At 55.1% G+C, this 242,011-nt stretch overlaps 8 protein-coding genes and 1 long non-coding RNA gene across 16 annotated transcripts; 7 read left to right on the top strand and 2 right to left on the bottom strand.

The window, feature by feature from the left end:
• The first annotated feature begins 2,655 nt into the window (after positions 1-2,655).
• On the top strand, positions 2,656-7,558 carry RPL38 (ribosomal protein L38). 3 transcript variants are annotated; one of them, XM_061144957.1, is made up of 6 exons: positions 2,656-2,673; positions 3,364-3,455; positions 3,670-3,703; positions 3,859-3,919; positions 6,718-6,840; positions 7,484-7,558. In XM_061144957.1, the coding sequence occupies exons 1-6, from the start codon at positions 2,671-2,673 to the stop codon at positions 7,507-7,509; spliced, it is 339 nt and encodes a 112-aa protein (XP_061000940.1). In that variant the 5' UTR covers positions 2,656-2,670; the 3' UTR covers positions 7,510-7,558. The 3 variants fall into 3 exon arrangements, with proteins under 3 accessions (XP_061000940.1, XP_061000939.1, XP_061000941.1); XM_061144956.1 differs by having other exon boundaries at positions 2,672-2,785; XM_061144958.1 differs by lacking the exon at positions 2,656-2,673 and having other exon boundaries at positions 3,443-3,547.
• Positions 7,559-12,834: 5,276 nt separating this feature from the next.
• On the top strand, positions 12,835-47,993 carry TTYH2 (tweety family member 2). Its single transcript, XM_061144955.1, has 14 exons — positions 12,835-13,004; positions 21,315-21,487; positions 25,145-25,256; positions 30,390-30,610; positions 34,523-34,618; positions 35,141-35,213; positions 38,565-38,634; positions 39,229-39,284; positions 39,753-39,845; positions 40,043-40,135; positions 41,647-41,789; positions 42,448-42,630; positions 43,063-43,141; positions 46,208-47,993. Exons 1-14 carry the CDS (start codon positions 12,876-12,878, stop codon positions 46,286-46,288), a joined length of 1,602 nt encoding a protein of 533 aa, XP_061000938.1. The 5' UTR covers positions 12,835-12,875; the 3' UTR covers positions 46,289-47,993.
• Positions 47,994-56,518: 8,525 nt separating this feature from the next.
• Positions 56,519-81,980, top strand: DNAI2 (dynein axonemal intermediate chain 2). Its single transcript, XM_061141278.1, has 12 exons — positions 56,519-56,701; positions 58,930-59,091; positions 60,403-60,524; positions 65,040-65,182; positions 66,154-66,267; positions 70,656-70,795; positions 72,074-72,196; positions 75,963-76,186; positions 77,688-77,823; positions 78,395-78,541; positions 79,600-79,827; positions 81,645-81,980. Exons 1-12 carry the CDS (start codon positions 56,519-56,521, stop codon positions 81,771-81,773), a joined length of 1,851 nt encoding a protein of 616 aa, XP_060997261.1. The 3' UTR covers positions 81,774-81,980.
• A 5,325-nt stretch (positions 81,981-87,305) lies between these two features.
• Positions 87,306-116,464, top strand: KIF19 (kinesin family member 19). Of its 2 annotated transcripts, none has more exons than XM_061144953.1 (20): positions 87,306-87,434; positions 89,080-89,160; positions 101,548-101,658; positions 102,303-102,390; positions 102,676-102,812; positions 104,048-104,173; positions 104,536-104,730; positions 106,500-106,646; positions 108,249-108,371; positions 110,071-110,236; positions 110,873-111,047; positions 111,178-111,376; positions 112,488-112,758; positions 112,842-112,963; positions 113,422-113,558; positions 113,806-113,911; positions 114,081-114,168; positions 114,813-115,207; positions 115,361-115,568; positions 115,843-116,464. In XM_061144953.1, the coding sequence occupies exons 1-20, from the start codon at positions 87,396-87,398 to the stop codon at positions 115,974-115,976; spliced, it is 3,048 nt and encodes a 1,015-aa protein (XP_061000936.1). In that variant the 5' UTR covers positions 87,306-87,395; the 3' UTR covers positions 115,977-116,464. The 2 variants fall into 2 exon arrangements, with proteins under 2 accessions (XP_061000936.1, XP_061000935.1); XM_061144952.1 differs by having other exon boundaries at positions 110,870-111,047.
• A 1,213-nt stretch (positions 116,465-117,677) lies between these two features.
• Positions 117,678-122,749, bottom strand: BTBD17 (BTB domain containing 17). The gene is made up of 3 exons (XM_061144954.1): positions 122,635-122,749; positions 120,241-120,517; positions 117,678-118,792 (listed from the first exon to the last, which is right to left on the bottom strand). Exons 1-3 carry the CDS (start codon positions 122,717-122,719, stop codon positions 117,718-117,720), a joined length of 1,437 nt encoding a protein of 478 aa, XP_061000937.1. The 5' UTR covers positions 122,720-122,749; the 3' UTR covers positions 117,678-117,717.
• Positions 122,750-125,996: 3,247 nt separating this feature from the next.
• GPR142 (G protein-coupled receptor 142) lies at positions 125,997-130,525 on the top strand. The gene is made up of 5 exons (XM_061140793.1): positions 125,997-126,042; positions 126,387-126,592; positions 127,826-127,961; positions 128,717-128,875; positions 129,654-130,525. Exons 1-5 carry the CDS (start codon positions 125,997-125,999, stop codon positions 130,523-130,525), a joined length of 1,419 nt encoding a protein of 472 aa, XP_060996776.1.
• A 46,087-nt stretch (positions 130,526-176,612) lies between these two features.
• Positions 176,613-193,191, top strand: GPRC5C (G protein-coupled receptor class C group 5 member C). Of its 3 annotated transcripts, none has more exons than XM_061144950.1 (5): positions 176,613-176,776; positions 184,009-185,094; positions 187,905-187,999; positions 190,110-190,259; positions 191,880-193,191. In XM_061144950.1, exons 2-5 carry the CDS (start codon positions 184,041-184,043, stop codon positions 191,910-191,912), a joined length of 1,332 nt encoding a protein of 443 aa, XP_061000933.1. In that variant the 5' UTR covers positions 176,613-176,776; positions 184,009-184,040; the 3' UTR covers positions 191,913-193,191. The 3 variants fall into 3 exon arrangements, with proteins under 3 accessions (XP_061000933.1, XP_061000931.1, XP_061000932.1); XM_061144948.1 differs by lacking the exon at positions 176,613-176,776 and adding an exon at positions 177,096-177,857; XM_061144949.1 differs by lacking the exon at positions 176,613-176,776 and adding an exon at positions 178,073-178,242.
• An 18,330-nt stretch (positions 193,192-211,521) lies between these two features.
• CD300A (CD300a molecule) lies at positions 211,522-233,570 on the top strand. Of its 3 annotated transcripts, none has more exons than XM_061144946.1 (7): positions 211,522-211,824; positions 217,235-217,564; positions 218,302-218,467; positions 221,976-222,070; positions 226,267-226,304; positions 226,739-226,846; positions 230,172-233,570. In XM_061144946.1, exons 1-7 carry the CDS (start codon positions 211,764-211,766, stop codon positions 230,289-230,291), a joined length of 918 nt encoding a protein of 305 aa, XP_061000929.1. In that variant the 5' UTR covers positions 211,522-211,763; the 3' UTR covers positions 230,292-233,570. The 3 variants fall into 3 exon arrangements, with proteins under 3 accessions (XP_061000929.1, XP_061000928.1, XP_061000930.1); XM_061144945.1 differs by having other exon boundaries at positions 221,901-222,070; XM_061144947.1 differs by having other exon boundaries at positions 217,222-217,564; positions 221,901-222,070.
• Positions 233,571-238,493: 4,923 nt separating this feature from the next.
• Positions 238,494-241,658, bottom strand: LOC133056177 (uncharacterized). The gene is made up of 3 exons (XR_009692749.1): positions 241,555-241,658; positions 238,939-239,096; positions 238,494-238,747 (listed from the first exon to the last, which is right to left on the bottom strand). It is a non-coding gene; the product is annotated as an uncharacterized LOC133056177 (long non-coding RNA).
• Between the last annotated feature and the right edge of the window lie 353 nt (positions 241,659-242,011).

Here is a 242,011-nt window from a genome sequence, read left to right as displayed (position 1 = left end):
TGGTCCAGTGGTTAGGAATCCGCCTGCCAGTGCAGGGGACATGGGTCCGGGCAGATCCCACATGCCGCGGGGCAACTCAGTCCGAGGGCCTCAACCACTGAGCCCACCCACGCTCTAGACCTTGTGCTCCACAGCAGAGAAGCTGCCCGGTGAGAAGCCTGAGCATCGCAGCTAGAGAAAAGCCCTGGCAGCAAGGAACACCCAGTGTGGCCAAAAATAGAATTAATTAGTTATTTAAATTTAACTTTAAAAAGACCATGGGTGCAAGTCCCAATCTGAATTGCACAGTTTCACTGGGATTTTTTTAAGTGTGAGGGTGGGGTGGGGGGTTCAGCTTCTCTCCCTGCCCCCGTGCCTGTCCTGCAGGTCCTGTGAAGGAGAGAAGCACCAGGCATTCACTCAACAAATATTCTGTGGACCTACTATGTGCTGGGCTTTTCTTTGTCCACATTGATCCTCCCTTCCATCCTCCCTTTTCCCCTTCCCTTGCTCTCCATCCCTTTCTGCCTCCCTCCATCCCTCCCTCTCTCCATCCCTTCGTTCATTCATCCAACCACCCCTCCATCAATCCATCCACCCTTCACATAGTGAGTGATCTAGATGGATGCTGCATCAGTCTGAAGGATCCTCCATGGCAGCTCTGAGAGACTGTGGAGCTTTATGAGCACTGCATTTGGAGAGTTATCAGCAGAATGCAGAACCTCATTCTTGCCTCTATTAAAAAATTTTGAAAATTGGTGCAGATGTATGAAAAGTTTAGCGCTGCCGCACAGTCTATGGAGAGGCGTGTGGGAGTAACTACCGCATGAGTGACGGGTGACAGGAGGCAGAGATGCAGGGTCCTCCCGGGAGGAGAGGGGAGAGCTGAGCACTGAGGATGAGCAGGCAGACGCCTGGTCTCAGGAATTGCGCGTGGGAAACCCGCTGGCTGGGCTGAAAAGGCCGGTGCTTCTGCCCGAGCAGTAGGAGAGAAAAGGCCAGAAGGGCAGCAGTGTGAGACAGAGGGGCCGTCAGGTCAGCCTGGTGGGTCTGACCGTGTCTTCCTCGGGTCCCTGGTGGCTCAGATGGTAAAGAATCTGCCTGATCCCTGGGTCAGGAAGATCCCCTGGAGGAGGAAATGGCAACCCACTCCAGTATTCCTGCCTGGAGACTCCCATGGACAGAGGAGCCTGGCGGGCTACAGTCTGTGGTGTTGAAAAGAGGCAGACACGACACTGAGCAACTAACAGTTTCACCTTCTCAGTGCAGAGCTGAGGCATCCTGACCTTCAGATTATCTCAAATTAAGCCCCTACCAATTAGCCTTTCTCATGGTTAACACCCAGATGCATCTGTAGTCACAGAAATACAGTCTGACTTCTTTTAAAAGGCTCTCCAGCACAATTAGAGGATCTCACGATCTCCCAGGGGCAATGACTGCAGGTTTATCTTTCCCTCTATCTCCAGCATCTCTAGGAAGATGCTCAACCTGGGGCTCGTCTAATGGGAGGAAAGCGAGGAGGGAGGGAGGTGAGTTCAAAGTGAGGTTCATGGTAAAGGACTCCTTCTCTTTCAGGTGGGCTGCTCTGTAATAAGGCCCACAGGGCAATTACATTCTGATGTGTGGTTATTAAATGGGAGGGGAGAAACAAATATAATAAAATGTAGACATTTGTAAGGAGGTTAAAAATAAAATGAAAGTGGAGGATAAAAATAAAATCAATAACCTCAGGCTTCCCGGAGCCTGCCAGTTCTCTAAGAGCTGAGGGTAAATTTGTGCCGAGAAAATAAAATGCCAAGGATGGGATGGAGGCTTCGAGGGAGCAAAGGGGCAAAGAGAATGCTGCCTTCCCAGAGCTGCCAGCGTGTTGCAAGTCCACACACAGCCTCAGGAGGAAGTGGTCAGGAGTCTGGGAGCGTGTGTTCGAGTCCTGATGTCACCTCTCCCAGCATCTGACAAGCCTTCATTCTCCCCTGGGTGAGACTGGGGTAAATGACCAGGCCACCCCTCACCAGCACACCTGAGGATCACAGAGGCCCTGTGGGTGACATGCTTAATGGAGGGGCTGCCCAATGAGTATGCCACAGAGGTCAGCTATTCCAGGCTTTAACTTGCTTTTGTGGCACCAGTTATTTATTTATTGCTGCACTACCAGCAAATGGAATCTGAGTTCCTTGACCAGGGGGTCTCACCCACATCCCCTGCAGTGGAAATGCAGTCTTAACCACTAGACCACCAGGGAGCTCCCAATGGTACCAGTTCTTAAATGGACTTCCCAGGTGGCTCAGTGGTAAAGAACCGGCCTGCCAATGCAGGAGCTGGAGCTGCAAGTTTAATCCCTAGGCAGGGAAGATCCCCTGGAGAAGGATCCACTCCAGTGGATCCTACTGAAGGATCCACCCCAGTATTCTTGCCTGGGAAATCCCATAGACAGAAGGAGCCTGACAGGCTACAGTCCATGGGGTCACAAACAGTCAGACACGACTGAGCGACTTCACTTTCACTTTCCTAGAAAGAGGTTCTAAAATATACACAGGGGAGTCCCTTCAACCTGAATATTCATTGGAAGGTGATGCTGAAGATGAAGCTCCAATACTTTGGCCACCTGATGTGAAGAGCTGAGTCACTGGAAATGACCCTGATGCTGGGAAAGATTGAAGGCAAAAGGAGAAGGTGGCAGCAGAGGATGAGATGGTTGGATAGCATCATGGACTTAATAGACATAAAATTGCACAAACTCTGGAGAAGGCAATGGCACCCCACTCCAGTACTCTTGCCTGGAAAATCCCATGGACAGAGGAGCCTGGTAAGCTGCAGTCCATGGGGTCGCTAAGAGTGGGACACGACTGAGCAACTTCACTTTCACTTTTCACTTTCGTGCATTGGAGAAGGAAATGGCAACCCACTCCAGTGTTCTTGCCTGGAGAATCCCAGGCACGGGGGAGCCCGGTGGGCTGCCATCTATGGGGTCGCACAGAGTCAGACACGGCTGAAGTGACTTAGCAGCAGCAGCAGCAGCTGGGAGATAGTGGAGGACAGAGGAGCCTGGTGTGCATGTTCATGGGGTTGCAAAGAGTCGGACATGACTTAGGAGAACAACAACCCTTCATTTAAATGAAAAAAATCTCTGCCTAGGTGCCCAACACAGAGGTCTAATGAAAGTAGTTGATAATAAGTCCTAACACAGGTCTTCAAACTGGGTCTGAAACAAAACCTAGCAAAGGCAAGGTGGGATTTGTGCGAAGGAATAGAGGCGGTCAAGAGTGGGGGCAGGGAGGCGGCCCGCTGCGTTCAGGGAGCTGCACTGTTAATCTAGGCCAGAAGAGGGCAGAGAGGCAGCCATGGGAAGGGCAAACGCCTGTGTGGTTTCTTGACCCTCTGCAGACACCGTACCCAGCTTCCTCTGGGGCAGGGTTTAATTGCCCGGAAGCGGAAGTCTCTTCCTTTTCCGCTCTCTTCGCTTCTCGCCCCTTGACGTGAGTCTTTGGTGCCGTACGTGGGGAATGGGCTAGTAATCCGTGGTCATCCGCGCCGGGTGCTATCTGAGGACCCCAGTCCTGGGTTGAAGGTGTTGCGGGGGGAGGGTGGGGTGCGATGGGGCCCGCATTCCGGGGGCACGGGGCGGGGAGGCAGGGCCGCCGCCAGAGCCCGCGCCCCCGTTGACGCCGCCAACGCTTGTCTTCCCTGCAGGTTCCGGCCGCGCGCCCCGCGCCTCGTCGCTATGGTGAGTACGACCCCCTACCTGGGACTCCCCTCGGGACGGGGGGCGAAGGCAGGGCGGCCTCTGCGAGGGTCTTCGGGGGCCCGAAAGGGGCTGCCGGGGCTGGAATCCCCAGCACATGCGTCTCATCGGCTGATTGCCTTCGCTCTGTGTTGCAGCCTCGCAAAATTGAGGAAATCAAGGACTTCTTGCTCACGGCCCGGCGCAAGGACGCAAAGTGTAAGTGGGCGCCCTGGACGGGAGGCGGCGATCGCGGGCGCCGGGATGCCCCCCGGAACGGCGGGCCGGCGCCGGGCGGCCACTTATGCCCTCGTCTGCTGTCGGGGTTCGGGGGTCTCAGTCTGTTTCCCCTAAGACAAGACGCTTGGTCCGGGGTGTGTTCTCTTCCTTAAGGAGGGTCCCCAGGGGTGTTTTTGTTTGGTGTGTGGCGGGTGCTGTGAACGGATGTGAAGAGCTGACTCGTTGGAAAAGATCCCGATGCTGGGAAAGACTGAAGGCAAAAAGCGAAGGAGGTTGCAGAGGATGAAATGGTTAGATAACATCCCCGACTCGATAGACATAAAACTCAAGTTCCCGCAAACTCCGGGAGATAGTGGAGGTTCCTGCTGGGGGAACGTCTGGAAACGCAAGTTTCACAAACTCGGAGTCAGTGCTGCGTGTTGGGTTCTGGGCCGGAGACAGAGGACAGGTTCTGTTAACAACGAACTACGTCATTTTTCTTCTCCGTGTTTTGGTGTCCTGGGCTGTAAACGAAGCGGGAGGGTCACTGATAGGAGACACATAAAGCAGCAAGTCTTTGATGGACATGTGCCAGCCCCAGCTGCCTTTGTGTGTGCGCGCTCTCTTTTCCCTGAATGTGAGAGGGAGTCCTCTCGTCTCTTTGTTGAAGGAGGTTTGGGGAGCCCGTGTTCTGCCCTGGGTTTGGACTCAGACGTTGTGTAGCTTTAACACCTTTTTGGGGCTGCTACTTGCAGTTTCCCTCCCCTCCCAGATAACGTCCTAAAGGGAAAGTTGGGTAACTTGTGAAAGTAGGGTACTCTTGGCCAGACGGGTTAAGGTGGGCTAAGGTACTGAGGTCTCTGACGCCCAGTCTTAGTGGTGAGGTGAAGCGGTGGCTCGGGGGAGAGCCTTTTGCGGATTTGGGGGGGCGGGGAGAATCGTAGTTGTATCCCTGTTACCTGAAACAGTCTGGTGCCTTCGAGCCTCTGGTACTGTGGGAACCGCAGGTGACCACGTGCTCATATTTTTTTATTTGCAGTTACACATGAAGAGAAGCTTTATCAGTCAGGTTTAGTCCAGGCCAGGGAATTTGCTGTCACTTCCTGGGCTCAAAGGCCAGCTCTACCAGTGGGTAACCATGGGGTCCATGACCCCACCATTGCCTCTGTAGCAAAAGGGGGTGATCATACCTGCCTCTCTGGATTGGTGCCAGGATCAGACCAGATGACCCAGTAGAGAATTTTAGCACAGTGAAGCGATGACACCAGATCCATCAGACTGCTTTGCATTGCTGTTCTGTTTGGGAGCTTGATGTTAAAGTGTGACCTGTGAAAGCAGGGGTCATGTTCCCCTGGATATGATAGGGTACCCAGGAAGTCTTTTTTTAGATAAAATTGTCTTCATAGTTGTAAGTGCAAAATAAATAACGTAAAACTCACCGTTTTTAGGTGAGCAGTGTGCGCTGTGTTTGCATATGTTCACATTGTGGTGTGGCCACGCTTTCTGAGAAATTGTCATCTTGTAAAACTAACCCATTAACCAAGAGTCCCCAGCCGTTTTACACCAGGGACCAGTTTTTCCACGGGCTTGGGGAGATGGCTTGGGTTTCACGCATCGCCCACCTCCTCCCGGGCAGCCTGGTTCCTAACAGGTCTTGGGCCAGTACTGGTCTCTGACTCTCCCTCCAGCCCCTGGCGACCACCATTCTTCTGTCTGTGGTACCCTGACCACTGTCAGGACCTCATGTAAGTGGAATCATGCCGTATCTGTCCTTTCATGACCGACTTCGTTCATTTAGCATAACGTGGACATTTGGGTGGTTTCTGCCTTTGGCTCTTGTGAGTGATGTTGCTGTGAGTTTTGATGTAAAATATCTCTTGTCCCTCCTTTCAGTTCTCTTGAGTATATTCCTTCTGTCCCTGGGATTCTCCAGGCAAGAATACTGGAGTGGGTTGCCATTTCCTTCTCCACATACGTTGTTGAGTAAACATTTTTTCAGAGACGCTCACATCTGACCTTGTGAGAGTTCCGTTTACAGGTGTACGGCAGCTGCTGGGAACAACCCAGTATATTTAGCTTTGAGAGGGATGTTAAGATAGCAGAATAGATTGGTTTGAATAAATATCCACGGACCTGATGTATTAGAATGTGAGTGAGCCAAGGCAGCCGGTGTCTTGGGCAGGTTCGGCCACAGTTTCTGCTTCCTGTGACATGTCCTGCCCCTTCAGCAGTTACTGGCAGAGATGGAGTTGGTGTCGTGTGGCCAGGTCAGCCTGCGCTATGGGAGTCAGAACGAGCAATTTGAAGGGTTCCAGACAAGAGTAACCTGGAAGAGGCTGTTTTCCTGCTTCCAGAATAGCTGCTGGCCTCATAGTAAATGCATTGACGGTTGTACATAATCAGATTGTTCGCTAAATTTCAAACCGCACACTGTTGAGTTTGGGGCACACTTGGGGCTCTTTACTGTCCAAGCTGTGGTCCTGATACAGAATTTTAAAGCCATATAAATATAAGATGGATACTGGGTGGTTTGGAGTGTATTCACTGTACCAGATCCCACTTGTGTTACAAATACAGACCTTAACTCAGGTTCTAGAGTATTGATCCAAGGGAAGTGTAGATTTCTGACACTGAGGTCAGAGGGGGATGGGGGGTCTTATTTTCTGTTTCATCAGAGGAACAGCGAGGGAGGTGAGCACAGTGGTCCCGGGTGCTTGTGCAGAAGACTCAAGCAGCAGGTGGACTGTGTGACGTCTCTCCTGTGACAGTCTTATTACTAACTCTGGTCTCTCTGGTAGCCGTCAAGATCAAGAAAAACAAGGATAATGTGAAGTTTAAAGTTCGGTGCAGCAGATACCTCTACACCTTGGTCATCACAGACAAAGAGAAGGCAGAGAAGCTGAAGCAGTCCCTGCCTCCAGGTGAGTAGCCCCAGGCCGTGGTGGGGGTGCGGACAGCCTGCGACGTGGGAGGGGCCTGTGTCACCAGCTCGTTCTCCCGAATTAGGAGAGCCCGTTGTGGTTTGTCTAAGTATCTGCTCCTGCTGTTGGTGTCACGTGGGCAGTTCTCAGAGGTTAGATCCAGAGGGAACCATGCCTTTCTAATCCAGCATCTTACCCGCTGGCGCTGACTCCCTGGGTCACTCATTTCATCCTCACCATGGCCCTGCAGGGTAGGGAGGTGCTGGTATCGGTGGCCCCCATTTTCACTGGTTGAGAACCTTACTGAACACAGCAGGCGATGCGGGTGGAATAAGCAGAGGGGCCATCCTGGTGGCGGAAGGCTCAGCAGAGCAGCTGGGAGCTCGGAGCCCAGCCAGGGTTCCCCAGGCCACGTCTTCACAGCACAAGTCAGCCAGCACTGCTTCCTGTGTGAACATTGACTGGACCACCTTGAGAAGGGCCAGCGGGAGCGTGTTTATTATCAAGCACTAACTTAGCATTTGAAGCAGACCTCCCTGGTGGGCTTAATTTCTGAGCTTTGTGAGCCCTCTTTAGCCTGAGTGCCAAATCCAGATGAGTCAAGTCTTCTGATTGGCTCACATTTGTGTGTCTTTGCCTCTAGGTTTGGCCGTGAAGGAACTGAAATGAACCACGTACGCTGCTTTGAACTGTATTAAAATTTTTAAAATTCTCAAAATGGCCTTTGTCTCTGAGAACGGGGGTGGGTGGGTGCCAACTTGGTGATGGCTTCTGGCGGGAATAGCGCGGGGTCCTGGCTGCTGCCTTGTTTCCCCCCTAATCTTGGGCTGTGGTCCCAATGGACAGATAAGCCGTCTCTTTTTTAAGTCTAATTTTGAAAGTAAATAGAAATAGGCAGCTAAAGGAATCAGATACTGATGGAAATAAAGCCAGTCTCCACCCCTGAGATTTTAAAAGTCACTTAGGTAAAATGAGCTCCCTGGTAATGAAAATGATAGTTGGAAGGAGGAGTTGATCAGTGTTCTCAGAAGTGGCAGTAAATGAAGCCGGCTTTTCCTCAATCCTCAGGATGGGTGGCTTTTGTTGGCTGCCAGTAGGCCCTTCCGTTAAACTGATGGGAGCTGAGGCGGGTGCTGGGAAGGCAGGCTGGCACCGCCAGTCAGCAGCCTGAGACGGGGTCTGTGGCGGGGTACCTCTGCCAAGGGCTGAGGCGTCCACAGGACCCATGCGGGCACCTGCGCAATCGTATTGGGCTCAGCATTTTCTCTGCTTAAAACGTGCCTGAAGCACGTGGCCCTCCTCCTCTGGGGAAAGGATGGGGGTCCTCTCACTGAGGTAGGAGGGGATGTGGAGGCAAAGTGCCCTGCCAGCTGGCAGACACCCACCAACCACATGCACAGGTGGGGGTGTGGATTTTTTTTTTTTTTCCAGATCTAGGTTCTCAGGCACAGAAAAGAAAATACTCCTGTGTGTTTACTAAGTAGAGCTCAGGAGTGGTACCAGCTGTTCACCAGATGAACACAGCTGGAAGGACAGTTTAGATGAGAGTTTCCAAGAAGGAGCTAAGAGTGGAGGTGGGTGGGTGTCAGCCCAGCGACAGAAGCCCTGGGAGCCAAAAGACTGATGTGAAATCCAGATGATTTTAAGGGGAGGAGCCAGAAGTCTGACCCCGAACCCAGGCAGTGGAGTGGTGGCTGTGAGGGTGGAACGTGCCTGCTGGCTCAGGCGTGGGCAGGTCCAAATAAAGGGGTGTGACCGCTGAGGTCCCAGCAGGCCTGGCTCCTGGGGGCTCAGTGGTGCTTCCACTCCCCGCTGGCTTGCTGGTCTTGATCTCTCATGTGCCTTTCCCATGTGTGGTAAGTTGCTTCAGTTGTGTCCAACTCTGCAACCATATGGACTGTAGCCTGCTGATGGTCGTCCCGTCCTTGTCAAACTTTGATTATCTATGCGAAGGTTTCTTTCTGAATTCTGTCACTGCCCCACCTCACCTGCACAGTTGCCAGTCCCTGGGAGGGCTCCATACCTGTTTGCTGCATCTGGTGTCAGGGTTGCCAGGGCAACAGTCAAGCACCAATGGGACACGGAGGCAAGATTGCCTTCACCAGGGGCTGTGGATCCCCTGTGGTTGGTGGGTGTCTACCAGTCGGCACGGCAGTTCGCCTCCACACCCCCTCCTGCCTCAGTGAGAGGACCCCCATCCTTTCCCCACAGAGGAGGAGGGCCACGTGCTTCAGGCACCATAGGATTGCACAGGTGCCCGCACGGGTCCTGTGGATGCCTCAGCCATTGGCAAGGAGGTATTCCCGCCACAGGCCCCGTCTCGGGCTGCTGAGTGGTGGTTGCCACCCTGCTTTTCCCAGCACTCTGCCTCAGTTCCCATAAGTTTATGGCAAGTACTTGCCCATTCTCCAGTGGTTTTAGAGTCCTGAGCTAAGAATAAAACTGAGGGGCCTTCTTGGCGCGTCGTTCCGGGCGGGCCACAAGGTGGCGCCAGAGTCCGGCAAGTGAGGGCAGGAGCCCCGCGAAGGTCTGGACCTGGTTTACATTGATAACATCTAAGGAGCCGAGTGCTCCAGATGTCTGGCGGTTTCTCTCCCAGGAATTCTACAGCATGTGAGGTAGTGAAGCGCGTGTTTTGTTTTCTTCTGGGAGAAGTGCCCTCGGGGGCTCTGGCTGTGACCAGACCCAGATAGGGCGCCTTCAGCAGCTCCCGGTCTTGCCCGCCCTTTCACCATCCCAGCTTCCCAGGAAGAGGGCGGGTTTACCGCTTGGGCTCCCTTTGTCCCGGCGCATTGTGCAGAGACCAGCCCCAGCTCCTAGGATACGAGCCCTGCCGACTTTGTCTAGAGAAGGCATCCTTTCACGCTGTGGGTCTCAGCCCTGGCCTCTGCCTCCCAGCCACTTGGGGTCCTCTGTAAAAATTCACACCGTGGTGTCCAGGGCTGAATCCAGAGATTCCGTGTTAAGTTGGCCTGAGGCATCGCTGTGTGGTGGAGCCCTCAGGCGCCCAGGGCCCACCACTGCCTTGCTGAGGTCAGCCCACAGCTTGGGTGAGCTGGTTCTGGCCGTGCCAGGTAAACGGGGAACGGTGCGTGCAGGAGGGCTGGTCAACCCAGGAACGCATCCCCGGGAGGGCTCGCAGTTCGGTTCTGCTGCACTGCTTCTCTGGAGACCTCTGGGGAAGTGGCTAGAATGGTCGCTGCCTAGCTGGGTGCAGACTGGCCCAGCAGGTTTGCAGTCAGGGTGCACCCCGAGGCCGTGGGGATGGCCCGAGGGTCAGCTTCTGCTGTCAGCATCAAGTGTGGGGTGCAGGCCCCCCTTCCCCCGCCTGCCCCCGCTCGGGACAGGGGGGCTCACTCCCTGCCACTCAGGGAGGCAGACCCCTCCCCCTCTCCTCTCCCCTGCGGCACTTGCAGTTCACAGTTGTGACTCTAATCTTCTAGAGGAACGGCAAATCCTCCTAACTTCCGGGTCAGGGAGGCCAGGATCAGCAGCTGCAGCCCCGGGGGCGGGATGGGAGGGGGGACCGTGTCTGTGGCACCAGGCAGAGCCTACCCCAGAGGTCCCGGGCAGTGAGGTCACACTGGTGAGTGCCACCGAGGGCCCTCCAAAATCGCTTCAGGTGTCCGCCTTGCTCAGCGACCAGCACGGCTGGTTTAAGACCAAATCCCTTGCCAGGGTCCATGGCAAGGACCATTCCATGGCCCACCTTGCCAACTTCTTTCTCTATTTTTAAAAAAACTATACAGCAAGGCTAGTTGAGAGGCAGCCTACAGTGAAATTCACCCTCCCTGGTATCCAGTTCTCTGTATTTTGTGCCGCTGTGGAACCGCCACTGCAGTCCAGAGAGAAGAGTCTCGTCCCCCCACCCCCAGTTCCCTCCTGCACCCCAGCCCTTGGCAGCAGCCACGGGAGTTTTCCAGCGCCTCCTTGTCACTCCCCTGGCTGAGTTTGGACTCACTGGTTCCCCTCTGTGCCCTGTGGGCCTTGGGCCTTGATCTCACTGTGCTCTGTCTCCCTGCTCAGAATCCAGCCTTCTTCCCAGGATGCCCTGAGTTAAGTTCTTTGCATCCTTCAGCTCTCACCCCATGTCATTTTTCAGGAAATGTCCCCGCACCCCAGACTCAGTCCCATTTCACAACCCAGTGGAAGGTCCTTGGGGGTGGGGTGGGGTCTGTGACCAATGACCGCGTGGGATGAAGGCCGCCCCCCGCTCGCCTTTACACAGCAGGCCCCTGCCGGCAGGGATGTGTGTTTTGCTCAACAGTGGGTCCCCTAGAGCAGAGAAGGTGCTCCCAGTTCGTTGGATTAATGAAAGGAAATCCCAATGACAGGAACGGTGCTCCCCAGCGACGAAGATGGATGGCTGTGGTTCTGGGAACCTTGACCCGGACTGTGACCTCCTGGAGGAGAGAGAAGTCTCAACTACTAAACAGGGCTCCATCTGCCAGTCCTGGATCTCTAATAAGGGAACGGGTGTTTGTACACTGTACTCCCCTAGTAGTCAACGCGTTTCACCCATGGAGTTTCACCTTCATCCACCAGGTTCCCCCAGCCAGAAACCTAGAAGTCTCCCTACCTCACACACCTCACCCCCACCCTGCACTACCACTGATCAGACTGCCCGCGACTCAGGCCTGAGCTTCTCAGGACCCCTTCACCCCCCTACTCCTCCGTCACCGACCTCAGACGGCCCTTTACCCAGCCTTGGACCCTGTCCCAAGACTTACCCTCTCCTGGCCCCTTGCCTCCCACAATCACCAAACGCTGTTGGGTTGTGGGGCCACACCCCTTTTCTGCCTGCGAGGCTCTGTTGGACCTGGGACTGCACCCCCCAAGCCCCACCCCGGCATACTGCTCTGCCTTCCTCCAGAGCATAGCTAGCACCTGTCTTCATGAGTACCCCTACCACCTGCCGCTAAACCACAATCCCTGCCCAGCCAGACTTTCTGTCAGCTTTTGTCCAGGGACAGAACGTCTGGCACCTAGTAGGCCCTCGATTAATTTGTGTTCCCGAAGGCTCCGACTCCCTGGGAGGTCTAGCCCTCCCAGGCTCCAGGGTCTCTCCCCCGGGAGGTGGGGACCTTCCAACCAGCTGCTTCTTTCCAGGTGGGACCCATTAGTTGTTTGGGCAGATGCCCTGGGCGCTCCCAGGGCAGGACCGTGTTTACAGAGTGGATGCTCAATCCCAGATGAGAGTGAATTTAGAACTAGTGACCCAGGGACTGGGTCCCTTTGGTCTGCAATCTGTCAGTTCATGCTAAGTCACTTCAGTCGTGTCCGACTCTTTGGGACCCCATGGACTGTAGCCCGCCAGGCTCCTCTGTCCATGTGATTTTCCAGGCAAGAATACTGGAGTGGGTAGCCATTTTCTTCTCCAGGGGATCTTCCCAACCCAGGGATCAAACCCACTTCTCCTGTGTCTCCTGCATTGGCAGACGGGTTCTTTACCACTAGTGCCACCTCTACCCTCTAAAACCGCTAGGCACGGCAACCTCGCCTTTCTCATGCCATGATTGCTGTGAGTCTTCTCCAACACCACAGTTCAAAAATATCAATTCTTTGGCGCTCAGCTTTCTTTATAGTCCAACTCTCACATCCATACATGACTCCTGGAAAAACTGTAGCTTTGACTAGGCCGACCTTTGTTGGCAATGTCTCTGCTTTTTAATATGTTGTCTAGGTTGGTCATAGCTTTTCTTCCAAGGAGCAAGCGGGGACCCAGAGACTGTTGTTAAAACGAGACAGATTCGGGAGGCTTCTGGGGACTGTTTTCCCTTCTTCCACCTCTTTTGCCTGGACTTGGGCCAGGACAGATTCCTGATCAAAGAAAAGCTTCAGGTTCTAGGGCGTGACCTCCGGTGGCCCGAGGGTGAGCCCGGGCGAGTGGCCGCCCTGGAAGGGGCGGGGCGGGCCCGCGCTCGGGGGGGCGGGGCCTGGTCCCCGGCTGGGCGGGGCCGGGGCGGGGCCGGGCGGGCGGGCGCGCGTCCCGGGCCGAGCGCCGGGCTGGCGGGCGGGCGCACTCGGGCTGAGCCATGCCGGCGGCGCGCGTGGAGTACATTGCGCCCTGGTGGGTGGTGTGGCTGCACAGCGTCCCACACCTCGGCCTGCGCTTGCAGCCGGTGGACAGCACCTTCAGGCCCCGCGATGAGAGTTACCAGGAGGTGAGTCCGCGACCCGGCGCCCCGAGTCCCCGCACCGCCCCTTCCCGCCTCCCAGCCCGCTGCGCTCCGCGCGCCTCCAGACCCCACACCCCACCCACCCCACACTCTCCCCGCAGCCTCTTCCCGCTTCGCCCTTTCCCCGCGAGTCCTTGGCCCACGTCCCTCCCGTCTGGGAACCTCACGGGCCTGGAAAACTGGAAAGATGGGAGTTAAGCCGGCCAACGGCACGGGGGGAAGGGCGCTTCCTGCGGGGCGGGGGTGGGGGCTGAGCGCCCTGGGAGAGGGCAGTGCCGCTCAGGGGTCGGAGCTGGGGGGGCATTGGTGCCTGAACCCGGTGATTCCCGCGCGCCAGCTACGGGGACCGGGGGCGCGGGACGGCGAGGCGCTCCCCGGGGTTTCCCTCCTCTGCGGGGAACCAGACGCGCTCTCGCTTTCCGGGTCTGTGCGGCCTGGGAGAAGTTTGGGCAGAAACGGACTGGAGTCTCCGGGTTTGTCTCCGCGGCACCCCTCGTCCCCAGCCCCTCCTCCTGGGCCCCTACTGGACGACGACAGAGCCAGAGGAGAGGGGTGTGGACCCGCAGCCTCATGTGGATATGTGGGGGAAAGAAAGTGCCCCCCCCCAACACCCCCAACCCCTCCTCTGTACAGACACACCTTCTGAGCCCCGGATTTCTGGGTCTGGGCGGCTTGGCCAGCCTCTTCCCCCATCCCCGCAGTTCTGCCCTCGTCCTGCTCCGCTGGCCCTTCCCTCCCCGGTTTCTGCACCCCTATGGGGAAGGGGTGCTCCCCTAGGCTTCCCCGCCCAGACCGAGTGCAGAGTCTCCCGCCTGGTCAGGTCTGGCCCAGGCCAGTTCAGCCCCCGAGGCCAGCTGAGTCAGTTTTCTGTCCGGTTAAAGATTCCGCGGTTGGGAAACCCAAGATGGGGCCCATTTGTTTAGACCTGTGCGCCAATCTGGGGACTTTGACCCCCAGCGGGCAGGTTCTCCAGATCTCTGCGTGTGGGGCGGGCCTGGGCGGAGCCGGGCCGAGGAGGTCAAGCTGGCAGTCAGCTGTTCGCCTCTCCCCAGCCAAAAGACTTTCTCCTGCAGGGTCCCGGGGATCCTGATGCAGTGGGCTGTGCAGGGCGCTGCTGACGGGGGAGTCTAACCCCCAGTGTCCTTGTCACCCGCGGGCCCCAGGCAGATGGTGCCTGCCCTTCCAGAAGCGGGAGAGGACCGGGCCCTTTCCTGCTGCTGGGCAGGGAGCAGTCAGCCAGTTTGGCTTCCGCAGCTCGCGCCCTTCCCGGTCTGCACGCCCCCTCCCACCCCCTCCCTGAGCCCTGCCTGGGGAAGGCCGCTGGCTCCCTGAGAACTCGGCCACCTGGGGAGAACTCCAGGGAATCTTCCTCTCCCAGTGAATGCAAGAAAAGAGGCGGATGTGATTTCAGAGACAGCTGTGTTGCTTGCAGATTGTGTGTGTGTGTGTGTGTGTGTCTGACCCCACATCTGCTTGTCCCAAACCCTGCTCCCCAGATCCTGTCCTTCGGTCTCCCACCGTAGCTTTCTCCTTTCCCCTGGAGGAAAAGTAAGCTCCCTACTGGCTGGAGACGACCTTCGGGTGTGGGGAGGGGGCTGGACGGGACAGACAGCTGCTGTCTGGCAGTCCTGGTGGGCCTGAGCCTGCCCCACCCTGCTTGGTCCCCTGGAGAGGTGACAGCCAAGCCAGAGGGACCGACTCACAGTCCCTGTCCCTCTCCGCCCCGTGTCAGACCCTGGCACTCCAAGGGGCATCCCCTCTCCCCGGCCTCACCCCCACCCTGCTCGCCCTCTCAGGCAGCCCAAGGGCCCTGCCTGGGATCCGAGTGCGGTAGGGCTGGACAGGACTGGACGGGAAGTCTGGCTCTGGGTGTTTATTTCAGGCGGCTCCCGTTCTGGTGAGTTCCCCTGGTGTCTGACCACAGGTCTCTTCTGGAAGTCCCCTTCCCCCTGAGCAGCAATCGCCCATGTCAGTTAACACCATCGACCAGGCACTTTCTGCTGTCATCTCAGCGCTCGGCAGACTTCTGACTGGGGGGAAGCCCTGTGCCAGACGTGGGGTCACGTGCTGACTGTGCCGCCACGGCCTTCGGGGCTCAGCTGCTGAGTGGCTGGGAGGAGGCTGTGCGTTGGAATCCACAGTTTTGTCACTTAACCGTGTGACCATGGCAGGTGTCTGTACCTCCGAGCCTCCCTTCCCTCCCCTGCAAGTAGTGAATGAGCTGTCCCTTGAAACGTGCTTAGTACCTCGAGGGCCCCCTCGCACGTGGTGGGCCCAGTGATGCAAATCATTACGCAGACCGGCCTTGATGTTCAACAGCGTGTCCAAGTGCTGTGACGCATGGAGGATGCAGACGAAGGATCCGCCACAGTCATGGTCGGGAAGGACTGAGAGACACGTGCCGAGGGGGCTGCAGCTCATGCCCCTGGGGGCCAAGTGAACTGTGCCGGCTTGTGGTGCGGCGTGTGTGTGTGTGTGTGTGTGTGTGTGTGTGTGCAAGCGGACCCACATGCGTGTGTACACCCCAGAGATCAAGTGGAGCTGGGAACAGGCAGTCAAGCTGAAGGACAGCTCAGGGAGGGGGCGGGCTGTGCCGGGGATCCGGAAGGTACAAGGAAGCCTGAGGGACGAGCAGGTGGCCTGGTGACGACCCAGACGTCCTGTGCAAAGTCAGCCCCAGAACCCCCTTGAGGAAGCAGGCACCCCCACCCCACTCACTTTCTGGGGTCTTGGGAGCCGCCGTGGAAGCCCACTGGTGGGTCAGTCTTTCCAGCCCTCCCTGCCAGTGAACTGGACCCTGAGTCCTTGCCCAGATCACCTAGGCCCGGTCCACCAGGCTCCTGGGGAGGTGGCAAGCCCCAGGCCCAAGGGGCGCCCCCGCCCAGCTGGGCCCCCAGCTCCAGGTGGGGAAGCTGCGGAGACCCTCCCCACTTGTGAGATGGGGTGGGGATGGAGCAGATCCTGGCGTCAAAGAGCTAGTGAAGGGACCCCATCGTCATTTAGTGGGTATAAAGCATGTGGCCAGCGCTGGGCACTTCATAAGTTGCCACAAGCCCCACTCGGCACGGAGGAGGCCCCCACCGGCCAGGTGTCGCCTGGGCAGAGTTGGGAAAAGGGCCCTGACACTGCCCCCAGCTGTGTCTCCCCAAACCAGCCACCCCGGTTCCCCCTTCAGCGGCCCCGTCACCATCCATCCCAGAGAGCTGGGAGAGCAGAGCAGACACTGAGGACGCAGTGCCTTTGCGGCTGGGGGCTCCAGACGCTGCTGCGCGGAGGTTCACTGCCTCTGCCGCCCTGCCTGCTCCCTCTCCCGCTTCCGCTGCCTGGCCGTTGTCTTGGGACGTGCGTGAGGAAGCAGAGGAAACATTCTTCACTTTTTACACGTATCTCCACGTGCTAACTCTGGGTAATCCTGTTTGTAGGCTCCACAGAGTCTCACACACTCCCAGGGGAGGGTTGGATCCAGAGCTATGGGGCTCCCCCAACTTGGGGGCGTTTATCAGGAGGAAAGACCACGCGGGGATCCCTCCCTGCCCCCCACCCCCCGCAGGATTTGAGAAGAGCCAAAGGATGAGGAAGCCCCATTCATCCAGTGTGAACCTTGAGTCATGGTCAGCAGACACTCACGCTGCCCCCCACCCCCGCCCCCTTCGCCAGGAGGTGGGGGAGCTTAACCCTTTCCAATCAGGGCCTCCCCCTGCAGCTCCTTGCCCTCTGGCCTCACCCCTGGGCCGGCACAGTCTTCATCTCCTGGGGTCTCGGGGTGAGGGGTGCTCAGGATGTTGCCCCCTCCCTCCCCCGCCCAAGTGCAGAAGCCCCTGTGGGCTCAGCTGCCACCTCGGCATTCCCAGAAGACCTGTCAGTCACTGCTGCCCCCAGCTGGGGTCCTGGGTTCGTACTGTTTCTCGTTACAAAGTGAGAAGCCAGAATGAGTGGAAGTTGCTTGGGTGAGGGGCGAGGCCTGAGCCCTGCTGCAGGGGCCGTGGGCTGGCTGTTGGGTGGCCCAGGGAGGTGGTGGTGGCCACACGGGCTGGGAACCTGTCCTTTCTTGGCTCCGTCAGCGCAGGAGGGCGTGAGTCGACTTCCTGGCTTCCTGCAGACAGGACATCCTCCTTGTAACACCCGGAGGTGTGTAACGGAGACCTGCAGAGTCCGTTAGGAGCAGGAGCACTGTTGCCTGTCAGAGGGTGGCAGGGTGACGCGGGGAGAAGGTTCTGCAGGCTTCTCGCCCCTCCCTCCTTCAGCCCCTCCTGCCTCCAACCTTAACCCTAACCCTGGGCTTCCCAAGTGTCTCAGCAGCAAAGAACCTGCCTGCCAATGCAGAAGACTCGGGTTTGATCCCCGGGACAGGGAAATCCCCTGGAGAAGGAAATGGCAGCCCACTCCAGTATTCTTGCCTGGGAAACCCCATGGACAGAAGAGCCTGGCGGGCCACTAGTCCATGGGGTCGCAGAGTCGGACATGACTTAGTCACTAAACAACCCAAACCCTGATCTTAGCTCCTCTTCCCCTGCCCTCATGCTCCCAGTGCCAGGAGGAAGTTCTGGAAGAGAACTGCTAACAAAAGGGCCTTCGAGTTTGGATTTCGCAGGCATGGCCTCCCCAGGCCAGGCCAAAGCAGGAATAAAGGAATTGAGGCCAGGCGCCCAGCTTGGAAGAGGCCCCTCGGCCTGAGAATCCCAGGGCCCTGCCCGCAGTGCTGGGCTTGCAAGAGGTCAGGGGGCCCGAGTGTGTCGTGAGGGGTTCCAGGGTGGGGACGGGCTGTGGTTTGGAGAGACTCAGGTGGCACCACCCCAAGTCGTGATCACTTCCCGGAGGTCCTGCCGTGCCGGATGGGGGCCCGTGGTAGAGTCCGTGGGTTTTCCTGTTTGGGGGGAGATCGAGGGTGAGATTTTCTAGGGAAGCTGGGAGGAGGTCTGACTGTAAGCCCGTCTCTGATCTATGCAAAAGGTTTATCCGGGTTTTGTTTTGTTTTGTTTTCATTAGGACTAACTTATAGGGAAGTGCGCTTTCTTAAGTGTATACCTCAGTACGTGTGTGTGTGTGTGTGTGAGTGTGTGTATGAGACACCACCCCAGGCAACGTATATCCCTGACCACCCAGCAGGCTCCGTCTCACCTGACTCCCCGCCGGGGGCGGCTGCATCTCTGGCCCCTGTCACCGCAGATGAGTCCCCGACTGTGCATCTCACATCAGTTAAACCACACAGCCCCTGCTGTTTCGTCTCCCTTGTTTCTTCCCACGTTGCGTCTGTAACACTCACCCAGATCACTGGCTGTCGCTGCCGCTGACTTTTCACGGCCACACAATGTTCCATTCTGTGGCTCTAGCACCTGTTACACGTCAGAGCTCTTGTTGGTGAACTTGGGGTGCTTCCGGCGCTTGGCTCTCACTGCAGTGTTAGGCTGTGGTGAACAGTTGTGGGTGGTGGCGGGGACACAAGCCGTCCTTTCTGCCAGGGGAAGGAGGGGGTTGCCGGCTCAAGGGGTTTGCACGCTGCACGGTGGTCTGCAACTTGTGAAGGGGATCCTGGGCTCTAGCAGAGGGGTCTTGGGCCCTCTAGCGAGGGCATGGCCAGGACAAAGCCTGGCATTTACATCCACCCCTCAGTCAGGGGGCGCTCTGTATAAGTCAGGGGGTGCTCTGCTAAGCGAGTCTGAAGGAAAGGCTCCGCTGCTGCAAATAGTTTGAGAAAGTCTGTGGACACTACTTGGTGCTTCCTAGACTTGAATGGGACACAGCCCTGCCGGTCGTCTCCTGGCACACTTCTGATTCACTGGGTCCGGGGTGGAGCTGGAGATGGTGCATTCTGCATCTCAGAAGAGGTCAGTGCTGCAGTGTTGGTGAATTCCACTTTGAACAGCAAGGCTCTGAACCCATGTATTTTCTTGGGCTCCAAAATCACTGCAGATGGTGACTGCAACCATGAAATTAAAAGACGCTTGCTCCTTGGAAGAAAAGCTATGACCGACCTAGACAGCATATTAAAAAGCAGAGACATTACTTTGCCAACAAAGGTCCATCTAGTCAAAGCTATGGTTTTTCCAGGGGTCATGTATGGATGTGAAAAATGGACTATAAAGAAAGCCGAGCACCGAAGAATTGATGCTTTTAAACTGTGGTGTTGGAGAAGACTCCTGAGAGTCCCTTGAACAGCAAGGAGATCCAACCAGTCCATCCTAAAGGAGTTCAGTCCTGAATATTCATTGGAAGGACTGATGCTGAAGCTGAAACTCCAATCCTTTGGCCACCTGATGTGAAGAGCTGACTCATTGGAAAAGACCCTGATGCTGGGAAAGATTGAAGACGGGAGGAGAAGAGGATAACAGAGGATGAGATGGTTGAATGGCATCACCGACTCAATGGACACGAGTTTGAATAAACTCCAGGAGTTGGTGATGGACAGGGAGGCCTGGCGTGCTGCAGTCCATGGGTCACAAAGAGTCAGACACGACTGAGCGACTGAACTGACCTGAAACCCCTATCTGTCCTTGACCTTCTTCCCCATGGCCGGGGGCTGCAGGGCCTCCAGGGAGCAAGCAGCTTGCCCTGGGGGCTTGTGCTGGGGGCCGGCAGTGTTAGTTGCCAGTCACGTGATCCAGTTCTTTTGCTACTTCGTGGACTGTAGCCCACCAGGCTCCTCTGTCCATGGGATTCTCCAGGCAAGAGTACTGGAGTGTGTAGCCATTTCCTCCTCCGGGGGCTATTCCCGACCCTGAGATCGAGCCCCCGTCTCCTGCATTGCAGGCGGGTTCTTTATGGTTTGAGCCACCAGGGGGCCGACAGGGACGGCTCCTTCCCACGGTCTCCCCAGGCCAGCCTCCTGGCTCCGTCCATGGGACAAGCCTAGTGGTCCAGGCTCAGGGGCCCCCGCCCCTGCCACCCCAAGAGGACTTCCACAGGGGGGGGTGTGTGTTCATGTCCACTGGGCCTTCCCAACCGCCTGGAGGAGGGGGGCTTGCGCTCCACGCCGCTGAGTCGGGAGGGTGGCAGGGCAGGTTCCTGGCAGCGTCTGTGATGCACTTATGCCAGGTGGAGGCGAGAGCCACGCTTCGTCACAGCCGCCTATCCCACACCCAGTGGGCCGTCTCCCCTGTCCACTTCCGGGCTGTCCCCATCACTCTGGCCATTTGTCCGTGAGGCTCGGAAGCCTGTCTGTCCATGTAACCAGCAGAGCAGCTGCCCCCTCCCCCTGTGAGGCCCCGCCCCTTCCTGCCAAGAAGACCTCAGGTCTCGAGACTGCAGGCCTCAGCCTCCAGGTGTGCGCACGCTCCGGCCTGAGACTTGTGTCCTCCTTAGACCGGAAGGATCCCGGTGTCCCCCCTAGTCTGCCCGTCTCCCCGCTGCGACGGCCCAGGCTGGAGGGCTGGAGGTTCCCAGCTGGGAACGACTCGGGGGCACGTGTGCAGCAGGGCGAGGCGGTTGGCTCAGGAGCCTGACTTAGAGCCAGGTCCAGCCCCGGGGCCATCTGGTGGCCATCTGGCTGAGTCAGGAGACTGGAGGGCAAGGAGTGGGGGGCTCCGGCCCTCCCGGCCGACAGCAGCCCCCTTTGTAGGACCCTGCGGTGCTCGGCGGGCCTGAGTGGGCATCTCCTCCCTTTCAGAATTCTGGGCTTGACTGCCACCCTTCCCCTTTCAGAATTCTGGGCTTGACTGCCACCCTTGGCATCTCAGGGCGGCCGTCCCTTTCAGGGTGTGGTGGAAGGAACCTCCGCAGGTGCATCTCCTGACATCCCCCACTCCCCCCGCACGGAGTTGGTCTCTGGTTGGGAAGGGACCCCAACTCCTAAAGCGAGGCTCAGAGGAGGCCGATACACCAGGACGTCTGCCCCAGGCCCCCGCTCAGCTTCTGAGACATTCCGCCCAAGCCCTGCCTCCTCAGGGAGGCCTCGGATGCTCTGATCATGGGGCCGTCCCTCTCCTTGTCTCCCTCGGTCACACCAAGCATCGCCCACAGACCTCACGGTCCAAGGACAGTTCCTGCTTGTCTCTTGAGTGACTCGGAGCATCCATTAGGCAGGGTGTGGTCCTCACCTTCATCCCGGTGTGTTCGCCCCAGATGGGGAACCAGCCTTGAGCCATGCCCCCTGCCTCCTCTCGTCTCGGGTCCTCTGCCCCCTCCCACACCTGAGCTCCATCTCCCCCCACTGCTGGTGCCCAAGGGCAGGGCACTTTATACAGAGCAGGAGCGTCAGTCCTGGGAGGAGGGCATCGGATGTAGCAGCCCCACTGAGCTCGGGGCCCTTCCCCGCACCCCCCGGGACCCAGCGCTGACCCCGGTCCTCTCCCTCCTCAGTCGCTGCTGCTCCTGGGGCTGGTGGCCGCCGTCGGCCTGGGCCTGAACCTCGTCCTCCTCGCGGCCTACCTGGTCTGTGCGTGCTGCTGCCGGCAGGACGACGAGGTGCAGACCAAGCGCCCCCGCTCCTGCTGCGTCACCTGGACGGCCGTGGTGGCCGCGCTCATCTGCTGGTGAGTGTCCGTCTGCGCTGGGCCCAGTGGGGGCGGGGAGGTCGCAGCGCAGAGGTGTGAGAAGGACACAGCGGACGAAAAGCGGTCCTGACCATCTGGGTCTCGCCCGTGGTCAGCCCCTTGACCAGGACACCCCTTCCTCACCTTCCACCTCCAGCCCCACCCCATCAATAACCCACCCCAGGTGGCTCATCAGTTGTCTACCCACGTGGTCGTGCCTGAGCTCCAGAAACCTGGGTGGGAGAGCCTGTCTCAGGGGTGCACGTGGTCCCCTTTCTCGCCAGGCGGTGGGAATCAGATGTCCCGGGCGGTTATGGGAAGCTCCCTAGCATCCTGGGCCGCCACCCCTGGTGTGAGCCTCTCCAGCCCGGCAGGGAGCTCCCTGGGCAGTTGATGGGTGACAACTCTGCCCTCTGTGTCCCATCCCCTCCCAGCTGCCGCCCTGGGTCTGCGATCAGAGTCTGACTCCAGCCCAGATCAATTCCATCTTCTACAAGATCAATAGCTCTTAGCGCCCTCAGCCAGCTCTTCTTTGCTCCAATAGTGAGAATCTCTAACTTCGTGTCAGAGCCGAGCTACTGCTCAAGAAGTGTCCACACACACGGGCCTTGTTTTCTCAAGAGCTGTATTTTTCTTGTTTTCTTTCTTTCTTTCTTTTTTACATATTCACTTATTTATTTGGCTGCACGAGGTTTTAGTTGAGGCATGCGGGGTCTCATTCCCTGACCAGGGATTGAACCTGGGCCTCCTGCATTGGGAGCACGGAGTCTTAGCTACCGGACCACCAGGGAAGTCACTGGAGTTGTTTTTCCGTGTTTTTGTATCTACAAAGGTTTTCCCAAAAGCCTCAGGCCAGCCTGAAACACTCTAGGAGATGCTCCTGCTGGATTTGACCCACTGTCTCCGGATGGGACAGGCAGACAGGGTCCAGTGAGCCTGGGCCCTGAGGACGCCCGGGGGCTCGTCCCCTGCGGCCCACAGCGCCACCCCAAGGCCTTCTTTTCTCCATTAGATCATGTTCACCATCTGTCCTGCCTGCCATGTGGGGCTGCAGGGTGGAGGGATCTGGGGTGAGTGCAATGGAGGTCAGCAGTTACGGTCGCTGGAGTCGAGCTCAGATCAGAGCTGAGTTGAGGGAGGGAGGCAGGGACGGGAGTCAACGAAAGCAGGAGGAGGAGAGATCCAGAGTGAGGCTGGGGGGATGAGGAGGGAGTGGTCTCGTGGAGCTCTGACACCGGGCTGGTGCCGTTAAGGGGGTTCAAAGCTGGGTGACTAGTTCTGGGTGAATGCAAAGGGTATTGATTTACGTGTTGGTTCACCAAAATGTAGCTGAAGCGCGCGCGTGCACGCGTGCGTCAGACCCACGAAGCAGATGGGAACCTTGTTTCAAAATGCACGTTTCAGACCACCCTGATAACAATGGGTGCAGCGTGGGCCGCCCCCTGTACCTGCACTTGTAATGGGTCTTCCAGGTGATGTGTCCTGCGGTCCATGGACCATTTCCCGAGACACAATGAATGAGGGGTCAAGGGCGCCCTGGAAGGAGGATTCTGTAACAGCCTCCCAGGGGATTCCATAGCAGGTCCTGTCCCTCTCAAAGAAAAAAGATAAGTGTAAACACATGTAGCTTCACCCCCACCCCCAAAACCAGTGTTTGGGACGAAAACTCAAGGAGGCTGTTCGATGACTCTTCGGAGGACCCCCAGTGGTGTGAGTCAGATAAAATACGATCAATGACAGAAGCAAGATTCGAGATGATTTGCTCGGGCTGGAATGTTGGACCAAAACCAACCAGATGAAATTTCACGGAGATGGATTTAGAGTTCTGCTTTTGGTTAAAACAAAACAAAAGTCAGCACAGCACTAGAGGAAGGAGGAGCACCTGGGCTTCGCGGCGGTCCTTGGAGCGAAACCAGGGGTGTTTGTGGACCACAGGGTCAGTGGGGGGGAGGGAGGACCCCAGGGCATTAGCCCCAAGCTCGGAGCTGGAGGGACCGCCTGGGCTTGGGAGCGTCACTCAGAGCACTGACCGACCCCAGAGAGTGGAACCAGATGTAGACCAGGGTCTGGAGGACACGCTTGACTGGAAGCGTGATAAGGAGGGTGATACGGAGCCCCCTTCAGATGTCCAGCAGGTCATCTTGCAGAATTGGAGGCTTGTTCCAGGCTGGCCCTGAGGACAGCCAGAAACCAGTGGGTATGTGGTTTAAGGAGGTAGGCTTCAGCTCAACATAAGAAGTGACTTTATGGACTTCCCTGGTATTCCAATGGTGAAGAATCCGCCCGCCGATGCCGGGGACATGGGTTTGATCCCTGGTCCAGGGAGATCCCACCTGCTGCAGGGAAGCTAAGCCTGTGTGCCACGGGAAAGACAGGCCCACACGTCACAATAGAGAGAAGGACTTTCTGGAAGCCAGAACTTTTCAGTAGGATGGGCAGCGTGGCGGGGTGGGGGAAGGATAGAGAACAGAGGGAAGTCCCCAACACTACGAGGATTTCACGAGACTTCAGTGGTCCCCAAGCCCACATGTGTCAAGTGTCCCCTGGGGAGCCCGAAAGATACGGGTTCCTGGGCCCCTCCCTGACTTACTGCCAGCATCAGAATCCCTGGCGCCCAGCCAGCAAAATCTTCCACCCTTCGAAGCCCCGGGACTAGAGAACAGGAATGTTTTCCTGTGGGCTAAACAAAATGTGCTGTAGAACTAGTTGGTCAGGCCAGGGCCTGCTGGCCCAGAGCCATCCCCTCATTGCCTGGCCAACACACTCGCGAGAACTTTAGACCACCCCCTCTCCCCTACCGCCAGGAAAGAGTCCCTCAGCTGAAGTCAAACACCAGCTCTAATGGATGCTTAGAGCCTCTTGCATCATAACTGCTAAGATTTAGTGATGCTGGGAAAGACTGAGATCCGGAGGAGAAGAGGGTGGCAGAGGATGAGATGGGTGGATGGCATCAATGGACATGAATCTGAGCAAAACGTGGGAGATAGTGAAGGACGGGGAAGCCTGGCGTGCTGCAGTCCAAGGGGTCGCAAAGAGTCAAACATGACTTGGCGACTGAGCAACAAAAATAGTAGAAGCAACCAAGATGCCCTTCGGGAGGTGAACGGCTAAATTGTTTTTATTCAAACAATGGGATATTATTCAGCTCTCAAAGAAAAATGAGCTATCAAGCCACGAAAGGATATGGAGGAGTCTTAAATGCACATGAAAAGGCTACGTACTGTATGATTCCAACCATATGACGTTTGGAAAAGGCAAAACTATGGAAACAGTGAACACATGAATGGTTGCCAGGGTTTGCGGAGCGGGGAGGGGTGGCAAGGTAGAGCACAAAGGATCTTAAGGGCCGTGGAGGTGCGTGTGATACTACAATGGCAGACACATGTCCTTATACTTCAAGAGTGACCCTACCGTAAACAGTGGACTTCGGGTGATAATGGTATGTCCTCATAGGTTCATCAGTTGTAACAATCGTTCCACTCTGGTGGGGGCTGTGGATGGTGGGAGAGTCTGTGTGAGTGAGGGGCTAGACCACGGGGACTTCCATATACTTTCCATTCAAGTTCATCGTGCAGTTAAAACGGCACTCAAAAATAGCATGCTGAAAAAAACCGTCTCCTCCGGGTGTCACCTCTAACTTTGGGGTCTTGCCCACAGCGCTGCGGTGGGCGCGGGTTTCTATGGAAACAGCGAGGCCAACGACGGGGTGTACCAGCTGCTCTACGCCCTGGACAACGCCAACCACACCTTCTCCGGGATTGATGTGCTGGTAAGGTCCCAGACAGCCAGGCGCAGGCTGCGAGGTCAACCTGGTCCCCACAGACGCCCCGGTCAGATCCTGGCCCGCTCGGCTCCAAGGGGGTTGGTCCCGCAAGGAGCAGACAGGCGGGACGGGAGGGCGGGACGGCCGTGCGATCGAATCCTACCCACCTTTAGGAGCACTGTGCCCAAGAGGTTCTTGAATGTGGAAGATCAGGCCCCACCCCCCGGACACACACAGGTTTTTTATTGGTTTATTTGTTTTTGGCTGCACTGGGTCTTTGTTGCTGCAAGGCTTTCTTCCAGCTGCAGTGAGTGGGGTTGCTCTCTTGCGCTGTCTTCTCTTGTTGCAGAGCACAGACTCCAGGGCCCACGGGCTTCCATAGCTACAGCTCCCGGGCCCTGGAGGGCCAGCGCAGTAGTTGTGACACTCCGGCTCAGTTGCTCTGCAGCACGTGGGATCTTCCCGACCCAGGGATCAAACCCGCATCCCCTGCGTCGGCAGGCGGCTCCTTTTCCACTGAGCCACCAGGGAAGCCCCTCCCAGTGTTTTCTGCGTTCACTCTCAGCGCTGAGTACAGAGCGGCGTGGGTCGGGTCTAGGAGATGTCAAGGGGAAAACTTCAGAATCAAGTGGAGAGCCCCGAAGCCAGCATGGTGTGCTTCGGGCCCTGGTTTCCAGGCGCCGTGGCTCCAGCTGGGGGCTCAGGGTGAAGGACGTGCGGAGGAGAGGTGGGATTTTTAGCCCACGGCAGTGGTCCACTTGCTGAGCCTCGAGGGCGGGGAGGCAGGGTCTTCGAAAACACAGTCCTTGCCCCCACCTGCTCCTCACGTTCACGCACCAGGTCTTTCCAGCTGATTTCCCAGCAGCCCCAGGGCAGCCCCAGTGTCCCGGGAGCCAGGCTCCAGGGCAGTTTTCAGAAACGCCAGCTGCTGGGCGTCCACCCTGGGCCAGGTCCCCAGCAGAGGGGTGACCTCAGCCAACGGCCAATTGTGTCCGGCGGCCTCAGCCACACAATCCGGCCCCGACCGGAGCGTGTGGACTTCATCCCGGTGCTGCTGGAAGAGGATTCTGGAGGAGGACTCGACCCCATCGCACCCCCCCTCCCTTAAGCTCCTCTAAGGCCTTAATCCCCCAGCTCTCCGGGGACCAGCTCCCTTAAAGAGACAGCTGTGCTGGTCTTCGGGTGGGGTGGCCGGGTGCTGGCCGCCCTGGCTCTGGCCTCAGATAAAGTCCTTCTGGGAAGCCAAGGGTCACAGGCCAGACGAGGGGCCCCGCTCTCCTGCTGAGTTCATCCGTCCACCCTTTGTGCCTGCTGGGGCCCATCCCTGGGGACCAGGAGCTAGCTGTCCGGACCCTGGCTGGGCAGCTGTGACGGGGCAGGTGTGCGGCGGCGGGTGGAGAAGCTGGGGGACCAGCACAGGGGGTCCTGGGCACGCCCTGGCCTGGGGCGGGGCTCACTCCCTGGGGACCCCTACCCTCACTTCTGCCCTGATGTGGAAGGGGCCCCACCTTCCAGCCCCAGAGCCCCTGGGGGAAGAACTCACTCTCCAAAGGAGAATCTCTGGGGAAGCCCGGGAGCCATGCCCTTCACTGGCTGACCTGTGACCATTGTCAGAATGACCTGTGGCTCCCCCAGGGACCGAGGAAGAAAGTCCGCCAGCCATCCTGATGGGAAAACAAATGCTTCATGTCTTTATCGCCCAGAGATGAGCTGGGACTGGGACCCCCAGGCTGGGCCCCTCGCCCCATGCTGAGAGTGCCCAGGGCCAGGGGCACTGCCTGGAGAAGCAGGCCCTGTGCTGGGCCTCCAGGGCTGGTTTTGACCTTGGGGTGGGCTCCCAGGACCCCTAGTCACAAGGACTCCCAGGAGGCAGCAGATCTTAGAGGGCCCCCAGATCTGCGGGGTGAAGGCCAAATATCAGATGAGTGATGGCCGATGAGATGGTGCCTGTGAAAGTGCCTGGTAATCTACAAAGAACTCTCCAAATGGTGGGGGAGCTCTGCTAATGGTGCCATTATTATAATTACTATAGTAGTACATATTACTGTTATTACCACGGAAGAGTGGAAGCTTTGATTGGGGGCGGGGGCGGGGAACTCAGGAGACAGGTCAGGCAACTCAGACCTGGGCCAGAGCAAGGTGGGCCCTCCCAGGCTCCCCTCCTGGACCAGGAGGCCCAGGTGTGCGCCCTCCCGGCCTGCGGGAGCCCTGAGCCACGGTTGGCAGCAGGGTGCTGAGGCAGCTGATTCGGGGGGTCAGAAAGGGTCACTTGGGAGTGCCGTGGGTGGATCCTCTCCCTGGATCCAGTGACCCCACCTGGACCTCACTCAGGGCGCCTCTAACCCATTGGTGCTCAGTCGCTTCAGCCATGCCCGACTCTGTGACCCCCCGGACTGCAGCCCGCCAGGCTCCTCTGTCCATGGGATTCTCCAGGCAAGAACCCTGGAGTGGGTTGCCATGCCCTCCTCCGGGGGCTCTTCCTGACCCAGGGATCGAACCCTCATCTCCCGTGTATCCTGCATAGCACTTCTTTACCACTGAGACTGAGCCATCAGGGAAGCCCGTTGGAGTCTCGGCTTGAAACCACGGTCTGGGACTCTACACCTCTGGGAGCTCGGCTGGCTCGGGTGTGAGCTGGCAGCCAGCCTGTGGGCATGCCTTTGGGTGAAGGAACTGGTGTGGCTGCCCCAAGGTGGGGAGTTGGTACCTTTCAGAACTCAGTACTAGAACCCAGGGGTCTGGTCTCAGCCCTTCCCCTCCAGGCTCTGAGATGCGGGGCCTGTCCCCAGCCTGCCTAGGCTCCACCCCTTCACCTCCTGCCTGTCTAGAAAACCCCATTCCCTCCCTCTCTGAGAAGGAGCTTCCTCCCGGTCAGAGATTTTCAAACTTGAGTTTGCATCAGAATCCCCTGGAGGGCTTGACAGACACAGATGGCGGCCCCTCCCCCGTCCCTAGACTCTCCGCTGAGAATCTGCTTTGAGAATTTGTTCCCAGCTGATGATGGGAGGCCGCTGGTCCAGGGGCCGCAGCTGGAGAACGCCTGCTCCATCCTCCGGGGTAACAGCTTCCTCCACCTGCTAGCTTGCCCCTGACTTCGCCCCAACTTGGGGAGCTGAGCCAGCCCTCTTGATCCGAAGAGTTTCTCTTCCCCACGGGAGAGCCTGTTCCATCTCTGAGTGTCCCCCCCCCCCCCATCTCCCTTCGGGGAGCTCTGTGCGGAGCCTCTAAGGGCTGGGGGCCAAATGGGGAAGGGGCAGGTATAAGTGGGTCAGCGCTGTAATTTTAATTTTTTTCTGTTTTGTTTGGTTTCCTATGGGAAGACATCAGGAGGAAAAGAAGGCCTGGCAGATGTTTGCTGGCTTGTGTGTGTGTATGCGCTGCTTTTTTAAATTTTCTTCCAAGGAGGAATTTAAGAAATAGAGAAGTGAAACATTTTAGAGCTACGGAAGGGGAAAGAAGTGATCTTATAGGAGAAGTTTGCAGAGCATTTTTAACATCCTTGTGGTCTAGAGTGAGTTAGGCTTCATATAGGAATACAGAAACATCACACAGAGCGGGTTCTGCTGCCAGCGTTGACATTTATGAACACTGCCTTTGGATCAGTGGCTGCAAAGCACTTGTCCGGTGACCTTACTAAATTGAAGAGTAGCGTTTGTCCGGGTGAGGGTTAGTTGTTGAATTTACCAGCGTGTGTGCCCCGCGTCTCTGCACTTTGGTATCTCTTCGTCGTTAACCAGCTTGTAAGAACCAGGAACAAGCCAGAAAAGGGAACAAGCCGCTGACACTGGAAAAAATAAAATGCAACAAAGGGGGCCATTCTCTTTTGTGGAGCCAGGACCTCACAGCACAGCACAGATGTGAAAGGCTGTGGAGTTGCTATCAAGCCCCTCTAACTCGCAGAAATAGCATTTGCTGCCAGGAGTGGGGTCTAATCATCTCTCTGTGGAGCTCTCACCCTGGGAAGTTTCTAAACATTCTTCTGGGTCTTTGTGTTTGGTTTTTGTTTTTGTTTTGTTTGTTTGCTTTTGGCCACACCGCAAAGCTTGCAGGATCTTAGTTCCCCAACCAGGGATTAAGCCCATGCCCTCGGCAGTGAAAGTGGAGAGCGCCGACCACGGGACCTCCAGGGAATTCCCGCTCTGGGTCATTTTTCTCTTCCCTGCAGACCTGGGGAGCTGAAGCCTGCCTGAACGATTAGCACACGCTCCCCGATTCCAGCCAGTTGTGTCTGTTGGTGAAACGTGACCGTTTCAGAGCAACCAAGCCCTTCCTCCCCTCTTGCTGGCACCCAGGCTCAGAGCAGGACTGGGGGGACGGTGCTTGGAATTCTTGGGCTGGGTCTCAGGGCCCTGCCAGGACCCTACATCTGGGCTGTTGAGAAGCATCTTTCCAATCCTTATGGTCCTTGTTTGCAAGCCCAGGACAGTCACCGCCGTTGACCTCCTCTCTACTTGTGAGCAGAGAGATGCTTCCTTCAAGGTCTGTCAACTCCACGCAGGGCAGACGTGGGGGCCCAGGAGGGTGGTGAGCACAGAGAAGGCACCAGTTTCCTCCTCCCGTCACGTGCGTGTCCGGGCAGCATCGGATCTGCCTGTATCATTTCAAAGTCCCATTGTTCTGGACTCGGGTTCAGGACGCTGTGAGCTGTCGCTCGCTCCGCAACAAAGCCTTTCTCTTGTGAGATGCTGAGAAAGCCTATTGTGGGAACCAAAGGTCAGGTAGCAGCGGAGGGATTCTTTGGTTTAAACATTTTATTCCTCACCCTCAACAAGAACTCACCGTCCAAAGTGTTTAAACTTGGGAGAGAATCTTCAAGGAAAGAAGAAAAATGGCTTCTCTTGTTTGTTTCCCCATCTGGCTCTGTCTTCCTAGGAAGGCACTGGGTCTTGGAGGCCGGGTCCTGGTTAGGACTAGATGGGGCCTGTCCCCCGGATGGAGGGACCCTCAGGCTGGGTAGGTAGGGGGAGGCTCTGCCATCCATTCTCCACCCAGACCACAGCCTCGTGACTTCAGGGCTGGAGGCGCCCGTGGAGCACTCCCTCAAGGCCAAGTTCTTGCCCTCCAGTTTGAATCAGATGGTGTACCCCCTCCGGCTTCCTCCCCTGCCAAGGTCAGACTCACAAGCCCCCCCCTCCGCAGGTGTCAGGAACCACCCAGAAGATGCAGGTGGACCTGGAACAGCACCTCGCCCGGCTGGGTGAGATCTTCGCCGCCCGGGGCGATTACCTCCAGACACTGAAGTTCTTGCATCAGACAGCGGGCAGCATCATTGTCCAGATGGCAGGGGTGCCCGTGTGGACAGAGGTCACTGAGGAGCTGACCGAACTGGCCAACCAGACCAGCTACGTGGAGTACTACAGGTGAGGGCTCCCGGGAGAGCCAAGTTCTTGGTCAGGGGGAGGGGGCCACCCTAGCTTCCTTCAGCAGAGCCAGCATCTTGGGCTCCAGCAGGGAAGTGCCACCAGAAGATCTCACTAAGCCATTGTCTGAAATCAGAGGGCACGAGAGCTCGTGGGGGCCAACTGGAGGCAGCGAGTGCAAGCAGCTTGTACACGCAGGCACTGAGCCCCCCGGAGGGGCAGTGACGAGCCAAGATCTCAGGCTGCACCTGGCCGCCCACCCGGCACACAGCAAGGGGCTCTTCTGAGACCAGCATCCTCAGGGCTGAGTGAAGTGCAGGCGGTTTACGCGTTCCTCTCCTTCTCGGATTGAGGGGCCAGGGCTCCTTGCACCTGCAGACCCAGCCCCAGAGGAGCAAGGGGTTGGGGAGATGGCAGCCCCTTTGGCAGCACAGAGCTTCCCCTGGTGGCAACTGCTTAGCAAGCTCAGAGATGCCTCCCAGCCTCAGAGATGCCCAAAACCGGAGTGATGAGGGCCGCAAGGCACCACCCCACCTTTGCCATAATCAGGTATGCAGACTCACTCCTGCGTCCTTGGACCTCTGGGGTTTCATTTATGTCTCCCCTGCCTCCCCATCACCCAAACCCCATCCTAGGTGACGGCGGTGGGCACAGGCCAGCTGACCGGGGATCGGCTGCCCTCAGTTCACGTGGAGGGTCTGGTGAGGGTCAGGTGAAGGTCACTCCGGGAACAACCAAGAAAGGAGGCGGCGGTCCAGATTTGGGGGGGCTCCCAGCAGAAGGGTGACATGCACTCACGGCTTACACGTCCCAGTACACTCAGGGCAGAGCGCCTGGCTCAGAGGGGGCGCGGGGGATGCAGGAGCCCTGGGAGCAAGCATCTATCCTCTGGAGGCCCCTTGCCCTCCCGAGTTTCTTGCCTCTGCTTCAAGCCACCGGCAAAGGTCACAGTCTCCACCACAACGTTGCACAATTTACTCTGGATTCATTTCCGCTTTATGAGAAAGCCCCACTCCAGGCTGAGCTAATACTGACCTCGAGAAGATGCTCCTGATGGCCTCTGGACCTCCCCATCCAGGCCTCTCCGTTCCCTGGGGTAAGAGATGGACAGGCCCCGAGGACAGCAGAGGAAGCTCAGGAGGCCCCCAGTTCTGGACAGTGCTCTGCGTTCCTCCCCTGCCTGCCCATCCAGCCCCTGCCCTCCCAGACACGTCACCCAGATTTTTCTTGTTTTTTTTTTTTTTTTTTTTGCCCACATGTCCCAAGTAACCAAAAGGAAACTGCCAACTCTAGGGACTAGCTGTGACCTGTGACCCAAAACTGGCATCTGATTAGTCCCGTGACATGAGGGACAGTCACTGTCTCAGCCTCTGAAACCTTTTTTGTCACGGGAAGCAGTGTCCACGTCGACCCTGCCGCTCTCCGAGTGGCCCTTGCCTGGGACCGTGTCTGAGCACTACATTGCGTGTGTGCCGTCGTGTCCGGCTCGTCGCCACCCCATGGCCTGTAGCCCGCCAGGCTCCCCGCTCCATGGAATTTTTCTCAGGCAAGAATCCTGGAATGGGGTGCCATTTCCTTCTCCAGGGAACCTTCCCGGCCCAGAGATCGAAGCCGGGTCTCCCGCTTGGCAGGCAGATTCTTTACCACTGAGCCACCAGAACCCTGAAAGGAACCAGGCTCCCTTGGGAAAGTGTCTGATTCCAGGTTTGGGTAGGGACTATACCCGATGAATCTGCTCAGAAAGACAAGCAAGTCATCCAGAAGGGGCTCACGTAGGCTCTTGCATCTCCTGCATTGGTAGGTAGATTCTTCATCACTGAGGCACCTGGGAAGCCATGTATACCGAAGGGCTTAATGTGGGCATTTTGAGAATGACCTTGGTGAAATAAATCAGAATGTAAACATCAAAGGGGCTTATTTTTTAAGATGATTTTATAAAAACTGGGGGTAAGGGTGGCGACAACTGCACGCATCTATTTCAGTGAGGGTGATGGAGAGGGTCTCCTGGAACCCCATCCCCAAATTCCTCCCCTTGTCCAAGTCTGCTTCAAGGTGGACACCTGTGGCTCCGGAACGCTGCTGACGTTCTGCCCCTTCCCCTCATCTGCCGTTTGTTCCCTGCTCTCGAATGAGCCGCCCTGGCACAAAAGCCTCATTTTATTCTTCATGAGCTCACCAGCCCCAGGGGCCGGGTCTCCTTGGGACCAGCCTCCCCACCTTTGCTTTCCGGATGGTGCTGGAGCCCAGCCACCCAGCTGAGAAAGTTCTTCTTAGTACTTTTACACAAGGCCCAGCTAGGTATTAGAGGCAATTAAAAGCCCAGAGACTGCTCTCCAGAGGCTTCCGAAGGGCATTAAGGGAGCCAGCACGTCCACGCCGGATGTGGGAGGAGCCGGGGCCGCGGGGGCGTGGCTCCTGGGAGAGCCGAGTTCTCGGTTAGATATTCATCCCCAGGTCATCAGCCAGCTCCTTTGGGGAAGTGCATCCGCCTCTCAGAGCTGTTTCCAGGAAACTTTTATAAGGCGAGGAGGCGGGGATGCAGAGAGAGCAGGCTGAAACATAATCTTAGAGCTGCATGATCGTGGAGCTTCAACTCGGTCCTACCTCGATTTCCTGCCAATGTGCCGAGTAGGGGAGAGAAGGGTAACAAGAAACCTTTGGGTGTGAAATGGGAAACCAGGATTTTGAGGGACTCCAGGCAGCTGGCCCTGTCTGTTGCAGGAAGGCTCGGAGCGTCTGGAATTCCTGGTCCAGCCTGTTTTCCCCCTGGCCTTGGTTTTCCAATCTGTAGAATGGGATTCCAGCACTCGATGGTCCCAAGGTTCTTTTTATCTATTTAATTTTTGGCTGCACTGGGTCTTCCTTGCTGGGCTTGGACTTTCTCCCGTTGTGAAGAACGGGAGCTGCTCTTCGTTGGAATGCGCCATCGTTAAAGATGCAGGCCTCTGAGGAGCTTTCTTGGGTCCGTGGCTGTGATCCATCATAGCTATGATCCATGGCATAGATCCGTCAGACCTCGCCTGGTCTGACACTGTGTGTGCCTTCTAGAAGCATCGGGAACCAGAGTCCAAAAACATGCCTCCCAGGAGGCTGACAAGAGATGGTTTAGACCTGCTCTGTCCATGGCGTGGCCACTGGTCACGTGTGGCTGTTGGAACAAAGGCTATGAGGGACTTCCCTGGCGGTCCAGTGGTTCGGACTCTGCACTTTTGTTGCAGGGGGTATGGGGTCAATCCCTGGTTGAGGAAGATCCCGCAGGGCCCACAGCCAAAAAAAAACAGTAACTGAAAGGGTGGGCTGTACACCAGAGACTATCACATTATTAGAAATCAGCTATACTCCAATATAAAGTAAAAATTAAATTTAAAAACGAAACAAGATAAGAGATATATATTATACAACATGAGGAGTATAGCCAATATTTTATAGTAACTATAAATGGAGTATAACCTTTAAAAATTGTGAGTCATTTATTACACACCTGTAACTTACATAATATTGTATAGTAACTACAGTTCTAAAGAGAGAAAGTAAAAGAAAGGAGAAGTTCATTTCCTCGGTTGTATCAGCCACATTTCACGTTCTCAGCCACACGTAGGTAGCGGCAGGGAGTGGTCAGTGCGTAGGTGGTCCGTGTCCGTCGCTGCAGAAAGTTCTAGGAGACAGTCCTGGTTCAGACACTCAGCCGGGGGAGGGAGGGTGACTCCTTTGTCCAGGCACAGGCCGGGGTGCAGCCCCCGGAACCCCAAGGGCTGTCCGCCGAGCACACTGGTTCTTGCTCTCCGGGGCAGGGCTGGCCCTGGTCTCATCAGCTTAGCTGCCGGCTGTGGGCAGTTTGTCCCACGAACAGTCCAGCGGGCCTGGGGCCCCGGGTGGCAGTTCTTCCCTGACCGCCCCTACCCCTCCGCCCAGGTGGCTGTCCTACCTCCTCCTCTTCATCCTGGACCTGGTCCTCTGCCTCCTCGCCTGCCTGGGTCTGGCCAAGCGCTCCAGGTGCCTCCTGGCCTCGTGAGTAGCCTGCCTCTGGGTCTGGGGGAAGAGCCGGCCAAGCGTGGGGAGTGACGGTGCCGCCGTCCAGAGGGATGGGGGCCCGGGGGGCCGGGGCAGGTGGGCGGCAGGGGCAGCCTGACGCTGCCTCCCTTCCCCTCCTCAGCACCTGGCCAGGGGGGCGGGGGGCAGGGCAGCCACCGTCCTGCCGTCGGGGACACCAAGCCAGGGGCGGGCTTTCCCCCCTCCCCGCCCCTGCCTCCTGGGCCTGACTGTCCAGCAGCTGAGCCGTTAGAGCTGTTCGCCTCACGCCTTTGCTGCCGTCTCTTCCCTCGGGGACCTGTGCCCCGGGCATCGGTCCATATCCCTCTGCCAGCAGTCCAGGGCTCAGGCTGGGGCTGCCCTCGGGGCCACCGAGGGAGTCTGGAGGACCAGGGGGGACAAGGTCGTAGCCGAGAGGAAGGGCCCCGAAGGCTGGGGGGCGGGCAGCCACCACGGGGCCCCCAGCTGCCGGGACCCCACCGACGGCTGCCTCTCCTCTAGGATGCTCTGCTGCGGGGTGCTGGCCCTGCTCCTCAGCTGGACGTCCCTGGCTGCTGACGCTGCCGTGGCCATGGTGAGTTGGGGGCCATGGGGGTGCCGGGTGGTCCGCTCAGGTGGTCTTCGGTCTGGTGGTGCGTCAACGTGTGCCGCCCAGCGTCCCCAGGGCAGGGCCAGCTTCTGGTCTCAGTCCCTAACCAAGAATCCGAGAGTCTGGGAACTAAAGGGGCTTGGCCCATCCCTTTTGATGGGGACACAGGCCCCGGGAAAGGAAGAGGCTTGCCCCGGGGTCACGAGGCATTTGGGGGCAGAGCCAAGATAAGAGGCCTGAAGCCTGATCCTTTTCCCACCTGCCATGGCCTGTGCGGCCAGGCGCGGGGGACCAGGGGCCTTCTCTGGGTGTGAAGAGCTGAGCCCAGGTGGTGGGGCTGGGCAGGGCTGGAAGCGCCCTCGGGCTTCAGCGCGCACTCCCAGGACTTCCTCCCCAGCATCAGGAAAGTGGAAGGTGGCCTTTCGATTGCCTCCCGCCCGTTGCCCTTGGACTCACACTATCAGAATCACAGTGGTGTGTGCTTCCAGTTGTGGTACCTGGAAATATTAAAAAGCAACAACAACAGAGACACACACAGTGTCAGGAGTGTGGGGGGGACGCTCCCTGGGCAGGCAACGCTTGCTCTTCAGACCAAACGCTCCAGGGGAGTTGTGTGCGTGGCGTTCATTCATTCATTCATTCCACGTTAGGCTGCATGGCTCTCGGGGGCGTGGGTGCCTGGAGCTGCAGGAACCCAAAGAGAGGGACGTTTGCTCTTACGTTTCAGCTCCCAAACGTGGGCAGGTCATCACAGCCCCAGGTGAATCGACACAGTGGTGGTACACGCTGCGTGTCTGTGTGTGTGAGTGTTTGTGTCAGAGGGGCAGATTTACGGGGATTTCAGAGAACCCCTTAGCTGACTTAAGGGCCACAGAGCAAACCTGTGACCTGCATCCATTCTGCCCTTTTCCGGGAGAAAAAAAAGGCGGGGTCTCACACAGGAACCCCCTACCCAAACGCACGCCTGGCCCAGTGATGGGGCCGGCTGGTGACCCTGGCCTTGGCCGGTGGGCCTCCACGACGCCCCCAGAATGCCTGGACCCTGGTGCTTGTCTGAGTCGCTCTGGGCAGAGCTTGTCCGGAGGGGGAGGAGGTGGGCCTCTGCTGCTTTGCCCCACCTCCCCACATCACACAGTGTCCACTTGGGACCACGGGGGGAGCCCCGGGCAGGCAGGAGCCCACGTCCCCAGGGCTGGGCCCCCCCAGATACAGGGAAGAGCAGAGTAGGAGGGCCCGAGTGAAAGTCGCTCAGTCGTGTCGACTTTTTGCAGCCCCGTGGACGGTAGCCCGCCAGGCTCCTCTGTCCATGGGATTCTCCAGGCCAGAATACTGGAGTTGGTTGCCATTCCCTTCTCCAGGGGCTCTTCCCAACCAGGGGTCGAATCCAGGTCTCCCGCGTGGTGGGCGGATTCTTTACTGTCTGAGCCACCGGGAGAGCCCAGGTCACGGTCAAACGCATCCTGACGTCATCTGGAGCGAGGCGGGCTGAACAGCGTCCAGGGAGGGTGGCTGCTGGCCGAGGCCACACGCACAGCTGCCTGGCAGAGAGCCGCTTCTCTGGGGACAGGAGTGGGCACAGGGAAGCTTGCGCACGGCGGGCCCTCCCCCGGGCGCCTCCAGCTGGCCACCGCGGGCGCCCCTTCAGGAGACGGCTCCTTCCCAGCAGGGTCTCCTCCCTCTCACCAGGCTTCTGTGTTCACGGCGACCAGAGGCAACTCCAGCTCCCAGCCGAGGGCCCCCGGGCGGCCAGGGAGCTGCAGAGAAAGGCCATCTCCCTAATTCGATTAATCAGGCCCTTGTGTGAGAGAGGGCGAGGGTGAGGCAGTGAATGGGCCTTTGATGGGGCTGCAGCTCCTGCTGCATTTTAATAGGAAGTGGGGCAGAAGGAGCCAGGCCCGCCGAGGCTGTTGTGGGGAGCTTTTGTGCGGCCACTGCCCCTGCCCGCCCAGCCTGTTTTTCTGGGGCTGCTCTTGTTTTTGTGCTTGAGAGCTGTGGGGCAGAGCGCCAACACTGTGGCCTCACCCCCTCCCTCCCCTGTCCCCCCAGAAAGGGTCTCCAGGAAGGAGCACTGCCCCCCAAGAACGTGCCAGAGGACTTCCCTGGTGGTCCAGTGGCTTAGACTCCGAGCTCCCAGCGCAGGGGACCTGGGTTCGATCCCTGGTCAGGGAACTAGAACCCACACACCGCAACTTAGAGTTCCCGAGCCCCAACTAAAGATGCCGCAAGCCGCACCTGAGACCCTGCTCAGTCAAATGAATATTTTTTTAAAAAGAACATGATGAGAAGGCAGATGGGAGCCGGGGAACTGAGCCCTGCCTGCCTGACCACCCCGCTGCACAGTCCGGAGTGGGAGGCAGGGGTAAGGGGCAGAGAGGAGAGACAGCGCCCAAGGAGAAGGAGCAGGGAGATGTGGCCTCTGGGAGAGGATGGAGGAGAGGGTCACCCGGCTGCTCTGCTCCCCAGTGGGGGACCCCGGGAACGTTCCTGAAGTTCCCCAGGCCTCATTTCCTCCTGTGTAGGATGGGCAAAAGAGCGGCACTTCCCTCGAAGGCTTGTTGATGGGGGCGAGATGGGTGGGTGGACCCCAGGAGGCGTGTGGTCAGTGTCTATCGGTTTGTTGTTCAGTCGCTCAGTCGTGTCCAACTCTTTGTGGCCCCATGGACTGCCTGCAGCATGCCAGGCCTCCCTGTCCCTCACCATCTCCCAGAGTTTGCCCAAGTTCACGTCCATTGAGTCAGTGATGCCAGCCAACCGTCCCACCCTCTGTCGCCCTCTTCTTCTTTTGCCTTCAGCCTTTCCCACTGGCCCATTGGCTTCCTGCACATTTATTCCCTTTCTAGGAGGGTCACTGGGGCAGGCTTCATAGATGGACACCCCTCCCCCAGAGTCGGGGGCGGACTTGGTAACAGCAAGACAAGGAATAAAATAGAGACAGGAGAACAAGGCCGTGGTGCAGATAACTCTCCAAAATGCTTCCTGTAGCATCCCCTTGCCTCACCCGGGTCCCTCCCAGGAGAGGCATTCAGAAATCAAAGGTAGCAGCACAGAGTACCTGCTATCTGTCTGCCTGTCACTCTTCTGAGTATGCTGCGTGGATTGATTCATTAGGAGAAGAGCATCTCTCTCTCCTGTGTGATTGATGAAGACGCTGAGACCCAGGCTAAGCCCTTGTCTCTAAAGTTAAGAGAGTCAGGCAGGGGCAAAGCCAGGACCCAGCCCAGGGAAGCTGGCCGCTGACGGTTCTTGCCCAGCCAGCTCTGAGCCGCGGGGTCCCCGTGCCTGAGCTCCTGGGAGTGTGTGACTTTCCTCCACCCCGCCCATTTCTCCCCGGCTCAGGGCACCAGCGACTTCTGCGTGGCTCCGGACGCCTTCATCCTGAACGTCACAGAGGGCCAAGTCCACCCCGGTAAGGATCTCGGCTGCTGTTGTCAGGGCCATCTGGGATGCTCGGTCCAGGCCCGCGGTCAGCCAGACTGCGCCCCCAAGAAAAACTGAAAGCGTCAGTCTCTCAGTCATGTCCGACTCCTTGGGACCCCGCGGCCTGTAGCCCTCCAGACTCCGCTGTCCATGGGATTCTCCAGGCAGGAATACTGGAGTGGGTAGCCCTTCCCTTCTCTGGGGCATCTTCCCGACCGACGGGTTTCCCACATTGCAGGCAGATTCTCTGCCGTCTGAGCCACCAGGGAGACCCCAGACTGTGCCCTGCTTACCTTTCAGCCCCGTAATTGCCCAGAGCCGCCCCATCACCCAGAGTCCTTCAGGTCCAGCTGAACCCACGGGCCGGGTCTTAGAAGCTGCCTCCTTCGGGAGCTCAAGGACGGGCCTGGCCACAGAGCATGGATGAGCGCCGGGTCGCGTGTGCTGTGAGCACCGCGTGATGAGCGCCGGGTCGCGTGTGCTGTGAGCACCGCGTGATGAGCGCCGGGCCGCGTGTGCTGTGAGCGCCGTGTGATGAGCGCCGCGTCACTCCTGCCTGACCCCAGTATCTTTGCCTCTGCAGAGGTGACCCGATACTACCTGTACTGCAGTCAGAGCGCTAGCAGCCCCTTCCAGCAGGTATGCCCCGCCCAGTCCAGCCCTCACCTCGCCCCCAGCGCCCCCCAGTGGTCAGCCGCAGCACTGACCCGTAAGGTGGAGGTGCCTGGCTGTTCTTTGCCTCTTTGGGGTCCCCTGCAGGGGGGCTCTTGGTCAGCTTGCATGGCCATCCATCACCCTGGATGCTGGTGTCCATGCAGAGGTTGTGCTTAAGTCTGGGGCGGGCCCCAGATTCTACATTTCTCACAAGCTCCCGGACAAGGCTGTCCCAGCAGGACACTTGGAGTAGCAGGAAGCAGGTGGACGGAGCGGCCCGGCCCTCAGGAGGGCTGAGGGCTGAGGGGAAGACCTCCTGCCAGCAGGAAGGGCCGTCCCCGATCAGGGATGTAACTGCAGCTGCAGGCGATCAGGGGGCCCCGAAGGGGACGCAGGCAGGTGGGGGCTCCTGGGAGTAAACCTCACACGGGGCTGCTGTCTCTCCCGGCGCAGGCCCTGACCATCTTCCAGCGCTCGCTGACCGCCATGCAGATCCAGGTAGCGGGACTGCTGCAGTTCGCCGCGCCCCGCTTCCCCACAGCAGAGGTGAGGCGGCCGGCCCTGCCCTCGGGCCCCGGCTGGGGAAGGAGAGCGTGTCCCCTCCCTGTGCAGTCTAGCCCCTTCCTGTGGCCTTAAAGGCCTCTCTGCCGAAGCTGCCGTCTGCGGTTTTATCCACAAGCCCTCCCCGCCTCGTTCACTCTGCCTTCTTGGTCTGTCCGCATGTCCGCCTCTTCCTGCTTCAGAAAGATCTGCTTGGAATCCAGCTCCTGCTGAACTCATCTGAGTCCAGCCTCCACCAGCTGACCGCCTTGTTGGACTGCCGGGGGCTGCACAAGGTGCGGGGTGGCCCTGGGGAGCAGGCGGGGGGGAGGGGGCACCCCAGCAGGCCACATCGTCCCAGGGAGAAGCCAGCAGAGGCTGGGAGAGTGATTGCCTGACTCGGGGAACAGGGTGGAAGAGTGCCTGGCTTCTAGATTCTCTCCAGTAGCTGAGACGGGGAGATGCAGAGAAAGGTCCCAGGGGGTTGGGGTACGGAGAGCTGGATCTGTTTCGGGGCACCCTGAGCTATATGAGGAAGGCTGTTCCTAGTGCCCAGACCCCCACAGCCATCTGGTCAACCCATCCAGTTCCTGAGTTGCAAGTGGACACCCGGCTCTCATTGCCAGGGTCATCTCTAGGAATCTGCAATGTTAGACATCCATGCAGGGAACACGCTGGGTGCATATGAGCCCCTCCTCTCCTCCAAAGCAGGAAGCTGGTGTATGTTGACAAGCTTTCACACCCCACGTGGGTTTCAAGCGAATAGTCCTGATAATGATCACGGCTGCGATTCACTGAGCCCCTGTGTTCCTCCTTGTTCTGTGCGCTGTGTATCCGATATATCGTTTAGTCCTCACTGTTAAACAGTGAGATACATATTTCACGAAAAATGTTATAGATAGCAATCTGTCTGTGACTATAGATGGATGGATAGATAGACAGATATATATATCTTTTTATCTATAAAGCAGCTTAACGAAGATTCCAGAGCTATCGAGTCAAGGCCTTGGGTTTCCAACCCCAGCAGCCTGACTTGAGAGCTGAGAACGGGGTGGCCCTGGTACCCTTCCTTCCTCCCCAGCCTCCACACGCCATCCCTCAGCGAGTGCTCGCCGCTGTACCCTCGGATCTACCCTGCCCCATCCTCTTCTGTCCCCCCCCCACGGCCCCCACTTTGGTCCAGGCACCACCCTGCTCCCCGGCGTGACAGCTGTGACCCCCTAACTAGTCCCCACTTTCTCCCACCCGCTTACCTTTCATCCACGGCAGCCAGAGCAGCCTTCTAAAAACCGAATTGGATCACAGCCTTCCATCCCCAAACCCGCCCGTGTCTTCCCATCACCTTGCATTACATTCAGGCTCCTCCTCGCCTGCCCCACGGGGTCCAGCATGAACTGGCGCCGTCTCGCGTGTCCTCAGCTGACCTCCCTCCCTCCTGAACACGCCAAGCCTGGCCCCTTTGCCTCAGAGGCTGCAGGCTCGCCCTGCTTCCCTGCTGTCCTGGCCTCAGATTAAATGCCCTCTGCCCTCTGGCTCCCCCACCCTCAAGCTCGGCATCTGTCCTGTTCCGAGTCCAGCACACACACAGTCGGTATTTTCAGTAAATGCGTGGAGAGAGAATCCAAAGAAGTGCCCCGTCGTGTCGGGGTCGCGAACGTGGACCCTTCGTGGGTGAACACTGTGCCTGGGATGGGGCAGGGGAGGCGATCCCGGGTCCAGGCTGGGGAGAGGGGCTTCCAGAGACCCGCTAGGACCCCCGGCAGTGTCCCTCTCCCCCTGCAGCTATGTGTCCCTCTTCCTCCTCCAGGACTACCTGGATGCCCTCGCCGGCATCTGCTACGACGGCCTCGAGGGCCTGCTGTACCTCGGCCTCTTCTCCCTCCTGGCCGCGCTGGCCTTTTCCATCATGACCTGCCTGGGGCCGGGGGCATGGCAGCACTGTGCCAGGAGGTGGGCTTCCTGGGGGAGGAGGCGGGAGGCTCTGCTCTCTGGCGGAGCTGAGAACTGATAACCTGGGGTGGAGAGGGGCAGTCGGGGGCCGGCATTCAGCCCCAACAGGCTGGCTGGATTTCTGCTGCAGCGTCCCTGAAAGTCCAGACAGGACCCCAGAAGGAGGTTGGAGGGGGCCAGAGCAGGGCCAAGGATGACGAGGGCATCGTGCCACAGCCTGGCCTCCTTAGCTTGTCCCCGCTTCCTCTGCAGGACTTTGTGGGGTGATGCTGCTGCAGGGAGGGGTGCCCCCAGAATACCGGAAGGAACAGATTGTAGCACTGTTACCAGGGCACCTGTAGTCTCATGGAGGAGGCAGAGACAAGATAGCATTTCAGTATCTCGAGAGTAATCAGAAAAGGAAGCAGGGGAGGGAGGGTCGATGTGCAGGTGGTCAGCAGGGTGGCCTGCCTGGAGGAGGTGGGTGTGCAGTTGGGAACGGAGCAGAGTAATATGTATCAGGCGGGGCTGAAGACCACGTTTTCAGAGAACCTCAAGGAGACACCTGCAGCCAGGGTGGGGGCCGACCTGGGAGGAAAGATTGGAAAGTGGGCCAGGACCCCACTGCCTGGTGTCACCCCCCTCACCCCTCACGGCCGCATCCTGCGTGTCATCCTAGGGACAGGGACTATGACGACATCGACGACGACGACCCCTTCAACCCCCAGGCCCGGCGCATCGCCGCCCACAACCCGCCTCGGGGGCAGCTTCGCAGCTTCTGTAGCTACAGCAGTGGCCTGGGCAGCCAGGGCAGCCTGCACCCCACCCAGACCATCTCCAACGCCCCCGTCTCAGAGTACATGTATGGCGGGGCATCCCCCAACATGCCGGGCTGGGGCGGTGTTGCTTGTCCTGGCCTTCGGGGAGCTGGATCTGCGGGCGGGGGCATACTTGGGTCCAGGGGGCCAGGGCGGGGGAGGAAGGCGTCCGAGGCCAGCTGGGCCCCTGGCTGCAGTCGGGATGCCTGAATGTGGGCCCCCCCCCCCAGAGCATCTCCTGCTGGAGGAAGAGCCGCTGCAGGTGTCAGGCCCTTTGCCTCCAGCCTGCAGGGCAGGTCGAAGGCCCGAGAAGCCGCGTTTCCCCTGGCCCATCACCCACTCCCTGCTCCTCCCTCCCCTCTGTCTGTGGTCCGTTTCCATGTCCCGTATGCACACCCCCGGGACCCTCCTGCAGAAGTCCGGGCACACACCTGTGTCCCCGCCCTGAGCGCTCCTCACCCCTCTCGACCCCGCAGGAACCAAGCCGCGCTGTTCGGCGGGAACCCACGCTATGAGAACGTGCCGCTCATCGGAAGAGGGTCCCCTCCGCCCACGGTAAGCTGGGCTCCCCAGGCAAACGCACAAACCCTGCTGGGGTGGGGGGTGCATTTAAAGAGAAAACCTCTTGGGGACCCAGTGAATCCCTCCCACTGAAATAGAAAAGAATGAAACAGTTTTGTTATTGGATAAGCATTAAACCAGACGGTCAGGACGTCCCTGGAGGTCCGGGGGTTAAGACTCCGAGCTCCCATTGCAGAGGGTGCAGGTTCGATCCCTGGTGAGGGAACTAAGATCCTGATGCCGCGTGGTGCAGCCGAAAAAGAAAGAGAAAGCAAACAAAAATCAGCCTGGCATTTATAAGAAAGAAGGGGGTCTGAGATGAGGTTGGACGTCTGCATCCTTGAGCCAGGTGTCTGTCGGAGAAGGCGCCGTCGCCTTCACTGGGCTGGGTGAGGCGTTTCACCCGCCCCATCCCGGTAGTTTGGAAGAAGCCATTCAGATGGTGAACCTGGAGCCCTGGCGCCCCAAGGACACGAGACCCAGGACATAGACTTGGCTTTGAGAACCAGCTCAGGGCGTCCAATGAGTGTTCCTAGTGAAAAGCACAGCGCTGGACCCGGGAAAGAGAGCCGGGGACCCAGCCCGTCTTCAGGAAACGGGGTAATCCACAGGGGGGTGACTCAGAAAGCTGCTGTAATAAGTACCGTATGGTGCGATGGGCCCTGGCGGGGGGGGACTGTTCTTCGGGGTCTGAGAAGGTGACCTTTCCACCTTACCGTGGAGCACTGGGTCTCCCCCAGGGACACTCGAGTTTGTCTCAAGGCATCTTTGGGCTTCCCCCATGCCTCAGGTGGCAAAGATCCCTCCTGCCAAGGCAGGAGACATCAGAGACCCAGGTTCAATCCCTGGGTGGGGAAGATCCCCTGGAGAAAGAAATGGCAACCCACTCCAGTATTCTTGCCTGGATAACCCCACGGACAGAGGAGCCTGGTTGGCTACAGTCTATGGGGTCCCAAAGATTCGGACACGACTGAGCAGCTGACCTTTTCACTTTACACTTAAAGGCATCTTTGGTCGTCATGCCTGGCAGGGGGTGCTGGCTGCTCCCAGCCTCTAGCGGGTGGAGGCCGGGGCGCTGCTGGGCACAGGCCAGCCCCCCACACGCAGGACGATCGACCCCAGGTGTCCGCAGCGTCCTGCTTGAGCCGACCATCCGGCTCTCCTTGCCCAGCCCCGCCTTGCTTCTGTTTTGCCCAGAGCGCCTCCCTGCTGCCCTTTACAGACCACCCTCGACCCAGGCCTTGCTCTCGCTCCTGGGGGCCACAGGCAGCGGCAGCGGCCCGTCCAGGCCTACTTCCAGAGTTGGCACCTTTGAAATCCCAAGCTGGCTTCTCTGTAAACCAGAAGAAGCCTCTTGGGTTCCTGCTTCCTCCCGCCAGCTGCTGTGGCCCCAGGAATGCAGGTTGATTTTCATATTAATCTCAGTACAACATAATTAGGAGAAATCCGATGCTGTGACACATGAATTACTCAAGGCCCTGGAATGCCAACAGTAAATGAATTTCGGATTGCCTTCTGTTTTGAAAGATCCAGGCCACTCTCCCTGCCTTCAGCAGAGATAATCAGAAAACTGACCTTATTTGCAAGGCTCAAGGGCAGAATAAACCTTCCCCCAGGAAAGACTGAAGGCAAAAGAAGAAGAGGCAGAGGATGAGATGATTAGATAGCATCACCAGCTCAGTGGACATGAATTTGAGCAAAGTCCAGGAGATGGTGAAGACTAGGGAACCTGGCGTGCTGCAATCCATGGGGTCAAAACGAGTGGGACACGACTTAACAACGGAAGAACAACTATAAGTGCCTCTAGGTGTCCCTGGAAGGGCAAAATTGAGACCCAGTTAATTTTAAGGGGTTAAGGAGTCTCAGGCCCCCACCCCTCGCCCAGCTGGAAGCCTTTGTCCGGCTCTGGTGTGAGTGGTTCAGACCTGAACCCCTGGGGCCAGAGGACAGTCAGGGTCCTGTGGATCATTGCTCCTTAGTCAGAAGACCAACAGCACCTGGAGCTTGTGGGACGTGCAGACTCTGAGGTCGTATATTTGACAGGAGATGCGATAATGTAAGAAGCCACATCCTTAACTTCTGAGCAATAGCTGGCTAACATCTGCTGCAGACACTCAAACTTTGTGTTTCTCTGACTTGGCTGCACTGAGAAGAACTTATTATAAAAATATTAGAGGCGGCGCTTTGAAACAGCTTATTTATTTATTTATTTATTCATTTATGGCCACGCTGGGTCTGCAGTGCTGCCTGCAGACTCCTCTTCGTTGCGGTATGTGGGCCTCTCATTGCAGGGGCTTCTCTTACTGTGGAGCACCGTCCCTAGGGCGCACAGGCTTAGTTGCTCCGTGGCATGTGGGATCTTCCCAGACCAGGGATCAAACCCCTATTCCCTGCATTGGCTGGTGGATTCTTAACCACTGGACCCCCAGGGAAGTCCCAAAAGGCTTAATTTTATGTGTGTTTTATCTCATAAAAAAAATACTGGTGGGTACGGCCTGGGTATCAGGATGTTTTCAGAACCCTCCCCAGCCCCACCCTGCAGTGTCTCTAATGCACAGCTAGGTTTGAGAAGCCCTGGGTTAGGGACCTTTCTGCTTTATATTAGTCCATCCTTTCAACATAAGAGCTGAGTCCTCTTAGGTCCATTGTGCAGATGGGGAGACTGAGGCTGGAGCAATTGGAGAACCTCCTCCAAGGTCATAGGATGAGTAAGGTGCATGGCTGGGATTTGAACCTGGCTCTCAGAGTCAGTGGGCTTGTGCCGTCAGCCTGCTTGCTCGGCGGGCTCCTTAGCACCCGGGTGCATTAGGGAGGCTGGTCGGGTGTGCAGCTTGAGTTTGGGAAGCAGATGTCCTGATGGCCCCAGGGTTGGAAGCATCAGCAGACACGAAGCCTGCCCAGGCCACCCCCACTGTCCTCCAACAACCCCCACGAGGCCTTGACATTGAGACTCGTTGCCCAGCTGCCGTGGTGGGCCCAGCACCCCCAGAAGCACTGGCGTCCGGTGTGATGGGCGACGTGTGAGCCCGTCCTGACCGCCCCCTCCCCTCTCTCCCACAGTACTCGCCCAGCATGCGGGCCACCTACCTGTCCGTGGCGGACGAACATCTGCGGCACTACGGGAACGAGTTTCCAGCCTAACACGCTTTCTGGAGTTCCTGCCTCCTTGCTCCGTTTTGGTTTTTAACTAAGGCAAATGCAAGTGTGTTTCTTTAACAGAAACCAAAGGCATATAGAGACTGCAGGATCGGAAGGCTCCGGCTGGTGCCAGGGAGCGACTGAAGATTCAGGGAGAGTCAGCCTGGGGTTGGCTGACATTCCCGGGCAGACAGAAGCCCCGTGAGCTGGCCCATCCCTCTCCCTCCGCTGACTCCCTGTCCACACCAGAAATGCCCCCAGGTGCTTGGCCGTCCCTAAGCTAGGAGCCTGGTTCAGTTCGCCCCTGACTCCCTGCCTCGCCAGGTGGGGAAGGGCAGTGACGACAGGCTGGGTCGGGCTGCAGGGTCCCCTTGCCAGGACTCTGCCTCCTGCAGGCACAGCCGGAAACCCAGGTAACCATTCTCGGGGTCACCTCTCCTCCTGGCTGCTCAGATGGGTACCATCTACCCACAGGTAAAGGCAGACGGGCTGATCAGGAGATGCTTTTTAAGGTGACATCCCTGATGAGACCAGACACTGTCCAACTCAGCCTCCCGGGGCCAGGTAGACTCTCCCTAGGCCACGGAGGGAAGGTCTTGGCAGGTTCTGCCTATGAGGCCAGGAGCTCCAGGGCCTTGAGCCTGGTGGCCTTCCAGGTGGCCGTGATGGACCTCTCTTCTCTGCAACCTTCGGTCACCTCACCTCCATTCCAGAATCTCTGCTGTGAGTTTGCTCATGGCAGTAGGGGTGGTCTCAGGTATTCACAGACACTTTGAAAAAGTGACTCTTTCTTGCCAGTGTTCTAAAGGTTCTTGATTGTCCAAAGAATTGAAACTCACCCCACAAGCCAGTTTTTACAGCAGATGTGGGGCTGATCCTTCCCACCTAATTTGTCAACCAAAACAGAGGTCAGTGAGACACCCTGTCCCCAGATGCTGGTTGATGGGGATGTGTGTTCATCCCACCTGGACGGACGCATCTTGAGAGAATAAAGTCTCTAGGAGGGAAGTCTGAACGTGAACAGAGTCTGGTCCCGGAGACCAGCTACACGGCCACATAAACTCTCCCTGCTTCTGTCTCCCAAGTTGGTCCTAAAGCTTTTAGCAAAATGATGTCCTGATGTACAGATGGGCATCTTCCCTACCTCTCTCTCCACCCCTGTCCCCGCCCCTGACCGGTACCTGCTGGGTGAGGAGGAGCCTGGGGACCAGGAGGAAGTAATGACCCACCACCCTCTCCGCTGAGGAGCCAGCGTTAGCGTCTTTGGTGCTTCCAACCTCCTGCCCGGCCAGAGTGCATGGCCCGGGAGGCCCACAGCCTCCCACACCGAACCAGGGGCGTGGGGTAGCGTGGCTATGAACCGGGGCACCGCTTCTGGCCAGAACTGAACAGCAGAGTGGTTCTCAGGCTCCAGCCAAGCCTCCCCAACCACAGGACCACCGGGCCGCCGGGACTCTCTCCCCCGTTCCCCTGTACATATGTGTACCATGACCGCACCCTCATGAGGCTGTGTCGCGTGCAGACAGGACTCTGCAACGTCGAGGTGGTGCTTCTTAACGTTCCTCGTTGGCCACTAGCGTTGTTTTTAATGCATGTAAACTAAACTAGAATCCCCTGGGTGGCTCCTGGAGGAGCCAGGTGGGCACACCTCTGCTTAATACAGGTGCGCCCTCACCTGGGGAAGAAATAAACCACTGGTACTAAAATGCACGCTGTGTCCAACTTCCTCCGCTTCGGGAATGATGAAGGTAGCTGATAGCACCTACTGGCTGGGTTATACTCGAGGAGGGGTTCAGAGTGGGTTTCAGTGTTGAGGATTTAAAGACAGGGCTGTTGAAAAACAACAGAAAAATAGAGACAGGGCCTCACCTTGCTGCTCTTCAGGATCAAAATCAGGCCTCCTTTCTGCCCGAGTCTCCAAAGCTCCCCTTGGAGGTGATTGCTTCTAGGGTTGCTGATCACAAGTGGCATTTATTGAGTAACCTCCAAAGTGCCAGGAACTGTCCCAAGTCATTTTTTAAATGAAAAATGCCAGAGGTGTAAAGAGAAAGGACTTAGTTGGGGCACGTGTCAGAGTCAGGAGCGTAACCCACGACCCAGGTGGGCACCTCTGGGCAATGATAAGGGCTTGGGCCAGGGTCACAGGGCGGACCATCTCTCCCAGCTTGGCGGCAGGTCCTTGCTGCCTCCTCTTCCGAAACTCTCCACCCCCACGGGTTTCCTGCCTGCACCCGGGCTCCCGCGACACACGGAGCCCTTCAGTCCTTGCAGCATCTCGTGTGTCCGAGCCAGCCTGGGAGGGCTTGGCAGGCCGACTCCAGCTCCCCACCTGAGGCTGTCGTTCACACTGATTCTTCTGGAGTAGCTGACAGAGTGAACCCTAGCATGCCGTTGTGGGGATGAGAGATGGTACGGCTGCTTCAGATGGAGTTTCTTCAAAAAAATTAAAAATAAATTCTATTAAGTAAATAGAATTGCCGTATGATCCAGCAATTCCACTTCCCAAAAGAATTGAAAGAATGGTCTCAATATTTGTACCCCCATGTTTATAGCACCATTAGTTACAATAGGAAAAAGTGGAAGCAACCGTAGTGTCCATTAATAGATGAACGGGTAAGTAAAATGTGCTTTGTCCACAATGGAATATTACGCAGTCTTAAAAAGGGAGGAGGGCCTGACACCTGCAACATGAATGAACCTAGAAAACATTCTGCCAAATGAAATAAGTCAGTTACCAACAAAAAAAACTGATTCCACTTCTGCTGCTGCTCATCACTTCAGTCTCATCTTTCTCTCTGTGACCTCATGGGCTGCAGCCCATCAGGCTCCTCTGTCCATGGGATCCTCCAGGCAAGACTACTGGAGTGGGTTATCATGCCCTCCTCCAGGGGATCTTCCCAACCCAGGGATTGAACCAGCATCTCTTACGTCTCCTGCATTGGCAGGTGGGTTCTTTACCACTAGCACTGCCTGGGAAGCCCCATGATTCCACTTCTACAAGGTACTTAAAGTAGTCGGAATCATAGAGACAGAAAGTAGAATTGTGCTTGTTAGGAATCTGGGGAGCGGGGAGTGGGGCCTTACTGTTTAACAGGAATAGAGTTTCAGATTTGCAAAATGAAAAGAGCTCTGGAGATAGATGGTGGTGATGGTTGTCTAACAGTATGAAGGTTCTCAGCACCACTGAACTGAGCAGTTAAAAATGGTTAAGGTAGTAGGTTTTATGTGTACTTTATCACGATGAAAATGGATAAAGAGGCTGGCGGGACAACATTGCAATGGACTGTTCACTGGCCTTGGGGATGTCCAGGGCTAGGGGCTGCTCTCAGCAGAGAGCTTCAGTTGCTGGGGTTTCACTGGTGGTCCAGTGGTTAGGAGTCCGAGCTCCCAATGCAGGGGGCCCATGTTCGATCCCAGGTCAGGGAACTAGATCCCACATGCTGCAACTGAAGATCCCACCTGCCACAATAAGGACGCAGCACACCCAAATAAAGAAACTGGATGGTGTTTAAAGTCACTGGGTCATTTAACAACAAAAATTAAAAGCTGCCAGGTCTGCTGTGAGTGGAGATCTGGAAGACGCTGCAGTTTTTAAAAATTGGACCCTTGTACTTACTTCTAATTACATGCTCTATTGCTGGCTTCCCAGGGTGACTGAGACGGGCCCGCCCATGGGTGCTGCCTGTTTTTCCAGTGAGCGGAGCTGCCCGCTGGCGATTGGCAGCAAGCAGGCTTTCTGAGTGAGGGTGGGTGAGAAGCCTGTGATAAGTCATTGCAATGATACAGGAAGGAAGGCTGCAGTTTTCCTCTTGACTTTTCTACTTCTCTCCACCCACTCCCCCTCACCTCCCTGCGTGCAGGGAGCCTCAGCGTCCCAGAGCTGGGGGAAGGGTGAGGAGGGCATCTGGGATCGCAGCCCCAGCCAGCCAGCGCCCCAGGGTGGAGCCGGTCCACTTCTTCCAGATGCTTTGTGTCTGAGTTGCCCCTGACCACACAAAGCCGGGTCAGTGGGGGCTTTCATACGCTCCTGCACCCAGCCCCCATCACTTTGAGGGATTCCTCGGCTCAGAGAAACTGGCAGCGGGAGTCCAGGGGCCAGCCAATGGCAACGGTCACTATGGGCTTGCCATTGGTTGGTGCCGTTGGGCAAAGCGCCATCTCAAGGGGAATTCTGTTGCACCGGCCAGGTAGTGATGAAACATTTATGGAGAAGTCAGGGAGCCTGAGGGAGGATGTTTGCTTTTCCTTATCCTTTCACAGAATCCCCAGAAGCTGGCCAGGAGCCTGCATTGCCTCTCAGATCCCCAGATGACTTCTGTAAACTCCTCTCTCACCGGCCCCCAGCAGGGACCCCCCCAAAATGCCTTTCTTCCGTGACAACTGCCTCTCCCTGGCTCACATTACTGCCCTCCCCTTCGATCTGGAATCATCTCCCCTCTCCTTCCCCCCGCTGCAGCTCATAACCATTTGTCAAGGCTCCATTCCAACCCCGAATCCCACTTCTTGGATGACACGTGGTCCGCCCAGGTCCAGATCTCCAACAGCCATCTCTGAACTCAGGTTAGATCCCCGGCCGTGGGAGGCACAGAGCCGGCCTCCAGTGCAGGTTCTGTGGTCAGCTCCAGCCTGGGCACACCGCCACGTCAGCTCAGCTGGTCCTCCCAGTTATCCTGAGTAATGGCACTGCCCCCTCCCTTGGCCAATGAGGATTGTTGAGTCTGGTGGCTCAGACAGTAAAGAATCTACCGGCAATGCAGGAGACCCTGGGTCAGGAAGATCCTGGGTCGGGAAGATCCCCTGGAGAAAGGAATGGCTACCCACTCCACTATTGTTGCCTGGAGAATCCCAAGGACAGAGGAGCCTGGTGGGCTAGCGTACATGGGGTCGCAGAGCCAGAGATGACTAAGCAACTAAGCAGGGCTTCTCTGGTGACATCGGTAAAGAATAGGCCTGCAATGCAGACGACTTGGGTTCCATCCCTGGGTCAGGAAGATCCCCCGGTCCTCCGAGGCATGGCATGTCCTCCTAGGCATGGCAACCCACCCCAATATTCTTGCCTGGAGAATTCCACGGACAGAGGAGACTGGCGGGCTACAGTCCATGGGATCACAAAGAGTCGGACAAGACCAAGCGACTAACACACACACACAAGTGATTAAGCGCGAGTCAGGAAAGGCAAACAACTTGCCCAACGTCACTCAGTTGGTAAACAGTCCAGTGAGTGAGTGAAAGCCGCTCAGCCGTGTCCGACTCTTTGCGACACCATGGACTCCCCACCAGACTCCTGTCCGTGGGATTTTCCAGGCAAGAATACTGGAGTGGTTTGCCATTCCCTTCTCCAGGGGATCTTCCTGTCTCGGGGATCGAACCCAAGTCTCCTTCACTGTAGGCAGATTACCATCTGAGCCACCTGGCTGGGATTCAAACCCATGTTTTCTAGCCCCACATCCGGTTCTTTTAGTTTACATTATCTCACCTTATTGTCTTAACTAATGAGAAATTTCATTTTATTCATTCATTCACCAGCAACCAAGAGCTAGGCAGCGGAAACACCCAGCCCCTGCCTTATAGGAGTTAATTCCAGGTGGAGTGGTTCAGACTTAAGCTTGCTATTCAATGTGCAGGGGCTTTGGTAACAGAGAGGAAGCTGGGGGTTATAGTTCCCATTTAGCAGACAAGGAAACTAAAGGAAGGGGTGGAATTGACCTTCTGGATCATGAACAAATCAATAACAGAGCCTCACCCAGGGCTCAGGACTCCGAGGCTCACTGAGTACATTTTGCATTTTCTGAGAATCTTGCCAAATGCATACTTGTGGACTTGGATAAGCGCCTTGGCAACGATCCTACATACGTTTACCGTTACCGGTGCTTGACTAATTTAGGAGGGACCAGAGACGCTTCCAACGTGGCTTAACGGGTCACGTGCTCCAGGTTTCCTTCCTTCCGCGCGGCCCCGCGTCCTGGGCCCCGGGCCAGGGTTGCTAGGCAACGAGTAAACTCCGGAGCCGTTTGAGAAGCGCTGAAGCCAGCGCTGCGACTCGGGGGCTTCCCCAGCGGCAGCAGGAACCGACCGAGGTTAAGGGGCGGACGCGGGGAGGATGTCCGCGGCTGAAGAGAAGACTGGAGAGTGAACGGGAGCCCCAGAGGGTGAGAAACACCGCTAGCGCAAGAAACTCCTCGTGGGGCGTCCTTCCGGGCTAGCTCCGCCGGATGATGGACCCCGGGGACCAGCGCTCCTAGGGTCCCCCGCCCATCAGGCCTCACTGCCCTCGATGTTCCCGGAGTCCCGGGACCCAGCAAGTTCCAGACACCCTGCTTCCTGCACCCCTTGCGGCCAGTCGGGTCCTGATGACGGACCGCATCAGACGGTCCATCTCCTGGTGGGGGGATGGGAGACCTTCTAAAGGGTTTACAGCCCCCCTGATAGAAAATACAGCCTGGGGCTGGGGTGGTGGGCGGCCCAGCCGAAAGAAGAGGAGAGCCTTCTGCTTAGAATGGAGGGAAGGGCGTTAGAGTTACTGAGCCCGTCTGCCGGGGCGGGTCCTCTAAAACATTTCACCTATTCCTCATCCCCAGGTGGGTATCTGGATGCCCTTAGGGTATCGCAGTTCCTTCTTCCTGCAACAAGTTCACAGTTTATCACAGTCTCTTGAACCACACGAGTGCATTCTTCTCCCAGCTTTCAGACCCAGTGTCTTCCTCCTACATCGTTAGCTTGCTGGACTTTTTCTCATCAGAAGAGGAGGAGTAGGGAAGAGACCTCTAGGGGAGCATCCTGGCGGATTGGGGTCACATCGCACGTTTAGCATGTGACAAAGGGAGGAGGGGGGCCCCCTGTGCCAGGCACTGGGGACGGGAGTGAATAGAAGACCACAGCCTTCTAATTAGGAATCATTACTCTCAGGGACTGTCATTATTAACGAAGATTCATTGTTGGTGTTGTTTAGTCACTAAATTGTGTCTGACTCTTCTGTGACCTCATAGACTGTAGCCCGCCAGACTCCTCTGTCCATGAGATTTTCCAGGCAAGAATACCATAGTTGCCATTTCTTTCTCCAGGGAATCTTCTCACCCAGGGATCAAACCCACATCCCTTGCATTGGCAGGTGGATTTTTTTACCACTGAGTCTCTAGGAAGCCCAATGACTATTAGTACCACATTAAAAAAAAAAGAAAAGACCATAGTCTTGGCTCAAGGGGACAGTGTTGTAGTGGGCAGAGCAGGGAAACACAGGCCCACATCACCCTCCAGGTCTGGGGACCTCCTCCCGCCTCTGGCTGTCTTCATCCTCCACCTCTTGGAGCTCATCCCAGGTTGACCCCAGTGTGCAGCAGAGGAAGGAATTCCCAGGGAGATCAGCCACTTTTGAAGGCGCGTGAGTCCCTTATGACCGCAAGTTCCAGAAGGTGCGTAGACAGAAGAAAGAGGGCAGGAAGTCCCTCCCCCTACAGTCATTTGTCCAGCCAGACGAAGCACAAAGACTGGAGACTGCCCCAGGGACAAGAAGGAGAGAACTTGTCACCTTTGTAACTCCAGGGAGTCCAGTGGCGGGGGAAGGTGGCCGCCCTCCACTTGTCTGCCCGTGAAGCTCCTACACTGAACTTCTCAGCCACCCCCACCAGTCTCTCATCTCTTCGTTTCTCTGAAGCCAAAGGAGGTTCTTTCCAGGAATCACTTCGCTCGTTATCATTGCACAAGCAGAGTCTTGTTTTTCTGTTTAGTGATGGTTCTGATCTGACTGCCCCAGGATGTCAGAGGCGGTTGCATATTTGGCATTCAGAGCAGCCTGTCTCTAATTCCACGTGGTCTTGTGTTTGAGATGCTTGTGGGGCTGAGGTTCCCACGGGTGGCATCTCCTCCCCCCAAAGTCCCAGAGGGCAGCGAGGCGGCTCCTGCCTCCCCTGGAAGCCCCCTTTGCAGACAGCCTTACTCAGGCGCTGCTTGGAGCAGCCCAGCCTTTGAGACTTGTCTCACCAGGGCGGGGAGAGACCTCCTGAGACCACCCCCCCACCAGCTCTGACCTCACCATTCATCTTCATCCTCCACCAGCTTGTGAGAAAGAGCCCACTTTGGGTCCTTGAATGAGCTGTCTTCCCATCACCCAGCCAGCCTTTAAATGTCCCCTCTGTCTGCCTCCAGATAGAAAACAATGCCTCTGTTCTCACTCCTGGCTTGGTCTTGGGAAGCACCAAGAAGGAAAGCAAAGCTGTTAAAAATATGATCTGGGCTAAAGAGGCTATTTTTGTCTTCCTAGGCTTTCCTCATGCTCTTAAGACCCCTTGTGTCCCCTAGGAGCTGGCTGTCTCCTGGCAGTTGTCTCTTTTTAACAGAGGGAGAGATGAGCAGCCTGTAGTTACAGAGTCTGGCAGTCCTTGGGGGACGAGGGTTGGGACGTGGAGGGGTGGGGGGCACAGGTGCAGCCCTGTTGTAGTTCAGCGATGTGCTGGCGGCCAGGGAGATGCTCACTGGGTGTGCATCCTTTTCCACGAGGCTCTGTCTTGTCCATGAAAAATAAACCATTAGGGCAACCTGCTGTCCTTTGTGCTTCTGTCCCCATCCTCTGTTCTCCAAGCCATTGCTCCTACCCTTCCTGGGTAGAAAAGTTTCCAAACCACAAGAAAGAGCGGAAAATACTGCTCCCCACGAGTCTGATGCAGAATGAGCTGTTCTGGGGCTGAGAAGTAGGCGGTTGGGAGGGTAGTACTGTCTTCAACAAACAACGCCTGTGGATGCAAAGTGACCTAGTAGTTAACCCTCATCGCCCTCACCCCCTGTCCCCGCTGTTCCAGGGCCTGAGGCCACCCAGGCACATGCTTCTAGGCTGCCGCAGAGCTCTTGGCCCTGTATCTCAGGGGACAGCAGCCTGGGCCCACCCGTCTGGTTCCTTGCAGCCCTGGAGTTTGGGAAGGAAGGACAGACACGTATCTGGTCCTAACAGTCATCTGGGGTGACTGTACAAACGTCTAAGCCTCATCTCAGACATGTAGATCAGTGTTCACAGGAAGGGGGCTGGGAATTTCTGTGTTTTGAAGGGGCATTCCAGATTTGAGAAACGTTGGTTCTGAGATTAAGAGCCCTCACTTTAAATCAGTGGTTCTCATCCTCAGCTGCATGCTGAGAGATTATGATTTAGTTACTCTGCAGTTCAACCTGAGCGTCGTGTTTTTTTCCAGAGCCCTCCAGGTGTTCCTAAGTGTGTAGCCAAGGTTGAGAATCACTACTGTATTTTTGTTTGTTTGTTTTGGCTATGGGATCTCAGATCAGAGATTGAACCTGCATCCTCCGCCGTGATCCATTTTGAGTCATCTTTTCGTATGGCGTGAGGTAGGAACCTGGTTCTTTTGCCTGTGAAGGTACAGCATCACCAACATCATTTGTTTAAAAGACCATCCTCTCCCCACTGCGTTGTCTTAGCACCTTCATTGAAAATCAATTGACCATAGATATAAAGGTTTATTTCTGAGCGCTCAATTCCATTCCATTGATCTAAGTGTCTGTCCTTATGCCAGCATATCACTCTGTCTTGACTATTCAGTTGTTGTTTTTTTAAATGTGGACCATTTTTAAAGTCTTTATTGAATGTGTCACACCATTGCTTGTTTTATGTTTTGGGTTGTTGGCCTGTGGGATATTACTTCCCGACCAGGGATCAAACCCACACCCCCTGCACTGGAAGGCGAAGTCATAACCACTGGTCCACCAAGGAAGTTCCTATTCATGGTTTTAACAAATGTTTTCTGACAAAGTAAGTGAAATCATTGTCAGGTCCAGCAAGTGGCAGGGAATTTAGTTCAACATAATCACCATCAATATTTCTTCCTTGCCTCTGGATAATCATATCAGCTCAGCAAAAACTGTATCAATTGTTGAGTTAGACCTTTGGAGTCGGGTAGACCAGCAGCACCCCTTGTTGGCTGTGTGGTCCTGGGCAAGGCATTCTGGGTCCCTGTGAATATCAGGTTCCTCCAAAGTGGATTGGTGATCTTATTGTCCATTTTAGAGGGCAACTGTAAGAACCAAACAAGATCACGCTTAGCCTGTAGTCATCACTCCAGAAATTATTTTTTCAAATGCAGCTCAGCTTCTGGACGAATCCCTTAGGAGCCTTCCCGCCACACCCAGAGAGGAAACACGGAGGCGCCCGCAGTGCTGGGGCTCCTGGAAACCAGGAGGTAGCCAGCTGGGGGTCCTCACCACACACCCTCCCCCGTCCCTGCCGCAGCCGGTACCATGGAGATTGTGTACGTGTACGTGAAGAAGCGCAGCGAGTTTGGGAAGCAATGCAACTTCTCCGACCGCCAGGCAGAGCTGAACATCGACATCCCGCCCAACCCCGAGCTGGCTGAGCAGTTTGTAGAGCGGAACCCGGTGGACACGGGCATCCAGTGTTCCACCAGCATGTCAGAACATGAGGTGGGTCGCTGAGCCAAGGGCCGGGCCAGTGGAGGTGTGGTCTGGCAGGGTGGCAGGTCGGGGCTGGTAAGTGGGACCGCGTGACTCCATCCCCCTGGGAAGCCAGTTAGAGTGGACCAGTGCGGATGCTGGATGTGTGAGGGCAGAATCGCCCCCAGTCCCAGCTTGGTGCCCAGGGTCAGGACAAGCCCCAGCACCAACCATCCCCTGGGCCAGGCAAATGCAAATCAAGATGCTCTCTCTCTGGCCTCCCCTCTAAGACTCTTGCTAGAGTTGTTTTAGGTGCAATTTTTGAACTGTGGTGCTGGAAAAGACTCCTGAAAGTGTCTTGGATGGCAAGGGGATCAAACCAGTCAATCTTAAGGGAGATCAAACCTGAATATTCACCGGAGGGACTGTTGCTGAAGCTGAAGCGCCAGTATTTTGGTCAACTGATATGAACAGACAACTCACTGGAAAAGTCCCTGATGCTGGGAAAGACTGAGGGCAGGAGAACAGGGCATCAGAGGATGAAACGGCTGGACGGCATCACCGATGCAGTGAATATGGCCCTGGGCAAACTCTGGGAGATGGTGAGGGACGGGGAGGCCTGGCGTGCTGCGGTCCACGGGGTTTCACAGCGTCAGACACAACTGAGTGACTGCACAGTAACAGCTGGGAGAGGTATCGGAGGGGCCCAGGGGTTCACACCTGCAGGACCTGCCCAGCTTGTGAGAGAGAAACGGCCCCATAGAAAGTTCTGGTCAGAGGGGCCTCTAAGATAAGAGAACTGAAGGTCGTGTTGCTGTTCAAAATCCCAGATTTCTCCCGGTCTGTCTGAAGCAGGTGGTCAGCTCCCGATTATGTCAACAACTGCCGGGAGAAGATTAGATGGAGGGGATAACCCTGTTGTCGCGTTCCTAAATCAGCGGCGTGAAAACCACACTGATTTGGCCAAAACACATTATGAGTGTTTCCAGTAACTTCCAGTTCAAACACATTGACTCTCTTGCTTCCCAGGGTGAGTTGATGTCCCTGGGACCAGAGCATTCCTGTGCATGGCAGCCCCCAAACACGAGGGCAGCCACGAAGGCCGAGCCACACTGGCATCTCCAACGCCAGCGGCTCCGCCCTGTTGAGACTTCTAGCTTCTGTGAGGAATGGCTCATAAAGGAAGTGAGATTGAGAGCTCAGCGAGTGTGGAGGCCCCATTTGGGGAGATGAGAAAGTTCCGGAACTAGACAGGGCTCATGATTGCCCGACATCGTGAATGTTCCTAATGCCACTAAGTTGAGCATTTTTTTTAATGGTCAGAATGGTAGATTTTATTTTTAAAAATGTTTGTGTGTTAACTTGGCTGCACCGGGTCTTTGTTGTGGCATGCAGGATCTTGTTCTCTGACCAGGGATTGAACCCAGGCCCCCTGCCTGCACTGGGGCTGCGGAGTCTTAGCCACTGGGAAAGCCCCAAAATGGTACACGTGATGTTACGTGTATTTTGTGAAAGTGTTAGTCGCTCAGTTGTGTCCGGCTCTGCAACCCCATGGACTGTAGCCCTCCAGGCTCCTCTGTCCATGGAATTCTCCAGGCAAGAATACTGGAGTGGGTAACCATTCCCTTCTCCAGGGGATCTTCCTGACCCAGGAATCGAACCTGGGTCTCCTGCGTTGGTAGGCGGACTCTTTACCGTCTGAGCCACTAGGGAAGCACATGTGTGTTTTATCACAATTGAAGAGATGCAGGGTGAGGGGACTGAAAATGAGGCAGAGAGGTAAGTTTAAAGAGGGTAAAACTGCATCTCTAACATCCTCGCTGCAACAGAGATTGAACAAAGCGAATCCAAACTCTTAGGTGTTTTTATGTTTCGATTCCCGTCTCACTGTAAATGGTAGGATTCGTCACTTTGTCCTTTGGGGTCTCACAGAGCAGATGGGTGGGTGGGCTCCTCTGGGTTTTTAGGGTTGTGGTCAGATCAGAACTGGATTTCTCCCGGCCACCGGCATCAACTGCAAAGTGGCTGTTACTAACTCCACAGGCTGGCACGTTCATGACTGCCTGTGACCCTCTGAGGACCAGAAAGTTCCTTGCTGGTACCTGAAGACGTTGTGGCTCCGGTCAAGGGTACCTCATGAGTCCCTCCCTGAGTGCTCAGAGCCCAGGGACCCGAGAGCCCCAGGACTCTGGTTTGCAGAAGTGGCCACATGCTTCCACCAGGGCCGGGCGTCTTCTCACCTATGACTGTCTGTTTAGGCCAACACAGAGCGCTTTGAGATGGAGACCCGGGGGGTTAACCACATCGAGGGCGGCTGGCCCAAGGATGTGAACCCCCTGGAGCTGGAGCAGACGATCCGATTCCGGAAGAAGGTGGAGAAGGACGAGAACTACATCAATGCCATCATGCAACTGGGCTCGGTAAGGCTTCCTTCGGCTCGGTCAGGGCCTCAGCCATCACTGCTTCCCCAACTGCATGTCAGGCTCAGCAGTTATAGCTCCTTGAGGCCGGACACTGGGTACCATATGGAACCTTCGGTCTGGGAGCAGGTAGGCAGGTCCACACAGCAGACCCAAGGGTAAGGCAGGGAGGTCCAGTGACTGAACAGGCTTTAGGAGGAATCAGGAAAGTGGGAAACCCTCTGGGCAAAGAGACCCCCAAGGGACCCCAGCCAGTGGCTACCTGCCAATAGGGGTCATTCATTCATTCAGCACATTTGGATGGAGCTTCTAGCTTTTGCCAGGTGCAGTAGAGATTGCAAAAATGAAATTCACATATATCCCACCCTGAAGAGTTTGTGAGCCACCGGAGGCCAGAGACAAAAACAGAGATATCACAGTATTAACAGGGGTTTCCCAGACAGCTCAGCAGGTAAAGAATCTACCTCCAGTGCAGGAGACACAGGAGATGTGGGTTCAATCCCTGGGACAGAAAGATCCCCTGGAGAAAGGAATGGCAACCGCCTCCAGTATTCTTGCCTGAAAAGATCCCATGGGCAGAGGAGCCTGGTGGGCTACAGTCCATGGGGTCTCAAAGAGTGGGGCACAACTGAGCATGCATGTACCACACAATCTAACATTGAAAGGAAGGCTGTAAGAGCAGAAATGCTTTGCTATTTGCCCCATAAGGAGGGAGAGTTGATTTCCTGCTGAAGGTATCAGGGGAGCCTTCCTGGAGGAGGAGGCCCTTGAGCTTGGGTTTTTCCTTGTTGGACATTTGGGATAATGGGGGAGGGCCTTCCGGATGGAGGAAACAGGAGATGGATGCCATATACAGGGTGGCTCCTAATTCTGTTTGGCTGGAACTGTGTTTCTTCACCTTTTTTTCTCATTGCTGTCTCTCAACAAGCCTTTTTAGACATTCCCCCACCCCAGTGAAAATGTAATACCAAAGGTGTACTATATATTTATGTACTATATGTGTATCTGGGAGGCCTGGCGTGATGCAGAGAGTCAGACACGACTTAGCAACTGAACAACCACCACAAAATGTATGTCTGTGCTTTGTACAAAAAAAAAAAAAAAAGGTGATATTATTTTACCCCCATGAAGCAATTTGAAAACAATTGGAACCAATTTCCACCCTTGTGCGGGGTAGAGGTTGCCCCCATTGGAAATTCGTGGCCTGGAAGGATGGGAAAAGACTGCGGGATGTTTCTCGTCTCTCCCAGACTCCATCTCAGCTGAAAGACCTCCCTTTACCACTAAGGACTCCCGCTGTGTCCCCTGCAGATCATGGAGCACTGTATCAAGCAGAATAACGCCATCGACATCTACCAGGAGTATTTTGACGACGAGGATGCGGTGGAGGTGACGGACGAGGCCCCCTCAGCTAAAACCATCAATGTTTTCAGGTACCTCTACAGCCAGGCAGGTGCCTGGCCGACCTCTGTCACCCCTGTGGATGGGTGCTTCCAAAGGGGACCCCTTACCCATCACTCCACGCCATGGGGATAATGCCCTCTGTGCTCTGAGCTAAAGAAGGGGCAGAGTGATAAAATGCCCAGTAGATAAGTGGTCCCTACCCTGGAGGCAGGCCTGGTGGGTGGACAGGGAGGAGAGAGTCAGTCTCAGGAAAGACTAAAGCAAATTTGCAAAGCTGAGTACACGTGTGGTCGATTCATACTGTGTGGAGAAGGTCCAAAGCACCAGACCTCTGTGATCTGGCTGCACTGTGAGCAAAAAAGACCCTTGTCCCAAGCACTCGGGAGTCTGCCTGGAATAACCTCCAAGGACAGCAGTGTGACAGAAGCTAAGCCCGTAGACATGTGTGTGAGATCACTGGATGTTCGCTGCAGCAGGGTGTGCACTGGCCAGAGATTGGGAGCACAATAAACCCATCAGCAGGGTCTGGTTCCAGCAATTCTGCTATGCCCGCACGCTGACTACCGCTCAGCCGTCTGAACGAATGAGGCAGCTCCTTAGGCGGGAGTTTCCGAGATTGCCGTGCGAAGCCAAACCAAATCAAGACATCGAACAGAGTGTAGAAGGCACTACCTTTTGTTTAAAATACACCTGGGTAAAACAAGCTAAATGTCCAATGACAGATGAATGGACAAAGACGATGCGGTACATATATACAATGGCTACTACTTAAACGCTAAAAAGAGCGAAGTAGGGTCATTGTGTAGAGACGTGGGTGGGCCTAGAGTCTGTCATACAGAGTGAAGTAAATCAGAAAGAGAAAAACAAATTTCGTATGTGGAATCTAGAAAAATGGCACAGATGAACCTCTTTGCAGGGCAGGGGCAGAGCTGCAGATGCCGAGAGCGGACCTGTGAACACAGTGGGGGAGGGCAGGGTGGGTGAATCGGGAGACTAGGACTGACGTGTGTCCACTCTCGTGTGTGAGGCACGGGAAGCTCAGCTCGGTGCTCTGTGATGGCCTCGAGGGGTGGGAGGGAAGTCCAAAAGGGAGCGGATGTCTGTATTCATGCAGCTGATCGGTTCATTATACAGTGGAAACCAACACAACAGTGGAAAGGCAATTATGCACCAAAAAAGAAAATCAAATATACCTACGTATATGTGCATGTGTGCATGTATATATCTGTATATGTATACATATGTTTATACGTGCAAGTGTGTGTTCTCGAACATGCAGAGAAAACCTGTGATTTCGGAAGCCACTAGCATCAAAGGCCAACTCTAGGGGATTCATTCTGCCACCTGGAAAGTGTTTGACCCAGTCCGAGCATGAGCAGCCAGGACTCTTCTGATCCAGGGCTGAGTCATGGCGGGCACTGCAGACTTCTAGCAATGGGCATGCAAGAGAGGGGCCAGGGGGGCGTGGGGGCCGTCTGCTCTGCTGCCCCAGCCCTGCTGGAGTCTGACCTTACGTATGGATACCCGAGAGGGCTGATGCATCAGGAATCATCACATCCAACCTCCACGTTTGACAGATGAGGAAACCGGCCCCAGGGAGGAGACGTGCTCAGGGCTCTCAGTGGGTGGGTGACCCAACCGAGGATGGGACTCAACCTTCTGCTTTAGCGGTGCCCCCAGGGAGGAGTGAAGTGGATGAGTCACATGACCAGAAGCTTACTTCATTTCCCCCTTGTGTTCATTTCTTCCGATGGCTTCCATGACAAAGTGTCAGCTTGGGACCGTGAAGTCTTTCTTTTTTTAACTTAATTTTTAAACATTGGAGTATAATTGCGTTACCATGTTGTGTTAGTTTGCTGTGCAATGAAGTGACTCGGCCATGTGTATGCATAGATTCCCTCCTGCTTGGAGCTCTCTGTGCCCCCAGCAGCCCCTCCCCTCTAGGTCATCACCGAGCCCCAAGCTGAGCTCCCACTGGCTGTCTCTTTTACACACGGGAGTCAAGGCGTGTGTACGTCAGTGCTGTTCACTCAGTTCTCCCCACCTTCCCCCTCTGTGTCCACATGGGGGGCCGTTACCTCTTTAATCCTTTTTTCACTGTTACACATCGTCTCTCCCCTTTCATTTTTTGAAAGTGAAAGTGAAGTTGCTCAGTCGTGTCCGACTCTTTGAGACCCCATGGACTGTAACCCACCAGGCTCCTCTGTCCATGGGATTTTTCCAGGCAAGAGTACTGGAGTGGGTTGCCATTCCCTTCTCCAGGAGATCTTCCTGACCCAGGGATCGAACCCAGGTCTCCCACATTGTAGGCAGACGCTTTACCATCTGAGCCACCAAATTGAGCTAATTTTTTTTGAGCAGTTGTTTTTTTTTTTCCCCAAAGAAAGAAAGAATGATTACTTGCAATAAGTAAGGAGAATACCTTGGATCTTTCCCAAAGCAGTCTCTCAAGCAGTTTTAGTTCCCAGCAAAACTGATCAGAAAGTACAGAGAATTCCCACACGCCCATCCCCCCCACCCCCACCCACACGGCCTCTCCCGCCGTCAGCATCTCCTGCCGACCCCGCCCCATAGATGGGACATTTGTCACAGTCAGAGAGCCACGCTGACATCGTTCTACCTTGTCCTGAGTCTGCTCAGGCTGCCGTCTCAAAATACCATCACTTGGGTGGCTTACAAACAACTGAAATGCATTCCTCACCTCTCCGGAGGATGAAAGTCTGAGCCCAGGGTGCCAGCAAGGTCAGATTCTGTGTCTGGTGAGGACTCTTTCTTTTTGTTTTGACTGCTTCTTGAAACTTGTGGGATCTTAGTTCCCTGATCTGGGATTGAACCCAGGCCCCCAGCAGAGAGAACACCAAGTCCTAACCACTGGATGTTTCAAAATTGTCACTGCACGGTTTTTATTAATAATTCAGAGACAGCCACCTTCTTGCTGAGAACTGACAAAGCAGAAGGTGTGAGGGGTCTCCCTGGACCCCCTTTTGTAAGGGCACTAATCCCATTCATAAGGGCTCCACCCTCACCACCTAATCACCTCCCAAAGGCCGCACTTCTGGATTCCAGCACACTGGAGATTAGGCTTCAACATGTGAGGTTTGGGGGGATGCACTCGGCCTACAGCACACCCGGAGTCTATAGTTCACATTAGGATTCCCTCTGGGTGTCACAGATCCCACCATACAGAACAGTTTCATGGCCCTGAAAGTCCGCTGTGTTGACGTAGAAAACAAACGGTTAACAAAAGGGAAAAGGGGAAGGATAAATCAGAAGTTTGGGATTAAAAGATCTATACTACTATATGTAAAATAAATAAATAGCAAGGACATTCAGTACAGCACAGGGAATTATATTCAGTATCTTGTGTGCTAAGCCGTGTCCAACTCTCTGTGACCCCGTGGACTGTAGCCCACCAGGCTCCTCCATCCATGGGATTTCCCAGGCAGGAATACTGGAGTGGGTTGCCATTTCCTCCTCCGGGGAATCTTCCTGACCCAGGACTGAACCCATGTCTCCTTCGTCCCCTGCATTAGCAGGTAGATCCTTTATCACCGAGCCACCTGGGAAGCCCCTTAATATCTTGTAACAACCTAAATGGGAATGAATCTGAAAAAAATATGTGTATATATATATATATATATATTTCCTTTGCTGCACGTCTGAAACTCACACAACACTGTAAATCAACATGTTTCATTTGGAAAAGAATCCTCTGTGGTCCGGTGGCTAAGACTCCAAACTCCCAGTGCAGGGGGCCCAGGTTCAGTCCCCGGTCAGGGAACTAGATCCCTTGTACCACGACTTAGACCCAGTGCAGCCAAATGAATAAAAATACACTTTTGAAGTCCCCTGTATTTTACCTATTTATCCCTCTCTGCCCCCAAACCCTTGGCAACAACTGATCTTTTTCCTGGCTCCGTGGTTGTGCCTTTTCCAGAATGTCATTTAGTTGGAACCATACAGCATGTAGCCTTTTCAGATGGGTTTCTTTCTCCTAACAGAGTGCATTGAGTTTCCAGCATGTCTTTTCATGGCTTGATAGCTCATTGCTTTTTAATGCTGAGTAACAACAATGTTTGGATGTACCACAGTTTATCCACTTAGCTACTGAAGGGCATCTCAGTTGGTTCCAAGTTTTGGCAGTTGCAAGCACCACTGCTGTAAACCTCTGCATGCAGCCTTTTGTGTGTGCAGAAGTTTTCGATTCAGTTGGGCAGATACCAAGGAGCCGGATTCTTCATCTTCCTTCATCGTTTAATATTGATGAGAGATCAAGCCTCAGGCTCAGAACTTTCAGCAAATGAAGACATCAGACCAAAACTTAAAATTTTATTTCCATTCTCTCTTTATTAGTTTCTCTTTGTGGTTGTGAGATCAGTTTTCCAATTAAGGGAGCCCTGGAGGCTTTGTTTTTAAAAGTAAATTTCTCCTAGTGAATATTTAAAGACATTTGAATTCTTTTAAGAAAAAAAATGAGCAAATATGAATAGGAAGTCTGGGGAGCCTGGCTCTCTGGTCTTCTGCCCTCTTGCCTTCCTCTAAAGGGACCCCCAGGAAATTAAGCGGCCAGCCACACATGTCTCCTGGCATCCCGATGGCAACAGGAAGTTGGCAGTGGCGTATTCTTGCTTGAACTTTCAACGGGCACCCGAAGGCATGAGCAGCGAATCGTACATCTGGGACCTGGGTGAGTCGCAGAGGGGACAGGTGACCCGGGAAGGAGAGGGAGCCAGGCAGAGGCCAGCGAACGCACGGGGGGAGGTGGAAGCGGCTGATCCCACGCTGGGATCCCAGGCCCTGGAGGAAGGCAGCAGCTCATCCTTTCCCTGCCCGGGTTCAGGTGCAGTCAAGCGAAGCCACAGCAGAAGCAGGAACTCCCTTCATTTCCGGATCCTGAATCAGGGCATTCAAGACCAGACCCCTGGAGTCCCAGCTCTGGGTCTCTGAAGAGCCTATCGGAGAGTCCCCAGCAGACTAAGGGACCCAGGGGGAGGGAAGGGGAGCCCCCTGTCCCGCCTGTCTGGGCACTTGTCCCTAATTCCTGGCCGGTAAGGTAGTGTGTCCACCCGGGAGCAGGGACCACAGCTGACAGAGGGGCTCACTGCGCAGCAGAGCCGGGCAGGTGGCAGGTGATGGGGGCGCCAATGGCATCGCCCATCACTGTCACTGTGAAAATGAGCGTTAGCTCTTAGGAGCAGGTGCGGGCGCCCAGCACGGAGCTGAGCACTTCCCACTCTCGAGCCGCTCAGCCAACTCTTACTGCCGCCCCGTGGGCTGACGCTATTGTCCCTCCATCGTCCTCCGTCTACAGACAGGGCGACGGGTTCACACAAATCAGGGGAGAGCTAGCTTTTTGTAAAAGCCTTAGGGTCCAAACCTCACTTTATACCAACCTGGGAGATGGATTAGAATGAGTCTCTCACACGCGCACGCGCACACACACACACACACACACACACACACGATTCCCAAAAAATAACATCTGTAGAAGAGCCTCTAGGGCTAGAGGCTGGTCACTGAGGACCAGGGTTGCAGCCTGGAGAAGGGCTTCCTAGCGTTGCCCCACCGCCCCCGCCCTGGACAAGCGGTTGAATTGTTTGACTGTGTCCTTTTCTTTCCAGGTCTGGTAGTATACATGTTTTTTGTTCCGCCTTATAGAAAACCCCAACAGGCCAGAGATCACCCTCAAGCCGTCTTCTCCTCTTGTCACCTTGGAGTATAACCCCAAAGATTCCCACGTGCTCCTGGCAGGCTGCTACAACGGGCAGATCGGTAAGGAAGGGCTTCCCCCACCACCAGCCGGGTGCTTAACGAGGTGCCAGCCCAACCGCCCCCCGGGCTCTGAAGCAGCCAGGCTCCACTGCGGTCCAGCCAGGGTCCACCTGCCAGGCCAGGCTTGCCGTGGAGGACAAAGTCAGGGGGTACTTCCTGCAGCTTTCAGGCGTCAGGGTGAGACAAGTTTTGCTGCTGCCTCATCAGTGTCTTCAGGTGTAAAAGTTCAAGTGAGTCTGAAGTTAGTTCAAAATTAAAAGTTAAGAAAAATATAGGTCAAGTAAAGTCAAGGAATGCTTACTGTGTACCCACCCTGAAGCAGGGCTTCCCTGGTGGCCCAGACGGTAAAGAATCCACCTGCAACCGAGAAATGTGGGTTCGCTCCCTGGGTTGGGAAGATCCCCTGGAGGAGGATGTGGAAACCCACTCCAGTACTCTTGCCTGAAGAAGTCCACGGACAGAGGAAGCTGGCGGGCTGCGGTCCATGGGGCAGCAAAGAGTCAGACACGACTGAGCAGCCGAGCACACAGCATGCTCTGAGCCAGGCTGAGGTGACTAGAGGCAAAGCGGTGGTGAGATCACTGGGGAGCTCCATCTCCGGAGAGGCGGTCAGGAGGCGCATGACGAGGTGCGTGATGCGTGCTAAGTCGCTCAGTCCTGTCCGAATCTGCGACCTCGTGGCCTACAGCTCTATAGGCTCCTCTGTCCATGGGATTCTCCAGGCAAGAATACTGGAGCGGATTGCCATTTCCTTCTCCAGGGGATCTTCCCAGCCCAGGGTTAGAACTCACATCTCTTATGTCTCCTGCATTGGCAGGCGGGTTCTTTACCACTAACACACCTGGGAAGCCCTTATATATGGTAATGGGTGTGAGTAACACCAGCCAGAGTGAGTGGAGAAGTGGTTCTTCCTCTTCTTTTTTTTGGAAAGCCTTTGTGAAGAATTTATATTCATTGTTCCTTAAATATTTGGTAGAATTCACCAGATGGTTGGTCCGAGGATTTTCCTTATTGGTGGTTTTAAAATAGAAAATTCAACCTCTTTATGTGTTACAGGTCTTCTCATGTTTTCTATTTCTTCTTGGATCAGTTTTGATAGCTTGTGTTTTTCTAGAATTTTTGTGTTTCGTTCATGTAATCTTATTTGTTGACCTATAATTGTTCATTCTCTTCTAGTCATTTCATTTCTGTAAGGTTGACAGTAGTGTCTCCTACTTCTTTCCTGATCTTAGTAATTTGAGCATTCTTTCTTTTTCACTTGGTCAGTCTAGATAGGGGTTGGTCAAGTTTGTTTCCTTTTCAAAGAACCAACTTTATATTTTATCTTATTAATGTTTCTAAGTTGGTTTTTATTCTCCATTTCATTTATTTCCACCCTAATCTTTATTATTTCCTTCCTTCTGCTTACTTTGGGTTTAGCTTGTTCTTCTTTTTCTAAATTTCTTAAAGTAGAAGGTTAGATTATTGATTTGTATTTTTAAAAATACAAATGTTTAAAGTTATAATTTCCCTCTAAGCACTGTTTTAGCTACACTAAGTTTTCGTATGTTGGGCTTCCATATTCATGCATTTTGTATTTTCTAATTTCCCTTTGATCACTCCTTTGACCCATGGGTTATTTAGGAGTATGTTGTTTGCTTTTTATATATTTGTAAGCTTTCTACTTTTCCTTCAGTTCCTGGTGTTTCTAGTTGTATTCTATTATGGTAAGAAAAGATACCTTTCGTGATTTCAGTCTTTAAAAATCTATTGAGACTTGTTTTATGGGATCTATCCTGGAGAATATTCCATGTGCACTTGAGATGAATGTTTCCTGCTTGTTGCCATCTACAGCCAAAAAATTCCGCAGACTTTCCTGGAGGCCTCTGTGCACGTTTGAGCATACTTTCAGCACAGAGCCAGACAGTTGTCAGCTCTGCCTTAGCCGCTGCCCCAAGCCTACAGGTCAGCCAGAGGTGAGAGCTGAGGGCCTTCTCAGTTCTTTCCAGTACTTGGGCCACCTGGTGTGAACACCCGACTCCTCGGCGAAGACCCTGATGCTGGGAAAGATTGAGGGCAGGAGGAGAAGGGGTCGACAGAGGATGAGATGGTTGGATGGCATGGTGATGCCAATGCCAAACTCAATGGACATGAGTTTAAGCAAACTCTGGGAAATAGTGAAGGACAGCGAAGCCTGGTGTGCTGCAATTCACGGGGTCGCAAAGAGTCAGACATGACTGAACAACAGCAACGCAAAAGTGTGCACACAGCCCTGGGACCTTCTAGTTTCCCGGGGATGCATCAGAGCTTTTCAAGACCCCCATGAGCATCTCACTCTCCAGCTTTTCCTTTGAAGCTTTTTGGTTAGCGTATTGTTTGCCCCACCTGTTATCCACCACTTCCGGACACCTCAAAGTTAATCAGTTGCCTGCAATTTTAATTATTTTCAAGATAGACTTGTTAAAAAGACCCTTTTCCCTGGGGAAGCTCTGAGTCAAGCTGAATACAGACAACTTTGCAAACAGGGAGGGGGTCTTCCAGGGAACCACTAGACAGGTCGAACAGTGACAACTCTTTGAATAGGAGACTTTCAAAGAGCTCCAGCTCCCTTCTGCTCCATCCTGTGACTGCCAAGATACTGGGTTTTTAACAGGAAGGCAGAGTGTTATTTTTCAAGGCTATCATAGAACTGGAGATTATAGCGTCTTAACTGGGGCAAGCCAAAATGCAACAAAACTTACTATTCTTATCAAGATTCAGCTATTTTTCTTGAATAAGCACTCTGATTTGCTGCCAGCCTTTGACTAATTTCCAGAGTTCTGGAAAAGTTGACTCTGACCATTGATTTTGCCAACATTCTCATGGACTTTATGGAACAGAGAATTCTCAGAGGTCCCTGCTCTGCCATTTTTGCTGATGGGACACCCAGAAAACTGATGTTTAGATCCCATGTGAGCTCAGAAGAAACCTGTCCCTGTGGCCCTGAAGTTTCCCGCCTACCAGCCCCCCCTGGCCTTGAAGTAGCCAAACACTTAATCCTGGCCTCCTGAGACCTCTGACCTCCCTCTTAGACCTGCTGCCCCCCCTCCAGGGAGCCCCTCTGTGATGAAATGGAAGTGGACTCCCATCGAGTGAAAGTGTTAGTTGCTCAGGAGTGTCCGACTCTTTGTGACTCCCTAGACTGTGGCCCGCCAGGCTCCTCTGTCCATGGGATTCTCCAGGCAAGAATACTGGAGTGGGTTGCCATGCCCTCCTCCAGGGGATCTTCCCGACCCAGGAATCGAACCCGAATCTCTTACTTGTCCTGCACTGGCGGGCTGATTCTTTACCACTAGCGCCACCAGGGAAGCCCATAAATCTCCCTGCAGGTTTATCTGGGTGCTAGCCCTCTGAAAGACTGAAGCAGAGTCACTTGGCCATGGTTTATTCAGGAGCCCTGCCTCGCTCATCACTCATAACCCCTTTCAGTGGTTTTCCCTGCCAGCCCAGACCAGCCCAGGCTCTGGGGCTCTGCTGTCTATGAGAAAGACACAGTGGGACCTGCCCTCGAGCACTGCTTTGCCGGAGCAGAGCAAGCTGAGCTAAGAAAACCCATTTCTGGGCCAGACTGGTGCAGGGCCAAATACCTTAGACTTGGATTCCATAAATCAAGATTTATGGATCATGGACGTCTGTTGTTGTATTACAAAACCTGCTTTCCTTAGAAACAGCTCTGAGTAACAGGGTGGGTCCTCACCATATATTTGTGGGAAAATGCAGAATCCATCACGATAAAAAATATATATATATAGATAAGCTTTGAGTCTTTCTTGGTAAAGCAGAAGAGATGAAGTCCTAATAATGAATCCAAAGAAAGGATAAATCTCCCTCTTGAGTTTCTTTTCCGATCATCAGCAGCAGAGGTACAGAGGCAAAAAGGGAATGAATGGATGCAACAGGAGAGATTTGGCCAAGTGTTCTTACTTTCTCCAGGATGGAGGTGCTCCTTTCTCTTTCCCTGCCTCACTCCATCCTGAAGCACCTCCTCAATCTTAGTTCTTCCTCACTTCATCCAGGAAGCCTTCCCTGACTGCCTCCCTGTGTCTCCCCCTGGAGCAATCACAGCACGGGCTGTAACTTGGCAGATTTCCCTTCCGGTCTCCTAAAGACTGTGCCTGTCTAAGTCCCAGTGGCTTCCCCAGGGCCCAGCGTGATGCTCACTCACCACATGTTAAGGGCCCCGATGGAATGAATGAAGTGAGCCTCAGGGGCTGGTAGGAAACTCAGGCTAATTTGAACTTAGCTCTGATTCTTAAGAAAACCGCGTACCTGTCAAACCAACTCAAGCAGCACCCCCGACCCCGTGCTCCCGCGCTGAGACAGGAAGCCTGCGCCCCCAGCACCCACCCCCTCATCTCCTTCCCCGCCAGCCTGCTGGGACACACGGAAGGGCAGCCTCGTGGCAGAGCTGTCCACCATCGAGTTCAGCCACCGAGACCCCGTGTACGGCACCATCTGGCTGCAGTCGAAGACGGGCACGGAGTGTTTCTCGGCATCCACGGACGGGCAGGTATGAGCAGCCAGGCGCTGGAGGCCAGGGAGTGGGGAGCAGCAGCGGTCACACGTCCCCCATGGGGATCACCTAAGAGCGTTGCCTTTTGCATTTCATTGTAAAATCGAGCAATAGGTAATAGATGCCTGTGGAACACGAGCCTAAAGGTACAGGAGGGCAGGAAGTGAAGCCGTCCCCCCACCTCTGCCCTCAGCCTCCCAGGCCCCCTCCCTGTGGCGCCCACTTACACCAGCCTCTCCGTCTGCCTCCAGGCTCAGCATCCGCATGCAGAGCAGACGTGTACGTCTTTGCACTCTTCCTGTGCACCTTGCACGTTGATTTGCACTTGATGTTTTTCATTCAGCATGTCTCAAAGATGATTTTACATTTCATAAAGTGCTGCCTGCCCCCATGCCTGTTAAGGACTTAATAAATTATGGATATGCTGTAATTTATTTAAGTGGATTTTAATAGTTTGTAGTTACCAAAAATGTAGCAAAGAGTGTGCTGGAGAGGTTGAATTTTTTTGTTGGAGTATTATTGCTTTACAATGCTATGTTAGCTTCTGCTGAACAACAGAGTGAGTCCATGTGGATACATATTCCCCCTCCCTCCTGAGCCTCCCTCCGGCTCACCCAGCTAAGTCATCACAGCACCAAGCTGAGCTTCCTGTGCTATCTGGCAGGTTCCCACTAGCTACCTAGTTTACACATGGCAGTGTATTTATGTCAATCCTACTATCCCAATTTGTCCCATCCTCCCCTTCCCTGCCAGTGCCCACACGTTGCTTCTCTATGCCTGCATCTCTATTCCTGCCCTTCAAATAGGCTCATCTGTACCATTTTTTTCTAGATTCCATATATATGCATTAATATATGATACTTGTTTTTCTGCACAGAGTGTATTTGCATATAGATTACTGCATACGCATGAAGCGTACACATACACACAGCATACACATATGTTCCTGGCAGTGGAATTTCTGGGTCAAAGCATATGTGCATTTTGAATGTTGCTATATATTGCCTTACTGTGAGAGGTCTTTAAGGATACAGACTCCAGGGCCCACACCTGGCAGTTTTCACTCAGTAGGTCTGTGGTGAGGCCGCCTGCTTCCGGATTTTAGGGAGCTTGCCCAGGACTCTGATGATCAGCCAGGACTACGGACCAGAGGAGCGATTCTCAAAGCACGCCTGTTCCCTTGGTTGCTGGGTGTTCGACACCCCCAGGAAGGTGGGGGGGGGGCGGGTAAGAACTGCAGGACTCCAGCCCTCAAAGTGGCCCCTCTCCCACCAGGTCATGTGGTGGGACATCCGGAAGTTGAGCGAGCCCACCGAGGTCGTCGTCATGGACATCACCAAAAAGGAACAGCTGGAACACGCCTTGGGGGCCATCTCCCTGGAGTTCGAGTCCACTCTGGTGGGTGTCCCCTGCTCCCCCTTCCCCACCTTCCGTGGCCTGGGCAGCCAGAGCCGAGGGAAGGCCCGTGGCTGCCGTATCAGGGGCTCTTGGGCCCCAGGTTACTTCTCACCTCGAGCTCTGGACCGTCCTCTGTGGTCCCCCCAGACCTGTGTGGTCTTTGCAACGTCTTTCCAGCAGGGGGCAGCAGAGTAGAGGCAGAAAGCCCCTTTAATTCACTGAGTTACCATTTGGCCAGTGTCCGGGCTGATCAGAAGGCGAGCTTTCTAACTGCACCGGATTCGGTGCACCACAGACGCCCCATTCTATAGAAAGAGCCCTGTCTAGGATTAGCAGGCGTCTAGTTCAGACGCCAGGCTCTGCCTCCGTCCCTGCCTCATGTCCTCATGTGGGACCCTGGGCTGGCAGCTCACCCCCCGAGGGGAAAGAAGAGGTGTTGAAGAGGAAAATGCGATCAGAGCAAACCCGATCTGGGGTTTGCTCTGGGCAAACCCGATCACAGACCTGTGATGGCATTTAGTAACTGAGAAGGAGCAGTAAAGAGACTGCAAAGCGCAGGGCTTCCCTGGTGATCCACTGGTTAAGAATCCCCCTTCCAATGCAGGAGACGCAGGTTTGATCTCTGGTCCATGAACTAAGATCCAATATGCCACAAGGCAACTAAGCCCACAAACCATAGCTACTGAGCCGAAGGGCTGCACCTAAGATCCAATACAGCCAAATGAATAATCTAAAAAAAGAGAAGAAAGATAAATAAGAAATAGTGGCTTCCCTGGTGGCTCAGTGGTAAAGAATCCGCCTGCCAATTCAGGAGACTCAGTTTCAATCCCTGATCTGGGAAGATCCCACGTGCCGCAGAGCAGCTAAGCCCGGGGGCCACGATTATTGGGCCTGTGCTCCAGAGCCCGGGAGCTGCTACCGCTGAGCCCAGCTGCTGCAACTGCTGAAGCCTGCGTGCCCTGGAGCCCGTGAGCCACCACAAGAGACGCCGCTGCAGTGAGATGCCCACGCACCACAATGAAGACTATGCCGCGATCGCCACAACCAGAGAAAAACCCGAGTCACAGTGAAGACTCAGCACAGCCAAAAATAAAAAATAAATTTTTTTTTTAGAAGAAGAAATAACAAAGCAGTCATGTGGATGTGTCCAAGGAGGGAGGCTTCTAGAAGCTCAAATGAAGAGTCCCTCCAAAGCAATAAAATGACCTTCCCAGATGGCTCCTGGCCTGACCCCCTCCTGGGATCGTCACTGGTTTGCCTCCAGGCCGACATCATTCCCAGGCCCTTAGGAGGTGGACAGCTCTGGCCCCACCCTTGCCCTGGGAGTACCTCCCCCACCCCAAGCTGGGGGATGAATGTGGTGGGGGAGGTGGACGACAACTTTACTGAACGCCCCTCACCCCCCAAGCCCCAGGCACTGTGGGGAGGATGCAGAAAAAGGTTCTGTGCTGGAGTCAGAGATTTCTAGGCCAAGCGCTAGATGCAGTGACCACACCATCGCTGGTCCGCACTTGCCCCTAGCCTTGTCGCTGAGTGGACACCGTGTGCTAGCCCCTTGTAACTAACTGCCTGATGCGATGAGCTTGTGTAATCACCCATGACTGTCTTGTAAGCTAATGGGATTATCATTATCCCAACTTTGCAGATAAACAAAATGAGTCTTAGTAGGGAGGTGAGTCACGTGCTCCAGAGCAGGGCGCAGCCGGGGCTCAAACCCAGGGCTCTGACTCCAGGGCGGGGCTTTCCACTCTCACCCCACCGAGGGGTCTGAGGCATGACGGCTCATCTCCCTTCCTACTTGCGGAGGCCCTGGAGCTGCCTTTATTCCTTACTTTTCTGGGCCTCTCAAGCTCTCTCTCTTCACTTTCCTTTAATGCCCCCCCACCCCATTTATAGGACTTCCCCAGTGGCTCAGCAGATAAAGAATCCTCCAGCAATGCAGGGGACACAGTAGATGTGGGTTTGATCCCTGGGTGGGGAAGATCCCCTGGAGGAGGAGATGACAACCCACTCTAGTGTTCTTGCCTGGAGAATCGCAAGGCCTGAGGAGTCTATCAAGTACAGTCCATGGGGTCGCAAAGAGTCCGACACGACTGAGCAACTAAGCAAGCAAGCCCTCCATTTGTAGCCTAGCCGTTCTTTTTAATTGTGGTTAAAAAAAAGAAATTTAAAAGCACATCATGTAAAATGTACCACCTTAACCATTCTTTTTTTTTTTTTTTAAGAGAGGGTGAGAATGAGGGGAACCATTCTTTTTTAAAGAAATGTTTATTTGTTTGGCTGTGTCAGCCCTTAGTTGTGGCACGCAGGACCTCCGTTGCTTCGAGTGGGATCTTTCATTGCAGCGCATCGACTCTTTAGTTGTGGTTCATGAGCTTAATTGCTCCACGGCATGTGGGATCCTAGTTCCCCGACCAGGGATTGAACCCCTGTCCCCTGCACTCCAGGTGAATTCTTAACCCCTGGACCACCAGGGACGTCTCCACCTTAACCATTCTTAAGTGGGCAATTCAGTAGTGTGAAGTATATTTACCCTATGGCCTCTCCAGAACTAGGACTTTTTCATCTTGCAAAACAAGCTCTGTATCTTTTAATCAACAAACTCCCCACTTTCCCCTTCCCTCAGTCCCTTCGACTTTCTATCTCTATGAAATTGGTTCCTCCGGGTACCTCATGCATTTTAGTGAATTCTTACTGTGTTTGTCTTTCTGTGACGAGCTTTTTTCACTTAGCACAACACTCTCAAGGTTTATCCACAGTGTGGCACATGGAAGAATTTTCTTTTTTTTTTTATTTTTGAGGCCAAATAATATCTCATTGTATGAATAGACTAGGGTTCCCTGGTGGCTCAGATGGTAAAGACTCTGCCTACAGTGCAGCAGACCTGGGTTCGATCCCTGAGTCAGGAAAAACCCCTGGATAAGGGAATGGCAACCCACACCAGTCTTCTTGCCTGGAGAATTCCACGGACAGAGGAGCCTGGCTGGTACAGTCCGTGGGATCACAAGAGTCGGACACGCGACTGACACACACACGTGAACAGACCACATTTTGTTTTTCCATTCATGCGGACACTGGGTGGCTCTTACCTCTTAGCTCCTGTGAGTCAAGATGCTGTGAAGGGGCCTCCCTGGGGGTGCAGTGACTAAGACTGTGAACTCCCAATGCAGAGGCTCAGGCTCAATCCATGATCAGGGAACTAGATGCCGCATGCCACAGCTAAGACCCAGCGCAGCCAAATACATTTTAAAAAACAAAGCAAAAAGCAAAGAACCAAAAAACTCCAGCAACAATCATGGGACATGGGTATGCAATGAAGCCAAGTTTGCAGTGAGTAGTAGCTGGGGGCTGGAGGGGGCTCTTCTAGACTCATGGGTCACATGATTCATCCAGTCATTTACTTTGTGTGTAGACGGACATTCAGGATCTTTTTTTGGCAAAATGCTTAGTGCACACATGATGCTGCATGAAGGGCTGGTGATGCAGCTCTAGGGAACAGATGGCTTGGGGGCTTCATCACTCGTGGGGCCCTTGAGCAGGTGCTGAAGAAGGGTGAGATCTGCTCAAGCTGATGAAGAGTGGGGGCAGCCCCCCAAAGGGAGTGGGGCACATCTCAAGCAGAGGTTTAAACCGAAGGCAGTTTCAGCACCTTTGGGCCCCCACCCCGCTGGTCCCACCCCTCTGGCCCCGGAAAGCCATTCTCCTTTCCAGCTTAACCCTGAGCTGAGGTTTCATGGAGCCTTCCACTCATGCACCCCCTCCACAGCCGACCAAGTTCATGGTGGGCACCGAGCAAGGCGTCGTCATCTCCTGCAACCGCAAGGGCAAGACGCCGGCCGAGAAGATCGTGTGTACTTTCTCAGGCCACCACGGCCCCATCTACGCCCTGCAGAGAAACCCATTCTACCCAAAGAACTTCCTGACCGTCGGCGACTGGACTGCCCGCATCTGGTCAGAGGACAGCCGGGAGTCGTCCATCATGTGGACCAAGTGAGGGGAAGATTGGGGCGGGAGAGGGGAGCCGGGGCCGGGTGGGACCAGGGGGCCCAGCCCAAGGGGGCTCTGAGCCTCTGTGCGTCCACCCATAAAAACGGAGAAAACGTTCCTCTCCAAACATCTGAGCTTACGCTAGGAAATAGCTTGATTCAGCGACTTCAGAAAGGAATCCGCTTCACACTGCCCATTCATATATTGATGGACACTGGGGTTGTTTCTGTATCCTGACAATTGTGAACAATGCTGCAATGAACATGGAAGGGGGGTAGGTGTCTTTTAAAGATCCTGACTTCAATTCCTTTGGATAGAGACCCAGAAACGGGGGGCTTCCCTGGCAGTCCAGGGGTTAAGACTCCGGGGTTTCAGTGCAGAGGATGTGGGTTTGATCCCTGGTCAGGGAACTAAGATCCCACATGCTTCGCAGCCAAAAACAAAAAAAGTCCCAGAAACAAGACTGAGGACCTTCCACACTGTTTTCCACGGTGGTTGCACCAGTTTGCATTCCCACCAACAGTGCACAAGGGTTCTTGTTTCTCCACATCCTCACCCACACTCATCTTTGGGTTTTCTAATAATTTATCCATCCTCACAGGTGTGAGGTGATATCTCATTGTGGTTTTGGTTACCTTCCTCTGATGATTAGTGATGTCGAGCATCTTTTCACGTACCTGTTAGCCATTTGTTTGTCATCTTTGAAGAAATGTCTGTCCATGTCCTTTGCCCGCTTTTTTAATTGGGTTATTTGTTTTTCTTTTGTTTTGTTGTGCCATTGAGTTGTATGAGTTCCTTATATATTTGGGGTGTTAAACCTTTATCAGATATCTGTTTTGCAAATATTTTCCCCCATTCCTTAGGTTGCCTTTTCGTTCTGTTGACTATTTCCTTTGCTCTGATCCTTTTTAAGTAGATACAATCCCACGTACTTATTTTTGCTTTTGTTGCTTATGCTTATGCTTTTGGTGCCAAATCCAAAAATTCATTGCCAAGGCCACTGTCAAGGAATTTTTCCTCTGTGTTTTCTTCTGGAACCTTTATGGTTTCAGATGATATGTTTAAGTCTTTAGTTCATTGAGAGTTCAGTTTTGTCTATAACATAAGGGTCCAGTTTCATTTTTTGCTGTAGAAATCTTTGAAAATCAAGGTTAAATCAAGTAGGCAGAATAGCCCTCTCTTCATCTGAATAGTGTGAATGTTTCTGGGCAGATTTTCCTTCCTCCGACTCCTTTTCAAGTGAGTCTCATGGCCGGGGGACCACGCCCAGGCCTGTGCCCTTGAGTTAGATATAGAGAAACACCAGAGTCCTTTACAGTGCAAACTGTGAACCGTGGGAGGTGAGGCTGGCACGGCTAGAAGTCAGACACCAGGAAGAACTTCCTGGCCAGGCTGAGATGCAGGAGCTGGGGAGGGGCTGGATGAGCAGGACCTCAGCTCAGCAGGCTCTCCCCGCGTCCCAATCCCCCCGTGGTCCCTGACCGGAGGGCCTGGCCCGCTACAGGTACCACATGGCTTATCTCACGGATGGCGCCTGGAGCCCCGTGAGGCCGGCGGTGTTCTTCACCACCAAGATGGACGGGACCTTGGACATCTGGGACTTTGTGTTCAAGCAGTGCGACCCCGCCCTCAGCCTGAAGGTCATGTGCATCCCCTCCCGGTGCATCCAAGCCCTCAGAGGCCTGGCCTCTCCTGTCGCCAGGCTTGTTCCTTCCAAAGCCTGGGAGGGAGCTCCGGGTAGCTGAGCCTCCCAGCTGAGCCAGCCTTATCTTATCAGCAGAGGTGGGGCCGTGGGAAAGAGCAGGGCTGGGGGAACTGCAGCATGAAAGGGGCGCTGGAGGGACTTCCCTGGCAGTCCAGTGGTTAAGGCTCTGCCCTCCAATGCAGGGGGGGCATGGGTTCGATCCCTGGTCGGGGAACTAGGATCCACATGCCTATCTGTGTGGCCATTAAAAAAAAAAAGGAAAGAAAGTGAGGCTGGACTGAATGAGTGGGTGTGGTGGGCGGGGTACAGTGGGAGATGAGGCTGGAGGGAAGGGTCTTGCAGCCGACCTTAGGGTGTGGACGCCCTCCTGTGGGTTGAGGCTGGGGTCCCCCTCGGTCGGGGAAGTCCCCAGTGGTGTTTGAATGGGGCTGCCGGCCTAAGCCTCCCCAAGAACCAGATGACCAGATGAGCGGAGGGTGACGTGGCTCTGCCTGGCCCTCCAACAGGTCTGTGACGAAGCCCTCTTCTGCCTCCGGGTGCAAGACAATGGGTGCTTCATCGCCTGCGGCTCCCAGCTGGGGACGACCACGCTGCTGGAGGTCTCGAACGGGCTGTGCACCCTCCAGAGAAATGAGAAGAACACGGCCTCTGCGGTAGGTGCGGGCCCCCGGCGAGGCGGGCACACTGGCTCCGGTCCTGGCCTGGCCCCCTGGCCAAGCGGGTTGGTCAGAGAAGGGCAGACGCACTCCCACTGCCTCCTGGGAAGCGGGTGGACATTCGGGAGGGGGTTGGTCAGGGAACGGGCCTGAGAAATGGGTGTTGGTTGTGTCTGAACCTGCCCAGGCTTCACTGCTTGTAGCTGAGCGACCCTGGGCAAGTCTCTTGACTTCTCCAGGCTCTGATTTTCTTTAGCTGCAGGTCCAAGCAGTATGACTCAGTCGTTTTGTCTAGTTGTAAACAGTCTATGTTTGGGGCAGCCAAGCCTCTCTGAGGAAGGCTTGAAAGAAAGTGAAAGTGAAGTTGCTCAGTCATGTCTGACTCTTTGCGATACCATGGACTGTAGCCTATCAGGCTTCTCCATCCATGGGATTCTCCAAGCAAGAGTACTGGAGTGGGTTGCCATTTCCTTTTGCAGTGGATCTTCCTGACCCAGGGATCAAACCCAGGTCTCCTGCATTGCAGGCAGACACTTTACCCTCTGAGCCACCAGCGAAGCCCCTAAAGAAGGCTTAGCTGATGCCAATAGAGAAGCAGCTGGAAGGGACTGCTCGGGGGAAGGGGGTGCTGGGGGGCTGAGATCCGTCACCCCGGCCGGGAGCCCTGGAAACACCTCCCTAGAGCCATGGGGCACCCAGAAGGGTTGAAACGCCCTGGTGCTGAGACCCTGGCAGGCCCTCCTGGCTCCGCCTGAGCGTGCAGTCCCCCCACTGAGCTGGGCCTCTGGGGGTCCCAGGGACACCACCTAGAACACCCCCAGAGGGCATGCTTCACACCGGCATCAGGGTCTTGGAACTCCTTGGAACTGCGTGACTTGGCATCCCTGCTCCCCCCTGCGAGCCCCAGTATTTAGCCCCTGCTTTCTTGCCATCGGCCTGGAGCAGGGCTCTGGGGGGCTGCCTTGAACAGAGTGAGGGGAGCCCGCCGGCCCCTGCACTGGGAGCCAGGGCTGCCCGCCCGCCCCTACCGCGGCCTCCCTGTCTCTGTGCCCCAGATATTCGAGCGCGAGACGCGGCGGGAAAAGATCCTGGAGGCCAGGCATCGGGAGATGCGCCTGAAGGAGAAGGGCAAGGCCGAGGGCCGGGACGATGAGCTGAGGGAAGAGCTGCCCATCTTGAACCTGGAGGAGCTGGTCACCAAGGCCGAGGAGGAGTTCTTCGACATCATCTTCACGGAGCTGAAGAGAAAGGAGGTGGAAGCCATGAAGAAGAAGCCCAAACCTGTAGGAGCCTCGCGCGGGGGCTCGGGGTGGGGTGGGCGGGAGGGAGCCATGGGGCCCCGGCCACCTGCCTGCTGACCTCCTGGGCGGCCCCAGCAAGTGGCCCCACCAGGCGGACCTTCCTTTGTCCATCTGGCAAATGGGGAGAGTGACTCCTTTCCTCCTGGGGAATTCTAAGTCTCCTAACAGGCTTCCGGCTCCCTGAGCTTCTCGGAATCCTCTGCCCACACCCCAGAGAGCACCTTGAACTCCATGTGCATGACCAACTGGATGAGGACCCAGGGCTACCTGAGCCGTGAGAGGAGAGGGGGCCTGGAGGCTTGGGGGGCAGAGAGGGGGCTGTGAGGTCTGCGGTGACCCCGCCTGGCGTGAGGGGCTGACACTGGTCCTGAGCTCGGCCATCCATGCCAAAGAGTCGGTCCAACTCGGAGCCGACTAGACAGCAGCATCCAGCCATGGCCCTATGCCAGAGCACTTCCTAGCCGTGTTGCTTGGGCTGGTCACTCCACTTGTTAATTCCTTCATTTCTATCTGGAATAGGAGGAGGCTGAGTGATGAAGGTGGTGTCTGGTCACCTTCCAGATCCTCCTGGGTACCAGGGGACAGAGGAAGGAAAAGATGTGGTCTGCCTGGACCATTACTTTTAGGGGCCCAGGGATAAGATGCTAAGATGCGAAAGAGTAAAAGCCCAGCGTGCCAGGGAGAAGAAGTGAGCGTGGAACAGCGTCTGCCCTTGTCGGCAAGACTTAGGGGAGGAAGGAAAACGCACAGAGCAGTTCAAGGGACTTGCCCGGCGGTCCAGTGGTTAAGACTGCATGCTTCCACCGCAGGGGGTGTGGGTTCTGTCCCTGGTCAGGGTACTAAGATCCGGCATGCCACTCAGCCAAAAAAAAAAAAAAAAAGGATTGAGAAGTTCGAGACAGTGATAACAGAGTGCTGAAGCAGGGGTGAGACCATCACCGGCCCACGAAGCCAGCCCGCAGCGGCAAGAGGGGCTGGGTGGCCGGTCCTCAGGCAGCAAGAGAGTGGCCTGGTCGGAAGGTGGGTGAGCACGCGGAGGAGCTGACCGGTTCCATCTCGTGACTGCTCCCCGCGTCGTCTCCCTGTCCCTGGGTCTCGAGACAGGCAGTGACTTCTGTGGGCGCGTTTTGCACCTGGACGCAGTCGGATCTGAGTGGCCTTACTCTCTCACCATCCGGCAGTCGGGGGTGGGGGCGCCAAGGCGAGGCTGGAGTCCCGGCTTTCTGACCCCATGGCCCGGGCCCCCCCTCAACCGTCCACGCTGGGCCCTCCAGAAGGTCTGCAGGCAAAGTGCAGTGCGGCCACTGACTCCGTGCCTGCCGCACCCTGAATGTTCTCCCCGCGGCGGCTGGAGCACTCTGGATGGAGACAGTGACTCTCAGAAGGGGTTAGGCTTCACAGAGCCTGGCCCCCTCCCTCTGCCGCCCGCCGCAGGCTTCCTGCGCATCTCTGCGTCCCTGCACTTGGCCAGACGTGCTGGAGTCAGAACAGACAATCCTCTGCTGCGTCCTCCCCTGAATTATTTCGAATCCCAGCCACTGCCCTGAAGGAATCACGCCGGGCGTTAGGGCAGGGGACCTAGGGGGATTCTCAGGGGAGCTAGCTCGTGGCCGCCCAGGCAGCAAGCGGCAGGTGCCCGCCGTCCACGCCTGCCGGAGCTGAGTACCCTCTCAGCCCCTGAGGCCGTGGTGCTGGCTGCATGGTCTTCTGGGCGCCCGGCATTCCCTGGATCAGGGGTTAATGTCCCGGTGCCAGGAAGGCCTGCCCCCTACCAACGAGTCTCTGCTGTCTTTCCGTAGCTGAAACAGCCGAGCCAGGAGACAGATGAGGAGGTGCAGGGAGAGGAAGAAGCGGAGGAGGAGAGAGGCGACGGTGAAGGGGAGGAAGGAGGCAGTGAAGAGAGTCCAGCGCTGCGAGGTCAGCCCTGACCGGAGCCCAGCCCTCACGCGCCTGTATCCCCTCTCTGGGCACCGCCCTGGTGTTACAAGTGGGAGCTGACCGCCTTCCTTAAAGGGGACGGGAGGTGCAAAGGGACTCTGACCCAGCCCTCCTCGCCCTACAGATCCCCAGTCCCCACCGACTCCCCGAGACCCCTCGGAGGGAGCGAAGGGGCACAGGTCCATCCCCGAGCTGGTCCCCAGCCAAGCTCAGACTGCTTCCCTAACCCCATTGTCCCCGTGGATTCAGCTTCCCGAGGGCTGTCCTGATGAGCATCTCCCTTCACAAGCCTGCAGAGCCTCCTCCGGGCTTGCCATGGCCACCGTCGGGCCTCGGGAAGGCCTGTGGGTGGGGAAGGGGGGGTCCTCTCATTCTCCTTTACTGAACGTCCCCACCCACATTCGGCTGGGGAACACAAAGCCTGTCCACTTCTAAGATGTCTGTCCAAGCAACTTCCCTGGGAGATGTTTACCTCCAAAAGGGTGAGAGATGACGGATGAAACAAGCCTGGTGAACACAGCGAGCTTTCTGCCATCTTCGTGCTCGTAAAGTTAAATTATTAATAATAATAATGACAGCACTAAAGGTCAGTGCTTACTATGCCTCCTGTACTCAGAGCTTTTCAAGTTATCTCTGTCGTTCTTTTGATAAAGTCGCCGGAAGGTTTCTGCTCTGACTGTTCCTCCTCAGCAGAGGGAGAAACGGGTTCTGGGAGACAGGTGGGCACGTGCCGGTGACGGGGCTCACGGGGGTCGGTGCGGGGACGGGAGCCCAGGCAGCTCCCCGGAGCCTGCGCGGCAGGTGACCACAGGCTGGGTGCTAGGCAAGGTCCTCTGTGGCTGCAGCGTGGGCGGCGGGCTGCCCTGAAACCACCGCAAAGCAGAGCGTCCAGCGACCAGAAACTGTAGGACCAGAGAGCAACCCAGAAGCCGGCATGCGCCAGGAGAAGCCCCGGACCACCGTTTGGTCTGCGGGTGATCGCTGGTCCCCAGGGTGACCGGAAGTGCCCTTTCAAAGACCACCTATGTTAAGAATCTCACTGGGGAAGGACCCAGGGTCAGCCGCCCCTTGTGCCCAAAGAGGAAAAAAATCCAGTTGCCATGATAAAACAGTCAGCAAGGGGCACATGGATTGAGCATTTGATCTTTGCGATAGCCCCAGAAGGGGTGATATTCCCACCTTCAATCCCTGAGTCTACGTGCCTGCCAAGCAAGACCCCGAGGGACGGGTCTGCCCGAGTCTCGTGGGAGCAAGTGGCATAGCGGGGACCCCAGAGCTTATGCCCTTACGCACCCCATTCCTCGGTCTCCCAGGAGGAGGAAGGGGCCGGCCCGCCTGCATCCAGGGAGGGCCGCTGGCGCATCCCACATCCTGCTTTGTGGGATCCTGTCTCCTGTGATGGGCCCCTCACTGCGGGAGGACGCAGGGAGCCCCAGAACTGCCCGACGAAGGTCAGCAGTTTCAATGGAGGGGCAAGGGGGTGATTTTGCCTTCAGTGAGATGCTTGGCCATGTCTGGGGACATTTTGATGTTTTTAATTAATTGATTAATTAATTTTTGGCCGCTCTGGGTCTTCGTGGCTGCGCACAGGCTTTCTCCAGTTGCCGAGGGCAGGGGCTACTCTCTAGCGGCAGTGCTGAGGCTTCTCATTGCAGCGGGGTCTCTCGTCGAGGAGCACGGCCTCTGGGCCCTTGGGCTCAGTGGTCAGGGGCGCACGGGCTCAGTTGCCCGGCAGCATGCGAAATCTTCCCGGGACAGGGGTCAGACCTCTGCACCGGCAGACGGATTCGTAACCCCGGGACCACCAGGGAAGTCCTGGGGACATTTCAGATTGACATAACCGGTCGGAGGGCGCTACTGGCGTCCCGTGGATAGAAGCCACAGATGCTGCTAAATATCCAAGGGTGCATAAGACAGTCGACACCACAGTGAATCATCCCACCCAAGATGTCAACAGCGCGGAGGTCAAGAAACCCTGACTCAAGGAAGACAGCCTATCCAAATGAAATCTCCTGGAGAAAGTCAGAGCTCCCTGCATTGGCCCTGCACACTGACTGACCGCTGAGTGAGACGTTCGGCCTGTGAACTCCCAGAGAGAATATTCTCTTGCTGTACCAGAATCTGGGCCTTTGGCTGGTGCTGGCCAGGGTGGGCCACCTCTGGAGTCTCAAGCCCTTCACTGTGGTGCGGACGTGCCGTGGTGCTGGATGGCATTTGAGGAACGGGTGTGGGAGCGGAGAGGAGGTCCCCGCGGACACCGCAGGGCAAAGGCTGTCATGAGCTCTGAGCATGCGACACCCATCACTGCCCATCCTCACCGATGACCGCCTGCCTTCTCATTCATCAGCCTCCTCTGGAGCCTGTTGCCTGGTCTTCCCCAACGGGGAGCAAGACAAAACCATGATGCATCACAGGGGACCCAGACACCGCTGGAAAGACCTGGCACGTGGGCATGGAATGTGGATGACAGGGCCTGGGTGTGGGGACCCATCCAAGCAGGACGGGAGAGTGGCAGAAGCAGTGGCTGGACTGGTGTGTCCATGGCAGTTAAGGGCCCCACACCCCGGGGTCCATGCACACCCGGGAGAGAGTCTGCTCCTTCCCGGACCCGTGTTCCTCTCTGCCGACCTGATCGATTACGATGCCGCTGACCAATGACACGCAGCTGCCACCGTGGCAGCCCTGGGTGCTACGGGGGAGTCATGGCCCCACATACCCTTCTCCGGGGCAACTGGGTTCTGTGGGCCCCAGGGCAGGACTCTGAAGAAGGATTTCCTTGCCCTTTGTTAGAAACCAAGTGCTCCCCCAGGGTCCAGAGGCCCCTGAGACGGCATTGGCCCCAGGGGAGGCCAAGGGGGGCTGCTAGGAACCCACGTGGGCCTGTTCTCTGTCAGCTTTGCAAAGTGGGGGAGAGAGCAGGCAGGGGGCCCAGGAGGCCGTGATGCCGTCCAGGTGAGAAGAGGTAAAAGCTGGAGCCCAGGCCATGTGGCCAGGAGATGGCGAGGAGGAGATGCACTTGCTGAAGCAGAACCGCCAGGATCAGAGTACAGTTTGGGTTAGGCTTTGGTGCTTCCACTGCCAAGGGCCCAGGCTTGATTCCTGGTCAGGGGACTAAGATCCCACATGCCACATGGTGTAGTTGAAAGAGAAGAGGACTTCCCTGGTTGTACAGTGGATAAGAATCTGCCTGCCAATGCAGGGGACACGGGTTCTATCCCTGGTCCGGGAAGATCCCACATGCTGTGGAGCAACTAAGCCCAGGCATCACAGCTACTGAGCCGGTGTCTAGAGCCCGCAAACCGCGACCACCGAGCCCATGGGCCGCAACGACTGGAGCCTCTGTGCCTGGCGTCTGTGCCCCTCGACAAGAGAAGAAAGCTGAGCGCTGCAATGAAGGATGTCCCCCGCTTGAAGCAACTAAAGAGACAGCCCACGCAAAGCAATGAAGACCAAGCACAGCCAAAAATAAATGCATTTTAAAATACATATTTACGTAAAGAAAGAAAACAAATGGAGAGGATGAGAGGAAAGGGGAAATCAAAGACGACTCAGAGGTGCAGGGCTCTCGGGGACAGCAGTGTCGCTGACAGAAACACCAGAGTCAAGCCGGGAATGTCTGGGAATAGAGAGGACTTTGTGATGAGTCAGGATGCAAGTAAGATGGGCTGGGACTGCCTGCTTAGAAGCTCCTCTTATTTTGACCAGCATGGGCCATCCTGGGTGGGATTTATGCATGAGGAGGAACAGAAAAGAGAGAAAAATTGCTATAGTGTAATTAATTAGAGGCCTCTTGTACTGATCCACACAGATACGACTTAGGAGTCTGAAATGCAAGCCTAGAGCATTGTTTTTTTTTTTTTTTTTTTCTTTCAACACATTTTGGATCTTCCATTTGATTTTTTTACCCTCGCCACACTCTTTGTTCCCCAACCGGGGATTGAACCTGGCCCTCAGCAAGGAACAGAGTCTGCTATGGACCACCAGGGAATTCCCTGGAAAGTGTTTTTGATCCAGATGATCCACCTTCAAACGTACCTGCTTTTCAGTGCCGCTCGCCCACTTGCAAACCGGCCAACTTCTGTGCGCAGTCCCGGGAGCAGCCTGGGCCAGAGAACGGGACGAAACCCTGGGAGCCCCTTCAGGAGTGTTTGGTTTCCACCAGGCTATCCTTGGTTTATCTATTTATCAACTCCAAGGCCACAGGTAGGCTCCTGACACTGTCTATTAATAACTGCACCTAACACAAGCTCCTCGGGGGCAGCCAGGGAAGCCAGTCCCAGAGCACAGGCTGGCATAATGCTCTGGGTGTGTGCCAGGCCGTCTGAGACAGTCCCGGGGGATGAGCGGCTCTTCCTTACCCAGCTCCTTAAAGGGGGAATGAACCTCGCTGGACGCCCCTCGCCCAGTTTCTGTGGTGGGGGGTGGGGGGTGGCTGCCAGGCTCAACTCCAGGAGACGAGAGGAAAGAGGGGGGCTTCTTCCATCAGACGTGGGTGGAGCTCCACCCTCACCCAGGAAACTAAGGCCCAGAGGGGACAGGAACCCTTGGCTCCAGGTGGTTCAGCAGGTTGGATGCGAGGTGGGACCAGAATCCTGTTTTCCCGGGGCCTCCTGAAGCCAGGAATCTTTCCACTGTGCTCCCTGCAGCTGTAATCGCCGTTGTTCCCACCGAGGATGGGGACGACAGCGTCTGACCTGCACTTTCTTGCGCAGAATGGTGTCTCGGGCTTCCCTGGTGGCTCAGCAGTAAAGAATCCGCCTGCAATGCAGGAGATGCCAGTAGACACAGGTTCGATCCCTGGGCCGGGAAGATCTCCTGGAGAAGGGACTTGCAACCCACTCCAGTACTTTTGCTTGAAAAATTTCAGGGACAGAGGAGCCTGGCGGGCTACAGTCCATGGGGTCGCAAAAGAGTCCGACAGGACTTAGCGACTCATCAACAACACTGTGGGTCTTAGAGCAGGCAGGGAGCCAGAAGGCACACAGACCCACCACCTATCTTGGCCTAGACGCTGGGTTTACCCATCAGGGCCTGTTAACTGGACACAACGCAAGTGATACAGGCACGTCCCCCTGCACGTGCGCAGGTGGGCAGCCCAGGCATTCTCCTCACTCGCTGTCACTGGACATTCGGTGGGGACACCGCGCCAGTGACACGAGCCTCAGCCACGGTGCCCGCAGCGCCCATGGAAACATGATGCTGCCCGCTGCCGCCCGGGAGACGCTGAGAGTCGGACGGACAGACAGGCAGGCGGACGGGGCAGCGGATGCGCGTGGCCCGAGCGGGCGGAAGGCAGGGAGCGCGGGCGCCCACGGGGCGGACGCAGAGCCGCGCCGAGGGCCCGGGGGTCGCCCAGGGCGACGCTCGCCTGGAAAGCGGCGCAGGCTCGGCGGCCCCCCGGGCGGAGGCGGCCACCTCCCGTTCGCAGCGCGAGGGGGGCGGGTCGCCGTCCGGGCCCGCCCCGGCCCCGCCCGCCCCGGTCCGCGCCCTCGGCCGCGCGCGCCTTGTTGGTTTCGGGTTGTCAGGCAGCGGCCGCGCGGGCCCGGCGGCGGTGGGCGTGCGGCTCGGCCATGCCCGCGATCTCGGCCTGAGCTCCTCCGCCCGTCGCAGGCATGAAGGACAGCGGGGACTCCAAGGACCAGCAACTCATGGTGAGACCTAGTCAGCCTCCTCCTCCTCCTCGACCCATCCCCGGCCCCCAGAACCCAGACCCTGCCGGCGGCCCCCAGACCGTATTGGGTGTTTCCACTAAGAGGACACTTAAGACCAGGGACTGCGACTGTCCAGAGCAACTTTGCCAAGTCGTGGATATCAAGAAGGAAGGCATCCTGGCCACCCTGCTAAGACCTGAGAAGTTGGCCAGGCTTCAGTCCCACCCCACTTTACACCTTCCCACCAGGGGACACCCTGCCGCCAGACTGCTCTCTGATCCAGAAGAGACAGGGGCAGGGGGCGCCTGACCCATCTTCCTGGAGAAGGAAAGTGGAGGTTTCCCAGTGAACCAGGGTACCCAGGACTGGTGGGGTCAAGAGGTTAGAGGGTTTGGGGGACCATAGGTGGGCAAGAGTCCCCACGTGTCAGAGGAGCGGGCACAGGATTGAGGGGGGTGGTTATTGAGTGGCTGTCCATGTCAGGACTCTAAATATTCCAGAGAAGTGCTGGAAGCCACCAAGACGGCCTCCCAGGCCCTGGGGACTGGGGCAGAGGAGGGGGTGTGAATGGGGGTCCAAGAAGCAGCTAAGAGACAAAGACAGATTTGATTATCAACAGGGCCAGGTCAGAGTGATGGGGGTGGGGGTGGGGGAGACTCAGTGACCCCAAGGCAGATGTGCCCTCCCAGCCCTAACTTCTGAGATCTGGGGAAGCCCCTCCACCACCAGCAGGTGGGTGGTGAGGTAACCAGAGGATAAGGCAACCCCAGAGACCTACCTAGATAGGGCGGGCTCGCTGCTTCGAATACGTACCTCCGCCTCAGGCCCCCCAGCAAGCCCAGGGCTCTGGAACATCCTGTCTGGCAGTTTAGAATTGCCTCTTTGCAAATGGCTTGCCTTGGCAGGTGTGGACGCAAGGGCCGCCCCTCCCATCCGTGGAGTTTGACTGAGGAGGCAGGAGGGCACTCTGACCCTGCAGTGCCTCCGAGAGTGAAGGGTTCTTACCGGGCCTGAGGGTGGCTAGTTATACCCACCTGCCCAACAGGTGTTTCCCCTTTATCAGAAGAAGAAACAGCTCCCCCTTCTTTTGGGGGGACCCACGCCCAGGCTGGGGACCCACCATCTCTCTCTGGCCGGAGGACCGAGCGAGGAGGGAGCCCTTGATGGTGCCGTCCTCGGGTAGGGATGGAGTCAGTACGAGGAGGGGAGGTTCCCTGGGCCTCCATCCCACCACCCGGCCGCCACGTGCGACACGTCACTCACAGACACACAGACAGGCTGCCCTGGTGCCAAGGGCTCCAAGTTCAAAGCCCAGGGGAGCTGCAGGTGCTTAATTCGGACGTGTGACTGATGCAGCCGGGAGGAACAGAGAGCTGTTTCCTCTGGGCTCTCCTCTGGGGCACAGGCTCCTGGGAAATTCGTAGACACAGACACAGCCCGCGTGCTGTGGACCTGGGGCCCTCATCCTGGATGGTCGCCTTGAACTACCGAGTTTTCCTTAAGATGAACCGGGCTTGGCTGGCTGATCAAAGAGGAACCCGCAGGGCTTGTCCGAGGAAAGGATCCTGGGGTCCTCTCATCCTTCTCTCGGGGGTCAGGCACAGTCCTCTGCATCTAATCCCGGGGGTCCGACCTTCCTTCCCAGGTGGCGCTCCGGGTCCGGCCCATCAGCGTGGCGGAGCTGGAAGAAGGAGCCACCCTCATCGCCCACAAAGTGGATGAGCAGGTACGTGGGGGCTGTGGCCGGGAGCTGCAGAGTGGGGCAGGGGTCTGCTCTCACCCACTGAGGGCAGGCACCTACTCAGCTGGTGGAGGCAGGAAGGACCCCTCCTCTACCCTCCCAACTCCTGGCTGTACTATTGATTGCATCATCAAGGAAACCACCATCCTTCTTCCAGGAAGCCTCCCTAGATTGATCTAGGGAGCTAAAGCTAAAGCTAAAGAGAGCTAAAAGCTTCCCTGGTCCAGGGGGAAGTGAGCTGAGCCCTCCATTCCAGCCCTGAAAAAATTCACACACCTTCCATGTACTCATGACTTAACTTCCCCACCTTAATGGATCTGCTACCCATAGAGCGTGTGTTCCTAGGGTCACCAGACTGTTCATGGCTTGCAGAGTCTTCGGATGTCTGTTTGCTCTCTTGGTCTTCCTGTCATTATTATGAGCTGGGCAGGGCAAGCTCCACCTCCATTTACACAAGAGACAATAAATATTTATCAAGTACCCACAACACACCGGGGTAGTGCTAGCAGCCAGGAAACCACGGTGAGCAGAAAAGACCCTGCCCTCCTTTCATGGCTTTCTTGTAATGAAACACATGAGTTTGTGGCCAGCAAGGGCTGCAAAGAAATTCGTGGTGCTGTGGGAGTAAGAGGGAACTTGAGCTTGTCCCGGAGTCAGGGAGGACTTCCCTGAGAAAGGATGCTTGAGCTGAAACATGAGGGATGAAGGGGAGTTCTTTACGAGTGTGCTGAAGGGGGAAACTTCAACCAGAGGGACTTGTGTGTGCAAAGGCCCTGTGGTGAGAGGGGGTGGTGATGCGCCTGGGTAGAAAAGGCCAGCGTGGCTCAGGCTGGAGACAGAAGGGGCGAGAGGAGGGGAGGAGGCTGGAGGTGCGGGCAGGAGCCGCGCTGTCCCCTGTAGCCAGGGTGGTTTCTGTTTGTTTGTTTGTTTGTTTAAAGGAAGGTTTTATTTTTGACATTTCAATCCTTAATCAGTTTTTAAAAAAAAAAATTTTTTTATTTTTGGCTGCATCGGGTCTTAGTTGTGTGTGGGATCGTCACTGTAGAGCGCGGGCTTCTCTCTGGGCGTGGCCCCAGGGCTCAGCAGATGTACTGTGCGGGCTGAGTTGTTGTAAAGCCCGTGGGATCTTAGTTCCCCAGTCAGGGATCAAACCTGCGTCCCCTGCATTGCAAGGCAGACTTTTAACCACTGGACCAGCAAGGAAGTTCCAGCCAGGATGCTTTTGGGGTAGGCAGTTGAGGATCCAAGCATGGGCTGGGGGTGGGCACCGTGGTGAGGGCAGCAAGGGCAGTCTTGGTGCCTGGGTAGAAGCATCATGCTGCTCTAGCCTATGGGGACCCTGAAAGCGGCCACTTGCCTCCGCTCTGTGGCTGCTGCTACTGGCCTCTCCTGAGCGCCAGGGCTCATCAAGGCAGCAGAGCGTGCTGGGGGAACGGTCAGAGGAGGCGGGGAGGCCCCGCGTGGTGCAGAGAGAGACACAAAGTGAGCACTTGCTGCCCTTGATTCTGGAAGCCTCACTCAGGAAGCCTGATGGCCATGATAAGACCACAGGCGGGCAACACAGCATGAGCTGCCGGCCTGCCTCTGGGGTTCCTGGAGGCAGGTGCCCGCCGCAGCCGCTTCCTTCAGCCCTGACGAGCTGTGGGCGTGGCAGAACTGGGTGGCTCCGGCCTCCTGATTTCTCTTTCTCTGTTCCCCCTTGGAAAAGGGTAGCCTTCCTCAAAGACCTCAGGGAAAGCAGGGGGAGGCTGGGAAGACCCCACCTAAAAGCCCAGCGGGGGCAGGATGTGCGCACACAACAGTCAAGCAGGGTAGGTTCTGCCACTTACCAGCTGTGTGGCCTTGGCCAGGATGCTTCCAGAAGCCTCAGTTGCCTCCTCTGTAACTGGGGACAGTAACCACAATGCTTCTCTAAAGAGTCTTTGGGAGCTTCCCCAGGTCCTGGTACTCAGTGGGCATTTAATAGCTGTAAATTATCATCTACTGGGCTTCCCTGATGGCTCAGATGATAAAGGATCTGCCTGCAATGCAGGAGAGACCCGGGGTTCGATCCCTGAGTTGGGAAGATCCCCTGGAGAAGGGAATGGCTACCCACTCCAGTATTCTTGCCTGGAGCATTCCATGGAGAGAGGAGCCTGGTGAGCTACTAGTCCATGGGATTGCAAAGAGTTGGACACGACTGAGCAACTAACACACACGTCATCTACTATAAGTTCCCTCCCTACTAAGGAGTTCCATCTGAGAGCACGTTCGTAAGTCCACTTTGTGCGTAAGTCCGACAAAGTTAGCCTCAGTTCAGTTCAGTTCAGTCGCTCACTCGTGTCCGACTCTTTGCGACCCCATGAATCGCAGCACGCCAGGCCTCCTGTCCATCACCAACTCCCGGAGTTTACTCAAACTCATGCACATCGAGTCGGTGATGCCATCTAGCCATCTCATCCTCTGTCGTCCCCTTCTCCTCCTGCCCCCAATCCCTCCCAGCATCAGGGTCTTTTCCAGTGAGTCAACTCTTCCCATGAGGTGGCCAAAGTATTGGAGTTTCAGCTTCAGCATCAGTCCTTCCAATGAACACCCAGGACTGATTTCCTTCAGGATGGACTGGTTGGATCTCCTTGCAGTCCAAGGGACTCTCCAGAGTCTTCTCCAATACCACAGTTCAAAAGCATCAATTTTTAGGCACTCAGCTATCTTCACAGTCCAACTCTCACATCCATACATGACCACTGGAAAAACTATAGCCTAGACGGACCTTTGTTGGCAAAGTAATGTCTCTGCTTTTTAATATGCTATCTAGGTTGGTCATAACTTTCCTTCCAAGGAGTAAGCCTCTTTTAATTTCATGGCTGCAATCACCATCTGCAGTGATTTTGGAGCCCCCCAAAATAAAGTCTGACACTGTTTCCACTGTCTCCCCATCTATTTCCCATGAGGTGATGGGACCAGATGCCATGATCTTAGTTTTCTGAATGTTGAGTTTGAAGCCAACTTTTTCACTCTCCTCTTTCACTTTCATCAAGAGGCGTTTTAGTTCTTCTTCACTTTCTGCCAGAAAGGTGGTATCATCTGCATATCTGAGGTTATTGATATTTCTCTCGGCAATCTTGATTCCAGCTTGTGCTTCTTCCAGCCCAGCGTTTCTCATGATGTACTCTGCATATAAGTTAAATAAGCAGGGTGACAATATACAGCCTTGACATACTCCTTTTCCTATTTGGAACCAGTCTGTTCTATGTCCAGTTCTAACTGTTGCTTCCTGACTTGCATATAGGTTTCTCAAGAGGCAGGTCAAGCGGTCTGGTATGCCCATCTCTCAGAATTTTCCACAGTTTATTGTGATCCACACAGTCAAAGGCTTTGGCATAGTCAGTAAAGCAGAAATAGATGTTTTTCTGGAACTCTCTTGCTTTTTTGATGATCCAGCGGTTGTTGGCAATTTGATCTCTGGTTCCTCTACCTTTTCTAAAACCAGCTTGAACATCTGGAAGTTCACGGTTAGGTACCCAGTTAACATCATTGGCTAGGTAGTACTGCACTGTAATAGGTTTATAATGCTTTTCACCCAAATAATATATTTAAAAACAAACACAAAAAATAAAGAAAGCATTTTTAATCTTACTCAGTACAGAACCTTGAAGAGGACAGTAGTGCAGGACAGCCATTGGCACAGGGGCTGGCGAGGCGTGAGCAAGCAAGAGGAGTTACTGGCCGGAGGGGGCGAGGAGGCGGGAGACGCTGGAGCTGAGGGGTCATCAGAACAAGGAGGCGGAGGGCAGGCTGCGGCATCTCGCACGCCTGACGCTGATGGCACAGGCTCCAGTTCCTTGCTGGAACCAGGTGTGCCTTGGCATCTTTGAATGTTCTCACCTTGAAGGTTCAGTGTAGGGGACTTACTGCATCAGTCAGAGAAAGTGCCCAGGGTTGCTGGACTGGCTGATGAGAGGGGCCATCCATGAAGGGCCAGGGAACTCCAGAAGAGACCCCTCCTTCCTGGCAAGGCCACTCCCTGTTTGTCCCGCTTGTCCCCCGGGCTGTCCAGGACAAAGATGCTGTCTCTCTGCGCTGCTCCTGGCTCCCAGCCGGAGTGGGGGCTGAGAGATATTAACCGATGCTGATGGAAACGCTCTGGTCCAGGGCACAGCCCATTGTGTGCCCACACACGGCAAACACTGGCTCCTTTCTGTCCCTGCCAGTGGAGAGGGAGGCTGGGCTGCGCCTCTGAGAAGGTCCGGGGCTGGGCAGCACCGACGGGCCCACTCCTTTGTTGGCTTAGACATACAGAGGGTGGTCTGAGCGGCGTGGGCCCAGGGCTCTCAACACTGACTCCGGGCCCTGCAGGAGGAGAATGCTAGGCTTCTGCCCCCAGCATCTTCTCTCCCCTCTGGGTTCAGAGGTGCACTGCCTGCAACTTCCCTGATGGGCCGGTGGTTAAGACACCACACTTCCGCGGCGTGGGAGTTTGATCTCTGGTCAGGGAACTGAGATAAAACAAGGATGCACTTGCCTGGCCTGCAGTTTGGGAGAAACCACAGCACATGGCAGGCTGGCACCTCTCAAACACCAGCCACCACTCAAGTGCTCTGTTCCTCTGACCAGTAAGACCCTGGCCGGCAGGAGGTGAAGACACACGAGTCCAAGAAGCAAAATGGGGGACTTCTCTGGCGGTCCAGGGGTTAAGACTTTACCTTCCAATGCAAGGGGCGTGAGTTCAGTCCCTGGTTGGGAAAGTAAGACCCCACATGCCTCGAGGCCAAAATTTAAGAAAAGGGCAACCTCCCAGTCTGGCCAGGCGCTGCACCCTGGACTCCGTCGCTCTCTGCTGACCCCCAGGGCTCGTCTATGGCCCTGGCCCCCCAGGCCTGCATGACTGACCCCGAGAGGGCTCCACACTGCAGGCTCGACCAGCCTCACCAATGGGCCAGCTGCTCAGCTCCTCCTTCCTGAGGTCTGGAGCCCGGTGACTGGCAGGGTGAGCGTGGGAGCAACCCCAGCACAACATGGCCATGGAGTTGCTTCCCAGCAAAGGTGCCGCTGGCCCTGGGCAGCCTGCACAACGCCCCGCGTCCGCTACAGAGACTTCTGCCCGGGAAGCAGACCCGCCCTTTACCCAGCGGCTTCCATTGCCCCCTTGCTTATGGCCCTTGCTCACAACCCAGCCCCACAGCGGGGCTCCCAGCCTGGTCTGTCCTGGGCTTCTGGGCTTCTGGGCTCTTTCTCCCCTCTGTGATGGAGGAGTTACTTGCCCCCTTGCTCGGGCCGGGGGGTGGGAAGCAACCCCGAGGTCACTACTGAAGCCCGGCCCTTGGTGGTCAGCAGGGAGGTGGTGCTGTCAAAGCCCGCCAGTCGGTGGTCCTAGCGGGGAGAGGTGGACCGAGGTGTCCGTCACCCGCTGGCGTGAGGGGGTCCCAGGACAGCCTTGCTTGGAGCTGGGGGTCATTCTGCTGGGGCTGAGGGAGTCCGTGTTCCCCTGGCTTTGCAGAGGTGGACACGGACAGGGCAGGGTGTCCGCTGCGGACCAGAGGCCGGTGCCTGCATTCTGAGGAAGCTGGAGCAGGGTTTGGATCGGTAAAGAGGAGGTTCGGGTGCCTGTGGTCTTACCTGCCCCACCCCCGACCCCCGGTTGATTCAGGACCATCCTCATAGCGCTGTCAACATAATGCCTTCTTAGACATCTCCAGGGCTTCCCAGGTGGCGCTAGTGGTAAAGAACTCGCCTGCCAAAGCAGGAGATGTAAGAGACGCAGGTTCGAGCCCTGGGTCGGGAAGATCCCGTGGAAGAGGGCTTGGCAGCCCACTCCAGTATTCTTGTCTGGAGCATCCCATGGTCAGAGGAGCCTGGCAGGCAACAGGCTGTAGGTTCGCAGAGAGTCCGAAACAACCGAAGCGGTTTAGTATGCATACATGGACATCTCCGTGGGTGCCTGGACGCCCAGTGCTTACCCAGTGCCTGGCGCACGGTCAGGGTTTAAGAGATGTTAGTTTATCTCAAGGGCTGATGGTCAGGATGGTTTCAAGCCCCGGAGATAGGTGACACCCTGGCCTTCCGCCTGCCCCCCTCCCCCCTCCCTCCCCCCTACCAGGGCTTTCCCTCTGGTGGTCCCGAGTTGGTCACTGCCACACATATATGTTCATGGGAGAGTCCAGGAGGAGCTCAGTCTCCTAGCATCTGGGGCTGGGACTAGACCCCATGCCAGACCCTTCAGGGAGCGCCCCTGATAACTGTAACGTGGGGGCAGGCAGCCCGAGAGGCCGGTGGGGCCCAGGAGTCCTGAGGCTGAGAAAAGAAGCTCTAGAACAAAGAGTTTCCTTCTCCCCACCCCACCCCCACCACTCCGCAAGCCCACAGCCTGCTGCCCCTCCCTCCAGCCTCCCAGACCTGTTTATCTGCAGGATTTAAGTCACCTGCCCGTGTGCATAATCCCGTAATTAGCCTTGGCTGCTCAAAGCCCAACTGTCAACCCCCTGGTGCCCCTGGGGGTCCTGTCTCAGGGGACGGGGGCTTCCTGGCCTCTGTTTTCCCATCAGAAGGCAGGATGTTAATAACCTGCTCTGCTGTTGAGAGGATTAGAGCGATCCTGTGAGGGTGAGGCTATTGTGAAAGATAAATAAAGGATAAGGTAACAGATGCTGAGCTCAGAATGGTGGGTGTTGTTCGGGAGCCAGGGCGTCTTCAGTCTGCTCCCTGCCCCAGGGGCAGAGTCTCCCTGCACACCCACCGCCTGGGTGCTTCCGGCTCTGTGGTCCTGGAGGGCCGAGCCTGGTGGAGGGTGACCTGGGAGAGGATTCGGGGAGCCTTTCCCTCTGCCTTTAGCCACACCGCCTCACATCTCCCCAGCCCCCTCCCGGCCACAGACAACCACCTTCCATCTCTATAGATTCGCCTGCTCTGGACAGTTCATGGAAACGGGATCCTGCAATCTGTGGTCCTTCGTGTCAGACTTGTCTCACTGAGCATAATGTTTTCAGGGTTCATCCACGTTGTCGCCTGGGTCAGAGTGTCCTTCCTTTCCGTGGCTGGATGGTGTTCCCCACTACTCCACGCTCCTCTGGGTTCCGTTGACCACTTCTCGGTTGATGGACATTTGGGTCGTTTCCTACCTTTTGACTGTTACAAATAATGCCGCCAGGAAGCAAGAATGCTTACACTTAGCGCCTGAATGGGTACACGGCAAGTTGTGTGTTGTATTGTTGTGTTCAGCCATCTCTGACTCTTTGGGACACCGTGGATTGTAGCCTGCCAGGCTCCTCTGTCCATGGGATTCTCCAGGCAAGGATACTGGAATGGGTTACCATGTCCTTCTCCAGGGGATCTTCCCGACCCAGGGATTGAACTCACATCTCCTCCATTGGCAGGTGGCTTCTTTATCGCTGAGTCACAAGGGTGATGGTTAAAAAGGCCGATCTGTGGGCCCCATTCCCCAGAGATTCTTGTTCAGTGATTCTGGTCAGTGCTGGGAATCTGCATTTCAGAGGCTCCCAGGAAGACGATGAAGGGATCTGCAGACCCATGAGAAAGGCAGCCTTGGACCATGTCAGTCACGCGTCTGCTTACCTGGGGCTTCAGGGTTCTCAGAGTCCTGCAGGAAGGTGGGGATCCGGCCAGGATACCAGCCAGATGTGGCTCTGTTCTGAGCGGTTGGCTGGACCTCGGTGGCTTTATGAGCTCAGCATTCTGATCTTTTTTCATCTAGCCTCAGGGCTGCCAGGGCCCTGTAACACCCTTCCTGGGACCAAAATCTCCTTCCTTGAGTACCCACAGGATGGTACAAATAGAAATCTGACCAGCCACGAATTTTCCTTCTTAAAAAACAAACACAAATCCAGAAGCAGCCTTACAGAGGTGACATCCAGCAGGAATCCGGCTTTTGCTTTGCTGTCTCTGGTTTATAGCCCGAGAATAAAGGAGCGGTGAGCTGAGCCACCTGGATGGGAAATGATGTCTCCTGAGCTGGGCGCCCCCCCACATTCCTGTTCTCTGCTGGGGCTTCCCGAGCAGGCGAGGGGTGAGGGCGTGATTTCTTCTCTCAAGGCGACGGCCCTGTGGGTCCTCCCTGACTTCCGGCCGGGGTGAACGTGAGGCCCAGAGAGGTGGTGCAGTCTTCCCGGGGTCACCCAGCAGTCTGGAGCCTGAACCCAACTTGCACATCCTCCCCTCCCTTGGAGAACTTCGCTGCCCATTTGGTGGCTTGAGGGGGAACGACGGTTTCCAAGCGGGGGTGGTTTTGCTCCCCAGGGGACATGGGGCAATGTCACCGCGGGAGGAGGCAGTGCTGTGGCCTCCAATGCCAGAGGGCTGCTGCCAACCATCCTACAAGGCCCGGGACAACTCCCGCTCCAAATGGTCCAGCCCAAAGCGTCAGTAGCGCCAAGACCGCGAAACCCTGAGCCATCCAGAGGCCAGAGAGACACGGTTAGAGCTGCTCAGCTGCTCAAAGCCCCACAGCTTAGCGCTGCTCAGCAGGAAGAAGTCCCCACACTCTTTCTCCTGGTATTTCTCACCTGGGAGATGCTGGGGAGGAGCCTGGTCCCTTCTGTGGCCCCATCTACCGATGACAACCCCCTCCCCTGAGTCTCAGGCCCCCCTAGCTCCCCAGTGGATCTTGGGTCCCCTGGCCCAAATCTAGAACTGTGCAAAGATCACATCTGGCTTTGACTCAAGAACAGGTCGGGGTGTGGGGTGGTGAGGGCAGGGAGAAGGCAAGCTGGGGCCTCTGCGGAGTCAGGGGGCCTGGATCAGCGGAGACAGGGCCCTGCCCCAGCTGCGCCTCCCACCCCACCCCCTGCCAGTGTCGGGGGGAGGGGGGCGCTGTGCATCTTGTGTGTTCAACATCCCCCTTGAAACCTCCCAGAGCAAGTGTCCAGCTTGCTACAGGTTGAACATGGACACTTAAGACTCAGGGATTTTGTGAAAGGACGCTCCAAGGCTGAGCCTGCCACCTCCGGGATGAGGGAGGGCCCTGCTTTGGGGCAGGGGGGCGGGGGAGTGATGTATCCATTTCCAAGGCTGCTGGACCAAAATACCACTGAGTTGTTCAGTCACTCAGTCGTGTCCAACTCTTTGCGATCCCATGGACTGCAGCACGCCAGGCCTCTCTGTCCATCACCAACTCCTGGAGTTCCTCAAACTCATGTCCATTGAGTCAGTGATGCCATCCAACCATCTCATCCTCTGCCGTCCCCTTCTCCTCCGGCCTTCAATCTTTCCCAGCATCAGCATCTTTTCTAAGGAGTTAGCTCTTTGTATCAGGTGGGCAAACTATTGGAGTTTCAACTTCAGCATCAATCCTTCCAATGAATATTCAGGACTGATTTCCTTTGAGGTGGACTGGTTGGATCTCCTTCCCTCCACATGTGTCTGTGTCCTAATAGCCCCCTTTTATAAGGACAGCACCACCTTATAAAAGGACCACATCCTCACTCAACTGATTACATCTGCAACAACTTTATTTCCAAATAAGGTCACATTGGGAGGGGCTGGGGAGTTGGACTTCAACATTTAAATCTGGTCGGGGGGAGCGGGGGCACAGCTCAACCAAACAGAGGAGCATCCCCCCAGCCAACCCGCTGCTGGTCCAGAGGCGGGGACGGGAGGCCTGGTTAGGAGCCTGGGTTCTTGAACCCAGTAGCTTTGAAGCCAGCGAGCTCTGTACTTGGCAGTGCAGCCTTGGGTACCAATCTGACTCCTCATTACAATCCTGCGATAATGAGGGCCCGCTCTAAGTTGTCGGAGAAAAGGAGAAAGGGTGCAAAGCATTTAGCACTGCATGTGGCCCCAGTGCAGCTTTGTTTAGAAAGCTTTCCCTGGGGGCTTCCCGGGTGGTCTAGTGATTAGGGCTCTTGTGTTTCCACTGCAGAGGGACATGGGTTCAATCCCTGGGAGGGGAAGTTCCAGATGCCACGAGGTGTGGCCAGAAAACAGAAAACCTTCCCTGGGCCGATGCCCGGTGCCAGTCTGGGTGACTTTTAGGATGTACAGGAGCTGCTTTGGGGGGGAACATGTGCTCACAGAGGGGCCCCCACGTCTCCTTCTGTGGCCATCTTGGGTCTGTGCTCGCGGGATTCCTGGCAGTGAGAAGAGGAGGGAAAGTTCCTGAGCTCTCGTCCCAACCCTGCCTTTCTCACGAGAGCTGCTGGTGATTCTGAGCTGAGGCCACCGGCCCACAGCCTGCCTCTCACATCACGGTCTTGCTGGTGATGTCCCCTTGTTTGCTTTCCCACCTCCCGTTCCTCCGCAAGTTCTTACTCGTCCTTTAAGACCTGGTGCTGGGACTTCCCTGGTGGTCCAGTGGTTAAGACTCTGCACTTCCAGTGCAGGGGGCACAGGTTCGATCCCTGGTTGGGGGACTGAGATCCTGCTTGCTTCATGGCATGCCAGAAATTTTTTCAAAATAAAGTAGATACGCAACAAGGACTTCCTGGTGGCTCAGTAGGTAAAGAATCTGCCTGCAATGCTGGAGACCCGAGTTCGATCCCTGGGTTGGGAAGAGTCCCTGGAGAAGGGAATGGTAACCCACTCCAGTGTCCTTGCCTGGAGAATTCCATGGACAGAGGAGCCTGGTGGGCTCCAGTCCATGGGGTTGCAAGAGTCGAACACAACTTAGCAACTAAACCACCAAGCAATAGGGATTTACTGTATATTAGCATAGGGAACTATATTAAATATCTTATTTAAAAACAACACAACACAGTGCTGGTACCTCCTCTTCCAGGAAGCCCTCCTGTAGTGGAAAAGCTGGATCACGTGCCCCTTCTCTGCACTCTGCCTACCTCCCGGAGCCCAGCGCTTGTTATTAAAATGGTCTGTTCCCCACTGTACTCCGAATGTCAGGCAGGAAATCACATCTCTCTCTGACCCTGGGGTATCACTTAATGCCTGGGTTACGTGCAAGGTGCCCAGCAGTGTGGTCACTCGGCCTGAGCTCCCCATGCTGCCTCGGTGGCAGCCCCGAGCACCAGCCCTCACCCCAGCCCTCCGCAGCTCAGCTCCGGTTCACCTGGCCGAGGGGCACAAGGGCTCCATTGTGTGCCCAAGCGGACAGGGAAGGGGGTGATGATGCTCTGGAGAGTGGGGTGCGGGCTGGGGTCCAGACAGATGGAGCCCCAGACAAAGCCCTCTTTTAAGAGGGGCTCATGGCAGCCGTACTGACAATGTCCTGATTCAGGAGGCTGGATGTCAAAGGAACCAAGGGCCCACGGTGCCCGTGAACTTGGCGGTGCCCAGAGGTCATCTGAAGGTGATCAGTGGGTGATGGGCATCGGTGCAGGCTGCTCACCCTCCCCTGCACTGAAGGCCCCGGAAGGTGCCCCTCAGGCCGCTGGCGCTGCCGCTGTGCCCAGGAGCTCTGACACCAAGGGTGAGCGTCGTGCAGCTGGTCAGGTTCCCTTGCATGCGTCTGGGGCCCACACCCGCGGACTTGTGGGCAGGTATTTCTTCATTTGGGTCTGACACTTGATCAGGGCTCCTGCTGCTGGCATTAGGGCCCGAGCCAGGAACTGGATCCTGGGAGAGGCTTGCACGGCCCTGGGGCTGAAGCCCGGAGGAGGTGGCCGGAGACAGCTGTGCTCCCCAGGTACACTGCAGGCCCCAGCGACCTGCACTCAGCTCGCTGTGGTCGCCCAGCCTTTAGCGGGCTGTGAGGGGGCCCGGGGCAGTGGCCTCCTCCTTTCCATGCACAGAGCCCCAGCCCAGCCTGTCTGGGGCGTCCCCTCTCGTGGCTCCCCTGGAATCCCACCTGACTGGTTAAGACCTCTACATGAGGGTCCCGGGCTCCGGCCTCCTAGGAAGCTGTCTTACCTCTTCCTTCCTTCCTCCACTGAAGATTTCAGAGGAGGGCCCTGCTGGGACCTGGGGGAAGGGAGTGGTCTTAGACCAGTTTAGGTGCAGTGAGCACTGGTGTCTACCTACTGGGAGGAGCCTGGTGGGAGCCCCAAAGCTGTGGTCCTCCCAGCACTGGGGGCTTCTGCATCCTGGTGCTGGATGGGAGTGCACCCAGAGGGACCCCTATACATCTCCTGAGTCCAGGGTACTGGACTGGGCTCCCAAGTCAGCCTCTGTCTGCTCCCCCAGTGGCCACCCTCACACCTTGTCTCCTCTCAAGCTCTCTTTGGGCCGTCACTAGCCCTGACTTCCCTGCTGACCCCGGAAGGGAGCTCTGAGACCGTGGGGTAGGCCCAGGGCAGCCCGTCCGCTCAGCGTCTTGTCCTCTGTTGGGACTCGGTTGACCTTGACCCTGGCGCTCCCGGATGCTGAGTCTCATTCGGCCCCTCCCGCTCCTTCCCATGTCCTGAGTGGGGGTGAGGTCAGTGGTCAGTGTGGACATCGGGGTGGGCCTGGGGCTCCCGGGTGACTGTTGGCCTCCCCTCGGGACCTTTGCAGATGGTGGTTCTTATGGATCCAATGGAGGATCCTGATGACATCCTACGGGCGCACCGCTCCCGGGAGAAGTCCTACCTGTTCGACGTGGCCTTTGACTTCACTGCCACCCAGGTGAGGGGGCGCCTGGACCTGGGGACACACAGGATCCCTTCTCTGCCCTCTGACCGACCTGGGAGGGAGCCCTTAGGAGACCCCGGGACCAAGCTCCAGGCGTCCCTCCGTCACTGTCTCCCTGCTGCATCCCCACATGCACACGTGTGTGTGAGCCTGCATAGCGTGTACAGAGCCTTCTGCGTGGACACCCCGCGGTCAGCACACAAATGCCACCCTCCACGGGGACCCACACAGCAGTCCCCACAGGTGGCCCCAGGGGAGCCGCAGGAAGGTGCCCGAAGTCCTTCTGGTGCTGGGAGGGGCGGCTCGGGGAAGCTGACACCCTCTCAGGGACACCCCCCGTCTCACCCATCTGCGGATGCTCCAAGGAGCAGGTGTGAGGTGTCCTCTGGGCTGGGGGCCGGGAGCCAGCTGTTGGTGGGGAGGGTCTCAGGTGTCCTGAGCACTCTTGCAGGCTGGCATTCCCCCCCACCCGCCGTGGGGGCAAAGCAGAAACATCCATCCCCCCTCCCCACCCCCACTTGTCTGGGCCCGAGTGCTCCAGGGAAGACACTGCCTCTGGGGGGGGGGTGGTCAGGGTGAGCCCGTGTGCTCTGCCCTGGCTGTGCCCAGGGTCCTGATGGGTCTCCTCTTCCCTGCAGGAGATGGTGTATCAGGCCACCACCAAGAGCCTCATCGAAGGCGTCATCTCAGGCTACAATGCCACCGTCTTTGCCTATGGCCCCACAGGTGAGGGCGAGTGCCCCCGAGGATCAAGCCCCTCACCCTCCACCTCGGTGCTTGTCTGGCCCAGGCCGGAGCAGGAATCAAGGATATGGCAGATTGAAACTGCCCTCTCCCAGAGCCCTTTGGACCCAGAGCCCCACCCCCAGCCAAGGATGCCATCTTCTCCCCCTGCCCCCACCTCCCGGCCACCGGGGAGGCTCCAGCCTTGAGGACAGACCCAGGTTTGCCAGGGGCCCCCGCGCTCCCGGTCCCCGTCCTGCTCGCCCACCCCCCCCTGCTCTGCCCCAGGCTGCGGGAAGACGCACACCATGCTGGGCACAGACCATGAGCCCGGCATCTACGTCCGGACCCTCAACGACCTCTTCCGAGCCATCGAGGAGACCAGCGACGACATGGAATACGAGGTGTCCATGTCCTACTTGGAGGTGAGTCCTCGGTGCACCCCGTCCTGTGGGCGTGGGCCAGGAGGTCCTCGGGACCAGGCTGGTTTACCGCCCTGGGGTCAGGTCAGGGGGCAGTCTCCTGGGGGCGCTCATCACTGCTGCTCGCCCATGTGCCTGTGGTCGGCTTCACCTTATAAAAACTCGGAGAGGCTCAGAGAGGTTAGGCAACTAGACAGAGGTCACACAGTAAGTGAGGGAACAGGAATTCAGACTCAGGACCCTGCGGCTTTAAAGCCGAGCCTTGCCCACTTGGCTGCTCCAAAGTAACCAGTCACTGAGCACAGACCTCAGCCACCCTCCAGAGGCCATCCTCTGGACCCACTCCTGGGCTTCCCCGGTGGCTCAGATGGTAAAGAATCTGCCTGCAGTGCAGGAGACCCAGGTTCGATCCTGGGGTTGGGAAGATGCCCTGGAGAAGGAAATGGCAACCCACTCCAGTATTCTTGCCTGGAGACTCCCATGGACAGAGTACAGTCCATGGGGTCGCAGAGTCGGACACGACTGAGCTGACCCTATTTGCTTTGCCGGGCCACCGGCAGGCACTCTGTGTATGTAGGTGCAGGTAAGAATGTTACATACGCGGACAGGCTTAGACCTGCCCGCCTTCTCCACCTTGACACAGCCCCTGATGCCCACCTGTGGGAGTGCTATCACTGGGCAATAGCAGATCGGCAGGGGTGGGAGCCCACAGAGGCCAGAAGCGGCGGGAGAGCCACTGGGCTAGGCTCCATCTGGCTCCTGGCCTCCCCAGCTCCCTCTGGAAGCTGATAATCTCCTGGGTGACAGCTCAGGAGGGGCAGCGAGGCATTGCTACCAGCACCTGCTCCAGCCAGCGTGGTGTTGACTTAGCCAGCAAGATGCACTTCGGGGGCCGCGGTTGGGGAGGCTGGCTGAAGGTACCATAAGGGTTGCCTAGCAACCGCCAGGGCTTGGCCATGGGTTAGGTCACATCCTCTGCTCGGTGCCCGGCTGGCCTGCAGAGAGAGGGTACCTTCTGTACTGTTGGCTCTGGCAGCCCAGTGTTTCCCCCCTGGATGCTGAAGCCCCCTTACGCCCACCCCATAGGAAGGAAGGGGTCCGTCTCCTTAACCCGGGGTTTCTCTGAGAGGAGCCCGGAGCTCTCGGGAGGGATGGAGAGCCGGGCTATTGCCTGAACCTCCTGCTCTTGGTCTCCCGTTAACGTCTGTCCCCTGCCCCTCCCGACCGGGTCCCATCAGATCTACAATGAGATGATCCGGGACCTGCTGAACCCTGCCCTGGGGTACCTGGAGCTGAGGGAAGACTCCAAGGGGGTGATCCAGGTGGCCGGAATCACCGAGGTCTCCACCATCAACGCCAAAGAGGCGAGTCTCGTGCAGCCAGTCGGGCAGTGGAGAAGGACACTAACCCACGTGTGTGTGTTTGGGGGGTGCCCAGAGGCAGCAGGGCTCTGCAACCAGGGAGCCGCTGCGGCTCAGCTGGGCCAGAGCTGGGGCAGACACCGAGGACCCTGGACGACACGCCCCCGGCCACGCCGACCCTGGCGACTGGACAGGCATCCCGCCTCCCAGTTGACAGACAGGCCCTGACCTCTCGGCCCCCACAGCACACGGGGGGGTTGACACAGCCCTGCCTTGAGCCCCTTCCCACCCTCGCAGAGGCAGGACTGGGGAGCGTCACCAGGGGCCCCCAGGAGTGGCCTCCCTGCTCTGCCCCGCCCACCCAGATCATGCAGCTGCTGATGAGGGGGAACCGGCAGAGGACCCAGGAGCCCACAGCCGCCAACCAGACGTCCTCGCGCTCCCACGCCGTGCTCCAGGTGGCCGTGCGCCAGCGCAGCCGGGTCAGGGACGTCCTGCAGGAGGTGCGGCAGGGCCGCCTCTTCATGATCGACCTGGCCGGCTCTGAGCGGGCCTCCCAGGTGAGGCCGGCTCCCCTGGGGCTGGGGGCAGAGCCTGGGGGGGTCGGGGCAGGGAGGCTGGCCCACCCCGCTCCCCAAGGGGTGGAGTGGGGACTGTTGCAGGGAGGATGGGGATGGGGGGGTGCTCTGGAGGGGAGGACACTGAGGGATGTCACAGAAAGGATGGGCTGGGCTGGGGGACCCCAGGGAGACCCCCCCAAGGGGCTGTTTGTGGGAAGGGGCCTGGGAGTGTGAGGGTCTCTCCAGGGAAGGAGACAGTGCGTGTCCCAGAGGACGTGGGGAAACAGCCAGGAGAATGAATGGGCCCGGTGAGGAGCTGGGGCCCCGGGGAGACGATGTCCGGGGTGGGTGACCTCGGGCAGAGCCCGGGAGGGGACCCTGCCCACCACATCAGGGGAAGAAAAGAGCCCGCCACCCACTTCTCAGTATTCATCTCCCCCCCGCAGCCATTTGTCCGGCCCTGCCACCCAGGCCTGGGCCCAGGCCCCCCCTTGTGGGCAAATTCAGAAGTTTCGTGGTCGCCTGAATCCATGGGCATCTCACCATTAGCACTGATGCAAACTCAAGCACCAGGGAGAAGTAACAAGGGCCTTGTGTTTGAACATGTGGGGTTGGTTTTAACAGGGTGGAGTAGGAGAAACATTCTCTTTCCCTAAAGGCCTGAGGGCTTCCTGGAGGAAGAGGGTGGGGAGCAGCCAGCGGGGAGAGGGTGTGCCCCGCAGCCACCGGGTCCCAGCTTCACCAGGCTGGGCAGAGACATCCCCCGAGGGCAGCTATGGGCAGGGCCTCCTGGGACTTGGCCCTGTCCTAATCTCACATCCATTCACACACACCTTCATGCGTTTCCTAGCGCACAGGCTTCCTTTTTTTTTTTTTAATATTTACTTATTATTTATGTATTGGCTGCTTCGGGTCTTAGTTGGGGCACAAGGGATCTTTAGTTGCAGCATTCAAACTCTCAGCTATGGCATGTGGGACCTGGTGCCCTGACCAGGGATGGAACGCAGGCCCCCTGCATTGGGAGCGCGGAGTCTTAGCCCCTGGACCGCCAGGGGGTTCCTCACACCTTCTTATACACACATTACACGCTGTCACATGTACACATGCAATTCACACACGCTCACACGCCCTTCCCCGCAAACACACAAACTTCCATCCATCCCCTCTGGAGCCTGGCTCTCTCTCTAGAGCCGGGAGCCCACGGCCGTGCCGGCTCCCAGCTGAGCTGCCTGGGAAGTCAAGACCTCCCTCCATCTCACCCTCGGCCCTGCCCTTAACTGTGCCAGCGGGTCCGGTCAGTGCCCAGGGAGACGATGAGCCAGGCTCTCAGCATCCTCAGGAGCCTCCTGCCCCCGCTCTTGTCCAGCGTGCATGCTTAGTAACTTCAGTCGTGTCCAACTCTGTGACCCCAAGGAGGGCTGTAGCCCGCCAGGCTCCTCTGTCCATGAGATCCTCCAGGCAAGAGTACTGGAGTGGGTTGCCTTGCCCTCCTCCAGAGGATCTTCTAGACCCAGGGATCAAACTGGCATTTCCTGTGTCTCCTGCATTGCCAGGCAGGTTCTTTACCACTAGCGCCCACCTAGGAAGCCCCACTCTTGTCCAGAGACCTTCTCATTCTCTGACCTTCTGGAATGCCCTCTGTGATCCCTGGAGAAAGGGCAGACCAGGTCCTCAGCGTCTCTTCCTTGCAGAGCCCTGGGGGAAGGGGAGGGGTTTACAACCCAGGATGGCCTGGGGCGGGGATTCACACCTGCTGCTCACCCCCTCAGACACAGAACCGTGGGCAGCGCATGAAAGAGGGGGCCCACATCAACCGCTCGCTGCTGGCCCTGGGCAACTGCATCAATGCTCTGAGCGACAAGGGCACCAACAAGTACATCAACTATCGTGACAGCAAGCTCACCCGCCTCCTGAAGGTACCAGCTGCCACCAGGCCCGGGCCCTGGGCATCCGGGGTGGGGCTGCCAGCTTCGCAGAGGAAAATACAGGATGCCCAGCTGCATGTGAATAAATAACAGACAAATAACGAAATCCGGTTTGGGTATCAGTATGTATGTCCCATGCCATCTTTGGGACATACTTATAAAGCTCACTCATTTATCCAAATTTCAGATCTAAACTGGGTGTCTTATATGTTAGGGCTTCCCAGGTGGCTCAGTGGGTTAAAAAAAATCTGCCTGCAATGCAGGAGATGCAGGAGACGTGGGTTTGATTTCTGGGCTGGGAAGGTCCCCTGGAGGAGGGCATAGCAACCCACCCCAGTAGTCTTGCCTGGAGAATCCCATGGACAGGGGGGCCAGTCTGCGGGGTCGAGAAGAGTCAGACATGGCTGAAGCAACTGAGCATGCACTCGCAGGCCTCCGTATGTGAACAGCAGGGAGGAAAAGAGGTTGCATCTGAGCATCTGACCGCCCCCTCCTCACCAGCCCCAGGGCTGTGGGTCTGAGGGAACTGGGGGTCATCTGCATTTGGGGGTTCAGGTGGACAGTCTCGTGGCTCCCAGAGGCTGCTGTTGCCAGGGGGCTGGGGAGGGGGTTCGCACTTCTGGCTGGGCTCTGAATGCAGTGCTTCACCCCGCCACACCCAGTTCCTTTTTGGGGAGGAGGGAGCCATTCTGCATGACTTGTGGGATCTTAAATTTCCCAACCAGGGATTGAACCCTGGGCCCTCAGCAGTGAAAGCATGGAGTCCTAACCGCTGGACGGCCAGGGAATTCTCCGCAGTTCCTTTTATCGGGTCAGCGTATCTGAGTTTAGGGGGTCATTATTTCCATTTGCAGACGAGGAAACCGAGGCACTGAGAAGCTAAGTAACATCCCCGAGGGCTCACGCTAGTAAGTGCTGGACGTAGGGCCCCAGCAGAGGTCTGGCTGGCTGATGGCGGAGCTGCAGGTGACCTAACGCTGGGCATCAGCCCGCCAGCATCACTGCACCTACAGGCTGGGGGTACGAGAGCCGGCTCCTGCCACCTAGCAACCCGAGGGAGCTGAGGGTTAGAGGGGTGAAGGAGCTAGTCACTGCCGCGCCCGAGGGCTTTGCCCCCAGGCCACTGTAGCCCCGCGTGCACTCTCTCCATTGGAGAGGGCAGGGCAAGCCCAGGGCAAGGGAGGCAGTGGTCACAGGCCCAGTTCACCCCATCACCAGCCTCGCTCCAGCCAAGACAATGGCGCCTTCCGCCGTCAGCAAAGGGGGCGACCTGGGAGGCCCAAGGAGATGGCGGAGAAGCCCAGGACCCCTCACAGCTCTTGCTGCTCTGGTCCCAGCCAACCAGGGGGCGGCCTTTGCTCATCCTCATGTGTGAAGAGGGGGAGGGGGAGAGCTGGGAGACCCTGACTCAGACGCTGGAAATTTTCAAACATGACCTTTGGAGAAAAAACCGGGAGAGGGAAGAAGTGGGGAGACGGCGGAGGGGGCGGGGAGGGTCCACGGCACCAGCACGTGGGAGAGAGGCATCGCGATTGGGAGCAGGGTCCAGGGAGGCGGCCGCCTGCTGACCGCCGCCCGCCCCCGCCCGTCCAGGACTCCCTGGGGGGAAACAGCCGCACCGTGATGATTGCCCACATCAGCCCAGCGAGCAGCGCCTTCGAGGAGTCCCGGAACACCCTGACCTACGCCGGCCGGGCCAAGAACATCAAGACCCGGGTAAGGGGGCCCCTGCTCTGTGCCCCCCGGACTAGCCTTTCTGGGCCAAGACTCAAGCCCCCTGGACTGATTCCAGGTCCTGCCACCCCCCAGCCCGCCCCGAACACACACGCTGGACCGAGCCACCACTGCTCTGGCCCCCCGTTACTTGCCAGGAAGCCCTCAGCTTCTGAGGGTCCCCTTCTCTTTTCTAACTTATTTATTTGGCCATGGTCAGTCGCTGTTGTCCTGTGCGGGCTTTCTCTGGTTGTGGTGACTGTGGTGGATTCTCTTGTTGTGCGATACGGGCTCTGGGGCGTGTGGGCTCAGTAAGGGTGGCTTACGGGCTTAGTGGCCCCGCGGCATGTGAGATCTTCCCAGACCAGACACCAAACCCATGTGTCCTGCATTGGCAGGCAGACTTAACCATCGGACCACCGGGGAAGTCCCTGTCCTCCTCTTGTTCAAAGTCTGTGCTCATCCCCAAGGTCTGTGCCCCCAGCCCCACCACCCCCTTCCAGCTCCCTGTTTTCATCTTAAAAGACGCTCATTCAGACGTTTACGCCTCCAAAGGCCCTAACCCCGACAGTTACAGAAGTGGTGACTGTCACTGGGCACTTTTACTGGGCCCTTTATCAGTTCATCTCATGTGGTCCTCCGACGAGGAGGCGCTATCTCTGTCCTCATTTTACAGTTGAGGAAAGTGAGGCTGAACGGAGCTAAGTGGCTTCCCGCGTGGGCAGGAATGGTGCTGAGACCAGCACTGGGTCCTCCCGGTTTCCAAGGTTTCCTTACCTTTTCTGGTCAGTGTCTTAGAATCCTGGCTCTCTGTGAGGTCATCTGGGCCCACCCGTGTGAAGAGTCTAAGAACCGAACGAATATTCTAACCCTTCAGTTTTCCAGCTGCTGTTTCAGGAGCTGGATGCTTTATCTCTGCTCTCTCCATTAAGGAACTTAATGGTGGGAAGAGACCCTTTTAAAAGCGCGAATTGACAGTTCAGAATATTATCAACAGCAGGCAATCACGCCAACAGCAGGGAGGCCAGTGGGATCCCACCGACCTCTTTAGAGACGGTGAGAGGGAATCTGAAGGATGAAGAGGAGATTCCAGAAGGGAGAGAGCAGCAAGGATAGAGGCTCCTGAGGCAGGGAGGAGGTGGTGTCCGCGGCAAAGGTGGGGGGAGGAGAATGGTTCCTCCGATGAAGATGGAGCAGTGAGCCAAATGAAACTCTAGAGAGAGCAGTGGGCCTTCAACACCAGATGAAGGAATCAGGGCATTCTTCCAGCAGTAGGGAGCCAACGAAGGTTGAGTGGCGCAGAGGCCAGGGTTGGGGGTGGGGTGCACAATTTTAGGAGTGTGCCTCTGGTGGAGGCATGTAGTTTGATAGGTTGTAGGGTCAGAGGCAGGGCTTCCTGGGTAGCTCACGTGGTAAAGAATTCACCTGCAATGCAGGAGACCTGGGTTCAATCCCTGGGTCAGGAAGATCCCCTGGAGGAGGGCATGGCAACCCACTCCAGTATTCTTGCCTGGAGAATTCCCATGGACAGAGGAGCCTGGCGGGCTATGCCCCATGGGGCCACAAAGAGTCAGACTTGGCTGAGCGACGAAGCACAGCACAGGGTCGGAGGCGGGGGAGTCATTACTGTCACCCAGGAGGAAGAGAGGGTCCCCGAGGGCAGGCCCTGGCCTCCAGGTGACTGTATCCCGCCCCTCCCCAGGTGAGGCAGAACCTGCTCAGCGCCTCCTACCACATCGCCCAGTACACGAACATCATCGCTGACCTCCGGGGCGAGATCCAGAGGCTCAAGCGCAAGATCGAGGAGCGGGGCGGGCGGAGCCCGGACCGAGCCCAGCTGGGGCGGAGCGACATCCGCCACATCCAGGGTGCGTGCGTGGGTCTCCGTGAGCCAAAGCCCGTCTCCTGAAGCCTCTCCAGGCTGCCTCAGGGTGCTCTGCGGTCAGACAGCACTGGCTTCAAAGCCGGATTTGGGCTCTCTCTGGCTGAGTAGCCTTTAAGCCTTCCGTCCTTCGGCTGTCAAACAGAATCGCGATCTCTGCCTCAGAGACCTGACCCGAGGAGTCGGTGGTATCAGAGTGAGAGTCTGGGTGTTTAGCTGTGTGGGGGCTTCACTCTGGGGACTGCAGTGAGGGCTGTGAGGCTGAGCCTGGCATCACCAGAAGGGATACGGTTCCCTTACAGATTTTCTGTACTTGCTTTGATGATTTTCCAGCACGTGGCAGTAAAATGTCTAAGGGGTGCCTTTTACTACTTGACAGAAAGGTGCTCTAAAGGCTGGCGGAAGCCCAGTTCATACAGGGAGGTTGGGAGTCACCTTTGGGTCACTGCCTGAAGACAGTGTAGATGTGGGAGGGGGGTAGTCTAGGAGGTCTTCCTGGAGGAGGTGGTTGCACAGAAGTCTTTCGGGGAGAAAGGAAAGGGAGGGCCCAGGCGGACCCAGACTTTCCTGGCCTGACTGTTCCTCCTCTGCTGACCTCCCCCACCTCCCATTCAACCAGCAGCCGAGGTGCAGCACCACAGCGGGCAGGGCGAACAGGCCGCGATGGAACACCTTCGTGAGCAGCTGATCAGCACCTTTCAGGAGCAGATGGACGTGCGGGGACGCCTGCTGGAGCTGGAGAACCGCAGCATGGAGCTGCAGATGGACACCTCCCGCCACCTGCTCACCATCGCCAGGTAAGCACCGCTGGCCTGGGCCGGGGGCCGGCGGGGGAGCTGGAGCCGCCCCTCGTGCTCCCCCCCTTCCCCCCGCCACCATCCCCATGGCCTGAATCCCCCGTCTCCTGTGGGGTTGGGGCTGCTGCAGCTGGAAGCACGAGAAGTCACGCCGGGCACTCAAGTGGCGAGAGGAGCGTCGGAGGGAGTCCTTCACTAAGGATGACCCCGGGAAGGACTTGGACACCGGTGATGGCCAGCCAGACATCGAGGAGCCCGCCGAGGTGGTGTCCGCCCACGAAAGCATCGCTGCCTTGATGACCGAGCAGAAGAAGCTGCGAAAGCAGAAGGTGCCTGGGGCTCGGGGACTGGGCAAGGGGGGTTGGGAGACTCAGCAGGAAGGGGCTGGGGGAGGTTTGTTGGAGGAGTGAAACCTGGGCGCTCAGGCCACAAATCCCCTGCGACTTTGAGTCTTTCTCATCTGCGGGCTTGCCTGGTGGCTCAGATGGTAAAGAATCCACCTGCAATGCGGGAGATGCTGGTTCAATCCCTCTTGCAATGCGGGAGATGCTGGTTCAATCCCTTGGTTGGGAAGATCCCCTGGAGTAGGAAATGGTAACCCGCTCCAGTATTCTTGCCTGGAGAATCCCCATGGACGGAGGAGGCTGGTGGGTCACAGAGTCGGACACAACTGGGGGACTAATGTTTGTGTGTGTACTCAGTTGCTCGGCCAGGTCTGACTCTTTGCAGCCCCTTGGACTAGCCCGCCAGGCTCCTCTGTCCATGGGGATTCTCCAGGCAAGAACTCATCTTTAAAATGGGAGTGGTCAGCCCTAGTGGGGTTGATGGGAAGATTAAATAAATCCTTTCACATATTAAAACTGGTAGCCAACATTCTAATTAGGATTTTCCAGATCTCCCTTCTCTGTTCTGGAGCAGAGCCATACCAGGGGGCTTCAGGGTCCACGAGTCCTGAGGGCATCAGATGCGCTGGGGTTGAGCTGGGCCACGGAGCTCATTTCCCTGGATTCTCTGGTGGCTCAGACGGTAAAGGGTCTGCCTGCCAACGCAGTAGACTCAGGTTCAATCCCTGGGTCGGGAAGATCCCTTGGAGAAGGAAACGGCAACCCACTCCAGGATTCTTGCCTGGAGAATCCCATGTATGAAGGAGCCTGGCAGGCTACGGTCCATGGAATCGCAGAGTTGGACAGGATTGAGAGACTTCATTGCACAGAGCTTGTTCAAGGGATGGGTTGCAAGAAGGTAGGCACAGAGGGGTCACTCAGGAGCAGTCCCCGGTTGCAGAGTTCGAGACACAGCTTCGAAAAGTGGGCCTCGGAGTGGGGCTGCAGCCTGGCGCCCAGCGTCCAGGGGCTTGGACGGGCGAGGACCCCGCTCAGCAGCGGGTGCGGGCAGCCCCTCGCCGGCCCCCTGGTGCTGACCGCCCGCTCGGCTCCCCAGCTGGCGCTGGAGCAGCGGTGCCGAGAGCTGCGCGCGCGGGGCCGCCGCCTGGAGGAGACGCTGCCGCGGCGCGTCAGCTCGGAGGAGCAGCGCGAGGCGCTCGGCCTGCTCTGCCGCGTCCACGAGCTGGAGCTGGAGAACGCCGAGATGCAGTCGCACGCCCTGCTCCGCGACGGCGTGCTCCGCCACCGCCGCGAGGCCCTGCGCCGCCTGGAGCAGCGCCGCAGCCTCTGCGAGGAGATCATCCGCGCCCAGCGGCAGCTCATCCAGGGTAGGGCCCCCGCCCCGCGCGTCCGACCCGCCGAGGGCCCGAGAGCGCGCGCTGAGCCCTGCCTCTCCGCTCCCCCACCGCAGACTGCTACCTGGCCGTCCCGCAGCACCTGGAGGAGCTGTATGAAGTGTACCTGCGGGAGCAGGAGGAGGGCAACCTGGAGCGCGCCACCATGATGGACCGCCTGGCCTCTCGGGCCTTGCAGGTGGGCGCCCGGGCCGGACCATGCGCACAGGAGCTAAGGGCGAGGCTGATGCCCAAGGCGGCGCCTGCCAGGAGCTAGGGTGGCCTCGGACCGGGCTAGCTGGTCCCCAGAAAGCTGATTCCTCCTCCTACTTATCCGACCCAAAGCCTTGCCAAGCACCCCTCCCGTGGTGTTCTCCGGCACGTGTCCCCATCCAGGGTCTGAGGATCAGGGTTGGCGATCTGAGATATCACTAAGGGCCCTGGATACCCTCCCAGGAGACCAGGCCACCAGGCGGTGCCACTGGGAATGCCTAGCAGACCACAGCTGGCCCCTGGGGACTCAGAACACAAGCCCCCCTGCCTTCTGGGGCTCCCAGCCCAGATTACAGCCCCAGACTGTGTGCCTGTCACCCAGGCTGTTTACTCAGTCTGAGACCAAGTCTTCCGAGTCCCCTCTCCCTCCTTTCCCCTCCCCAGGACAGCGCCTTGCCCAAGATTAGCCCCCCAGGAACCGTGCCGACCCCGGAGGAGTCTGACCTAGAGAACGTCAAGATGCCAAACTCCGAGTCCCCGCACCGGCACAGGAGCTTCCTCCCTCTGCTCAGCACTGAGAGGTGAGCCCGAGGGCCACTTCCAGCCGTCCAGCCTGCCTGAGCCACCAGGCAGTCTCAGAGATGCCAGCCCAGACCTGGCTTCCCAGGGAGGATGGAGCAGGAACGGAAAGAGGGGAGGGGGCACAGGTCTGGAGCCAGGACTTTGGGTCCTCGTTCACATAATGCAGCAGTTCTCAGGAGGGGTAGGGGTGGGACCCCGTGGTCCCAGCCTGGTCAACAGCTGCCCATCCTCCTCTGCTGACCTCAGTGAAGCCAACCACGTGTTCAAGGCTAGCTCCCGGGCTTGGCACGCGAAGGGCTCCTCTGTGCCCACCCCACCCCCTATCCCGGCCGGCAACCTGGTGACACAGGAGGTGAGCAGTGGGCCCCACGGGCCCCCCGGGCTCCCCTGATGTGGGTGGGGGTACAGGGCAGGAGGGGACACCCAGTGGTTGGGATGCAACTTTTCCAAAACAGCCCTCTGAGGACGTAGGGCCCCTGCTGGGTCCAATGGCTTCTCTTCCCAACCCATTCATCTCACAGGCCGCCACTCAGGTTGGTCTGAACGGCCAGATCAACTCCTCCCCTGAAAGCATCGAGACTGTGTCGGAGATCCCCTTGTCCCGCAAAGGTGTGTCTCCTGTCTCCCCCCAGCCCCCATCAGCCTGAGCCTGGCATCATCTCAACAGCTCAGAGCACCCAGCCCGAAGCCCCCTCCTTCCCTCTCTGCTGCTGAACACACCCAGGCATCATTCTAGAGAGGCACCAGTGCCCAGAGAAGAGTAACCATCTGCTCTGTGTGGACAGAGCAGGGGACACAATCGGAAACCAGAATGGGGAACACATGGCCCTTGGGATCACGCCCCCCCCCCCCTTCCCACTCGGAAATAATTGTAATAGGAAATAGAGTCCGAATCCTCCCTACCCTGTGGCCATAGGCGACCCCCATTATCTCAGCTAATCCATCCTCAGAACCTGGGACCTCCCTGGCAGTCCAGTGGTTAAGACTCAGCACTTCCACTGCAGCGGGTGAAGGTTAGATCCCCAGTCAGGGAACTGAGATCCCACATGCCATGTGTCACGGTCAAAAAAAAATCTTCACAACGCGTTGGGGTTAGTTTTACCATCGTCGGTTTACAGATGAAAAGAAGGCTGAGTTCTCAAACAGCAAGCAAGTCGGGGTGAGCTGCGGCAGAGAAGCCGTGTTGGAGGTGCAGGAGGGGGAGGAAAATGTGGCCTTGATCCCGGGCTGGGTGCCCCTCTGTCCCACCGCAGGGAGGAAGGAGATCGTGAGCGACACCAAGAGCATCTCCTTGAAGGCTGCCCGGCGCCGCTCGCAGGCCCTGGGGGCCGAGGGGCGCCAGCTGCTCGCACCCACCATGAAGCACAGCAGCCTGTCTCTGCACTCGCTGGGCGAGACTGATGACGTGCGGCTGCCCGGACCGCTGGCCTGCAAGCGGCCGCCCAGCCCCACCCTCCAGCACGCTGCCAGCGAGGACAGCCTGTCCAGCAGCACGGGCGAGGCGCCATCCCAGGCGGTCGAACATCACGGCGATGGCCCCTGTCCCGCGCTGCAAGGCCAGAAGAAAAGCCTAAGCAAGAAACGAGAGAAGTCTCTGGAGGCAAAGAAGAAGCGGAAGTCCCAGTCTTTTGAAGTCACGGGACAAGGGGTAAACCTAGGGGGACAGGAGCTGGGGGTGTCTGGGCCCCCTCCTTGCTGGGTTCTGAAGGCTAGATTCCTCCAGAGGCCCCACGGTACCCCTAACTCTGCACCACGCTCCATGGCATGTCCCCCAAGTGAACCTAACATCTCCTTGTATCAGATCCCCACGCAGCTCCCAGCTCATCTGGCTCTCCAGCCAACGCAGCTGTCCCGCCCCAAGATGCACATCGCTGGGCCCCGTCCCGTGGAGAGTAACATCTCAGACCAGAGGATGCCAGTGGTTGGACACCTAACCCCTAGCATCCAGCACCTGGGAAAGGCCACGCTGCCTATGGCCAAGGTCAAACTCCCTCCGTGCCAGAACTTGGGTGAGTACCAGCAAGTGTGTGTGGGGGGGGGGGGCGGGGGGGGGGAGGTGAATAGCAAGGGGGAGAAGGGAGCCCTTGGCCAGGCCAGGGAGGAGGCTGGTTGAGCTCCCTGCCCCTATGGCTGCCCCTTGCTGGAAACTGGGTTCCTGAAGACTGTTAGTGGGACTGGCTTCTTGGGGTAGTGCCCCTAGGGAGTTCAGAGCCACTGTGGGTGACGAGAGGGGCATGGAGAGGCATGCCTTAAAGCACAGCTCCTGGCCTTTCCCCACCGCAGGCCCTGAGGACGTCTCCCCCCTTGCTGCCCCCTCCAACCCAGCGGATGTTCCCGGACGGGTTACTCGGGTGCCCCGCCTGCCCCGTGATGACACAAGCATCCAAGGCAAAGATGGACGCTTGCGGCACAACTGAGGGGCCCTGCCTGCCCACCAAGGCTTGATGGGGCATGGCAGGAAAGGGAGACAGAGGCTGGGCAGATGGGGATGACCTGGCATCAGAAGCTCGGGATCTCAGAAGGCTGGGGCCCCTGGGGCCCAGGAATCGTGGGGGTGCCTGCCCCCCCCCCAGTTCCGAGCCTTCAGTGCCACCGGGAAGGGGAGCCGAGCCCAGGAGGCATGGCCTGGATGGCAGAGCTCCCTGGCCAGAGACTCCGGTTGCTGAAACTCTGTTCTAAGATCTGCAACCAGACTTGGCCTGAGGAATGGGGGGCGGGGGTGAAGCAGGGAGGGACTGTTAGAGGGATAGGGCTCCACATCTGGGGCAAGGGCAAGCTGGATGGTTGGGGAAGGGCCCAATGGGCATTTCACTTACTGTGGCTAGGGGGTGGGAAGGAATCTAGTTTTGTTACTTAGCAGTCGCTTCCGCCTTCCCCCGTCCCCCCACTCTTTTTTAACAATAAAAATCCCGTTTGAGTTTTGTGGGTTGTTCCGGAAACTAGATCTTGTCTGAAAGGTGGGGTGGTCCTGACAGACTGGCTTCCCTTCCCGGGTGGTGCTCATGGTAAAGACCCTGCCTGCAATGCAGGAGATGCAAGAGATGTGGGTTCGATCCCTGGGTCAGGAAGATCCCCTGGAGGAATAAATGGCAACCCACTCCAGGATTCTTGCCTGAAGAATCCCGTGAGTAAGGGACTGACGGGCTGCAGTCCATGGGGCCGCAAAGAGCCGGACACGACTGAGCAACTGAGCACATCCCTGATTAAGATTCAACCCAAGTCCTCTCCTCCCAACACACCCTCTTCCTCTCCGGCTGGTTGTAGAGCACCCATCAACAAACTCCTGGGGGAAAGTGGTTTTCCTCCGGACCCTGAGGTCTCTCCCCAGGAAGGGCAGGGCTCTAAGGCCCATTCGTGTCCTCTCCCACCAGTACACACCTCTGCCCAGACCCCCTCCCAGGAGAGGTCAGAGACTTAGGCTTGTGCTTACCCCTCCCACCCCGGGAAGTCAGGGCTCAGAAATTGCTGAGCTGAGCCCCTCAGTTTCAGGTGAGGAAGCTCCCCCAAGGTGCACCTGACCATCTCAATGCTTTTACCTGCCCTGTCCCCTGTGGGGATGGGGGCCCTTGGGGAAAAGCTAATGAATGATGGGGAGTCCCTGACCTGTGGAGCCCTCCTTGGACTGCTTTTACCCCCAGAACTGTGTGGTTTAATCATCCCCTTGCCGCTCAGAGCACTGGCTTATTCTACCAAGAGCATTGGCTTCCCATGTGGTGCTGGTGATAAAGAATCCACTAATGCAGGAGATGCAAGAGACATGGGCTCGATTCCTGGGTTGGGAAGATCCCCTGCAGGGGGAAATGGCATCCCCCTCCAGTATCCTTGCCTGAAAAATTCCATGCGCAGAGGAGCCTGCTGGGCTACAGTCCATGAGATGGCAAAGAGTGGAACAGAACTGAGCATATATACACAATACCAAGAACCTCACTTTCAAGTCAATGTGAAAGCAGCTTCTGAAACCAGGCATCTGGTCTACCACCCATGGCCTGGCTTCCACCCAACTCTAAGGCCGCCAGCGCCTGGTCACCCAGCAGGCCGGGTTAGACACCTCCACTGGTCATGCCACTCCCAGTCTCTCTGCGCCATCTCTACTGGGCCTTTATTTTCCTGATCCAGAGGCGTCAGGGATGCTGAGCTCCCCGACCCGGGCCCGCCTGGCTACTTGGGGGTCCGGATGAGGGTGTGATAGACGGGCTTTACAATGAGGTGGAGATGCAGGGCGTTCTCCACCAGGTACTCGGAGTTGCGCCGCTGCAGGTCGGCGTGCGCCAGGAAGTCGCCGGCCTCCTCGCTGCTCTGGTGGAAGCTGTAGGCGTGGCGGACCAGCAGGCGGCCGTGGTGGCGCGCCCCCACCAGCACGGTTTTCTGGAAGCTCACGCCTGCCGCGTCGCCGCCGCTGCTGGCCGGCGTGACCACCAGCCGCGGCCGGCCGTCCTCGGGGCGTGCGAGGGGCAGCGCGGTGCCCGCCGCGTCCGCGTAGACGGGCCGCAGGCTGACCGGCAGCCAGCGCGGCGAGAAGAGCACGTTCCAGGTGACCCGGCGGCCCGAGTCGTGGCCGCTCGGGCCCAGCTGCGTCTGGAAGCTGGTACTGCGGTCGTCGCGGGCCGGGTTGTTGATGACCCACGGGGCGCCCCAGGCGGGCGCGAGGTAGTTTCGGGGCAGGAAGGCGCTGCCGTTGACGTCGAAGAACTTGGCGTAGTGCAGCGGCGAGGCGGCGTGGAACTGGTAGGCCTGCAGCAGCAGGTCGGCCACCGCCGGGCCGTGGCGCGCCAGGGCGGCCGAGCGCGCCTGCAGCTGGAACAGCTGCGCCGGAGGGATCATGGGGTAGCGGATGGCGCGCAGCGCGCGCTCGGCCACGGCCGGCGGCGGCCGCGCGCGGCCCAGCCACGCCTCCAGCGCCTGGAACAGCTCCAGCTCGTCCTGCAGCACGAGGTCCGAGCGCGGCAGCAGCTGCGCCAGCAGCTCAGGGCTCACGGCGCCCCACTCGGCGCTCCCCGCCACGGCCGACAGGTTCCAGGCCAGGAACTGCAGGCAGCTCTGGCGCAGGGCCTCGTCTCCAGTGCTCACCGCGTAGTGGTACCAGCCCACCGCCGGGCCCGCGCCGCCCGCCAGGTGCGCGCGCATGTAGTCGGCCACGCCCCGCTGCAAGGAGGCCACGCGGTACTTGGTGGCCAGCTGGTGCAGGGGGATGGCCTGCGCCAGCAGCACGGTCAGCTCGCCGCAGTAGAGGTACCTGCCGGAGAGGTGCAGAGATGGAGCGCGGTCAGGGCGGGCCCACGGTTACCCTACCCCGCGCCGCCTCCGGAGTCCCGAGGGTACCCGGCCTTGGGCAGGCAGCATCGTCCTTAAGGGAGCCAAGAGAAGGACCTTCCCGCGCGCATCCCACTTCACCGCCTCTTCCTTCCGGTTTCTCGTGGGGTGTGGAAATAAGCATGCATTTATTGAGCACAGGTGGCTCGGTGGTGAAGCATCCTCCTGCCAATGCAGGAGACGCAGGTTCTGTCCCTGGGTCAGGAAGATCCCCCGGAGCAGGAAATGGCAACCCCCTCCAGTATTCTTGCCTGGGAAATCCCGTGGACACATGAGCCTGGTGGGCTACAGTCCATGGGGTCGCAGAGTCGGACGGGACTGAGCTGACTGGGCGCCCACTAAGGGGCTGAGTTCTGTGCTAGAACAAGAAAGATGCAGCTCCTACCTCTGCAGGTTTACAGTGTGGGTTCGGATTCATGTTCTGCCAGTTACCTGCTGTGAGAATGGGCAAGCCATTTAACTCTGCTGTTTGCCTCTGGAAACAAAAGATGTTTCCCAGGATGTCTTATAGTGAGTGTGGTCATGTGACTAAATTCTAGCCAATGAGATATCTGCAAAGGCAGGGACTGGGATTGGGGGAAGGCTGGTTGAATAGAACTGACTAGGGTAGAGGTCATTGTTGTTCAGTCTCTCTGTCCTGTCTGGCTCTTTGCAACCCCATAGACTGCAGCACGCCAGGCTTCCCTGTCCTTCATCATCTCCTGGAGCTTGTTCAAACTCTCATCCACTGAGTCGGTGATGCCATTCAACTATCTCATCCTCTGTCGTCCCCTTCTCCTCCTGCCTTCAGTCCTTCCCAGTTAGGGGGTAGAAGAAAGATGCTTTTGTCCTTCTTTGCTATCCCTCTTCCTGTTGCCTGGAAGTTGGAAGAAATGACCGATATTCTGCAGCCTCTTGTCTAAGCTATTAAAGCAGGGTCACTTTCTCAGACTAGAGTGTGGACAGTGTCCCTCTGCAGCATGCTAGCAGGAAGCAGCCCCCTAGCCCTGTGGTTCAAAACCTGGACAGACAGCAAAACCACACAGAGACATTAAAATAAGAAACCAATTCTGCGCAGCCCTAGATATGAAGCTCGGGATACAGGGTGGGGTCCAGAAGTCTATAGTTTTTAAAAGCTCTCAAGGCCAGGTTTGGAAACAGCTTTGAGAGTATTTGGTAACTAACTTCAAACCACCCAGAGCTTTCAGGCAGGGGAGTCATGCTGCATTTTGCAAGAAGCTGGTGGGAGGAGGGAAGCGGGAGGTGGTTGCGTGGTCATCCTAATGCCATCCAGGGAAGGGGCAGGGCTAAGAGCCAGGGCTTCCGTCACCCTGTGAGTGGAGAAGCCAGGGACGTGGAAAGGGATGACGTCTTCCCCTGATCCTTCCCCACCTGATAAACTTGTCGAAGACGGCAGCACAGTCCCGGGGCTCCTGCAGCACCACCTCGCTCTGGTTACTCAGCAGCTCCCGGAACTGCTCACTGTGCAGTCCCAGCAGCAGGCGGTGGGCGTGGAAAACTCGGACCTCGTCGGTGCCCGCAGCCTGCACCCGCAGCACCACATCGCTGGTATTGCCCTGCCGCACCAGTTCCTGCAGGCGCTGGAGCAGCATCTGGGAGTGGTTGATGGAGGTGCCCGCTGACTCCCCGCCGACATCAGCTTTCTGGGCTGCAGCCGGAAGGAACACAGAGCAGCCTGAGAGGGCAGCCTTCTGGGGTGGCCGACAGACCAGCTGGAGATGCCTGTGGTTGGATGTGGGGAAGCCTGGGGAGGCTGTGTGCTCCCCTGTTCGTGCCTGTGAAGTGCGTGGATGCACGAGCACATCCTGGACGGGGAAATTCGTGAACCTGACCCTGAGCAGACCCGGAGAAGATGCCCTTGAAAGGGGCAGGAGGCGGATTCCCAGCAGGGAGAGGTCATGCATCAGGATGGGACAAAACGTCCAGAGCTGGACTTCCCCGGTAGTAAAAATCCTGCCTGCCCATGCAGGAGACACAGGTTTGATCCCTGACCTGGGAAGATCCCACGTGCCGCAGAGCAACTAAGCCTGTGCTCCACAACTATTGAGTCTGTGCTCTAGAGCTGGGGAGCTGAAACTACCAAGCCCGAGGTCTGCAGCCAGAGAAGCCACCGCAGTGAGAAGCCCGCGCACCTCGACGAAGAGAAGCCCCTGCTTGCGGCAAGTAGAAAAAAGCCCACACAGCAACAGAGAGCCAACACGTCCAAAAATAAAAAAATTTTAATGTCTAGAGCTGATCTCCATGATGCCAGACCCCTAGGCCAGGGTTGAGGAACCTCTTGGCCCCTCACCTCCTGAAGAACTGCCCACCTTACCCCTCGGAAGAGAAAAGTTGGCCCAAAGCAGTGCTGCTGCTGCTGCTGCTAAGTCGCTTCAGTCGTGTCCGACTCTGTGCGACCCCATAGACGGCAGCCCACCAGGCTCCCCCGTCCCTGGGATTCTCCAGGCAAGAACACTGGAGTGGGTTGCCATTTCCTTCTCCAATGCGTGAAAGTGAAGTTGCTCAGTCGTGTCCAACTGTTCGAGACCCCATGGACCGCAGCCTACCAGGCTCCTCTGTCCATGGGTTTTTCCAGGCAAGAGTACTAGAGTGGGTTGCCATTGCCTTCTCCGCAAAGCAGTGCATTCCCCAGCAAATAATCTATTGAGCACTTACAATAAGCCAGACGCTCCCCTGGGAGCTCAGACAGTGAACAAAACAAACCAGCTCCTTACACTTATAAAAGCACAACTTAGCTTCTTAGGCAATAAATACAAATAAGCAACAAATAAGCGCTCTGGTTTTAGGCTGTGACCAGTAAGGGAGGTGATGGTAGTGGGGTGTCGGCTCCTGTAGGTGCAGGAATCTGAGACAGGCTCCCTGAGGAAGTGATAAGGGGCCCGCCTGAGGCCCCGGGAGAGGCTGGGCTTGGTGCTGGGAAGGCGGAGAGGATCTGCCCAAGTTCTGAATGGGAGGTGAGGGGCAGAGCAGGGGAGGGGGCTGCAGCTTGGGGGTGGGGGAGCCCAGGCCCAGCCGCCCTCCTGGATCCTGATCTGGGAGGCAGGGGTCTACACTGGCCTCCTGGGGGACCCGAGAAAGCACAGAGCCAGCGGGTCGCGGACAGGACTCTTGGGCGCCTGCGCCTTGGGACTGGCATCCTCCTGCTTCCGGGCGAGCCACACCGGACCCTCCTCTCCTGTTTCCAGGGACACCCTGAGGGTCAGATGGGGACATGTGCTCACAGATGGAAAACTGAGTGACAGAAAGCACTGCCAGCAGCTTCCCCAAGTGGAGCACCGACTGAGGCGTCGAGGGGAGCAAAGGGGTACCCCCATACCTCCACCCCCCATGCGTGTATGGGTGCATGCGCATACACACACACAGTCCCAGGGTCCACGTGGACTCTTGAGGAGGCTCTCAGGAAAGCAGAACCTCTGTGTATGAGTGAGAGAGAGACCGAGGGCGTGAGAAAGGGTGAGAGAGGAGCTCTGGTTATTTTCCAGCCCCGCCATCCCCCAAGCTGTCACCGTGAAGGCTCCAAACGCTGATGGATCCCACTCTCCCCAGCCTGGACCCAGCTGCCGGGGACACTGGACAGTAGAAGGGTGCCCGCCCGCCCGCCTGCCCAGCCCTCCTGCCCTCGGAGGCCAGCTACCCTCCTCCACGGAGCTGCATGATCAAATCGACTCTGTGACCGGCCCGGCCGGCTGGACACCGCCCCCTCCTGGCCATGGGCAGTTGGAGCCTGAAGGTCCTGCCCCTTCTGTCTGCCCACTGCCCACTCACCTGCACGAGTGACCATCCCCACCAAGGTCAGCATGGCCCAGAAGCTGGCCCAGGACCTGGGCTTGGCAGAGCCCAGCCTGCGCATCTCTGTATCCTGCCCCCAAGCCCACGGGAGGAATAGCAGAGCCCAGACCGCTCCGCACACATCCCTCCTCCTTATATAGGATCCAGCCCGAGGGGATGGCCCTCCCTTTCCCGGCTGGCTTCCCTCCCGCCACCCAGCCTCTGCCTTGGATTGGTGGAAACTGGCCCCAGCTGTTACCCAGGCAACCAGTTGAGCCGGAGAGCGGGCGCCCCAGGCGCTATTGTGCTGCCCTCGGGCCCCTGAGGGGACCAGATCCGGCGGCCTCCCCCACATCTCTCACCACCCGGCATAGCTAGTCACTCCTCTCCTGGGAAGCCGAAGGCTCCCCAAAGGGCAGGCAAAGGGCTCCAGAACCAGAGGCAGCCACCAGCCCAGAGGGTCCCCAGCCCCCTCCCCTGACCCCCGGCCCTGGCACAGAGTACGCTTGGCAGCATCCCGGCTGGAGCACCGTGGTGAGCCAAGGAGTGCGAAGGAAGGGCCTGGAACAGGAGGAGGCAGCAGCCCAGGCCCCGCCCTCCCTCTCCCGAGTTGGGGTGGGCTAGCACCCCAGAAAAGAGGACAGGGCTCTAAGGAGGGGCCGTGGGGTAGCTGATGTCACTTTGATGTCCTGCGTTGAAGAATGTTCCTGGCGTGCTCTGAGGAGGGTGATGGGCCTTAGGGACGTGGGGACTGTGGCCATCACACCCGCCCCCCCACCCAGGTCAAGGTGAGCTAGAATGGCAGGGCCGGGCATACAGCAGCTGCACCCCAGCCTTTGCACCCCTGCCCCGGAGCACCCCCACCCAGAACTGGGCTGGCTGCCTCACTTGAGGCTGGTCCCCCGCAGGCATCCCACCCGCTGTCTGACCAGGAGCTGCCCTGGCACCTTCCTCTAATTCACCTTCTCAAGTGGCCTCAGGTCTCTTGGTTCACCTCCGTGGAAGCTTTCTCTTCAGTCCAGCTTCCTACTGTAATTTTTCACATCTCAAAGTTCCAAGGAGGGGGCTTCCCTGGTGGTCCAGTGCTTAAGACTCCGTGTTCCCAATGCACGGGGGCTGGGTTCCATCTCTGATCAGGCAACTAAGATCTGGCTTGCTGCGACTAAGACCTGGTGCGGTCAAATAATAATAATAATAAAAGCTGCAAGGAGACACACACAGAGCCCGGATCCGCCCTGGCAGTCGGAGACACCGAGGCAGACAGCTAGGGGACAGTGTCGGCTGGGTTAGTTCAGGGGAGAGCTCCTCTAAGGACAAAGGAATGGAGAGAAGGTGGGGTCTGGAGCCCAGGGGGGTGGGTGGGGGGCACTGGTGGGGCCTCACCTTTTCCAGGAGCAGGTAGGGCCTGGCCCAGATCCTCACTGGAGGGAGTGCTTCCAAGTTGATAAACTGAAATGGTGTGTGTGTGTGGTGGGTGTTGGGGGGGGTGGGCGGTGCTCCAGGGAGATCCAGCTTAGCGTTTCTCCCGAGGCTGGGTCCTTCACTAGGGCTGGGTCAGAGCCCGCCCTCCCTTGCTCTCTGAATCCCAGGGACCAGCTCAATGCATTGATCTCTGCCCCGGGCTGGCACAGAGAAACCCAACAGCTCCACCCCCCACCCCTCTCTGGAGCCACAGAGAGAGCTGGAATTGGGTCTGGCACCTGCTTCGTCCGGGTTGGCAGAGGCGCAGCTGTGCAGCCCAGCGGAAACCCCTCCCGGCTGTCCTGACCTTCATGCCCGGCTCCCTTCATCCAGATTCGCCACCCCCTGCCCACTGGCTGCGTGCCTGCCCTTCCCGGGGGCCATACCACCTCCCTGACCCAATCCAACAAGACGGAGCCTCAGTGTGAAGGCGGGGGCGGGGGGGGGGGGGTCAGGGCCAGTGCTGTTCAATAGGATGTTATTGATGATTTTTTACAAAGATGATGCTGAGAAAACCCACTAGTCAGAAAATGGTCTTTCAGTAAGAAAGTCTCGAGGCTCAGAAGTGTGACCCACTGCGCTGGAATCTCCCACCTTCCACGTAGAAGCCAGGGCACCTGTGTCCTGTTAGTATCTTGACGATGGTCGTGTACACCCCCCAGCTAAGCTCCACCCGCTAGACTTAGATGGACGGCATTTCAAGTATGCAGGAACTGGGGAGGGCCCAGGTTACCGAGAAGACCCAAGAGAGTCCCCTCTGACTCCCCATCTCTGAGAGGCCTTGCCTCTTCTAGCTCTAACTTGTCATCCCTGAAACTCCTCTACTGATTTAAAAACTGACTTTTCAGGCCACTGCCCTGCTGATCCAGTGGCCAAGACTCCAAGCTCCCAGTGAAGAGAGCCTGGGTGCGATCCCTGGTCAGGGAATTAGATCCCATATGCTGCAACTGAGAGTTTGCATGCCGAAACTAAAGAGCTTGCATGCCACAACTAAGATCCAGTTCAGCCAAATAAATTTTTAAAAACAAACAAAAAAACCTGGCTTTCCAGGAATATGCATTCTCTGTTTTCATTTTCTTAGTCTGAGGATTTCTGGAGTGTATGCGTGCATGTGTGTGTGTGTGCTGTGCATGTGTGTCCTCATATGTACATATGTTCGGTCTGTAAGTATGTATGCATGTGTTTGTAGGTGTGTGTGTGTGTGCTGTGTGTGAGAGTCTTGGAGCTGGAGAGAGGAAGTGGGGCGTCTGCCCTGCCCAATCTTGCAAATGGAAGGTCAGAGACAATCCATTTTATCTTGCCCTGTGCATCTGGAAGCTCCGTAATTCCTCGAGAGCAAGTCTGAGCTAGAACAATTCCCGGAGACCAGTGTAACTTCCCACCTGAGACAAGAGCATCCATGACCCAAGGGGCTTGTCTGAGGTCTCCTGGCCCAGAAGGGGCCGAGCCTGGATTCAGGTGTCATTTTTCTGCTTTTCTTTCCGCGCCTCCATACTGTCTCTTCTGGGAAGCTATTTCAGTAGCCACACGCGAGGCAAGGAATCACTAGTGGTGGTAGAGCCTCTTGGGGCAGGATGCAGAGTGAATCTGCGGCAAGGGTGAGCAGACACGGGAGAATGGAGGGGTGGGCTTCCAGCACCGCTCCCCCGGCTGCAGCCTCCCTTGTACCTGTGATGTCTCACTACCTGAGCTAGGGTGCCCCAGAACACTTAGACTGGGGACCAAGGAATCAGGAGTCTAGGTTCCAGGCCACTCGGGGTTGGGGGGGGGGGGTAGGCACAGCAGTGATAAACAGGAAAGAATCGCCCTTCAAAGTAACTGACGTGACATGGAAAGCTTCGCCTGAAGCCAGGCTGACCCGCGGTGGCACCGACCTTCCAGCCTCAGCACCCTGCATCATGCTGCCCACCCACCCCCAGCTGGAGGGCCTTGTGCATCCGAGGGGTGAGTCTACCTGGCCCACTCCCCCTCCCGGTAAAGGCTGAGCTCACGGGAGACCTGTGCTACCTGAGCGCCTGCTCTTCCAGTGGAAGGGAGTGGCCAGTAACGGTTCTGGAGGAGGGACAAGGCCAAGTTCAAATTCCACCTGCCGCCACTTACATGCTCTGTGGCCTTAGCCTACTTGCTGGACTTCTCTGAGCTTCGGTCCCCTCTCACGTGAAACTGAGGTGTCCCATGTTAGCTTGCAGGGCTGCAGGGAGGGCCACCCGTGCGGATGGGGTGGGTCCTCAGGAGATGTCGGCAGGGACATTTACGCCTGGCTATAAGTGGCCCCTGCTCACCCACAGCCTCCTGGTGCCGGGAGGTGGTGGCCTGGGGACTTATCTGCACCACTTGCACCCTCTGTTGCTGGAGTCCCGGACACTCTGCCTGGGGACCTGAGGCCTACTGTGCCACCCACGGGACCTGGCCAAAGTCAGTGGACTCTTGGAGGCATGCAGTGCTGGACCTGGCCACCAGGGGGCAGCAAGGCTTCTGTGAGTTCCGCAGCTGGGTGTGAAGGTGAGGCTGGGGGTGGGCATCCTGGTACTTCCAGCCCCAGAGTGGGATTTAACTTTGTTGTTGTTCAGTCACTAAGTTGTATCCAACTCTTTGCAACCCCACCGACTGCAGCACACCAGTCTTCCCTGTTCTTCACCATCTCCCAGAATTTGCTCAAACTCATGTCCATTGAATCGGTGATGCCATCCAACCATCTCATCCTCCGTCGTCCCTTTCTCTTCTTGCCCTCAATCTTCCCCAGCATCAGTGTCTTTTCCAATGAGTCAACTCTTCCCATCAGGTGGCCGAAGTTTTGGAGCTTCAGCATCAGTCCTTCAGTGAATGTTCCGGGTTGATTTCTTTAGGATGGACTGGTTTGATCTCCTTGCAGTCCAAGGGGCTCAGGTCTAACTCAGGGAGCCCAGAGATAGGCTCTTCAGCATTCCCAGAGGGTGAGCGTGGGAGGGAATTCCAGGCTGGGCCTCAGCTCGCCCCTGACTCAATCGGCACGTGTCCCAGGCGCCCACTACGGGCTGCACTGGTGACTGTTCCCCACGTGGGATGGGAGAGCTGGCCAGGCTCAAATTCCAGTCTCTCCAGACTGCAAGCCACGCCGGATGGTGTTTATTTGCTAGTGACTGCTTGAAGGATGGTTCATTTCACCAGGGCTAGGAAAACAAGGGCTTGCGGGGTGCCGCTGGGTCTGGGTTTCCCAGAGCTGCTGGCAACTGGGTTCGGCTCCTCCTGCGGTCCCCGGCCAGCCCTGGGCATGGCTTCCTGCCATCCTTCCAGGCCAGCAGCCCCCCACCCCACCCCGGGGTAGCCTCCTTCTCGGCCCACCACCCGCAGCCACTGCACGACCGATTCCTTCCAGCCTGGCCTGGGGGCTCCTCTCCAGATCCGTGTCCGGCCCCGGGCAGCCTCAGCGCTCCCTCCCCAGCGCAGGTTGCCCCCCACTCCTCTCTGAGTCAGCTCCTGGGACCCTTCTGCCTTTCTTCAGAATTCTCACCCCCAGGGTTTCTGACAGCCAGACTGAGCCCAGGCCGGTTCCCAGTGCCCTTGGAGCATGGGGCAGGCCATCTAGAGTGCCAGTGCTGCCCTCCAGCCTCGCCCCTTCCCTTCCCAGGCTCCCTCGTAATCTTTCTTTGCTCCAGACGGTATCACTGCTCAGGCTCATCCTCCTGGGCCTCCAGTCTCCCCCTCCCCCTCCTCCCCCTCCCTCCTCCCACCACCCGCTGCCTCGCAGCACGTACTGATCTCAGGCTCAGTGCTGCTGGAAGAATCGTCAGGCAAACAACTAAGAGGGAGCTGCAGGCACCCCCGGAAAAAGCCACACGGTGACCCAGGACCCAGGAGCATGCAGCTGGCAGGAGGAGAGACAGGTGAGGCGCCTCAGACCCAGGGTGGGCAGGGAGAGTGAGGTGGCAAGGCCAGCAAAGAATCCGGAGGTGCGGTGGGAATGGGGAGCTTGAAGGGGAAAAAATCAAAAGCTGGAAGGTGAGACCTAACATCCGAAAGTGTAGACTAGGGGGGGAGTGACCAGAGCATGTGTGTGGTCCTCATCCCAGACCGTCCACCAGCCAGATGTGTGTGACGGCAGGCAGGTCACACCTGAGCCCTCTGGACCTAGTCTCCCCATCTGAAAACCAGGGCCTTTCCAGCTCCAGTGGTACTAGGAGACAGAGAGAGAGAGATGCTCTTTGGAGTAGAAAGGAGAGAACTTGGTCGCATCTCTCCTTGAAGAGGAGGCAGCTGTTTGCTACAGCAGCGGGGTTGCCGTGAGTCACGGTGGGTCCAGGCCTGTCGCCCAGGATGCCTTAAGGACACAGCGCTCAAGCCCCAGTTCAGACGGTCTGACTCAGGCTGCCTGGGAACAAGGTGATTCAGACATGATCACTAAGATGGCGAGAAAGGCCACCAAGTACTTCTGCCCATTGATAGGGGAGCCAGACCCCTGAGCGGGTGGGCTGGGGTGGAGCAGACGTGGCCATCGGGACTGCGTTTGGCTGGACCTGACTAGGGACTCTGTACAGAGCCAAAATGAGTAAAGACCTCAGGGCCAAGGTCAGGGTGGGGCTGCTCCAGGCCAGGCTGGAAAGAGACCAACAGTTCTAACCTGCCATTCCACACTTCCTAGCTGGCCAGCTACGGGTGACCCTGCTGCCCACACCCAACGGCAGTGGGCTGAGCCAGGAGTTTGAAGGCCGTTGGCCCGAGAGCCCCGCGATGTCCCCATGTGTGGCTGGGGTCATCCCTGTCATCTACTACAGCGTCCTCCTGGGCCTGGGGCTGCCTGGTGAGTGGGGAGTGGGGTCTGGGGTCCAGGGCTGGGCCAGAAATTGGGGTGCTCCTTCGATGGGTGCCAATCCTCTGTGCTGACCCCTGAGACCCAGGGTCATAGATTCCTTCCCCTTGCCTTGTGGGGGTGCTCTGGACCACTGCAGAGCCAAGCATAGTGGGGAGTAAAAGTGAGGGTGCTCAGTGGCCCACCAAGCTCCTTTGTCCATGAGATCTTCCAGGAAAGAATCCTGGAGTGGGTTGCCATTTCCTCCTCCAGGGGATCTTCCTGACCAAGGGATCGAACACACAACTCCTGGATCTCCGGCATTGCAAGCAGATTCTTTACCGCTGAGCCATTGCAGAAGCTTGGCGTGCTCAATAGCTAAACCCGAGTTTTCACTAGAGCAGACAGCCCCCTTCTTCCCCTAGAAATGGGCATCTCCTAGAATAAGTTCATGCAGAACGGCCCAGAGCCTCACACTGAGAGCTTCTTGCACCATGCGCTGCCTTCAGAGAGCAGAGCAGGGGTGTGGTGGGATGCAGGAGACGACGGTGGAATTAGAGAATGGCTCCTCCCTGCCTGTCGTCTGGTAAGGCAGTGGCCTGTGGTGCCATGGCTGGACAAGGCAAGGCTGATCTGGTTAACCTTCCCAACAAAGGGAGCTTTAGGAAGGTTCCGGAAAGAGGAAAAGAGAAGCAAGAAGCAGCAAGTGGGGAGGGATAATGAGAAAGCAAATCCAGGCAGCCCTTACTAACCTCTGACCTCTCCCCTCCCTGACCTCGGTGACCATCAGTCAATCTCCTGACCACAGTGGCCCTGGCCCGCCTCGCCGCCAGGACCCGGAAGCCCTCCTACTACTACCTTCTGGCACTCACGGCCTCGGACATCGTCACGCAGGTGGTCATCGTGTTCGTGGGCTTCCTGCTGCAGGGAGCCGTGCTGGCCCGCGAGGTGCCCCAGGCCGTGGTACGCACAGCTAACGTCCTGGAGTTCGCTGCCAACCACGCCTCGGTCTGGATCGCCGTGCTGCTCACGGTGGACAGGTACAGCGCCCTGTGCCACCCCCTGCGCCACCGGGCCACCTCGTCCCCAGGCCGGGCCCGCCGGGCCGTCGCCGCTGTCCTTGGGGCTGCCCTGCTCACTGGCATCCCCTTCTACTGGTGGCTGGACGTGTGGAGGGACGTGGACCCGCACAGCACGCTGGACGAGGTGCTCAAGTGGGCTCACTGCCTCATTGTCTATTTCATCCCCTGTGGCGTTTTCCTGGTGGCCAACCTGGCCATCGTCCGCCGGCTGCGGCGGAGGGGCCGGAGCGGGCCACGGCCCCAGGTGGGCAAGAGCACGGCCATCCTCCTGGGCGTGACCACACTCTTCGCCCTCCTCTGGGCACCCCGCACCTTCGTCATGCTCTATCACCTGTACGTGGCCCCCGTCTATCATGACTGGAGGGTCCACCTGGCCCTGGACGTGGCCAACATGGTGGCCATGCTCAACACCGCCGTCAACTTCGGCCTCTACTGTTTCGTCAGCAAGACGTTCCGGGCCACTGTCCGAGAGGTCTTCCGGGACGCCCACCTGCCCTGCCCCCTGGGGTCACAGTCGACGGGCATGGTGGCAGAGCCTATGCTGAAGCCTCCGGGACGCCCCAAGGGGGCAGAGTTGTAGAAAGGAGCCCACGCAGGGAGCTTGGGATGGCTCACGCTCAGATTACTGGGGTCTCTGTGGTTGTGCCCACAAACCTTATCGACACCCTCCATGGCAACCTGGGGGTGAGGAGAGAGAGTTCTTGCTTCAGGCGTGGCTCCCCAGGAAGCCAAATTAATGCTGGTGGGCTGAATGAATGAGTAGATGGATGGATGGATGAATATGAATTGTTCTATCCCGCCCCTTCCTGGAGCCCACCTCTCATTCTCTGCGTCAATTGCTTCTCTGGCTTCTGCTGGCAATACCAGGGAGAGAGAGATGTCCCAGGATTCCAGGCCTTTCCTGGGCTGGGGGAACCATGTGGGGGGCTGACCAATGAGAGAGAGCTGTCTGGGAAAGTGGTCTTAAGCAGACTCAACGTCCCAGCTCTGGGGCGACATAAAGACCTTGGGGTCTTGAGTGTCCTGGACTGATTTTGATTGACTCCCTGCCCTGGAGCCAGAACAGGTTCAGGGGCCCCAGAGAGCCCGCGGCTGCAGTCTTCATGGTTGCTGAGGAACAGGACTAAGCAACAAAAGGCCCTCTGAGCACAGAGGCCAGGAGAGGGGAGAGGTGGCCCCCGCCACGCTGCTGACCTCTGCACTTGGGGAAGAAGATTCTTTCTCCACCAAGGGGAGGAAGGGAGATGGCTCCGCTGACGTGAGGCCCAGGGGGGCTCTGCTCGGCCTTCCCAGACTCTCTCCTTTCGGTGGTGCCAGCCTGGAAAGGCAGCTGGGAGAAACAGCAGACGGACCTCCCACCTGCTCCAGGCATCGGGTAAACACATTAGCAGTCTGCTTTCTGCTTCTTGATCAGGCTGAACTGACCTTTCCCCTGAATGGGAGGTCCAGGCGGGCCCTCACCAGCACCCAACCCTTAGTGGGATCACAGAAGTGAAGAAGGCAGATGTGCGCGGGGCAAACATTCAGTGCAAAATAAATGCACTTGGCCTTCTCCCTTCCCTCCCTACTTCCCTCCCCACAGCAGGAATGTCCAGGAAGGCACTTTCAGTTGCACCCATAAGGAAGAAAAGACAGGTCCCCAATCCTTTATCCACAGTTCTAGAATCCAAAAAGCTCTGAAAACCAAGACCGTGTCCTGAGTTTGCCACAAACACATCGAGTGACGAAACCTGACCGGAACAGGTGCAGGTTCAGGTATGTCTTGGTGCCGGGAGCTGCACAGACTGCATTTCAGACTCAGCGGGTTTAATTCTGGGCGGACGCCCCACACCCTGCTAGACTGGAGATCTGTTACTTTGTCTAAGCCACACATTACCTTCCTCTATTCTGAAGAATTCTGAGATACCTCTGGTCCCAAGAGTTGAGAGAGAGGACAGAGGACCTCTCAGCAAAGTCTCAGCCTGCCCTGAGTCGGTCGGGGGCATGGCGGATTCCCCCATCGTTACTGAACCAAATGCGGGTCCACTCTCCCCAGCACAGTACAGCCAATCCACTGACTCCGGGTTGTGGTGAAGGAAAGCGCGGTGTTTATTGCAGGTGCCAAGATAGGAGTCCAGGCAGCTAATGCTCAGAAGGCTGCAACCCCTGATGGCTTTTAGGGAAAGTGTTTTGCTTTTTTTTAACATAATCTTATTTATTTATTTATTTATTTTTGGCGTGCTGGGTCTCTGGCTGTTGATGCGTGGGTTTTTTTCTCCAGTTGCAGGGAGCGGGGGCTACTCTCTAGTTGCAATACGTGGGCTTCTCATTGCGGGGGCTTCTCTTATTGTGGAGTACAGTTTCTAGCACAGGTTCAATAGTTGTGGGGTATGGGCTTAGTTGCTCCACGGCATATAGGATGTTTCTGGACCAAGGGTCGAACCTGTGTCTCCTCCCATGGCAGGCAGATTCTTTGCTACTGAGCCACCAGGGAAAGCCCTGGGGAAAGGCTTTTAGACAGAGTGAGGGAGACGGTTGCAGGGTGGGTGATCAGCTCATGGACACTCTTCTGATTGGTGGGTAGTGAGGTAGTCAGGAGTCAACATCATCAACCTTCCTGTTTGCAACCCATCTGGTGTCTACGTGCCCGCGGACCGCACACAGTTAACGTCTTCCACCTGGCGGGGGTTTCAGTAGCTGCAGAAATAGCTCAAAGGACTTTGCACAGAATATTACCTATAGCTCTTGAAGAGGAATTGAAGTCTTTGACTTGGTTTAATGACTAAACTATTACGATTTTATCTTGTTTGACTGTTTTCCTTTCGTCCAACAAATGTATTTCCATGTAATTTAACATACCAAATGAGGAGTTCGGGCTTTTAGAGCACTAGGTGCCTGGACTTGTCGCTTGGCACCCTGCAATAAACGCTGCCCTTTCCTTCACCACGACCTGGTGTCAGTAGATTGGCTTTGCGTGCAGGCGAACAGGACCCAGTTCTTGTTCATTCACACTGTATGCACAAAGACGCGTCCGTGGGAAGAGCTGATGAACCAGAGCTTCATTCCTTGCTTAAGGAGGAAGGGGGTGCAAGTGCAGGTTCCCCAAGAAGGGACACAAAACATGATGCTTCCTCCAGCCCATCCAGGGGCCAAGTCCACCCTACAGAGCGAAGTGCTGGGAAGAAGGGCATCTTTTGATGCAGAATCAAATGAAACATTGTGAGGGAGAGACCCCCCCTTCCCACTTTTTAGGGAACCTGCAGGGTCCTGCAGGAGAGCAGTCCAGTATCAGGGGAGACCCTGGCCGTGGAAGGCAGCTGCAGTGGGGTAAGAGAAGAAGCCTCTTTCAACTGGCTGGTGGGCTGTCCTCAAGGAGACAGAAAAGGACTTTGCTGATGGTCCAGTGGTTAAGAATTCATCTGCCAATGCAAAGGACATGGGTTTGATCCCTGGTCTGGGAACTGAGGGGCTTCCCTGGGGGCTCAGACTGTAAAGAATCTGCCTGCAGTATGGGAAACCTGGGTTCAATCTCTGAATTGGGAAGATCCCCTGGACAAGGGAACTGCTACCCATTCCAGTATTCTTACTTAGGAGAACTCCATGGACAGAGGAGCCAGGCAGGCTCCAGTCCCTGGGGTCACAAGGAGTTGGACATGACAGAGACTAACTTACCACCACCATCATATTTGCCTACGAAGCTTTAGGTAGCAGTTCCTTTTTGATATCTTTATACCCTTTAATGAAGGCAAGAGATCATCACTGTAATAAACAAGTCACTGAAATGGGAATGAAAGGTATTCTTAAAGTTGCTCATGTTTCCTTTGTGAATTTTTGTCATTAAACTGTCAATGGCTTCTGGAGAATTACACTTCCTTCCGGGGTGTGGGTTGCCCTGCTCATTTCCACCCTACCTGCTGAAATACCTTGGCAGATGGAAATCCTTTTTGAAATTCCAAGCTTTTCCCTTACAGGTTCCCCCCACCCCACCCCACATTTTCCATCTTATCAGTTGATCTTATCTCCTATCTTTAACCCTTTGTTAATACCTGAGGACAGTTGTTTTTCATGTATTTCCCAGTCTATATATATATATGATTTCTGCTAGTCTGGAGGTTGGTCAACAACTTGTTTTCTGATCTCTGTGTCCAAGTGTATTCATTCCCTAGATCTGCCGTAACAAAATACCATAGTCTGGGAGGCTTAAGCAACAGAAATTAATTTTCTTAAGGTTCCGTGAGCTGAAGTCCAAGATTAAGGTGTCAGGCAAGTTGGTTGCTTCGGAGGCCTTAGCCTTTGGCTGCAGATGGCTCTCCTCTGTGTCTTCCAAAGCTCTTTCCTCTTTGCGGGCACATCCCTAGTGTCTCTATGTGTGTCCTAATCTTTTTTTCCTTTAAGATTTTTTGATGTGGACCATTTTTACGGTCTTTATTGAATTTGTTATATAAGTTCTGTTTTATGTTTTGGCTTTTTGGTTTCAAGGCACGTGGGATCTTAGTTCCCTGACCAAGGACAGAACCTGCACCCCCTGCCTTGGATGGCAAAGTCTTAACCACTTGGTCCTCCGGGGGAAGTCCTCTAATCTCTTCTTAAAAGGACACCAGTCATATTAGATGTGTGGCCACCCTAATGGCCTCATTTTAACTCAATCATCTCTTTAAATTCACATTCTGATGTACAGAGGGGTTAGGGCTTCAATTTACCAATTTAGGGAGACACAATTTGGCCCATAGCACTGTGGTTATTTAAAAAAAAAATGTTCGTTTGGCTGCATGTCCAGTTTTTGATGAGAAGAATTTTTCTGTTAGCTCTTTAGGGAATGTCCCCCCACCTTTTTTTCTGGTTGGTGTAGCAGGATTTAACATTAGTCTTGAATCCTTAAATGTGACCTCCCCTTTCTTCCTGGATTCTTAGAAGATCTTGATGTTTTGGTTAAACCGTAATGAAGAAAGATGTGAGGGCAAGTGTCTTCCCTCAATAAGTTTCCAGAAGTCGGCTATAGAGCTCTGAAATTCCACACTGAGAATATCTCCTTCTCGTTCAGAAGAATTCTCTCCATTTTCTTAATTGTGACGGAGTTGCTGGCCCCCTTTTCCAGCTACCGCTCTTATTTGTTCTCAGACAGGAGAATAAATTCGTTGTTTGCCATGTTTCCTGGGTTCCCTTTAATGCTCTCACCTCCAACAGCATTTTTTGGTTTTTGTTTTTTCCCATTCTGAAACAGGTTTAAAGTTTGCACAGGCTTCCCTTGTGGCTCAGCTGGTAAAGAATCCACCTGCAATGCAGCAGACCTGGGTTCAATCCCTGGGTTGGGAAGATCCCCTGGAGAAGGGAGAGGCTACCCACTCTAGTATTCTGGCCTGGAGAATTCCATGGACTATATAGTCCATGGGGTCACAAAGAGTTGGACACGACTGAGCGCCTTTCACTGAAGTTTGCACGGCTTCCCAGCGCTGCCAAAGGTTCCCTCTTACCTGCACTCACTGCCTCTGCTCCCTCGCGTGGTTGTCAGTGGTCCCAGGGGCTTCTGTGGCGACCTCACTCCCCTAATCCCGCCATTGCCTCCTCCACCTCCCAGCTCCCACCTCCACCCCCAGTCCCCCAGCCTCCACCCCATTCATGTCCATTGGGTAAAGCGCCCCACGGCTGTCCACGTGCTCCTGGGATGGGGAAGGGTGGGAGGGGGCATGCTGGAGACAAGGAACCAGCCTTCTAGAGGGTCTGCTATTTTCAGCAACCATGCCCAGGGGAGGGGGTTGCCCCCAGAGAGCAAAACTTTACTTATTTACCGGATTAAATGTTGAGCCCCTTGGTCTGCCAGGTTATAGATCTGTAGGCAGGGACAATGGGATGGTCTTTGGCATGAGGGTATGTTGGGGATCTTGGCGTCCCCCAACACCATCCCCATCAAGGCCCTGATTCCTTTGTGAGCCGGGAAGCTTGGGTTCCCTTAGAGGGTCTTGCAACCCAACTTCCCGCTTTGTCCCGTCACTATGGGCTCAGACAGCAGGGGGCGCTGCAGGATAGGCCGGAGGCGCAGACTGGCCTGGTAGCGAGGGGGCGGGCCTTTAAAGTAGATTTCCAGGCAGATCTAAGTTATTGCCAAGAAACTGCGCCTGCCCACCTCCACCCCCACCCCCCACCCCTCCACCCCGATCCACGCCCCCATCCCCATCACGTCCACCGCCAGCAGGGAGCAGTTGGGCAGCAGGGCTCAGCCGGTGCCCTAGTCACTCTTCTCCACGCTGAGGCCACGGAGTCACGACCTTCCTCCAAGCCGGGAGGTGGCGGAGACGGGCGGGTGTCACTGTCGCGGCGGTTTCCCCAGGTCCTCCTGGCGGCTGGGAAGGCTTGCTGCGCGGGGCAGTGTGCGAAGGGCCCGGTCCTCACCCTCGTCCCTCCCCGCCTGGTCCGGGCAGCCCCTCCCGCTGATCCCACACTGGCTGCCTGCCCTCCCCGCGGTGGGCACCGGCCTACCCCCGCTCCGCAGCCGCAGGGCCTCGGTCAGCGCCTCTAGGGTCCCAGGCTCCCCCAACAGCTCCTGCCCAGGGCACGGTGCCCACTCAGGGAGTGTGAGCCTCGGCTTCAGCCCCGCACTGCCAGGATGAAGGGAGGGGGCAGGAAGGCAGGCCTGGCTGAGGGGTGCCTGCAAGTGAGGGAAGAAGGGAAGGGGGGTGGGGGGCTCGTCCAGAGCCTCCTCCTGTCTGATCACATCTCCCCTCAAGGAGCCGGAAAGGGGACGCCCCCGGGGAGCTGGGCCGCCACCTGCCCCTCCCTCACCTTCTCCTGGAAAGGGAGCTCAGGCCACTGTCTAGGTGCCCCTGGAGAAAGCGGGCGGGCCTGACTCTGCCTCGTGGCCATCAGGGGGTTTCCCGCCCAGGGCCCCCACCTGCCCTCCACCTTGGGGTCCTCTGGGCGGGGGCAGGGAGGGGGTGATGAGGACACTGTTGGTCCCCTTCCCACGATCACCCCTGACCTCTGACCCCAGGTCCCATCCCCCTGGCCAGGCCTGAGGGATCGGCTGGGGCCTCCCACCCCTCCAGCTGAGCCTGGGCAAGGGGTCCTCCGGTCTTGGGCATTCGTTCCACCAGTTTGCCAACCTGGCCCTGCTTCGCCCTGCGCCCCCCCCCCCCCAACTCTCTCCATGGCTGCTGGAAGTGAAAGAGTTAACAAGGTCTGTGGCGTTTCCCTCCCAGACCCCTCCTAGATGTATATTTAGCAGACAGGGCAAAGCCAGGGAGAGGAATGCCCAGCTGCCCTGGCACTGGGGCTCCTGATGGCCACACCACTCCCGGGAAGGTGGGGGCGGCTCTAAATGGAAGGCTGTGGTCTCAGGCAGGACTTGGAGGCCCCTGTGGAGGAGGGCAGGGCATTGCTTATTTTCCAGGGAGAAGGACTGAGTGACTGAGTCTCCCAGGGCCAGAGGAGGCGGGACTGTGGGAAGGGGGCTGACATCAGAGGGCTCACTGTCGAGGGGCCCTGGGGCAGGGCTGGCTGGGAGGGTTCCTTTCACCTGCTGAGCCCGATGGTGGCCTGGGCCAGGGACCATGGGAACTGAGGGTCTCAGGCGGGGTGCCCCAACTGGTTCAGGTGCCCACCTGGCTGGCTGGACGTGGCTGGAGGGGATACGGCTGGGGAGCCCTGTGCCAGCAGCCGCCTGTCCACTTTGGGACAGCGGGCATGGCCAGCAGACATCATGTGGGGTGGGCTAGAGCAGGAGTTTTTCTAAGTTCTCCATTGAGAGCGCTTCCAGGGGCCTGATTGCTGAGAAGTGACTGACAGGTGGGGTGATGGCACAGTAGTTTGGCTTTAATGGTGGGGAGGGGCTGGCACCAGGGCACCTGGGTTCTGGAACTTTCTCTGACACCAAAGCACTGCATGACCTTAGGAGAGTCATTTCCGGCCCCAGGGGTCTCAGTTAGCTCCCCTGTAAGACGTGGAGGTTGGACAAGACAGGACCTGTGGTCAAGTCCGTTGGCAAACTCCCGAGTCCTGGATGAAACTCAGTTCAGAGTAGAAGGGTGAGACACAGCCTGTTGGTTGGGAGGCATCTCACAGAATAAGCAGCAGTTTCTGAGAGTCTCCCATGGACCAGTGTGTGTGTGTGTGTGTCTGTGTGTGTGTGCCTCCTGGCCTTCTGAGACCTCTGACCTCCCTCTTAGACCTGCTGTCTCCCCTCCAGGGATCTCCTCTGTGATGAAATAGAAGTGGACTCCCATCGAGTGAAAGCGTTAGTCACTCAGTCGTGTCCGACTCTTTGCGACCCATGGACTGTAGACTGCCAGGCTCCTCTGTCCATGGAATTTTCCAGGCAAGAATACTAGAGTGGGTTGTCATTTCCTTCTCCAGGGGATCTTCCTGACCCAGGAATCAAACCCGAATCTGCATCTCCTGCATTGGCAGGCAGATCCTTTACCTCTGAGCCACCTGGGAAGCCGCAGGACCAGACACTAGACTTAATACCTTGTTTGCTCCATCTCAGAGACTCTTCACAATAACCCTCAGGAGGTAAGAATTATTGCCGTTGTTCTTCTAGATGGACATGAAAAAAAGTGGAAGAGTTGGTTGCTCAGTCATGTCTGACTCTTTGCGGCCCCGTGGACCTTCCCGACGGAGGAATCGAAACAGGGTGTGGATGAACCTCAGTCTTGATGAACGTTAGTCTTGATGAACCATGCATTGCCGGCAGATTCTTTACCATCTGAGCCACCAGGGAAGCCCAGAGATGGACATACACTGAGGGTCAAAGGGTTAAAGCAGTTGGCCTGCAAAACATACCTAGCTGGTGGTGAGGCAGGACTCGGTCTGTCCATCCCTGGGTCCAGTGCGTCTCACACTCGCGCACGGCTCAGGGGGGTGCTTGAGTGAGCCTGGAGCCCAGATCCAGGAGGGACGCAGAGAGCACACGTCGCTTTGCTTTCTTCTCGCTCTTGGAGTCAGGGAAGAACAGAGAGCACTTTGCTGAAGCCTGGTGGGTGGGGCGGGAGCCAACGCCAGTGGGAAATGAATGAAGGTGGAAAAGTGGGCAGTGCCGGCTTGGAGGCCTCCCTTGGAGGCTGAGTTTCTTCCAATGGTACTTAAGATCACGTTCCGGAAGGATCCCTCCAACTGCATTATAGACGAGGGGTTGATGAGGCTGGAGACCCCTTAGGAGACCATTGGGAGGGTCCAAGCATCATAGAAAAGGTGAGTCCAGGAAGGAGGGCCCAGATGCCCCTGCAGGGTATGCTGAGTTTGGAGGAGACCCGGGGACAGAGAGAGGGAAGGCTCACCCTCTCTGTGGCCCCTGGAGCCCTTCCGGAGGGAAGGGAGGTTTCGGAAGAGGCTGCACATGGAGACAGAGGAGGATGTTTGCCTGTGTTGTGACATAATTCCAGATAGGAACATCCCAGGACTTCACTGGCGGTCCAGTGACTAAGACTCTGCGCTCCTGATGCAGGGGGCCCAGGTTCAACTCCTGGTCAGGAAACGAAGATCCTGTAAACCCCATGGTGTAGCAAAAAAAAACAACAACTATTTATTAATATTGTTTAAATCAGTGTATATTAATAAATATTAATATGTTTAACAATATTAATAATTAGCATTAATAAAGTGAAAACAATAATAGAAGCAGAGTGTGGGCTTCCATGGTGGTCCAGTGGGTTAAGACTCTGAGCTTCCAAGGCAGGGGGCACAGCTTCGATTCCTAGTTAGAGAACTAAGATCCCACATGTCACATGACATGGCCAAGAATAAATAAATTAATGTTTTTTAAAAAGTAGAGTGTCCTATGAGAGAGGTTAGAAGTGCATACCTGGTTTTCTCTGATTGGTCCTAAGCTGGAAGCAGGGATGCGAGCTAGGGCAACTGTCAATCATTAATCAAGCCCTGCCCACATGGGATGATTGCTACAGGGGTTACTGTTTGGCTTTCTGGACCACTTGTTCAGGATAGCGGTCTTATTTCCTACAAGTCTGACTTACGGCAAGCAGGCCGGCTTCCTGGCATGGTTGCCGCAGATTGCGGGTCAGAGATCTATTTTTATAGATGCCCTGGCCATGATCCATCTGTATATTTAGTGTCTCAACAACAACCCATGAGTATCACCCGTTTTTCAGGCAAGCAAACGAGGAATTGAAAAAGCTAACTACTTGCCGAAGTCATAGGGCCAGTACATTTCAGAACCTGGACAGGAAGCCACTGGTTTTGAGCTTATATTTCTTTTCATTTCAGTCTTCCGAAGGCAAGGGTCCTGACCCCTAGCCTCCAGCCCCTGTGCCAGTACATTGAGCTTGCTCTCAATAAATATTTATTAAAGTTAAGGTGTAGTAAAGTTTGAGGGAACCAGGTAGAAATGCAAAAAGAAAATGTGTGTGTGGTGGGGATGGGTAGTTCCCTGGTGGCCCAGTGGTTATGATTCTGGGCTTTCACTGCAGTGGCCCAGGTTCAATACCTCGTCAGGAAACTGAGATCCCACAGGCCACATGACATGGCCAAATAAAATAACAGAACAGAATGAGATGCTGGGGGATCCTGGCCGGAAAGTCACCTGCAGTTAGAGCTGTCAAGCGTTTGACCATCTTCCCTCTCGGCATCCCACTGGCATCCCACGGGTGTCTCCACACTCCGGGCTTGGAAGCCAAAACTACAGGCTGAGACATGCGGGTCTGGGCCAGCTGGGTGGGAGGGAACTTGCCTCTGGGAGACAAAAGCCGTCCGCCCACCCGCCTGTCCACCACCCTGTTGCAATCGATGTATTGGGAGATCTGGTCCAACCTCGCTGAGTAATTAGGAGCAGTCAAGGGCTGAGAAGGACACTTCCTCCCAGGAGCTGGCCTGGGGGTCAGGTCAGGTGAGGGGGACGGGAGCCTCCAGCCCTGTTGAAGGTAGAATTCTCAGGTGGCCACGTGATCTCTGTCCTTGGGAGTTAACCGTGATTATATTATGTTACACAGTAAACGAGATTTCCAAAGGAGAGAACCACACTGCAGGGGAGGGCGGTGACCTGAGGTCAGGTGATGGGGTGGTCAGACAACCCCCACCCCGGGGTGGAGGCGGGGGCGTCAGGTGATCTGGCTGCCAGCGTGTTCTGTATTCACCCTGAGATTCCACAAGCCCTAGTTTGTGTATCTCTGAAGGGAGCGGTTGGCCTGAGCAATCTAACGCTGCCAACTGTGATCTGGATTCCTGAGGCCAAGAGAGGCCAGGACGGAGGCCAGCTCCCCTGGGTGATGCTGGTCCGGTGGATGTCAGTGGCTGCTCGGTCCTGGGAGAAACCACATCCGGATGTGGGTGCAGTGTCCCTGAACCCGTGGGGTTCCCGCCCCGCCCCCTGCAGCCTCAGTTCCTCTACGACCTCAGGTCGGAAGGGCTGCACCTAGAAGAACCAAAAAGCGTGGCTGTTGATCTTTCCCAGTCCTCGGTTCTGCTTTCTCCCCAGGGCCTTACAGGAGGGTGTGGTCACAACTGATAAAGACCTGAGCGTCCAGCCAGCCCACTCAGTACACACAAAGGTTGGGCATCGGGAGCCTGAGCCAGGGCTGGGGAGGGGACTGGCCCCTCGCCACCGCCACTCACGGCCCTTCTGACGCCGCGTGGATGAAACTCACTGCAGGAGAAAGGCAGTGGGCAGGGCGTGCACGCCGCCGTGAGGCGCTTCAGTGGCTCTTCCTCCGTCAGCCTCTCTCTCTCTTCTTTTCCCCAGAAAGGCACCCACCAGAGGGCTTGGTTCCCTGAAAAACTCAGGGACGAGAAAAGCAACTAGGGATGATCACACCAAGGGAAGTAAGTCAGAAAGACAAACACCATATGATATCACTCACATGTGGAATCTGAAATATGACACAGATGAGCTTATCTTCAAAGCGGAAACAGACTCACAGACGCAGAGCCCAGACTTGTGGTTGCCAAGGGGGAGGCAGGTAGGGGAGGGATGGAGAGGGAGGTTGGGATTGGGAGATGCAAATTATGACATATAGAGTGGTTAAAGAACAGGGTCCTAGTGTATATTCAGTATTCTGGGATAAGCCATAAAGAATGGATGCATGCTCAGTCGCGTCAGTCGTGCCTGACTCTGACACTATGGACTGTAGACCACCAGGCTCCTCTGTCCATGGGATTCTCCAGGCAAGAATACTGGAGTGAACTGCCATGGCCTTCTCCAGGGGATGTTTCAGACCCAGGGATGGAACCCATGTCTCTTACGTCTCCTGCACTGGCGGGCGGGTTCTTTACCACTAGTGCCACCCGGGAAGCCCACAGAAAGCCCTCTGGTGGCTTCCTATTGCCTCGGGTAGGATCCCGCCCTTTGAGGTACCAGCTCCCAGGCTCTCAGCCTGTCTCTGCCCATGTCCCCCTCCCAACCATGCTCCAGCCAAGCTTTCAGATTCCCGGCACCTACTCAGTGCCTGACAAATGGATGTTATTCTCCATTAAATTGGTACCAAGTGCCTGAGTGAGAACAGGCAGTCTGGCCAATCAGAGAGTTTCCTTTTAGCTTTGAAGTTCTGAGCAGAGCCGCCGGCACCTGCGTGCACACCAGTCTTAGCCCCCTTGCTATGCAGTGCTGTCCAGCGGCTCTGCAGAGAGATTCTGGGTCCCCTTGAACTGGGGGGACGACCTGGGACTTTATCGTCCCCACCCCTTGCTGCCTGCCTGCCACTGGCTGCCCTCCGTGGGGCTCCAGGGGAAAGGAAGGGCTGCAGGCGGGGCAGAGGGCCCCTGGTGGGGGCTCTGGATCAGGCTGTTTTGCCAGCAGCACAGGGGCCCCTTCCAGTCCTCCAGGCCCTGAAACTCACCCACAGGAGGGGAGAGCAAGGTCGAAGCTGAGGTGGGGCTGAGATGCCAGCTCCTGGGCGAGAAGGAGGAGGAATCTGCACAAAGGGTCCTTCTGCATCAAGGGGCCCCAGTGGGCAGGCCTGCAGCTAAGAAAACATCTTTAGTGGTTTTTACTGCAGGCACCTACATTCCTGAATAGCTGAAGGGGAGAAGGCCCCAGAAGGGGGTGGAGGGAGGCTCCCCACCTGGCCTTGCTACAAGGAACAAGCATTGAAAGGAGCTGGAAATGTGGTACATAAAGTTCTGGGAGCTTGTTAAGGGCAGACCCTCAAGGAAGCCAGGAGCCAACCAACAGACAAGGCCTGGCTTTCTTTCTCTTGGGGCCAGAGTGCTCAGTGCAGTGTTGAGCTTCTCAGGGGAGTCCTGTGTCCATGAGGCTTTCAGAGAAAGGAGTTTTCTCCGAGGGAGAGGAATGCCTGTTTTTCCTCTATTTGTAGATCTCCAGAGTGTATCTGGTAAGAGTTGGGGCCAGGGCTGCTGGTCACCCACCCACACGGGGTGGAACCAAGTGGGACAACTCTTCGGCCAGAAGACAAAAGAGTCTCTTTAGCTCCAAAGGACACCGCTCTGGGTCTCAGACTCACAGTCCCAGGCATTGGGAAAGGCAGAATTCTAAGTGCGCCCTGAGAACTGCCCCTGTGATTGCGTGCTTAGTCGCTCAGTCGTGTCTGACTCTGAGACGTCATGGACTGTAGCCTGCCTGTCTCCTCTGTCCATGGGATTCTCAGGCAGGAATAGTGGAGTGCGTTGCTGCTTCCTTCTCCAGGGGATCTTCCCGACCCAGGAATCAAACCCACGTCTCCTGTGTCTCCTACATTGACAAGTGGATTCTTTATCACTGCACCACCTGAGAAGCCCCTAAGATTATTTTTTCATTAAATGGCAAAAGGGATTCACAATGGAATAAATTTACTAATCAGCAGACCTTCAAATAGAGTGGTTCTCTGGATGGGCCTGACCTAAACTGAAAGAGCCCTTTAAAAGCAGAGTTTCTCTGATGGCAAAAGGAGAGTCAGCGATTCCAAGCACAAGGATTTGATGCACCATCAATGGCTTTGAAGGAGGGGGCAGGGTCGCCAGGGGGTGGGGGCTGCAGGGAAAGGATTTGAGAACTGCCTCCAAATGGCAACCCACTCCAGTATGCTTTTGCCTGGAGAATCCCATGGATGGATGAGCCTGGTAGGCTACAGTCCATGGGGTCGCCAAGAGTCAGACACGACTGAGCAACTTCAATTTCCCCCACTTCACTTCCAGGAACGGAGACCAGCCAGCAGCCAGCAGGAACACAGAGGCCTCAGTCCTACAGCCGCGGGGAACTGGTTTTGCCAACAACCTAAATAAACTTTGGGGCAAATTCTCCCCCAGAACCTTCGGTAAGAGCTCAGCCTGGCCACCGCCTTGATTTTGGCCTCCAGTTCTTAAGCAGGGACCCAGTCAAGCCCATCCCAGACCTCTGACCTACAAAGCAGGGAGCTAATAGATCAGGCTTGTTAAGCCTCTAAGCCTGTGGTGACTTGTTCCTTGGCAGTAGGGAACTATTGTGCCTACACAGTGAAGGGTTCTGGTCATCATGCATGTTGACCCAAGTGAGAAGGAAAAGGCATGATTCTGACTCACCCACAACCTGGAGGTGGCAGGCTCCTCCTACACTCCATTTATGTCCCTCCTCCACACCGAGGCATCCAAATCTTTGTCCATTAGCCTCTGCCAGAAGCCCCAGGCTTCCCAGCTGATGCAGTGGGTAAAGAATCCACTGGCAGTGCAGGAGACACAGGAGACCCGGATTTGATCCCTGGGTCGGGAAGATCCCCTGGAGAAGGGAACAGCAACCCACTCCAGTAATTCTGTCTGGAGAACCCCATGGACAAAGGAGCCTGGTGGGCTGCAGTCCATGGGTCGCAAAGAGTCCGACAGGACTAAAGCAACTGAGCGTGCAAGCACTCAGAGTCTCCAAGCTCCAATCACCTGACTAACTTTTCCTGTATTTCTGCCGAAACTATTGGATCACTCAGTCCTTGACAAAAGCTAAATCCCTTCCGGCAAGTTATCTAGGACTCCCTGATCCAGGACCCAGACTGTTCTTCCAGAGAGTTCCTTAAAGCTCAGAATGGATTGCTTTCTCTGTTGGTCCCATGATCTACGTGACTTGATTTAATTCTTTGGCACAGACGGTGAGCTGTCCATCAAAATCCCTGCTCCCCTTTCATAGTCTAGAACTGTTGCTAAAGAGCTGAGACTACATTTCCCAGCTGCCCTTGCAACAAGGTGTGGTCATGTGACTAGTTCCCACCAATAGTATGTGAGCCAAAGAGATGTGTACCAATACCTTAGGAGGCAGGGAAAGAAGCAGGTGTGCCTCCCCCATCCATCTTCTCTCTGGCCAGCTGGATGGAGGTGACAGAACAGCGGAGCCTTGAGATGGAGAGAGCCTGGGTCCCTGGATCACCGTATGGAGAAAACCCACTGGCCAATCAAGAATCCCGGCCTCGGTGTGTTAAGAGAGTAAGAAATAAATTTCTAAGATATTTAGAACATTATGCTTTTGGGGTGTATTTGTTGCTGCTTTTTAGCCCCCTTTTTATGATATGGATCCCTCTACTTGGCCCTTGACCTGAATCAGATAGCTCAAGCTGCTGACTAAACTCCTGGTATGAAAACCTCCAAACATTCCCTGCATTTCACTGCCCTTGGCTGGCTCCAGTCCCCATCCTGGTTTATGCTGTCTGCTTGCTCCAGAGTCTGGCTGACTCAGCTGGCCTGGGCCACCATCCATCCGCTGTCGATGAGTGCCTGGCTCACAGAAAAATGCACGTTTATTCCTCCAAAACATAGAGCTCTTTTTTTTCAGCAAAGGTGGTGCAGCAATATATTTGGAGAAGAGAGCACCCAGGCCTCTGGTACCCTGGGACACAGCCAGGAACACACGTCTTCAGGCTCAGCTCTCTGAGCCGGAGCTGCCAGCGCTGGGAGCAGAGGCGGCCCAGGCTGATGGGGGAAAGGGAGGAGACCAGAAGGAGGTGACAACTCTCTCGGAAAGCAATTAAGCGCTTCTTGGTGGCCTCAGGGACAACCTCAACTTTTTTGGACTTTCCCCCCTGGGACGGCTGAGGCATGGGGGAGGAGAGCCTCTGTAACTGCAGTTCTTGAAGGCTCTGCTTAGTGATGTGGCGTGCAAAAGACTCCGAGGAGTCTTGGCAGAAAGGCAGCCCCGCCCTGCCCGCCTGCCGGGGGTGGCCTCTCCTGCGCCCGTGGCTGTCTCTGGTGTAAAGAACCCATCCTCTTGTCTGAAGCAGCCACGTGGGGAGCCCGGGAAGGGACTGGAGTAGGCACCAGGATCGAGAGCCCCAACCAGCTGTCCACACCTGGAGTACAGCTCCGGGTCTGCAGCCTCAGCAGAGAGAGGACAGGCTTGATTATGGATGGTCAAGCCACCTAGAACAGGTCCAGCAGGCCCCGGGCAGGCCCCGGTGGTGGCTCATGAATACCACAGCCCAGCTCCGGCTGGAATCAGGATGCCCTGGAGGGCATAGACTTAACACGGCAGTCCCTTGTTCAGACGGCTCCAGGAAGATGCCTCTGCCTCAGCAATTTCCAGGGCAAATTTGCTTTTGATTGAAGCCTGGAAGAAATAGAGGCAGACTCCCCAGGGCCCAGCAATCTAGCCACTGGCTCCTGCTGGTTTTTCCAGTCTGTGAGCAAAAAAATCCAACCAAACGCATAGGCTGTCTTGGAGGTTGCTTGGTCGCTCAGTCGTGTCCGACTCTTTGTGACCCCACGGACTGCAGCCCGCCAGGCTCCTCTGTCCATGGGGATTCTCCAGGCCAGAATACTGGAGTGGGTAGCCTATCCCTTCTCCAGGGGCTCTTCCCAACCTAGGAATCGAACCCAGGATTCTCCTGCATTGCAGGAGGATTCTTTACTAGCTGAGCTAATGACAACAAGCTGACCTGGGCTGTCCCACAGATGCCCAGAACCCACTCAGAGAGGGTCAGGAAAGGTCTCTGGGCCTCCCCACACGTATAGGTGGCCACACAAGAGCCCTGAATCCTCCATGTGTAGCCAAGGGGGCACCCCTACTTCCCATCGGGGCAGATCTCAGCACTAACCCTGCAGTGGTGATGAGCTGAGGAACCGGTGGTGAGTGCATCTCATTCAGGATGCATCTATAGAGATTTCATTCCTTTTTTTTTTCATTCTTGGCCACACAGCATGCAAAATCTTAGTTCCTCGACCAGTGATCGAACCTGCACTCCCTGACGTGGAAGCCTGGAGTCTTAACCACTGGACCACCAGGGAGGTCCCCATTTAGAGATTTCAAGTGAGAATCTTTTCCCAACATCCCCCCAATTCCTTCACCGTGGCTCACCACCCTTTCTGCCCCAAATCCTTTCCAACAACTTAAGTCCTTCCCTCTGTACACCCAGCGTGGTTCCTCTCATTCTGCCACTTGTAACTTAGGACTTTGCTCTCATTAGTTCCTTCCAGATGTCCCCTTTCTGAATCTGGCTGGGTCCTCTGCATGCCCACTTGGCACGCACATCTGACCTGATCCCCACCTACAAACCCCATCTCTCCCAGGGGATCCAGAGGTCTGCAGTTTGCCAGATGCAATAATCCAGTGCATGGTGCTGGGCACCCACAGTAATACCAGAGCCTGAGGTCCTCCCAGGACTGGCAGCTCAGATGGCTCCCAGAGCAGAATAACCTGAGCCGGCTGCCCTTTCCTTCTCATGAGTGACTCAGCAGGAAGCTGGCCGACAGAAAACAAACCAAGTCCTGGATCTTGCAGAAGGGATAGCGAGCAAGGCCAAGGCCTTAGGCTGCGCGGGGCGAGGTACTGAGGCTAGCAGCAGAGCTGGACGCCGAAAAGATGCTCAACCTCACTTAGAACAAGAGTCACATGAAAACTGTACCCAGGTCCCATGTTCCACCAAGCTGACTGGCAAACATCAAAGGTTTGATCACGCACTAAGTTGGCAAGGGTGGAGAAAGGCTTTCTCATGCTTTGCTAGCAGGATTGTAAACCCATACAATGTCTCTGGAGAGTAATTTGGCACTCTCTACTAAATGCACAAATTCCTTGACCCAGCAATTCCACTTCTGGACATACAGCTTCTAGTTATGCCTGCACATCGGTGAAGCGACAGGTGGCATTGCTTACAAGAAGGACGAGACTTGGAGGTGTTCTCCGTAGGTCCCCCCTCATGGTATGCCCAGGTGATGGAATACAGCAGCCAGACAAAGAATCAGAACCATGGATGGGCATGGAAACACAGCTCAGACACATGGTAATGGGGGAAGACACAAGAAAAGCAAAGCAGAAGAGCAGGTTATGGGGTTCACTGGTTTCCAGTCTCGATGAATGAATGAAACGGCATGCTACCATTTGGGTGAAAAGGGTAAGAAAGAACCATATATCTGCTTGTCTGGTTGAATGTGCTGAAGAATCTCTCTGGATGGATACCCAAAGAAACTGGTTTCATTGGTTTTGTTTTTTTTTTAGGAACAAGCATTTTCATTATAGACCCTGTTTTACAACTTTAACCTTGTGAATTGTGTGAATATATCACATATTGAGAAAGAAAATATAGTGTTTAGAATATGTGCTCCCCACCTCCATAATGGAAAGGAATAACTCCCAGTGCTTGAGAGGCAAGCACTAGCTCCTAGATAACATGAGGTGATGGAGGTCTTACGTTCACATGGTGTGTTACATTCTAGTTTTTTTAAAAAATCTTTTGTCCATGCTGCAGGGCCTGTGGAATCTTAAGTCCCCTGGCCAGGGAACAAACCCACACCCCCCGCAGTGAAAGCACAGAGTCTCACCCACTGGAGCGCCCAGGAAGTCCTGTATTCATTCACTCTCTGACAGCAAAATGATCACAGCACTTCTGACTTACCCCGCATAGTATTACCCCTTGCAAACACGTTTTTCATCAAGGTCAAATAACCTCTGATGAAAGGTCATATCTTTTCTTCTAAAGGTGGAGAGGGAACCTGTGTGGTCTTGTTCTGTGATTGTCAAGTCTGCATACACTGCCCTCCAATTCCCTGGTTTCTAGAACAAAGCTGTGACTCAACACGGAAGCTAAGAGCAGAGTTGATGTGGGAGTGGATTCTGCCGGCTCCCGCTGGTCCCTCCAGAGCCTGGAGTGGGGACCACCCTCTCCACACGGCCTACCTGGGACCGGGGACCATCCTGGGACTGGGGACCTCACTGTCCTTCAGCCCCATCCACTCCCAGGTCCTCTGCTCTTGATGCTAGACCTGGGGCCCCCACGTTGCTCCCCTGTAAACTGGCGATTTTGCTCTCAGACCTGCCCATCTCGTGGAATTGTGACGAGGCTCCAACGAGCAAGCACAGAAAACATCTGGACAGATGCAGCCCAGACTGGCCTCTGTGGGGAGTGGCATGGGGACAGCGGAGAAGAGGGGTCAGAGCACATGTCTTATCTTCAGCCAACTCTGATCTTATTTCGAATGTTTTAACAAGTATGAATTCCTTTTTGTGACTGAAAAAAAAAAAAGTTTGTAAAGGTTCACAGTAACTAAATATGGTAATGCAATAATTTCAGGCCTGATAAGCTCTCCTATGCCTATGTGTGGGTCGCTTGGCCCAGCTATGGATGCTTTTAGTCCAAGGATGCCAATGAAATCGGCTGGGATGGAGACCCAGGTTCCAGGGGAGGTGGGAGACAGAGGCATGGCGTGGCTCCAGGTGGCTGGCTGGCTCCTCCCTTCCCCTTCTGAGCCCCCACGTATGAGACATATGCTTCTCCCTTGCTCTCTGGCCAGACCAGCTTGCAGGAAGGAGCCCTGGTTCCAGAGAGAGGGATGCTACGGAAAGAGTGGAGTCAGCACAGAGCACATTTTTAAAAAATCAATCGCCAGGGCAGCAGCCCACCAGAGTAAGAGGGCTGGGCGCCGGGGCCATCGTCCCAAGAAGCCAGCTTGCAGCTGGGGGTTCTGGGCATTCTGATAGCTCAGCAGACACTGGGGCCAGCCTTGGCCAACTGTATTCAGTGCCCAAGGGCACAGTGCGGGCCGGCACACCTTTACCAGGCGGCAAGGAAGAATGGGGCTGTGCGCATTTGTACTTGTTTATTTGCTGTTGGGAGCTCCTTGCACGTGGGTGGGGGTGCACACGTCCCCATGGGGTTGGAGTCTGCCCAGGACAAACCCTCCCTTGCTCACAGCCCCTCCCAGGTCTGGGAAACCAGCTGGGGGCACAGTTCATGGGGGAGAACCCAGGAGACCTCAGGAGCAAGAAAAGGGACCAAATAAGGAGACCGCTGTTGTTCCTAACAGGGGGTGTCCACACCCACTGTTTTCCCATGATGGGAGGGCGGGTCCCCAGGATGACTGAAGAAGGGGGAGGTGGGATGGCGGAGATCCGGAGCCCCTGAGTACACCAGGTCACAGGGGAGCTCACATTACAGCGCCTCTCACCCTTCTGGAATTTACCTCCTGCCCCCAGGCTCCGGCCGCAGTTATTCTGGGGCAAGGGGCCGGAAATTCTTCGTGTGCTGGGAACAAGTTCTGTCTTTCCCTCCTGAGCTGCCAAGGCCCTGGTGGACCAAGGGAACCGGTGGTTCTCTGCTGGGGTCTGCAGCTGCCCAGTGGCCAGTGACAGCCTGAGGGCAGGAGTGAAAAATGACCCGGGTCCTGAGTAAGCACCGCTGAGACCTCAACCCACTCTCACCCTGAACAAGTCCAGCCCATCAGATTGGAGAGACACCCACACGCCGCCTCCGACAGACAGCCTCCTAATCAAAACATGAATCTCCTCTATCAGCCCAAACAGAGATCATCATGCAGAAGGCAGGATGAGGCCTTCCCTAATTCAGAGGCCAATGGGTTTTTTTTGGTAAAGGGCCAAAGAGCACAGATTTTTGACTTAAAAAAAATTATGTATTTTAATTGGCTGTGCTGGGTCTTAGTTTCAGCACTCAGGATCTATAGTTGCAGCATGTGAACTCTTAGTTGCAGCATATGGGATCTAGTTCCTGACCAGGGATCGAACCCAGGCCCATTGGGAGCTCAGAGTCTTAGCCTCTGGACTGTCAGGGAAGTCCCAAAGGTTTTTGACTTTTTGGCTACGTGGTCTCCATCACTGCCATTGCAGCATGAACATAGACAGACTATACATCAACACATGGGCGCAGCTGTGTTCCAATAAAACTGTATTTATAAAAACAGGCAGAGGGCCAGCCTTTGGCCTGTATGGTTTACTGACCCCTGTTGTAATTTACCAGACAGTTCAGAGCAGCCTTTAGGACTAGCCATCCTTCCTAAACCCTGGACCTGCTGTGGCTATCTTGAGTTCCCCAAGGGCCTGACTGTCCATCATTGCAGAGAGGACAGCTTTTTTTTTTTTTTCCAATACTTATTTACTTGACTGTGCCCAGTCTGAGTTGCAGCATGCAGGACCTTTAGTCGTGGCCTGCAAACTCTTGGTTGCAGCGTGTGGGATCTAGTCCCCTGACTAGAGATCGAACCCAGGCCCCCTGCACTGTGTGCCGAGTCCTAGCCCCTGGACTACGAGGGACGTCCCGAGGAAAGTGTGTAAGCGGGGAGAGGAAGCAGATTTTTGCTGAACTGAGCCCCCCACGCCGACCCTGGGAAATCACTTCCCCTTTGCTCAGTTTAATTCGACCTGATCAGATGCCTCCCCTGTGAGCACGTGTTTGTGGCTCCATAAATCTCCAAGGTAGGCCACTTAAAAAAATGAACACGGAGTGACCCATCTGCAGGGGCATGTGAGTCTAGAGAAAAAGCGGGAAGCCTGGGGAGAGGCCACGGGGCTTAGGATCAGCCTGCTGTGGGGAAAAAATGGGTTCAAGTCTCCGAGCTGCCATCACTTACTAACCGAATGACCTTGGGCAAGTTACTTAATCTCTCTAAGCTTTATAGTTTCTTTGCTTTATAAAATAGAGATAAAAATAGTCCTTGGTTCCTGGAGCCCTGAGGTTTAGATCAGATTACCCATGTAAAGCATTTAACACCTAGTATGTTTGGGGGGCAGGGTTGCGACTGTGGCTATGACTGTTAGCTTACTTCTTCCATGTATCAGACCTGAGCTAGAGACCGCCAGGTTAAATCTTTTCCTTTTTTTTTTTTTTTTGGCTGCTCCAGGTCTCTGTTGCAGCATGCAGGCTTTCCTTGTTACAGAGCACAGGCTGTGGAGCACAAGGGTTTAGCTGCCCCGAGGCGTGAGGGATGCCAGTTCCCCGACCAGGGATCAAACCTGCGTCTCCTGCATTGGAAGGTAGATTCTTAACCTACTTATGGGACCATCAGGGAAGCCCCTCTATGAGATAGCTCTTTCCGCGTTACAGGTGAGGAAATTGGGGGTTCAGAGAAGCAATGACTCCCCCAGGGCATACAGAGTTAGTTACAGTCAAAAGGGAAGGGTGAAAAAAAATCTGAAAAAATAAAGGTATATATGTAGAATAACTGAATCACTGGGCTGAACACCTGAAAGCTAACACAACGTTGTAAACAAACCATCTTTTTCTGTGTGTGCTCAGTTGCTCAGTCGTGTCTGACTCTTTGCAACCCCATGGACTGTAGCCCGCCAGGCTCCCCTGTCCACGGGATTCTCCAGGCAAGAATACTGGAGTGGGTTACCATTTCCTTCTCCAGGGGATCGTCCTGACCCAGGAAACGAACCTGTGTCTGCTACACTGGCAGGTGGATTCTTTACCAGTGAGCCCCAGGGAAGCCCCAAGACCTTCTTTACTCTGAGCCTTACCATTTACTCTAAGACCATGAGACCCAGGCTATATAAAGTCTCTCGGTTCCCCTAGGAGTGGAGGGCACAGTTCTTGAGGTGGTAGCCTACTCTGTTCTACCCTCTCCTGGCAGAGGATTAAAGCCTCTTCCTCTTTCTTCCAAACTCTGTCTCCGTATTTTTTATTCGCTGGGCAGAGAAAGCGGAGATTTTGGTGGCAACCAAAGGACCCAGGATGGGAGAAATCCGCTGGTGGACGAGCGTGGGTTGGGAAAGCTGGGGGATGTCATAGAGTTTAACATGAGCCACCGCGAGGACCAGGAATAGGGGTGGAGTCAGGAAATAAACGAGAGGAGAGGCTGGCCAAGCAGGGCTCCATTGCCTGAGAAGTGCAAATACACGATGCCTGGTGACAAGCTCTTTATTTAAGAGAGACAGCCCACTCGATGACGCATGGTTTGGTCGGCTTCTCCCTTCCATTTCAACCTGCCCTCCCCGCCCCCACGCAGGAGCTTTGCCCGCACGGCTGTCCAGCGGACAAGCAGAAGCCACCCCAAGAACCCATTCAACGGCCAGGTCAGGGCTGTGGTCAGAGGAGGGCGTGCGGCCAGGCTGGATGGTGGCCACGTACAGGCCTCCGAACTGTGGCCCTGACCTTGCTGCCCCAGGGCCGAGCGCTACAGGATTCCTGTGGCCCAGGGCAAGCCAGCAGCACCCGGGGGACAGGTGCAGGGGCCTAAGGCTCCCCAGTAGGTTCTCCATTGAGGGGTTTCCCCCTGTCCCCCGACACTCCCCCAAAGGAGGAGTTGTCATAGCAACAGCCGGTCGAAGCCAGGCAGCTCAGGAGTCTGAGTCGTGAGGACTGCCCCTTATTCTGGGTAGTAGCTTGTGTCAGAGACGGTGGCTGTCAATTCCCGCCCTCCTTATACATACACACCGCTCCCCTCTCGAGAGCTAGAGTCCATTTCTCCATGGGCTTGTGGCCACACTGCCTTGTGGCTGCTTTGACTGACAGCACAAGCGATGCTGAGCCAACTCTCGAGAGGACTGGCCATTTCTTTTTTCTTTAAAAAAAAAAAAAAAATTATTTATCTGGCCACACCTGGTCTTAGCTTTGGGGTCTTCAATCTTTGTTGTGGCATGCTGGATCTTTAGTTGTGGGCATGTGGGATCTACTTCTCAGATCAAGGATGGGACCTGGGCCCCCTGTGTTGGGAGCATAGAGTCTTAGCCACTGGAACAGCATGGAAGTTCCAAGACTGGGCATTTCCACCTGCTTTTGGAGTTGTGAAAGTGGAAAAGTGTTAGTCGCTCAGTCGTGTCTGACTTTGCAGCCCCATGGCCTATAGCCCCCCAGGCTCCTTTATCCATCGGAGTCTCCAGGCAAGAATACTGGAGTGGGTTGCCATGTCCTTCTCCAGGGGATCTTCCCACTCCGGGGATCGAACCTGAGTCTCCTGCTTTGCAGGCCGAGTCTTTACTGTCTGAGTCGCCAGGGAAGCCCCTTGGAGCTGTGAGCTGCCACTTATGAAGCGGGGCCGTCCCCCTGGACAGAGAGGCTACGTGGGGTGGGCCCTGACCACCCGACATCCCGTCCAGGGGGGCCTTCAGACGACCGCAGCCCCGGCTGCTCCCTCATTACAGCTGCACAGAGGCCCTACCCCGTGGCTGAGTGAGAACGGGCCAGAGGAACCCTGTCAAGCCACACAACGTTGAGAGATCAAAAGACTGCTTTAAAGCTACTACATTTGGGGGTAGCTTGTTTACAAAGCTCTCGGTGGTAGGAATACCCTGAAAGAGTCACCCAGTCTTATTCACTGGCTACTTCGGGGCAAAAGAAAGCCCCTCCACAACACCCAGACTCCAAGCCCACGGTCCCTCACTGATGATTCCACCCATTGGGCTCCCTTGGTGGTAACCGGCCTTGGGAACAGGGCTGAGTTGCTGGGAGGCGCTGCTCTTTCTAGGGTTGGTAGGAAACCTTTACATTAAAATCAACAAATATTTGTCAAGCAGCTAGGAGGTTCATGGCACTCTGAAGAGCTCAGAGAGACATACGACACTGCTTATTTGAAGAGCATTAAACAGCTTAGCGAGCAAGCTACCTTATTGAACCTCATTTCACCCGTGACGACCGTGAAAGGAGAGAGGCTGGCATGATTCATTCTGTTATTGAACAAGAAAACACACACAAGACCACACAGATAGAAGTGGCAGAGCCAGGGCTGGGAGCCAGGGCACCTGACTGCCCATCCCCAGGCCACCTTTGCACAGCAGTTATTGTCTGTGAACCTTTTGGATAGCGGTCTGGGGTGGGTCAGGCCCTTCTCAGGTCAAAAGAACAAAACACTGGAGAAGAGAAAGTGACCACAGGTTCCATGTTCATGTTATGATTACAGACCCTGAAGTCACTTTCCTGGGTTCTGCCCTTGGACTTCCCAGGTGGCGCTGGTGGTAAAGAACCCACCTGCCAAATGCAGGAGACATAAGAGATGCGGGTTGCATCCCTGGGTCAGGTAGATCCCCTGAAGAAGGGAATGGCAACCCACTCTGGTATTCTTGCCTGGAGAATCCCATGGACAGAGGAGCCTGGTTTGCTACAGTCCATGGGGTCGCAAAGAGTCAGATAGGACTGAAGCGACTTAGCAGGCTCGCACACCCTTGGTTGTAACAATGTGGCAGTTGCTTACCTTGCTCAGCCTGTCTCTCTGTGAAGGGGAATGCTCTCTCTCTTTTGCAGAGAGCTGCTGTGAGCCCGGGGAGAGGGCGAGCATTTGTGAATGGCAGAGCAGGAGGAAGCGGCCCCCGTAATGCTGGAAACTAAGTCACAAACCACAAGCTCTCTGCCTCACTCTGCATGAATGCGCTGACCTCCCCCGGCAGCCATGATGTGAGGAAGCCCAAATCAGCCCGCAGAGGGGGAACTGCCCAGACAAGCCCTTCCCGAATTCCTAACCCAGAAGAAACACGAGCGGTAAGGAGATGCTTGTTGCTTGAAGTCACTATATTTAGGGGTTATTTGCTGCATAGCAACAGATAACCAGAACCGGTGGGGTTGGGGCTGGGGGAGTTAGTGGGTTGAATGGCATCTATCTCTCCCCTTCTCCTCTACTGGAAAAAAAAAAAAAATAGATACGTTCATTTGGCACTTTTGGAATAAGGATCTTTGCAGATATAATTAAGATAAACATCTTGAGGGAGTCCCCTAGAGGTCCAGTGGTTCCGACTTGGTGCTTTCACTCTGCCGTGACCAGAGTTCAATCCCTGGTTGGGTAACTGAGACCTCGGAAGCCCTACCGAATGGGCAGGAAGAAAAAGATAAAGATCTTGAAACGAGATCATCCTGAATTGGGATGGGCCCTCCATCCAGTGACAAGTGTCCTTCTAAGAGACAGAAAAGAAGACACAGAGAGTCAGGTCATGTGAAGCCAGAGTCAGAGACTAGAATGAGGCTGTCACCAGCCAAGGAGTGCCTGGAGCCCCCCGGAGCTATAAAAGGAAAGGGAAGAAAGAAAAATAAATAAAAATAAGAGGCAAGGAGGGATCCTCTCCCAGGAGCCGTCAGCGGGTGCCTGAGCCACAAGGGGTTACTTGTTGCTTTCTGAACCCACCAAGACCCCACAGCCTCCAGGTCTCCTCTCATGCTTGGAATTCCTTTCCATCCTGCCCTTGCATTCCTTTCATTGTTCCCCATCCAGCTCAGATCTCACCTCTTTTCTTACTCTCTCCTGGATTCCCGCACCCTCCTCCCCAGCATCCGTGGAGTCCTCCGGCTTCATCCCCAAGGTCCTGGTGCACTTCTGTGACTATCACCCCGCATCTCAGTGACTGTTGTCATTGATCTCATTGATTAGATTATGCGTGTCTGAAGGCAGAGACTGACTCGGTTTCCTTTATACCCTGCCTCTTGCACACACTTATCCAGCGTGTATCTGAAGACACGTGGCTGAGGAATCAGGAGGCTAGGGCAGAAAGGGTCCTGAAGGGATTTGCTGGAGGAGACTAATCAGAGGCAGGGCTGTGACGGGAAAGCCCTTCCCTCCTGGCGTTTTTCTTGCACGTTGACCAGCGGTGGGTTTGGCTTCAGAGTCGGTGAGCCCAGGAATGAGGGACTGAGCTGTGTTTCTTGAGGGGCGCCGGGACTCTGCCAGGAGACAATTTTTAGAGACACGGTGGCTTCAGAAACAGAGGGAGGAGACGTGGGCTGCGGAGATGTGTGGGGAAGTCAGGAGAGAAGGTTCTGGAGTAGAAGCAGCCTCTGAGAAATGTTAGACACAAAGTCTGTGGCCAGAATCTAGAATCCACTGGAATCCACGAGGAAGTGCCAATGACAGGACCTGGGAAAATGGCCAAGACATCAGGGACTTTTAAAGTGACCTTGAGACTTCCCTGGTAATACAGTGGTTAAAAATCTGAGCTTCCAATGCAGGAGATGTGAGTTTGATCCCTGCTCAGGGAACTAAGATCCCACATGCCATGCGGTGCAGCCAAAAAAGTAAAATAAAATAAAAAATAAAGTGCCCTAAAGAATTGTCCCTGTGCTGACATCACAATGCTGACTAGGCTGGCCATTCTAACCACTGGCTCCCATCACTGTTATTCCCACCAGCACCACTGTGATCTAAGACAATGCTTATTTCTATGTACAGGGTTTTACACATTACATAGCATGTGCTGGGGGTTGAATTAAGCCCCCCCCCCACACACCCCAAAAAGAGATATAGTGAAGTCCTAATACCTGGCAGCTGTCAAGGTGACCCTCTTTGGAAACAGAATTTTGCAGATGTTATCAAGTTAAGATGAAGTTATATTGGATGAGATTCCATCCAATCTGGGCTTCCCTGATGGCTCAGTCAGTAAAGAACCCTCCTGCAATGCAGGAGATCCGGATTTGATCTCTGGGTCCGGAGGATCTCCTGGAGAAGGAAATGGCAACCCACTCGAGTATTCTTGCCTGGGAAATCTCATGGACAGAGGAGCCTGGCAAGCTATAGTCCACGGGGTAGCAAAGAGTCAGACACGACTGAAGTGACCAGATCACTACCACGTGTCAATCCAGTGTGACAACGTCCTTATAAGAAAACCATGTGGGGACTTTCCCGGTGGTCTAATGGGTACGACTCCACGTTCTCAATGCAGGGGTACAGGTTTGATCCCTGGTGGGAGACCCAGCATGCCATGGGGCAGCCAAAACAAACAAAAAAAACACTTCCAAAGATTGCCAGCGACCACCAGTTGCCGGAAGAGACACGGAAGACTCTGTCCCGGGAGCCACAGAGAGCCCAGGGCTCACCTGACTTTGGACTTCCAGCCCCCAGGACTGTGAGAAGACACACTCCTGTGTGTGAAGCCACTGTCTCTGTGATTCAGCAGCCCTGGGAAACTCACTCCGCACATTGACATCAGTCTCTTAATTTGATCCTCCCAACCACCCAGTTCCTTCCTATATGTTACTATCTGTGATAGCCAGCCTCCAAGATGGCCCCGGTGGTCCTGCTGCAACAGAGGGAACTCTTTCCAGGGCCTGAGAGTGGGCTCTGGTCTACCACTTGGAAATGAATTGTCTAAGGAGACACATGAGCTGAGAAGCAAGAGACTTTATTGGGAAGGGGCCCGGGGCAGAGAGCAGCAGGGTAAAGGAACCCAGGAGAACTGCTCTGCCTCGTGGCTCACAGTCTTGGGTTTTATGGTGGTGGGATTCATTTTTGGGTTTTCTTTGGCCAATCATTCTGACTTAGAGTCCTTCCTGGTGGTGCATGCATTGCTCAACCACGATGGATACCATCGAGAGGGACTCTGGGAGGTGGTAGGACATGTGGCAGATAGGTCAGATGTAAAGAATGCCTGAAATGCGGGAGACCTGGGTTCGATCCCTGAGTTGGGAAGATCCCCTGGAAGAGGGGATGGCAACCCACTCCCATATTCTTGCCTGGGAAATCCCATGGACAGAGGAGCCTGGCGGGCTACCGTCCGTGGGGAGGCAAAGAGTCGGGCAGGACTGCGACTAACACACAGGACATGTAGTATCTCCTTCTGACCTTTCCTGAACTCTTCTGGTTGTTGGTGACTTATTAGTTCTGTGGTCCTTATCAGGACCTCCGGCAGTAAGATAAGTCATGCAAATGATTACTCTGGTGCCTGGCCAGGGTAAGCAGTTTCAGTGACTGTGTTTCCCCAAACAGTCCCACCCCCTGACAGTCACCTGTCTGGGTAGTTCCCTTCCACACTGAATAAGGCTGACCTGCATACCTGTAAGCAGATAGTGTTAGGGTCCCTGGAGAAAGAGAACCAGGCCCAGCTTTCTTGATGGAAGTCTTTTTTTTTTTGGCTGTGCCGCCTGATATGGGATGTGGGATCTTAATTCCCTGACCAGGGATTGAACCAAACCTGTGTCCCCTGCAATAGAAATGTGGAATCTAAACCACTGGACCACCAGGGAAATCCCAAAAAGTCATTTTTGGCCTAACCCATTTTGTGATCTACGCCTGGTCACAGTCCTTGCCTCTGAGCAGGTCTCAGTAATTAATGGTCTTCAGGGAACAAAGGAAAGCAGAAACAAAGGACTATTTTCAAGCAAGAGAATTAATAATAACAAAGATAATGCATCAGTTGTAAAGACTCCCAGTTCTCTTTCAATGGTAAAGATTAGTCTGAAGTACTCACAGATCAAGGGCCCTGAATTGAACTGAAGGGGCGACAATGACTTTTTTCTGACTCTCGTGACTTCAATCAACTAAAGCCTGGACTCTGTCCTCTGCTGCCCAAGCCCCTTCATGAATATGCATGTTCAGTTCAGTCACTCCTCCTGTCCCACTCTTTGTGACCCCATGAACCGCAGCCCGCCAGGCCTCCCTGTCCATCACCAACTCCCGAGTCCACCCAAACTCATGTCCATCGAGTCGGTGATGCCATCCAACCATCTCATCCTCTGTTGTCCCCTTCTCCTCCTGCCCTCAATCTTTCCCGGCATCAGGGTCTTTTCCAATGAGTCAGCTCTTTGCATCAGGTGGCCAAAGTATTGGAGTTTCAGCTTCACCATCAGTCCTTCCAATGAACACCCAGGACTGATTTCCTTGAGGATTGACGGGTTGGATCTTCTTGCAGTCCAAGGGACTCTCAAGAGTCTTCTCCAACACCACAGTTCAAAAGCATCAATTCTTCTGCGTTCATGTACCCTTAGCTTAAAAAAAACACAAAAAACCCTGTCACTAAGTCCTGTCTGACTCTGTGATCCCATGGACTGTAGCCCGCCAGGGCCCTCTGTCCATGGGATTTCCCAGGCAAGAATACTGGAGTGTGTTGTCATTTCCTTCTCCAGGTGATCTTACCTGGCCTAGTGATAGAACCCCTGTCTCCTATGTCTCCTGCATTGCAGGCAGATTCTTTACCCACTGAGCCATCACGGGAAGCCCACTTAGCTTAAAACTTCTACAAATTTGTTGTTCAGAGAGACACTGCTTTGGGAAAGATCCCAGGTGTTCTCTTTACCTGCTGCAAGTAATAAATTCTTTCTTCTTTGGCTTGGTTGTGTCTTTTGGCTCAAACACCCACCAAGAGGTGAACTCAGTTTTTGGATAACATAACCAATAAGATCTTGCAGAAGTAACAGTGCATGCCTTCTCTGGATCAGTCACTGGGTTCAGTTTCTGCCTTGCTCTCTCTTGGAACGCTGGCACTGGGAAAAGCCCAGAGCCCGAGGCCACTCGGTCTGTGGCGAGTTCATGTGATAAGGAACTGAGACCTCCAGCCAACAATCAGCCCCACATGAGGGCACTGTCGTAGGAGCAGATCCCGCAGCCCCAGTCCTGCTGTGATGAAACAGGAAGGAAGGGGGCAGGGCACCACCTTTGAAAGAATGACAGAGGCCAGAGGACACAACACAATACAGACTGTACACTGTCACCCTGCTTATTTGACTTGTGTGTAGAGTACATCACGAGAAATGCCGGGCTGGATGAAGCACAGCTGGAATCAAGTTTGCTGGGAGAAGTATCAATCACCTCAGATACCCAGATGACACCACCCTTATGGCAGAAAGCAAAGAGGAACTGAGGAGCCTCTTGACAAAAGTGAAAGAGGAGGGGGAAAAAGCCAGCTTAAAACTCAACATTCAGAAAGCTAAGATCATGGCATCCAGTCCCATCACTTCATGCAAATAGATGGGGACACAATGGAAACAGTGACAGACTTTATTTTCTTAGGCTCCAAAATCACTGCAGATGGTGACTACAGCCCCGAAGTTAAAAGACACTTGCTCCTTGGAGGAAAAGCTGAAATTGTTTACCGCAGATTGGGACTCGAATCCATGTGCTAGGATTGAGCCTAGCCAAAACCCTGCTTGGGACTCGAACCCAGACAAAACCCACAGTATCTGGTTTCAGAACCTAATGAAGCCCAGGTACTTGATGTCTCACCATAGAAGGAATTTAGTGGGAGACAAAGTGATAGGGAAGAAATGGATTTATTCAGATACAGTGAGAAACACACTCCACAGACAGAGTGTGGGCCATCGCAGAGGGTGAATGTGTCCGTGAAATTTGCCATGGTTAGTTTTTTTTTCTTTTTTTCTTTTTTCCCATCTCTTCAGAGCGTTTACTTTGAAGCCAGAATCCGTGGTTAGTTTTTATAGGCTGGGAAAGATTGAAGGCAGGAGGAGAAGGGGACGACAGAGGATAAGATGGTTGGATGGCATCACCGACTCAATGAGTTTGAGTAAGCGCCAGGAGTTGGTGATGGACAGGGAGGCCTAGAGTGCTGCAGTCCATGGGATTGCAAAGAGTCAGACACAACTGAGCGACTGAACTGAACTGAATTTCATACGCTAATGAGCAGGCATGTGCCCCGACCAGTAATGCTGAAGAAGCTGAAGTTGAATGGTGCTATGAAGACCTACAAGACCTTTTAGAACTAACACCCAAAAAAGATGTCCTTTTCATAACAGGGGACTGGAATGCAAAAGTAGGAAGTCAAGAAACACCTGGAGTAACAGGCAGATTTGGCCTTGGAGTATGGAATGAAGCAGGGCAAAGGCTAATACAGTTTTGCCAAGAGAACACACTGGTCATAGCAAACACCCGCTTCCAACAACACAAGAGAAGACTCTACACATGGACATCACCAGATGGTCAACACCAAAATCAGATAGATTATATTCTTTGCAGCCAAAGATGGAGAAGCTCTATACAGTCAGCAAAAACAAGACCAGGAGCTGACTGTGGCTCAGATCATGAACTCCTTATTGCCAAATTCAGACTTAAATTGAAGAAAGTAGGGAAAACCACTAGACCATTCAGGTAGACCTAAATCAAATCCCTTATGACTATACAGTGGAAGTGAGAAATAGATTTAAGGGACTAGATCTGATAGAGTGCCTGATGAACTATGGACGGAGGTTCATGACACTGTACAGGAGACAGGGATCAAGACCATCCCCAAGGAAAAGAAATGCAAAAAAGCAAAATGGCTGTCTGAGGAGGCCTTACAAATAGCTGTGAAAAGAAGGGAAGCAAAAAGCAAAGGAGAAAAGGAAAGGTATTCCCATTTGAATGCCGAGTTCCAAAGAAGAGCAAGGAGAGATAAGAAAGCCTTCCTCAGCGATCAATGCAAAGAAATAGAGGAAAACAACAGAATGGGAAAGACTAGAGATCTCTTCAAGAAAATTAGAGATACCAAGGGAACATTTCATGCAAAGATGAGCTCGATAAAGGACAGAAATGGTATAGACCTAACAGAAACAGAAGATATTAAGAAGAGGTGGCAAGAATACACAGAAGAACTGTACAAAAAAGATCTTCACGATCCAGATAATCATGATGGTGTGATCACTCACCTAGAGTCAGACATCCTGGAATGTGAAGTCAAGTGGGCCTTAGAAAGTATCACTACGAACAAAGCTAGTGGAGGTGATGGAATTCCAGTTGAGCTATTTCAAATCCTGAAAGATGATGCTGTGAAAGTGCTGCACTGAATATGCCAGCAAATTTGGAAAACTCAGCAGTGGGCACAGGACTGGGAAAGGTCAGTGTTCATTCCAATCCCAAAGAATGATCAAACTATGGCACAATTGCACTCATCTCACACGCTAGTAAAGTAATGCTCAAAATTCTCCAAGCCAGGCTTCAACAATACGTGAACTGTGAACTTCCAGATGTTCAAGCTGGTTTTAGAAAAGGCAGAGGAACCAGAGATCAAATTGCCAACATTTGCTGGATCATGGAAAAAGCAAGAGAGTTCCAGAAAAACATCTATTTTTGCGTTATTGACTATGCCAAAGCCTTTGACTGTGTGGATCACAACAAACTGTGGAAAATTCTGAAAGAGATGGGAATACCAGACCACCTGACCTGCCTCTTGAGAAACCTATATACAGGTCAGGAAGCAACAGTTAGAACTGGACATGGAACAACAGACTGGTTCCAAATAGGAAAAGGAGTACGTCAAGGTTGTATATTGTCATGCTGCTTATTTAACTTATATGCAGAGTGCATCATGAGAAATGCTGGGCTGGAAGAAGCACAAGCTGGAATCAAGATTGCCGGGAGAAATATAAATAACCTCAGATATGCAGATGACACCACCCTTATGGCAGAAAGTGGAGAGGAACTAAAAAGCCTCTTGATGAAAGTGAAAGAGGAGAATGAAAAAGTTGGCTTAAAGCTCAACATTCAGAAAACTAAGATCATGGCATCTGGTCCTATCACTTCATGGGAAATAGATGGGGAAACAGTGGAAACAGTGTCAGACTTTATTTTTGGGGGCTCCAAAATCACTGCAGATGGTGACTGCAGCCATGAAATTAAAAGACGCTTACTCCTTGGAAGGAAAGTTATGACCAACCTAGACAGCATATTAAAAAGCAGAGACATTACTTTGTCAACAAAGGTCTACCCAGTCAAAGCTATGGTTTTTCCAGTGGTCATGTATGGATGTGAGAGTTGGACTGTGAAGAAAGCTGAGTGCCGAAGAAGACTCTTGAGAGTCCCTTGGACTGCAAGGAGATCCAACCAGTCCATCCTAAAGGAGATCAGCCCTGGGTGTTCATTGGAAGGACTGATGCTGAAGCTGCAGCTCCAATACTTTGGCCATCTGATGGGAAGAACTGACTCACTGGAAAAGGCCCTGATGCTGGGAAAGATTGAAAGCAGGAGAAGAAGGGGACAACAGAGGATGAAATGGTGGGATGGCATCACCAAGCCAATGGACATGAGTTGGAGCAAACTCCGGGAGCTGGTGATGGACAGGGAAGCTTGGCATGCTGCAGTCCATGGGGTGGCAAAGAGTTGGACACTCAGTTCAGTTTGGAGCAACTGAACTGAACTGACCCGAGGGCACAACAGAAACTGATAAGAATCATATGAGTCCCAAGATGGCAGACAAGTCAACTTCAACTAGACCTCGATCCTCAATATATGCTCATCATAACCCATCAGCAAGCCAATGACACACCCAAAGTCGCCTTGATAGTTCCAAGGCCAGCCATCAAAGACCAAAAGGTGGGCGGTGGCGCAGTTCCCTGGAAATCTCCACCCCTTCCCTAAAATAGTTGGAATAATCCTCCCACTCATTAGCTTATGAGATTACCCAGACCATAAAAGCTAACCACACCACATTTCAAGGCCACACTAACTCTCTGCAACGGCCCACACTCTGGCTGCTTCTCACTAAATAAATCCACTTCTTACCTATCACTCTGTCTCTTACTGAATTCTTTCTGTGATGAGATATCAAGAATCTGAGCTTCATTAGGTACCAAAATGTGGTCTGTGATCTCAGTCAGAAGACTGTAGGTTCTGGCTGGGTTCAAGTACCAGCCTCATGGGTTTGAGTCCCAAACTAGGTTTTGGCTGAGATTGAGACCCGGCATGTGGGTTCAAGCCTTAATCTGCGGTGAACGATTTCAACTAGATGAATTTGCCGCCCCAGCCAACATCTTGGCTGCAGTCTCATGAGAAACTCCAGACCAGATCTCCTAGGTAATCCACTTCTTGATCCCTGACTCCTATATACAGAGCCATAACAAATACTTATTGCTTTTAAGCCACTAGATTTCACAGGACAGCAAATACGCCAGGCTCCTCTATCCATGGGATTTCCCAGGCAAGAATACTGGAGTGGATTGTCATTTCCTTCTCCAGGGGATCTTCTGGACCCAGGGATCCAACCCGCAGCTCCATCATTGGCAGGCAGGTTCTTTACCACAGAGCGGCCAGAGTAAGCATTAGCTACTGTTATTATCGAGAGTCTTCGTGGCTGTACCAGCAGCTACTCAGCGATCAGGCTGAGTCCTGGACCCGGGTTTCCTGACTCCCTGCCTAGCGCTCATAGTTTAACTGAAGGGCTGGGGAAGTCAGATGCTCTGAGTCTATAATTTCTATCCCCCTCTCACCCGGCAGCCGGTTGTTTCAGCTGCAAGCACCATCAACAGCTGGCTGCACACGTTGTGCGAGGGGTGGGAGACAGCCCGTGGGGGCCAGGCTGTAGCTCTTGTCCGGGGCCCTGGGGAGACCCCCTCAGTCTTTGCAGGAGAAGCATCAGAAACGCAGCGGCAGACTGGCCCCCCCTCTGAGGGGCTATTCGAGACCACATTTCACTGCCAGGGTGGGTCTAAGAACTGGAACGAGTCTTTGTTTTCAGCCCTGGTTAGGAATGGCCCAAGAGCGAGCAGGACAACTGTTTTGAAATGCAATACAGTATTAGGGCGAAAGGGCTGTCGGGAGGAAATCTCGGTGCCTGGCTGCTTTGGTTTAAGCAGATCAAAATGACCTTGGACGAGCAGAGGTCCAGGAACCACGGGCTCCCTCTAGGAGAAGTACCCACTCCCCTTCTTCCTCCGTAAGTTAGTGGCTCCTACCTCCACCTGAGAGCAGCAAACAGCAAATGCTTGTAGTGAAATGAGGCAATGGGGGAAAAAAAAGAAATAAGAAAAAGCAGTGGCATTTGAAATTTCCTTCTGAATGAGCAGTATCATCTATGAAAATTGGATGCAAAGAATCTGCAGGTGTGCCTCCTCATGGCAAGTGGAGCCCTCTGGGAAACATCAAGGGAGGTTACTGGGCGTGGTTTCCCCAAGAATTTCACTAAAGAGTGGTAGAATATACCCCAAAATACACCTCTCAGGCACAGGGACTATTCTGAGAAACAGCACACGCAGGAGAAACTCTGAAGGCAGAGCCACAATTACCCTTTGGCAAGGGAAATTCCTATTTATGAAAGAAATCTCCATTTGCAGAGGCATCTTCCTCTCCATGCCAGGAAGAAGATGGCAACTCTAAATCCTGACAGTCTTATCAATGGAGGAGGTGTCGATGGAAATCTGTGTAACCTTCCTCTTGTGGATCCTGCCTTTCTTGGTCACGTCCCCCTAAGCAGTCTCCCTCACACCTCTCTTTTGTCTTAAGCGGAAGACAGCAAGTCAGAATTCTGAGCTACCTCTTTGAGTTACTCACTTTCCCCTCTGGTTATGCCCACATGTGTGAGCTTCCCCGATGGCTCAGTAGGTAAAGAACTGGCCTGCAAAGCAGGAGATTTAGGAGAAGACGCAGGAGACCGAGGTTTGATTCCTAGGTTGGGAAGATCCCCTGGAGAAGGAAATGGAAACCCACTCTAGGATTCTTGCCTGGAGAAATGCTATGGACAGAGGAGTCTGGTGGGCAACAGTCCATGCGGGTCCCAAAGAGTGGGACACCACTGAGCATGCACACATCCCCCGTGTGGACACAAGCTGTGCTGCTGCTGCTGCTAAGTCGCTTCAAAGTCGTGTCTGACTCTTAGCGACCCCATGGACCGCAGCCTACCAGGCTCCTCCGTCCATGGGGTTCTCCAGGCAAGAGTACTGGAGTGGGTTGCCATTGCCTTCTCCAGTACACAAGGTGTACATGTTAATAAATGTGTCCCGTGTGTGTGTCTTTCGTTACAGAGTTTACAGCAGAACTTAGGAGAGTGGAGGGAAACTTACTCTTTCCTCCCCTCTGTCACTTTGACCTAAGATGTCCCATGACAGCATCCAAGGCCTTCACTTGAGCTGACTTGCTTTTTCTCTGAAGCTCTACCAGGTCCAAAAAGAGGAGTCTAGGTGAGAATGTTACTGAATCCAAGCTCAGGGCAGGAGATGAGGTGTTGAGGCAAGAAATAGCGAGTCCATTCGACTTTATTCAGAAAGCCATGCATCCGAGAAGATGGCAGTCTCGTGTCCTAGAGTACCATCTTATCGGAGTCTTTGATGCCAGTTTCTTTTATAAAACAGAGAGGGGGAGGAGATGAGGAAGTAAACAGGCTGTAAGTCTTGCAGAGTATCTGCTGGCTTGGTCAGCATCGGGGACAGGATGTGTTAATTTCTTCTTTTCTGCAGTCATTCACAGGTGGGCAGGGTTCCCCAGGCAGGCCATTATGTATGGTGACAGCTATAGACAGCATCCTATCTAACAAAAGCCATTGAGAGCAAAAGTAAAGTGAAAGAAACGGATCCAACATGAAATCAGATTCCATTCTCCCCTGTTTACAAGAAGGGGCAAGACCAGACACCAACAGAAAATAATTCAACCATAACTGCCTCTGATCTCCAGGGAAAGGAAACCTACGAGGAGTCAGCTCCTGAAAAGTATTTCTTTGGGGGTTGGCTCACGTTTTCTTGCCTTCTGCTCCCTTCCCACCTCTGGGATCCTCATCTTTCAACAGGCAAGAGTCCGGGGGCTTCAGTTTATGGGTCAGGCCAATGCCCGTCATGACAACATCATCCCCCCAAGGGCTCCACGCCTTAATGCACTCTCCTCACTTCACTCCCCAAGAAAACTCAGCTCCCAGGAGGGCGTGCATTTAATCAGACAACTCTGCGATCATTTACTCTCCAGTCAGCTGCTTCTCCACTCCTGAGCCCCAGTTCTGCTCATCGCTTATGTTCCTGGGAAGTATTTGCTTGTCTCCAAGACAGATTTGTATTTCAGTGGCTCTCAAATTCTATTAGACACAACAATCACTTGGAGAACTTCCTAAAATCAGAGTCTGAAAAAAAAAAAAAAACACAGAAAAATAAAATACAGAGTCTGAAAAAAAAAATACAGAGCCTGGGTAGATTCATAAGACCTACCTTTTTTTTTTATATTAGAATATAGTTGATTAATGTTGTGATAGTTTCAACGGCAGAGCAAAGTGATCCTATACAAATACAAGTATCCATTCTTTTTCAAATTCTTTTCTCATTTATTTAGTTGTTAAATCCCATCTGACCCTCTGCGACCCTATGAACCACAGCACTCCTGGTTCTTCCGCCCTCCGCTATCTCCCGGAGTTTGCTCAAATTCTTGTCCATTGAGTCAGTGATGCTATCTAACCCTTACAGAATGTTAAGCGGAGTTCCCCGTGTTATAGAAAACGTATAGTCTTGATAGTACGCTTCAGGCTATGATCAACTCCAGGATAACTTTAGGTTATCTTAAACGCAGGAACCATGCCTCTAATTGGAATGATCTCAGACCTGGCTGGAAAATATTCGGGACAGGAGCACCAGACAAAGCGAGAGAAGCCCAGCAGTGACTTCCGGACCCTCGGTCACGCCTTCAGCACAGGAGAGCCAAAGCGTGGATGCGCCACCGCGGGACAGGAAGCTGCACCACTCTCCTTTGCTGGGACGCATCCCTCGTGGATGCCCTCTGCGCTTCCCACTCTGGCTCCAGCCTCCTGTTGCAGGAGGGGGACTCCTTCCAGAGCTGGGCTCCTGTCTAACACTTGGAAATGACTTGCCCGAGCAGATCACATGCTGACAAAGCAAGAGACGTTACTGGGAAGGGGCGCCTGGGTCCAGCTCCAGAGAGCTGGCGGGTCAGGGAACCCCGAAGAACTGCTCTGCTCTTGGAGTCTTGGGTTTTATGGTGATGGGATTAGTTTGGGGGTTGTCTCAGGCCAATCACTCTGACACAGGGGCCTTCCTGGTGGCGTGTGCCCTGCTCAGCTAAGACGGACTCCATCCAGAAGGGTTCAGGGAGGCTGGTAGGACATATGGACTGGTGTCTCTTCTCTCCTTTTGACCTTTCCCGAATTCTTCCAGTGGTAGCTTGTGAGTTCCGCGTTGCTTACCAGGACCTCCTGTTTTAAGATAACTCATGCAAAGTGATTCTATCTTGCCTGGCCAGCGTGGGTGGTGTCGGTCAGTGGTTCCTCTAACACTTATGCTCATCTTCCAATGACCCTCATCCCCTGAAAGCAGGGAACCTGCCCCCCTGGCTGTGGCAACACAGAAGCCTCCACGGACCATCTGTGCTGTTTGCGTTTGGCCTCTATTCCACTTTCCTCTCCTCATAGCTGCCTTGAACAATTCTTGACTTAACCTTGGTTCTCAAAGGCAGTGTGCATCATTAATCATATTTGGGGGTGGGGAGCAGAGATTTTTAAAAACAGGCATTTAGTCTTCTTCTTGGTTAGAGACCAAAATTCCAGAGTTCAGAATGGGGCCCAGAAATCTGCTTTTTAAACAAACACAACAAACTGTGAAGCTGCGTGCTTAAGTTTGGGAAAGCCTAAAGAGCTTTGCCTCCATTTTCATGAGCTGCTTTCTCCTTACACAGACGGGCAGAGGAGGGAGATGAGCCTGGGACAGGAAGGTCCCAAATAACCAGACACTCTGGCCAGGGGTGCTCAAATCTGTGGTTTCCTGTCATCTCTACAGCAATGAGCAGGGGAGTAGGGGCAGGAATTGTGACCCCATTTTACATATGAGCAAGTTCTTGCTCTTTGGACAACTCTGATGGGAAAAATCTCCCTGCAAGGCAGGAGACTCAGGTTCAATCTCTGGGTCGGGAAGATTTGGAGAAGGGAATGACAACCCATTCCAGTATTTTTGCCTGGAGAATCCCATGGGCTAGAGGAACCTGGTGGGCTACAGTCCACAGGGTCACAAAGAGTCAGACACGACTGAGTGATTAACACATACACTCATACATACTGCTCCTTCCAGCTCTGAAACTCTATGATCCCATGGCAGGAAGTCAGAGCGCCAAGCTTAAGCTGTATGTCCCTCACTTGTGACCTTAGGGAGGCTCCCCCAGCCTGGCCTCCAGTTCCCACACGGAGGCTGGGCATTGTTTCAGGAGGCTTCTCGGAGGGCTCTCCCCAGACAGGTTAATCACGGGGGCTTAACTTTGTGGTAAATTGGTTTCGATTATGACTCTAATCTGTTGTCAGCAAACTCATTCTTCATACTTGATTGTTTTACACTGCATAAGCAAGTCTTTTCCAGGGTCAACTCAAGAAAGAAGGAAGGAAGGAAAGGAGGGAGGAGGAAGGGAGGGCAGGAGGGAAGGAAGGAAGGAGGCTTTCAGAGGAGACCTACCACTGGGTTTAATTTGAGCCACTGCATCAGAATGCAGTGATGGGTTAACGTCGCGGGGTGGGTGGTTACATCGCGGACAAACCAAAACTAACGGAAAACGACCACGGGTCGTGGGTGTGAGTGACAGCAAGAATGAAGGCCGTCGTCTCGGAGGGCTGAAGAATAGATTGTGTACGCCAGGCCCCACTTTAGCAAAACCACAGCTGCTATTAAGACCCTCAAACGCTCCATCAGTGGTTCTGAACTTGGCGTCCTGACCGAACTCTGCCTTGTCATCAGAGGGGAGGCCAAGAGCGCCCAGACCAAAGGGGCTGAAATTCCAGCCGCTGCCAGGCGTCCCGGAGCTCCATCACCGTCCCGGAATAGCACAGCGCGGTTCCCAGAGGCCTCGGCGCACCGCGGCTGGGCTTCCGGCGAGCAAGAGAGCCGGAGTCAAGCCTCAAGCGGCGCCAGCAACAGCTGGGCCCAAGCTCCACCCAGATGCCAGCTGGCCGGCCCTGCCCCGGCAGCAGAGGCGCCGGCTCTGGTGAGTGTGGGCACATCTGGCTCTCCCGTGGCACTCTGGTTCTCTACCCCCACCCCGTCCCCTCGGGGTCCTGGCTGACTTTAAGAGTCAAGGGGCCCTCAAATCCCAGGCAAGGGGGTGCAGGCTGAGGCTGGGTCTTTGGAATGCTGGTAGGTGATCCAAGCTGGTGGCTGGGGAGGCTGGTGAACTAGGGCCCTGAAGGCGGGGCGGGCTGCAGAGCACCCAGAGAGGATGTGCCCACAGTGGGCCGGCGGCCACGGGAGAACAGGCCTGAAGAAGGGAGAAGGGGTGGAGAGGCAGACCCAGCGCCCTGCCACAGGCCGGGCACTTGCCCAGGGCAGCGCCCTTATGAGGCCGACTTCTAAAGGTGACAGTTTTGTTGGGAGATGGGAGGATGGCTAAGAAGGGAGGCTGCAGGCTAGAGAGCAGGTCGGCTCTGTTGCCAGCGTCCCTCTTGTGATGGCCCATGCAGGCGCTTCGCTTCGTCTGTTTATTCCCTCGCAAATACTGATCGAGGCCCTACAAGGGGCAAGGCACCAAGGGACACAAGGAGGCTTGGGCACATGTCTTTCAGGAGAAGAGCTTACATCCTGGTGGAGGAAGGAAGACCTATACGTAAATGAACGTTCAGAGCTCAGAAAATGAGCTACAGAGAGATACGGCGAAAGTGCTTTGGGGCACAGAACAGTGAAGAGCCAGTTCAGTGGAGTTAAAACCAGTGGATTCTAACCCAGGGCTAGTCACTTAGCCTGTATGAACCTCAGTTTTAAATCTCTAATATGGAGATAATGTCTACCTTTTGAACTCCTAGGGTTGTTAAGATCAAATATATACAAAAGATTCTTGGGAAATTGTACAGTTGGAAGATCCCCTGGAGGAGGAAATGGCAACCCATTCCAGTATTGCCTGGGAAATCCCAAGGACAGAGGAGCCTGGTGGGCTACAGTCCATGGGGTCGCAAAGAGTTAAACATGACTTAGAGACTAAACAACAACAACACAGAAATAAACTATTATGGGTGTTGGGTTACCAGACCAGCTAGTGTTTGTCTGAGTATCTTGGCCTGGGATTCTGGGAGCCAGAGAGAGCCAGGGATCTGAGTGTGGGGCTCAGGGCAGCAGCAAGTCCAAGCCTAGACCCGGAGTCTGCCCCTTCCCCCGAGAGAAGGCCTCCAGCAACCCTCAGGTCTTGGCCAATCATTCCAATCATTCCACCCAATTTACTGTATGTACAGAGCCTTATTCCAGGGCTGCGGGGCAGCTAGGCATGAAATCCGTTCCCCACTGAGCCTATCACAGAATGAGGGAAGCCAGGTATCTATATATAAAACAATTAACCGTGCAAAGCAGGGCAGAATCATTTAATTCGTGCTAGAGGGGAAGCTTTGGGAGAGCAGAGTGGGGTGGTCTATGCTATGGAGTGGGGTCACTGACCAAAGTTTCTGGGAGAAGCAGGGGGCTTTAAAGGGGGATTGGTTCAGAGAGGACAGGCGTCAGTGTCCTGGATTGAGAGTGGGGGACAGCGTGAGTGAAGCCACAGGAAGGTCTGTCCCGTGGCCAGACTCAGAACTGACCTCAGGCTGGGATGGCCATTTCCTGTGGGGAATAGGAGGGATGGGACGTTGCAAGGGCCTTGAATGCTGCTGAGCAAAGGAGTTTGGTCTTAGTTTAGGGGCAGTGGGAGCCAGTGAAGTCTTTCCAGGTGGCCCGAGTGGTAAAGAACCCACCTGCCCGTGCAGGAGACATAAGAGACATAGGTTCAATCCCTGGGTCTCCCCTTGAGGAGGGAATGGCAACCCACTCCAGTATTCTTGCCTGGAGAATCCCATGGACAGAGGGGCCTGGAAGGCTACTGTCCATAGGGTCGCAAAGAGTCGGACACAACTGAAGCGACTTAGCACGCACGTCCGGGAGTCAGGGAGGGTTTGAGGAGCCAAGAACGCCAGGGAGACGTCAGTGACTGTCCCACAGCAGATGGGGGTTTGCAGGTGACTGGAGGTGTCAGGGAGTGGAAGGAAGGCTGCAAGCGGGGTGATCAGGTTGGGTGCATGTAATCCCAATGGGCGGGTTGCTCCCATCCTGAAATATTCTCACAACAGTGACGGGATGGTGGGCGGAACGGGGGACGATGGGAGGCTCTTTCTGAAGGAGGGAAGGGGGACGAAACACTGTATACATTTCTTTTCTGTTTGGGGGATGAGTGGGGTGGGTTTGAGGGCTCTGAATGCCTGGACTCTTGGCCGCGACCCTGGTTCCTTGATTCACGCAGTCTCTCGGTGGGGGCTCTTCAGACCCGGGCAGCTCAGAAAACCTAGCTCTCTCTTTCCACCGGGAGCTGGTCAGTGGCCACTGAGCCATGGGCAGGGAAGCGGGGAGAGCAGATTTCGCAGCCGCCGTGGATGGGCTCAGGACCACGTGATGTTCCAGCAGGTTCTGCCCAAGGCCCACTTCCAGGTCATCCACGGGCAGCGGGCTGTGGCAAACCCGTGTTTACCTGGCCTGCTCCCTGGCCCCCGGCTTCCTGCTTCTCAAAGGGCCATCTTGGTACGTGGGTCCTCTCAAAATAAAATACCAGGTGGTACCAGACTGTTCCAAGCAGGCATTCTGAAGAGTTGGAGAGAAGAGGAAGCTTGGCCAGACACAGCAGCTTGGGCAGTAACCGGTCAACGTGAGCCCGTGAGCAAGGAGGGGTCAAATGTAAAATCTGTTTGCCAGCCAGCTGCGGGCACTCGGTCACCAAGCACAAGATTCCAGGCACCTGCCTGTCAGGGAGCCCAGGGCCCAACCCTCAGCTCAGTGGGGACCAGGGGATGTTGGAGAAGCAGCTTCTGCAGGAGTTTGAGTGAAACACTCTTGTGCTGTGCTGTACTTAGTCGCTCGGCCGTGTCCAGCTCTGCAATTCCAAGGACTGTAGCCCTCCAGGCTCCTCTGCGCATGGGATTTCCCAGGCAAGAACACTGGAGAGGATTGTCATGCCCTCCTCCAGGAGATCTTCCCATCCCAGGGATTGAACCCAGTCTCCCGCATTGCAGGTGGATTCTTTACCATCCAAGCCACCAGGGGAGCCCTGGGCCTCTTTTTTGTTGTTGTTGCAAAGCAAGGCTTGTGGGATCTTAATTTCCCAACTAGGGTTGGATTCAGACCCTCAGCAGTGGAAGCACAGAGTCCTAACCAATGGACTGCTGGGGAATTTCCACTGCTAGGCTTCTTTAACCGGCAGGGCTGAGATTGAAAGAGGATGGACTAGGAATGGAGAGGCTGACCTCTGAGCACCTGTGAGTGCCCGGCTTGTGTGAGGAACATTCTAGACGTGGCTTTATCTGGATGTGACAGCAAGATGGGGGGTGGTATTATCATGCCCCCTTTCCAATAAAGCGGGGCTCAGAGAGGGGAAGTGGCTTGTCCACGTCATACAATTGGCAGGTGGCAAAGCTACACTCCATCCTGGGCCTTGTCAGTAGCTTAGACTCATATGGCTCAAAAAAGGAAGTACTCCAGTGAATAAAGGTAGTTTCAGTTGGCCAGCGGCCAGCAGGAATTCGTGAACCATACTAAGAGGGAGGGATTACAGACACCACCCAGACAACCCATTCATCCAAGATCTCTTGGAACAGCCAGTGGGTAGTATCCTTATGAGCTATTGTTGTTCAGTCGTCCAGTCGTGTCCGATTCTCTTCGACCCCATGGGCTGCAGCACACCTGACCTCCCTGTCCCTCACCATCTCCCCGAGTTTGCCCAAGTTCACGTTTATTGCATTGGTGATGTCATCCAGCCATCTCATCCTCTGATGCCCTCTGCTCCTTCTGCCCTCAATCTTTCCCAGCATCAGGGACTTTTCCAATGAGTTATCTGTTCGCATCAGATGACCAAAATACTAGATATATGGGACCACTTGTCAGAGTGTTATCTCTTAGTGAAGGCAGGTGTCCATAAAGGCTTACAAGCCTGAAAGTGAAAGCGTTAGTCGCTCAGTCGTGTTGGACTCTCTTTTTTCTTAAATTTATTTATTTTCTGTCAGACTCTTTGCGACTCCATGGACTATAGTCTGCCAGGCTCCTCTGTCCATGGGGTTCTCCAGACAAGAATACTGGAGTGGCTAGCCATCTCCTTCTCCAGGGGATCTTCCCGACCCAGGGAGCAAACCCGGGCCTCCTGCCTTCCAGGCAGATTCTCTCCTATCTGAGCCACCAGGGAAGCTGCTGTGGGTTGTTAAATTGAGTAAAGGGTATTTGGGGGCACTGATGGGCCTGTGATCGGGGTCTCTGAGGCCATGGCACCTCCTGCAGAGGAATGTCTCTTCTGCTCACTGGCTGTGTCCAGCAGCGCCCACGTGGTCTGGCTCTCAGGGCCGGGGTGGAGTTCTCAGGATTTCCACTCCTGAGCTCTGCCCAGGGACAGGCCCTCAGGCCCTGGGGAACTAAAGCCAAGGGCATCAGGGACCCACCAGCCTCAGAAGCCCCAGGACATCTGCCTCTGGGGCCTTGCTTTGTTCTGAAGGCAGATCCTGTTCCAGATGAGATGGGGTGGGAAGGACCAGAACAAACCGTTCTCAGAAACCGCCCCCCGTCTCCACCACTGTGGCAGGCCCGGCTGAGGGCGGGGTTCAGCCGCTGAGGTGTCCGGCCAGTTTCCAGACCACCGTCAGCCGGTGGCCAGGCACCACCTACGCCAGCCTGACCCCTCCCTGTGCCCAGAGAGACCGAGGTAGACTTGCTTCATAGGAGAGGTCTCTGGAGGGTGAAGAGGTTCCCCAAATTCGGAAGCAATTGAGATGAATCTAGAATTCACCTGTGTCTCCCTGAAGTCACTTGTCTCCCAGCCTCCCTACTACTCCCCCCCCACCCCTTTCCCAGACTCCTTAGACTGGCTTTTTTAAAAAATTTATTTTTTGGCTACCCCTCCCAGCATGCAGAATCTTATTCCCCCAATCAGGATCAAACCTGCTCTGCCTGCAACAGAAACACATGGATTCTTAATCATTGGACCATCAGGGAAGCCCCAATAGTATATATATTATTTATATAAGACCCTGATGCTGGGAAAGAGTGAAGGCAGGAGAAGGGGATGACAGAGGGTGAGATGGTTGGATGGCATCACTGACTCAATGGACATGAGTTTGAGCATCTCCGGGAGATAGTGAAGGACAGAGAGGCCTGGTGTGCTATGGGGTCGCAAAGAGTAGGACGTGACTGAGGGACAGAACTGCACTATTTATATATACATATATGTATATGTAGTATGGCATATATTGGTGTTAATATAATGGTGTATGGTATATAATATATATATATAAATATATATATATACATATTTGACTGCACCATGTGACATTGGTACCTTTGTTCCTCCCCCAGGGTTGAAATCTGTGCCCCCTGAAGATTAAGAGCCAAATCTTAACCACTCAACTGCCAGGGAAGTCCTGAACTGGCTTTGTTGTTCAGCTGTTCAGTCGTGTTGAACTCTTTGTGACCCCATGGACTAAAGCCAGACTCCCTGGTGCATGGGATTTTCTAGGCAAGAATACTGGAGTGGGTCGCCATTTCCTTCTCTGAACTGGCTTTAAACATATGCTAATGAGGGACCCCTCCCAGCAAACTGGTTTCAGCACTGGTTACCTAGTTAATGAAAACTTGCCAGAGCAAGAGGAGGAGGGGACCACGGAGGATGAGATGGTTAGATAGCATCGCCAACTCAATAGACATGAATGTAAGCAAAGTCCAGGAGATAGTGAAGGACAGACAAGCCTGGTGGGCTACAGCCCACAGGGTCACAGAGTCCAACTGAACAACAACAACAAGGTCGGAGGCCAGAGAGGGAGCTCTGACTTTCAGCTCCCCGTTTCAGGCTGGTCCCCACTGTCTGGCCCTTACAAGCGGCTGCACACCCTCACTTTTGGGGTCCCTGAAAGGTGGGGTGGGAGAGGGAGTTGGGGAAAGGAGACTGAAGTCACAACTCCGCAGCCCAAATCCCTCTTCCTCTTCATACTGGAAAGAACTGAAACAATTCAATTCCCCAGGTCGGCCAGCGAAGGCCAGGCACAGAAAGAGACAGAATTCTAGAAAACCGGGGCCCCAACGCCAGCCCAGGCGGCAGGGCAAACCTAGGCTTTATCGCTCGGGGTGTTTCAGGGAGTTTGACTTCTGGCTGTCATAGATTGAGGCAGGCAAACAAACAGCCCGGGAGGTACCTCCCTTCTCCCTGCGCCCTCCCCTATCTTGCTACCCTCTGGCCGGCGACCAGCCGCCTCCCCTTCCCTCCCCGCCCCCTTCCCGGGCGCTCCGGGCAGAACCCACACGCCCAGCCACCCGCCCTGCCACCGGCTGGCTCCGACCGCGCTCTGCTGGCGATCCTCCAGGCAACTCGGCGTCAGGAGAACTAGCACCCCGGAGACCCGGCGCCCAGCCTTGCCTCCGCGTCCCCTGGGCTCCGGCCAGGCCCAACAACCACTCCCTTCTCGGTGCGCCGTGGCCCCTCTGGGCCTCCCGCGCTTGCCAACTGGGCCCCGCTGCGGCAGCCCACCTCCCGCGCCGCCGGCAGCCCCAGCGGGAAGGCGGCCGGGAAATCTCTTGTTTACTGGGCCGTGGCGATCCCAGATTGGATTCGCTTCCCCGTTTCTACAGTTCCCTTTCGCCTGATCCCTGACGCCGGAGGGGAAAGGGTGGCCACCAGCTGAACGGTGGATTGGGAGTCGGGTGGGGTACGGGGAGGGGAGGTCCTCGAACTCTCGGAAAAGTTCCTGGGCGGCGGGAGGGGAAGGACTCCGCGGTCAGGCTGGCGTGTCCCGGAGCGCAGAGGCCGCGGGGGCCGGGTGAAACACTGTACCTCGGGGAACTGAGCCGTGACGGCTAATGGGGACAGGTCGGGACGGGAACCGGGACGCGGGGAGGGGAGCGCGCGCTAAGGTGGACCGTGTACGGGACGATCCCAGGAGACCCGGGCGCGGGGCACTCGGACCCAGGGATACTTCTGCCCGCTGTCCCCAGTGGTTCTGGGCCCGGCCCACCGCGCTTAGGGGCGCGCGGGGTGGAGCTCCCACGTACAGTAGGTGACCCAGGTGCGGGGGAAGGATCGCGCGTGCAAGACACTCGGTGTGTGTTGTGTCCATGTGTGCAAGCTCGGATAGGGCAGGGGGCGCAGAAGGCGTGACAAAGACATCGACTTTGCGACTGAGTGTGCCCCTCGTTCTAGTCCGGGGCGGCGAAATGTGCCCCGCGCGCGTCTCCCGGGAGAGCCAGGAGGAAGGTGACAAAGGCTAGGTGTCCGCCCCAGAGAGACGCACCAAGGTGGCCCCCGCGCGTTGCTCGTGTGTGCGCGCGCTGGGACTCGCGGAGACCGAGAGCCCTCCGGCGAACTGTGTGGGGCCGCTCCCCAAGCCGCTTTCCGGAGCGAAAGCCGAGTCCTCCAAGTGTGTGCGCGTGAGTGCGCGCGCGCCCGCGTGCGGGGGCGTGGCAGTAAACAGCAACAACCCACCCGCCAGCTGGGCCAGAAACTCCGATCTCGCTCCGGAGCCGGAAAGGGCGTCTAGTCGGAGCCCGGAGGTGAGTCGGGGATGGGCTGGGGGGAGGGCCGGCCGGGCTTTGTTACCTTGTGAGCGGACTGCCCGCACCTGGAGCCCCGCGGGCGCCCGATAAGCGCCTGAATGGAGGTGATGTCACGGCGATGCAGGCGTCGGCCCACCCCCGCCGAGAGAAAGGAGTCGAGCGCCCGGAGAGGCCAGCGCGAGAGCGAGCGCAGGAGCGCAGCCAGCGCCGGGTCCCGCTGAGGCAGGCCCTGCGCCCCGATCCCCCGCCGGGGCCCCGCCACCTCAGGCCAGGGTTGGGCCTGGCCCCGCGCCCTGCGCCGAGTCCCTCCCCGCCCGGCTCGCGCCCCGCCTGGAGTTGGCCCCAAACGCCGCGCCGGAGCTGGGCCGGCGGCGCGTCCCAGGTAAGGGCTGCTGCCCGCTCGCTCCGCCCTCCCGCCCGCCGCTGGGAAGAGTAGGGTCGGGTCGGGCTGGTGGGGAGTGGGCGAGGGTAGAGGCCCGGGGTTGGGAGAACCGGGGGACGGAGGGCGCCGCTCCGACTCCACTCGATCGCAGAAACTTTCCAGACCCAGCCGGCTGGGGACTGGGGGGTGCGGGAAGCCCGGCGCCGCGGCTCCGAGTTGGCGGCGAGGGCGAACTCCACGGTCGGGGTCTCCCAGGACCGCCCCCTCCGCCCTCGCAGCCTCGCTGCGCGGGGCCGCGGCCAACAGTGACCTGCGGGCCGGCGTCCTCTCCGCTGCCCGCGACCGTGGATCGGGAGGGCAGGTTTCTGGGGACCGGAGGGAACGGGAGAGAGGCTGCACCCTGCTCTTTCTGTTCCGCCATCCCGGGGAGTGTGGGTGTAGACCCCGGGGCCGGGGAGGATCAGGGCGGGGAGCGCTCGGAATCTTTCTGCGCCAAGTTCGGGATTTCGGTCCGTCGTTAAACTCTCGCATTTTGGCATCGTGGCTTCTAGAACCTTTCCCTTCGCCCGCCCCTCCCCCACCCGGGGGCTCTTCTGCGCCCTTCCCCGCCGCGGAGGTGGAGTTGCGGCGCTCCTGCCCCGACCCACAGTTTTAAACCCCGCCAAACGCGATCATTTGAAAACTCCACGCTCTCGGTCCTAAAACTCAGGGACCGGACTGTGTTCAAATTGGGTTTTGTGCTCCTGGAAGGTCCCTCCTGGAGCCTTTTTGTGTGGCTGGGGGAGGGCGTGCCGCTGGGGGTGGGGCGCATTCCGGAGTGGCTCTCTAGAGCGGACCCTTGGGTTGTGGACTCACGTGTTTCTGAACGCTCAGGCAGTTGGGGGCCAGATGCTCACCCTCGAGTGTGAGGGTGTAGGCTGGGGTTCCCGGAAGCCCTCTAACTCCCCCTCTTCACTCCCCGCAGCAACTTGGGCGCAGAGGTAGCTCCTTACAGGCCTCTCTGACTCCTCCTCAGATTGGTTGGTTTAAACGCCAGAGCCCCCAGAGCAGAGGAGGAAGATGGCAGGACCTAACCTGGAGCGGGGAGGCGGTGGGAGGCTCTCAGCGGGCCCATCCGTCTCTCTTCCTGGGCTGCTGAGTGGTGGCAGAGCAGGAGGAAGGAGGCTGCTCAGTGGCTCTCTGCGCGGGGCCTCTACCTGGCCATGGTACTCTTGAAGGTAACCGCTGGCTGTGGGTCTGTATCTTCCTCTGCCCCCTTGAGCAGGGGAGACAGACCAGGCCGGCAAGGTGAGAGGCTCCGGTGCCTCTTTTCAGGATGTTTCTCGGGCTTGCTTGTGGCTGGCTGCCTCATCCTTGCCCAGTGAAGCCCACTCGGGGCTGGCTGGGCCTCGGAGCCCACCACTCTGCGGAGGGAAAGAGGGAGGAGGGGTTTCTGGAACCCGACTGGGCCAACTCAGACCCGAGATGGGGGCAGAGTGACTGAGCCTGGGGAAAGGCCGATTTCAGAGGTGATTAAAAATATTTGTACAACTGATTCCAGGGAGGTGAAGCAAAAGGGCTCCTTTGTCCTGAAAATAATCTGCAGCATGACTGGGCTGCAGCCATGGTCTGGGGAGCACTCACGGGGTGGAAGGGGGTCCCCCTCCTTGGTCCTACTGAGAACCTTAGAGCAGAGGCAGTCACTCTAAAAGGAGGAGGCAGGGCTGGGATGGGGGAGAAACGAGCACCCACTGTGTTCAGTGAACGATTTTCCAATGCCTCCTATGTTCAGTGCAAGATTCGATGTTGCAGGGGATGCTGGTAGACCTTAAAGCCAGGTGAAGGAGACACCGCACACACACGATTCTAACCATAGAGGCTCAGAAGATGGGCTAGAAATGCAGGCTCTAGGGACCCGCAGGGTGGAGAGTCTGGAGACGGAGCTGGTTCGTTTCATCCAAATCCTTTCCCCCTTGCCACCATCTTAAAAAAATGACATCTCTTAACTGGCTGAATCTGCATTCCTGGATGTTGAAGGACCCTGGACCGAGCTCCTGAAGTCTCCCACTGGCCTCCAGGGGTCGCTGTCCCAGGCAGTGGACAAGAGTCAGGCCCAGCTGGCCCAGTCTTCCCACCTGAGTTGGTGCGAGCCTCTCTCCCCACTCACCCACATCCAGGTTCCCATGTTGCTGGGTCCAGCGGGCTTAAAGCATAAGATCGGGACCAACAACGAAGTGAGAAGGAAACTGGGGTGAGGGCTGTGAAGCCGCTCTGGCCCTGGCCCAGGTTCCTTCGAGGTGCTGGATTCTGGTGGGGTACCAGCAGGTATGGCTGTAAGAGCAAGACAGACCGAGAAGAAGGGTTGACATAGGAGTCCCAGGACTAAATGGGAGCTGGCTTGGGTTTTGGTAATGAAATGACCGTTAGGAGATTTGAACTTGTAGCATGGGCTTAGTATCCTTTCCCCTGAATCCAACCAGGATTTGTATATTTTTTTAATCTTTATTTATTTATGTGGGTGCGTCGGGTCTTAGTTGCATGAGGGCTCTTCCGTTGCGGTGCATGACTCTCCACTTAGAGCTCACGGGCTCAGTAGTGGTGACGCCTGAGCACCAGAGTGCAGGCTGTTGCTCCGTGGCATGTGGGATCTTAGTTCCCTGACCAGGGATCGAACCTGCGCCCCTGCATTGCAAGGCGGAGTCTGAACCACTGGCTCACCAGCAAAGTCCCCAGGCCTTGGGTTTTATTTGGGTAAGAACCTCCACTAGGCCTTACCTTTGGCTTCTGTCTTTAACTAGGGATGAATGTGTCCTCAGCAAATGGATTGCCAATGCTTTTTTCCAGACTCAGATCTTAAAGCACAACCCTGGTAATGCCCTCACTGTGCAAAAAAAACAACCTTCAGTGGCCCCCACTGCCTTTAGAGTCATGCCCCGAACTCCTAACCTGTTCCTAATTAGAGCGTCTCTAATCTGTCGCCAGCCAGCTGCAACCTCCCTTTACAAACTCGGTTCATACGTACATATTGGTGAATTTGATTAGAATCTGACTAAAGTGCTGTTGAGAGGTGTCTCCACCCTGGATCCTCCTCTGTGTTCCTGTATCACTTTTCTCTCTCTGGAGGTCGATTCTTTTGTGTGGCTCTTTACCTGATTCTTCCTTGGGTGGTTTGCTTATGGACCTATCTTTTCTCTCTTTTCGATTTGAAATAACATTATGGCAGGGATTGTGTGTGTTCATCTTTGTATTTTTTCACTGTGCATCTCAGAGAACTACTGGGCTTGGTCCCCGCGAGACGCAAAGTCAATTGCTGATTTGGAATAATTGTTGTAAACTGGAACCTGGAGGAGGGAGGTGGGATGAGCAGTTCTCGAAGATGCACAGATTGCTGGAGGCTAAGTCTGAGTGACCGTTCTCAGGGTTCAGTACCACAGCTTCACCCCAAGTTCTAGCTGCTTGGCTGTGAGACAGAAACACCCAAGATGGGCTTGAGTGCTTAGAATCCCTTAGCATGTTATCCATAAATTATCTCCTGGAATGGTTCAATACACCTTATCCATTAGCCCGCTCCCACTCCTTTTTTCTCTTCCGAGTCATTGTAAATAAAGTACAGTGTGTGCCTTATTGATTTACGATTACGCAAACTCCCCTACAAAAGCTTATTTAAGTCATGATGTAGGGAAAACATGCTTTTGTGTTGAAGTCGAGTGAAACTAGCTGCGTTATGGTACCATTTATTTAGGAAAACAATATGGTAAATTCACATAAGATTGTTAATTTATTAAAAATTAATGGTCAGGGTTGTTTGGGGAAAAGCAAGCCTTAATTGACAGATGAGGTGGGAGCCAGGAACGCTGAGAGACCTAAACTATTTTCAGAGGGCATGTAGGATATCTTGAAGGACTTTGAAAGTTCATCTTTTTATTATGTGAGTCTCAATTTGTGAGTTTTATTTTCCCTGACTTAGTAGCAGTGTCCTTCCCCTTATCAATTATGGAGAGTCAGTTTTCTCTGCCTGTTCGACATTAATCAGCCAGGAACAGTGGAAACATTAAAGGGTTTTGTTGTTGTTTAGTCAATAAGTCATGTCCAACTCCTTTGTGACCCCGTGGACTGTAGCCTGCTAGGCTCCTCTGTCCATGGGATTTCCCAGGCAAGAACACTGGAGCAGGTTGCCATTTCCTTTTCCAAAGGGTTGTGGTGTGTTAGTTGCTCAGTCGTGTCCAATTCTTTGCAACCTTGCGGACTATAACCTGCCAGGCTCCTCTGTCCGTGGGATTCTCCAGGCAAGAATACTGGAGTGGGTAGCCATTCCCTTCTCCAGGGGATCTTCCCAACCCAGGGTTCGAACCCAGGTCTCCTGCATTGCAGGCAGATTCTTTACCGTCTGAGCCACCAGGAAAACTCCAAAGGGTTACTGATGTACAAACCTACCCTCCACCTTCAAAGCAGAAGAAAGGTAGGGAGTAGGATCATGCCATTCCCCTCCCAGCCACTAGTAGTCACTGTATCCCAGGAAAGCTTGGTTGCTGTCCTGGAAAGTTCCTGGGTCCAAGAGGCAGGTTTACCAACCATGTACTTGAGCACAGTGCAAAGACAGCCGTCTTGCCTTCTAGCTACAGGGTCTTGATGTCTTCCGTTACAGATTAATTCCGTTGGTTTTTGCTTTGCCCTTGTGTTGTTCTTGCTTTTAAAATGTTAATGCCTCATAGGAGGATTTTTGCGTTAAGTCATTAACTCCCTAACTGGGAAATTTGTTAAATTTTATCCTTGAGACTCTTTAACAACTTGAGCTTCCAAGGAACTTGAATTCCGAAGAGAAGTGTTGAAGAGACGCATTGGAACTAAAAGTGGGAAAGTGAAGGGCAAAAAGGGTCAGTGGTAGGAAGACATCGGGGCAAAGTGTTGATACATACAACCTTTCAGTCATCTCTTCACTTTCCGGTAGCAGTTTGTACCTGTTCCTGGCGTTTGTTAAATACTCACTGAATGAATGAATGCATGGCTGCTTTTCTGTGGACTTGGGTATCACAGGGACAGGGTGGAGGGCCAAATGGCTGGCCATCTGAACTCTGGAAGTCCCGGGGCAGAGAGGAGCTGAGTGCTTAGCGAACGTGCTCGTAAACCTCACCCCCATCCTAGCTGCAAGAGCTTAGGGAATATTTGGGTCCAGGTTACAATTGGTGGAGGGAGGTGAAAATTTAGTACAGTTTCCTCCTCTTCCATGCCTGGGAAGAGGAATGACAGCTGGGCTTCATCTCGTTTGTCTCTCTGGTTAGTTGACATGAGTCCCAGGAGTTGTGTGTTAAGAAGGATTCTGGGAACTTCTTGGCGGTCCAGTGGCTAAGATTCTATGCTCCCAATGCAGGGAGCCCAGGTTTGATTCCTCATCCGGGAACTAGATCCCACACGCTGCAATTAAGAGCTCCAATGCCACATCAAAGATCAAAGACCCCCGCATGCCCCAACTGGTGCAGTCAAATGAATTCGTACATAAATAAATAAGAATAAAATGAAGAAGGATTCCGGGAAGTTGCCCAGTGGTCCAGTGGTTAAAACTCCACACTTCCACTGCAGGGGGCTTGGGTTCGATCCTTAGCCAGGGAGCTAAGATTTCACGTGGCGCTTGGCGCGGCCATAAAACAGAGAGAAAAAAAGGATTCGGCAGCTCAGAGGGACAGACCCAAGATCAATGCGCCCTGGTCCAGGACTGGGGGGTAGCAGCACCCTGTGTGTCAGGGTCTGGCCCCAGGGACTGATTTTGCCTTTTCTCCCCTCCGCCTCTAGGGACCCAGCTGGAGCCTGGCCTGGCATCCAGGATGGCCATCCACAGAGCGGTGCTGATGTGTCTGGGACTGCCCCTCTTCCTGCTCCCAGGGGCCTGGGCCCAGGAGCAGGCCCCGCCCGGCTGCAGCCCCGACCTCAACCCCCTCTATTACAACCTGTGTGACCGCTCTGAGGCTTGGGGCATCATCCTGGAAGCCGTGGCGGGGGCGGGCGTCGTCACCACCTTCGTCCTCACCATCATCCTCGTGGCCAGCCTTCCCTTCGTGCAGGACACCAAGAAGCGGAGCCTGCTAGGAACCCAGGTGTTCTTCCTGCTGGGGACCCTGGGCCTCTTCTGCCTCGTCTTCGCCTGCGTGGTGAAGCCCGACTTCTCCACCTGTGCCTCCCGGCGCTTCCTCTTCGGGGTCCTGTTCGCCATCTGCTTCTCCTGCCTGGTGGCCCATGTCTTGGCCCTCCACTTCCTGGTCCGGAAGAACCACGGGCCCCGGGGCTGGGTGATCTTCCTGGTGGCCCTGCTGCTGAGCCTCGTGGAGGTGATCATCAACACGGAGTGGCTAATCATCACACTGGTGCGGGGAGCCAGCACCGAGGGTGATGCCCCGGGCAACGGCAGCGCGGGCTGGGTGGCCGTCTCCCCCTGTGCCATCGCCAACGCAGACTTTGTCATGGCGCTCATCTACGTGATGCTGCTGCTGCTCTGCGCCTTCACGGGGGCCTGGTCGGCCCTGTGCGGCCGCTTCAAGCGCTGGCGGAAGCACGGGGTCTTTGTGCTGCTCACCACGACCACCTCCATCGCCATCTGGGTGGTGTGGATCGTCATGTACACCTACGGCAACCGGCAGCACAACAGCCCCACGTGGGATGACCCCACGCTGGCCATCGCCCTCGCCGCGAACGCCTGGGCCTTTGTCCTCTTCTACGTCATCCCTGAGGTCTCCCAGGTGACCAGGTCCAGCCCGGAGCAGAGCTACCAGGGGGATCTGTACCCCACCCGAGGCGTGGGCTACGAGACCATTCTGAAAGAGCAGAAGGGCCAGAGCATGTTTGTGGAAAACAAGGCCTTTTCCATGGACGAGCCAGCCTCAGGTGGGTCACGGGACGCCCTCCTCGGGTCCCCTCTTGGTGGTGGCTTAGTCGCTCAGTTGTATTTGACTCTTGTGACCTTATGGACCGTAGCCCGCCAGGCTCCTCTGTCCGTGGGATTTCTCAGGCAAGAATATGGGAGTGGGTTGCCATTTCCTTCTCCAGGAAGCTTCCCTTTATTTCTCAAAAAAATCTTTTGAAGCTTTTTATTTTACATTGGGGGATATTTGATTAACAGTGTTGTGATACTAATGGTTTCAGGTGAAGCAAACAGACTCAACCATGCCTGTTGTTTTCATGATTATTTGGCCATGCCATGTGGCTTGTGGGATCTTAGTTCCCCAACCAGGGATTGAACCCGAGGCCATGGTAGTGAAAGCACCAAGTCCTAACCCCTGGACTGCCGGGGAATCCCTGCCAGGTCCTCCTTTATTCCAGGTGACTTATTGCAGGACTGGGGACTAGTCTCCTGAGCAAAATGGGAGGTGCCTGAGAATATCCAGAGTTCTCTGCCATCAAGTTCCTAAATTCCATTTTTTAGAAGATTTTTTTCTCTATACTCATGTAATTCATCAGTGTATTTTCATTGTAAAATCTGACACATTAGGGATAAAATTACCCTCCACTGTCTCCCTAATTCTACCCTGTTCCTTCCTCTTCTGTCCACAGAACTGGTCACTATTAACTGATATTTTCACTAGGTGCCTCAGTTTCCTCATCTGTAAAATGGGGATAATAGTGCTTCCTGTTTCATAGGATTCTTTTGAGGATTCAGTTAATGCATCTTTTTTTTTTTGAGCCATGCTTCGTGGCATGGGAGATCTTAGTTCCCCAACCAAGCATCGAACCCTTGCCCCGTGCAGTGAAAACACAAAGTTCTAACCACTGGAACTCCAGGGGATTCCCCAACTACTGCATCTTCCTGGCCCTTGGAAAATACTCCAGAAGTATCAGCCATCAGTTCGGTATTAGCTCTATCAACTTTGTGTATTACTGTTATTTTTCTGTCATTATTATCCATCCAGAGCTTGTTCTATTACATACATATCCATAGCCTTAGCTTCCTTTAAAAGTTTTTTCAGTTAAAAATTTTCCCTTTTTCATGAAAGTGTGTGTGCCACATGCTGACCTAATCAGCACCCATTATTCCCATCACCAGCTTGTCCCCAAGCTCCTGCCCCGGCTCTTTGTTAACGGGATGGGGTTCTCCTCCAGAACCAGGACTCGGGGTGCCAGGCAGGAACAGAGCCTTGGGTTTTGGAGTTAAGGGCGCCCCGGAGGTGGAAGTGGGGGAGAGAAGCCCCTGCAGCCTGCGGCCAGGCCCGCCTCAGGAGCAGCCTGGGAGGCAGGAACAGTGGGTGGCCATTCTCCGAGGGACGTGTCCGGACATGCTCCCCGCTCCCCGCAGAAGGAGCCTTCTGCGGTTCACCGTCAGGACCACTAGCGTTTACTGAGCACCAACCAAGCGCCAGGGCTGAGCCTTTACGGACGCGCCCTGTAGCCTGTGTCTTGTGTGCTTTCTTAGCCGGCTGGCTGCAGCCCCTTCATCCGCTGTGACCCGGAAAGCCTGGACTCTGACCCTGGCCTGTGCTGATCGAGGCGTTTGGGGGCTTCAGACTTGACCTGCCTGATTGGAGCACCGACCAGCTCTGGGGCTTCTGCCAGGGGTCAGAGGCCAGGGAGGTTGCAGAGTCAGAGCCCGCTGCCTTTTCTGTGCAAGCTGAGGTCCCTGTGATCCCAGCTTTGGGGAAAGGCTAGATCCTCACCCTGCCAAGCGCTGATCTTTGACCTGCCCGCCCCGGGGTGGCCCTGGCACATGCACAGTCTGGGGCCACGTCTGGGAGTGGGGCAGGGGGTGGTGGGTGAGGCTCACAGACCAGTGTTGGGAGGAGCCTTGGCCGCCCCCACCTCGCCTCCCGCCCACTGCCTGCCTGTCAGGCCCAGGGTTCTCAGCCTTTGTCCTCAAGGTAAACACTTCTGGGGCTGTGAGAGGTTTTTTTCCTTTTATTTTTGTTTTTTTTTCCTAAATGGAAAAATCAATTGAGTGAGCCCGGCACTTAGGAGGCCCTATAGAACTGTGGTCCCTACGAGCCACGGGGCCATCAGCTGGCCGGACACTGGCAACCGCTGGCCCGGCCCCCAGGGCCCAGCCCGCTTCCCGGACCCCAGGAATGGTCAGCAGTTTTCCGCAGCCGCAGCGCCCAGGACAGGACAGATCGGGAAATCGACAGCCCCGATGGCACAAGGGAGTGTTTCTGAGGCTGGAAATAGTTCTGGAAACTTGCCAAGGGGCCACGGGGCTGGATGTGCCTTCTGTCCCCTGGGGGGTGGGGGGCAGGCAGTGGCTCTGGGTCCTGGGCGGTCAGCACCCAGCTCTGCCCCATGGAGACTCGGGCGGTGGGGTCCCTGCTGTATTTACCCCGGTGCCTGGCAGCTGGCCCGCAGCGGGAGAGGCCAGAGCTGGAGGCTGGCCATCTTTGAAAGCCGCCGAAGGTCCATGTGCCCGTCTTGGCCTCTGGCCCCGGAGGGCAGACGGGGATGTGAAGGTTGCTGACGGAGCGTTTTTCGGTAGGAAGGGGTCTCGCGCTACAGGAAAACCCAAGAGGAAGGCAAACATCATGCTCTCTGTGCATTGAAACAAAGGGATGCTGGGCTCCAGTGGTGGGGGGTGGGGGGGCCTCACACCTATGGCCTGACCCCCAGGGCTGGCCCAGCCCTCTTGTCCCTCTTCCTGCTCCCTGGGGAGCCTCCCTTGAGAGCCGGAAAGGGAGCTGAGAGCCCAGCCCTGGAACAGCACCTATGTCTCCTTGCAGCTAAGAGACCGGTGTCACCATACAGCGGGTACAACGGGCAGCTGCTGACCAGCATGTACCAGCCCACTGAGATGACCCTGATGCACAAAACCCCGGTGAGTGGGGTCCCCGGGTCCCCCTGACCCTGCTGGAGCCGGGAGGCCAGTGCTGGCAGGGTGGGTGGAGGTGGTGGGGAGAAGGCTGACTCTGCGTCCGATGGGTCATCCTTGGGGAACCCAGGGCCCCTGATGCCGTTTTCCTGGGAGTGACAATCCCACTGCCTTCAGCCACACTGCGGCGGGGCCTACCTGCCCCGCATCATCAGGGTATCACACAACCTGCTGAGGCCAGATGCTCAGAGCGGTCTCTCTTCATGCTGGTGGGAGCCGCCCGCTGCCCCCCACGCAGGGACAAGGGGGCCTCAGCCAGGTATGTGCGTTCCTGGTGGACAGAGGTGCACACGGCGGGTCTGGGTGGATCCTGACTCCACAGCCACAGCTGTCCCAGGAGGGCCCCCCGCTCCCCTTCCCCCACCAGCAGGCAGCCACTCTCAGCTTCACACCTCCCCTGGGTTCTGGAAGCCAGATGCTCCGTTAGCCAAGGGAGGGGGGTGGGAACAGGAAGCCGTCGGGTTATAGTCTTACTCCATTTGTGTTCCTCCTCCCAGCTGGCTGGCAGTCACTGTGCGCAGAGGTCAGTGACCCCCCCCTTGGCAGGAGGCTGGGAACAGGAAACAGGGAGGTCAGTGGGGTGGCGTCCTCATCCTCTCCCCGCCTGGAGCCGTGGGGGCTGGGTGCAGCCAGTGCACCCCACACTTCCAGGCCCGGGCCTGAACCTGTGGCCTGCAAGAGCAGGCTGTGGCCAGGAGCTGGGAGGGCAGAGGAATCTCAGAAGGGTGGGAGCAGGGTCTGCCAGCCCCCAGCCGCCCAGGGTCCCCCGCCTGGCCGCTCCACTCTACCCATGTGCATTGAGCACTGCTCCTTCAGGAAGGCTCTGGACGAACAGATGTTTTATCTAGCAGTGACTCCAAAACCATGGTCCCTCGGCCCCCACCATTCCCATCACCTGTGTGTGTGCTCAGTTGGGTCCCCACTCTGCGACCCAATGAACTGTAACCCGCCAGGCTCCTGTACTGCACCTGGAACTTACTAAAAATACAAGGGCCGGTGGTGTGATGGAGCCAATGGTTAGCATCGCTTCGGTGACGTCACCTTGATTACATGGAGTTATCCAAGTCACAGTGGGAGTGACCGACCATGGAAATCTGCTGACGTCACAGATCAGGGTCATTGAACAGTCACCAGCTCACCTGGGGTGGGGCTCAACAGTCCAAGTGATTGTGACCCACAGCCAGGCTTGAGAACCGAGGGTCTCGATTCTCTATTCCAGGAGCTACAAGGGGGCGGGGGGGGGGGGGGGGGGGGAGGGGTGGGGGCAGACAGTAAACGGGTGGGAGGACCCACCCCACACCCCAGGTTCAAGTACATGGAAGAGCTCCTGGCCCCCGAGCTACAGGGCTCTGGTGGCAGCTCTCTGCCTGGGGATGAGGCTGGTGGGGCTCAAGTTGCCTGCAGGGTGGGCCCTGGAACCAAAGCCTCAGCCTCACCCACCCAGGAACACCCACCCAGAACCACCGCAGCTCTGACCAGGATCCAGGCCACGAATTTGGGTTTTTAAGTCTCCAAAACTTAAAACTCTCCAGCCCCAAACCATCCGGGTTCTAAGTCTAAATTAGACTGCTAAACACGTGACACCTGGGGCCAGAGGGAAGCGCATCCTGGGCCCTGCACACCAGCTGCGATGCTGTGGGGGATGTGGCCTCACTGGTGGGGCTCGGGAAAGACCCCCAGAGGAACAGAGCCTGGGAGCGGAGCCGGACGGGTCACAGGAGCTCAGCCTGGCCCACCCTCCTTTGGGCCCCGCGGTCTAGGGAGAGAGATGGGGCTTGAGAGGAGGAGCCTACCCCTGAGCGAAGCCCCCGACCTCATTTCCACGCCCAGAGGCGTGGCGCGGCCCTCTGCAGGGTGAGATAAGGGGCTGGAGGTCAGAGGGCAGCCCCTCGGGCTCCAGCCTTAAGAGTCACCATCCCTGGCCCGGCTGGGGGTGGGGGCGGGCGGTGATGGGGAGGGGCGGGGGAGCTGGCAGGCACAGCCCCGCAGGAAGCAGACTGTTTGCGCATCCGCCCCGGCGGAACCCGGCTGTGAGACCGCCTGTTCTTCCTTGCAGTCCGATGGAGCGTACGACGTCATCCTCCCGCGGGCCACCGCCAACAGCCAGGTGACGGGCAGTGCCAACTCTACCCTGCGGGCCGAGGACATCTACGCGGCCCAGAGCCGCCAGGAGGCCACGCTGCCCAAGGAAGGCAAAAACTCTCAGGTGTTTAGAAACCCCTACGTGTGGGACTGAGCCGGCCCCGGAAGAGGCGGCAGATGGGAGGACCTGGCCCCTGGAGAGGGTCTTCTCCCCCGCCCCACCCGGAGCCCGCGCTCTCCCCACCCCCTCCCTCCTTGCTGGCCCTGGGCGGGGCGTGGGTCTCAGCCGGGAGACCCTCCCCGTCTGCCTGTGTTCGGATGGGCGTCCCGGCGCCCCCGCCGGCTCCTCAGTGTTTGCGGAGTCCAGGAGCCAGCTCCAGCTTCCTGCCAGGGTCACCTCCGGTGGCCACGCTCCAGCCAAATTGTGGTGTTGTTCTTGGGGTGGCAGCCGGCCAGCACCTACGTTCTCTGGAGTCTTCAGAGAGATTCCTGCAACATCGAGAGACGTTGCAGGCGCTTCTGTCCTGCGCCGTGTTCCTCCGTGAGGAGCACGGATGCCTAATAAACACGTTTCTGCTTTGTTAACCCTTCCTCCGGGAATGTCGTGTCTGATCTGGGCTCTCCGTCTCGGATGCCCCGCTCCTCTGCCCTGGGTAGTGGGTGTCCCCTCTTTCTCCTCCTCCCTCTGAGTCCAGGTCCCAGGAAAGCCACTGCCCATCTCTCCTGTCCAGGGGTGAAGGGGCTGACACCTCCCTCCAGGGAACGGATCTTCAGCTGAGCCTGGGTCTGTGTCCTGTATGATCGGGATGGCTCTCGGCCCGGCTCCCGTCTCGGGTCTCATCCGGCATCTGGGCTTGTCTGAAACCAGGCCGCTTTCCTCTGGACCTCATCTACTGGGATGGAGGGCAGGGAAGGCCGGCCCAGCAGCAGGCGGTTCTATGGAGTGTTATGTGTAGGGGAAGACAGGCGACTTCAGCCCTTCTTCGTGGAAACAGTGGTGAAGCTGTCAGGGGATAAGGTGGAGAACCACTGCTCCATCTCTCAGGTCACTAGGTGTGTGTGTGCTAGGGAGTGACTCAGAGGACCAGCCCTTGTTTAGGAAGGTGGAGGGGGCGGGCCAGGTTCTGGTTGGTTTCACTCCTGGGCGGGAATTTAAATCCCCATTTGCTCAGTCCTTTTCGGTAAAGCTTGTCCACAGCAGTGTGTTTTAATCCTTGGAGCTGACCCTGAGAGATGGGTAGGGTGGTACTTTCCCTTTTCCACAGTCAAATCCCAGAACCAGACTATCTTACGGTTACACAGGGTCTTGGGCCTGAGTGACCAACGTAGCTCTCCCTCCCCCGACAGGTAAGCAGACTGGCCCAGAGAGACCGCAGAGCCTCTAGAAGCGGCCATGCCTTCAGCTCTCAGGACTTTTAGCAGGTCCCAGTGGCCTGGGTTCAGACAAGCAGCAGTGCCCTGACTCTTGGACACCAGTTCAAGGCTTTGCAAGGGGTCTGCTAAGTGAACCCCTCCTGGGCTTGGGAATATTTCTCCCCAACTCCCCAGAAACTATTTTCTGACACCGACTGTAGGAAAAAAAAATGTTTCTGTTGGAAGGGGGAGAAAGGTTTCCAGAAGAAAAAATAAATCAGACTTCTCCTTCAATGTCAGATTATACCATCCCCCTGGGGATGCGTTTTTTTGTTGTTGTTGTTCTTGTTCTTTCTTTAGTTCAAACACGTGTTCTTTCTGGTCATTTTAGGCTCAGTCCCCGCAAAATAGCACGAGATGGTAGACGCCCTCTTCCCTGGACCGCATGGCGTTCAGAGGTCCTCTTCCCTGTGTGGGCTGGGCAGGGCCTTTCTCATTGGAGCTGGGAGGGCCCTGAGGTCACCCATCCGGAGTGGTGGAGTCGGGGGCCGTGTGAAACTCTGAGGATGTGGCTGGGGCTCAGGGCACCCCCCCCCACCCCAATTCCGGCCTCTCCTGGTCTGGTCCCCGAGGGACTTGAGACGCAGGAGCAGTCTGCAGACACCCAGCCTGCCTCTGGACGCCCTCCCCCCACACACTGCTCCTGCGTCCCCCTGCTACGGCTCTCCAGATGACCATCCTGCAGGGCCACCTTTCTGTGTCCGTCCCGCTGTGCTCCAAGGTGAAGCCAAACTACGGTGAAGCTGGCCCTGGCTTTTCTCACCAGAACCTCCTGCCACCTCCTGGCCCGCTGAAGGCCGTTGAGCTGGGCACAGCTCCCTCAAGGCCTGGACAGACTATGCCTCTAAATGGCCTCTGAGCCCCTCAGCATCACCACCCCACAGCTTCCACGAACTGGGTCCCGTCAAGACACAAGGTGGGGGTGGGGCTGCATTCTCAGGGATGAACTGGGGGCCCAGGACCCAGACTTGTGGGACTTGGGACAGTCCCTTAGATAAGTGACATCCACGACCGAAGATTGTGCCACCTCCCGATGAGCAGATGGCAGGGTGTCTACCTCACCTTGGGCACCTGGAAGGGCTGGTGCTACCGTCTTCACCTACAACTTGCTCCATCAGGGCCTGACAGCCACCGAGGGGAGCGGGAGCATCCTTGGGACCTGAAAGGGGCTGGCACCACTGACAAGGATGTGCACACAGCTTCAGACTCGGGGGAAGGAGATCTCCGTCGTGTCGTCTCCGTGGTTTCCTCCTGCCCTTGGGTACCACCGCTGGCTCATCCAAGGAGCCCACGCCAGGTGTACCCGTGGAGCTCACCTCTGAGCGGAGATGGAGGGTGAGCCCGAGGCAGGTGCTGACTCCGAGGGCAGTCCCACAGCCCCCTGGTGCCACCCTCCTGCCCCCAGCATCTCTGCTTTCATCACTGGGGTGTTTCTCCAGGGCTAAGTTGGGTGAACAGACCCTGCAGAGAGCAGGTCTGTACCCCAAGTGTGACAACCCCCTCACCATCCACTGATCCTTGCACTGGGCTTTCCGGTTCCACGAAGGGAGTATAACTTACTCTGATGAAAAGGAAGAGGGGAGCTCTGTGCACCTAACTCCTCGCGATCTAGGTTAGTGGCCCCAAAACCCCTCGCCATGAATAAAGGCTCTGTCTTGCATTTCGAGCTGGTAGTCGTGTGTGAGTCCTGGCAGCGCTAAGCGACCATGGGGAGCCGCCGGCAGTGACTGTGGGTTTGTTCAGAGTCTGTGTCCCCTGGGGGCTTGCGGCAGTTGAGGCTCCAGCAGGGATGGGCTCCTGATGCATTCAGACCTGCCTGGATTCGAGAGTACCCCATGACCCTGCTTCTTCCAGTCTTGGGCCAGGTGATCCAGCTGCATCACACACAAACCTCCAATGGAAAAAACCAGCATCGGCCCAAACCAGGTGCAGGGGACACCTATGTAAATTGCACACCCATCTCTGTCAAACCGTGTGTAGCAGTTAAGGCTTCATCACTGTTCAGGATTAAATGAACTTATTCTCCGTTTGGGGACCGAACCCAGGTCTCCCGCATTGCAGGCGGATTCCTTACCAGCTGAGCTACCAGGGAAGCCCAATACTGCAGAATCCCTGTATGTTCATTGAGAATTTTTCTGGGACTTCCCTGGCAGTTCAGTGGTTAGGACTCTGTGCTCGCATTGCAGGGGGCGTGGGTTCAAACCCAGTCAGGGAACTAGGATCCCACATGCCTCGAGGCGGGCCCCCCAAAAAATAATTTTTCTGGGATTTGTTAATATTTTGAATTCAACTCCTTGCCTTCTAGACTAACAAAGACAGCTTGATTCTAACTGAATTTTTTTCTTGGTTGGGCATTTATTCTAAGGAGAGACCGGGCCTCCCAAACCAGCCAGGCCCAAGATCACTGTCTCCCTGCTCTCCCCTTCTCCCCCTAAACACAACAGGCAAGGCCTGGCGATGCAAGGATAGGGCAAGAGAGGGGACCCACCTTTGTCTTAATTCCTGCTACTGCTTGATGAGCTGCGGGGAGGGGGCAGCACTGGGTGAAATTCTGGGCTCATGGAAAAACAAGCTGGAGCCGGGGACGATCAAAACCTCCCCTGAGCCAGGAGGACCTGCCAAGCCCGACCGCCCGCAGTTACACATGTGGTCCCCAAACTCTTTCAGGGCACCTCACAGTTTCTGTTCGAGCAAGGCACAGGTTAAGTGACTCGCCCGTGGTCATGCGGCCAGCAAGGGTCCATCGGCCCTCCAATCCATTCTCACCCAGCCTAGCACTTCCAGCCCCAGGGGGACGCGGATGCTCAGCCACATATGAGAGTGACCAGACTTTGCTTCCTGCTTGCCGTCTGCACTCTGGGCCCTCCCGGAAGCTGCAGCCCCCGCTCACTGCAGTGCATGAATTATTTAGCACCTGCATCAGCCCGGTAATGCTCTGACCTCATCCTCCCCAGGCTCAGGGCGGGGCTCTGACCTTGGTCTCCTTGAGGGAAGGCGGCTGATGGGCAGAGGCTGGGGCGGTGGGTCCCTCTGGGATGTGGGTGACAGACAGGGGCATCGGTACCCTCCAGGAAGGGGTGGGGGCCAGGGGCCAGTTGCTTGCTTGTCGCAGGAGACGACTACAGAGGAGAGAAGCGTCCCAGGAATCAGACGGCCATGGGTTCAGATCCGGGATCTTGCTCGCTGTGTGACGCTGCAGCTCTCCTGACCCTCCCTCGGTTTCCTCATCTGTAAAATGGAAGCGTAAACTCTGAGTTCATATTTAGTGTTGAACTCAGGGTCACTCCATGGAAGTCATGGCCATGTACGCTGGTCTAGTGTTCCCTGCCCAGACAGGCCGCTCTCTAGGCCAGATTTTGCCATCTTCTACCCTCAGGACGGTGCCTCTGCCGTCCCTCGTGGGCGCCCAGCGGGTGGGACAGCAGGCTGCTGAGAGTGGAGAGAGCCAGACCCGGGCAGGGCCCTGGGCACAGGAAGTCAAGTAGCCAGGTTGAAGAACTAGGACTGAACAGCTTTCAGTCCATAAGCAAATGCTTATTAAGCTCCTGAGGACCTTGAAAGATCTGGTCCCTGCCTGCTGGGGGCTCACAGCCTCACTCCTCTGTTCCCAGGTCAGACCCAGGGGCTGGCGTGGGTGCGGGGACGGTGGTTCCATCCTGGCTCCATGCTGGTCTTAGGTGGGGAGATTACACTTCCACCAAGTGCCCTCCTGCCAGCCCTCCTGCCAGCCCCCCAAGTCGGCGCCTCTGCGGTCAACGAGGCTCCTCCTGGGGTGGGATGGGTTCTTCCTAGCTCCCCAACCTCGGGCAGCTCCCCTGACCCTGGTTGGTTCCCCTCATTTGTAAAATAGACCCCGAGTCTCCAGCTCTGCCTAAGCCCTGGCTGAGGGGACCCCAGCTGTTGAATAAGAGGACCCCGACATCACAGGCTGCACTGAAGGGGATCCCTGGGGCCTCGACTCAAGTCTGGAAACTGAAACTGAAGTCACTCCGTCGTATCCGCCTCTGCGACCCCGTGGACTGCGCCCGCCAGGCTCCTCTGTCCATGGGGATTCTCAGGCAAGAACACTGGAGCGGGATGCCATGCCCTCCTCCAGGGGACCTTCCCGACCCAGGGATCGAACCTGGGGCTCCCGCATTGCAGGCAGCCGCTTTACAGTCTGAGCCACCAGGGAAGCCCTCAAGGTCTGGAGGACTGTTCAGATTCAGGGCCACCACGGCCTGGCCCTGCCTGGAGCGGAGGCCCTGGGTGCGGGGGGCGGGGGCGCTGTTGGAGGGTGCCCCTGGAATTCCAGCCGGCTCTCTGCCCCCTTGCCCCGCCTCTCCGGCCCTGACCCCCTGGGGGAGGTACGGGGGTGGGGGGGCGCAGGGAGGCGGGCCCCCCTAATTCCGCAGACGCCCCGCTGTCTCCCACGCACCTGGGGCGGCAGGCGGAGTGGGTGGGGACGAGCCTCGGGCGTGTCGACGTCACTCTCCGTGTGGGCCCGCCCCCCGCCCCCAGCCAACCCGGGGCGCCTCCGGTTCCCCACCCCCAGCCCCGCCCCGACACCCCTGCAACGCGATCGCCGCCGCGGGGGCAGCAGGCCCGGACCCGCTGTCTCCGCCGGTGTCGTCGGCTGGGCGGACAGCCCGCCCGTCCGGGGCCGGCGGGTCCTGCCCCCTCCCCGCCTTCAGGGCCCGGCCAAGATCCGGGCGTTCCACTCAGCCTCCCCCGCTGGGCACCTTTTCTCCGTCCCCTCGCTGACTGCGAGCCCGTCACCCAGCCCGGCATCTGTGAGATACGGCGTTCATGCCTGTGTCTTTGGGCCCAGCGCGACGCGGGGGCTTGTTCCCTAGAGAAGAAGTCGCCTTCCTGGGCTCAGGAAGCTCGGACGGGTGGGTGTGATGAGGCCCGGGGAGCCTCGCCTCGCGCCCGCCTTGCCTCTGGGGCAGGATTTCTCAGACTGCCAGGACTACCGTTTGGGCCAGATCATTCTCCGCGGTGGGGGCCGTGCTATCCAGGGAGGACTCGGGGCGCATCCCTGGCCTCCGCGTCCAGACGCCCGGCCCTCACCCCCCACCCCTCCCCCACCCCCACCTCCCACCTCCGCTAATGTCTCCAGACATTGCCCAGTGTCCCCTGGAGGCAGACTCCTGGGTGGAGAAGCGCTCCTTTGGGGTGCCGCAGTGGGCGTCCAGCCAGGCTCCCGGGCACCGGCTTTGGAGCTGGGGGTCTTCTCCTCCCCTCCCCCGCCCCCCAAGTCCAGGACTCTGTGACTCTGCTGGGCTTCCCCTCCCCCATCTGGTTTACAGGCACTTCAGGCCAGCCCGGGGACCGGGACCCTCAGCTGACAGCGTTCAGGCAGCATTGTGACCAGCCAGTTCCGCTCGCCCTGCGAGCCCTTCTCCGCTCCTCCCCTGAGCGGGTGCTGAGCAGAGGGCGCTGGGGCCCGGGGTGCGGGAGACCCAGATGTTTTTCGGTCACCGGCAGTCAGTGTAGTCAGGGCACCAGGAGACTTAGGGGGCACGTCCATCGGGCAGCTTCCGGCTCAAGAGAGGAGCTGGGGAGGCTGAGCCCAGCTGTCCGGAGGGGGCGTCCCCGTTGGCAGGGACTTTGCTGTGGACCCCAGTCTTTAGGGTCAACCAGACGTGGCCGGGCTCAGCCTCTGTTCTCCTTCCACGTGTGTGCGCGTGTGTACTCAATTGCTCAGTCGTGTCTGACTCTTGGCGACCTGTAGCCTTCCAGGCTCCTCTGGAATTTTCCAGGCAGGTATACTGAAAAGGGTTGCCATTTCCTCCTCCAGGGGATCTTCCCCACCCAGGGATCAGACCCGCGTCTCCTGCACCTCCTGAGTTGGCAGGCGGGTTCTTTCCCACTGTGCCACCTGGGGAGCCCCTCCCTCCACAGGCAAAAAATAGGGCAGCCTCTTATGCAGGCCTGTTGGCACACACACACGCACACGGACACATGTGGAGGTAGAGGGTTGGGGAAAGGGGTTTTCAGGGGACAAAAAGGGGTTCAGTCCCGGCTGGAGGAGACTCTATTGGGCCGCTTAAGCAGGCCCCTTTGGGGCTGGTCGCACAAACAGAGGAAGGACAAAGGGCGGGGACGACGCTCCTAGCCCGTCTCCCCCCTTCCCTCCCCACCCCCGCCCACATGCAAAGTAGAATTTTCAAAAGGCTCCAGCCCCAGGCTGCAGAGGGGAGTGTTATTGGTCCCCGGGCTTCCCTGCTGGCTCAGCTGGTAAAGAACCGGCCTGCAATGCGGGAGACCTCTCTCTAGTATAGGCTACCCTCTCCAGGATTCTGGCCTGGAGAATTCCATGGACTTCTCCGTGGGGTTGCAAAGAGTCGGACACGACTGAGCGACTTTCACTTTTTTTCTTTCCCTGTATCCACATTTTCCTGTATTTGCATAAAGAGACAAAAGACATCATAGCAGATTAAAGAGGAGGAGTCGGGTCCCTGGGACCCGGCAGACGAAGGACAGGAAGACTTTCACTGTTTTCCTCTCTCTCCTCCCTGTCCTTCCTTTCCTCCTTTCCTCTCATTCTTTCCTTCCCCATGAAAATAAACTACATATTTTTATTTTTTAATTAAAATATTTATTATTTTATTTATTTGACTTCATGCAGCATGTGGGATCTTGTTCCCTGACCAGGGATCCAACCCGGGCCCCCTGCATTGGGAGCGCAGAGTCTTAGCCACCAGACCTCCAGGGAAGTTCTGAAAATAAATTGCATATTTTTAAAAAAATTGATCTGAAAGAAAGAAAAGATGCCCCAAAGTGAACTTCCCCTGCAGCAGCCTCTCTTCCCATGGGTCTGTGTGGTCCCTGCCCTGCCCTTCACGGAGGCCAGACTCTGCGATCCTTGGTTACACCCCAGAAAGATAAGCTTCTCTCACCCTGCCTACTTTTTCCATTACATTCTTCCCTGGGGAGTTTTTTTTTTGAGGAGGCTGAGGGCCTGGAGAAGACTGCGTGTGTTCTTTGCATGTAGGGGCACGGGACCCCCCATGCCCATCCGCCCCTCCTTGCTAAATAATTGCAATTCTGAGAACTCAGGGTGAGATATTCATGGCACAGTTGGTGTGCTCCCGCCCTTTGCAGTTTCTCTGCTTGCAGCTAGCTCATCATTATAAAACATGCCGTGTCCAGAGGGGAGACAGTTCAGACTTGGGAACAACATTTAGCTGGTTCATTCATTCATTCATTTTTTTTCAAAAATATTTTTATTGATTTATTTGGCTGTTCCAGGTCTTAGCTGTGGCATGCAGGATTTTTAGTTGTGGCATGTGAACTCTTAGTTAGGGCACATGGGATCTGGTTCCCTGACCAGGGATCCAACCCGGGCCCCCTGCACTGGGAGCGTGGAGTCTTGTCACTGGACCACCAGGAAGTCCCTCATTCATTCTTCAGTTCTTCATCAGTATTTGTGAAAGGCCCTCCCCTGCCATCAGGCTCACTGCCATCAGTTTCCGAGCTGAACTCCGTCGTGTACACGATCCTCCTAACACCCCAGACCTCTGAACTCCGTCTCCGGGTGTCACTTCGGCTCCGAATCAGATGTCTCTGGGAGTTAAGCTACCGCCCACCACCTGTGTGATTTCTACAGCCGCCTTACCGTTTCTATAAGGTGCTACCAAACTCTTGGGCTGCAAGGATGGTTACCCGTAAGTGTGCAAGTGTCCGAGTACCTGTGTTGGGGGTGAGGGCTTCCCTGGGGGAGGTTGTCAGACTGGAAAATGGAGCCCAGGGGACCAGCCTGGGTGGGGCGAGGGGGTCTCTTCCTTGGTCAGAATCACCAAGGCCTACAGGGGAGTTTGTGAGTCATCGGAAGGTCCCTCCTCCACGGGGACCGGTGAGTAGCGAATCTGATATATTTGCTGCTTTGCCATCTGCTAAAGTAGCACAGACTGGGCAACTTAACAGAAATGTAACCTCTCATGGTTCTGGAGCCTGGAAGTCCAAAATCACAGTGACGAGGGGCTTCCCTGGTGGTCCAGGGGTTAAGACTTCGAGACGCTACTGCAGGGAGTGCAGTTCCATCCCTGGCCGAGGAATTACAATCCCACGTGCTGTGTGTGTGTGCGTGTATGCTAACTCGCTTCAGTTGTGTCCTACTCTTTGTGACCCCATGGACTGTACCCACCAGGCTCCTCTGCTCAGGGGATTGTCCCGGCAAGAACACTGGAGTGGGTAGCCATTCCCTTCTCCAGGGGATCTTCCCGACCCAGGGATCAAACCTGTGTCTCTGGCGGCTCCTGCATTGCAGACGGATTCTTTACCCCTGAGCCACCAGGGAGGGCGACGCTGTGCAGGGCAACCAGAGGAAAATGAAGGTCGTCAGGAGGCCGGGTCCCACCTGAAGCTGCGGGAAGGGCCTGTTCCAGGCTCCCCTTGGCGGGCCGGCGGCCGTCTCCTCTCTGTCTCGTCACGTGTTCCCTCTGTGCGTGTCTGTGAGTCCGAATGTCCACTCTTCAAGGGGGTGCCAGTCATACTGGGCCGGGGGTCACCGTCTCGACTTCATGTCAACTTGATCGCTCCTGTAAGGAGCATCTCTCCAAACCATGTCTCCTCCTGAGGCACGAGGACCTCCTTCACCATATGGATCCGGGGGTGGGGAGATGCAATCCTTCCCATACCCTCCTGGACCAGTCTTGGGTGAGGTTGAGGAGGGTGGGCTGTACGCTGGGGTGGCTTGACGAGAAGGACCCCAGAAAGGGCCTGGGTACATAATGAAGCCTTTTTGGTTTCGGATTCTAGTATGTTTCCTTTGTAATCAACCATATGCAAATCAGTTATCCATAAAATAATGCCTAACAGCTATTCTCTAATTCACAAATATAGCACGAAACCAAAATTCTTCCCAAGAAAACCTCTTCATAAACCAAGACATTACTACTATTTAGCTTAGGCTTTAACTCAAAGGTTGACAATGAAAATCAGAGAATGCGTCTTTTATGAGTCAGTGTGGTCTTGCAGACACGGCTACTGTTCTGTTTCATGCACCCCCGTGCGTACTTCGCTTGGTTCTCTCTGGGATGGGTACCCCTGCCTGGAGGTTGAGACTCCCTGGCACCACCCTGCAGAGATTTTTTTTCCCTCCTCCAGGAAAGCAGATGGCATTAATAAATAAAGGAAGACAATTATCTCTCTTGTCCGTGAGCCAAGAATGTTGAGATCCGTGTGCCTCTTCCCAGATACAGGCTACAGATCTGGGTCAAGGGAGGGCAGGCACTGAACACATCACATGGAAAGTCTCTGTTTAGGAAGCTGCATCCTTGCCCTTCATGTGTCAATAAAAGAACAGGGAAGGGGCTGCCTACCCACACTCCCCAAAGCATCCCAAGTGAGGTAAGAGAGCTGTGATTGGATACACCAGTGACCCACTGTTGCCTACAAGGAAAGCCGTAAAAGCCACGGGCATCTCCCCATCCAGAGCCCAGAGAACCTCGGTCAAGTGTGTCCCTCCCACACCAGGAGGGAGCATCATCCACCAGGCTCAGCCCGAGACCACCGGGGCGGGTAGTTAAAGACCCCGTCCTCCAAGGAGGTGAAACGTGTACACAGGGTCATATTCCAACCAGAGGCCACAAGGGACCATGGTCCTCTTGACCGGTTTCGGGCTCATTGAGATTAGGAAGGAAGTTCCACCTTGCCTGGCAGGAGGGAGATCCCCCACCCTGGCATTTCCAGGGTGCAAGGCAGGGAGGAGGGGTCTTTTCGGACGAGATTGGGCGTGCTCAGGGTGGTATGGCTGTAGACAGGGGAGGGATCTTTTCAGATGACCATCCTGCCCCCAGTCCTCGCGGTGACCAGGGGAAGGTTTTCTGGCCACCCTTGGACCAGCAGGGAAGGGGGGCTCCGGGGCCTGAGTCAGGACCTCCTGGAGGAATCTTGTGTAGTTTGCTGCTGACCTTGGAAGTTCCAGGTTTTATCTTCCTGAGGGTCCTGAGTTTCTTTATGGACTCCCTCCTGTTCCAAGTTTCAAATCCTGAAATCCTTTCTGCCGCCATACGTTCCCTCCTTCCTCCTCCCCTCCCACCTCCTCTTGGGACTTAACTTTCCTTCCCCTGGGGTCTCCCATCTCCAGCCCCCTCCTCCTCCCAATGCACCAGGACCCAGTTCTCCAAGTGCCCCTGGGCAAGCCCATCCCAGGCTGAATCTTATCTTCATGTATTTTTTTTTGTGTGTGCATTTTTGATAAACAGATTATATGAGTTTCTTTGCCTTTAAGTGACTTATATTTGATTTTGAGATCTCTGGTTACTTTGACTAAGGAATAAGTATTGTCCAATTTCTTTATCAATTTATCAGATATTTAACTATGACTTTTAAGTCTTTTGTCATTTATAGATACTTTTGTACTGTGGTGCTCTTACAAAAAAGGACTTTACAAGTTTCTGACCTTCAGAAGGCAATACTGAACTGCGTAAAAAAAATTGAAGAATTCTATTGAGAAACCAGAGAAGGAAATGGCAACTCACTCCAGTATTCTTGCCTGGAGAATTTCATGAACAGAGGAGCCTGACAGGCTACAGTCCACGGGATCGCAAAGAGTCAGACAGGACTGAGTGACTAACCTTACTTACCCCCGTCTTTGGACCCAGCGCTTGGCACAGCGTGGATCTCAGTTGAATAGTTGTCAAACAGACCAATAAAAAGTGCCTGGGCATAGAGCGCCCCCTGGTGGAGACGGATAGTACGGCAGGTTCTTGGCTCCTGGCTGGACTAGTTAAACCTGGAGGGACATGTCCTGGCACACGGGTTCAGGGCAGCCTGTCCAAGTGCAAGGTCATGTGGCTAGGGAAGGGGTGGGGGTCCCTGGACAAAGTCTGAAGGGAAGGGATGGGCTGGGCCTTTGAAAGGCATGGCTCTCCTAGGATAGGCAGGGCTAGCCAGGTAGCAAGACCCAGAGTCTAAGCTCCTAAGCGCTTTCAGTATCCGTCCACCCATCCATCCATCCTTTTATCTGTGCATTCATGTTCAGCACCACCCCTGTGGATCTGACCCCGTGGAAGGATTGCGGTGGGACACCAGATCACTCGGTCCCAGGTTTCACTGTCACTCTGAGTGCCCCGTTTGAGTCCCCTCCTTCCCAGGGGAGCTGTTGGGTGGTGGTCTAGGGGTTAGAGAGTGTCTCCTTGAACTGAGTCCCTGGTGGACTCCTGCGCTGCCTGCACTGGCTCCAGGGTGCATCCAGGGTCTGCCTGGAACCTCTTCTCTCTCTTGGCAGCATGCTCCCTCCTCCCTCTTCCTTGGGGGCATGAATGCCCTGCCAGGACTCCACGCATATCAACAAAGTCAGGATCTTGGGGCCCAGCTGGCTAGGGAAAACAGGGAGGGAGATGAAGGAGGTGGCTTAGGCATTTAGGCGTGGGTGTTTTCTTGAAAGCTCCCTGGGAGAGTGTAATATGCGTCCAGGCTGTAGACTCTTGCCAGCTTCTGTGTAAATGAACTGGTGAGTGGGACGGAGGAGCCCACTCAGGTTTATGCTTCTTTCTGCTTCTCCCCTCGCCCCAGGCCCCACAGTGCTCTGCTGGTTCTTCTACCCTCTGCCCTCCCTCCCCGAGCCATACATACACGCACTCTGACCCCTGAAATTACCCATGACGGGAGCTGGGCCTCCTGCTCTCTAGAGCTAGAAACCTCAACGGTGTTTAAGGTCTCATGCTCTGGTCCCTGTGGCCAAAACACGTACTCAGAAAGAGGTTCCTGTCAGCAGGGAGCCCTGGGTGTCGCCGCCTTGAATGCAGAGCCTGGTGGTGGAGAGCATTACCAGGAGCGTGGCAGGGGGGGGGGGGGGGGGGGCTGAGACTAGATTCCCTGTCTCTGCTTCCCAACCTGCTACCACCTGCAGCCTCAGCGCCACCCCTCTTCTAGAACAGTCCATAGGTAGCTGGACGTGGAGGACCAGCCTGCCCACCTTAATGGGGCAGCTGGACCACCCCTGGCTGACCTCAGAGGTGAGGATCTAGTTGGGTGTCTGAGTCGATCCTGGTCTCACTGGCTGCAGACCAAGAGCCCAAGAGACCCCAGAGCCTGAGCTCCAGTGTCTGCCATCCCTCCTGGTCTGGGAGCCGGGCACTGTTCTCTTTCTAGCTCCATCCCTTCTGCTTTCGTCTCCTACTCCCCCACCACCTCTCTGAAGGCCCTACATCCTCTTTTCAAGGGCCCGGAGCCTTCCCCTTGTTCCTGGGCTCCTGGCTGGGGGATCAGGAAGGATCAGTGCCACACCCCTGCATGCCTGGACAGAAGCCTCTGTCTGCACTTCCTGACTTGCAGAGACAGAAACAAAGTTCAGTTCAGTTCAGTCGCTCAGTCGTGTACGACTCTCTGTGACCCCATGGACCGCAGCATGCCAGGCCTCCCCGTCCATCACCAGCTCCCGGAGTTTACTCAAACTCATGTCCATCGAGTCGGTGATGCCATCCAACCATTTCATCTTCTGTCGTCCCCTTCTTCTCCAGCCTTCAATCTTTCCCAGCATCAGGGTCTTTTCAAATGAGTCAGTTCTTTGCATCAGGTGGCCAAAGTATTGGAGTTTCAGCTTCAGCATAGGTCCTTCCAATGAATATTCAGGACTGATCTCCTTTAGGATGGACTGGTTGGATCTCCTTGCAGTCCAAGGGACTCTCAAGAGTCTTCTCCAACACCACAGTTCAAAAGCATCAAGAAACAGTTACCTGCCCCAGAGAGCCGGCAGTTCTGGCGACCACCGCCAGATGGCGACAGGGACCGCTCACGGCTGGCCCGTTGCATCCTTCAGGGGTGCTAAGGAAGCCTCTTTATTTGTCCCTGAGCGGGCCAGGCATGCTCAGCACTCTGCCGTGTCCGTCTCTTTGCGACCCTTGGGACTGTAGCCCGCCAGGCTCCTCTGTCTCTAGCCCCTGCTACACCGCTTCTCGGCTGCCTGACTAGTATTCCCCGGCTCTGGCCACCTTGGGAATTAGGCCCAGGCCTGTGGGACCTCCCAGCACTGCCCCACAGCCTGCCTGGTCCAAGGCGAGGCTTGGCCATCTGGTCCACCCCAGCTCGCCTGTCCAGCCCCTGCTCACTCCTTTCCTTGTCACCCTGAACCCCTGGGGCTCTCATGTGTCCCCTTGGGGCCGACCAAGGGGGCAGAAAGGCAAGGGTGGAGCCCAGACACAGCCAGGAATCTGGAGCCAGGTGGGCAGATGGGAGCTGAAGCACAGAAGGTGCTGGACTTCAGAGCGTGATGGAGCAGATAGGCGTGCTTTGGGCACATGAAGTGGACGCCAGGCCAGGGCAGCAAGCCGTCTTGCCTTCAGCTCTGCTGGCAAGCGGCACCCACACCACAGCCCTTAATGAACTGTCTCTCCCCGATCCCCAGGAAGAGACAGGTAGACACCCATCCCCTCTGCTGAAAGTTTCTGATGACTTTGTCCGGGCCTGTTGACAGCCTCCCTTGTTTTCCTCTCACTTAGCAGGAAGGAGTCAATCAGCCCTCTGGCGAAGTGACATTTGATCAGGAAGGGTCTGGTGGCGAGGGGCAGTTGAGGGGACAAAACCCAAGGAGAAAGACCTGCAGGGCCCAGGGCGATGGATGGGGTGGGGTTGGGTGGAGGGAGGGTCTTTTGGCTCATCTTCACAACGGGCTTCAACTTTACTTTTTCTTTTTTTTCCCTCCAGCAATCCACCCGTCCAGAGCATGAAGAAGGCAAGCCTGCATGTTCAGTCACTCAGTCGTGTCTGACTCTTTGTGACCCCATGGACTGTAGCCTGCTAGGCTCCCCTGTCCACAGGATTTCCCCGGGCAAGAATACTGGAGTGGGTTACTATTTCCTTCTGCAGGGAATCTTCCCGACCCAGAAAACTGAACCCACATTTCCTGCTTGGCAGGTGGATTCTTTACCTCTGAAGCTCCAGAATATCTATATAATTCAGTAATTTCTAGTCCATTTACGGAGTTGTACAGCCATCACCAGAACCCAATTTCAGAACATTTTCTCAAACTTAGTACTGACATTATTTTCAGTGAGTTTCTCCGTAAAGGCTCATAAATTATGGGACTTCCCAGAAGAGAGAGGGTGAGGGAGCCTTTCCCCTAACTCTACACCTGGGGCCCATGACCAGCCTGCACCATTGAAAGGTCGGGGCATGCCCCCGGGAAAAGTGCTGCAAGGCAAATTCCGGAGGCTGGCTAAACTTCCAGGGGCTGGCCCCCTGCAGCCTGGTCCAATCAGGTACCAACATAGAGCCCTCGGACACTGACCACCACTGTACCCGCGCTTTCTTCCTTATATGAAAAGACCTGGCTTGGACGCCGACCCTGGCTATAAAACCCCTCCCTACCCCTCAAACCTCGCAGACTCCCTTTGTCTCCTCACTCACCAGCCCCCGGGAGTTCTGCCCGAGAGCGACGCTTAATAAAGGCCTTTACCACCGGTCCTCAGAGGCGGCTTTTTTCCTCCCGCGGCGTTTTTCCTAACAACCATGAATTAATATTTTTATAAATCTTGCGGAAGTCTGAAGAATAGTCCAATTTCTTGCTCTGTGTGTTTTGCAAAAACTCTGATTTGTTAAATTACCTAATTTTCACTTGTCCTTTTTTGTGTTTCTTCACGTTGTAATGTGCTAAGAGGCTCAGAAAACAGAAGTGGGCTAACTTCTCTGGGTATCAGGGTGGCACAGGAAACCAGAAAGAGATAAAGGGAAGACAAAAGACACAGGGCCAGGTAAGTCAGCACGGCTGGCTCTTGCCTAACTGGCAGGACGTACAGTACTCAAGACGATGCCTGGGAACGTGAATGGAGACACATCCTTGTCTATAATTGCTTCTTCTTTTTGCTAAGTCGCTTCGGTTGTGTCTGACTCTCTGGGACCCCATGGACTGTAGCCTGCCAGGTTCCTCTGTCCAGGGGATTCTCCAGGCAAGAACACTGGAGTGGGTTGCCATGCCCTCCTCCAGGGGATCTTCCCGACCCAGGGACTGAACCCGCGTCTCTTAGGTCTCCTACGCTGGCAGGCGGGTGCTTTACTACTTGGTCCACCTGGGAAGCTCTTGTCTATAGTTCAGTTCAGTTCAGTCGCTCAGTCACGTCCGACTCTTTGCGACCGCATGGACTGCAGCACGCCAGGCCTCCCTATCCATTACCAGCTCCCGTAGTTTACTCAAACTCCTGTCCATGGAGCCGGTGATGCCGTCTGTGTCTATAGTTACTGCTCTCCTAGGACAAAGCCCTGTAGCCTGCACTGGCCCTTTGAAACATACACATTCTCTCAGCTTCTGAAAAACGTCTGCAGGAAGTCTGCTGTGGTGTGAGGCAGATGAGCAGTGGGGTCAGGATGCATTTTTTAAATAAGTATTTACTTATTTTTAATTCATTACTTTGGCTGTGCTGGGCCTGAGTTGCGTCATGCAGGGTCTTTAGCTGTGGCGTGTGGGATCTAACTCCCTGACCAGGAATCCAACCTGGGATTGGGAGCACGGAGTCTTAGCCACTGGATCATCAGGGAAGGCCCAGGATCAGGATGCTTAGAGGCGTTCTGGGGGTGGGGAGAAAGCTTCTGACCTTCCTGAGGTCAGCCTTGGGAGCTAGGGTCACCCTCAGCGTGAAACTCACACATTCAGGCTCAAGGTGAAGTGGGCCTCTCAAAGTCAAAGAATGGAAGTTTGTAAGTGGACCACTTCCTGGTTGATCCCTCAGCAGCACAAGGGAAGGTGTCCCCGTCTGGCACCCAGGCCTTCCCCTGCAGGCACAGGTGTGCCTCTGCCCGGGGCGGCCGAGAAAGAGAAGGAGACAGAGGGAGGTGGTGATGATGGGGGCAGGGCCGGGGGGCGGGGACCCCCTGGCAAAGCCGTCAGTTTGGTTCCTGTGGCCTCAACAGCCTCTTCCCCACCCTGCTCCCGAGTCAGCAGTGTGGGCACCCTCCAGGCCTTCTGGAAGCGCCCTCTCCCCGCCCGGTCCTGTGTGCTCACTGCCCTCTGAGTCACGGTCTGGTGGGCCGACGTTTCGGGTTCACCATGAACAGATGTGGGTTCTCACAAGTGCGTGGTCTCACCTTCCTGCCGGAGCAGAAATGAACACAGGTATACGGCGGATGTTGAGGAAGATGGTTTCACATCTCTGAGCCCATTGTACGCCTCCCTGCCAAGGGGGCAGGGTGAGGAGTAAGGTTCCCGTTTCACAAAAGGAGAAGCCGACTGAACAAGGACTCACAAAAAGCCGGAAAGCCGCTCAGGTCCCCGACACAAAGGCTGGCTCCTCCCCACTGTGCCACCCCCATCCTCACAATCCAGGGTCCTGGGGAGGCCAGCTCCCCCCTCCCACCCCTCAGCCTCCGCCCAGCTCCCTGCAGAGATCTCAGGCGATTTGGCAGAGACACTGGAGGCCAGAGCCGGGAGAAGGCTGACCGCTTAGACACCAGCCGCTTGGTGGTCCCGGGTGCTTGGGAGGGGCTGGTGGTCTGTCTGGAGCCTGCTGCTTCCCCCTTCTGGGCGTCAGGCCGCTGGCATCTGCTTGAACCTCATTTGCGATGTAACCTAGGTGACACGCACACGCCTTAAGGGCTCAGTTGGACAGATTTAACAGTCCATTTTAAGTTCTGTCCCTTTCTTCTCCCTGGCGGTGCAGTTTGGCAAGAAGACAAGAGAGACCTCGGTGGCCCGGCCTTCTCTGGACCCACCTCCAATCTGGTTTTCCTTCCCCGGGAAGTGTGGAGATGGGGCGTGGGTGTGTGTAAGCCTGGAGTTGTTGGTGGTCCCTGCTTTTGTGAGATCTTCCAGCCTTTCCATGAAACGGAGGCACGCAGTGACACCTGGGCGGAGGTGATCTCATCAGAAAGAGGCATTGCGGGGCTCAGAGGGGCCGGGAGAAGGAAGGAGGGGGTCTTCTGAGCAGACGGCTGAGCCTGGCTGGGGGAGAGTGAGTGACAGGCATGGTGGTGGTGGGGTCTGAGGATGAAGGAACGTCTGTGAAGAGCCAGCCATAGCCCTCTGGCTCGAGGAGCCCCATCCCCGCGTCCGACCCTGGGGAGCGCTTGACCATCTGCGCAGAGGGGCAGGAGTGGTCACAGGTGGACGCCCCCCTGCTGACCACCCGCACCCCAACCGTGGGTGCGGGGTGAGCTCCACAGGCCCCTGCCGGACCAGGTGCAGCCCCAGCTCCCTCCCCGGGGTGGAGAGAGTGTCCCTGGGGCCAGGCCCCACGAGCGCTGGCTCTGCACGTGACAGGGAGCCTGGAGGGCCCCTCGGGGGCCGTGAGGGCTCTCAGGCCTCGGCTGGCACGGTCACCCGTCCGTCTGCCCGCCCACAGCTTCCTCTTTCTCTCGGCCTGGACCACAGAGCATCCAGACCCAGGCGGGAGAGCGTGTTGACGGCCCTCACATTGGTCATGGTCGTTGGCCCCGGAACACGGACTGGTCAAGCCGCCTGGGCCCCTGGAGGGTCAGGTCACGCTGGGGGAGTTTCCCTAGAGAAGGGAAAGAAGGTGAGGTGTGGCGGCCCCAGGGACGCTGGCAGGGCCAGGCGGAAACCATGGAGTCAGCAGACGCTGGTCTCACCCAGGCTCTGGCCGGAGGGAAACCAGAAGCTCCCAGTTCTCCGTCTGTCCCTCCCAGTCTTCCATCCATCCTCTGCTCCTGGTCCCCCTCCATCCTCCCGGTCCCCCGCCCGTCCTCCCAGCCCTCCGTCTGTCCTCCCAGTCTTCTGTCCATCCTTCCACTCCCGGTCCCCCATCCGTCCTCCCGGCCCTCCGTCTGTCCTCCCAGTCTCCCGTCTCTCCCTCCCAGCCCTCCAGACAGAAGCTGTGGAGTCAGCAGATGCTGGTCTCACCCAGGCTCTGGCCGAAGGGAAACCAGATGCTCCCAGTCCTCTGTCCCTCCCTGCTGCCCCTCCCCTGGCTGTTCCTCATTCGGAGTCCCTCCCCTTGCCCTGTGGATCCTGCGGTGATGAACCCCCGGTGGCGCATCCCACCACCACACACACCTCCGGAACATAGTAGGTGCTCAGTGGCTGTCAGAGGCATCGCCCTCAGCCCCGTCCCCCACTGCGAGCTCGCCCAGATGTCAAGCTCTCCTTCTCACCTCCCACCACAGGCACCAGCCGCTTCCTGCTTCTCATCAGCCTCTGGGCCGCATCTGACCCGCCATGGATGAAACATGCCGTCCCTGAGGCCCCCTTAGGTTTCCTTCCTGGGCAGGAGGAGGAAGAAGCAAGGCTGAGGGAGCCTCACCTCCCTGGGGCAAGGGCGGCGGCTCTGAGATTGTGATGCCCCAGGGAGAGAAGTTCTGCAGGGTCCCATCCTCAAATCTGGGTTCTCAGAGCTCAACAGGCGGCTGCAGGTCTGCCCAGGAACCCCCTACCCATCACCACCACATCATTCCCGCCCACTGGCCTCTGAGCACAGGCGTCCACACTGGAAAGAAGATCCAAGAGCCTGGGAAGAGACCACCAGAGCCTATGATGAGGGGCTCTCTGATTGCAAGACCCCCCCCCCACCACCACCACCACTCGGAGGAAGGGGATTCAGGCCTGCAGCTGGCTGGTTTCATTTTCCCCTACATCTCACGCATTAATAGTCTTTGAAGACCAGTGGGGAAAGTACCTCTTTCTTAATTTTCTGACATCATGGGGTAATTTTGCATCAATCTGTCTCTTGCTTAGGGTTTGTGGGCAGGTTAGGGTGAACAGGATGGGTGTGGTGGGGATCAATTGCCCTGGCCTTTCCTCTTTGCTGGCAGGAGGAGAAGGGGACAGCAGAGGATGAGGCAGTTGGATGTCATCACTGACTCAATGGACATGAATTTGGGCAAGCTCTGGGAGTTGGTGATGGACAGAAAAGCCTGGTGTGCTGCAGTCCAAGGGGTCGCAAAGAGTCGGACATGACTGAGCGGCTGAACTGAACTGAAGTTCCTCTTTGCTGTAGTTTAAGTGTTTCTCTAGGTGTCTAAAGACAGGTGCATCTGGCAGACTATTTGTAAAGCATATGCCTTCCTATCAAACCCTATTTTCTGGGATGTCCCTGGTTCTCCAGCGGTGAAGACGCCGTGCTTCCAGTATAGGGGACATAGGTTTGATCCTTATGTGCACGACAGGGCCAAAAAATAAATTAAAGAAAATCCTATTTTCCTATTGCCTTTCATTAGAGGAATGATATATTTCCTTGGGGAAAAAACTGGCTTGAGGACACTATTATCTCATCTTCAAGTGTTTGTATAATTATGATACCATTCTATTCCCTCCAATTAGCTATTGTTATTGACATTTTACAGGAGCTTTGGGTTTTGGTCAAGCCCACACCAGTGGTACGAAGGGTGGCTGAGGATGAGCCACAACCCAGCCTCCTGCTTCTTCTCAGGCCAGTGCCTCCCGCCTCTTGACCTTGACATTCAAGACCGTGACTTTTGGTGGTTGAAAAATACACATTTCTGGAAATGTTATAGGCAGAGCAGGAAGGGAAGGGCATTCAGGGGACTCCGGATGGTGGCATTTAGAGTTAACTATCTACAAGCTCTCAGGTGGCAGGTTAGGAGTAGTTTCCGATGCTCGTGAGGCTGTTCTGTGCAACCCAGGGGCACATGTCACAAGGAACATGTGTGTGTGTATCTGGAGCCTGAGCTCCACGTGGATTGGCGAAGGAGAGGTCCACACGGGCTTGCTGAGTCCCGCTGTGTGCTCGGCCCTGGGCTGGGTCCGGTGGGGGCTGCCTGGGAAGGGAGGTCACAGCCTGAGGACCTTCTGGCCCAGTGGAGGACAGGATTCCAAGGTGAGAAATCACTCAGGGACTCTGGGGGTCATGGTGCCACCTGGGGGTGCGGGCCTTGAGCCGGGGGGCTTGTGGAAGGGTTGCTCCCCGGGGCGGTCACGCTATGGGACACACCCTGGGGCCTTGCTCCTCCCCAGGGCTCTCACCCCGACCACAGGGAAACCAAGGAGCTACTGGCTGGGCTAGACGGGAACTTCAGCCTATGGTCTGGGGGTGGGAGGGAGGGGGAGGTGAGCTGGGGGCTTGGGAGGGTCTCCTCACCGGAAGTACCTACAGAACCTGGCCCCGGGGGTCTTAGGCACCGCCGGTAGGCTTGCTCCTCGGCGACCCCCATCTTCTCAGCAGCTCCAGGAACAGAACTGAAAAGAAGCCGAACAAGGAAGCAGCAAGGCTTGAAGAAAAGCGGAAGTGGGAGCCTGCAGGCCTGACTGGCCTCCTGGGGGGACTGAGACCTCAGGACCGGCTGGGCCGGCGCTGTTGCAGGCGACGTCCGTGCTGGAGCGATGGCCCAGCCGCACCGGGCTACGTGGCTGCCCCCCGCTCTGCTGCTCCTCTGGGTCCCAGGTGGGGGCTGCCAGGGGAGGGGGAGGGGGGAGAGAATGGGGAGGGTGGAGGGTGGGGATGGAAGCGGGGAGGGTGACTCAGACTGGGGCACGGTCCGTCCACCGCTTAAGATGGACCCCATCCTTGGAGGGCAGGGGTGAGTGTCCGTCTCTCCTCCTGCATCCGTCTAGCCTTGCAGGAGCCACAGTGGGACACGGGGGAGGGGCTTTGCTGAAGGTTTGGGGATGAATTATTAGAGGAAGGAGGGCAAAAGGCAGAGCGTACCAGAGTGGGTGGCAGGGTGACCGCCGGGCACACCCAGGACACGCTCGTTGACAGGAGGCGCCCTCTGGATCACGGGTCCAGGGGCTGGAGGAAGCGTGGGGATGAGGCAGGGGCTGGCCCTGGTCTGGGTCATGGAGGTGAATGAATAGCCAGGGTGGCTCGAGGGACCGGAACCTAAGGACCACGGGGCTGGTGGTCTCCAAGGAAGGGAGACGGGGATTCCCATCCCATCCGGGAAGGCGAGGTGGAGGGGACAGGGGGTGGGAGGGCAGAGCAGCTTCAGGGAAGGGAGGAGGAGGCTTGCTCCCTGGAGGAGAGGGCTTCCTTGGGACGATTTCTCTCCTGGGCCTCCAGAAGCGTTCTCGGCTCTCAGACAGCTCTTGCAATCTTGCTCGTTTCATCCTTGCATGCTCATTCAGTCGTGCCTGACTCTTTGGACCCCCTACTTTAGCCCGCCAGGCTCCTCTGTCCATGGGGATTCTCCAGACAAGAATACTGGGGTGGGTTGCCATTTCCTCCTCCAGAGGATCTTCCTGACCCGGGGATCGAACCTGTGTCTCCTGCGTCTCCTGTGTAGGCAGGTTCGTTACCGCAGAGAAACTGGTCACCTTCTCATGGCTCATTTTTCTACTGTCCCTCTCGGGGGTTCTCGTGTGTTCACAGGCTCTGCCTGGGTGGAGGGTTCACTGTTTCTCTGGTTTCCTCTCTCACTGGTCACGGGCTCGTCCCACGATGCCCAGGACCGCGGCGGCGGTGGTCATGCCTGCCTGGTCCCTTCCTGGGCAGACGTGCAGTGTTTCTGTTTAGTGTAAAGGGGACATCGCCTATGTTTTTAAAAACAACAGCATCAGGAGTCAGGTGCTTTTTCGTGATCTATTTAGATGATTCTTTATTGTCTGAGCCTCCAGGGAAAGCATCCGCCTGCAATGTGGGAGACCTGGGTTCGATCCCTAGGTTGGGAAGATCCCCTGGAGGAGGGCATGGCAACCCACTCCAGTATTCTTGCCTGGAGAATCCCACGGACAGAGGAGATTGGGGTCCTACAGCCCACGGGGTCGCAGAGAGTCGGACACGACTGAGCGAATGAGCACTCACTGCAGCCCTGAGACGGTTACAGCCACACCTCGTCTTGCGCTTTGCTTTGTGGAGCTTCACAGACACTGCCTTTTCCCAATTGAATTTTGAGGTAGCCCTGCTTCGACCAAGTCTATTGGCTCCATTTTTCCAACAGCATTTCCTCCCCTTGTATCTCTGTCACATTTTGGTAATTCCTGCAAAATTTCAAACTCTCCACCAGAAAAAGATTATGACACTGAAGGCTCAGATGATGTATAGCATTTTTTAGCGATAGAGTATAATATTTTTAAATTAAGGTATGTAAATTGTTTGTAAGACGTAATGCTATTTGTTGCACACTTCATAGACCGGAGTATAACGTAAGCATCGCTTTTTTCTTTCGGCTGTGCAGCATGTGGGATCTTAGTTCCCCAACCATGGATTGAACCCACACCCCATGCGTTGAAGCAGAGTCTTCCCCCTTAACCACCAGGGAAGTCCCCAACATAGCTTTTATATGTGCTGGGAAACCAAAACCTTCTTGTGACTTTCTTTATCGCGATATTCGCTTTACTATGATTGTCTGGATGGAGGAGGAGATGGCAACCCGCTCCAGTGTTCTTGCCTGGAGAATCCCACGGACAGAGGAGCCTGGTGGGCTACAGTCCAGGGGGTCACAGAGAGTCAGACGCGACTGAAGTGGCTGAGGGTGCACAGTTGTCTGGAATCAAATCCACAATATTGCCACAGTGTGACTATAGTTTTTTTTTCCTTTGAACTATTCAAGAGGTGAATTATATTAAGATATTTGGCCAGATTTTAGTCTTTGATATACATTATACTGACTTCATGATAAGAATGGGCTTCTCTGAAAACTCAGACGGTAAAGAATTTGTCTGCAATGCAGGAGACCTGAGTTTGATCCCTGAGAGAAGGGAATGGTTATCCACTCCAGCATTCTTGCCTGGAAAATCCTATTGACAGAGGAGCCTGGCAGGCTTTAGTCCATAGGGTCACAAAGAGTCGGATACAGCTGAGTGACTAAGCATGTATGATAAGAATTAGGACGTTTTTCCTGTTTTCTTATTCTCTGTAGATGTTTAAATAAAGTTGGGATTGTTTGGTCTTTGAAAGTTTTGAGAGAATTAACTTGTGAAACTGAGTTTTGCTCCTCAATTTTTGGAACAGAAAGAAAAAAGAACTTCTTTCTTCTCTTTTCTCTCCAGTTTTACTGAGGCATAATTAACAAGTAAAAATTGTGTATATATATATATGGTGTACAATTACAGTAATGTTTTGATACATGTACACACAGTGAAATAATTACCATATCACTTCACATAGTTGTCTTTGGGAAAGGACTCCTTGCTGACACTAATAGGTACTGGTCTACATTTTTTAAATGTCTATTCTGGATTAATATAGGTAATGTATACTTTCCTAGAAAATCACCAGTCTGGGGGACTTCCCTGATGGTCCAGTGGCTAAGACTCCATGCTCCCAATTCAGGAGGCCCAGGTCCAATTCCTGGTCAGGGAACTAGATCCCACATGCCGCAACTAAAGATGCCAAGTGTGGCAACTAAGACCCAGCTGAACTACACAAATAAATAAATGTTTTTTAAAAAATGAAGAGAAGATCACCAGTTTTGTCCAAGTGTATAGACATTTTTGTAGAGGCTTGCAGTTTACCCTATTTTTCTTTTTAATTGTTTATGTGTGTTTTTTTATTTTTTCTTGATCTGGTTACACACAAGAATGTCTATTTTGTTGTTTGTTTCTCCCAAATGAAAAATCAGCTTTCCGGTGTATACACTAGTCCCATTGTTCTTCTGTGTCCTGATTCACTAACTTCTGCTCTGGCTTTCCTCTCTCTCCTGGGTGGGGTGTGAACGCGCTGGTTCCTCTCCACTTCTTGTGCTGGATGGTTCACTCGTTTGTCTGGGATTTAGGGGGATGAGATTTTGTGATTCTGAAGTAAAACACTAAGAAAACAGAGGAACATCCTGTTAGAAGAGACAGAGACAGATAAAGAGGCAGACAGACAGAATAGTCACGTAGACAGAGGGACAGAGAGAGATAATGAGAGACAGAGAGACAGAAAGTGAGAGAGAGAGATGGAGAGAGAGAAGGACAGACGGACAGACACAGAGAGAGAGAGATAAGGAGAGACAGACAAAGACGGAGACAGAAGAACAGAGAGACACGGGGAAGGGGAGACAGACACGGTGCGAGGGGAAGGCAGACCCTGGACGCAGAGGGCTGGGTCCTGAGGGTGGAGGTGAAGGGGGGACCCAGGCCAGGCAGGGGAGCCGAGAGCCAGGCTGGAAAGATGAGGATTCACAGTCGAGGGGACACAGGGCGTGGAGTCTGGATGTGGGCAGCAGGAGCGACGTCTTAAACGAAGGAAGGGCTGGGACATTTTTCTGTTGAGCACTCGGTATGTGTCAATTTTACTGATTTTTTACCTTCTGGAAAATCACACATTCATCCAGATTTACACACTTATCTGTAGAGAATGTCTTTTTTCTTTTTTTGGCTGCACTGCGTGGCTTGTGGGATCATAGTTCTCTGACCAAGGATTGAACCTGGACCCTCAGCAGTGAAAAAGCAGAGTCTTTACCACTGGACCTCCAGGGAATTCTCTGTACAGAATTTCTGCAAAGGGCCATTTTTTATTTCATTTTCTCTGTCTCTGTGATTATTTTATTTTCGTGTCTTAATTCAGGTGGACAGAGGGTTATCTATTTTCATTAGACTGAATTTCCTGAAATGTCGGTTTTCTTGGTCAGAAACAGAGGAATACCAGCAACTTCATGTGGTTCAACCTGATATTATTCTCCAAGCATTTGGTGCCCGTTATCTCATTCAATACTCCCAAATGTCCTGTGAGGCTTACCAATCATCACCACGTTACCAATGAGGCCTCTGAAGCTCAGAGAGGTTAAGTGACTTGTCCCAGAACACACAGCAGACTTGTCATTGAACTGAGACTAAAACTCAGATTCTTCTGATGCCCTTTCCACGTCACTGTGGCCCTGGCTACGGAGCATCTCAGGAAACATCACACCCGTGATGGGGCTGGAAAAGGCTTCTCTGTGGGGCATCTGCCACCCATGCCAGAATAGGACCCCCTGATGGGCTCCCAGGAGTGGGAGGATGGGAGCTTGTTGTCAGCTTTGGGTAGCTTTGAACGGAGAGCTGTGTGGGCTGGGGGAGGTGCTCACACCCAAGCGTTTGCTGAGGGCCTACTATGTTCCGGGCACGTGTAGACCTTTAAGATACAAGAAGAAGGCCCCAGGGGCTTACATTCGAGTGTCTTCAAGTGATTTAAGAGCCTGAAAAGCCAAGTCAAATTAAAGACGTCTAACTCTAACAAAAGACAACAAGCCACACCTCCCACCACTGTGGGGCCCCGTCACAGAATCACAGGGCTGGTGAGGAGCGGTATCCACAGGGGCCAGGGCTGGGGGGCGTGTCCTCGGCTTGGTGGCCAGCATTAATGTCACACGCCTCACCTTAGTCCCCCAGCTCCGTAGCGGAGGACTGTCTGGGACAATAGCAGACGCCAATCTCAGAAATAAAACGTGAGCTTCCTTGAAAATTAAGTCAACAGGAGCTGGGCAAGCTGAAGTAAGGCCCAGGATGAGATGAAGGCTGTCAGTAAACTGTGTGTGTGTGCGGATGATTTTTCATGCATGAAATTTGCCAAGCGTGGCTGGTGCTTCTGTGAACCATCTGGCAGACCTCTCTCTGCCTCGGTCCACACCCTCTTGGTGGGAACACATCAGCCTATGAGCGGTTCTTCAGGTGACTGAGCTGCTCCGGGCTGGGGGCATCCTGACAAGCTGGGAAGTGGGAGTTCCCTGGTGGGTGAGAGGTTGGAAGGGCAGAGGAAAGAAAGTTGGGGTCTGGAGGAAAGTGCGGCTGTGGTCTTAGGGGTGACAGAGTGGAAGCAGCAGACTCTCAAGGTGTTTTCAGGCTGATGCGGGGCAGCTAGCGTGAGATGGGGGAACTTTGAGGGGTGCCCCCAGGGCATCCTGACCCAGGCCCACCTGATGGAGTTGGACTTTTGGAGTTGTGTTTTCCAGGCTGTTTGTCCCTGAGCGGCCCCAGCAAAGTGACGGGCATCGTGGGGGGATCCCTGATCGTGGAGTGTCGGTACCGGGAGGAATTCATCAACAATTCCAAATACTGGTGCAAATTCCCATGTATGTTATCGTGGAAAATTGTGGAGACCAGAGAGTCAGAGAGAGAAATGAGGAAGGGCCGCGTGTCCATCAAAGACCATCCTGGAAACCTCACCTTCACAGTGACCTTGGAGAGCCTCAGAGAGGAGGATGAGGGAAAGTATGGATGTGGGATCGATAGGCCACTTTCGTTGGACCCCACCTTCCACGTGGAGGTGTCTGTGATCCGAGGTGAGCCATGCACAGCCCTAACTCCCCCTGTAGCAGCAACAAGGTCACCTGAACAGCCTCAGGTTGGAATTGCCAAGGCAGAAATCACATCAGAGAGCAAACTCTGTGTGTGTGCGTGCACACGTGTGTGTGTATCTGTGTGTAGGTGTATGTATAGTGTGTGTATGTGTGTGTAGGTGTATGTATATTGTGTGTGTGTGTGTGTGAGACAGAGAGACAGGGCGCTGGCACGTCCCTGTGGTCTTGAGCGATGAGAAGGTGCTTGTCGGGGAAGGGGAGGCGGAGAGGCGGGGTGTGCAGCTGAGAGAGGAGGGCGCCGTGGGCCTCCCCGCGGAAACCAGGGAAGCTGTGCGGGGGAAGGTGGGAGCTGAGTGGGGAGGCGGCGGGCGGGGCGTAGCTACTGAACACAGTGGGAGCGCTAACAAGACCTCAGTCCAGGCAGCCGTCTCTGGCAAGCCGCATGTGGCTGGGACTTGGTGGGGGGGGTGGGTGAAGATTGGGGGTGAGGGTGACTCCGGGGCCTCCGGAGGACCCTGACCTCATCATGGGGATGGGATCAGGGCTGTTGCGGGTGATACCCGTGTCCTGTTTGGAAACGCTCACTTGGCCCCGGGAGGGTCCTGGCTGCGGGGTCCTCCATCCTGCCCCCTTCCTGAGTGAAATCAACCGAGAAAGGTATCGGGGAGGGGTGTCGTGGGAGAGTCAGAGGGGCTCCCTGAGTCTGATTTGTATTTCAGCACCATCGGCATCACCAACGCCAAGGTCAACCCGACCTGCTGTCACAGCCAAGACCTCGACAATCACAACCAAAGTTTCAACTGTGCCGTTCACCACCCTGGCCACAGAGGGCACCACCCACAGCACCAGCAGCCAGGAGGAACCGGAGCCCACGCAGAGCTGGAGGTGAGGTGCCCTAGGCCGAGTCCTGGAGGCGGGCCTCCTCTGCCTTGGGGTCTATTTGGTCAGGAGCCCTGTCCCCGTTGACTGGGGCCTCTGGCTCCCTTTGCACCCAGGCTGGAAGCTGGTCTGCGTCTCCTAGCTTGGGCTGTAGGGGCCACACTGGACTTGCCCCGGCCTCTGAGAGGGCTCAGGCCGGGCAGAAGCTGGGGGTGGATGGAGGGAAAGCGACATTTAATGAGAGCTGGTGAGATGATGTCCTACCAGGTATGTGCTCAGAGCCTCACCTGGATGTTATCATCTCCCTACAATCCTTCACCACCATCACCCTCCATTTACGGATGAGTAAACAGAGGCTCTGAAAGGTTAAGTGACCAACAGGGTAATATAGTCACAGAGGCAGGCTGGCTCCTGGGCCTAGTTTATATGATTCTGAAGTTTTAGATTCTTTCTTCCAAATATGTGATTCTTGACCTTTTTTTTGCAGGGGGAGGGAAAAAAACCCAGGGGAATTTGACGACATTTATGGTTTCTCTCCCTGGAAATATGCATATTGTCTGAAGCCATTTCTGGGATTCACAGACTCCCTTTTCTGTTTTAAAAAGTAATCAATTTTTATTTTTGGCTGCGCTGGATCTTCATTGCTGCAGTGGGGCTTTCTCTAGTTGCAATAAGTGGAGGCTAGTCTCCAGTTCTGGCGCAAGGGCTTCTCATTGTGGTGGCTTCTCTTCTTGCAGAGCGTGGGCTCTAGAGCGTAAGCTCAGCGGTTGCGGTGTGTGTTAGCTGCTCAGTCGTGTCCAACTCTTTCCAATCCCATGGACTGTGGTCCGCCAGGCTCCTCTGTCCATGGGATTCTCCAGGCAAGAATACTGGAGTGGGTGGCCATGCCCTTCTCCGGGGAATCTTCCCCACCTAAGGATTGAACCTGCGTCTCTCGTGTCTTCTGCGTTGGCAGGCAGGTTCTTTACCATCAGCGCCTCCTGAGTTGTGGTGCACGGGCTTAGTTGCCCTGTGGCATGTGTGATCTTCCTGGATCAGGGATCGAACCTGTGTCCCCTGCATTGTTGGGAAGATTCTTAACCACTGGACCACCAGGGAAGCCCAAGACTCCCTATTCTGACACCACCTGATGCCCTGCAAGTCGATTCCAGAACTGACCACCTGCGAGTCAGCACAGACTCCAGCATCCTGTGAGACTCGTGAGGCTCAGTCTTATAAGACGGCCTGATTTCAGATGCCAGAGCACTTGGGGGATGCTCAGATCATCACATCTCTGATCATTTGGATACATGACCCCCTTGGCTTTGATAATTGCTTAGGTAACTCACAGAATGTAGAGAAGTGCTATACATATAGCTTTATCACAAAGTATAAAGGTCAGGGCACTTCCCAGGAGGCCCTAGTGGTAAAGAACCCACCTGCCAATGCAGGAGACATAAGAGACCTGGGTTTGTTCCCTGGGTTGGGAAGATCCCCTGGAGGAGGGCATGGCAACCCACTCCAGTATTCTTGCCTGGAGAATCCCCATGGGCAGATGAGCCTAACCATGAAGGCTACAGTCCTTGGGGTCCAGCCTACGGCTGCAGGCTACGGCCCATGGGGTTGCGAAGAGTCAGACATGATTGAAATTACTCAGCACGCATGCATAAAGGTCAGGACCAGTCAGTGAAGGGGCACGTAGGGCAAGGTCTGGGAGGGTCCTGACTGCAGTTTCTGTGCCTTTTCCCAGTGAAGTTGGGGGCATCACCCTCCCGGGACTTTGATGTGTTCACCAACCAGGAAGTTCCAAGTCTTGGTGTCCGTAGTCTTTACTTGGGTTTCATTGCACAGACATGACTAATTGAATCATTGCCCACATGACTGACATCAACCCCCAACACCCCTTTCCACTTCCCTGAAGGTCAGGCTGGCTCAGAGCCCCAAATCTCTCATCACATGGCTGGTCCTTCTGGTGACCAGCTCCCAGCCTGAGTCAGGCAAAATCTCAGGCAGATCCAAGGGGCTTGTGAATCACAAAGGTGCTCCTATTACTAGGAAAACCCCAAGGATTTAGAGCCTCCCTTCCAGGAGCCAGAGGCAAAGGCCAGTCAGATTCTTTATTATCCGACACCCCAAGACCCCTCCACTGGCTTCCTGACAATCTTGGGGACAATCTTTATATCAGGCAAGGTGAGATTCAGGCCCCAAACAAACCACCTCCAGAAACAATCTGCAGATGCACAGCTGGGGAATGGAGCTGGGCTTTTTAAACAATAATTTTGTTCGTCTGTTTATTTATTTTTTCCTGTGCTGGGTCTTTGGTGCTGCACAGGCTTTTCTCTAGTTGCAGAGAGTGCTGCTCACCCTCTAGTCTCTGCGCTCGGGCTTCTCACTGCAGTGGCTTCTCCAGTCATGGAGCGCAGGCTCTAAGCACAGGCTCGGTAGTTGTGGAGCCCAGGCTTACTTCCTCCACAGCATGTGGGATCTTCCTGGGCCAGGGACCGAACCCTGCATTGGCAGGTGGATTCTTCACCACTGAACCACCGGGGAAGCCCCAGAGCTGGGTTTTGTATAGCTGAAGCCTGTGCAATTTGCAGGGGGTGGGGGTGCATCTTTAAGAAAAAAGACTAGAACATTATGGATGCAAGTTAGACATAAAAGAAGGGGCCCAAGCAGGGGAGTTGTGTCAGTTCCCCAGGAAAGCAGCTGCTGCTGTCCAAGTGTGAACTGGTAGAGTTTCAAGGAGATGTTTTTGCAGCCATATTTGTAATAGCAAACTGGGAGAAATGCCCACGGAGAGGGAAGAGTTAAATAACGTAAGGTCTGTCTAAGCAATGGAATACTATGCAACTGCGAAAAGAAAAACACACAGGGAACTTCTCTATGTAGTGACATGGAAAGATCTTCAAGATGCATTGTGAAGCAAAAAGCTAGTGTTTATCACCAACTCAATGGACATGAGTTTGAGCAAGCTCCAGGAGATGGTGAAAGACAGGGAAGCCTGGCGTGCTGCGGTCCATGGAGTCGCAGAGTCAGACACAGCCGAGCAGCTGAACAACAGTGTTTATAAGAGTGGTCCCCAGACTTTTTGGCACCAGGGACCGGTTTTGTGGAAGACAGCTTTTCCACAGACGGGGGTGGGGGTGAATGGTTCAGGCAGTAACGAGAGAGATGTGGGGTGCCGGTGAACGGGGAGGTGCTCAGCTCCTGCTGCGTGGCCAGGTTCCTAACAGTCCTCTGATGGATACTGGTCCATGGCCCAGGGGATGGGGACCCATGGTTTACACTATGCCTCTTTTATGTGAAAAAAGGACATACACAAAAATAATGTATATTCGTATTTTCTTGTATTGAATAAAGAGGCTCTGGAAGGTTCTTAGGTGTACCGTGTGTGTCTGTGGGGGGATTTAGGTAGACAGGGGATGAAAAGGAGGCTTTATGCTGTCTGCCTTTTTTTTAGTGGGAGCTCATCTACTGAACAAGCGCGGGAAAGCAGGACCTCCTGCCCCATGCAGCCCACCCTGTCTCCCCTCAGGCTCCACGCGCTGCTGATCTCATTAGCGCTTCTGCTGCTCCTGTTGGGGGTCGTCTCGCTGCTGGCCTGGAGGATGGTTCAGAGACGGGTCAAAGGTGAGTGAGATCCCCACACCCGCCCGCACCGCACCGCACCGCTCTGGTCCTAGAGGAAATGTGTCCGGGTTTCCAGGAGGGTCATCAGCTGTTTCTCCCCTGGGACTACATGGCCCGGGCGACCCCAGAGGGCTGGCCCCGGAGGGAGTGTCCCTGGTGTGGCTGAGAGGAGGTGACTTTAAGGCAAGAGGCCTTTCCCACGGCAGAGTCGGGGTAGCTGCTCGTGAAGCAACGTCCCTCTTCCGTCTAAACCCTTCCGAGACTTCCTACAGCCTCCAAAGTCCAGGCCTGCCCAGCACGGTCAAGGCCCTCGGCAGTCAGCCCATCCTTACACTCTGCAAGGCAGCGGTTTCTCAACTTCCTCTGCGCTTGCTCTGGGCACTTGCCCTTCGCCGGCTCACTCCTGCGGCCCTACATGCTGCTCTCAGCTTCCTTTCCTCTAGGATCTCTTCCTGGCCCCCAAAGAGCAGCTCGGGGACCCCTTCCGGGTGAACCTCTGTTCTAACGCCCTCAAAGCCCTTGTCCCACCAGTTTGTCACACCTGCTTCCTAGGCTGCCGGCCTACCAGCCCATGCAGCTCGTTAAGATCAGAGACCCTTACCCAAGGAGGCACAGGGGCAGTGTGTGTTGAGTGAATGTATTATCTAATATTATTTAGTATCATCACAGTGGGGCCCAGGGAGCTCTAGGCAGCCTGTGGTCCAGCCGCTCTCCTCTGAGCTCAGATTAAAAGAGAGAAAATAAGACACCCTCAGCATCCTGTCTGGCCCTCAGTAAGTAGAGGCTCAGTAAACACTTGAGCAAATTAAATACATAGGAGAACAGAGAAACCAGTGACCCTGTGACCTTCTTGCTGGTGGGCGTGAGAGTTGCGAGCTAGGTTTTATCTGGGGCAAAATGGGGACTGCAGCCCGGGAGACAGCACCTTAGATAGCTCTGAGAAACTGCTCCAAAGATTGAGGAGGCGGGGAAAGGTCAGCGTATCAGTGATTTTGGTGAAGGGGGAGGAACACATGCAATCAAACACACGTTTTTCCAGAAGGTTTCTATTAGTCTTGAGAAGCTTCTGCTAGTCACAGGGAACAGTCGTCACCATGAAGGATATTCGTGCTTTTCTAGATATGGGGAGAGGCAAGGACTGGGCTCATAAAAATCAGCTCCTGAGAATATCTGACTCTCCGAAGACCAGTCCTGCCCGTTTACCTGGCACGCAGGTGCCTCATTCCTGCTCTCCACCCTGAACTCCTTTCAGGGGGTGTTGAAGGTTAGCAGCTGCATCAACACCTGATCTGATCCTTGCAGAGGTGGACGGCAGGCGCCCAGGGCGAGTGCCGGTTTGTACTTGACTCCTATAGGAGAGCAGCTTTCTGCTGAAGTGGGTGTGAGCCTCAGGGTTCCTTCCTGGACTAAGTTCTTAATTCCATTTGCGCAGAGTACCTGGGCAGAGGGGATGCTTGTTCAGAATTACCGATGCTGAGCCTCTCAGGGCTGCAGTGAGACCCCGGTGGCTCTGCTCCACACCTACAGAGCTAGACTGGGCATTGGTTCTTCCTGGGAGCAAAAGGGGGGACCCCGCCTGACTCGTTCACCTCCAGCATCCCCGTGGGGCCCAGCTCCTCCCTCCAGCACATCTCCGGCCTTTAGCCGCAAAATCAGCCTCAACATACGTATGCTTGATGGATGGAAAGAAAACCATTTCCTCTTCCCCATCTGCTGTTCCCATATCGCTTCTGGGAACCATCTCCTGAAACTTTAGCCCATACTGCTTACCACAGGGGCTTTTTCCCAGCCTGGGTTGCCTCAGATCTGTGGGTCCCAGCGATCTCCAAGGTGCCCTTTCACCTAAAAAGCGCCCCTCCCCTTTAAAAACGGGGTGTGTGATTGCTGTAGAAAATGGGAAAAAGAAGTAAAACACAGAGAAGGAAGGAAATTCACCCTAATAAATAAAAAGAACTTGCACCGCCCAGAGAAAACCAGCCACAGACGGCTGAGTCACATCCTTATGGTCTCTTGCAAATCTGACTCCTTAAAATGTTTGCTCCATATGTAATTTCACTTTCATTTTTTTAACTAAAATTATGTTTTTTGTTGACTTGTGCTGGGTCTTCGTTGCTTCGTGCGGGCTTTCTCTCGCGGCGGTGCATGGGCTTCTCGCTGTGGCAGTTTCTCTGGTTGGAGAACGTGGGCTCAGTAGCTGTGGCAGGTCAGCTCAGTTGCCCAGCGACATGTGGGATCTTCCAGGACCAGGGATCGAACCCGTCTGTGTCCCCTGCATTGGCAGCTGGATTCCTAACCACTGGACCACCAGGGAAGTCCTGTAATTCCACTTTTCAACCTTATGATTTTCCCTGCTAATAATCTTCTCCAAATCCCTTGAGTGCAGTGTTGACTTGTGTGGGTGGGTTACACCTTGTCAAGGGATCTTTGTTTAACGGGAGAAAGGCCTTGTGTTCACGTAGCCTGTGTCTCTCCCCTGCTTAGCATCTCAGCACCTGTCTCCCGGCTGCCTCTGGGGTTAAGGTTAGGGTTAGTGACCCCTGGTGGTCCTGCTAGCCCCAGCCTGACCCCTGCTCTGTGCTCACTCGTGGTTCCTCCCCTGAGCCCACTCTCGTCATTCCCTTATTCATTCACTCGATCACACATCGAAGCTGTCCTGAGCACCTAGTGTGCGCCAGGCCCTGTGCTGGGCGCTTGAGGACCCCGTCGTGGCCAGGGTAGACTGGCGCCTTCAGCGGACTCCTGTTCAGCTGTCTGCAACCCAGCTCCCTCCATGTCACCTGCCTCCCCGGGGTGGACTCCCATCTCTTCCTCACCAGCCTTTTCCCTCCTTCCCATCAAATCTGTCTGAGTCGAGGAGACAGAGGATGGTAAGGAGCTGGCCCACAGCATCTGAAAATATGTCCATATCTCAAGTGGCGCTAGTGGTAAAGAATCTGCCTGCCAATTCAGGAGACATGAGATGTGAGTTGGATCCCTGGGTCAGGAAGATCCCCTGGAGAAGGGAATGGCCACCCACTCCAGTATTCTTGTCTGGAAAATTCCATGGACAGAGGAGCCTGGCAGGCTACAGTCTGCAGGGTCACACGGAGTCGGACATGACTGAAGTGACTTAGCACACACGCACGTGTTCATACCTCAGCGCCCCTGGCTGCACAGCCTGTCGAGCCAATCGGTGAGCTTCAGCAGACGCCTCTGTCGTCCATGACCTCGTGTCTCCTGACTCTGGGAATCTCACCGCTGACTTTGGGACTCCCTCCCTGAGGCTGGACAGCGTCTCTCCCTGCAGCATCCAGCGGGCTCTGGAGCTGCCTGGTGGAGATCCTAGATCAAGGGCGCTCTGGTGCGTGGGCATCACCTCCCCCACCCTCAGCTCCCAGGGCCCCGGGTGAAAGCACCAGGGAAGCGCAGAGCCGCGCTCAGAGGCAGGACCTGGACGCCACATTGCAGGTGCCAGAAACAGGAGGCTGTGCGACCTGAGCTGGGACTCCTCAGAGCGGACAGGGCTTCCTGTCTGGGAGGGGCTGACCCCGGGCCAGGGGGTCACAGCAGATAAACCTGGTGACTGCATGGTTTGATGCTCTAGGTCTCTGCAAGGTCACTTCCTTTCTATTATTTTATTTTAAAAAATTTTAGGGTTTGTTAAAACACAGCTGGACTTCATCCCCAATGTTGATAATTCAGCACGGCTGCAGTGGGGCCTGCAAAACTGCATTTTTTTAATTGGTAAAAAAAGAAATACTTATCAAATTTGTTATCTTAACCATTTCTAAGTTTACAGTTTGGTAGTGTCAAGTGTGTTTATATTGTTGAAAAAAAGATCTCCAGATCTTGTTCATCATGCAGACATTTCCTGTTAAATGAGTGCCCTTACTTTCTCATCTCTCTCACCTGGAAGCGTGGAGTCTTAACCACTGGATCACTAGGGAAATCCCTGAGGAACATTTTTATGAGTGGCTGTTTTGGGAACCACCTTTGTTTGATCCCCTCTACCCTAGCTGGAGCCTTCTTGCTTCTTCATTCATTCATTTCCTCATTCACTAATTCACCCACTCAACACACCCTTGAGTTCCCACCGTGCTGCTGGCCTGAAGCGATAGGTCCCCCGGGCTGAAGTCTCTAGGGAAAGGCTCTCCTCCATGATCCGCATCCTGCTCATTCTAGGGTTCAGTCTCCTTCCTCTTCTCTTGCCTCTTTAGCTGGAGAGAAACCAGAGCCGCCCCAGAGCCGCAGTCAGGTAAGGAGGGTTCACGCAGGGGGCACGTCCGGGTGGCTGGGAGGCGCGCAGGAGATGCTGGGGACCCGATCTGTCCCGTTAGCTGGTGGAGGTCCGCGTGGATCCCACACGGATAGAGCGAGGTGCTCACCTAGAGCCGGAAGAACAACGCCTGGGAGGTCTCGTCGCTGGGTCATCATGAGCTCTGGCCAGTCTGTTCCCTCCCAGGGGAGGAGGAGGGAGGGAGGGTCCTCCAGCCCAGCTGTTGACCTGACCATTCTAACACGCCCGAGAGAGGACCTGAGTGGGGGAGGCTGAAGGCAGGATGGGAAGGCTGGGGCACCCAGAGCATAGAGGGGGAGGGGAGATGCTTGCAGGGACACGGGCCTCTCTAGGCTGGGCTGTGGAGGGGCCTGTGGATACCCATCCAAACCCTGCACTCCTGTCCACCCCAGGCTGCTGAGCAGACTGAGCCCTGCTATGCGAATCTGGAGCTGCAGACGAGGCCCCTTTCAGGAAAGCCCATTCAACCCACCCCGGTGGAGGTGGAATACAGCACAGTGGTGAGTGCAAGGGCCCAGCTCCCATCCTGGGGGCTGCGGGCCGTGGCAGAGGCATCGCCATGTGGGGTCCGGCAGGCAGGGAGGGGAGAGGAGCTCGATTGATCCCTTGTGCTTCTGCAGAACGAGGATACACAGAAAACCAGCCAAGTGTTGGGGACGCCTCTGGTGGTCCAGTGGCTAAGACTTGGCCTTCCAATGCAGGGGGTGCAGGTTTGATCCCTGGTTGGGGGGCTAGGATCCCACATGCCTCTCGACCAGAAAACCAAAACGTGTAACAGAAGCATTACTGTAATAAATTCAATAAGGACTGTAAAAAAAGGTCCACATCAAAAAAAATCTTAAAAAAGAAAAGAAAATGAAGAAAGTGTAGATTTCACCAGACCTTGGTGTCCTTGTGGCTGAGGGGTCAGGTGGGAGATGAAGGGGCTTTTGGAATGGCCAGTGGATAATCAAGAGTCAATAAAGTACAGCATTTATTAAGCACCTACTATGAGAAACCTGTATGCAGGTCAGGAAGCAACAGTTAGAACTGGACATGGAACAACAGACTGGTTCCAAATAGGAGAAGGCGTACGTCAAGGCTGTATATTGTCACCCTGCTTATTTAACTTATATGCAGAGTACATCATGAGAAACGCTGGGCTGGAGGAAGCACAAGCTGGAATCAAGGTTGCTGGGAGAAATATAAATAACCTCAGATGTGCAGATGACACCACCCTTATGGCAGAAAGTGAAGAGGAACTAAAAAGCCTCTTGATGAAAGTGAAAGAGGAGAGTGAAAAAATGGCTTAAAGCTCAACGTTCAGAAAACTAAGATCATGGCATCTGGTCCCATCACTTCATGGGAAATAGATGGGGAGACAGTGGAAACAGTGTCAGACTTTATTTTTGGGGGCTCCAAAATCACTGCAGATGGTGATTGCAGTCATGAAATTAAAAGATGCTTACTCCTTGGAAGGAAAATTATGACCAACCTAGATAGCATATTAAAAAGCAGAGACATTACTTTGCCAACAAAAGTCCGTCTATTCAAGGCTATGGTTTTTCCAGTGGTCATGTATGGATGTGAGAGTTGGACTGTGAAGAAAGCTGAGCGCCGAAGAATTTTGAACTGTGGTGTTGGAGAAGACTCTTGAGAGTCCCTCGGACTGCAAGGAGATCCAACCAGTCCATCCTAAGGCAGATCAGACCTGGGTGCTCATTGGAAGGACTGATGCTGAAGCTGAAACTCCAATACTTTGGCCACCTCACACGAAGAGTTGACTCATTGGAAAAGACCCTGATGCTGGGAGGGATTGGGGACAGGAGGAGAAGGGGACGACAGAGGATGAGATGGCTGGATGGCATCACCAACTCATGGACATGTGTTTGAGTAAATTCCGGGAGTTGGTGATGGACAGGGAGGCCTGGTGTTCATGGGGTCACAAAGAGTCGGACTCGACTGAGTGACTGAACTGAATTGAATGTACCATATGGACTTCCCTGGTGGCTCAGACGATAAAAGAATCTGCCTACAATGTGGGAGACCCGGGTTTGATCCCTGGGTCAGGAAGATCCCCTGGAGAAGGAAATGGCAACCCATTCCAGTACTCTTGCCTGGAAAATCCCATGGATGGACGGAGGAGCCTGGTGGACTACAGTCCATGGGGTCGCAAAGAGTCAGACACGACTGAGAGACTTCACTTCACTTTCATGTACTGTATGGGCTTCCCTGGTGGCGCTAGTGGTAAAGAACCCGCCTGCCAATGCTGGAGACATAAGAGACACAGGTTCCATCCCTGGGGTGGGAAGATCCCCTGGAGGAGGGCATGGCAACCTACTCCAGTGTCTTGCCTGTAAAATCCCATGGACAGAGGAGTCTGGCGGGCTACAGTCCATGTCACACAGAGTTGGACACAACTGAAGCAACTTAGCAGGCACGCACACCCATGTTCCATACACCCAACTTAGCAGGCATGCACACGCATGTACCATACACCCAACTTAGCAGGCACGGACACGCATGTACCATACACCCAATGTCAAAGCCGATGGTTTTTCACTGTTTCAGTGCCACCATCTCTTTGGTATGAACTCTGCTTTTTAGATTTTTACCAATGAGCCCTTGTGTGTCAAGCCGTAGGCACAGCATTGAAAAGTGGAATAATGGAAGAGGTTGCCTCCCATCCCCACCCCATGCAGGGTCATAACTCACCCTTAAGTGGAAGAATTTAGGCAGAAGTTGAGGGATTGGTTGTCAGAGAAGATGAGGTGGAGGTTTAAGCATCAGACACATGGCCCTGGGACTAGCAACATCCTAGCTTTTCTAACTTGGTGACTAATGACCTCAAAGCAGATCCCAGGCACTCCCCCAGCTCTGATGCTTGGACTTTGTGCTGTGTCTTTGAAAGTGATCAGGGCTCCTGGCCTTCCCCAATCAATAGAATTGATCAGAGGCCAGACAAGACATTCAGGCGAGGCTCTGCTGGGGCCGCTGCTGCAGCAGGAGGGAGCAGGAGGGAGCGAGAACAAGCAGCAGTCTTCCTTGCTTGCTCCCCAAGGGGTGTGGGGGCCGGGGGTTCCTTAGATGGAGCGAGGGTAGGGGTGTGTCCAGGGGTGGGGCTAGAAAGGTGGCTTAGGTGTTTTGCCCACCTCTTGGGTGGTGTTCTATGCAGGAGGCATGCGCAGTACCCTGCTTTTGCTGGGTTTTTTGGTCTCTTTGTATCTCTAATCCAGAATATGCCCCAACTGTACATGCATGCTGGAGAAGGCAATGGCAGCCCACTCCAGTGCTCTTGCCTGGAAAATCCCATGGACGGAGGAAGCTGGTGGGTTGCAGTCCATGGGGTCGCAAAGAGTCGGACACGACTGAGCGACTTCACTTTCACTTTTCACTTTCATGCACTGGAGAAGGAAATGGCAACCCATTCCAGTGTCCTTGCCTGGAGAATCCCAGGGACGGGGGAGCCTGGTGGGCTGCTGTCTCTGGGGTTGCACAGAGTCGGACACGACTGAAGCGACTTAGCAGCAGCAGCGGCAGTGCCCACACGCAGTTGTGTTTAGTCCCTTAGAGTTTCTTTGGATTTTGTTGCTCGAGGAGATGTTTGTCCAGGTGCAAGCCCTGCAGCAAAGGGTCCAGGGCTGGCACGTCTCATCTCCATCAGGCGGGGGCGGAGCAGGTGGGTGGGCAGGATTTTGGAGACCCGTCTTTGCAAGAGGAAGTGGCCAGGACAGTGGGGAATGGTGGAGCCTCCCTCAGGTCGCGCGCCCCTCCGATGTCTCCTCCCGAATCTGGGATTCCCACTTCCCTGGCCTCTCCCTGAGGCTCTGGTCTCTGTCTCCGCAGGGCCCGCCCAGCGACAACCTTCACTACACCTCGGTGGTGTTTGACTCCCAGAGACAGGACTCCAAGGCCTGCAGGATTCCCTCCGAGACGCCAGTGTACAGTGTGATTAAGAAGACATAAGCTCGTGTTTCCAGCCTTACCAACTGGAGGACTCTGCGGGTCACAGGAGGCCCAGGGCTCGGCCTTCACCCACGAACCTCCCTCCACCTGCTTCGCTTGATGGTGACTGGCAAGGCAGCTGGGCTCCCCAAGGCTGCCCATCTTGCGCCATCAGCCAGGCTGGCTTCACTGAGGATGTCTGGGAATGCGGTTCTGGATGGTCCCATGGGAAACCTTCCATCCCACTGGCTCTCGACATCTCTTTCCTCTCTTCTCTGCTTCATCCCAGCTCCACGTGGCTCCAGGCAAAGGTGTGATTCCTGTAGCATGGTGCCTACAAATAGCTTTGTAAACCGCAGCCCCACGGAAATGTCTGGGGTTGCTGGGAAGTGGGAACTGGTGAAGAGCCAGGAGAACACAAAGGCATTGAAAACTGAGTCCTTCTCTTCTTACAGACAAGGAGACCAAGACCCAGAGAAAGGAGAGGCTTGCCCACAGCTCCAGAACGAGTGGCTCACTTCTCTGGACTCTTGGGATTATTGTTAATCTAAGAGGTATTAATAACATGGAAATTATCTTAAGAGAGAAGAAAAAAATTATTTAAACTTTGCAGCTGTATGTCTGCAAAATTGTATTAAAAGTCCTTTCTTTTGAAGCCGAATAATATTTCATTGATGTATATATCATATGATGCTTATCCATCCATTCACCTGTCAATAGAATGCTTCTATATTTCAGCTCTTGTGAAAAATCCAAGTTACAAACTTGGTGTACAAGTATCTCTTGGAGACTCTGCTTTCAATTCTTTTGGGTATATATCCAGAAGAGGAATTTCTGAATCATATGATAACCTATTTTTAATTTTTGAGGAACTGCTCTACTGTTACCGGCAGTAGCTATACCATGCTACATTCCCACCACGGGTCTGCAGTTTCTTCACATCCTTTCCAACACTTTTTTTTTGTGGTTTTTTTTTTGTTGTTTTTTGTTTTTTTAGTAGCAAACCTAATGCATGTGAGGTGGTATCTCATTGCAATGTTGCATTTCCCCAGTGATTAGTGATGCTGAGCACTTTTCATGTGCTTATTGGCCATTTGTCTATCTTCACTGAAGACATGTCTATTCAGTCTTTCTGCCCATTTTCAAATTGATTTCTTTGTTGTTGTTGAGTTGTCTATGTATTCTGGATATTCAGTCTTATCAGATATATAATTTGCAAATATTTTCTCTCATTTTGTGTGTCAAATTTTTACTCTGTTGAAGGTGTCTTTTGAGGACAAAAATTTCAACATTTCATGAAGTTTGATTTGTCCATTTTGTTGTTGCTGCTGCTTGTGCCGTTTAGATCATATTCAAGAAATCATTGTCAAATCTGAGGTTCTGAAGATTTTGTCCTATGCTTTATTCTAAGAGTTTAATAGTTTTAGGCCAGACTAGCTAACTTTTAGCTAAGAAAGGCAATCCCAAAGAGTGCTCAAACTACCGCACAATTGCACTCATCTCACACACTAGTAAAGTAGCTCAAAATTCTCCAAGCCAGGCTTCAGCAATACGTGAACCGAAAACTTCCAGATGTTCAAGCTGGTTTTAGAAACGGCAGAGGAACCAGAGATCAAATTGCCAATATCCGCTGGGTCATCGAAAAAGCAAGAGAGTTCCAGAAAAACATCTATTTCTGCTTTATTGACTACGCCAAAGCCTTCGACTGTGTGGATCACAATAAACTGTGGAAAAATCTGAAAGAGATGGGAATACCAGACCACTTGACCTGCCTCTTGAGAAACCTGTATGCAGGTCAGGAAGCAACAGTTAGAACTGGACATGGAACAACAGACTGGTTCCAAATAGGGAAAGGAGTATGTCAAGGCTATATATTGTCACCCTGCTTATTTAACTTATATGCAGAGTGCATCATGAGAAATGCTGGGCTGGAAGAAGCACAAGCTGGAATCAAGATTGCCGAGAGAAATATCAATAACCTCAGATATGCAGATGACACCACCCTTATGGCAGAAAGTGAAGAACTAAAGAACCTCTTGATGAAAGTGAAAGAGGAGAGTGAAAAAGTTGGCTTAAAGCTCAACATTCAGAAAACTAAGATCATGGCATCTGGTCCCATCACTTCATGGGAAATAGTTGGGGAGACAGTAGAAACAGTGTCAGACTTTATTTTTTTAGGCTCCAAAATCACTGCAGATGGTGACTGCAGCCATGAAATTAAAAGACGCTTACTCCTTAGAAGGAAAGTTATGACCAACCTAGATAGCATATTAAAAAGCAGAGACATTACTTTGCCAACAAAAGTCCATCTGGACTTCAAAAAAAAAACCAAGGCTATGGTTTTTCCAGTGGTCATGTATGGATGTGAGAGTTGGACTGTGAAGAAAGCTGAGTGCCAAAAAAGTGATGCTTTTGAACTGTGGTGTTGGAGAAGACTCTTGAGAGTCCGTTGGACTGCAAGGAGATCCAACCAGTCCATCCAAGGCAGATCAGTCCTGGGTGTTCATTGGAAGGACTGATACTGAAGCTGAAACTCCAATACTTTGGCCACCTGATGTGAAGAGTTGACTCGTTGGAAAAGACCCTGATGCTGGGAGGGATTGGGGGCAGGAGGAGAAGGGGACGACAGAAGATGAGATGGCTAGATGGCATCACCAACTCGGTGGGCATGTGTTTGAGTAAACTCCGGGAGTTGGTGATGGACAGGGAGGCCTGACGTGCTGCGATTCATGGGGTCGCAAAGAGTCGGACACGACTGAACGACTGAACTGAACTGAACTGAAGCTAACTTTTTAGGCTAGCTTTGGGTTTATCCTTCTTTTTCTAACTCCTAAAGTTGTAAAGTTAGGTTTTCTTATTTGAGATCTTTGCCCTTGTTTTTAATGTAAGCATCTAAATATCCCGCTTAGCACTGTTTCCATTGTGTTCCATGTTTTTGTCGATGGTGTTTATGCTTCCATTCATCTTAAGTGTTTTCTGGTTCCCTTTATGATTTCTTCTTTGATCCATTGGTTGTGTATGAGTGTGCTGTTTCATTTTCACAAGTTTGTGAATTTTCCACTTTTACTTTTTTCACTTTTCGAGTATTTATTGAAAGATGAATAAACTCAAATTGATTGGTTACATAATCAGTGTCAATTAGTTTTTTTAAATTCCATCTTATAATACCACGTAATATCTTGTAAGGGAAAAAAAAAAAACTTTTTAAGCCTCGAGTAATGCCTTTACAATATGAACTGGGCCAACCATCAGACATAGCTCCTCCCCATCTCAATGTGAATAAAATGCTATTAAAAAACAATGAAGAGAATCCAGTTTAACTTCTGTTATTTATTTCTAATGTCAACCTGTTCTGGTCAGAGAAGAAACTTTGTATGATGTCTGTCTTTTAAAATCTATTAAGACCTAGTTTGTGGCCTCATATTTGATCTATCCTGGAAAATGTCCCATGTGCACTTGAGAAGAATATGTGTGTTGGGTTGAAGTGTTTTGCTTATGTCTGCGAGATCTAGTTAATTTACTGTGTTGTTAAGCTCTCTATTTCCTTACTTATCTTCTGTCTGGTCGTTCTGTCCATACTGAGAGTGGGATATTGAAGGCTCCAACTATTATTGTAGAACAGTATGTCTCCCTTCGATTCCACGTGTTGTTGCTTTGTGTATCTTGATGGTCTGTTGTGAGGTGCCGAATGGTACCCAAGTTTATGTTGTATGAGACAGATAAACCTGAAGGTCTTTAGGTTTGTTGGAGTTTCTGCTACTTACAGGAAGCTACATTTCAAACTGACATAGTGCTCTAGCTCACAATCTTTTCCTATTTTGCCAGGTATGTTTGCTAAAACTTCACCATTCTCGCAGACGGAGGGGATGTGGGTTTGGAAGTCCTCCAACAAGTTCTGATCAAGTCCGTATACATCCAGCTAGTCACTGGCTCAACAAAAGTTATCTGAACACTCATGAAAGTCACAGTGTTAGTCTCTCAATCATGTCCAACTCTTTGCGACCCCATGGACTGTAATCCAGCAGGCTCCTCTGTCTTTGGAATTCTCCAGGAAAGAATATTGGAGTGGGTCACCATTCCCTTCTCCAGGGAATCTTCCCAACCCAGGGATTGAACCTGGGTCTCCTGCATGGCAGGCAGATTCTTTACCGTCTGAGCCACCAGGGACACCCTTGACTACTCATTGATACTACTAAATGCAGCAGTGAAAATATAGCAATGAACACAGTAGTGAAAAAGATGCATCATACCTGTTCTCAGAGAGCTTGCAGTCTAGTAGGAGTGATATTAAATTATGAAACGATCAGAGGAATAGCCAGATGGCCTCATGCAGCTGTGAAGCCTGGTCATGGCACACGGTAGTTGGAACCCTTCATATACAACACGGTGTTGAGTGTGTTCCCTGAAGCTGGGCGACGTGGAGTCCTGGCAACGAGACTTGAAAGGTGGACGTGAAGGAAGCTGTACCAGTCCTCAAGTGCCCAGTCGCTCAGTCGTGTCTGACTCTGCAACCCCATGGACTGTACCTGCCAGGCTCCTCTGTCCATGGGACTTCCCAGGCAAGAATACTGGAAAGGGTGCCATTTCCTCCTCTAAAAGATTGTCTCAACCCAGGGATGGAACCCGAGTCTCCTGCATCTCCCGCACTGGTAGGCGGATTCTTTGCCACTGAAGCACCTGGGAAGCCCCGATGGGTATCGAGAGACCCCATAATGTGAACAGGGGCTCAGTCATGGACTGTGCAGAGTAAGCACTCAGAAACATTTGTAGACATGAACTGAATCCAGTTCAGTCATATTCCAAGCCTGATCTAAAATAACCCTTAGAGACATTCCATTTCTAATCACAGAGTGACCCCTGCAGGGTGGTTTAAGACACAGAAGGACATGGTAGAAGATAGAATCAAAGATCCAAGAGATTATCTGCAAGACTCTTTCTCCCCAAGTGGGCTTCCCTGGGGGCTCAGACGGTGAAGAATCTGTCTGCTATGCACGAGACCTGGGTTCGACCCCTGGGTCAGGAAGCTCCCCGGGAGAAGGAAATGGTTATCCACCCCAGTATTGTTACCTGGAGAATCCCATTGACAGAGGAACCTGGCGGACTACAGTCCATGGATCACAAAAAGTTGGACACGACTGAGCGACTTTCACTTCTCCTCAAGTGGAGTGAATTTAAAATATTTATTTAGTCTGAGTTTTCACCAATTAGTAATCTTCTGTAGGAGGCAAATCTCTGAGTGTCAGTCAAAAGAAGTGATGCTAGCTGCTGTAACAGCCACAAAAGTGAAATTCGCTCAGTCATGTCCGACTTTTTGCAACCCCATGGACTATACAGTATCCTCATCCATCAGAGGGCAGACAGAATGAAAACCATAATCACAGAAAACTAAACAAACTGATCACATGGATCACAGCCTTGTCTAACTCAATAAAACTATAAGCCACACTGTGTAGGGCCACCCAAGATAGACAGGTCATGGTGGAGAGTTCTGACAAAACGTGGTCCACTGGGGAAGGGAATGGCAAACCACTTCAGTATTCTTGCTTTGAGAACCCCATGAACAGTATGAAAAGACAAAAAGATAGGACACTGAAAGATGAACTCCCCAGGCCAGTAGGTGCCCAATGAGGTGGTTGGATGGCATCACCAACTCCATGGACATGAGTTTGAGCAAGCTCCAGGAGTTGGTGGTGGACAAGGAAGCCTGGTGTGCTGCCGTCCATGGGGTCGCAAAGAGTTGGACACGACTGAGTTACTGAACTGAACTGGACTATACAGTCCATGGAATTCTCCAGGCCAGAATACTGGAGTGGGTAGCTGTTCCCTTCTCCAGGGCATCTTCCCAACCCAGGGATCAAACCCAGGTCTCTCACATTGCAGGAGGATTCTTTTACCAGCTGAACCACCAGGGAAGCCCAAGAATACTGGAGTGGATAGCCTATCCCTTCTCCAGCAGATCTTCCGGGCCCAGGAATAGAACTGGGGTCTCCTGCATTGCCAGCGGATCCTTTTCCAGCTGAGTTACCAACCACAACCACAACAGTAAAACTGTGCTGCGTGGCCAGGGGGCGCAGATCAAGATGGTATCTGCCGTAGCCACATGCTGTCCCCCCTCCCTGCCCCCACCCCGTGACTCTCTAAGGGGTGCTTTTTCCAGTGTAGACTGCCCATTGGGGTGGCGACCCCCCAGGAGCCCTTAATATCATTTCCTGACGGTGGGTCTCAGCCGAGACCATCCGAGAAGGTCTAACAGCGTGAGGGAAGGGGCTGGCTCTCCACATCTTCCCCCAGGAGTCTCGTTAATCTACACACATTTGCCCAACTTCCTTCCAGGAAGCTCTGCATACCAAAGGACATTGGGAAAGGCAATTTCTGCAAGACAGATATGTTTCTAATTTCCTTTATGGCTTTCCTCCAGGGACCCCGCGGGTACATTCCTCATAATTGCATCAGGAAGAGTGGCAACCTGGCGACTTGGCTGAACAAATATCTGCTCGAGGGTGATACGTCCAGAAATGCCTCAACCTACATTTGACTGGACTTCATATTTTAAGTTGCATTAATAAAAAATTAGGCAACGTATTACATAATTGAAAACTCAAAATTTACAGGAGAATATGCAGTGAAAATCAGGGTCCTTATTCTTCCTGTCTCTAGTCATCCAGAGTAACGTTAGTATTTCTTACATTTCTTCCCTTTTGATTATATAACACACATCCGAAGTGGTAAAGAATCCACCTGCAGTGAATCAGTGGGACTTATGATGTAACAACATATCAATATTTGAAGATATTGGTACTTGATATCCTGTTAAGGAAAGTTTGCTCCAAATTTTAAGCTGGAAAGTCACTGGAATAACTGTTAAGAATCACAACTACATGATATTTTAGATTTCTGGTACGTATGTGAAGAATTGTGTACAAATTGAAATGTCTGTGTAGTGATCCTCAAAACAACCAATAAAATCTCGGTTATAAAAGAAAAAAAAGGAATCCACCTGCAGTGCAGAGACACAGGTTTGATCCCTGGGTCGGGAAGATCCCCTGGAGAAGGAAATGCAACCCACTCCAGGATTCTTGGCTGGGAAATCCCATGGACAGTGGAGCCTGGTGGGCTGTAGTCCATGAGGTCACGAAAGAGTCAGATACAACTGAGCAACTAAACAACAATATGTATATAGATGATATAGACAGTGATGTATGACATACATATACATATACGTGTGTATGACATGATTATATGTGTCTGATCTTCAATTCAGTTTTCTTATTTGTAAAATGGGGAAATAGCCCTAGAAATCTTTGTTTGTGGTGAAGATAAAATGAAATAGCAGGGTACCTAAATGACATAACACAGTAATAATCAATGCAGCTGATATAAAACCCTACCCCTGCCCATAGAGAGTTAGTCCCCTGTTACCTTTTTCTCCCCAGTCCTCCAAGACAAACTGTCATCCCCTAAACCGGCCTCTGCTCATCCTTCTTACTTTCAAGCAAGTGATGCCGAGGATGCTGAAGAATCAGAGCCTTGACCTGAAAGGAGGACTCTGTTGACCCTGAGTCATCACCTCCTGGTGGAACTGGAAGAGTCTCGGGGGAATCCTTTATCCACAAGGGAGCCAACCACTGCTCTTGCCTCCACCCCCCATGACACAGAGAAAACAAAATTAAAGAAAAAAAATACTTTGCTGTGGGAAAATAATTTTGAAATGCTAATTGATGCAGTCTTGTAGTTCCTGGCAGTTCCTTCTAATCCATTAGATCCACTGGGTTTACTGCCCTTAGAGAAGCCAGGGCAACGCAAAAAAGGAAGAGGGTAAAGGTTACTTGCCTTTGTGGTTCCAAAACAGTCAAGGCTCTGTTGAAAGAGGAAGAAATGTGCCCAGACCATAGATCTGAGGGAAGAGAGAGGAGGGAGGGAAAGCTTTCCAGCCTCAGACCAGAAAAGGGAGGCCTGGATAGGGGTGGGAGCAGGAGGATTTGGCAGGGGTGAGGGCGGGACCCCGATTTGGGGCTGTCCAGAGAACCAGCAGCTCTGCAGTTCAAACTGAGGCAGCCATGGACCCACCGAGGCAGGGAGGTACGAGCTCCTGAAACATGCTCGTTCTAAATTGAATTGGGCTGTGAGTCTAAGAAGACGTGATGCAAATAAGAGGATGTATTTAGAATATCTCATTAATAACACAATGATTACATTTTGAAATGATAATATTTGGGGTATATTGTGTTTAAACATATTGCTAAAATCAATTTCACTGGCTTCTTGCTTCTTTTCCTTCCATCTTTCCTTCTAGAGGAACGGGTGAGCTGAGGATTCCTCACACAGTGGAACGTTTTACAGAAGTGAAAGCAAATTGGCTTCTTTGTTTTAGAGAAGAGGAGCCACAGGCCAGAGAGGTTAACCTGAAATGACGAATGCCACTCGGATAGGCAGCGGAAAATCTGAATCTTGCATCCAGGACTCCTGGGATCTTAGTGCTTAGAAAACAAAACCCTATATTATTTTAAAACAATTTCAAATTTACAGAAAAATTCTGAAAACAGTACATAGTATTCCTATACATCCTTTATCCAGATTCACCCTTAAAAAAAACCATTTTGCCACATTCATTTTGTTCTTCCATTTACACATAACTTTTTCCTGAATAATCTGTGTGTAGGTTGCTTACATGATCTCTCTTGAACTAAGCCTGTTACAGCCAGATGCCCTTCTCGTGTCTTGGGATCCCAGTGGTGTCCGATGAAGTCCTTCCCCAGTCGTGTCTTGCCTTCGTTTTACAGATCAGATTCCCCTTCAAAATACAGCACTGTGTTTGGCACGGTCTACCTGCATGGTAAATATTTGCAGTATTAAATGTGAGTGAAAGTGTTCAGTTGTGTCTGATTTTTTGAGACTCTATGGACCGTAGCCCACCAGGTTCCTCTGTCCATGGAATTCTCCAGGCAAGAATACTGGAGTGGGCTGCCATTCCCTTCTCCAGAGTATCTTCCTGACCCAGGGATTGAACCTGGGTCTCCTGCATTGCAGGCAGATTCTTTACCGTTTGAGCCGCCAGGGAAGGGGAAGGGAAGCAGTTTTAAATCATGTCAGGTTAATCATCTATTCAGGCTTCCCAGGTGGCGCCAGTGATAAAGGGCCCGCCCGCCAATGCAGGAAACAAGAGAGACCAATCCCTGTTCTTGCCCGGAGGATCCCTTGGACAGAGGAGCCTGGCGGGCCGCAGTCCAGAGAGTCACAAGCAATCAGACATGACTGGAGGCACTTTAGCACACGCAGCACACAATCATATATTCACAACTGGTCTAAGGGGTTGAAAGGTATTTCTAAATTAGCCAGAGTCCTTTAGAAAGATGACCCAGGGCTGACGAAAGATGACCCAGGGCTGACTCACTCAGGGTTAAGAAAATGACTTTAAAACTGTTTCCCTACCCCACCCCCGCCCCCAAACCGCGTCTGTTTTTAAATATCTCTCCCCAGCAGATTGGTTGCATAAACCTTCAGCACTGGAGCAAGGAAGGAGGACTGACAGCCGTGTGTCTCCACCTTGTGGCCATATTTGGAGTCACACATTCTGCACACCAAGCCCATTTTCATTGCTCCAGCCAGTCTGTCAAGGCAGAAGAAATTCTGTATTTTCCAGATCAGTGCAGCTGAGAAGGGGAAGGGCTTGAAGGAGGAGACAGGACAGGACAACTCCCACTCAGCTTCACAGTGCTGAAGCCACTCCCATCCCTCCGATGTCACTGTGCTGAGAGGAAAGTCGAATCCTCTTCAACTTTGGCTTCTCGTTTGGTACCCTTTTCCTAGTCCCTGGATCGTCCCCAGCCTGACTTCAGCAGGTCAAAGGGAAGGGCAATCACAGCTCCTGTGGCTGATACAATGGATCTGGGGTCAGACAGAGCAGATCTTAGGTCTCACCTTTGCCCAGACCCACTCCAGGATCTGGGACTGTCACCCAAGGTCACTGAGACTCTGTTTCCTCATCCAATGACGGCCCAGTGGCCCTTCAGTGCTTTCACCCTCACCAGGCTCAGACGCAAGCTCTTTTTTTTTTTTTTAATAACAATAATAACAACTGTTTATTTATGGCTGTGTCGAGTCTTCACTGTAGCTTGCGGGGGATTTTAGTCCCCAGACCAGAGATCCATCCTGTGTCTCCTGTATCGGAAGGTGGAGTCTTAGCCACTGGACAGCCAGGGAAGTCCCAGCAAGCTCTTCTTAAAGGTTCATTCCACCCTGCCCGTCTGCCATCCACTTTGTTTAGTTGCCTCTGAGACTCCCTCCAGGTGGCCTTGACCTGGATTCTCAATGTCTGAAAATTGTTGTTGTTCAGTTGCCCAGTCGTGTCCAACTCTTTGCGACCCCATGGACTGCAGCATGCCAGGCTTCCCTGTCCATCACCAGCTTCTGGAGCTTGCTCAAACTCATGTCCATTGAGTATGTGATGCCATCCAACCATCTCACCCTCTGTCGTCCCCTTCTCCTCCTGCCTTCAATCTTTCCCAGCATCAGGGTCTTTTCAAATGAGTCAGTTCTTCACCTCAGGCGGCCAAAGTATTGGAGTTTCAGCTTCAGCGTCAGTCCTTCCAATGAACACCCAGGACTGATCTCCTTTAGGATGGACTGGTTGGATCTCCTTGCAGTCCAAGGGACTCTCAAGAGTCTTCTCCAACACCACAGTTCAAAAGCATCAATTCTTCGGGGCTTAGCTTCCTTTATAGTTCAACTCTCACATCCATACATGACCACTGGAAAAACCATAGCCTTGACTAGACGAACCTTTTTCAGCAATGCAATGTCTCTGCTTTTAATATGCTGTCTAGGTTGGTCATAGCTTTCTTTCAAGAAGCAAGCATTTTTAAATTTCAAGGCTTTAGTCACCATCTGTAGTGATGTTTGGAGCCCCCCAAAATAAAATCCCTCACTGTTTCCATTGTTTCCCCATCTATTTGTCATTGTTAGTGTGTGCAGGTGGTTAAATCTGGAAGCAAGTGAAAAGGAGATATGACGGTTATAAAGGAGCGGGGAGCTTGGGTTGACGAGGGTCTCTAAGCATCTAACACTCAATAAACTGAACTCAAGGTGAAAGTCACCATCAGGACTCATAGACGCAGAGAACAAACAAGTGGTTACCAGTGGAGAGAGCGGAGGGGGGAGGGCAAGAAAGGGACAGGGGATTAAGAGATACAAACGTCTACGTGTAAAATAAATAAGCTACAAAGACACATTATACAGCCCAGAGAGCAGAGCCATCATTTTATAATAACTATGAATGGAGTATAACCTTTAAAACGTGTGAGGCACGGGTCTCGCTGGTGGCTCAGCGGTGAAGAACCTGCCTGCCAATGTAGGAGACACGGGCTCGATCCCCGATCTGGGAAATCCTGGGTTCTGCTGCATGAGCGGCCGCCGCCACGAGAAGCCCGCACACCGCGAGGGGAGAGCTGTCCCCGCTCACCGCAACCGGAGAAAAAAGCCCGCACCGCAACGACGACCCAGCACAGCCAAGGATAAATAAATGAATTTTGAAAAAAAACTTGGGAATCACTATATGGCACACCCACAACATATAATACTGTACATCAACTCTACTCCTTAAAGAGGAAGTCACTTGCGGATGGTCAGTTGACTAAGCAGCTCTTCACTTCCGCAGAAGCAGAACCATCCTCTCAGAGTGGGGCGGGTCAGACATGGGCTACACTTCCCAGATCATCAAACTCGGGGACTGTCAGCTGACCCAA

This window comes from Dama dama, chromosome 5 (genome assembly GCF_033118175.1).
Source record: "Dama dama isolate Ldn47 chromosome 5, ASM3311817v1, whole genome shotgun sequence".
Classification (NCBI taxonomy): domain Eukaryota; kingdom Metazoa; phylum Chordata; class Mammalia; order Artiodactyla; family Cervidae; genus Dama; species Dama dama.
The sequence above is the reverse complement of the archived record's forward strand: the minus strand, read 5'-3'. Positions and strand labels throughout refer to the sequence as shown.

What these genes read in the sequence shown, in the direction of transcription:
- KIF19 (XM_061144952.1), top strand. Translation starts at nt 87,396, where the DNA reads ATGAAGGACAGCGGGGACTCCAAGGACCAGCAACTCATG. An exon ending in TGTCCATGTCCTACTTGGAG is followed by an intron (nt 102,813 to 104,047) that starts GTGAGTCCTCGG and finishes GGGTCCCATCAG; the next exon opens with ATCTACAATGAGATGATCCG. An exon ending in CCAAGAACATCAAGACCCGG is followed by an intron (nt 108,372 to 110,070) that starts GTAAGGGGGCCC and finishes GCCCCTCCCCAG; the next exon opens with GTGAGGCAGAACCTGCTCAG.
- DNAI2 (XM_061141278.1), top strand. Translation starts at nt 56,519, where the DNA reads ATGGAGATTGTGTACGTGTACGTGAAGAAGCGCAGCGAGTTTGGGAAG. An exon ending in CCAGCATGTCAGAACATGAG is followed by an intron (nt 56,702 to 58,929) that starts GTGGGTCGCTGA and finishes CTGTCTGTTTAG; the next exon opens with GCCAACACAGAGCGCTTTGA. An exon ending in ACCCCGCCCTCAGCCTGAAG is followed by an intron (nt 77,824 to 78,394) that starts GTCATGTGCATC and finishes GCCCTCCAACAG; the next exon opens with GTCTGTGACGAAGCCCTCTT.
- BTBD17 (XM_061144954.1), bottom strand. Translation starts at nt 122,719, where the DNA reads ATGCGCAGGCTGGGCTCTGCCAAGCCCAGGTCCTGGGCCAGCTTCTGG. An exon ending in GGGGATGGTCACTCGTGCAG is followed by an intron (nt 120,518 to 122,634) that starts GTGAGTGGGCAG and finishes TTCCGGCTGCAG; the next exon opens with CCCAGAAAGCTGATGTCGGC. An exon ending in GTCTTCGACAAGTTTATCAG is followed by an intron (nt 118,793 to 120,240) that starts GTGGGGAAGGAT and finishes CCTCTCCGGCAG; the next exon opens with GTACCTCTACTGCGGCGAGC.
- GPRC5C (XM_061144950.1), top strand. Translation starts at nt 184,041, where the DNA reads ATGGCCATCCACAGAGCGGTGCTGATGTGTCTGGGACTGCCCCTCTTC. An exon ending in CATGGACGAGCCAGCCTCAG is followed by an intron (nt 185,095 to 187,904) that starts GTGGGTCACGGG and finishes GTCTCCTTGCAG; the next exon opens with CTAAGAGACCGGTGTCACCA. An exon ending in CCCTGATGCACAAAACCCCG is followed by an intron (nt 188,000 to 190,109) that starts GTGAGTGGGGTC and finishes TCTTCCTTGCAG; the next exon opens with TCCGATGGAGCGTACGACGT.
- GPR142 (XM_061140793.1), top strand. Translation starts at nt 125,997, where the DNA reads ATGCTGCCCACCCACCCCCAGCTGGAGGGCCTTGTGCATCCGAGGG. An exon ending in TCTGTGAGTTCCGCAGCTGG is followed by an intron (nt 126,593 to 127,825) that starts GTGTGAAGGTGA and finishes GCTGCCTCGCAG; the next exon opens with CACGTACTGATCTCAGGCTC. An exon ending in CCTGGGCCTGGGGCTGCCTG is followed by an intron (nt 128,876 to 129,653) that starts GTGAGTGGGGAG and finishes GGTGACCATCAG; the next exon opens with TCAATCTCCTGACCACAGTG.
- CD300A (XM_061144945.1), top strand. Translation starts at nt 211,764, where the DNA reads ATGGCCCAGCCGCACCGGGCTACGTGGCTGCCCCCCGCTCTGCTGCTC. An exon ending in GGTTCAGAGACGGGTCAAAG is followed by an intron (nt 222,071 to 226,266) that starts GTGAGTGAGATC and finishes TTGCCTCTTTAG; the next exon opens with CTGGAGAGAAACCAGAGCCG. An exon ending in CGCCCCAGAGCCGCAGTCAG is followed by an intron (nt 226,305 to 226,738) that starts GTAAGGAGGGTT and finishes TGTCCACCCCAG; the next exon opens with GCTGCTGAGCAGACTGAGCC.
- RPL38 (XM_061144956.1), top strand. Translation starts at nt 2,687, where the DNA reads ATGGACTTAATAGACATAAAATTGCACAAACTCTGGAGAAGGCAATGG. An exon ending in CCCATGGACAGAGGAGCCTG is followed by an intron (nt 2,786 to 3,363) that starts GTAAGCTGCAGT and finishes GACCCTCTGCAG; the next exon opens with ACACCGTACCCAGCTTCCTC. An exon ending in CCGGCGCAAGGACGCAAAGT is followed by an intron (nt 3,920 to 6,717) that starts GTAAGTGGGCGC and finishes TCTCTCTGGTAG; the next exon opens with CCGTCAAGATCAAGAAAAAC.
- TTYH2 (XM_061144955.1), top strand. Translation starts at nt 12,876, where the DNA reads ATGCCGGCGGCGCGCGTGGAGTACATTGCGCCCTGGTGGGTGGTGTGG. An exon ending in AGAGGGCCAAGTCCACCCCG is followed by an intron (nt 38,635 to 39,228) that starts GTAAGGATCTCG and finishes TTGCCTCTGCAG; the next exon opens with AGGTGACCCGATACTACCTG. An exon ending in TGGCAGCACTGTGCCAGGAG is followed by an intron (nt 41,790 to 42,447) that starts GTGGGCTTCCTG and finishes GTGTCATCCTAG; the next exon opens with GGACAGGGACTATGACGACA.